Here is a 288,358-nt window from a genome sequence, read left to right as displayed (position 1 = left end):
AAACCACTTATGGTCAAATTTCCTCGTTTCACTCTTTATGGTCTTGTGGTCATCCAAGTCTCAGCTGCTCATCTCCTAAGTCCCAGAAAATCCAAACTCATCACCACTGCATTTGCTCTCTGTTGAACACTACCATGATTTCCTTATTTCTGTATTGTCCTCTGTATTCCTAACTCTTCAAGATAATTAAACTCAAACAACTGTGGCCTCTTGACCATCCTTGCTTAAAACAACCTCCCCATTACTAAAACCATAAGACATTAAGACATAGGAACATAATTAGGCCATTCACACCATCATCTCTTCTCCCCCATTCCATCATGGATGATTTATTGTCGCTGTCAAACCCATTCTCCTCTATAACCTTTGATGTCCTTAGGATATTTGCACTGAAGTTCCTGCAATGGCTTGCTCCTCTTTGAATTGAAGTATGATATATTTTAAAGCATCTGCAGAATCTCTTGTGATCATGATATTTCTGACATCCATTTGTATTGGCAGATGGTGTCAATTCAGCTCCTTAGCTAATGGGATTTGGTGGCTGTTTTGTACATGGACTTTACTAAAGCATTGAACGAAGTCCCATATGGTACACTGGTGTGGATAATTAAGTCACCTGTGATTCACGGATGGATCCTAACGCCTTGGTCATGGAAGACAGAGGGCAATGGTAGAAGAACCTAACAACCTCTGCTTTCATTACACCCAATGACTTGACCCCACAGCTGCTCATGGCAATGAATTTCACAGATCCACCACCCTCATCATCTCTGTTCAATTTGGACCTCCCTCTATCCTGAAGCAGTGCCGTCTGGTCCTAGATTCACCCGCTATAGAAAACCTTCTCTCCATGTCCACTCTGCCAAGGTTTTTAAATAATCAGTAGGTTTCAATGACATCCTGCATTATTTTTCTAAACTCAAGCAAGTACAGACTATCAAACCCTCATACATTAACCCTTTCAGTCTTGGGATAATTCTCATAAACTTCCTCTGGACCCTCTCCAATAGATAAGGGGCCCAAAACTGCTAACAATTCTCCAAATTGTGCCCTTGAAGAGCCATGGCCCACAGGTCAGAAGACCATGTGCTGAAATATATTAAGCTCTTTTTCAAGCAGTACATTCAGAGTGGGCTGAATGGTTTTTTCTCTATTATACAATTTCCAACAGTACATCATTCATTATGATTTTTGTGCACTGAAATTTCTGCAAAGGGACTTGTTCATCTTTGAATTGAAGTATGATGTATTTTAAATCACCTGCAGAATCTCTTGTGTTAATGATATTTCTAACATCTGCTTATATTGGCAGATTGTGTCGATTCAACCTCTTAGTACAGTCTCACCACTCTCTGAGTGAAAAAGTTCCTCCTCATGTTTCCATTAAACATTTCACCTTTCACCTTTAACCCATGACCTCTAGTTGTATTCTTACCCAACCTCAGTGGGAAAAAACCTGCTTGCATTTGCCCTATCTATACCCCTCAAAATTTTATATACCTCTATCAAATATCGCTTCAATCCACTATGTTGTAGGAAATAAACATAAGAACATAAGAAATAGGAGTAGAGGTAGGCCATCCGGCCCATCGAGCCTGCCCCCCCCACTCAATAAGATCATGGCTGATCTGTCCATAAACTCAGCTCCATTTACCTGCCTTTTACTGTTTTTACTATGTAAAAACCTATCTATTTATTTAAAATAGATTAAAATATTAAAAATCTATTTATCTACTTAACTATTTAAATATATTTACTGAAGAAGCCTCAACTGCTTCCCTGGGCAGAGAATTCCACAGATTCACCACTCTGGGAAAAACTGTTTCTCCTCATCTCCGTCATAAATCTTCTCCCCTGAATCTTGAGGCAATGTCCCCTAGTTATAGCCTCACCTACCCATGGAAACAACTTCCCTATTTCTATCTTATCTATCCCTTAGATAAGTACTAGCCTATCCTACTTTTCCCTATAACTCAGGTTCTCAAGTCCCAGCAATATCCCTGTAAATTTTCTCTGCACTCTTTCAATCTTATTTACGTCTTTCCTGCAGGTAGATGACCGAAATGCACACAATACTCCAAATCAGGCTTCACCAACATCTCATGCAATTTCAAAACAACATCCCAACTCCAGTACATAATACATTAATTTTTGAAGGACAATGTGCCAAGAAGCTGTGTTTATGACCCTGTCTTCCTGAGATGCCACTTCCAAGAAATTGTGGATCTATATTCCCAGATCCCTCTGTTCTACCACACTCCTCATTGTGCCACTGTTCACTATGTAAGACCTGCCCTTGTTAGTCCTATGAGGGGCATTGATAAGACAACAAAGCTCAGTTTTGCAGGATGAAAAGCATCCACTCACTCCTTCAGTCTCTGGCAATATTGTCATTTTGACTCCCCCACCCCTTCAAACCAAATGAACCTGATGGTGCCCAAGTCAGCCTGCATTTCCATAGGTCCAGATGGCTTCAACTGACACAGACCACAGTGGTGATGCAGCAGTTAATGTTACACTTCACTGAACGTCAGCACTGAAAACCAGATGTGCTCTCAGAGCCTAACCTGGCAGCTGCGGAATTTAAATTCTGTTAAGTAATTAATCCACCCACGTTCTTAGATTTTTTTTAAGACAAAAGAAGCAGCAACTAATTATGAGGTTGGTAGAACGCCTGTGTTTATGGCCAAATTTCAAACTCTGTAAAGCCCATAAGTACTTGAATGGAAGAACTCCTTTGCCAGTGGTGCCATCTGCTGGCCTCCTACTCCCACTGCTTCTGGCCACAGCTGCTGCTGAATAAAGCAATAACGTTCAAACCTCCAAGGCCTCCAAAGGTTACCTGGACTCCATGATTGGTCTGGAATCCCCAAGAAATAAATATTAACCAACAGCTGTGAACACAGCATAAGAGAAAAAAGAAAGTCTGAAATAAATGGGCAGAATGGTAGCATAGCAGGTTGCACAATGATTTACACAAGAGATCAGGGTTCGATTCCCCTCTCTGTAAGGAGCTTGTACATTCTCCCTGTGATCGTGTGGGTTTGCTCTGGGTTCTCCAGCTTTCTCGCATGTTCCTAAGGTATACATGCCGGGGTTAATGAGTTGCAGGCATTCTGTGTTGATGATGGAAGGATGGCAACACTTGCGGGATGCCCTCCAGCACAATATTCACTGATTTGATTCCACACGATATGATGCACTTACATTGTATGTACTTCTGACAAATAAAGCTACTCTCTAAACACTTTAAATCTTTATCTTTAATTTTTGTTTCATATGGTTTGGCCACATCTACCAATTTGTTGCAATATGACTTGGAAAACAGGTTGACATGGGAAAAAGGTTCTTAACTGGGGGAGGTGTTTGGTGGTTATGGGTCATGGACGAATATACTTCCCTCCAATAACTTTAAAGATGCACTCTCAAATCAGCCATTTCCACCTTGAGAAAAAGGTGTTGGCTGTCCATTCTACATGTGTGTCTTATCATCTTGTACTCTTCTATCAAGTCACCTTACATCCTCCTTCGCCCTAAAGAGAAAAGTCCAAACTCTCTCAACCTTTCCTCATAAGACATGCTCTCTAATACAAGCAACATCCTGGTAAATCTTCCCTACAAATTCCCTGAAGTTCCTGTGTCTTTCCTTCAATGAGGCAACTGGAACTGAACATAATATTCCAAATGTGGTCTAACCATGGTTTTATAGTCAAGTCAAGTCGTTTTTATTGTCATTTCGACTATAACTGCTGGTAAAGTACACAGTAAAAACAAGACAACGTTTTTCAGGACCATGGTGCTACAAGAACAATACAAAAACTACACTGAACTATGTAAACCAACACAAAAACTACACTAGACTACAGACCTACCCTGGACTGCATAAAGTACACAGAACAGTGCAGGCATTACAATAAATAATAAACAAGACAACAGGCACAGCAGAGGTCAGTAGGTTGGTAGTCCAATGTTACATAAATAATCAGCTGAATTGTGGCACCCGGGATTCCATCCATTTCTGTACTCATGCCGAGTATTTCATTGCCACAGATGTAGTCCAATTTAATATCCATTGGAGAGCAGAATGGACGGGAGGGCCGGCTGGCTAGGACTTGCTTTTTTCCCGGCACCTACTCCTGCCCACTCGCCTCGCTTCCGTTTCCTCGCACACCGCTTACGATGTCCCCAACTCTGGCCACTGGATAGAGATACAATATCACCTCACACCTTTTGAACTGAATCCCCCAACAAATGAAGGCCATATGCTTTCTTAACAACCCTATCAACTTGCATGGCAGCTTAGAGCAATTTATGCACAAGGACCCCAAGAACCCTTTGTTCCTCCACACTGCTAAAAATCCTGCCATGAACTTTGTTCTCCTGGGCTTTTTTCTGTTTTTGATTTAAACCTTCAGCATTGGCAGCTTGTTTTTGATCTGCATTCACTTGTTATCCCATGATGAGGAAGTCCAAGTCTGTCCAAGGCAGGAGATGTACAAGATAAGGTAAATCTGCAATGATTTGGTGCAAATCCTCCTCTCATTCCTCCATATATAAACCCTAACCTGTCTAGTGTCAATGTTAGTTACAAGTTCTGGTTATTAGGTTTCTAACAATCATGCTGGTCGTGAGATTTTAGGCAAATTCAGCATGGAAATGGAGCAGGTAAGTATACAGCTTGGGGTGAAGTTCAGTCAAATGTAGAACAACTTTAGCCCAGTTAGCAGAAAGAACAAAAGCTTACTAACACACATGGAAGGTTTGGAGAGGCCAGCTGCATCCATTGTAATGCAAGGAACCAGACAGATGAATTTACACCACATATGATATTGGTACAGTCAGAGACCAGTTGGATTGAAGGGCAGCCCTGGAAACTCAGCATTCAAAGGTCCTGTGTGGTGGGTTTGTAAAAGTAGAGGGACCATTGCATAACTGGCCAAGGAGACCCTCTCTGCATTAATGAGGGAGGACATCTGTGTCATTTCAGATGAGGCCATGTGGGTAGAATTTAGAAAAAAAAGGGTGATCATTTTGCTGCCAGTACAGTCTAATCTGATTCAGCTTTATTGGGGATTTTCAAAATGGTGCAGTCAAGAAGCAGCTACTTACAAGTGAATCTATATTTGCACAGTAGGAGGATTCCAAATATGAAATAAAGGCTAAGGCCAACAAATTCTCATAGGGGTGAAGAGTAAATTGTTAATTGGTTTTTAATCTTTACACAGTGAAAAACTTTGTTTTGTGTGCCATCCATATGGATCATTTCATTTTCTCAAGGTACAAGGGAAAAGCAATAACAGAATATCTAATATAATATTACAGTGGGACAGGATAAGTGTAGGCAAGGCTATTATGAGGTCAACAGTCCATCTTATCTTACAAGAGGTCCTTTTAATAATCTTATAACAGTCAGGCAGAAGCTGTCCTTGACCCTAGTGGCACATGCTTTCAGGCTTTTGTAACCTGCCTGATATGAGGGATGAAGGGAGAATGTCAGAGTGAAAGGGGTCCTTGATTATGTCGGCTACTTTACTGAGGCTGTAAGCAGAATCCATGGAGGGGAGGCTGGCTCCTGTGATGTGCTGAGCATCGAGTGACCTCGGGGACTGCAGTTGCCATGCCAAGCTATGATGTATCTGGGTAACATGCTTTCTACTGTGCATCTGTGAAAATTGGTGAAGGTTAAAGGTGCATGGAAAAGGATGGAAAGTCCAGGGGATATTAAGGGTTTGATAAAAAAATAAGAACAGTATGTTAGGTACAAAGCACAGAACAAGGCAGAGGCCCTATAGAGGGTTTTTGAGAAGTACTTAAATGGAATAGGAGGACAAAGACAGACAATGAAATATAATTGGGTCAACATAAGGAACATCACACACTATTTTGTGAGTATAGTAAGCAAATGGTAACTAGTGACAGAGGGCAGCCCATTGGGAACTAATGGTGTAATCTGTGCTTGGAGTGAAAAGATAAGATAAATTAATACATTTTAGCCGAAATCACCAAGAAGAAAGACTTTATGGTGGTAGTTTTTGTTTTTTTAAAAATTTATTTTGTGATATAACAAGATATTTGCCAACAGTGATATGGCCTTTGAATTGCTAGCAGGGCAAGGCCTCAGGCTCTGCTGTTTGCAGCCCACTGCTGTTCATGGCCATCTCCACCTCACAGAGCAGCTGTAGCAGTAGGCGAAATGGTCTTAGGGAACCATCTGGTTATAAAACCCTGTGAGAGTAGATACTGCAAGGCACTGGCCAGAACTAGCATAATCATCCCCCTGACTTCGATACCACACTCAATAGAGAGCTGCTTTGAGAGTTATATTGTGTTTGAACTCCACTTCAGGGAAATCAAGCGTATAATTGAGACTGACACTCTGCGAATTTACTAAAAGTGCTGTCCTTTGGGTGAGATGTCAAACAAAGGCCATACACTGTTGGATGTTATAGTTTCATAAAACTATTGGAAGAAAAGCAGTCAGTGTTCCCACCTATCCCTCCTGGACCCCTGGAACTGTCTCCATTACTGTTTCTTCTTCGTATGCCTCCTCCCTCCCCACAATCTAGAGATCTGAACTGCCCGTTCAGGTAACACAAATTGGTGTGCACAATGTCTAACCTTGTCTACTGAATTCCAATGCTTTTGACTTGGCCTCTTCTGCATCACCAATACCAACCACAGACTGGGGGATTGTTTTACAGAACACTTATGCTCTGTCCCAGAGTAGCCATCCCGAGCTCCCAGCTGTATCCTTTTCCACTCCACTTCCACCTCCACACTGACCTGACCATCCTTGGCCATCTCTACTGTCAGGGATTTGCTCAATGCAAACTAGAGAAGCATCACCTTCTATTCCACTTGGATAGTCCCCAATCTAATGGTATATAAAAAGGGTTTTCCATTTTTGATAACCCCTCCTCTGATTGTTTCTATCCATTCCCCACTCTCCTCCCAATTCTCCCATTTTCTTCCTCTATCCCACACTCTCTTCAGTCACCTTATCACTCATCATTGTCTAACTACTCACTCCTCCTCCTGATTCTATCAACCCACTATAAACACAATTCACCCCTGTATCACACTGATGACTGCACATCTCCCCTATTTGGTTCTGGTTCCACCTGCCATTCACCTCGCCCATAATGGTTCACATTCTTAACCCCTTAACTTATCAGAACCTGTTTATCTGGCTTTTCTCCCTCTGGCAGCAACCTCCAACCTTCACCCTACCCTCCCCCCACACCACGCCATCTGATTCTCATTTTTGCAACACACTCAAAATTCTGTAGGAACTCTGCAGGCTGGGCAACATTGGTGGAAAAGAGCAAACAGTCACTGTTTCAGGCCAAGGTCCTTCATTAGGATTGGCTTTTCTCCTATTTGATTCTCATTTTTTCTACTTCACCGTCTGTCTCCGTCTCTCACCCAGCTCCCACTGACTCCCAACTCCACCCAGTACAGGTCCCTAGCAATGCAACCTGCCTGCCACCTTTTCAGACTTTGCACTAAAAGAGAGGTGTTAGCCCGCTGGAAAATGATGCTAGAGGGGTAGTAATTGGGGACAAAGAAATGGTGGATGAACTTAATAAATATTTTGTGTCAGTCTTCACCGTGGAAGACAATAGAAGTATGCCAGAAATTTGAGTGTGTTCGCTCTTTAAGACAGTGATTAGGAAGATGATGGAGTCCATTATTAAACATGAGGTTTTGGAGTATTTGGAGGTGCACAGTAAAGTAGGCCAAAGTCAGCACGGTTTCCTTAAGGAGAAACCTTGCCTGACCAATCTATTGGAAATCTTTAAGGAAATAACAGACAGGATAGGCCAAGGGGAGTCAGTGAATGTTGTTTACTTAGATTTTCAGAAGACATTTGACACGGTGCCACGCAGGGTATTACCGGAAAGATACTAGCAAATTTAGAAGATTGTCTAATCAGCAGGAAGCAAAGAATATGAATAAAAGAGGCCTGTTATGGTTGGCTTCCAGTGATGAGTGGTGTTCTGCAAGAGACGATATTGGGACTTTTTATCTTCAGGTTATATATCAATGATTTTGATGATGGAATTGATAGCTTTGTGGCTAAGATTGCAGATGATACAATGATAGATGGAGGGTCAGGTAGTGTTGAGGAAGCAGGGAGTCTGCAGAAATACTTGAACAGATTGGGAGAATGAGCAAAGAGATAGAAGATGGAATGTAGTGTTGGGTAGTGTTTGGTCAGGCATTGTTAGAAGGAATAAAGGTATAGATTATTTTCTAAAAAGGGAGAAATTTCAAAATAAGAGGTGCAAGGGGACTTGGGAGTTCTTGTGCAGGATTCTCTACAACTTATCTTGCAGGTTGCGTCGGTGGTAACACAAGTGCAATGCTATCATTCATTTCGAGAAGACTAGAATATAAAAGCAAAGATGTAATGCTGACACTTTATAAGGCATTGGTCACACTGCAATTGGAGTATTGTAATCAGTTATGGGCTCCTTGTCTAAGAAATGATGGCATTAAAGTAGATCCAGAGGAAGTTCTTGAGAATGAGTCTGAAAATGAAAGGGTTGACATATGAGGAGTGTTTAATGGGCCTGTACTCATGGGAGTTCTGAAAAAATGAGGGGGTATCTCAGTAAAATCTATTGAAATGCATATACAGTGTGGATGTGGAGAGGATGTTTACTATAGTGGATGAGTCTAGGAACAGAGAGCACAGGCTCTGAATAGCAGAAGGTCCATTTTTTAAAACAGAGATGAGAAGGAATTTCTTCAGTTAGAGAATGGTGAATCTGTGGAATTCATTGTCACAGACAGTTGTGGATGCCAATTCATTGAGTATATTTAAAGCAAAGGTTGATAGATTCTTGGTTAATCAGAGCATCAAACATAATGGGGAGAAGGCAGGAAAATGGGATTGAGAGGGAAAGGAGGAGCAGTGGCCTAATTCTACTCCTACGTCCTATGTTTTATGTCTTATCTTAAACCAACTTAAGGAAATATGAAGACAATGCAGTCAAATGCTGATAAATGGAACTTTAGATTTGGTAATTGATGGCACAGTTGAAGGTTTGTTTCGGTGCTGTCCTTCTGGAGCATAGGAATCTCAGGAGTGATCTTCTTGTGGTTTATAAACTCTTGAGGGGCATGGGTAGGTGAATGGTCAGTCTTTTTCCCAGGATAGGGGTGTCTATAACTAGAGGGCAGGGGTTTAGGAGAAATATTTAAGAGGGATCTTTGGGGCAACTTTTTCCACATAAAGGGGTGTGGTTTTGTGCAACAAGGTGCCAAAGGAAATGGTAGAGCTGGGAACAATTACAATGTTTAAAAGACATTTGGACAAGTACAGTACATGCATAAGAAAAGTTTAGAGCAGGGTTCCCAACCTGGGGTCCACAGACACTTTCTTAATGGTATTGATCCATAGCATAAAAAGGGTTGGGAACCCCTGGTTCAGAGGGATAGGGGCCAAATTCAGACAAATGATAGGCAACTCAGTCAGCAAGGATGTGTTAGCCCAAAGAGCATGTTTCTGTACTGTATAGCCCTTTGAATCTGTGACTACAAGGGATCCTCCTTTTAACTTTGATCCTGTCCCATTGGTTCTGATGGAGCACCATTATCCTTGTTCCCATTGACAAGCACCTCTTTAAACTACACCACCTTTATGGTCTTTCACTGAGACTTATGGACTCACATACATCAGAATGTTTGGTCCTCTTCTGGCATCATTATTTATGAAAGGAGGAAGGCAGAAAAAGGGTTTTGTCCTCTTCTGACATCACTCTTCTGAACATCAATATTGTGCCTTTAGTATCACATAAACCGAGACTCTTGTTCAGTCTGCTGTAATCTGAGTCCAAAACATAATAATTTTTATGGAGAAGTCAATTGAGCTCATTAAATACATCCTGACATTAATCAATTCTTTCAAACTCTGTTCCCTATGCAACTGGAACATTTAAAGTTCCAAAACTGGAGAGAATCAAAGCTATGGATAAGGAAACTTCTCATTCACCAACTGTTGAGGACTGGTCTTTAACCTATAGTTATCTATGGCTTCTTTTCATCAAATCCCTTTCCATCAGCTGCATAAAAAAAGGCTCACACAAAGTCAAAATTTAAAGGTTAAAATTCATAATAAATGTATTATCAATGTGCATATGTGTTATTAGGGCACATTCTGGAGTTAGGGTATACAGCAAATATTAATTTCACCCTCAACCAATCTTCAGCCGTGAACATGGATTGTAGATTAAATTTAAAATGCAGCCCTGAACAATACTTTCCCTGGTGCTGTAGACTGGAGTTGATTGCAAACCAGACCATGCTGGTTAACATTAATTTTGGGTGTCTGCAGTGTCAGTGTAAAGCAGGAGGTATGTGAAAACTATATATAATTCAAAGGAAGCATTGTAAATACATTGTAACTATAGAATTGTCCTGCTGGTACCATTGATCTTTAGCATATAAAAATGTCATGTAATACTGGGTCAGGAAGCCTCTTCCTCCAAGAATGTCTCAATATCCATTTCCATTAGCTACAGCGAAAAAGGCTCGCACATAGTCGAAATTCAAAGTACATATACATCACCATATACAACCCTGAGATTCCTTTTCTTGTCGGCATACACAGTAAATCCAAGAAACATAATAGAATAAATGAAAGACCACTCACTCCCAACTGGAGAGATATAGAACCAGTGTGCAAAAGACAACAAACTGCAAATACAAACAAAACAATAATAATAAATAAACAAACAATAAATATCAAGAACAGGAGATAAAGAGTCCTTGAAAGTGAATCCATTGGTTGTGGGAGCATTGGGGCAAGTGAAGTTGAATGAAGTTATCCCCTCTAGTTTAAGAGGCCGATAGTTGAGGGCTAATAACTGTTCGCGATCCTGGTGGTGCAGACCCTAAAGCTGCTGTACCTTCTTCCTGATGGCAACAGTGAGAAGAGAGCATGGCCTGAGTCATGGAGGTCCTTGATATTAGATGCTGCCTTCCTGTGACAGAAAGGTGTGTAGATATTCTCTTTGTTGGGGAGGACTTTACCCATGATGGACTGGGCCACATCCACTACTTTTTGTAGGATTTTCCATCTGAGGGCATTGGTGTTTCCTTACCAGGCCATGAAGCAACCAGTCATTATACTCTCTACCACGCATCTACAGAAGTTTGTCAGTGTTTTAGATGTCATGCTGAACCTTCATAAACTTTTAAGAAAGTAGAGAAACTGCTGTGCTTTCTTCATAATTGCACTTAACCTGCTGGGCCCAGGACAGATCATCTGAAATGATAACACAGAGGAATTTAAAGTTACTGACGCTCTCCACATCTGATCCCCTGATGAGGACTAGCTCATGGACTTTTGGTTTCCCCCTCCTGAAATCAATAATCTCCTCCTTGGTCTTGCTGACATTGAGTGAGAGGTTGTTGTGGCACCACTCAGCCAGATTTTCTATCTCTATGATCAGACTATGTCCCATGCCACCAGAAGCAGTTACTTTCCTACAACATCAGGTTCTTGAACCAACTTGCAAATCCCTAACCCTGCCTCAGCAATGGAACACATCTGACCACATCTTGCACTACCAAAGATTGAGTCTCTTTATTCCACTAAACACTTCATTTTGCAGTTCTACTTTGTTACTGAAAGGCATAATTTAATGCATAATTTATAGATAATTTACAGTATATTTTGTGTACTTTCTGAACCTCTCATGCTGCTTAGCAAGTTTTTCACCGTACTTGCACCTCTCCATATTTGTGTGCAAAGCAATGAACTTAACTGGACTTGACCTACAATGAAATGGGAAGCAGGATTACGAAGTCCAGGGTGACTGGACGCATGCAGCCATACCTAGTTAGAGAACAGAGAGCTGGTCTGGACAAAGAATTGAACTAGGCGCAAAGCCAGTAGGAGATGGCAGATGGAATAGTCTGTGGAAAAAGTATGAAGGCATCCATTTTGGAATAAAGAGGGACTGAAAGGTGCCAGTATTGAGAGGGACCCAGGTGTCCCTCTACACATAAATCACTGAAAATTAAAATGTTCCTCTTATACTTTTCACTTTTCACCCTTAACCCATGATCTCTAGTTGTAGTCCCACCCAACCTCAGAGGAGGAAAAAAAGCCTGCTTGCATTTACCCTATCTATACCTCTCATAATTTTGTATACCTCTACCAAATCTCTACCTTTTACATTTCAAGGAATAAATTCCTAACCTATTTGATCTTTCCTTATAACTCAGTTTCTCCAGTCCTGGCAACATCCTTGTAAATTTTCTCTGTACTCTTTTAACCTTATTTACAAGTTTCCTGCAGTTAGGTGACCAATACTCCAAGTTGGGCCTCACCAATGTCTTAAACAACTTCAACATAAGATTCCGTCTCCTGTACTCAATACTTTGATTAATGAAGGTCAGAGTGGCAAAGGTGCGTTGTCCATGGCAAGAGGATATTGAGTACCATAGTACTCTTTCTCTAGTTATATTGGACCTGCTCAGACTGCGTCTGTTGTATTGTGGAGATCATCCTGATCTCCTTTCAAAGGAAGGATATTCAGTCAGTCAGTCATTTGTGAATATTTGATTAATGGAACTTCTCTTCAATAATTCAGATTCAGATTTATTTATCGCAAGTACATCAGAACATCCAGTGAAATGTGAGATTTGCATTAACAACCAACATAACTTATGGATGTGCCGGGGGCAGCCAATATGATTAACGCTTTACAGTTTGTATCTTCCATTTACAAAGGCATTCACTACTTTGGTGTATAGCCTGTCTTTGTCCATGTGTAGGAATACACCACTTCAGACTGCCTATAATAGCAATGCACCAGCCTTTTGGATTTAACAGGACATTCCTTAGGAATGAGGTCATTTTGTAAATGAAGGTTATTCTGCTCTTCGGGCAATTCATGTATGTTTTTCTACATGATTAAGTACGTTCAGCTTTTATTTTGAAGTGAACAGTTTCAGATCTGTATTGGGTCACTTTGCAGTGAGGTAGTATTAAGTAGGAAAGCACAGTGCTGGCAGAAGGCCAGAGGTCTATGTTAGGAGCTAAAGAAGATTCTATCTAAAGACATCCTGTTGTTTCTCCAGCAGAAGCATTGCTTGTACATTGATGTACAATGTACATTGTACATTGGAATTTAATCTGAATGTATCAATAATACTTTGCTGAAATAGAGTGTTATTTTCAAGTTTATTAGACACTAACCTAATGGTGATAATTACACTGTATTTTTTTTTCTCAGTTTCACTCCTTATTCACTATGCCATGCCATTGAGTCTGCAATAAAACCGAGGAACTAGGATGCCCTACCTTGACTCTCATGTCATTTTTGAGTGGCGTTTGGCTGTCTAGCTAGTTGATATTACAACACCTCAGTGAGGGCAATACAGAGGTGTTACTGTGCTCAGAACAGATTGAATGCAGTGAAGGTTCATCAGGTTGATTCTTGGGATCAGGGAATCCCAACTTTTTTTTATGCCATGGACCAATACCATTAAGCAAGGGGTCCATGGGAACCTCTGCTTGATATGGTGAGTTCATCATAAGAGGAGAAATTAAGCAGACTAAGCCTGCACTTGCTTAAGTTTAAAAGAATGAAAGACTGAGAACTTCTATCTGACAGCATCTATTAGCACCATCAGCACTTAATACAGTTCAGTCAAAGATCCCACTCACACTGGATATTCTCTCTTCTCTTTCCCCACCCACCTCCCCCCAGTGGGCAGAAGATACAAAAGCCTGAAAGCATGTACCACCAGGCTCAAAAACAGCTTCTAACCTACTGGTTAAGACTATTGAACAGCCCACTAGTAAGATAAGATGGACTCTTGACATCACAATCTACCCGATTATGGCCTTGCACTTTACTGTGTGCTCACACTGTACTTTCGCTGTAACATTTTATTCTGCAATCTGTTATTCCCTTGTACTTCTTTAAAACTTTGTTATAATGAAATTATCTGATTCGATGGAAAGCAAAGCAAAGTTTTTCACCTTATTAAAATAATAAACTCTCTACTGTTTACGACTTACATCAACGATTTAGATGAAGGCATTGAGAATAACATCAGCAAGTTTGCTGATGATACTAAGCTGGGTGGCAGTGTGACATGTGATGAGGATGTTAGGAGAATTCAGGGTGACTTGGATAGGCTGGGTGAGTGGGCAGATACTTGGCAGATGGCGTTTAATGTGAATAAGTGTGAGGTTATCCACTTTGGGAGTAAGAACGGGAAGGCAGGTTATTACCTGAACGGTGTAGAGTTAGGTAAGGGAGAAATACAAAGAGATCTAGGAGTCCTTGTTCATCAGTCACTGAAGGTGAATGAACAAGTGCAGCAGGCAGTGATGAAGGCTAATGGAATGTTGGCCTTTATTACAAAGGGAATTGAGTACAAGAGCGAGGAAATCCTTTTGCATTTGTACAGGACCCTGGTGAGACCTCACCTGGAGTATTGTGTACAGTTTTGGTCTCCAGGGTTAAGGAAGGACATCCTGGCTATAGAGGAAGTGCAGCGTAGATTCACAAGGTTAATTCCTGGGATGTCCAGACTGTCTTACGAGGAGAGGTTAGAGAGACTGGGCTTGTACATGCTGGAATTAAGGAGATTGAGAGGGGATCTGTTTGCAAGATATAAGATTATTAAGGGATTGGACAAGATAGAGGCAGGAAATATGTTCCAGATGCTGGGAGAGTCCAGTACCAGAGGGCATGGTTTGAGAATAAGGGGTAGGTCATTCAGGACAGAGTTAAGGAAAAACTTCTTCTCCCAGAGAGTTGTGGGGGTGTGGAATACACTGCCTCAGAAGGCAGTGGAGGTCAATTCTCTTGATGCTTTCAAGAAGGAGCTAGATAGGTATCTTATGGATAGGGGAATCAAGGGATATGGGGACAAGGCAGGAACCGGGTATTGATAGCAGATGATCAGCCATGATCTCAGAATGGCGGTGCAGGCTCGAAGGGCCGAATGGTCTACTTCTGCACCTATTGTCTATTGTCTATTCTCGTTTCTGCAATCAGGAATAGGGTACAGGAGCCTCAGGACCTACACCTCCAGGTTCAGGTACAGGGATTATTCCTCAGCCATCAGGCTCTTGAACCAGAGCGGATAACTTCACTGAACTTCACTCGCCCTGTCACTAAACTGTTCCCACAACCCATGGACTCACTTTCAAGGACCTGTCATCTCATGTTCTTGACATTTATTGCTTATTTATTTATTATTTTTTCTTTTGTATTTGTTCAGTTTGTTGTTTTTTGCAAGTTGATTGTTTGTCCACCCTGTTGGGTGCAGTCTTTCATTGTGATTACCAGATTCACTGAGTATGCCCACAAGAAAACGAATCTCAGGACTGTATATGGTGACCTACTGTATATGTACTTTGATAATAAATTTTACTTTGAACTTTGAACAATTTACCAGTCTCACAGAATGAGCAAAATACCTTCTGACAGGAGTAGATAAGGAACATATGTTTTGCTTATTTAAGATGCCTAGAACCAGACAGATGGTTTTCTTCGCCCAGTGACTAGTGACTCCTTGGAATTCTCTCCCTAAGATGACTACTAAGACTCAGTCACTGAATACCTTTGTGAAAGAGATCAATAGATATTAAGATATGGAAGGAATTAGTGGATATGAAAGCAGTGCAGAAAGTGACAATGAGGGAAATGATCAACCTCAATGCAGACACAAGGAGTCCATTATCTCTGCTTCCCTTCCTTGCTTTCTTCTATTCTCAGCGGTCACTTTATTAGATACCTGCTGGACCTAATAAAGGGGCCTCTGAGTGTGTGTTCATGGTCTTCCACTGTTGTAGCCCATCCACTTCAAGGTTCGACATGTTGTTCAAAGGTGCCCTCTGCACACCACTGTTGTACCACCTGGTTATTTGAGTCACTGTCACCTTCCTGTCAGTTTGAACCAGCCCAGCCATTCTCCTCTGAACTCTCTCATTAACAGAAGTATTTTTGCCCACAGAACTGCTACTCACTGGATTTTTTCTTGCTTTTCATGCCATTCTCTATAAATTTTAGGGACACTATTGTGCATAAAAATCCCAGGAGATAAGCAGTTTTTGAGTTACTCAATCACCCTATCTGGCACCAACAATCATTCCACAGTCAAAGTCACTTAGTTTGAATTTCTTCCCCATTCTGATGTTTGGTCAAAACAACAACTGAACCTCTTGACCATGTCTACATGCCTTTATTCATTGGGTTGCTGCTATATGATTGGCAGATTAAATATCTGCAGCAATGAGCAAGTGTACCAGTGTATGTAATAGGGGGTGGGGGAGCATGGAAAGCATTCTGACAGGTTGCATCATCATCTGATATGGAGGGGCCATTGCACAGCATTAGAAAAATTGCAGACGATTGTAAGCTCAGCCAGCTCCATCCTGGGTACTAGCCTCCCCAGCTCTGAGGACATCTTCAAAAGGGGATGCCTCAAAAATGTGACATCCATCATTAAGGACTCACATCACCCAGGACACATCCTCTTTCTCATCATTACCTTCAGGGAGCAAGTGCAAGAATCTGAAGACACACACTCAGCATTTTTGGAATCCGCCATCAGATTTCTGAGCAGCCTATCAACCCATGAACATAAGCTCACTACTTGCTCTCTTTTTGCACTAGATTCCTTTTGCAAATTACAGTATCTGTTTTGTGTATTGCACTGTACTGCTGCTGCAAAAACAACGAACTTCACAACATGCTGCAGGTCAGTGATAATAAACCTGATTCTGATTCTGATTCTAAACAGTTGGCTGTTCGGTCCTCCCTCAGTATTCCACAGGAGTGCAAGCTACATTATGTGCTCGTATGTCTCTGAAGTGTGACTTCACATACAGGCTCACAACTCAGACAAAAGCAGCCTATTATTAAACCAAGGTTACACCTTGAAGCACGGTAATTACTGGCAAGTAGTGACACCACAGGCTTTGTGCTTGGATGACTATTATGTTCGTGTGAATTTACTCTAATCCCTCTCAGTTCAACTTATGATGCTCACTTGAATGAAGAACAAGAAAGGTTAACTGACAAATCGAATCCAATCATCTAAACTCTATATATAAGTTGTACAATTCAGTTTTGAAATTTCAATCAAATTCTTCTGTGTTTTTGTACAAAGCTTGGAAGTCTAGGTTGATTCTTGCCTCCAGATGAAAATCTAAAAGGTTTAGAAAATATTTCAAAAAATAGTACTTAAAATATGAAAGCTTTATACAATGACATACTACAAGGGTAGGTAACAAATGGCTAGAAGTTATGCACAGAAATAGAGCTCCAGCCTTTTGCAAAAAAAACGTACTTCACTGAATCCATTTCATTTACTAGCACCATACGTGAAGCTCAATGTTCAGGATGGTTTATCAGTTTCACTCTCTAAAATACTTGGGGGCTATGGTTATAGAGATTTTGTATAAGACCATAAGATATAGGAGCAGTATTAGGCCATTTGGCCCATCAAGTCTGCTCATGGCTGATCCATGTCCCTCTCAGCCCCAGTCTCCTGCCTTTTCTGTATCCCTTCATGCCCTGACTAATCAAACATTTATCAACTTCTGCCTTAAATATACTCAATAACTTGACCTCCACAGCTGTATTGGTAACAAATTCCACAGATTCACCACTCTTTGGTTAAAGAAATTTCTCCTCATCTTTGTTCTAAAAGGATTCCCCTCTATTCTGTGGCTGTGCCCTCTGATCTTAAACTGTCCACCATAAGAAACCACTCTGCATCCACTCTATTGAGCCCTTTCAACATGTGATAGGTTTCAATGAGGTCACCCCTTGTTCTTCTGTATTCCTGTGAGCAGAGGCTCAGAGGTAACATCCTTGTGAATCTTTTCTGCACTTTTCCCAATTTGTTTAAAAGCTAAACTAGTTTCTTCTTGAACTTACATAGGGACACACATCATTACCCTACTCCATGCCAATACACAAAGGTTTTCAGAAACTTCTCTACAGAGAACCTTCTCTTTAGACACTTTTGCTATGTATAGATCTGTGAGCCACATGCTACATACTCAATAATGTATAATTCACTAATGTTAAATTCCTTCTTCAATAATTAAGTATTAAAAACAAAGAAAAAGAAACATTCACAATAACTGAATATATATGAAACATTGGGTTTCTGCTCCGAAACAGTAACTGTTTTTCTATCCACGGACCTGCAAGTGTTTACATTTGTTTTTATTCCACAATAATCATCAGTCTCATAGAGTCATACAACATGGAAACAAATCCTTCAGCCCAGTTTGTCCATGCTGAGCAAGATGTCTGTCTACACTAATCCCACTTGCCTGTGTTCAGCCCACATCCTTCTAAGCCTTTTCTATCCATGTACCTGTCCAATGTATTTTAAATATTGTAACTGCACCCAAATTCTACCACCTCCTCTAGCAATGTGCCTCGTCTACCCTCCACCTTCAGTACCTTACATACTTGTGCCCTTAGCTCCCAGTGAGAATAGGCCATCGATGACCTCCTGCCTCCATTGTTCTGTGAAGTTGATGGTATGGTTGGAGTTCATCAATGTCTCTATAATCCACGTATCGACTGTACAGGGAATCATTCTATGCAGCTTCACCAGAGCCCTGCTGGCTGGCCTTACCCGTTTCCACCTCTCACAACGGGGACATAGGGTTGGACTGAGAAGCCCACCTTCTGTAAGGAGGAATCACTTGCTGGGCGAACCACTTGCTCTTCAAGTCCTCTTTGCATCTCTACCCTCTCACCTTTGACCTAAGCCCTCTGGTCTTAGACTTCCCCACCCTAGGACAGAGACAGTGACTATAGGGGATGTGAGGGGTAAGTTCTTTTACTCAAAGAGTCGTGGATCCCCAGAATGTGCTGCCTGGTATGGTGGTAGAGGCAAACACATTAGAGGCTTTTAAGAGACATTTGGATCGGCACATGGATGTAAGGAAGATGGAGAGATATGGACATGGTGTAGGTAGAAGGGATTAGTGTTTGGATGTTTTTTATTTGCTTTTTAGCCAATTTGGCACAACACTGTGGGCTGAAGGGTCTGACCCTGTGCTATACTGTTCTACGTTCTGTTTGTATAAGATCTCCCTAAGCCCCTCATGATTTTTAAATGATCTCTATAAGATCACAATGCCCCCCAACAGCTCAGGGGAAAAAATCCCAACCTATCAGTCTTTCCTGATAACTCAAGCCCTCCAGTCCTGATAACATCCTCATGAATCTATTCTGCAGACTCTTATCACATCCTCCCCCTCCAGACCAGAACTACACATAATACTCCAAATACTGCCCATCCAATGTTTCATACATCTGTAATATATAACGTAGAATATAGAACATTACATCACAGTACAGGCTCTTCGGCCCACAATGTTGTGCTGACCTTTTATCCTACTCTAAGATCAATCTAACCCTTCCCTCCTACATAACTCTTCATCATTCTATCATCCATGTGTCTATATAAGAGTTTCTTAACTTTACTCTGACATCCTTCCTATACTTTCCTCCAGTCACCTTTAAACTATACCCTTTCACATTAGCCACTTCCACCCTGGGAAAAATTCTCTGGCTGTCCACTCGATCTATGCCTTTTATCATCACCTCCATCGAGTTACCTCTCATCCTCCTTCACTGCAGAGAGAAAGACCATGGCTCACTCACCCTATTCTCATAGGACATGCTCTCCAGTCAAAGTTGCATCCTAGTAAATCTCCTCTACATCCTCTCTAAAGCTTCCACATCCCAACTTTTGTACAAGTCCCTTGGCCAATGATGATAAGTGTGCCATTATGCCTTCCTCATCACTCCATCTCTCTGTGTTGCAACTTTGAAGATACAATGTAGTTGTACCCCTAGGTTTCTCTATTCTACAATGTTCTACCATTCACCATGTATGTCTTGACCCGGTTTAACTTTGCAAGACTTTCATACAAAATCTTCTCATGTCAGCCGCCATCTTTCACCATGACTTTGTGTGATCAGGTACGTGGTGTGTGTTGAGTCGCCAAGCTATCTGCCATGGTGTATGCGGTCTTCATTCTCACAGAGTCTCTAACCCTCTGTGGTGACTGATCATGGGCACCTTAGATCCAACTGCGTGTCAGTCTCCACCAGGTCCTGGTGTGGTCTGCCTTTATCAAGCTTACCTGCTGTACTCTATTACTTCCACATTTGGGTGTGTCAACTTTCTGGTGTACCCTGGTGAAGTCCACATCATACCTCTCTTGACCCTTTGGATTCATCTCTTCCAGAGAGGATCTTCCAGAGAGATTCCAATGTTGTCTTGTCAACAGCACATGTCTTGCTGGTTTTGAGGTTGGTAGTTTGCTTTGGGAGAATCTTACACATTGTTCATGAACCAAATTAAAATCTTATCCAACGTCCTTGGCTGGCCTAATAATTGGAAGAATAAACTTGAAGCCAGAGCACAGGGTTAATGGCAAGATTCTTAGCAGCGTGGAAGAACCTAAGGATCTTGGGGTCCACATCCACAGATTCCTTAAAGTTGCCACATAAGTTGATAGGGTGGTTAAGAAGGCATATGGTGTGTTGGCTTTCATTAGTTGGAGGATCGAGTTCAATAAACACATGCAATATAGATGCTGCTTTGATTAGAGAAGATATCTTATCGGGGAAGTTTGAGCAAGCTAAGGCTTATCTCTTTGGAGGGATAGGAGAGGTGACATAATAGAGGGGTATCAAATCATGAGAACATTTGTTGAGCTGACAGCCGACACCATTTTTCGAGGGTGACAATGACAAAACCAGAGCACGTGCATTTAAAGTGAGTGGAAAGCTTAGAAGTGATGTCAGAGGTAGGATTTTATTTAAACAGCATGCTGGGTGTCTGGAATTCTCTGTCAGTGGTGGCAGCTGCAAGGTAATGCTGCAGCTCTATAAAACTCTGGTTAGGCCGCACTTGGAGTTTTGTGTTCACTTCTGGACACCTCATTACAAGAAGGGTGTGGAAGTTTTAGAGAGCATGCAGCGGAGATTCACCAGGTTGCTGCCTGGATTCGAGAATAAGTCTTAAGAGGAAAGGTTGAGCAAGCTAGTTTTTAGCTTTGGAGTGAAAGAGGATGAGAGGTGACTTGATAGAAGTCTATATATAAGATGAGAAGAGGCATTGATAGAGCGGACAGCCCACACCTATTCCCAGGGTGGAAGTGGATAATAAGAAAGCGCATGATTTTAAGTGATTGGAGGAAACTATGGGGGGTGGGGGAAGTGTCAGAGATAGATTTTATTACACAGTAGTGGGGTGTGTGGTAGAGATGGTGGTAGAGGCAGATACCATAAGACCATAAGATACAGGAGCAGAAGAAGGCCATTCAGCCCATTGAGTTTGCTCCACCATTCAATCATGGGCTGATCCAATTCTTCCAGTCATCCCCACTCCCCTGCCTTCACCCTTTGATGCCCTGGCTAATGAAAAACCTAGCTGTCTATGTTGACTATGCAAGCCAGTTGGAGTACAATATGGAGAGCGAGCTGTTGAACGTGCAGCAGGCTCACCCTCTCCTTGCAGTCTATGAATCCAAAGGAACAGCAGAGTCCAATACAGTCTGGCACCAGTGGTGTTACACTCAACGTAGGACTGCCTTAGGGACTCCAGCTCCAGAAATTTCTTCAGAACTCCTGAAGCCTTCTCCATGAGTGGGTACAGACACAAGGCAGTGGAGGTTTGAGATCCATTTTTCTTCTCCACACTCGTATTGAAGGCCACATTATCAGTAACGTATGAGCCACCCTGCTTGTACTTTCTCTGCCGTGCCTTCGGTCTCACCCCATGAAACTACTCCATCCAACCGCCTGGCTTTGGATAGTTCATTGGCTTTGCATGCCTGTAAATACTTACCTGGAGTTAATTCTGTCTCAAGTGGTAACCATTGCTTTTGGATGGACTGTCAGGTTCCACAAACAATCTTATCACCAGGCATAAGTATAAAGATTTTAAGTGTAACTTGAGGTCCATCCAACAGCGTGAATGGCTGTAGTGCCAAAGGAAGTCATTTAACCTTTTGAGTCCATTCAAATTTTGTGCAAGGCTAATTCAACTGGTCTCATTCATGTGCCCTTACATATCTTTAGAAGTTCTAACCTTTCAGAGATTGGACCAGCTTTCTTGGCTATTCTACAATGGGACCTTTCTCTACCACTTCCCCTGACCATTCATTTCAGACCCTAAAATTCACTATACAAGAAAATGTCTCCTCACATCTCTTTATGTTCTATTACTAATCATGTTCGTTCCATGCCACCTGGTGCTTGACCCCTTCACCAATGGAAGCAGTTTCTCTCCTTCCACTCTGACTAAAAGCTTCTTCATTTTAGATACTCCCACCAAATCTCCTCACAAGCTTTGTTGTTCCAGGGTAGAAAAACTGTGTATTCTGTAGTCTTTCCATAGAGCTGATGTCACTTATCTCTTCCCAGTGTTTTCCTGTCTTTCCGAATGTGCAGTGCCCAGAACTGATGTTGTGACCAAAGCAATATTTTATAGAAGTTGCAGGTGAAGGTACTTGACCTGAAAAGTCAATTATCCATTCCCTCCCCTGCCCCCAATAGATGCTTGCTGACCTGCTGAATTCCTCCAGTGCCTTAATATTGAATTGAATCAAATTCTGGTTTATTGTCATTTAGAAACCACAACTATAATGCAGTTAAAAATGAAACAACGTTCCTCCAGAATGATATCACAAAAGCACACGACAAAACAGACTACACCAGAAAATGCACATAACGTTTGGCAATCTCCAAATCCAGTCTGGAGAGGCTGCTGTGTATTAATATCGCACGACCATCTTAGCGCATGCCCTGGAAAAGAGCTCCAAACCCACCAGACAACACAAGACTACCCAGACCCACCAAGCCAGGAGACCAACTCTACCACCCAAAAAACCAAAAACTAAAGCCACAAGACCTACACAAAACCATATAGTTACAATAGTGCAACAATACCATAATTGATGAAAAAAAGACCATGAGCACATTAAAAATAGTCCAAAGATGTTAAAGGACTATAAGTTCAGAAGAAACCACCACACAGCTTCCACAAATCCCCAGGGTCCCGATAGACTCGTCATCCCACGCAGGCGGCAGAAGGGAATACCCCCGCTATGGACTTCCATGGTGCCACCGGACTCAGCCTTGCAGATGCAGCACACAAAGAAAACACCATCAAATCCAGCCTCGCAGACACAGCACACAGTGAAAGCGCCCTGATCGCAGCGGACTCCGAGTCCATCGAACCTCTGAGCCTCCGACCACCCCCTCCAGCACAGCTTCTCTGTGCACTGTCCTCTGCCGAGCACACTATGACACCCCCGCCACCGGCAACCGGCAACGCAATCCTGAAGACTGGGGGCCTGTTCTTCCCAGCAGAGACCCGGACCTCACTACAGCAGCAGCAACGAAGAAGGCCTTCCTGGAGATTTCCAGATGTTCCTCCATGCTCCCACATCCGTTTTTCATCAGATTAGGATTGTGCACGGCACTCTGCTTGAGAAATAACAGATATCAACTCCGAAGAGGCCGCTGCAAACTGCGTTGCGCCACCATCTTGAAGGTTGCTTTATAGAGGTTTATTGTGGCCAGCTTGCTCTTACCTGCTGGTTCTATTTGTAAAGCCCATGGACTGGTATTATTCATCACTTTCTCAACCTGCCTTGTCACTTTCAACAATGCAACAAGTGTGCTTAAAAATTGACCAAATATTTTAACCTTGCATCCCATGAAGAACCAGAAGAAGACTGTACCTTGAGAAAATCCTGAAGATTTTCTTCAAACCTAAACACTCTTGCATATCCTTGCAGTGTGGTGCTCCGCACATCAACACATGGAAATAAAGATGATGCCAGCATATCTCTTGCTGTCCACATCAGATTGTGAAGTAGTAAACCAAGATTTAGGAGCACTTAGGCCATTTGGCCCATCAAGTCTGCTCCGCAATTTCATCATGTCTGATCCATTTTCCCTCTCAGCCCTAGTCTCCTGCCTACTTCCTGTATCCCTTCATGACCTGACTAATCACGAATCTAGCACCCTCTGCATCAGAATCATCACCAGAACAAAATTAATTCAGTACATTTTCAGATTGATGATAAGCTTAGACTTCTCTCCATTAAAGTAGTGCAGATGAGCTATTTACCGTACCAATGCAGAGAAAAGATAATGCAATCAATTGGGAAAATGCACCAATCTAATTGTTATAGCTGTGAGTTATGCACCATAAAATGAGGAACGTCCAAAGAAAACTTTGGCATCTTGCCAATAACTTAGAAACAGGATAAGATTCTGTTGAGCCAGAGACTTATTAATCCAGGAAGTTCACATGAACACACTCAGAAACTCTTTCCCCCTTTGTTACTGCTATCCCAGTCCATAATTAGGTAAATTAAATCACACATTATCACACTGATGTAAGATCTGTCATAGACATGTTTCTAGATCAATATACAGACACTTTAGATTTGGATATTCTCATGCAACTTATGTCTTATGAGATAAGCTAAGGGATAGGAGACGAGTAGTGATTTGATAGAGATGTACAAGATGATAAGAGGCATAGATTGAGTACATAGCGAGAGACCTTTCCCCTATGGCTGAAATAGCTGATACAAGGGGGCATAATTTTAAAGTGTTTGGAGGAAAGTATGTGGGGGATGTCAGAGGTAAGCCCTTTACACAGTGAGCAGAGGGTGAATGAAACACCCTACCATGGGTTGTAGATCAGATATATTAGGGACATAAAAGGGACTCCTATCACATGCATGATAAAAAAAAATTGGGGGGCTATGTGGGAGGGAAGAGTAGATTGATTTTAGATCGATTTAGATTAGGTTAAGGCAGGGGTGGGCAAACTTTTTGACTTGAGGGCCACAAAGGGTTCTAAAATTTGACAGGGGGGCCGGACCAGAAGCAGATGGACGGAGTGTTTTGGTAAGAGAAAATAAAATATCATGGGATATGTAGAAAACATGTGCTTTAATTTCAATTGAAAATGAACAAATGCATTACAACAAAATATCTGTCTTTGAAGTCCCACGGTATTTAGCTATTTATTGAAATTACTTTTAAAACACTGAAAATTAAATGAATAAAATACAGCTTTTTTTAATAGTAACAGTTATTATTTTAAAGCACTGAAAATTCTGTTATCCTTCAAGATATTATCATCATCACTCTCCTCCTGACTGTCTTTATTTCAAAAATGGTAGGAGATGCAGGTCTACTTGTCCTGCTCCTTCTTATTCAATTGTCCCCTGTGCCAAAACTCAACAACGACCCGCACAATGACAGAACAGTGAGAGCTCGCCAATATGCGGAGCTCTGTGCTCGCAAATCCCCGCAGGCTATCTCCCTTAGCCGGAACGCTGGCTAATTGTGAGCCGGTTCGGATGTGCCAGGAAATGGGTCGCCACAAGGTCACAAAGTAAAGCGCAAATGTGGAGTAATACGCTGCACCTCAACAAAGGTCAATGTATATAGAGTGCGTCATCTATTGGGAAAACGCCAGAATTGCGGGGAAAAAACGCTAACAAGGTTTCATCAAGTTTCATAATTTCATCAAGTTCTGCGGGCCGGATTAAAAAGCTTAACGGGCCACATATGGCCCGCGGGCCGTAGTTTGCCCATCCCTGGGTTAAGGGGTCAGCACAACATTATAGGCCAAAGGATCTGCACTGTGCTGTAATGCTCTGTTTTAATTGAGGTTTAGTGGCAATGTGAGTTTATGTGCCATTCCAGCAAGACAGGTCTCACCTGTATATTTGCCTGTACTCCTTGCAACAACTTTAAACTTGTAGGTTCTCATCCTTTCCTGAGTACTTACATATTAAATGGTAGGTCTCAAGGGAGTATTGATGAACAAACGTTGCCTTTCTCCCATTGTCCACTCTCCTTGCCCATCAAATTCCTTCTTCCTCAATGTTTTCCACCTATCACCTCCCAGCTACTTACTTCACCACCCCCATACCCTGTCCACATCCCTTCCCCCTCACCTGGTCTCACCTATCACCTGCCAGCTTGTACTCCTTCCTCTCCCCCCACTTTCTTATTCTGGCTTCTGCTACCTTACTTTTCAGTCCCAATGAAGCCCAAAGAATCAACTATTTGTTCCTTTCTATTGTGTCAGGGCGCTGGAGCAGGGACCGAATGCAAACCAAGTGCTGTGATATTTATTGAGTAACAAATCCAGAGGGGAATCAAAGTCCATGTCAAAGTTCAGGCGGGGATCAAAAAATCCAGAAAAATCTAAAAATCAGAATCAGGGAGCAGACAGAGTCAATACACAGGAGGACACAGTTCAGATATGAATGCTAGAAAGGTTCAGAAAAACTCATTGGCACAATCTGGAAAACCACAGATGAAAACACAGGACTGAAATACACTGAGCAATAAACAGAGAGGCAGATGATAGGTTGGGCACAATGAGACACGGGTGGCAGCAATACAGGTAATAATGGGAAACAGGTGAGGGGCGGAGTACTCAGTGATGCAGGGGCTGGAGTAGAGCAGGAGCGGGGACAGGAGCTCATGGGGCATGAAAGCAAACAAGAGCACATGGCAATACAAAACACAGAATGACAGCTAGGGGAAAACACACAAAAAGACAGAGTTTCGCTGGAGGTACTGACACATGGATGCTGTTTGACCTGCTGATCTTTCAGCATCTTTGTGCTTCTCTAAGTCTAAGCAAAGTAACACACAGGCTCATAAACAAATGCTTCTAATTACCCAAAATTTAGTACTGAGTGCAACAAGGAACTGCAGCTGCTGAAGATCTGAAACAAAAAGTAAAGAAATGCCAACAAGTCAGGCAGCATCTGAGGAGAGAAAACAGTCAATACTTCATGCTAAGGTTCCTTCATTAGAATGACCAAAGCACTGATAGTCCTGATCATTTCTTTTCCATCTCTAGTAATTGGTGTTTAAAGTAGTGCTTACCTTGACAACTCCAGTCTGCTCCCGTCACAGACATTCCTCCTGCTCTCTCCATTCCTCCCTCCCTCTCCAAGTTAGCTTTTTTGCTCTGCTCTGATGAAAAGTTCAAAGTTTTAAATGAATTTATTGTCAAAGTACATATATATGTCACCATATATAACCCTGAGATTAATTTTCCTGTAGGCATACTCAATAAATCCATAGAATAATAACCATGACAGTATCAATAAAAGATCACCCAACTTGGGCATTCAGTCAGAGTTCAGAAGACAACAAACTTTGCAAATACAAAAAGAAGAAACAATAATATAAATAAATAAGCAATAAATATCGAGAACATGAGATGAAGAGTCCTTGAATGTGAGTCCATTGTTCGTGGGAACATTTCAAGTGAGGTTAAGTGAAGTCACCTCCTTTGGTTCAAGAGCCTGATGGTCAAGGGGTAGTAGCTGTTCCTAAACCTGGTTGTGTGAGCCCTGAGGCTCTTGTACCTTCTGCTTCATGGCAGCAGCGAGAAGAGATGGTGGATGCTGCTTTCCTATGACAGCATTTCATGTAGATGTGCGCAATGGCTAGGAGACTTTGACCCATTTTGAACTGGGCCATAACTACTACATTTTGTAGGATTTTCCATTCAGAGGCATTGGTGTTTCCATAGCAGTTATCCCCTCTGGTTCAAGATCCCGATGGTCAAGACATAATAACTGTTCCTGAGCAGTACACACACAACGCAGGAGGACCTCAGCAAGTCAGGCAGTGTCTGTGGTCTGAGAAACAGCGATAAGGTTTCAGGTCTTAAAAGGACTTAGAGGAGTTGGAGAAGATGCAATAAAAGTTCTACAGAGAACAGTGCAGCTGATTATTGATTCTGTCTGAAGCAACTGAACAACTCATTCAGCATTTAGGTCAAACAACATTATTTGAAAAAGAAACAGTCAATGCTTCAAGTCAAACCACCAGGTTGTTGATCTATGGCCTCCTCTTGTGCCAAGAAGAAGCCACGAGCAACACCTTATATTCTGTCTGAGTACCCTCCAGCCTGATGGCATGAATATCGATTTCTCCTTCCACTAAACAAAATCCTCCCCCCATCCTTTCCTCTGTTCTCCACTCTGACCTTTTACTTCTTCTCACCTGCCTATGACTTCCCCCTGGGTCCCTCCTCCTTCTCTTTCTCCTCTGGTTCACTCTCCAATCCTATCAGATTCCAGCCTCTCCAGCCTTTTAACTTCCTCACCCACCTGGATTTCCTATTATCTCCCAGCTAGCCCCTTCCCCTCTGCACCCCTCTTCCTCCACCTTTCTTTTCTGGCATCTTCCCCCTTGCTCCTCAGTCCTGAAGAATGCTCTTGGCATGAAACATTGACTGTTTATTCATTTCCATGGATTAACCTTGTACTTACTTACATGTATTTGTTTAAGCAGTTTGCCTCATTCTTGTGTTGCAGTTAAGTGTCTTCAGCCAATGTTGCAAAGAGATAATGAGATTACTTTAAAAATCTTGAGGCTCTCATTGAGTAAGCAACAAATGTTTAATTATCTTAAGAAATTATTAGTTAAAATCTAATTGATTAACAAATCTGTGATATATTTTATTAAATTTTACCAGCTCTGGGTGTATAAGGATCTGATAGATTAAACTAATTACATTCTAATTATTTACATTAGTTAAAAGATATCAACTGCCATTAAATATTAATATTGCTCATTTTGTTCATATATCTGAGAGAAATATAATACTTCGGAAGGGATTAATATTCAAAGTTATTGTTTTCAGAGTAGAAACAAAGCCTTTACTGATGCCCCACAGTTCTGTCAGCTGAGACATTAAACCCACTAGACAGGTATTGTCAGTAACTCCATGTAATCTCCTGGTGGATGTTGGTCAGTAATGTAATAAATAAAATGCTTTTCACATTTACAGTGGGATCAGTCTTTCATTTTCCACTTATGAAGACTGCTGTACTGCACAGATTGCCCAAACCCAACTAAGCACAGACCATCGGGTAGAAGATCCAAAAGCCTGAAAGCATGTACCACCAGGCTCAAGGGTAAGACTATCGAATGGTCTCCAAATATGATAGGATGGACTCTTGACCTCACAATGGCCTCACACCTCATTGTCTGTGTTGTAACATGAACAAAGTCACCAGAAAGACACTGAAGCTAGTGGATATAGAAGTGTTTTATTTAACAAAACTGAGCAGCGGGCATCATATTAAGATACTCTTGGTGGAAGAGGCCTCCCGACTTGGTATTAGTTGACATTTTTATATGCTAAAGATCAAAGCTAACAGCAGAATAATTCTATGGTTACAATGTATCTACAATGCTTCCTTTGAATTACCATAAGACCATAAGATATAGGAACAGAATTGGCCATTTGCCCCTTTGAGTCTACTCCACCATTTCATCATGGCTAATCCAATTTTCCTCTCAGCCTCAATCTCCTGCCTTCTCCCTGTATCCCTTCATGCCCTGACCAATCAAGACATGATCAACCTCTGCCTTAGATTTGGGATGTGATGTTAAAATTGTACAAGGCATTGTTGAGGCCAAATTTGGAGAATTGAGTACAGTTCTGGTCACTGAATTATAGGAAAGATGTCAACAAAATAGAGAAGAGTACAGAGGAGATTTACTAGAATGTTACCTGGGTTTCAGCACCTAAGTTACAGAGAAAGGTTGAACAAGTTAGGTCTTTATTCTTTGGAGCGTAGAAGATTGAGGGGGGACTTGATAGAGGTATTTAAAATTATGAGGGGGATAGATAGAGTTGACGTGGATAGGCTTTTTCCATTGAGAGTAGGGGAGATTCAAACAAAAGGACATGAGTTGAGAGTTAAGGGGCAAAAGTTTAGGGGTAACACGAGGGGGAACTTCTTTACTCGGAGAGTGGTAGCTGTGTGGAACAAGCTTCCAGTAGAAGTGGTAGAGGCAGGTTTAATTTTGTCATTTTAACAAAAATCGGATAGGTATATTGACAGGAAAGGAATGGAGGGTTATGGGCTGGGTGCAGGTAGGTGGGACTAGGTGAGAATAAGCGTTCGGCATGGACTAGAAGGGCCAAGATGGCCTGTTTCCATGCTGTAATTGTTATATGGTTATATACATGAAGACTTGGCCTTCCAGCTGCCTCTGGCAAAGAATTCTGCAGATTCTCCACTCTCTGGCTAAAGATTCCTCCTCATCTCCATTCTGAAAGGACACCCCTCTATTCTGAGGCTGTCCCCTCTGGTCATAGAATTTCCCACTACAGAAAACATCTTCTCCACATCCACTCTATCAAGGCCTTTCACCATTCGATAGGTTTCAATGAGGTCATCTTTTATTCTTCTTCAAATGCTCTTCATATGACAAGCCATTCAATCCTGGAATCATTTTCGTGAACCTCCTTTGTACCCTCTCCAGTTTCAGTACAGGGACCCAAACCTGTTCATGATACTCCCAGGTGAGGCCTCACCAGTGCTTTATAAAGTCTCCACATTACATCCTTGCTTTTATATACTAGTCCTTTTGAAATGAATGCTAACATTGCATTTGCCTTCCTCACCACAGACTCAACCTGCAAAATAACCTTTAGAGAATCCTAAACAAGGACTCCCAAGTCCCTTTGCACCTCAGTATCTTTTGTATTTTCTCTCCATTTAGAAAATAGTCAACCTTTCATTTCTTCTACCAAAGTGCATGACCACACACTTCCCGACACAGTATTCCATCTGCCATTTCTTAGCCCATTCTCCTAATCTGACTTAGTCCTTTTATAGCCTCTCTACTTCCTCAAAACTATCTTCCCCTGTAGCTATCTTCATATCATTTGCAAACTTTGCAACAAAATTCCATCATCCAACTCAATGATATATAATGTAAAAAGCAATTGGTCCATACACAGACCCCTGTGGAACACCACTAGTCACCAGCAGCCAGTCAAAAAAGGCTCCCTCTGTTCCCACTATTTGCTTCCTACTCAGTCTCTGCTTTATCCATGCTAGAATCTTTCCTCTAATACCATGGGCTCGTAGCTTGGTAAACAGCCTCAAGTGTGGCACCTTGTCAAATGCCTTCTGAAAACCCAAATGCACAACATCAATCAATTCTCCTTTGTCTATCCTGCTTGTTATTTCTTTAAAGAATTCCAACAGATTTGTCAGGCAAGTTTTTTGCTTGAGGAAACTATGCTGACTGGACTACTTTATCATGTGTCTCCAAGTACCCTGAGGCCTTATCCTTAATAATGAACCACTGAGATCAAGCTAACTGGCCTATAGTTGCTTTTCTTCTACCTCTCTCCCTTCTTGAAGAGTGGAATAAAATTTGCCATTTCCAATCTTCTGGAACCATTGGAGAATCTAGTGATTCTTGAAAGATCATTACTAATGCCTCCACAATCTCTTCAGCCACCTCTTTCAGAACTTTGGGGTGTACGCCATCTAGTGCAGGTGACTTATTTACCTTCAGACCTTTCAGGTTCCCAAGAACTCTGGTTATGGTAACTTCACAAACTTTGCAGCCCCTGCAGTCTGGAACTTCCACCATACTGCTAGTGTCTTCCACCGTGAAGACTGATTGCATAAAGTTTTCACAACCCTCCCTCATTGCACCCACACTCCAGACACCCAAAATGAACTTTCCTGGCAAAGGGTCTCAGCCCGAAGTGCCGTCTGTACTTTTGTTCATGGATGCCTCGTGGCCTTCGGAGTTCCTGCAGCATTTTGTTTGTGTTGCATTAATCAGCATTGTCTAGCTTGCAATCAACTCCAGTCTACAGCTCCAGGGATACTATTGTTCAGGGCTGCATTTTAAATTCAATTTGCAAACCACGTTGATGTCTGAAGATTGGTTGCTGGTGAAATTAATATCTGCTATATACCCTAACTCCAGAATACGTCTGCCTGCCCTGCTCATTTCTGTGTAGCTGAAACAATTTATTCTGTATTCTGTTGTTGTTTTCCCTTGTTCTACCTCTACGCACAGCTGTAATGAAATGATCCATACGGATAGCCCGCAAAACAAAGTTTTTCATTTTTCATATGACAAAAATAAAACAATGTACCACATTGTTCTTTCTCCACTTTGAGTGATCCTCAGCCAAGGGTTTGGAAGATATCACATTTCTTCAAGGTTTGAACCACATCCTTGAACCCTTGCCTGATAACAACTTCAATGTCAGAACTTGGAATAGTGTGTTTCTTTCAAGAATTTGATGTTAGGCATGCAAACAAAGTGGCCTGTCCAATAGAGACAAGTGAGTGTAATTAGAATCTCTTTGCTGGGGATGTTGGCCAAGGGCAGGGCACTGACCTCAGTTCACTTATCATTCCAGTGGACTCAGATCCATCTGCCAAGGCTGAATTGTTGGCATCTTTCCAGTGCCTTCAGACGCTTGCTGGACTCAGGAACATATGGGAGGGTAAAGAACACTTGCGCACAGTAATTATTAACCCTGATTGTTTCTTCAGTGGCCTAGTGGAAGAATGGATTACTGAAATTCTGTTAAACCAAAGAAGCAGAAGATCAGCATATTATACAGGAACTAACATGGTGATATTTGCATTCTGTGTCTGGGGAATAAGGATATGTTTCATTTCAGGTTCTGGTGTGTGTGTGTGTGTGTGTGTGTGTGTGTGTGTGTGTGTGTGTGTGTGTGTGTGTGTGTGTGTGTGTGTGTGTGTGTGTGTGTGTGTGTGTGTGTGTGTGTGTGTGTGTGTGTGTGTGTGTGTGTGTGTGCGCGCGCGCAAAGACATGGATGACGAGTGGGTGTGTGTCTAAAAGTGGGAAGACTGTAAATGAAGAAACAATTGTTGCTAACTGTGTTATCACCTGTAAGATTATATTGTAGTAGTAGTGCGATTATTCAAGTCGAGTATGATGTTCTCCTAAAGGGTTGTCTATCGATGGGTCTTACTGAGTCTTTAGAGGCTGATCCAGGATCAGTGTATTCTGAGGTGCCCCCTACACCACTTGCTGATCACCATGGGACTTAATACAGGATGTTCAGGTGATTCCCTTATAGAGAATGCATGAGCATGACTTTGTTTAACATGGGGAGGCTGAGGGGTAGGCAGCCACCACGCAGCCCTTGAATCAGAATCAGCGTCCAAGACGACTGGGGACCCTTCACAGCTGCAGCCTTGTTCAGCCTTCACTGCCGTTGTGATGTGCCATCATCTTCTTCCAGCTCCACCGTTGAGGCCTAGGCTGGATTGTTCTTTGTCTGAAGCCTCCCCCTTGACCTTACCACCGTGGGTGACCCTATCAGGAGCTAATCTCCGGATGGCTAAACTCCAGACGGCATCACTCTCAGGATCTCAGGCCTCTCCACTAGACAAGGTGCTGTTCCATCATGATAACAAAACTGATCTAAGGGTTACTGGCTGGAGAGCTCTGGGCTCAGAACAAGTCAGCTCTGGGTTATATCGAGTCAAACCGTTCAGCATAGGCGGTCAGGTGCCCTGAGGCAGGGGCTCCTAACCTGGAGTCCACAGACCCCTCGGTAAATGGTAAGGAACCATGGCATTGAAAAAGTTGGGAACCCCTTCTCTAAGGGCTGCTTCTCTTATTATCTTCATCCAGCCAATCCTAGACAGATGGAAAAAAAAATGAAATGAAATTAGAGCTGAAGAAAGCTACAAGTACTTTTCCAATTACCTATAAAATCAATTCTGTATAAATAAAAGAAGGTAGAATTCACCCTCCGACAAATCTGCTGGCTGATATGTAATTGGAAACCTAACATTTTATCTGACGTGTCTCCATGATGTTAATGACAGGGTATAAGTTACTGTGATATATACAATGGACAATATACTAATAGGCCATGGTGTCATTACAAACAAGGCAATCCTTTATTATCGAGACAAAAGAGATTCTGCAGATGCAGAAAATCCAGAGCAAAATGCTGGAGGAACTCAGCAGGTCAGGCAGCATCTATGAAGAGGAATAAACAGTCGACGTATGAAGGGTCTCAGCCTCTGCATTGATGCTGCTGGACGTGCTGAGTTCCTCCAGTATTCTGTGTGTCGGTCCATGGCCACCAAGATGAGGCCACCCTCAGGGCAGAGGAGCAACATCTTATATTTCATATGGGTAGTCTCCAACCTGGTAGCATGAATATCAGTTTCTCCCTCCAGCAAAAAAAGTTCTCCCCCCCACCACCTTTTTCTATTTCCCACTCTGACCTTTTACCTCTTCTCACCTGCCTATCTCTTCTCCATAGCTCCCTTCTCCTTCCCTTTCTCCTATGGTCCACTCTCCTCTCCTATCAGATTCCTTCTTCTCCAGCTCTGGCTTCACCTGTCACCTTGCAACTAGCCACCTTCCCCTCCACACCTTTTCATTCTGGTACCTTCCCCCTTCCTTCTCAGTCCAGAAGAAGGTTCGTGGCCCAAAACATTGACTGTTTACTCTTTTCCATAGAAGATGATAATATGGACGATGAGGTGACTTGATAAAAGTGTACAAGCTGATAAGAGACCTAGTTTGAGTGCACACCCAGAGTCTTTTTCCCAGGTAGGAAATAGCTAAAACAAGGGGCATAACTTTAAGGTGCTGGGAGGAAAGTAGAGAAGGGATGTCAGAGGTAGGTTTTTTAACACAAAGTGATAAATGCATGGATCAGTGCTGTGGATGGTGATAAAGGCAGATACATTAGGGATATTTAACAGACTCTTAGATAAACATAGGGATGAATGAAGAAATGGAGGTTTCTTTGGGAGGGAAGGGTTAGATTAATCTTGGAGTGAATTAAAAGGTCAGTACAACATTGTGGGTCGAATGGCCTGTACTGTGCTGTGCTTTTCAATGTTTATGTTCTATGAGGGGATTAGCATTTAATTACTTCAGCGTCACTGAATTGTTGCCAAGTAGTTTGCTAAAATATGCTAAATACTGAAGGCCACTCACATTTTTGTTTTTAAAAATGTCATTTAAAAAACACAGCAAAATTATTTCTTGGTGGTTTCACCAGATTAGATTAATTGGAGAACCTTTCAATGAAAACAATGCAGCCAATTTACACCATTACACATGAAACATCTTCTCCCTTTTTACCCTCTCTTATGCGAGATCAAATAAGATCTTTGCAAGCTGGACCCTTGGTTATCTCCTAAAGCAGGACAAGTTCCCCAGTTACACGACAAAGTTAAGTAGCACGTTTCCTAGTTCCATTATTAAGTGAACAAAGAAATGATTCTGTCTACAGCATACACCGTACAGTTCACTCTGTGACACAGCAGGAATGACCATCTCCTGGTGTCCAGTTCACTTTAAGGCAGCCATTAGTGCCGATCCAGAATAACACTGGGCTGTTTAGGAATAAATTTCACTGTGTGCATAGTGCCAACACGTTTGCTCTGCTATTCTGCCTCGCTGATATCACTGGAGTTCAATCTGGGAAAATGTAAGTGATCCACTTTGAAAGGTCAAACTTGAAGTCAGAGTACAGGGTTAATAACACACACAGGTCCTGACGAAGGGTCTCAGCCCGAAATGTTGAAAGCGCTTCTTCCTATAGATGCTGCCTGGCCTGCTGTGTTCCACCAGCATTTTGTGTGTGTTGCTTGAATTTCTAGCATCTGCAGGTTTCCTCGTGTTTGTACAGGGTTAATGGCAGGATTCTTAGCAGTGTGGAGGAACAGAGGAATTTTGGGTTCTCACGAGCAGTCTTGAAGGGCCAAATGGCTTAATTCTGCTTCTATGTCTTATGGGTCAACGTCCATAATCTCTCAAAGTTGCTTGGCAAGTTGAGGTTAATAAGAAAGCCCATGGTGTGTTGGCATTCATTAGTCAGGGGATCGAGTTCAAGAGCCCTGAGGTAACGTCGTGAGCCCTGTGGGAATTTGTAGCTTACAGTAGAGTGTTGAGCTTTTAGGTTTCTCATGCACTTGTATACACTAATTGTGATCGCAACCAGAGCTGTTAAGCCCTTGTGTTTTTGGCTTCATCTTGTCAATTTAGGGTGACTGGCATGGCTTTTCCTGCATTCTATGATTATTTAAAGAGGACTCGAATTTAATGCCTTAGTGGATGCCCAAATTTTAATTTGTGGGGCGAAGAATTAAGGGATTATGGAAAGACTTGTGGGATAATGGGCATAAGGGGAGACATCTTCACAGAATATGTAAAACTGTTGCATTGATTGGAGAACTAAGTAAGATGAGAAGGGAAGGAATTATATTGACTTGACTTAGAATTGGGCATCCTATGCTTAATTATTCCTTACATCTTGCTGGAAAACATCACTCTGGGGTGTGTTGGTTTTGTCATCATTATGAAACAGTTGAACACATTCTTTTACAATGTGAACCATACAAGGTTGAAAGAAAGCAAATGCAGGCTGCACTACTAGCTTTGGGGTTGACAGTTTTCATTTAAAAACTTTACTAACTTATGGAAGTGACTTTAATTTAATTCACAATATTGCCTTTCATTATTTAAAATCTATAGGGCTCTGTGGGGTAACTTAGTATTCATTTGAAAAAGATCTAGTAGGGATTTTATTTCCCAATTCTCTACACCACACTCCAGTCCAATTGGTGGCAAAATGCATTTAAGTTGGACTGCCAACCGCCATTAAAAGTCAGAAGAAGAAACAGAATTAATGCCTTTGTGGAGTCATTGAGTTGGAAAGAATGGTTTGTCTCATGGTGTCGCTCAGTAGTTCCTCCATGGCTCTATTAGTATTCCCTTATCTAACCTCTTGTTTCCATCTCCTCATGGGGAATCTGCTGCCCTCCACTCCTGGGTTGCGTCGCGAGCCTGCCATTCGCCACTCCTGGGTTGAATCACAGTGACCCTGTGGCAGAAAAAGCCTTGAGTGCACACCATGACAGCAGTTCCAAAAAACCCTAGTTAGACCTGGAGTATTCTGTTTAGCTCTTGTCACCTCATCAAAGGAAAGATGTGGAAGCTTTGGAGAGGGTGCAGAGGAGGAAATGGAAGGCTATGTAGGAGGGAAGGGTTAGATTGATCTTGGACTGGGTTAAAAGGTTGCCACTACTTTGTGAGCCAAAGGGACTGTACTGTGCTGTAATGTTCTATGGCAGAGGTCAGCAACCTCTGTGGGCTGGATCGCGTATTAATGAGTGGACGGCGGGCCAGATAAATGCCATAAAAAACTTGAAATATGGGCATTATCCATTTAAATACATCTAGTTATGTATTGCCTCAAATTAATGAATAACGCATGCTAGAAAATCATTTGTGGTTAAGGTTGCCTACCCCTGTTCTATGGGTTTAATTCAGCTGAGAGACACTCCCCGTGGTGAGAACAGTTTGCAAGTTCTCTCTGGCTTTCTGCTCTATTGGACATCATAGTCCATATATTTAATGTATTTTGTGCTCTGCTAATGCATGTTTAGCTTTAGGGAGAAGATGTCCTGTAAATACGGAGGAGGATCAAATTCATATGTGATCTTTAGATTCGAACTGACTGCATCAAGCACTCTGAAAACTACTGCTGAGGAAACAAAAGCTCGCTTATTTCAATACTTATGGACAGCGAGAGTCAGTAGCAAGATCACGAAGTATTCAATTCCACAGCACAGAAAGGAAAATCATCGTCACTTATGACACTTGGAGTTTTGAAGTGTTGCCCCTTGAGTTTCCCAATTCCAATTCCAGTTTCATACAAAGACACATTACCAACAGTCACATACACAAGATCACAATAATGTAGTATGTCGTTCCCCCCCCCCACAAACTGATGGAAAACAATACTCAGGGATGTAAGGCAAAGGAATAAAGATGGCGCTTCTGAAAAACTATCACTTTTACAGATAAGATAAAGAAAATTCCTCAGGTAGTGATAAATTAGTCAATAAATTACATAAATAAAACAACTACATCATGTGGGTAATGTGCTAAATGAGAAATGAGAAAGGTAGTAAACCGTGAGTTTAGCTGCTATACCACTTTCTGCCAGTGAGTGTGAAAAATGCATGAGCTTGTTAAAAAGTACAAATCATATAAAAAGTATTGTTAAAATCAGTGATTTCCAACATATATCACACCTTTAATCAGGGCAGGTGATAACATAAACAAAACTAGGTGGTACCCAAAGCAAAAGGTTATTCTATTAATCAGTTGATAGGATGGTTAAGATGTTGTCGGGGCACTGAATTCAAGAGTCACAAAGTAATGCTGCAATGTTATAAAACTGACTAGACCACACGGAGTATTCTGTTCAGTTCTGGTCATCTCATTATAAGAAGGATGTGGAAGCTCTAGAAAAAGTACATAAGAGATTTACCAAGATGCTGCCTGGATTAGAGAGTATGTCTTATGAGGAAAGGTTAAGCAAGCTAGTTTTCTCTTTGGAGAGAAGGAGGATAAGAGTGACCTTATAGATGAGTAAACATGATAAGAGGCGTAGATCGAGAGGACGGCCTGAGACATTTTCCCAGGGTGGAAATGACTAATACAAGGGGCATAACTTTAAGTGGGGGGAAAGTATAGTGGAAATGTCATAGGCATGTTCTTTTTTTACACAGAGAGTGGAAGGTATGTGGAATACGTCACTAAGGGTGGTGTTAGAGGCAGATATAGTGGAGACATTTAACTCAGTGGTTCTCAGCCTTTCTCTGCTCGTGGTCACTTGTGACTTTCATTGACCTCTGTGTCCCCCACCCTCCATAGTATCCACTAGTTGCTAAAGATTTTTTGATCAACTGTACTAATTATTCTAATATGACCATAAGATATAGAAGCAAAATTGGGCTATTTGGCCCATTGAGTCTGCATTGCCATTTCATTGTGGCTGTTCCAATTTTCCTCTCAGCCCCAATCTCCTGCCTTCTCCCCGCATCCCTTCATGCCCTGAATAATCAAGAATCTATCAACCTCTGCTTTAAATATACATAAAGACTTGGCCCTCACTGCTGCCTGTGGCAAAGAATTCTGCAGATTCTCCACTCTCTGGCTAGAAATTGCTATTCATCTCCATTCTATAAGGTCGCCCTCTCTATTCTGAAGTTGTGTTCCCTGGTCTCTTCCACTCTCCCACCTTTCTAAGATAAGGGGGTCAAACCAGCTCACAATACTCCAACTGAGGTGGCGTTTAACCTTATTAAGTCTCAACATTACATCCTTACTTTTATATTATAGTCCTTTTGAAATGAATGATAATATTGCATTTGCCTTCCTCACCACAGACTCAACTTGTAAATTAACTTTTAGGGAATACTGCACAAGGGCTCTCAAATGCCTTTGCACCTCAATTTTTTTGTATTTTCTCTCCATTTAGAAAACTTTCAACCCTTTCATTTCTTCTACCAAAGTGCAAAACCATAGACTTCCCTACACTTTATTCCATCTACTATTCTCCTAATCTTTCTTAAGTCATTCTGTAGCCTCTCTATTTCCTCAAGACTACCTGTCCCTCCACCTTTCTTCTATCATCTGCAAACTTTGCAATAAAACCATCAATTCCATCATCCAAATCATTGACATATAATGTTAAAAAAAATTGGACCCAACACGGACCCCAGTGTAAAACTACTAGTTACCAGCAGCCAGCAAGAGAAGGGTCCCTTTATTCCCACAATTTCCCTCCTACCAATCAGCCACTGCTTTATCCATGCTAGAATCTTTCCTATAATACCATGGGCTCATAGCTTGTTAAACACCCTCATGTGTAGCACCTTTGCAAAGGCCCTCTGAAAATCCAAGTACACAACATCAACTGGTTCTCCTTCGTCTATCGTGCTTGTTATTTCTTCAAAGAATTCCAACAGATTTGTGAGGCGAGATTTTCCCTTGAGGAAACTGTGCTAACTGCAGCCTATTGTATCATGTTCCTCCAAGTACCCTGAGACCTCATCCTTACTAATCAACTGCAATATCATCCCAACCACTGAGGTCAGATTAACTGGCCTATAATTTCCTTTCTTCTGCCTCTCTCCCTTCTTGAAGAGTGGTGACATTTGCAAATTTCCAGTCTTTCGGAACCATTCCAGAATCTAGTGGTTCTTGAAAGATCATTACTAATGCCTCCATGTTCTCTTCAGCCACCTCTTTCAGAACTCTGGGGTGTACACCATCTGGTCCAGGTGACTTATCTAACTTCAGACCTTTCAGTTTCACAAGAGCCTTCTCTCTAATTATGGTAACTTCACACACTTCATGACCCCTGACACCTGGAACTTCCACCATACTGCCAATATATGGTCAGTATTTTGAGTATTATTATATGTTTAAAGGGTGGGACTCTGTACAGATATCACTCACTCAGTCCAAACTGATTGTCTTATTTCTCAGTATTCAAAAGTAAGCTCTGTACCAGTTGGAAGGAAAATTTACTCCCAACCTATATGCAACAAGCAAGAGTTTTTGGGGGATAATGTGGAACGAAACAACCTGTTGAACCAATGTGGAATATATCTGTCAGCATGATATTGTTTTGCTTAAGCATCCAGGTAATTAATTATCTTGCAGAGAAATTAGAAATATTTTCTTTTCTTATTGAAATACTGTGGAACAGGCCCTTCTGGCCCTTTGAGTCATGTTGCCCAGCAACCCCTGATTTAATCCTATCCTAATCACTGGACAATTTACAATGACCAATTATCCAATCAACCGCTACTTTTTATGACTATGGGAGGAAGCTGGAGCACCCGCGGTCACGGGTGAACGTACAAACTCCTTACAGGCAGTGGATGGGAAAGCGTTGTGCTAACCACTATGCTACCCATTTTTTCTAAAGCATAAAGTTGCTCTCTGAAATATAGGGGGTTACCACTGGATAAAGAGGGGTTAAAACCTTTAATCACACTCCCACTTACAAACTGCCAAGCTCCTAGTCAAGGCAATAATGATGATTAATCAAGCAATTGGCTGAGGTTTTCACTATAAGCCCGATTAACATTCAAATGTTATAAATCTCCTGAAATCAAAAATATAACTAAACAGTGACAAGGGTTCTCCATCTTGGCATTTCTAGGCAAAAAAGCCTATTCTGATTCATGTTAAATGATGTTTGTTTGCGTAGTTTAACAGCATTTTGTATTAAAACATAACAGAGACCATAATGCCATATGTTATGGGTGTGGCATGCTAGCTTACTGGTTAGCACAATCACTCAGCAGTGCCAGCGTACACCAGTCAGAATTTGATCTCAGCTGCTCTCTGTAAGGAGTTCATCCGTTCTCCCTCCCTGCTACATTCCAAAGACGTAAGACGTTGGGGTTAGTGAGTTGTGCACAAGCTAGATTGGTGCCAATAGTGTAGCATGGCTTGAGAGCTTCCCCAAACACAATCCTTAGAGTGTGTTGGTTATCAATGCAAAACGACGAATTTCACAGCATGTTTCGATGTACAAGTGACAAATAAAGCTAATCTTTAATTTTTTACACCATCCTTGCTACTTTTTCTATTGGCGTGGGCACTTTCAGGGAGCTGTGGACTTGGATTCTAAGATACCTCCATACAACTTCTTTATGGTCAAAGTACTTCTGAAGTGAACCCACTGTAGTAGCGTGGAAAATGTACCAGTCAATTTGCATTTACCAAACTTCTACAAATAATGAAGTAAAAACAATCAGACAATTCATTTTACAGTTACCCTGTGAGGAATAATTATTGGTCAGGATACCAGGGATAGCTCTACAGCTCTTAATCAAAACTGTATCATCGCATTTTTAAGAGTAGGCAGGTCTTTCCTTTAAAGCTTCATCTCCAACATCATAACAGTCATCGTTTTTGGACAAGCTTCCTCCACTCCGCCATCTGATTTCTGGATGGTTCATAAACCCATGAACACCACCTCACTATTTTGCTCTCTTTTTGCACTAACAAGAGAAAATCTGCAGATCTGGAAATCCGAGCAACACACACAGAATGCTGGAAGAACTCAGCAGGCCAGGCAGCATCCATGGGAAAGAGTACCATTGACGTTTTGAGCCAAGACATGGCTAAGAGGTTTAGTTGTGAATCTGCAGATGCTGGAAGTAAATAAAAACACAAAATGCTGGCAGAACTCAGGGTTTCTGCCCGAAACGTCATCACTACCTTCTCCCATAGATGCTGTCTGGCCTGCTGAGTTCTGTCAGCATTTTGTGTTTTTAAGAGGTTCAGTTGTTGTTCAGATCAAATATCAGAATGGGGAAGAAATGTGATCTAAGTGACTTTGACTATGGAATGATTGTTGGCCCCGGACAGGATGGTTTGAGTATCTCAGAAACTGCTGAGCTCCTGAGATTTCCACACAAAACTGTCTCTAGAGTTTACAGCGAATGGTGTGAAGAACAATAAAAACATCCAGTGAGCTGCAATTCTGTGGGCGAAAACGCCTTGTTAATGAGAGGTAGAAGAGAATGGCCAGACTGGTTCCAACTGACAGGAGGGAGGCAGTAACTCAAATAGCCATGTGTTTCAACAGCGGGGTGTGGAAGAACATCTCTGAATGTACAACGTGTCCAACCTTGAAGCGGACGGGCTACAGCAGTGGAAGACCACAAACAAACATTTTATTAGGTACAGGAGATACCACCACATACCAACAGGAGGTACCAAATAAAGTGGTCACTGAGTGTATGTCAGTGATATTAAACCTGATTCTGATTCAGTACTTGGTTCCCTATTTTTGTTTATTTCTATTCTTTTCAACTACTCAGATATAATTCAAATTAACCTTTGCATCATGTGACTGAGCTCTCTAGTTAACTTAACAAAGAAAGTGTCCATTTAAGTAACCAAGGTTGTACAGCAGAATTAATCATTTACTTAGCATTTATTGATGGATTAGCAGACCACACCAATCTCCTCCTCCTCTCAAACAGCATCCAGTGGGGTGGGACTGAGCTGTCAATGTAGTACGTATGAAAGGATCTTGGCTTGGCAAACTGCAGTGGAGAATCAGAATCAATTTGGATGGGGCGGGGGAGTGTGCAGAGAGGTGAAAAACATTGGTAATTATTGTTGGTAGGCCTCGAAAATGCAATTCTATTCTAGGACATGGTATGAAAAAGTAATTTGGAGCTCTATGTACATAATGGACATTACACACTGGGACAAATAGAATCAGAAAGGGTGGTGGTGCACACGTTCTTGTCTACCGCAACAGTGCTAAAGTTGAGAAGGTTGAGAGCTTCAGGTTTGTATGTGTGAACATCAGCAACAGCCTGCCCTGATCCAACCATGATGATGTCACAGCAGAGAAAGCTCACCAACGCCTCTACTTCCTCAAGAGGCTAAAGAAATTCAGCATATCCCCATCAACTGACATCTTCAATTGCTCCCCGCTTTAGTCTAAGATCCCCTCATGTTTTAAGAAGGCAACGATAATCCTGGTGCCGAAGAAGAGTAAGGTGGCATGCCTGAATGACTATTGACCTGTGGCTCTGACATCAATTGCTATGAAGTGCTTTGAGTGGTTGGTTATGGCACATATCAACCATAGCCTACCGGTCAACCTCAACGCTCTGCAATTTGCCTATTGGAGCAACAGGTCAACGGCAGATGCCATCTCTGTGGCACTACATTCCTCCTTGGAACACCTGGAGAATAAAGACGCATATGTAAGGCTCATTTCCCTTGACTACAGCTCTACCTTTAATACCATCAGTCCAAATAAACTGATTCCTAAGCTCCAGAACCTGGGTCTTAGCACTCAGATCTGCAGCTGGATCTTCAACTTCCTCACAGACAGGACCCAGGCTGTAAAAATAGGGGACAAGCCCTCCCCTACAATCACTTTGAGCACCAGTGCCCCACAGAGCTGTGTAGTTAGTCGCTTGCTGTACTCACTGTACACCCATGATTGTGTAGCCAAGTTTCCATCGAACTCAACATATAAGTTTGCTGATGACACCACAATTGTAGGCTGTATCTTGGGTAATGATGAGTATGAGTACAGAGAGGAAATTAAGAACCTGGTGGCATGGTGCGAAGACAATAACCTATCCCTCAACGTCAGCAAGACGAAGGAATTGGTTGTTGACTTCAGAAGGAGTAGCAGACCGCATGACCCCATCTACATTGGTGGTGCGCAGGTGGAACAGGTCAAAAGCTTTAAGTTCCTCGCGGTCAATATCACAAATGACCTGACTTGGTCTAACCAAGCAGAGTCCACTGCCAAGAAGGCCCACCAGTGCCTTTACTTCCTGAGAAAGCTGAAGGAATTTTGCCTGTCCCCTAAAACCCTCACTAATTTTTATAGATGCACTGTAGAAAGCATTCTTCTAGGATGCATCACAACCTGGTTTGGAAGTCGTCCTGTCCAAGACTGGAAGAAGTTGCAGAAGATCGTGAACACAGCCCAGTACATCACACAAACCAATCTTCTGTCCTTGGACTCACTTTACACTGTTGGAGCAGTGCTGCCAGGATAATCAAGGACACGACCCACCCAGCCAACACACTTTTTGTTTTTCTTCCCTCCAGGAGAAGATTCAGGAGCTTGAAGCCTTGTTCAGTCAAATTAGGGAACAGCTTCTTTCCAACTGTGATAAGACTGCTGAACAGATCCTGACCTAGATCTGGGCCGTACCTTCCAAATATCCTGACCTGTCTCTCGGTATTTTTTGCACTACCTTACTTTCCCTTTTCTATCTTTTATTTCTGATTTATAATTTAAATTTTAATTACATTTACTATCGATTTGTACTCCAGGGAGCGTGAAGCGCAGAATCAAATATTGCTGTGATGATTGTACACTCTAGTATCAATTGTTTGGTGACAATAAAGTAATAAAGTAATAACTCTTACCATTTTTTATTGATGCACCATAGAAAGCAGTCTGGTCTGGATAGGTGACTACTTTACACATGACTGCAAGGAACTGCACAGTTGTGGACACAGCTCAGCACCAGAACCAGCCTCCCCTCCATGGTTCAAAGGTTCAAAGATACAATTTAATGTCAGACAAATGTATACAATATACATCCTGAAATGCTTTTTCTTCACAACCATCCATGAAAACATAGGAGTGCCCCAAAGGATGAACGACAGTTAAACGTTAGAACCCCGAAGTCCCCCCCAGGTCCCCTCCCTCCCACGGTAAGCGGCAGCAAGCAACAATCCCCCTCCCCCCCACTGGCAAAAGAACATCAGCTTCGCCACCGAGTGCTCAAGCGTGAGCAAAGCAATAGCAAAGACACAGACTTGCAGTTACCCCAAAGTCTTCGTGCTTCACCCGGTATTCAAAATACCACAGGTTTTCTTTCTCCCTAATAAAAGAGGTGTCTCCATTTTCCCAGCGAGCGGGGAGGTATAACAAAAAACTCACTGGTTTATGATGTTAAAAGTTTGTTATGTCGCTTTTTTTCAAGCTCTGTGCCCGAAAATCGCAAAGATCCCGGATCTCCAGGCACATAGCAGATATTTCAACTCCCCCAACGACACGCAGGTCTCTTGTCGTGACACTGACCCTCGATCTGCCTGTCTCCAGAGCCCCGAGAACTAAGAGCCGAACTCTTAGGCCGAGCCTTTGACATGCTGAACAATGGCCAGTTATGGAACAGACAGACAGACAGACATACTTTATTGATCCCAAGGGAAATTGGGTCGCACCAACCAAGAATAGTGAAGAAATATAGCAATATAAAACCATAAATAATTAAATAATAGTAAGTTAATCATGCCAAGTGGAAATAACTCCAGGACCAGCCTATTGGCTCAGGGTGTCTGACACTCCGAGGGAGGAGTTGTAAAGTTTGATGGCCACAGGCAGGAATGACTTCTTACGATGCTCAGTGTTGCATCTCGGTGGAATGAGTCTCTGGCTGAATGTACTCCTGTGCCTAACCAGTACATTATGGAGTGGATGGGAGACATTGTCCAAGATGGCATGCAACTTGGACAGCATCCTCTTTTCAGACACCACCGTCAGAGAGTCCAGTTCCACTCCCACAACATCACTGGCCTTACGAATGAGTTTGTTGATTCTGTTGGTGTCTGCTACCCTTGGCCTGCTGCCCCAGCACACAACAGCAAACATGATAGCACTGGCCACCTCAGACTCATAGAACATCCTCAGCATTGTCCAGCAGATGTTAAATGACCTCAGTCTCCTCAGGAAGTAGAGACGGCTCTGACCCTTCTTGTAGACTGCCTCAGTGTTCTTTGACCAGTCCAATTTATTGTCAATTCGTATCTCCAGGTATTTGTAATCCTCCACCATGTCCACACTAACCCCTTGGATGGAAACAGGGGCCACCGGTGCCTTAGCCCTCCTCAGGTCCACCACCAACTCCTTAGTCTTTTTCACGTTAAGCTGCAGATGATCCTGCTCGCACCATGTGACAAAGTTTCGCATCGTAGCCCTGTACTCTGCCTCATCTCCCTTGCTGATGCATCCAACTATGGCAGAATCATCAGAAAACTTCTGAAGATGAACTTGGAACCCCGAGAGTGGGTCCTGTTCCCACAAAGAACCATAGTCAACGTGTAACTCCAGGTCAGGTTCTTCAAAAGAACCCTGAAAGGGAAAAATAGAGATATTAAAGATGGAAATAGAGCTGTTTCCGAAGATGTAAGCAAAGGAGTCGCCATTAGGTGCCATTAACTCTCCTAAGCTGTGCTTATTATCATGGGCTCTGTAGAGTTGTAGACACAGCCCAGCACAGGGATCAACCTCCCCTCCATGGACTCTGTCTATATTTCTCGTTGCTTCAGTAAAGCAGCCAGTATAATCAAAGACCCCCATCCACCGCAAACATTCTCTCTTCTCCCCTCTCCCATCAGGCAGAACGTATAAAAGCCTGTAATCATGTACCACCAGGTTCAAGGACACCTTCTATCCCATTGTGATCAGACTCTCGAACAGACCTCTTGTATGATAAGATTGAATCTTGGCCTCACAACCTATCTCATTATGATGTTGCATTTTATCATCTACCTGCACTGCACTTTCTCTGTAGCTGTAACACTTTATTCTGTCCTCTGTTATTTTATCTTGTTCTACCTCAGTGCACTCTGTAATGATCTGATCTGTATGAACAGTATGCAAGACAAGCTTTTCACTGTATCTCAGTACATGTGATAATAATAAACCATTACCAAAAGTATCAACAGCATAGTGGATGATTTCTTGGGATGCATATATGATGGATTTCAAGATCAATGTATTGAGAAACCAACTAGGGAATGGACTGTTTTATATGTAATGTTTGTACGTCATGTTGTATTACTGTCTTGTATGGTAGGGCCAATGCACAGGATTAGAAAAAAATGTGTAGAGGGTTGTAAATTCAGCCAGCTCCGTCATAGGCACTAGCCTCCTCAGCATCAAGGATTTTTTCAAAAGGCAGTGCTGCAAAATAAATGACATCCACCATTAATGACCCTCATCACCCAGGACATGCCCTCTTTTCATTGCTACCATTGGAGAGGAGGTGCAGGATTCTGAGACAAAACTCAGCACTTTAGGAACAGCTTCTTCCTCTCTACCATCAGATTTCTAAATAGTCCACAAATCCAAGAACTCTAGTCTATTTTATGTATTACACTGTACTGGTGGCACAGACCACTAAATTTCATGATATACGGTACGCCAGTGATAATAAACCTCATTCTGATTCAGTTTCTAAAGAGCTTTGTGGGACAGAGTGCAGGAAATATAACGGCATTTTATTTTATGGTTGGAAGTGCTGTATCTGAAACTGAAGTCAGGATTTCTGATTGAAAATAGATCAGGGCTTCACAGAGTTGAACAAAGAAGCCATATTAAAAGGTCTGACAGTGGATTGACAATGGCCAGGCATAATCTGTGGGTCTGGGGTGTGGGGGAAGGAATTGTCTAATAACAAACAATCTGCTAGAGTAACCCACTGGGTTATACAGCAACAAACAAAAGCAGCCTGGTCATGGACTACAGGAGAACATATTAACAAGAAAGTTGCAGATCCAAGGTTCTGCAGATGCTGGAAATCCAAAGGACCACCCTCAAATGTTGGAGGAAATCAGCAGGTCAGGCAGCATCTTTGAAAATGAATTTCGACATTTCAGGCTGAGATCATTCTTCAAGACTGGAAAGGAAGGGGAAGACGCCAGAATAAAAAGGTGGAAAAGGAGGAAGGTGGTTCGCTAGAAGGTGATAGGTGAAGCCAGGTGGGTGGGAAAGGTAAAGGGCTGGAGAGGAAGGAATTGGGTAGGAGAGGAGAGTGGATCATAGAAGAAAGGAAAGGAGGAGGAGCATCAGGGAGAGGTGATAGGCAGGTGAGAAGAGGCAAGAAGCCAGAATGGGGAATAGAAGAAGAGGGGAGAGGGAGGAAAATAAATATAGTGGAAGGAGAAATCGATATTCATGCCATTGGGTCAGAGGCTAAGCAAACAGAATATAAGGTGTTGCTCCTCTATCCTCATCGTGGCGCAAAAGGAAGCCATGGACCAACATGTTGGAACTACAGGAGAAATGAGGATGAAAGATCAACTTTATTCACCATATATATTTACATGTATTGGGAATTTGCTGTTGTGTGTTGGCATGGCATACAACAAAAAAAACATTCAACAATTACACAGAATAGGAATTGCAAAAAAATAAAATTAGAAGTACAGCCACGGAATAGAATGCACAGGTGAAGAGAAGAGTAGAGGTAAGAGAGGAGCCAGAGTGAGGTGTTTATGATCTTAAAGATCTTGTTTTCTCTCGGACCAATATGAAAGCAGGCCCACAGCCACTATTTCCAAGAGCAGTGGATAAATTCTTTGTGCCTTGGCCAATACTGATCCCTCGATCAGCGTCACAAAAAAAATATCAAAGATCAACAATCAAATTTATTTGCCATATACATTTACATGTATCAGGAATTTGCTGTTGTGTGGTGTGACATGCAACAAAAACAATAATATTCAACAATTATAAGGAATAAAGGATTATATAAAGTTAAAAGTACAGATGTGGAACAAAATCTACATAAATTCATAAATACCAGCACATAATTACAATGTAAACAGCATTATAAAATGTGATTTAAAGTGTTTTATAGTGCAGTGAAGTGACTGAGGTAATATATAGAGTGGGGGGTGACTAACTAGAACGGTTGATCAGATTAACTGCCTTGGGGAAGACATTTTTTAAATGGTGTGAAGTGTTCTAATAGTGCTTTCCAGAAGGGAAGTGTTGGAAAAGGCTATTTGCAGATTTGCAGGGTGGGTGGTGTCCCCCTTCTTTACCCGAGGCACGTACAACTCCTGCAGTGATGGTAACCTGCAGCCAATGACACTTTCTCCTCACCTGCAGGTTTTGTACATTGTGAGAGGATGCTGCAGCAAACCAGACAGTAATGGTTGATGTCAGGATGCTCTCTACGTTGGCAGTGTAGAACTGCACCAGTATGTTCAGTATGTTTTGAATCTATCAAAAGAAAAAGCTTATAAAGTTTCCATAAACAAGAGGAAGCATGAGGATAGGAAGCAGGCTTAGAATTCAACAAAAATGGCCAAGGAATTGACAAGGAAAGTTAAAAACAGAATATGAGACTAAACTTGCGAGAAACAGTAAGCTAGAACTGGAAGACCTTCAACTGGAATGTAAAAGGGAAGGCACAAGGAGAAAATGTGAATCCCGAATGGAAACAGCACATTTCCATCACCAATCAGTCCATTCCTAGGTACTGTACATAATTACCCTGTTAGACTGATCTTAGAGTTAAACCTTGGCACAACATCATGGGCCGAAGGGCCTGTGCTGTGTCATTTTGAGTTCTAGTTCAAGGTTAAAGAATGGTTTCATCATTCTTATAAGATCACAAGGTGCATTAGTTACAGTTTATAACATTAACCAATCCATTGTTAGTGACAGAGCTAATTGTTAATATACACTAGGAATATGAATTGATCAGCAATTATGTGGGTGGCATGGTAGTGTGGTGGTTAGCATCATGTTTTTACAGTGCTGCTGTCTGTAAGGAGTTTGTATGTTCTCTCCATGACCTCCAGGTGCTCCAATTTCCTTCCACATTCCAAAGATGCACGGGCTAGTAAGTTAATTGGTCACATGGGTGTAAGTGGCTGGCATGGGCTGTGCTGTATCTTTAAATAAAATAAATAAAAATAAACTAAAATAATCTAATTCATGCAAACAGGAATAATTTTCACATTAGAATGCAATGAAGAAATCTTTGTTAAATGTTTTTCAGAAATGTATATGAATTATTGAATGTACTGTATGCATCTATTTGGCAGATGTTAAACACAAAACTAAATTAAATGTGGTAGCCTGTGAATATGTGCATGCTTCGATGAAGAAGTCATATGGCTTGCTTGCCTTCATCAGCCAAGCCACTAAGAGAGAGCTGGAGTATGGTGTGCAGTTCAGGTTACCGCACTACAGGAAGGATGTGACTAAACTAGAGATGGTGCAGAAAAGATTCATGAGGATGTTACCAAAACTGGAAGGCTTAAGCTATCAGGAGATACTAAGAAAGACATGCTACATTATGAAGGAAGCCGAGCAGTGGCATCATAGATATACTTATGAGAGACATACATAGCCAGGGTTGGTTATCTATAGTTGGAGTGTCTAAAACTTGAGGGCATGGGTTTAGGGGAGTGGATCAAGTTTAAAGAAGATCTGAGGAGTAAGGTTTTCACACTAACAGCTATTGGGTTCTGGAATTAGCTGTCAGAGGAAGTTGTGGAGTCGGGGCCTTAACAACATTTATGGGGCATCCAGAAAGGGACTTGAATGAGCAGGGCACAGAGAGATATGGAATTATTGCAGGCAATTGGAATTAGTATAGACAGACACGATGGTTGGCATAGATGCTGTAGGCCAAAGAGCCCGTTTCTATGCTGTGTAAGTCATCACCAGGTCAGATTTGAACAAAATGCTTTTTTTTAATCCTCAGATGAAAATAAACAGAGCAAAAACGTCTTTGCTGGAGGTTGTCTGGTTAGAGTCTACTACTGTGATTGGAAAGGAACAGTTTGCATGCAATGTTTGCTTTTGGTTGTTCAAATCGTATAGTATTAAAAGCAGGCCTACAGTGCCCCCTGCCATAACAGCACGTACTAATAAAAGGAAATGGTTGCATTAAAATTGGGCTTGCATTTTGCTGTTTTTTTTACTGCAGTTTAGTTTAGGGGAGAGCTTTTTTTTTAACTGGCATATGACACAATCAGTAATCATTAAAACAACATTTACTGAAAACATTTCAGTCACAGTGAAGCACAACTTAATAGAAATCAGTGTTAGGAACTTCAAATACTTTCTTTGAAAATTATAATTTTCTTCCACACATCTTTTACTTTTCTTCATGATTGGGTTGAGTTGTTCTCCAATCTTGGCAATTTACTTGCAAACGTTTTGTTTCCATACAAGGAGACATCATCAGTGTGCTGCTAATTGTGGTGTGCCCTCCAAATTCACATCACAACTAAGCTTCTGAAAGGCAAACAATCAACTGATTGATAAGTATATAAATGCCAAGCACTCTGAGGACATACCATAATCAACAGCACACTGATGATGTCTCTTCATACAGTGACAAATGTTTGCAAATAAGTTGCCAAGAATGGAGAACAACTCAAACCAACCATCAACCGCCTGAGCTACACTTTTTCCGAATTATTTCCAACTTTTCATCATATTTCTGTCATAGAACATTACAGCCTGGATACAGGCCTCAGCCCATTTAGTCCATAGTAAACTATGAACCTGCCTAGTCCCATCGACCTGCACCCGGATCATGGCCTTCCATACCCCTCCCATCCATGCACCTATCAAAATTTCTCTTAAGTGCTGGAATGGAAGCTACATCCGCAGTTTGTGCTGGCAGCTCATTCCACACTCTGAGTGAAGAATTTCCCCTCGTTCCCCTTAAACATTTCACTTTTCACTCTAAACCCATGACCTCTAGTTCTAGCTTCACCCAATCTCAATGAAAAATGCGTACTTGTATACCCCTCGAAATGTTGTATACTTCCATTAAATCTCCCCTCATTCTTCCATAAACCAGAAATAAAGTCATAACCTATTCAACTGTCCCCTATAACTCAGTCCTCAAGTCGAAGCAACATCCTTGTAAATTTTCTCTGCATTCTTTTAATCTTATTGGTATCTTTCTTGTAGGTAGGTGGCCAAAACTGTACACAATACTCCAAATTAGGCCTAATCAATGTCTTGTACGACTTCAACATAACATCCCATCTCCTGTACTCAATACTTTTCTTTATGAAGGCCAATGTGCCAGAAGTTTTCTTTACACCTTATCCACCTGTGATGCCACTTTCAAGGGATTATGGATCTCTATTCTCAGATTCCTCTGTTCTACCACTCACCACGTATGTCCTATGCTGGTTTGTCCTCCCAATGTGCAACACTTCACATTTGTCTGCATTAAATTCCATCTGTCATTTTTCAAGCTGGCCCAGATCTCACTGCAAGCTTTGATAGTCTTTCTCGCAGTCCACTCCACCCCCAAATTTGCTGATCCAGTTAACCACATTGTCATCCAGATTGTTGATATAGATGTCAATGAACCCAGCATTGATCCCCACAGCACTCCACTAGTCACAGGCCTCCAGTCAGACAGGCAACCATCTGCTCCCATTCTCTGACTTCTCCTACAAGGACAAAGTCTAATCCAATCTCATCCTGAAAACTTTTTGACCAATCTGTTATGCAGGACTTTGTCAAAGGCCTTGCTAAAGTCCATATAGGCAACATCTACTGCTTTGCCTTTATCAACTTTCCTGGTACTTTCCTCAAAAACTCTAAGGTTGGTTTGACGTGACCTACCACACACAAAACCATGTTCACTATCGCTAATCAGTCCTGTCTGTCCATATACTTTTATATTCGGCCCCTTAAAATACCATCCATCAACCTGCTCATTACTGATGTTAGGCTCGCCAGCTTATAATTTTTTTTTGGTTATTCTTACAGCCTTTCTTAAAAAACAGAATAATGTTTGCTATTTTCCAATCCTCCAGCAACTCACCCGTGGCTACGGACATTTTAAATATCACTGCTAGGACCTTTACGGTTTCTACACTAGGCTTTTCCAGGGTATGAGGGAACAACTTGTCAGCTCTGGGGATATACCACCCTAATTTTCCTCAAGGCAGCAAACACCTCTGCCTTCAGTTATCTATATATAGTCCATGACCTCACTGCCTCTTTGCCTCACTTCTATAGACTTTTGTCCTTTTCCGCAGTAGACGCAGATGCAAAAAATCCATTTAAAATCTCCCCATCTTTTTTGGCTCCATGCATAGATGACCACACTAATCTTGAAGGGTACCAATTTTGTTATTTGCTAGCCTTTTGTTCTTAATATAGCTATCGATGCCCCTGGATTATATTTCACCTCATCTGCGAGAGCAACCTCATACCTTCTTTTAGCTCTCCTGATTTCCTTATAAAGGTCAAGCTTAGGAGGGGTGGTGGCACCTTTGCTTGCATCTTTGGACACAGCTCTATTTCTACCTTTAATATCTTTACTTTTCCTTTTCAGGATTCTTTTGAAGACCCTGACCTGGAGTTACCAGAAAGACTCCCAGAAAGTTAATTTACAGGTGGAGTCTGTGGTAAAAAAGGCAAATGTTGGCATTTATTTCAAGGAGAATAGAATATAAAAACAAGAAGATAATGCTGAGGCTTTATAAGACATTAATCAGGCCACACTTGGAGGATTGTCAACAGTTCTGGGCCCCATATCTCAGAAAAGAATACATTGTCATTGAAGAGTCCAGAAGAGGTTCATGAGGATGATTTTGGAGATGAAGGGTTTAACATAGGATGAGCATTTGGCTGCTTTGGGCCTGTACTCACTGGAATTTAGAAGAATATGGGAAATCTCATTGAAACCTACTGAAGGGTGAAAGTGGATGTGGAGAGGATGTTTCCTATGGAATACAGAAAATCTCATTGAAACCTACTGAAGGGTGAAAGTGGATGTGGAGAGGATGTTTCCTATGGTGGAAATGTCCAGAACTAAAGGGCACAGCCTCAAAATTCAGGGGTGACCCTTTAGAACAGAGGTAAGGAAGAATACTTTTAGCCTGAGAGTAGTGAATCTGCAGAATGCTCTGCCACAGACAGCAGTGGAGGCCAAGACTGTGGATATATTTAAAGTGAAAATTGATATTTTTCTGATTGGTCAGGGCAACAATGGATATGGCAAGAAGGCAGGAATGCGGGGTTGAGTGGAATCCGGGATCAGACATAATGCAAAAGTGCAGTAGACTCAATGGGCCGAGTGCCCTAATTCTGCTCCTATGTCCTATAAGAACATAAGATACAGTAACAGAATAGGCTATTTGGCCCATCAAGTCTGCTCCACCATTTCATCATGGCTGATCCATTTCTCTCAACCTCAATCTCCCACCTTCTCCACAAAACCCTTCATGCTCTGACGAATGAATAATCTATCAAATTCTGCCTTAAATATAATCAATGACTTGGTCTCCACAGCCACCTGAAGCAATAACTTCCACAGATTCACCACCCTCTGGCTAAACAAATTCTTCTCATCTCAGTTCTAAATGGACATCTCTCTGCTCTGAGTCTCTGCCCTCTGTTCATGGACACCTCCACCATAGGAAGCATTTTCTCCAATAAGGAACATTCAATATGCTTCAATGAGATCCTCCCTCATTCTTCTCAATTCCAGTCAGCATAGGTCAGAGCCATCAATTGGTCTCGATATAGTAATCCTTTAAATCCCAGAATCATTCTCATACACCTTCTCTGAACACTCTATGTCAGCATATCCTTTCTTAGCTAAGGAGCCCAAAACTGCTCACAATACTCCAAGTGAGTCCTCACCAGCACCTTATAAAGCCTCAACATTACATCCTATTCTAGTCCAATAACTAACATTGCATTTGTCTTCCTCACCACTACCTCAACATACAAATTACCTTTCAAGTCCTTTTGCACCTAGGATTTTTGTATTTTCTCTACATTTAGAAAACAGTCTCCGCTTTTATTTCTTCTACCCAAGTGTATGACCATCATTTCCTGACACCATATTCCATTTGCCACTTCTTTGCCCATTCTCCTAATCTGTCCAAGTCCTTCTGCAGCCTTCCTGCTTCCTCAACACCTGTCCCTCCACCAATCTTCATATCACCTGCAAACTTGACCATAAAGCCATCAATTCCATCATCCAAATCATTGACATATAAAGTAAAAAGATCAACATGTACAAACAAGCTGGATGAACTCAGCAGGTCGGGCAGCATCCTTTGAAAGTAAAAAAGATCACCCGCCTTTAAGGGTTCTTTCACCTTAAGCTCTCTAATCATTTTCAGTTTTTTTGCACAATGTCCAATCCAGAATGACATCCCCTAATAGACTCAACCACAAGATACTATTAAAGTCATCTTGTAGGCATTCTGCAAATTCCCCCTCTTGGGATCTAGCACCAACCTGCCTGACTTTCCCAATTTACCTGCATATTGGAATCTCCCATGACTATCATTACTCCTTTGACATGCCTTTTCTTCTACTTAACTGTAATTTGTAGCCAACATCTTTGCTACAGTTTGGATGCTGGAATACAACTCCCACCGGGCATTGTACACTTGAATTTTCTTAGCTCTACCCATGACCCTACGTCACCTCCAAGGATTTGATTTCATTTTTTACTAACAGAACCATGCATCACCGGATGTTAAGTTCCCAGCTATTATCTTCTTTCAGTCACAGCTGACTCACTGATGCCCACGTTATACCTGCCAATTTCTAACTGCACTACAAGAACATCTACTTTATTCCATATACTGCATGCATTCAAATCTCAAGTTTTCAACCCTGTATCCAATATCCTTTTTGATTGTTCTCCCTTCTACACTGCATCTCATTCAATTTTGCACCGTCATCTTCCTACCCTTCCTCAGTCTCACGACACACTGTCTCTACTTGTAAACCACCTGCCCAATCACTCCCGTTCAGACACCCTCCCAAACAGCTCTAGCAAACCTGCTTGCAAGGATATTGCCCCAAGTGTAAACTGTCCCTTTTGTACAGGACATAACTCCCCCAGAAGATCCTAATGAATCAGAAAACTGTAATCCTGCCCCATCACCATTTCCTCAGCCATTCATTTGTCAAGTTACTTCTATTGTTACCCTCACTAGTGCATAGCATGAGCAGAAATCCAGAAGTGGCTACTCTGGCAACCCTGCTTTTCAGCTTTCTACCTAGTTCCCTAAAATCTCTCTGCAGGACCTCCTCACCTTTGGTGCCGTATGTACCAAGAATTCAGGTTCCCCTTTTAGAATGTCATGGACAAAATCCGATATCCCTGATATACCACCCGAGTGCCTATCGTGTCCACTGAATTTTGTCTCCATTTCTCTACAAAGACTTTGACTACTGCAGGAGACCCAGTTGCTGTGGCTCCCCCCTCAACAGTATCCAAAATGGTATGCTTCAGGGGAATGGCCACAGGGGTACTCTGCATTGGCTGCCCATTTCCCTTCCTTCTCTTGACAGTCCCCAAGTTACTTGCCCACTGCATCCTAGGAGTGACTACCTCCCAGTTGCCCATCTACCATTTCCTCAGTTTCCCATACAAGCCAACTGTCATCAAGCTACAGGTCTCACAGAATTCCTACTTACACAAAAAATAGCACCACCCGAGTCACTTTCACTGCTCTGTGCTGCAACAGATGAAGAATGAATAAAGAAATTATCAGCCTGCACACCAACCAAGAAGTGATCTCATATATAATCAGAAGTCATTGAAAAATAGAGAAACATTACAAAGAAAAATGAAGATCTTGATTGTGTATTGGGTAAATTAATCAGTGGTGGAGTAAACATACACTACTTAATGGTTTGCTGATCATGAAACAAGTCACTATCATGACAAACTGAAAATTGAAGGTAATTGCAATATTCCACAGGCTGGTTGCAGAAATTTAAGGCGCAGCATTAAACTTACGAAGATCTATGATGATAAAGCATCTGTTGATCACCAAGCGGCAAAGAAACTCATTGAAGAATTTGTCAAGATCACTGATGAAAATCTAACATGCTGAATAGCTGCATCAGTACATATGGGATGAATAAGTGTAAGACGAAGACTGCTTACCAGTAACACACAAGTTCAGAGTTGGGAATGATGATGTCCACCATCAGAGGTAGCGATTGCTTACCTTTCTGATGGTCAATGCACATTGTTTCATGTACAAAATTATTAAAATATTAAATCTACCTTCAGGATATACACACAAGCTGTATGTGTAAATGTAACTGGACTGTGTTTAAACTTGGAACCCATTCCGAAGTACCTCATTAAATATAGTACTATTTTCCATAGTGGTCAAGTATTTTCATTTTACTCAGTTTCTAAATTTAAAATATATTGAAGGATTTTTTGAGTGGATCTACAAGACACTGCAGTATATTAAGTAAAAAGAAAATTTCCAAAACCTGTCAATTTACTAAAAACTCAAACCCAAAATTGAGGCTTAAAAGTATTTATTCTCTTTGCAGTTGCTAACACTCCTCAGATGCAATATATTACCTTAACAGTTCACCAAATTTGTTTATGTAGAAAATTGGGAGGTTCACCCAATTTTCAAGACCAAACTAAAACAAAGGAGCATTCAAGTCAGGGAAATAATAATTAAAAACAAACTAATCTGGGGAAGGGTACAAGTCCATCTCATTGGCACTGAACATGCCTTGAATCTCAGCGCAGGCTTTCATGAAGAGGAAAATAAGAAACCACACCCATGCTGCCTAGGCCAGACTGCCCCTCTAAATTTAATGGTTGGAGATGAATGACACTTGTGAGAGAGGTTATTGTGATGCCAACTGAGTGAGCTGCAGAAGTCAGCAGTCAGTCATTACTCCACAATCTCTAAGGCCTTGCAGAAAAAGGATATTTGTGGAAGAGTGGAAAGGAAGAAGCCCTGCCTGTAAAAACCTTTGCAAAGCTTCACATAAACGATACTGCAAATATATAGGTTTTGTGGTTGGGGAATACTGAATTTTTGGCCTCAACACTAAGCAGTACTCCTAGTATAAATCTAATACTGCGTATCAACCAGGTAACACCCACCACACTGTGAAGTCTAGTGGAAGTAGCAAGGAATGGAAACCTGATCTGGATTGGTAAGAAGACGAATGCTACTGAATTTAGAGAGGTAAGAACTTGCAAGCCTTTGCCAGAAAACAAACTGGGGAGGAAGCACATCTTTCAGTAAGACAATCACCCAAACAATACTGCTTGAGCAACCATGGAGTGGCTTCTAGTGAAAACAAATTCATATCCTGGAGTGGTACAGAATCCTTATCCAAAATGATTACTGGCCATAATAGCTGTGAGAGGTGGTTCAATTTAATATGGAACTAAGGTGGGTGAATACTTTTGAACTGCTGACATTTGTTTTTGAATTTTTAGTTTTCCACACTTTATAATTTCTCATTTCTTGGGCTCTAATGTAAAAAAGAACACGGTTCACAAATAAAAATTCTCAGTAAAAGTGATCAAAATCTCCGGTTGTAATACTCATTTATTTGAACAAAGGACTGGGGATGAGTTGCTTTATAAGGCACTGTAACTATATTCCAAAATACTTCCGGCCAACCATTTCCAATAAGAGGTGCTCAACCTGTACACGAAGGTAAAGCACCGCAGCAATACTGGTCGAGACAAAAGTATTTGGCAAGATAAAATTTAAGCCTGAGGCCAGTTTTGCCAAGCTTGGTCCATTGTGGAGTAATTGATTAAAAATTAGCTTTTTGTCACATGAACACCGAAACACAGTGAAATGTATCATTCATATTAATGGCCAACACAATCCAAAGATATGCTGCTGGTGGTGTGGGGAATCTGCAAATGTCACCCATGTTTCCGGAGCTAACATAACATGCTCACAACTTTGGATTGTGGAAAGTAACCAGAGTATACGGTCATGCAGAGAACATAAACCCAAAGACAGCTGTAGAAACTAAATCCCGAGCAAGACGGTAGCATGGTGGCTAATGCAACTCTTTATGTGACCTGGGTTTAATTCCCACCACTGCCTGTGAGCTTGCATGTTTTCTCTGACCACGTGGAGTTTCCTCCAGGTGCGCTGGTTTCTTCCACAGGCCAAAGATGTACTGGCTGGCAGGTTATTTGATCATTGTGACTTGTCCTGTGATTAGGCCAAGATTAAATTGGGGGATTGGTGGGTGGTGTGGCTCGAAGGATCTTAAGGACCTATTCTGCCTTGTACCTCAATAAATAAAATATTCCACTGTACACAATCACCCCAAAAGGTTACCACTGCTACAGTATTCTTAAAGGATAGAACAAATGTTGTCTGGTCAAAATAATGCCACAACTGGTTTTGAAATAAGTTAATTGCCTTTTATGTACATCCTCAACAGCTCAAACCCATACAAGTAAAAAAAAATCAGTACTGTATAACAAGAGAAGACAACTTTCCAATTTTTATAAGATTTATTTGAGCACGAGGGAAGAAATCAGAGGCGGTGATCCATGGTCAATTCAGCCTGTTGGTGGGACAAAAAACAATTAAAATCTGCACCTTATACATCTGTAATGAGAACTGCATTCAAAAATCAACAATATTCAACCATTAATTTTCCAACTTTTAATTACATTTTGAAACAAAGTCACCACACATCATTTAGTAATAATTCTTAAACATATACCATATCAAAAGACAATCTGGCATCAGCAAGTTAAATACTCACTTTTCAAGAGACTTTCATGTGTATTGACATATTACTGTAGGGAACAAAATATAGAAAAACAAAATTACCCAAATTTGTATGACTTCATATTTCAAACACATTTGAGAAAGCATATGCACTAATCACAGTCGACCGCTGCATTACAGTAATTCAACTGTACAAAATTTGTGAAGGGCAGCAGAGTAGCATGAAAAAGCTAGATACAAAATGTCTTTTTCTTTCAACTTGCGTTTCTTGAAAATTGCGGCAGACTTTTATTTTAATACAGTAAGCTTATTTTGTTCTCTCACAATCACTAAAATCCTGCCCTCCAAGAGGTTTCCATGTTACGTAGATGTCTAAAACAGGACCAAAACGCTAAATATAAACCGAACCTAGAAGCTGATAAGTGGTTTGTGAATTCTTAATCCAGCAACTTCTAGCCTTGTTTTTTTTGCCCAGTGTGCGGATAGTTAAAAAAAAATGACCCCTCCTGTTTGTCTCTTGTTTATGGAGATTCAGTGCCACTTTGGAATGGTCCACATCATCATGAATTTGGTTCAGCTCTGCTTGGAACCCATCTTTATTAATCACTGATCTTACTATGTGGAGGTAGTACTAGGTATGTTTGTGTATGCAAGTTGGGGTCAACAGGACTGGAGGCTTGTGATGGAGCAGGGGAGGGGGCCTTATTTAGAATTGGATATGTCAGAGTGGAGCAGCAAGTTACAGCACCTGCAGTCAATTGTCTCCAAATGCAGCCGCTCGGCACTGGAAGCAGACAAGGCAACCTTCTGAGCAACTACAGTACTACCACTATATGAATGCACCTCCACTTATGAAGGGATTCCATGGGAAACAGATTTCATTTTACAGAAACTGCAATATGGAGTTTTCTCTAGGGATGCAACCTTTCTGTAATGCAGAGGTCGTCTGTACACAAAATGCAAATGAAAGGATTAGACCAAGTCACAACTTAAACTGCCAAAGTTAAACCTCTAATGTACTGTATCACATGCAATCAGAAATTATGACCAGTGTGACAAATTCTGGCATTGAAAATTTTACAAAAAAGTGCAATTTAAAGCATGCTGCAAAGGAGAAAAAGGCATTTTCAAATGATCAAGACAGCAGAAGTTCCACAAGAGTATTGACCGCACGAATTTCAGTAAAATGGACAGCCTCTAAACATTCAATAAAGTGAAAGATTAAAGCATTGAATATGAAGCACACCATGATTAAGACACCCTTGAAATAAAACATGCACTTAGAGAATATACCTCTATTTTAAAAATTATACCCTCTTAAATGAAATGGAGGATCAGGCTTTATATGACTATATGGCCTACCATTTTAATATAACTAAGAACAGCTTTTATTCCCAACTTGATGTATTTAGATTAGTAACAATTAGCTCAATATATGAATCTCACAATCTGCATGGTTTTTTTCAATCTCATCTTATCCTGCTGGTGACTCATCATCTTGCATCACTCACACATTAATTTCTTGGTATTGAAGAATAAAACACACTTGCTTCAATTTCATTATGTTCTTGAGAATAACTTTAACTATGGCATAACAACTGTGAAAAGTTTATTTATCGAGATAGCTCGGACGAAGTCCTTCCGGCCCTTTGAGCCATGCTGCCCAGCAACCCCATAACCTAAACGTGACAACTTACAATGATCAGTTAACCTACCCGGTCACGGGGAGAATGTTCAAACTCTTTCCAGACAGTGGTGGGAACTGAACTCGGGTCATTGACACTGTAAAGTGTTGTTCTACCCACTAGGCTAGGTGTATCATTTACATTTATAGCAGCTCGTAGATGCTAGAGCCAGGCTGCAGCTCAATCAAAAGCATTCACATCATCTGAAAACCAGCAGGGCAATGGCATGAAATTCAGATAGGTTATCTTTGGACAATATGGACACCTGTATAGATCAATTTTCATAATTCCTACCAGCAGGGGAGCTATATCCTTTTTTTGTAACTTGATTTATTAGTGAATCCAAACATGGATCTTTCTGAATGTGACTGTGCATGTTATTAATACTATTTAAGACCTCACCCAAGAAAAATTAGCATAGAAATTTTCAGTTAGCTTTAATTAAAACTAACACCAATCCCGTGCAAGAAGTAACATGCAAACTATAAAAGTTAGCAACATTGAGCAAGACCAAGGTAAATCAGTCACGTGCAGTGCATGCTAGCACACTCATGCATAGACTTCAGTACCTGCACTGTTGCTTCATTTCTGAAGGACATATTCCATAAGAGCAATAAAGAAAGGCAAAACAAAGTTATATACTGATATCAAGAAACAAATCAAACTTACAAGTCTTAAAAACAGATTTTGGCTAACAGCTAGAAACATCAAAACTCAGAGCAGCCAGTCTATTGTAAGAATGTTAGACCAGTCACACACACTTAGCTTGCTGCAAAATTCTTTTATGGGCAAAAGAAATAGGAAGACATTAACATAACGATATCCACTCTCCAGCAGCCATTTGCAGAAGTAGTCAAAAATCAAAAAGTGAGCTTCTCTGGAAAAAAAACCCTACGACAAAATAAAAAGTCCAGCCTTCCGTACACACGAGAACTGAAGAATGAAAATTTGCAATTCTGGCTCCGAGGCTAATGAATCACAGAGGAGCAATCCCCCAAACTGCAACACCTAATATTTCCCAATAGATTGTTCAAGAAAAATAGGGATAACCCTGGGAATTCTAGACTAATGAGTCTTACATCATTAGCAGGCAAATTATTGAAGAGGATTCATAGAGGAAGTATTTACAAGCATTTGGAGAAGCATAATCTGATAATCTGCATGGTTTTGCGAATGCAGGTGATCCCTCACAAGCATGACCGAATTCTTCAAAGAAGTGACAAAATAAATTGATGAAGGTAGGAGCAGTGGATGTGGTGTACATGGACTTTAGTAAGGTATTCGACAAGGTACCTTATGATAGGCTCATTCAGAAAATGAGGATGCATAGATTCTTGGCTGTGTGGATTGAGAACTGGCTTGCCTGGAGAAGGTAGAGGGTGGTAATAAATGGAGCATATTCTGCTGGAGTCCATGATTATTGGTTTTCCACAGGGATGTGTGCTGGAATGTTTGCTCTGTGACTTTTGTAATTGACTTGGATGAGGAAGTGAAAATGTGGGTTGGTGAGCCTGCAGATGACAAAGGCTTGTGGTGTTGGGGATAGAGGAGGTTGAAATAGGGACGTTGATAGGATGCAGAGCTAGGTCGTCAATATCACAGATTGATATCAATCCAGAAAAATATGGAGTAACATACATCGAAAGGTCTAACTTGAAGACCGAGTACAAGTAGAAATTTTAGCATTATGAGGGAACAGAAGGATCTCGGGGTCCACATCCACAGATCCCTCAAAGTTACCATGCAAGTTAAGATGGTTAAAAAGGCAAATGGTGCATTAGCCTTCATCATTTGGGGGTGATTGAGTTTAAAAGCCATGAGATAATGCCGCAGCTCTATAAAACTCTGGTTAGACCACACTTGGGAGTATTGCGTTCGGTTCTGGATGCTTCATTATAGAAAGGATGTAGAAAATTTAGAGAGTGTGCAGATATGCACCCTGGGATGCTGCCTGGATTTGAGATTGTCTTATAAGAATAGGTTGAGCAAGATTTTCCAAGACAGCAATGGCTAATACAAGAGGGCAAAATTTTACGGTGATTGAAACAAAGTACAGGGGTAATGTCAGAGGTAGTTTTTTTTAAAGAAACACGGAGCACTGAATGCCAGGGATGGAGATAGAGGCAGATCCATTGGGATCACAAGAGACTCAGAAAGGCACATGGATGCAAGGAAATTGCAGGGCTTTGTGGGAGGGAAGGATTAGATTGATTTTAAAGGTTAAAAGGTCAACACAATAACAAGGGTGAAAGGGCTTGTACTGTGTTGTTTTGCTCTACTTTCCATTACTTTGATTGCTATTGTAAAAGCATGCTACTTGCTTTAAGCTTAGTCAGTGGAAGAAAAGTTCACATTGCAACATGCTATAACAATAATTTGTAAAATCACACATTTGTATTAAGATTCTACTTAGCTCGAGAGAAACTAAGCTGTAGAAAAACTAAGCCAATTAGTGAACACAACACTACATGCAAAATAACACTATTACCTTCTGTGGTCCGGAGGAAAAAAAGATAGAAAACATGAACAAAAAAAGACAAAACTGAAAACCAAAATTCTCAAATGGATACAGCAGAGAAAAAAAATTTAATCAATAGATTCTTTAAATTAAAACATCATAATACCTCACAAATGCAAGACAAATCTAAACCTGAAATTGAGCCACAAGACACAAGGACAGGTGACCAATAGCTCCATTAAGGAACCAGGTTTTAAGGAACACGTTGTTTGAGGGAGGGAGGCAGATCAGGGAGTTCAGGGCCTAATTGAGGGGCAGGAGGAAGGGACATGATCAGAGAGATCAAGTAAAATATTCCAAGAGGAATCTAATTTATGATATAGAATGCAACATTATATTTTCTTTGCCAAGAATTCTCATACCTTTTTGCCAGCACCAACGTTAGCTTTAGCTGTACCACGAACTTTCTTCATTCTGTTCTTTCGTTCCTTTCGCTGTTTCCTAGAAACCTTTTTCCTCTCCAATAGACCATGCTGAAACAGAATGGATACAGATTAGTATAAAAAAAGGCAGAGAGCATCCTTAAAATCTCAGAGGTACACAACTTGTCTTCTCACCCTTGCTAGCCTGTGCTTTGGTTCATTCTTCTTGGCGTAATCTAAGGAATCATAGACCATGGCAAATCCTGTTGTTTTGCCACCACCGAACTGCGTCCTGAACCCAAAAACGAACACGACATCTGGCGTTGTTTTATACATCTTTGCCAGCTTTTCCCTGATTTCCGTTTTGGGAACTGTAGGTTTGCCAGGGTGCAGGACATCGACAACCTATATTGAAATTAAAATGTGCATGAGAACAGAATTGAGATTCTTACCAGGAACTTACACCAGGTGCTTAAAATATCCTAGAGGTGCTGCATCAATGAGAACATACTAGAAATTGAAGAGAATAATCTCAAAGCAGCTCTTAAGCATTAAAACGAGTGATTCTGCCGATGTTGGAAATCTTGAGCAACACATACAAAAATGCTGAAGCAGGTCAGGTCAGGCAGCATTTAAGGAGGGGAATAAGCAGGCAATGTTTTCAGGCCCAGACCCTTCAGTGTGATCTACACTCAAAATACTGGAGAAAATAAGCAACACACACAAAATGCTGAAGGAGACTTATTCCCTTCTACAGATGCTGTCTGCCCTGCTGAGTTCTTCCAGCACTTTGTGAGCCTCAAGCTTGCAATATTGAAGGATTAAAAAGCACAAGAGCTCACAGTATTTCTACAAAAGGGGTTTAAAAAATCATAACAATCATAACCTTCTGCAAATAATCACACTGAAGGAAAACAACGAAACATTTCTACTCACCATTTGCTTGCGTTGGAGCAAGCGGTTTGTCATGAACTTCCTAGTTCTGATCGTCACTGTGTCGTTCTGTAAAATAAAAAGTAACAAACATATGGTGCACATTTATTCAGTAAGAACTGAACGTGGAAAACAATCACACCCCAATCCAACTACTTTCTGTTGTCACTGAATAGCATAGGCATTGCTGAGCTCTCTGCACCATTAAGCCCAAGGTAAACACTGATCAGAAATTCAACTCAAAACTAAATAGTCACTCAAGAGCTGATCAGGTACCAACTTTTCTAACACTTGAAATGAAGCAGGAGGCTGTTCAGCCATCTGATTTGTGCTGACTTATCTCCTCATTCCCCAAAGCCTTTCCATCACTTGTCAAGCTGAAAACAGACAAAAAAATAGGGCTGGAAGCAGACCAGTCAATCCTTAAAGCACGCTTCACTTTTCAACAGAATCATGGCTGATTCTCAATCACAATGCCTCACCCCATGCAATCCCCTACATTTGATGGTTTACATCAACACAAGTTCTTCAGCAACTCAATTTTTAGCCTTCTATACTGAAACTATCTATAGGATAACCACCCTCAGAATGAAGAAATTCCTTCTTATCCAGTCATATCCTGAGAGCAATCTGATAAAACTATACAAAATTATGAGAGGCATGTAGGGTAGGAAGTCTTTCCCAGGGTGGAATTACCACAGACTAGAAGGCATATAGTCAAGATGAGACAAGAGATTTGCATTAGATTTAGAGAGTGGTGGGTGCCTGGTACGTGCTGCCTGAGTTGGTAGAAGACAAGTTAAAATTTTGCCTGAAAATTACTCTTAACTCCATTTTAAGAAACTTGCTCAGTCTGCATCAACATGCATATTATCTGCCCAGCACCAAAATCAAATCCAGATCCTAAAAATGAACATACAATTATTGCCAGTTCAGTGATATATATCCGTACCATCTGCATCGCCTCTGAGTAACCTCTCTGCCACCACATCACTCCTTGTAGAATAAAACCACAGCAGAAAGTTCAAGTTGCCTTGGTCACAATATCAAGGTAAAATTTCATTCCTTTACAATAGTTCTCTCATTTAAGATTCTTCTCAGAACATTCAACCTGTCAAGTTCCATGGTTCTGGCAGAGCAGCCCCATTCCACCCACTGTCCCATAACGATTTCACTTCAAATGCCTTTTGAGAAACAAAAATTTCCTTCTGAAACAGAATGATGCTCCTGGTCAGCTTTCAGAATCTATTACTGGCAGGTTTTTTTGGGCGATTTCTCCCAACTCTTACAGTCTACATGGAGACAAGAGACCACAGATGCTGGAATCTGGAGCAATAAACAATGCCGGAGAAATGAGGGTCAAACAGCATTTGTAGACGTGGTGAGTCCAGATGAACAGTCTTGACCCCAAAAGTCCATTTTCTCTGTAGATCAGGGATTCCCAACCTGGCATCCACAGACCCCTTGCTTAATGATATTGGTCCACAGCATCAAAAGGGTTGGGAACCATTACCATAGCTGCTACTTGACATATAACAGTCCAGGTCCTTTGGCCTATGATATTGAGAGAAACTTTTAACTACTTTAGGATCAATCTAATTGCTCCCTCCCACGTAGCCATCCATTTTTCTTTCATTCAAGTGCCAAAGTCACTTAAATGTCCCTAATGCATCTGCCTCTATTGTCACCAGACAGCACATTCCACACACTCGCCACTTGTAAAAGAAACCTATCCCTGTATTGCTCCATACTGTCCTCCAATATTAAAACTATGCCCCCTCGTATTAGCCATTTCCACTGGAAAATGTCCAGCGGTCCACTCTATCAATATAATCTTGTACATCTCTTATCAGTCCACCTCTCATCTTCCTTTGCTCCAAAAGGAAAGCTTTAGCTCACTCTACCTATCCTCATAAAACATGCCCTCTAGTCCAGACAGCAGGACAAACCTCTCCTTCCTATGAGGCGACCAAACTGATCTCGATATTCCAGTGGCTGAACCAGAGCTGCAACATTCCCTCACAACCCAGTTCTCCAATATGTTGTTATACAGCATGCAGCCAGGCTCTTCAGTCTATGCCAACCAAGCTAGTCACATTTACCTGCCACTGGGTTGATATCGCTCCAAACCTTTCCTATCCAGTTACGTGTCCAATGGCCATTCAAATGCTTCTGTACATACCCGCTTCAATTACCTCCATTGCAGGCTCATTCCGTGTACTGACCCCTCTCCAAATGAAAAAAGTTGCCCCTAATTCTTATCAAACTTCTCCACTTTTACCTTAAAAACACCCTTTAGTTCTGAGAGTTATACTTTACATTATTTGTTTTCAAAAGAAATAAAATCCATCAGTAAATTACAAATCCTGACCACTCTGGATGAAAAAGCTGTCACCTCAGACTCTTATTGAACCTCTCCCCATAAACCTGTGGCCTTGAGTCCGTACATAGTTTATTCTTAGTCTGCTTTTATTCATGCAGGTTCTCAGACAATGCAGTAAAACTTATCCGAACTTCGTGCTTCAACCCCATAATTTTACAGTATTATCCTACAATGCCCAGGGACTTAAAATTTAATAAGTTAAATCACACTACTTAAATAAATGAGGTACTCTCACTCTAAATGTAGGAAAGCAGAGGATGCATTACCAGAGCCCGGGCTGGTGTATGTGTACGCCTGAGAGAGCAAAGTTTACCAACTTCATACACTAGATCCTAGACTGGTTTACATTCAGCCTGAGCCAGGCTGAATGTAAACCAAGCAGTCGAGACTCATCCCCATCCCACAGCTACCGGGCGCCGGGGCTGCGCCAACCCGAGTCCCAGGCGCGGGGCTCCAGTAAGAGCAGGCCCGCGCCGCCGGGCACATCAACACGCGCGAACAAGCATAAAATACACCGGCCATTCAGCTCGGGGGAGCCTCTGCCTGCCATTGGAAACGGGAGCAAGCCGGGTCGGCGGCGGATGCCGGAGATTTAGCTCGGATTAGATCGCAGTCGCTCACCATCTTGGATGCCGCTTCACTACAGGGCTTGTGAAAGAGGGAAGGACCCCGCGTCTGTCAATCAAATCAGCTCAGGATTCGGGGAGGGACGTCTATTCCACTGCCTGTTTAGAAACTTTCATTTGTCACAATCCTTGAAATTCAAACTCCTTTGAGTAAATTATGCAATCGGGTGCTTCAAGGTGTACAGGTCTATTTGAAATCAATGACTGTATATATTTTTTAATTATTTGAAAATATACGTGATTATTGAAGGTTAAAAATGCTGGAAATATTACCATTTATTGTGTCCACAACAATAGGGAAATATTATGTTCGTTATGAAACAGCAGTATAACTTTTGAAATAAAACCATAATACTGAAAATACTTACTAGGTGAGATATTGTTTGTCAGGGTCATAAAATACTGAACATAAGCCATTTGGGTGATCACATCCATACCAGTTATCAAGTACCCATCCCATTTACCAGCACTGGGTCACAGGCTTCTTTGTGATGACAATTTCAGTGCTCATTGTGGACTTCAGAAAGGGTAAGACAAGGGAACATACACCAGTTATCATGGAGGGGTCAGAATTTGAGAGTGAGCAAGATTAAATTGTGCACTCTCTTCACGGTCTTATATATTTTATATGTGTTGTCCACCAACTTACCTGTGATGCATGTAAGTTTCTCATTGTACCTGTACTCACTGTACTTACACCTATGACGATGAATTCACCTTGAGTGTTGTGTTAGTGCCTCCATCCACAAACCACTGAGGAAGTGGATTCCATATTCCAAGCATGGAAGTAATGCAGGAGCAAGATCTGTCAGGTAGCTGGGGGATGTCGCAGCAACAATCTTGCACTCAACATCAGTAATACCAAAGAGCTGATTGTTGACTTCGGAAAGGGTGAGACAAGGGAACTGTCACTAGTTCTCAGCAGTGGAATGAAAGAGTAGTTTCAAATTTCTGGGCATCGACATCTCCTGGGCCCAACATATTGATGCAGTTGCAAAGAAGGCATGACAGCTACTATGTTTCATTACGGGTCTGAGGAGATTTGGAATATCACCAAAGTCACTTGCAGAATTTCTACTGTGGAGAGCATTCTAATTGGCTGCATTACCCTCTGGTATGGGGGGAGGGATCTACTGCACAGTATCGAAGGAAGCTGCCCCTGTGAACTCAATCGGCCTCTAGAACATCCCAGACGTTTTCACAGAGCGACATCTCAAAAAGGCAGCATCCATCATTAAGGATTCCCATCACCTCTTCTCATTGCTACCATCAGTAAGGAGGTACAGGAGCCCGAAGGCACACACTCAGCAATTCAGGAACAGCTTCTTCCCCTCTGCCATCTGATTTCAGAATGGACATTCAACCCACGAACACCTGATATTAAACCTGATTCTGATTCAAATTCTTTCACCCCTTGTCCTTTAGTTATTGACATCTCTATGGGTATAGTTTCCTACTGTCTATTGCACCCAATTCCCTGATAATATTGTACAATTTTATCAAGTAGACTTTTTCTATAGAGAGAAAAAAACACATCAGGTCAACGACCTTGCATCAGGACATGCTGGTATGAAGTGAGAGCAGAAGTTAGTCTGAAGATTTTACCAAGTGCAGTGACGGGCAGGATGAATATATTGTTGGGGAAGGTCTAACTTATTGCCCATCGAAAAATCACCTCTGAATTTTGCAGTAAAGGGGACCATGTTACTTTGGGACTGGAGTCACAAACAGGCTAAGCCAGTTGAAGGCGGCAATATCCCTCCCTTTTCATCAGACAAATCATCTGACAGAAACTGTTGGTAAAATGTTAATAATTCAAAAGCATGCATAACATGCTTAAGCAAGCCAGTTTATGCTTACACCAGTCCAGGTGCCAAGGCACCCAATGCTCCCTCAGCACCAACTCCTCCCCTCCTCTCCCCTCCAGTTCATCATGTGGATAAACAACACAGGCTACCTCTGTCTATATCCCCTCCTTGCCCTGCACCTACCATCTATATCTCCACATACCAACAGCTATCATCCCCATCTTCACCTCAGACTCAGACACAAATGGTCCTGAGGGAGTGTGCTGAGCAGCTGTGTGGAGTTCTCCAGTGCATTTTGGAAAGGGGCCCGACAGTATGTAAAACATCATGTGTGGTCCCAGTACCCAAGAAGGGCCAACTGCAAGTCTTGAATGACTACCATCCAGTGGCCCTGACCTCACACATCATGAAAACCCTAGAGAGGCTGGTCCTGGCTCACCTCTGACCCCAGTCAGATCAGCCCTCGATCCCTTGCAGTTTGCCTACCAGGAGCACATTGGAATCAACAATGCTGTCATCTACCTGCTGAACAGAGCCTACTCCCATTGGGATAAGCAGGGCAGCACTGTGAGGATCATGTTCTTTGATTTCTCAAGTACCTTCAATACCATACAGCCCTCACTGCTGGGGGAGAAGCTCCGTTCAATGCAGATTAACACTTGCATTGTTTCCTGGATAATGGACTACCTGACTGGCAGATCATAGCTTCATAGTTGTGCGCCAGACATGGCTGTAAGCATCAGCCAGGCCCACAGTGGACTGTATTATCTCCCTTCCTGTTTACCCTGTATACCTCAGACTTTAGATACAATGCTGAGTCATGTCATCTGCAGAAATTCTCTAATGTCTCGGCAATAGTTGGGTGTAAACAACACAGTAAACACAGAAGGATGAATGCATGGCCTGGTGGAGGATTTTGTCAAATGGTGCAAGCTGAATCATCTGCAGCTCAACATCAGTAAGACAAAGGTGATGGTCTTTAGGAAGACTAAGCCTGTACTGCTCCCTGTTACCATTGATGGTGAGGATGTGGATGTGATGAGGACCTACAAGTACCTGGGGGTGCACCTGGATGACAGACTTGAATGGAGCATCAACACAGAGGCTGTGTACAATAAGGGCCAGAGTCGCCTCCACATCCTGAGGAGACTGAGGTCCTTTGGAGTATGCAGGCCTCTCCTTCACATGTTCTACCAGTCTGTTGTAGCCAGGAGAATCTTAGATACAGTGGTGTGCTGGGGCAATGGCAACAGGCTCAATAAACTGATTAGAAAGGTTTGTTCTGTTATAAGAGTCAAACTGGTCACACTGGAGGCTGTGGTAGAACTAAGGAAAATTGTGGCAATTCTGGACAATATTTCTAACCCTCTGCATGCCACCTTGGCTGAACAGAGGAGCACTTTTAGTAATAGACTAAGACAACTGTGCAGCTCCAAAGTGCGCGATAGGAGGTCGTTCTTACCCTCAGCCATTAGACTGTATAACGAGTCAACCTATAGCTGGGGAAGTGATGACACTGCCCCCCCCCCTCCCGTTGGACTGTTTGAGGTAACTTATTTTTTATTCTTTCTTACTTCTAATATTTATACATTTGTATATCTGTGCACTTGTAATACTTTTGTGAATCCCCTTTGTGATCATAAAGTATCTACCTATCCTCCACAGACACAATCACTGTCTTGTGTTTTCATATACAGTACTGTACCCTGCTGCTACCTAGAATTCTTCTTACCACGCGTTACTTTATAACTTTACCATAGGTTCAGCTACTCCTAGGAGTACCTGGTGTCACTTTACTTACATTCAATCTAAGCATCTAACTAATTTTGTGCATATACTCCACACTCAACATTGTGTCTTATAATGTTGCTTTTATACTTATATTTATTGTTTCTTGTGCTTATGTTTTTTATGCCGCATCTTATCCAGAGTAACAATCATTTTGTTCTCCTTTACGCTCTTCAACCATTTTAATTGCTCCCTTAGCTGATGGATAAATGATGGTTTAATAATTGAGGAAGATGTCGGAAGTGAAAATGTATCGGAAGAATTAATTACGTTAATACATCTAACCGTAGGTCAGTTGAACCGTAGCAACAATTGTTTGACGTATTATGGAACCCATGTCCTTCGCTGTTTAGTGCCTTCACCTGTCAGTCATGACGCACAAGGTAGCAAGGCATGCCGGGATCTGTAGTCCTACTCCTCATCTTTCGCAATTGTGTCTCAGCTCCGCCTCACAATAAAAACTACAGCGCTCGAAGACGGGGAGGAAGTGAAAGGCGCCGCGAGGTGGACGTGTAAGGTAAAATTAGATCGACGGTGGAGTGAGCCACTGACGAGCGTCGAATCTGTTCGGGCTGACAATTGCTGGAGCGGGGGGGAGGTCCTCCTTTTCTCTTTTTCTCTCTCCTCACCAGCGGCTGCCTGAACTGCGAGTGGTCTGTGCAAAGTTCGGCCGCAGGCCTTTTGCGCACAGCCAGCCAACGCGAGACTTGCTAGAGAGCACTCCCCCGCCGCCATCTTGAGAAGGTCAGCGCCTGGCGTGGGCCAAGGTGGCCTGAGCACCCGCCGTAATAGCGGCTCCGGGCAGGAACTCGGACCACCCATCACTCTAAATTGTAACCTTTACTTCCAAAGTAACATGAGCGCAGCGCCGGCGAGGAAAAAGTTCAGGCTGGAGAATTGCCCGCAGCAGCTCTCCTCTCCCAGCGAGGCCCGGCCAGAGGGGAGCAGCTCTGGCATTGCAGGCTGCAGCAAAGGTCTGTAACCAGGCAGTGCCGGCTTGGTGCACAGAGCGGCACCGTTCGCTGTAGGTCATTGCCATGCAACCTGTCAGATGTTGCATCCTTCATGAATCACCTTGAAACTTCATGTATCCCCCTGAAACTTGACTGTTTATCCTTCTCCATCGATGCTGCCTGACTTGCTGAGTTCAACGTGGCAGTGTTCACTGCAGATCATCACCATGAAACGTTGCATGGGAATAATCCGCAGGAGCAATTGCTATGAAATAGCTTTGGCTGCAGTCTTCTGTCCACATGCCAAGATTTTCAGCTTACGCCCAAATAGGGTCTACAATCAATTTTCCCATTATTTTTGCATTTAATCAAATCTGTGGCTGCTGTGGATGATTCTGAGGAACTGGCAACCTCTTGTTGCATGTGACAGGCCAAATTTACCTCCCGGTTAGTTTAACTGATCCCTGTTGCGTTGGCCACTTTCCAACTCTTTCTTCATTGGTGCTTTCAGATTTAAATTCATAGTACTATTTTCCATTCACTCCCTCCATAACAGATCTGTTTATCCCGATTTTTAAGATCTGGTTATCAGCTCCACCCAAAGGGATTAAATATGTGGGAAGTACTCTTAACATTGCTGTCATTTCCCTCATAATCCTTGAATGGATTTTTCGTGTGTGTGCTACTGCTCCAAGTTGGCCCAAGGACAAAACCACTTCCATGCTAAGTTGTCCTTAACAAGATTTGTTTTCCTGTTTTCTATGAATCCCTTGCACTAAATAGCATTTCCTTGAATTTCATTACTACCATCAAGGAGAAAGTACTCCTTGATGACACAAACAATGTTTCAGGAATAGCTTCTTTCTCTTTGCTATGTTTCTGAATGGTCAGCAAACCTACGTACACTACTTATTTTTTTATATCTTATTGCAATTTATGGTTTTTATTATGTATTGCAATGTATTGCTGCCACAAAACAACAAATTTCATGACATATGCCAGTCATGATGTAAATGTGATTCTGAATGACTGGTGTATCGTTGAAGATAATGGTGTTGCTGTTGCGAAGATTAAATGATGTATAATAGTACAAGCTGAATGTGTGCTTATCAGAAGTCATTCTTTCCATGTATTCATATGAAAGTTGTGCACTTTGGTCTACAGTCACGTATTTTGCTTGTACTGACTACTTTTTCTGGAAGTAATTTTTTCACAAATTGCATAGCATAAAGCTAACTTTTGAGGTGGGATCTCATTGAAACTTGTGGAATATTGACAGAGGATGTGGAGAGGATGTTTCTGATACTGTGGGAGTCTAGAACCAGAGGGTACAACCTCAGAATAAAGTGAACCCTTTAGAACAAAGATAAGGAGGAATTTCTTCAGCCAGAGGGTGGTGAATCTGTAGAATTCATTGCCATGGACAGCTGTGGAAGCCAAGTCACTGGTATATTTGAAGTGGAGATCGATGGGTTGTTGATTAGTAAGGGTGTCAAAGAATATAGGGAGAAGGTTGGAGAATGAGGTTGAGAGAGATAATACATCCATGAAGGAATTGTGGAGCAGATTCTTTAAAAGAGACTTTTTCCTCATTCTCTGTTGATGATACTTGTCTATTTTTGAGGTTTGAGGTTCTACAAACCCTCAAATGCAAGCCTATTTCCCAGATGTAAAGCAAATACTGTATTGCATCTTTGAAAGGGTATTTAACCATGAGTTATTTCATCCAAGCTGTTTTCTGTGCTTTCCACCCCACACATTTCTACTGAGACATAGGGAACGGTGATGCGGATAGAAACGTTGGTCAATTTGTAGAACTCTCCAAAGAAATGGTTGCTGAATCTAATTCACAAGCCGGGGATCAGACACATGGCATTCCACTGTACTTAACTGACTTGATATCCTTAATAATTGTATGTATTACACACTACAAGCTGTCTCTGGGTTATAAATGCTCTACATATGAGCACCTCTAAATGTAATTGAGCTATCATAATTAAGTATATTCAGAACTCTAATGTTCTTATGAACATTATTCTTATGAACTGCAGAACTGCTTTCCTTTCTCTTCTAGTAATTGTACGTTTTTATCTATCTTCTGGGCTTTTCATGTCCTTCACCACTGTACTGTGAAGGTGTGGTTACCATACTAGGTAATTTTTATTTTGTGTGTATTTTTACGGGCCAAATCAAATATTTGGACATCTGTGTAAACAGAATATATTACTTATGGACAGTCTATGAATGATTTATGGATCAAGTTCCAAATCTGCAGTTCTCCCAGCTGAAACAAATGCTACGAATTATGACTAAGTGTATCAACACCTCTGCCTTGAGTATTAAACATCTATGTTATGGAACAGAGGTTTGTTTTTAACCTTTTTTCCCTGCTCTTTTAGCATGCAAAAGGTTCGTGAAAGATGTTTGGACATCAAATTTTGTCACTCGCTAAGCACTTTATGGAATGTTAACAGGGCAGTTAATTCATATATTCATGGGAGAATCTATCACTAACTACTCCAGAGGCATTTGGAGTTTTAATGGGCTGAGCTTAATTGAGAGTGCCTAAAGTAAATCTTATTATTTCTTTCTTTCTATCATTCGGTCTCTTTTCCATCTATCCAAGTTCAACTGTGCAAGGTGATTTATTATTTTTGACTTATTTCTTGATTGTTTAATGTCCCTTGTGTTAATTTGACTGGATACAGGTTGCTTCCTGTGCTACTGATAAAGTGATGCAAGCCAGTCAGATATTTTAGATCCATTGCTTTAAAAGGATGTACAAATTTGCCCTCACAGCTCTTTCTCGTTGGAACAAGCCTGTGTAGGTGCCACATTGCTGCATATTCTGTTGGTCAAGAGTCTTACCTGCTCTGATGACTCCACCTGTGAGCCTAATGAGTAAGATCCAAGTTTCTCATGTGTTCTTTGCTTGAAGGATCAAGACAATTTTTAAATGTTCCTGATGCAGTTACCAGAATCAGGTTTATTATCACTGGCAAATGTCACGAAATTTGTTGTTTTGTGCAGCAGTACAGTGAAGTGTTACTGAAGGGAACAGCCAGTTTAGAGTTAATTGAAAATAGAGGTATGATTTGCGGTTTGAAGATTCTAGCCTATTTACTAAGTAATCCTTGTTTCAAGAATATGACCATTCCTTAGGCATGGTATTAAAAGTTTATTCAAAGTTAGGCTTAGGGCATTTTGTGTATTACTTCTGAGATGTATGTTAATATTTTGAAATCTTGCAGATCACGAAGAAGAGTGGGCAGATTTAACCACAGACGAAGGTCAAGGTTTAAGGATGGACCAAACCAGGTATAATCTTATTGTGTCTTGCTTGTGGAGTAGTTATTTAAAAGCATTCCAAATAATGAATGTGCTTTAAGTTCTACAATCTACCAATGATGACTCACTGACCATCTTCTCAGTGACTTGATTTTTAGTTTGTGCAGTAGGAGTAAGGCTCCTTTTTCAACAAGTATGTTGCCTCCTGATTTGGATAAAATGGTTTTACCAGGCAACAAGCCAACTAACCCAGGCATTCTCAGGTGATCTCTCACACAAGTACTGACCAGGTCTGAGTCTGCAGTGAAATCACAGAGCAGGCCGGGGGTGAAAGTTTACTACTCCCATTCCCAGCTATAACTTAATCTTGCTGCTGTATCGATTTTCAAAATATCTGAAAATATTGTCACAGGGTGGAGTCTGTAAAAATGAAAGGAAAGAGCGTAACTGGGTTGATGAAGTTTTATTTTGGACAGTGCCATAAGTACAATGTTTCCTCAACAAGGTCCTCAACACCTTCTATGCTCGCTTTGAACGGGAGAACGCAACTACAGCTGTGAAGATCCCTGCTGCACCTGAGGACCCTGTGATCTCTGTCTCAGAGACCGATGTTAGACTGTCTTTAAAGAGAGTGAATCCTCACAAGGCGGAAGGTCTCGATAGCGTACCTGGTGTGGCTCTGAAAACCTGTGCCAACCAAATAGCGGGTGTATTCAAGGACATTTTCATCCTCTCACTGCTACAGGCAGAATTTCCCACTTGCTTCAAAAAGGCAATTATTCCAGTGCCTAAGAAGAATAATATGGGTTGCCTTAATGACTATCGCCTGATAGCAATCTCATAGACAGTGATGAAATGCTTTGAGAGGTTGGTTATGACTAGACTGAACTCCTGCCTCAGCAAAGACGTGGACCCATTACAATTTGCCTATCGTCACAATAGGTCAATGGCAGATGCAATCTCAGTGGTTCTCCACATGGCTTTAGACCACCTGAACAACACAAACTCCTACGTCAGGATGCTGTTCATCAACTAAAGCTCAGCATTTAATACCATCATTCCCACAATCCTGATTGAGGTACCTCTGTACCTCCCTCTGCAATTGGATCATAGACTTCCTAACCAGAAGACCACAGTCTGTGTGGATTGGTGGTAACATATCCTCCTCACTGACAATCAACACTGGTTCACTCATGATATGTGCTTAGCCCACTGCTCTACTCTCTGTATACACATGACTGTGTGGCTAGGCATACCTCAAATACCATCTGACGATACAACCTGTGGTGATAGAATCTGAGGTGGTGATGAGAGGGTGTACAGGAGTGAGATATGGCAACTAGTGGAATGGTGCTGCAGCAACAACCTGGCACTCAGTGTCAGTAAGACAAAAGAGCTGATTGTGGACTTCAGGAAGGGTTAGATGAAGGAGCACATACCAATCCTTATAGAGAGGTCAGAGGTATGGAGAGTGAGCAGCTTCAAGTTCCTCAGTGTCAAGATCTCTGAGGATCTAACCTGGTCCCAACATATTGATGTTGTTATAAAGAAGGCAAGACAGCGGCTATACTTTATTAGGAGTGTGAAGAGATTTGGCCTGTCAACGAATACACTCAAAAACTTGTATAGTTTTACCGTGGAGAGCATTCTGACAGGCTGCATCACTGTCTGGTATGGAGGGGCTACTGCACAGGACTGAAAGAAGCTGCAGAAGGTTGTAAATCTAGTCAGCTGCATCTTGGGCACTAGCCTACAAACTACCCAGGACATCTTTAGGCGGTGGTGTCTCAGAAATGCAGCGTCCATCACTAAGGACCTCTAACACCCAGGGTATGCCCTTTTCTCACTGTTACCATCAGGTAGGGGATACAGAAGTCTGAAGGCACACACTCAGTAATTCAGGAACAGCTTCATCCCCTCTGCCATCCGATTCCTAAATGGATATTGAAGCTGTGTACACTGTCTCACTTTTTTTAATATACAGTATGTCTGTTTTTGCACATTTTTAAAATCAATTCAATATATGTAATTGATTTGTTTATTGTTTTATTTTTTTTCTCTCTCTTGCGAGATTATGTATTGCATTGAACTGCTGCTGCTAAGTTAACAAATTTCACGTCACATGCCAATGAAAATTAATCTGATTCTGATGTTTCAAAGGCACTGGTGATTAAGTTTCAATCATCCTTGGGCACTTTTTAAAATGCCAAATCTCATTATTTTTCACTAGGTATAGAATAAAATATTAATGAAAGGTGTGAGTAAACCAGCCTATAAGAATTTTCATAGATATGTAACAGGGAAAAAGGACAAGTGAAGGCAAATGCACTCTCTTACAAGCAAGAAATTATAATGCAGAACAGAGAAATGGCTGAAGAATTATCTTTGCAGAGAAAATGGCACAAAAACATTGGAGAACCAAGGGTCCAGAGTAAATTTAAAAAAAAATTGTGAGAATGGGGAAAATCAGTGTTTGCGATGGAAAATTAGGGATGAGACATTAGGGAGCCTGAAAACTTGTGTATTCTGAACAGGCTCACCAGCAGTCAGAGACAAATAATAAATAACAGAGTTGGGTTTGATAGATGAAAGCAGCACAGTAATCTCCGTAGCATGCCTATCTCTGGTGCAGTGGCTAGTGCAGGCAGCATGAGCTTTGAGAATTGGCAGAGCAGCACATCCTGGGTGAACCTGAAGACGCGGATGGAGAAGAGGAAGCAGCAGCAAGAAACCTCACCACAAAATTCCTCAACACTGGCACCACCACAATCGCATGAATAATGGACCAGTTCATCGACAATGACCCTGACTAGGAGTGGAAGCAATATTTCAAAGAGGGGTGTTCTTGACATGATTTTCTGCTACCAAGAACTGCTTCATGAGAGGAAACTTAAGAAAAGGCGTCAAATCTCGACACCCACTTGAGGAAGCCGCCAAAGTTAGAGGAAGACCCACAGCCTGGTCATTCCTCCATGATGTAACCACCGCTTGTTTCCCTCCACTGCTGCTACGACGTGTTGCTGCTCCACTGATGTACAAGTTAGGCCTGCTTGCATGTTTGTTACTCCACAAATTACTGTATCCATGCAATTATATCTCGTTTTTTTAAATCAGGCACACATGTACATTTATTTAATGTTATAATGACCCAGCATAGCACTAGTTTACATAGTGCTCCGCCTTTGAGGATCACATCCTCAGTGTAAAGCGGGTCTAAGTGTACTGTGCAAAAGCCTCAGGTAATATACAAATATGTGTATATGTACGTGTGTGTATACTTTGGTTAAAATAGGAAGGTGGCTGAGAAATAGGAATACTTTGTCTTGTATTAGTTCAGTAATCTTAAGTGTTATTTGGTAACTGGAAAGACATAATATAGAATGCCCAGTTCTTTAACTTCCTTCAATATCCCCAAGCTATGCTGATTTGATAGAATGAGCTACAGAGTAAGTTGCCGGTTAAAAATCAATTAATACCCGTTAATAATCATTAATACCCATGAATACAGCCACAAGAAACTCTTACTCCAGGGCCAAGGTGCAAAGCACATGTAGCATGTACAGGATATCAGTTAAAAAAAACTTTAAAAAAAAAGTCCAGGCCCTGAGTCCATGAATGCCGCAGAAATCTGCAGTCGACCTCAGTACAGTTTGCCTTCTGTCAAGTGAACACTATGAACAACTCCAGACTGGATGTTGAACCATACTGCCCCCTCATGGTGTGCAGTGCTGTAAAGCATTGCACTAACAACTACACTACTGTGCCAATTGAAATCAGTCCAATTGATTTAACTAACTGAAATTTAGACAATAAGACCACAGGACATAGGAGCAGAAATAGGCCATTTGGCCCATCAGGTCTGCTCCACCATTCAATCACAGCTGATCCTTTTTTCCCTTCCTCAGCCCACTCCCTGACCTTCTCCCCATAACCTTATGCTGTGGCCAATCAAGAACCTATCAAACTCCACCTTAAATACACCCAACGACCTGGCCTCCACAGCTGCCTGTGGTAACAAATTCCACAAGTTTACCACCCTTTGGCTAAAGAAATTTCTCTGCATCTCTGTTTTAAATGGATGCCCCTCTATCTTGAGGCTGTGTCCTCTTGTCCTAGACTCCCCCACCATGGGAAGCATCCTTTCCCCATCTACTCTAAGCCTTTCAGCATTCGAAAGGTTTCAATGCGTTTCCTTTTCAGCCTAAATTCCAGCGAGTACCGGCCCCGAGCCATCAAACGTTGCTCGTATGATAAGCCTCTCATTCTTGGAATCATCCTTGTGAACCTCCTCTGAACTCTCTCAAATGCCAGCGCGTCTTTTCTTTTTAAGATAAGAAGCTCAAAACTGTTTACAATACTCAAGGTGATGCCTCCCTCAATTTTGAGGCTGTGCCCTGTAGTTCTGGATACCCACACCATAGAGTGGATGTGGGGAGAATGTTTTCTATCTAGTCCTTCCAACGTTCCGGAGGTCTCAGTGAGATTCCCCCTGCAGTCTTCTAAATTCTAGTGAGTAAGCTGCCAAATGCTCCTCGTATGTTAACCCCTTCATTCCCAAAATCATCCTCTTGAACCTCCTCTGCATTCTCTCCAACAACACATCCTTTTGGAGATATGGGGCCCAAAACTGTTGACAGTACTAGTGTGGCCTGACATGTGTCTTATAAAGGTTCAGCATTATCTCCTAGCTTTTATATTCTATTTCCCTAGAAATAAATGCTAACATTGCATTTGCCTTCTTTACCACAGACTCAACCTGTATATTAACCTTCTGGGAGTCTTGCATGAGGACTCCCAAGTTCCTCTGCACCTCTGATGTTTCAACCTTCCCATTTAGATAATAGTTCACACTATTGTTCCTTTTACCTAAATGCATTCTATCTGCCACTTTTTTGCCCATCTTTCCATCACGTTTGTCCTGCTGCAATCCCATCGCTTACCCAGCACTACCTACCCCTCAACCTGTCTTTATATCATTTGCAAACTTTTTCACAATGCCATCAACTCCATTACTGTATCTAAATCATTGACAAGCAATGTGAAAAGTAGCAGTCCCAAAACTGACCTCTGAGGAACACCACTAGTCTCTGACAGCAAACAAGAAAAGGCCCCTTTTATTCTCACTTGCTGCCTCCATGCCAGTATCTTTCCTATAACGCCATAGGATTTTATCTTATTAAGTGGCCTCATGTGTGACACTTTATTAAAAGCCTTCTGAAAATCCAAGTAAATGACCTCCACTGCCTCTCCTTTGTCCACCCTGCTTGTTATTTCCTCAAAGAATTCTAATGGATTTGTCAGGCAAGATTTCCATTTACAGTGACCATGCTGACTTTGACTTATTTTATCATTAATCTCCAAGTACCTCAAAAACCTCATCCTTAATAATAGACTCCAACACTTCCCCAACCACTGAGGTTAGGCTAACTGGCCTATAATTTCCTTTCTGTTGCCTTGCTCCCTTAAAAAGTGGAGTGACATTTGCAATTTTCCAGTCCCCCAGAACCAGTGATTCTTGAACAATCATAACCAATGCACCTGCTATATCTTTAGCAACCTCTTTCGGATGAGATGTAGTCTATCTGGTCTGGGTGACTTATCCACCTTAAGACCTCTCAGTTTGCCTGACACTTTTTCCTTTGTAATAGCAATGGCACTCACTCCTGCTCCTTGACACTCATGGAGCTCTGGTACATTGCTAGTGTTTTCCACAGTGAAGCCAGTTGCAAAGTAACCATTAAATTCATCTGCCATTTCTTTGTTCTCCATTACTACCTCACCACCATCATTTCCCAGTGATTCAATATCAACTTGTACCTCCCTTTCACTCTTTGTATAACTGAAAAAAACTATTAGTATCCTCCTTCATATTAATGGCTAGTCTGCCCTCATATTTCATCTTTTCCCTTTTATAGCTTTTTTAGTTGCCTTTTGTTGGATTTTAAAAGTTACCCAATCATCCAACTTCCCACTTGCTTTTGCAACCTTATATGCCCTTTCCTTGGCTTTCATGCCAATCTTTCCTTTGTTGGCCATGGTTGCCTACCCCTACCATTTATGAATTTCTTCCTCTGTGGAACATGTCTATCTTGTGCCTTGTGAATTATTCCTAGAAACTTCAGGTATCTCTGCTCTGCCGGACGCTGGCACCCGGAAGGCAATAAGCCATCCAGGTGTCCCGTTCACATCCACAGCATCTCCTGTCTGTTCCTCTGGCTGTTGAGTCCTCTATCATTACTGCTCCCCTCTTCTCCCTATTTCCATTCCGTACAATGGACCCACACTCAGTGCCAGTAAACTGGTCTCCATGCCATTTCCCTGGGAGGTGATTTCCAAGAACTGTATCCAAAACAGTATACTTATTATTGAGGAGAATGGCCACAGGTGTGCTCTACACTAACTGCCTTTTCACATTCCTCGTCTTGACAATCACCTGGCTACCCACCTCCTGCGACCTAGGGGTGACTATTTCCCTGTAACTCCAATCAATGATCTCTTCACATTCATGTACAAGCCGAAGTTCATCCAGCTGCTGCTCCAGATCCCTAACATAGTCTTCATGGAGCTGCAGTTGGACACACCACGCTGACATAGTTCCCTGGGAGACACTGGGTCTCCCAGGACTCAAGCATCTGGCATGAAGAACACAACGGCCATTTAAGCTTGACAAAATAGCCCTGATACAGTAAGGAAAAAGGAAAACTTAACAGAAACTTAGCTGGATGACTTACCCAAAGCCAATGATTTTATTTAAAATTAAAGTGAGCTCGTGATTGAATTAAGTTTATTTGTAACCAAGTTATGAGACTGCTTGTTCACAGAATAGTGAAGAAGCTAAAGACAAAAAATATTGAAAATGTAGTTCAATTTAACATGGTTGTCTTTTTATCAAGTTAGGTTCATTACATTTGTTTAAGCATTTAATCATTTTTTTTTACATTGTGTAGCACTGAAAAGCTGCAAGTCAAAGTTGGAAGATTAGAAGAATCACCTGATGAAAGAGCAAGCAAGAACATGTGGATGGACCAGTTTATGCAAAAAGAAAATGTGCTTCATACTTCAGAAAATGAATCGAGCAAGGGAAAATCAACAGAATGTTGTGAGTCTGAAGAGAAGACTCAAAGATTAAAATGGAAAAATCCAGTCGTCTTAGAGGCTCAGAGATCTGAAAAGATAGTCAAAAGTGTGGACAGGCACACTTGCGAAAGTGAGAGAGGTAACCAAAAACCACCAAAGTCCAACTTGGGAAGTTCTGATTTTACAGACAAAGTTAAAGGCATTGTTCCAGATAAAAGGAAGTGCAAGACACTGGAGGAATGGATAATAAAATCTGGTTTCAAAGGCCAAAGAGATACAGTAGTCACTCAGGCTGGTGAAAAAAGCACTATTGAAGAGGATCATGAGTTGAGAGACCTTGAGACCATGAACTCAACTGAAGATCCACTTGAGGAGATTTGTGTTGTTCCTGAGAGTCCACTCTCTGATTCTGGCTGTGAGCAATGTATCCCTGGCACAACTGGAACTGAGAAACGAGAAAGTGAGAAGCAAAATCCAAGAGACTGGGTCACTGCTAAGAAAGAGAGTGAGTCTATTTCTCCTATGCAGTTAGACTTTGCAGGTAATAACCCTCATGAATCAGACACTGAACTTAAATGCTTCACAGGCAAAATTTCTGAAGATCTTGAGGACCCTTCCCTTCGCAACAAAGCTTATTGTGTTAGGACTTATTCTGGTAATAAAAATGAGGAAGGTATGATGGAGGTGGACAGGGCTGTACAATGTGAATGCGAGGATTCATTCTCAAAAGCAAAGAGGAAAACAGTTCATGGTTTAAAGGAGGGAGTGCTGAAGCCAGAGCAAAGAGTGTACCCGTCAACAAGTTCCCCGTCACAGCTGGGAAGTTCGAAAGGCCCAACAAAGGTACCTACAAAAATCACAGATCATTTCGAGTTCCTGATCAGGAAACCGCAAAGGATAAATGATAAGAGGTATGATTCCTTCATTAACATTTCTGTGTTCCAGTAATCTAAATGTATAAAGAAAGCAGTGAGTACTAGACTACCCAGGGGAGCTGTGGAACTGATGTGTGTAGGATGAGAAGTGTTACAGGTAGTCTCTGAGTTACCAATGTCCGACTTACGAACAACTCGTACTTACGAACCGAGTAGGGAGAATGCTGTCCGCCATTTTAAGTCGCATTGGGACACTGTCCGCCATTTTAAGTTGGATCGTGACGCTGTCCGCCATTTTAAGTCGTTGCCGTTGACACTGTGTTGAGTGTGTAACTTTGTATTTGGCTTACATTTTTCTTAGCAAGATTCACCCCGAATCCGCCTCCCTTTTCCCTTTGGCTGGTGGCACAGTGAGATCAGCCCCGGGCTCGAGAACAGAGGTTCCTGAGTTCGATCCAGTGACAGACTGCTCCCGAGCGCGCTCTCCCATCCGTGCCGGGTTGATGTCGAGCCCGCAACTCGACCTCGTATTAAAAAAAACACTGCTACCTCCAGTTTAAATTCCCATGCAGAATATTGTGGAGGATCAAATACCCCAACCCAAACCCAGCACAATCCCCACTTGTCCCATTTAACCTGTCTCAGTGCAGTAGACTTTAGGACCTGGGAAATTCAGTGCGGTGGTCCTTAAGACCCGGCGGATCTCAGGACCCGCCGCCCGCAGTGTTTCTATTCCATTGATGGGAAGCGATCACGATTGAAATTAAAGTGGAAATAATAAAGCGTTTGGAAAGAGGTGAAACGTCATCGGTCATTGGAAAAGCGTTAGACTACAGTCGGTCAACGATCAGAACAATTTTAAAGGATAAAGTGAGAACAATGGAGCATGTGAAGCCCTGCCTCAATGAAAGCTACAATTATTACTAAGATAAGTTTTTTAAGTGTTTTATATGCATAGAAAGGTAAAATATATACTATATACTAAGACAAACATTTGACTAACTGACACTAAATTGTACCTGTTCCAACTTATGTACAAATCCGATTTAAAGACAGATTCAGGAATGGAACTCGTTTGTAACCTGGGGACTGCCTGTGTATAGATAACATTCTACATATTTAATACTCCCTTCGTTTTCAAATGATATAAAACTCTTGTTTTAAAAATTCTAAGATTACAAATTAGGAACACAAAGGTGCCTGTGTGTTAATATTTATCTAGTGACATCTTGATTGGTTGGTTGGGTCTGATTTGGAAGCAGGAAGTAAAGAGTGGGCGGTGGTTCCTGTGCCTGCCTGTAGTTGATTTGCTGAACAAATTGCAGGAATTCAGCACAGAGCAGAGGCCTGAAACCTGCACTGCAGCAGAATGAGTTAGCTAAACTTGCTGTAAATTGGACACCTGATGAAAGTATTGTTGGATAGAATAATTTCATGCATGCTGCTGCACTGTAGTTGTTTTTGTGTTTTGCAATCATGAAGGTTTGTAGCAAATGTGGTTGTGAAAGGCACTTTAATTTTGTTGAATTTACTAGATTAGCAGATAGTTGAAAAGAGTTGGTGAAACTGTAGTGTGCTGCATTTCAAAGGGTGTATAGCAATTAATAGTAGTTACATATAGTAATTGTAATGTATGGTAATATTCTACTTGTCTGTGGGGCAATCAGTTTAGCTGGAAGGGTTTAGAGTGCTTTCTTGAAAAGAATTTTGTTCTAAATGCCTGCGGTGCCTTTTAGCTTTTACATTTTTGCTCAAGCTATCTCATATTACATAAAGTTCTGATAAAGTTGAACTGGAAGGGAATTATTTCCAGCATTGGTGCACAGCACAAATCCTTCTGCTTTCTAAATGGAGCCACCTGGGTCAGTATCCATGAAAGTAAACTTTTCTCCAGTTAAATGTTACAGAAGCTAAGTTAGAATTCTGAACGCACAGCAGCTGTGAAATGATTTAAGGCTCGTTCTTTCCAGACTGGATCTGTAAATGAAAATTAAACTAAAATGGCAGTATTCATCTTTACTACAGTTAGCTTGCAAGCTTAAGTGAGATCCAAAAATGGTGGCTACTACATCTTCATGGCATTGTTCCTAGTAGGCCAAAGATAAAGGAATGTGTTAATGAATGTTATATATTTCAGCAATGAATAAGCTCTGTACCCAGTAATAGATTCCATAGTTAAAGGCCCAGACAAGATCCATTATTTTATTTAGCGTTAAGACTAAATTTAATGCTATTCTGGGTGAATTGTATTTTTTGGGTTTAAATACATGATACATGCAATCTTACTCTGTGTTCAAGTAGTCAAGTAAGCACATTCGCATTACAATGTACGTACATTGTCTGAACGCTGATTCTCCCTTTGTGATCAGGGGTTGTATGTACAAATCTATGGAACTCAGTATCGTGTATAATAGAATTTATTGTGGCATAGGTAAAGTTATCTCCAAACTAATGGTACGATAAACACAGTTTCGCCTCTGGTAGAATATCTTCATTTATCTCTGAATCTCTACTAGATGTTTTGCTTGAGGTTTGTCTTAATATTTGTATTTGGTATGTAGGGGTTGAGCCACATCCAATAGATGTGATGGTGCAATTCATTATTAGTTTCATTCATTGGCTTCTGGTGAAATCCATTGTTCATCCAGGGGATTAGGATAAAAGTGCAGCCTGTTTCACTTGGAAGCTGATTGACAAAATCCTGTGTATGGATTTTCTGCTGCATGGTAGTCAGGTTCCAAACCTGGGGTCCATGGACCCCTTGGTTAATGGTAGGTGCCCATAGCGTAAAAAGTTTGGGAACCTTTGTTTTCAATTAACTTAATGAGAACTCAAAATTTTAATCTTGCTGTTACTATATTCTTATCAGAGTAAAGTGACCTCTATTTCATAAATTGTGGTAGATGTTTCACTGGGAGGTGTATAGAGGACACAGATACACTTGAAATACCTTTGTCCATTTGGCATAGCTAATATTGATTTACATGTCAGCATTAACATGTAATGTCATTTCACCTATTAAGAATTGGTATTTTCTTAACAGACTCTAGAGTAAACACGGCTGCTTTCTGAGACAAAAAACTGCTAAATTATAGAGATTTTGACTGTTAACTGGATTTAGTTTTATTTATTTTGAACTACTACCGAACAATTGTAAAGTGTAATTAATGTGTGCAGCATTTAAGCAATCACTTTGGAATGAATCTATTTGTAACTTTCTATGCCTTGCTTATTGAAATTCTTGTTATTCATCCTCTTAACAGTGAGTTTCAGATGTCAATTATATTTTTTGAACATTTTTCCACTCCCACTTTTCCAAGTGCAATGTTGGTATTTGTTTCAAGGGGAATAGAAGATGAAAGCAAGGAGATAATGCGAAGGCTTTATAAGACACTAGTCAGCCGGCGTTTGGAGTATTGTCAACAGTTTTGGGATCTTTATCTCCAAAATGTGTTGTTACTGGAGAGAGTCCAGAGGAAGTTCATGAGGATGATTCTGGGAATGAAGGGGTTAACATTGAGGAGTGTTTGGCACTTTTGGGCCTGTACTCATTGGAATTTAGAAGACTGCAGAGGAGGGATCTCAATGAAAGCAACAGAAGTCCTCCGGCACAGAGGACGGCCCTGTAGCTCAGAAGAGTAGGGTTAGAAGAAAGAGGTCCATAGTAATAGGGGACTCAATAGTCAGGGGCTCAGACAGGCGTTTCTGTGGAGGTGACCGGGAGTCCCGGATGGTAATTTGCCTCCCTGGTGCCAGGGTTTGGGACGTTTCTGATCGCGTCCAAGATATCCTGAAGTGCGAGGGTGAAGAGCCAGAGGTCGTGGTACATGTAGGTACCAATGACGTAGGAAGGAAAGGGGAAGAGGTCCTGAAACGAGAGTATAGGGAGTTAGGAAGGTAGTTAAGGAGAAGGACCGCAAAGGTAGTAATCTCGGGATTACTGCCTGTGCCACGCGACAGTGAGAGTAGGAATAGAATTAGGTGGAGGATGAATGCGTGGCTGTGGGATTGGAGCAGGGGGCAGGGATTCAAGTTTCTGGATCATTGGGACCTCTTCTGGGGCAGGAGTGACCTGTTCAAGAAGGACGGGTTACACTTGAATCGTGGGGGGACCAATATCCTAGCGGGGAGGTTTGCTAGGGCTACAGGGCGGACTTTAAACTAGTAAGATGGGGGGGGCGGGAGACTATTTGAGGAGACTATGGGAGAGGAGGTTAGTTCACCAGTGGAGCAAGTAAATAGACAGTGTGTGAGGGAGGAAAGGCAGGTGATGGAGAAGGGATGCGCTCAGCCCGAAGATGTAGGGGAGAAGAAAGAAAAGGATAATAAATTTGAATGCATTGTTAGGGATGGAAAGAGAGGAGGAGATGGAGAGTATCTTAAATGTATCTATTTTAATGCTAGGAGCATTGTAAGAAAGGTGGATGAGCTTAAAGCGTGGATTGATACCTGGAATTATGATGTTGTAGCTATTAGTGAAACATGGTTGCAGGAAGGGTGTGATTGGCAACTAAATATTCCTGGATTTAGTTGCTTCAGGTGTGATAGAGTAGGAGGGGCCAGAGGAGGAGGTGTTGCATTGCTTGTCCGAGAAAATCTTATGGCGGTGCTTTGGAAGGATAGATTAGAGAGCTCCTCTAGGGAGGCCACTTGGGTGGAATTGAAGAATGGGAAAGGTGCAGTAACACTGATAGGAGTGTATTATAGGCCACCTAATGGGGCGCGTGAGTTGGAAGAGCAAGTGTGTAAGGAGATAGCAGATATTTGTAGTAAACACAAGGTGGTGATTGTGGGAGATTTTAATTTTCCACACGTAGACTGGGAAGCTCATTCTGTAAAAGGGCTGGATGGTTTAGAGTTTGTGAAATGTGTGCAGGATAGTTTTTTGCAACAATACATAGAAGTACCGACTAGAGATGGGGCAGTGTTGGATCTCCTGTTAGGGAATGCGATAGGTCAGCTGACAGATGTATGTGTTGGGGAGCACTTCGGGTCCAGTGATCACAATAGCATTAGCTTCAATATAATTATGGAGAAGGACAGGACTGGACCCAGAGTTGAGATTTTTGATTGGAGAAAGGCTAACTTTGAGGGGATGCGAAGGGATTTAGAGAGAGTGGATTGGGTCAAGTTGTTTTATGGGAAGGATGTAATAGAGAAATGGAGGTCATTTAAGGGTGAAATTATGAGGGTACAGAATCTTTATGTTCCTGTTAGGGTGAAAGGAAAGGTTAAAGGTTTGAGAGCACCATGGTTTTCAAGGGATATTAGAAATTTGGTTCAGAAAAAGAGGGATGTCTACAATAGATATAGGCAGCATGGAGTAAAGGAATTGCTCAAGGAATATAAAGAATGTAAAAGGAATCTTAAGAAAGAGATTAGAAAAGCTAAAAGAAGATACGAGGTTGGTTTGGCAAATAAGGTGAAAGTAAATCCGAAAGGTTTCTACAGTTATATTAAAAGCAAGAGGATAGTGAGGGATAAAATTGGCCCCTTAGACAATCAGAGTGGTCAGCTATGTGTGGAACCGAAGGAGATGGGAGAGATTTTGAATGATTTCTTCTCTTCGGTATTCACTAAGGAGAAGGATATTGAATTGTCTAAGGTGTGGGAAACAAGTAAGGAAGTTATGGAACCTATGACAATTAAAGAGGTGGAGGTACTGGCGCTTTTAAGAAATTTAAAAGTGGATAAATCTCCGGGTCCTGACAGGATATTCCCCAGGACCTTGAGGGAAGTTTGTGTAGAAATAGCAGGAGCTCTGACGGAGATCTTTAATATGTCATTAGAAACGGGGATTGTGCCGGAGGATTGGCGTATTGCTCATGTGGTTCCATTGTTTAAAAAGGGTTCTAGAAGGAAGCCTAGCAATTATAGACCTGTCAGTTTGACATCAGTGGTGGGTAAATTAATGGAAAGTATTCTTAGAGATAGTATTTATAATTATCTGCATAGACGGGATCTGATTAGAAGTAGCCAGTATGGATTTGTGCGTGGAAGGTCATGTTTGACAAACCTTATTGAATTTTTTGAAGAAGTTACGAGGAATGTTGACGAGGGTAAGGCAGTGGATGTAGTCTATATGGACTTCAGCAAAGCCTTTGACAAAGTTCCACATGGAAGGTTAGTTAAGAAGGTTCAGTCGTTAGGTATTAATGCTGGAGTAATAAAATGGATTCAACAGTGGCTAGATGGGAGATGCCAGAGAGTAGTGGTGGATAATTGTTTATCGGGATGGAGGCCGGTGACTAGCGGGGTGCCTCAGGGATCTGTTTTGGGCCCAATGTTGTTTGTAATATACATAAATGATCTGGATGATGGGGTGGTAAATTGGATTAGTAAGTATGCCGATGATACTAAGGTAGGAGGTGTTGTGGATAATGAGGTGGATTTTCAAAGCTTGCAGGGAGATTTATGCCGGTTAGAAGAATGGGCTGAACGTTGGCAGATGGAGTTTAATGCTGAGAAGTGTGAGGTTCTACATTTTGGCAGGAATAATCCAAATAGAACATACAGAGTAAATGGTAGGGCATTGAGGAATGCAGAGGAACAGAAAGATCTAGGAATAACTGTGCATAGTTCCCTGAAAGTGGAGTCTCATGTAGATAGGGTGGTGAAGAGGGCTTTTGGAACGCTGGCCTTTATAAATCAAAGCATTGAGTACAGAAGTTGGGATGTAATGCTAAAGTTGTACAAGGCATTGGTAAGGCCAAATTTGGAATATTGTGTGCAGTTCTGGTCACCGAATTATAGGAAAGATATCAATAAATTAGAGAGAGTGCAGAGACGATTTACTAGGATGTTACCTGGGTTTCAACAATTAAGTTACAGAGAAAGGTTGAACAAGTTAGGTCTCTATTCATTGGAGGTTGAGGGGGGATTTGATCGAGGTATTTAAAATTTTGAGAGGGATAGATAGAGTTGACATGAACAGGCTGTTTCCATTGAGAGTAGGGGAGATTCAAACTAGAGGACATGATTTGAGAGTTCGGGGGCAGAAGTTTAAGGGAAACACGAGGGGGTATTTCTTTACTCAAAGAGTGATAGCTGCGTGGAATGAGCTTCCTGTAGAAGTAGTAGAGGCCAGTTCAGTTGTGTCATTTAAGGTAAAATTGGATAGGTATATGGACAGGAAAGGAGTGGAGGGTTATGGGCTGAGTGCGGGTAGGTGGGACTAGGTGAGATTAAGGATTCGGCACGGACTAGGAGGGCCAAGATGGCCTGTTTCTGTGCTGTGATTGTTGTATGGTTATATGGTTAATGTTGAAAGGACTAGTTAGGATGGATGTAGAGAGGATGTTTCCAATGGTGGGAGTATCTGGAACTTGAGGGCACAGCCTCAAATTTGAGGGGCGACCCAGAGAGTAGTAAATCTGTGGAATGTTCTGCCACAGGCTGTGCTAGAGGCCAAGTCTGTGGGTATATTTAAGGTGGAAGTTCATTGTTTCCTGCTCGGTCAGGGCATCAAAGGATATGGCGAGAAGGCTGGTGTATGGGGTTGATTGGGATCTGGGATCAGCCAGATGGAACGGTGGAGCAGACTTGATGGGCTCAATGGCCTAATTCTGCTCCTATGTCTTATGGTCTAAACCCTATGTCTCTTATACCTCCCTATTATATACCCCTTTCAGATTACCCCACAGGCTGCTATGCTCCAGAGAAAAAAATTGTGACCAAGCTCATCTCTCCACATAACTAAAATTCTCCAATCCAGACAACATCCCTGTGAATCTCCTCTGTACTGTCTCTGGTGCAACCACATCCTTCCTATATACGATGAGCAGAACTGCACACAATAGTCCAAGTGAGGTTTCTGTGCTGTAGAACTAACTGTCATATTTGCAGTACTAAATATGTTCCTGGTTACCAAATCTGCAAAACAATCTTAAACTGATAATTTAACACCATTGGGTGGTGAATATTACAAATATGCTGCAGCATCCCTTTATTGCACTCTTTTGGTTTCATTTTCCATTTGGGCAGTTTTGGTCTGTACTAAAAGAACAATGTACCTGTAAAAAAAATGCTCTAAATTAATTCCTCGTTTCAAATGTTATGCTTTGGAAAGAATATTTTCTTGTCGTAATTGGTGTTTAGAATATCTTGAGAGTTAGATATTTTAAGTTTGAGGAAGATTGGAAGGGAGATTTATAAAAGGCTGCTTCCTCAGGCTGGCAGGCTAGGATGGCAATGAGTGTCATCACTTCGAAATCTCAAGTATCCTCTTATTTTAGATGTCTGTGGCTACTCAGACATTGTTGGACTCTGACTTTTTGATATTAGGAAAGGAAGGGGTAGGGAGATCAGGGTTGCAAAATGACTGGGTACAAGGTAGCAGAGGAATGTATGGAACTATAATGGCTTACTCTTCCTAATCTCCATTTTCTTAGCTATTTATTACAGATATTTTTTCCTGCTATGGCAGCAACTTGCCACTGTATCAGTCCAAGACTTCTTGCTTTAGAGAATGAATGGTTTTAATTTTTGGAACTTTGCTCTTCTGAACAAAGGAGGGCGAGAGGTGACTCGATTGAGTTGTACAAGATGATATGAGGCATAGGTCGAGTGGAGAGCTGGAGATTTTTTTCCCCAATGCAGAAATGGCCAATACAAGGGTGGCATAATTTTAGGATGATTGGAGGAAAGCATAGGATGGATTTCAGAGGACACACTGCCAGGGGTAGTGCAAGAGGCAGATGTAAGGGACATTTAAGAAATTCTCTGAATACAAATACTCTCCAACCGATTGGCCATTATCTTTGAGAGAATCTTAGCATCACCATTCAATAATGAAATAGGTCTGTATGAGGCACAAACAGGATCTTTATCCTTTTTGAGAATTAAAGAAATAGAAGCCTCATAAAAAGTAAAGGGTAAATCACTTTTCACAAAAGAATCTTTAAACATCTCCAACATAAGTAGAGAAAGCAATTCTCCAAATTTTTTATAAAATTCTACAGGATAGCCATCAAGTCCCAGGGTTTCAGATTGCACTGAAAAAATAGCTTTATGAATTTTGAATTCAGTAATTTGGGCATCAAGAGCTTTTTGATCCTCAGGCTTTATAAAGGGTTGTTATTCTTTTTCAGATGTTCGGAGACTATTTAACATTATATATTCACCCTCTTCTAAAACTCTACAATGTGTTGTATCTTTGGATGTTGAAAAAGCATTTGATCGCGTTTATTTAATGTTTTAGAAAAATTTGGTTTTGGTATTAATTTTAATAAAGCTCCTATTGCTACTGTTGTCTAATAACTGTAGGTCTCCTTTTTTTCAGCTATCATGGGGGACAAGACAAGGCTGTCCATTAAGTCCTTTGTTATTTAATTTAATATTAGAACCACTTGCTATTGCTCTTCATGAAGCCAAAAATATTCATGGGATTTTTGTGAATGAGACCATGCACAAGATCTCTCTTTACGTTGATGATTTATTGGTATATATATCTAAGCCTGAAGAATCTATTCCTGCTTTGCTAAAATTAATTGACATATTTGGAGATTTTTCAGGATGTAAAATAAATTTTAGTAAAAGTGAATTACTTCCTTTAAATGAATCTCTCTATATATGATAATATTCCTTTTAAAATTACAGATTCTTTTAGATATTTAGGTGTCAATAGTACTAAAAAATATAAGAATCTTTATAAAGCCAATTTTCCTCCTTTAGTGGACTCTATGAAGTACTCATTTAGTAGATGGAGCCCACTTACTTTTTCACTTGTTGGTCATATTCATGTATTTCAAATGATGATTTTACCAAAATTTCTATATTTATTTCAGAATATTCCTGTTTTTTTGACTAAGAAGTTTTTTGTTCAGATTGATTTTATTATTCTATCTTGTATTTGGGGTAATAAAAGACCAAGAATTAGTAAATATCTTTTACAAAAGTTGAAAAAGGATGGAGGTCTCGCTTTGCCTAATCTAAGAATGTATTATTGGGCTGTTAATTTGCGATATATGTCCTTTTGGTTATAGTAGGGTGATCTGAATGATCGGCCAATTTGGGTAGACTGAAAGCTGTGAAACAGTTTTACTTAACTTTGTTATTAGGAGTTGCTCTACCTATACAATTAGCTAAAGTTGCCAATTTAAATCTATATCCTGTGGTTAAGCACTCTTTACAAATTTGACTCCAGTTCTGCAATTTTTTTAGTCTTAAAAAATTTAAACTTTGTAGTATAATTTATCGTAATTACTTTTTTAAACATTCCTGGAGTGATCCAATTTTCTTACTTTGGAAAAATAAAGGTATTAATTCTTTTTTGGACTTATTTAAAGAAGACAGATTAATGTCTTTTGAACAATTAGATGATAAATATTCTCTCTCATATTCACACTTTACAATACTTTCAAGTTAGACATTTTTTACAAAAATATTTAAGTAATTTTCCTTACATATTGGAAGCTGACGTTAGATACTATTATGAATATAAACTTTGATGAAAGGTTCTATTGGAAGAATTTATAATGTATTATTACAATGGGATAAGCGTCCTTTACGTAAGATTAAACGGGATTGGGAGGAGGAACTCAATTTGACTTTTATATGGGAGGATTGGACGCGGATTCTGAAGCTGGTTAACTCTTCTTCAATCTGTGCTAGTCATTCACTGATTCAGTTTAAAATTGTACATTGTTACCATTTGACAAAGGAGAGACTTTCTAAAATATTCCCAATGTTGACAATTGTTGTGATAGATGTAAAACTGAGATAGCTACACTGACACATATGTTCTGGTCATGTTCTGTATTAAAACAGTTTTGGAAGTCAGTCTTTTCGACAATTTCTAAAGCATTCAGAATCAAGTTACAACCTAATAAATTGACTGTGCTGTTTGGAATAATTCCTCAAAATATCCATGGTATTTCTATGTCTGACCAACATTTTATTGCATTTGTTACATTGATAGCTAGGAGGGCCATCTTGTTGAAATGGAAGGATATATCTGCTCCTACTTCATCACAATGGTTCTCTCAAGTGATGATGTGTCTTAGCTTGGAGAAAATTAGAAGTCGAACCTTTGAACCTTTATTTGATTTTGAGAAGAGATGGGGCTCATTTGCTCGTTATTATCATTTCAATTAACTGATAGATTTCCTCCACGATCTAAGTGTAAATTTTTTTTGATATCTTCTTTCTTGTTGGCGGTTTGATGTTTATTTTTAGAAGCTTTCTGTATGACTCATGGCTCCGGGGTTGGACCCCCAATGGGTTTCTTTTTTTTTCTCACTTTTCTTGCTTAGTAGGGTTTTTATTCACAAAATTTTCAATCTTTAAGATAATTTCTTTTTTTTTTGAGGCATTGTAAGTGGTGTTACTTCAATGTACCTGTGTTATTTTTGAATAATAATAATAAAAAGATTTGAAAAGAAATTCTCAAAATCACACATCGATGATAGAAAAATGGAGGTCCATGTAGGAGGGTATGGTTAGATTAACCTTAGAGTAGTTTAAAGGTCACACAACATCATTCGCCGAAGGGCTTGCACTGTGCACTGTTCTATCTTCTATTATGGGTGCAATTTTAAATGAAAATGAAAACTGTAGCTCCTGGTAATTAGCCCAGCTCCAACCTTGTGTTGGGGTTGTGGTGGTCGGGACAGTTTGCTAATATAACTGGACAAGTAGGCAATCAAAATGGCTCAAGATATTCATGGACACAGGATATTGGTTTCCTACAAGCAGCCTTTCAGTTGGCTCCAGTTTTGCAAGGGATCTTTGGTGCCACACATGATTAAACATTCTTTTAATTTGAGGCAGGTATTTTTACTTGTGCTGTTTACAGCTTCTCAGCTGGAGCTGACGTCATGTGGACTTGGTCAAATTGAAAGCTTGTTTCCATGTGACTAGTGCAGACCTTGGAAAAAGATTAGGAAATCATTGTCTTAGTTGATCTGTCTGAAGGTAACCGGGAATATTTCTGATCTTGTCTTTTGCAGTCTTTTGAGCTCTCTCAATACTGCCAATGGGGAGGTTCATAGATCCCTTTAATTTTGTTAGTCATGTAATTGTCTTCCACCACTCTTCTTGAAAAGCTTTGATCTCATTGATCATGAAATTGTTTAACTGGACATCATGGGTAACAATGATTGGTTTTCAATTCCTGACGCTGTATGTAAGGAGTTTGTCCGTTATCCTCGTGATCATTGAGTGCCCTATGGGTGCTCTAGTTTCCTCCCTCATTCCGAAAAGACACATGGTTTACAGTTAGTGAATTGTGGACATGCTGTACTTCCGCGGGAAGCCTGGCAACACTTGCACGCTGCCCAGCACATCCTCTGGCTATGATGATTCATTGATGCAAATTATGCTTTTCTGTGTATGTTTTGATGTACTTGTGACAAATAAATCTAATCTCTCTCTTGAATTCTTTAAAATTTCATCCTTGATGGTAGCTGCATCTTGGTCTTTGATTTACCTTAAACCAATTTATTCATTCCATTTCACATGATCCACCATTTTTTTTGGGCGTGTTGTTTTGCACTTGTAGAAATGGGATTGGTCGTTTGGTTTTAGTAGGTCAGGTCATGGCAGAATATACTGACCTACATGGTTATAGATTTTTGTTACTGATGATGCACGGTAGCATAACAGTGCGATGCTGTTACAGCTCAGAGTTTAATTCCAATGTCTTCTGTAGGGAGCCTATACATTCTTCCCATGGAATGCATGCATTTTCTCCCAGTTTTCTGGTTTCCTCCCACTGTCTTTGGTTCCTAATTTTTTGGTTATCAAAATTTGATTTTACATGGCACCAAGTGCATTATCTATTGTTCCATCATATTCCCACTGTAAATAATACTTCAGCAATGTCTATTGTGGTTTTTGCTTGCCAATCCACACGTCATATGGTAAACTTTGCTGGTGGCTATCTTTGTTATCTTATCCCTTGTGGCTATTTGCTTGTCTTGCCAACTTATTTGAGGATAATGTAGTGTCTAAGGGATAAATTGCTACATATTCTGGACCCAGAGGTGGGAAAAAAAATACTTGAGGAATTTGGCCGGTCAGGCAACATCTGCAGAGGAAGGCTGTTCCCCTGGACTGAAAAATCACCTCTCAGCCTGTTAGCCCAAAGGAAGGATCTGACCCAAATTGTTAACTCTCCATTTCCTTCCACTGATACTACCGGACCTGCTGAGTTTCCCCAACAGTCTTTGCCAGCTAGATGGGAACTGCTGTGCAGCACCTTTGCTGAAAGTGCTGAGGTTAACTCTGCTCTTCTCTCTACATCTGAATAGCCTGTTGCTACTCATTTCTGTTCTTACAAAAATGTCATTTGGAAAGAGACTTTGAGTTGCCTTTGGAGTAGCAGTGCATTCCATTTAATTGCACCATCAGTTAATTGGGGCAAGTACTTGTTTCGGAGAGCTCTTAAAGAACAGAAACCAATTGAGAAAATAGCTGAAATTCTCCATTTATTTGGGACATTGTGCTGCTTAATTGGGACAGGAGACTTGCTGAGGTTTCTAACTGGCGTCATTCACAGGCATATGGTTGGCCATTAGACATTACACCATGATTAGAGCGAACATTTTTCAAATAGTGTCAGCTGCACGTGTTTGTGTTCAAAGAGCAGTGATTTTGTTTTTGCTGAGACGTTGTGAAGGCAGTCCATTATCTGCTCTAGGTGTCTGTGCTGATTTTCTTCATTAGTCAATCAAAAGGACGTGTTGGCATACACTGGATGAATTCCTCCAATAACTATTAGGAGCTAATACAGTTTTATCATACAGTAGTAGTATTATTAGAGTCCTAATTTTGTATTTCATTTAAATATTCTAATTTTTTTACTCAATTAAATGGTGGTTTGTCTTTTTTATACCTTTTCAACAATTTCCATGAAACTTTGACGAATTGGGGAAACTGCTTAATAAGGCCAAGATGAACTGGTGACAATGTGTCCCAATTAACTGAAATCCACTGTATATCTTTGTAGGAGTCCATTCACTTAAGAACAAAAGGATGTAAATTTAAAGTCAAAGGTTGAAGTAGATTTATTATCAAAGTACTTTTATGTCACCATGTGTGATCTTGAGATTTATTTTCTTGTAGCATTTACAAGAAAATTTAAAAAAAATAGAATTTATGAAAACCTATATATAAACAATGACTGAAATCTTGAAAATCATACATTTAAAAAAATAATGCTGAGAACATGAATTGTTGAATCCTTGAAAGTGAGTCTGGGCTTGAGGAGTCAGTTCAGTATTGAGGTGAGTGGTTCAGGAGTCTGATGATTGTATGGTAATAACTGTTCCTGAACGTCGCGGTGTGGGACCTCAGGCTCCTGTACCTCGGCAGAATAAGTCACAGGATTTCTGAAATTAGTTTAATTATTCTTGAATTGAAAGCTTATAAACAAATGAAATATGAATGAACTCATTTTTTAAAGTCAACTTGGAATCAGCAAACGTAAAATGATTTTATTTCATTATTGATTCACATACTTAATGCTTAGCACATCACCTGCAGATCATGATCCAAAAACTATTGGGAATATCATCAGCGCTGAGTTCCCATTAACTTTAGACAGCATGATAATGTAGATGATAGTTGACGCTGTGCAGCACCAACGATTGGAAGGTTGTGGTTCAATTCGCATTGCTCTACGTAAGGAGTTTGTACATCCTCCATGTGTGGGGGGAAAACTCCTAAGTAGTTTTCCCCCCACATTCTAAAGGTTAGGGTTACCTGGGTTAGGGTTAGTAAGCTGCGGGCATGCTCTGTTGGTGCTGGAAGCCTGGTGACCCTTGTGGGCTGCCGCAAGTACGTCATCAGATTGTGTTGGTGGTTGACGCAAATGACACATTTCACTGTATTTTTCAAAGTGCATGTGACAAATAAAATTATTTATCCAGTTGTGTGTGTGATACAGGCCGTGTGTGATACAGGCCTTGCGTCAGTGCTTATAATTGGTTTGATGTGAAAGCAAGACGTGCCTCAGTAGAAGTGCTGGTCTGTGTGGTATTAGAACTTAAACATGCTTACATTCTTGTAGCCAAGAGTTATTGCACATAGCACCCAAATTTAAAATTTTATCTTTCACGAGTGATTAATAGAGTTAAATTTTAAATTATTTTTGTACGGCATATTTTGAAACAATATTGTTTGTGTTTCAATTTAATCTTTTACTTGGCTCTATAATTTTTCTGGAAACTCTTTGTTACTCAGAGCATTTTTAAATGTCATTGAAGCAGCATGCCGTTCGCTATTAATGTCATTAAAATAAGCTTGTACAATAGGTATGGTAAGGTTACAGGTTTCTGCACAGTGTAGCTTGTTATTCCGGGGTATATTCGCATTGAATGGAGCATGTTGTGTAATTGACAGACAGTAAACTACTACATCTGTAGAGGTGCTGCAGTAATGTGTATGGCCAGCAGTGGAAAGACTAGGAATCAGGAGCACTCATCTGCTTCTGGGCTGTTCTACTGGTGGCGTCAAAAATGGAACAACCTGTAAGTGTATGTTTTAAGTTTTTAACGTCCCCAATACATTAACAACATTGTGCATATTCTGTAATCACCTGATCTTAAACTATGGTACTATTGACACATTTCTGAGAAGCCTTCATGTCTGTGTGTCATAGTTGGGAATGTTATGTCATTGACTATATAGCCTGCAACTTGAATGAGCATATGCTGACATAATTCTGAACTGAGATTATGTAGGCGATGGGGAAAAAAGTACTCTATATTTTTTTACATTCAAATATTGATTTGTACATTGTTTTGTGGACAGTATTTTGACATTATCTCACTTGTTTCAACTCCATTTTCTTTACATTACACTAGAGACTATGCTCACCAGTGAGAAAAATTTTCTCTGGGCAAGGCACCTACTGGGTTTTAACCAGTATAGTTCCAAAGGAGACAAGAATGTTTGGGAAGTAATTTAGTTATTATGCTGGTTGTAGCATTTATAAGGATCAGGACACCAGTGTATTGAGTTGACCATGCCATTTTTTTTCATAACCAAGATGTATGCATTACATTAATACAGTTTTGGACTGAATTATAATTGTTTGCCTTTTCATCTACTTTCTTAATAGTCTATAGGGACAATCAACATTCAGGTTTAACTAGAGACCAGTCCTTTGTGTATCACCTCACAAAGGGCAAGAAAGTTTTTTTTAAATAATGCATTGTTAACTTTTCATAACAATGTTAAAATAATACTGTATACCAAAAATATAGATCAGTGTCTTTAAAGTTTTCCATATGAGACTACTTTAAACTTTTAATTTAACCTGAAAAACAAGAGCTTCCCTTCCCAGGACATCTCGTCCTCCTTCAAAGAAAGAAGTCTTCCTTCCTTCATCATTGATGCTACCCTCACCCGCATCTCCTTAATTTCTTCAACATCCACGCTCACCCCATGTTCCTGCTACCTTTACAGGGATAGAGTTCGTCTTGTGATTACCTATCACCACATGAGCCTCTGCATCCAACACATTATTTTCCGCAACTCCGCCATCTTCATAGGGATCCTGACACCAAACGTATCTTTACCTCAACCCTACGATTCCCTCGACAATTCATCCATCCCCACGAATCTCCTTCCTGGCACTTAATCCTGCAAGAGGCTGAAGTGCTACACCTGTCCTGACACCTTCTTCCTCCATTCAGGGTCCCGAACAGTCCTTCTAGGTGAGGCAACAGTTCAGCTGCAAATCTGCTGGGGTCTTCTATTGTGTGTGGTGCTCCCGATGCAGTCTTTTCTGTGTTGGCGAGACCCACTATAATTTGGGTACTGCTTTATTGAGCAACTTCACTCCATTTGGTAGAAGCAGAACTTCCAGGTGACCAACATTTTAATTCCAATTCCTATTCCTGTTCTAGCATTTTGTTCCATGGCCTACTCTTATGCCATGACGAGGTCACGCTCAGGGTGGAGAAACAACACCTTGTATTCTGTCTGGGTAGCCTCCCCTCATCTATTCCCTACTCTGGCCTCTTACTACTTCTCACCTGCCTATCACTCCCTTCTGGATCCCTTCCTCCTCCTCTTTCTCCAATGGTCCACTCTCCTCTTCTATCAGATTCCTTCCTCTCCAGCCCTTTACCATCTGGCTTCACCTATCACCTAGGTATTGTCCTTCCCCTCTGTCCCCCCACCTCTTTATTCTGGCAACTTCCACTTTTCTTTCCAGTCCTGAAGGAGGATCTTGGCTGTTTATTCATTTTCATAGATGCTGCCTGACCTGCTGAGTTAAACATAGAAGATAGAATAGTACAGCACATTACAGGCCCTTCGGCCCACAATGTTATGCTGACCCTCAAACCTCCTCCCATATAACCCCCCCCCCCCCCCCCACCTTAAATTGCTTCATATACCTGTCTAGTAGTTTCTTAAACTTCACTAGTGTATCTGCCTCCACCACTGACTCAGGCCGTGCATTCCACGCACCAACCACTCTCTGAGTGAAAAACCTTCCTCTAATATCCCTCTTGAACTTACCTCCCCTTACCTTAAAGCCATGTCCTCTTGTACTGAGCAGTGGTGCCCTGGGGAAGAGGTGCTGGCTGTACACTCTGTCTATTCCTCTTAATATCTTGTACACCTCTATCATGTCTCCTCTCATCCTCCTTCTCTCCAAAGAGTAAAGCCCTAGCTCCCTTAATCTATGATCATAATCCATACTCTCTAAACCAGGCAGCATCTAGGTAAATCTTCTCTGTACCCTTTCCAATGCTTCCACATCCTTCCTATACTGAGGTGACCAGAACTGGACACAGTACTCCAAGTGTGGCCTAACTAGAGTTTTATAGAGCTGCATCATTACATTGCGTCTCTTAAACTCTATCCCTCGACTTATGAAAGCTAACACCCCATAAGCTTTCTTAACTACTCTATCTACCTGTGAGGCAACTTTCAGGGATCTGTGGACTGTACCCCCAGATCCCTCTGCTCCTCCACACTACCAAGTATCCTGCCATTTACTTTGTACTCTGCCTTGGAGTTTGTCCTTCCAAAGTGTACCACCTCACACTTCTCCGGATTGAACTCCATCTGCCACTTCTCAGCCCACTTCTGCATCCTATCAATGTCTCTCTGCAATCTTCGACAATCCTTTACACTATCCAGAACACCACCAACCTTTGTGTCGTCTGCAAACTTGCCAACCCACCTTTCTACCCCCACATCCAGGTAGTTAATAAAAATCACAAAAAGTGGAGGTCCCAGAACAGATCCTTGTGGGACACCACTAGTCACAACCCTCCAGTCTGAATGTACTCCTTCCACCACGACCCTCTGCCTTCTGCAGGCAAGCCAATTCTGAATTCACCTGGCCAAACTTCCCTGGATCCCATGCCTTCTGACTTTCTGAATAAGCCTACCGTGTGGAACCTTGTTAAATGCCTTTCTAAAATCCATGTAAATCACATCCACTGCACTACCCTCATCTATATGCCTGGTCACCTCCTCAAAGAACTCTATCAGGCTTGTTAGGCACGATCTGCCCTTCACAAAGTCATGCTGACTGTCCTTGATCAGACCATGAGTTGCTCCAGCACTTTGTGTGTGTTGGATTGACTGAGTGTTTTTTTTAGCTCACTTGGAAGGTTATACCAGTTCATTTTGAAATTAAGAATTAATGCAAAAATACTTAGAGAAGCTTTTACCTTCTGAAGTATATGGAATGGTTAGAATATATGAACAATAAATTAACTGAATTTCAGAGTACTGTAGTTAGTAGTTTTGTTATGCTAACAGATGTTTGACTTTTAGAAGAGGGAATTGCATGGAAGATAAGAAGCCTATTCGAGGAAGGCATACTGCAGATGTCAAATGGCTTGGAACTCCAATCACTGAGATGAGAAGAATGCCAGAATGCAGTGGCACTTTGCCAGTTTTAAGAGCATCTGGCAACCATTCCGTAACCATTCGAGTAAGTTAAAATCCTTTGTCTTTTTCCAAGCAGTGTACTGATTTTGTTTTGAAAATGGATGAAGTTATCTTCGTTTCAAGTCAAGTTTATTGTCATTTAACTATATAAATGTATGCTCTCAAATTAAACAACGTTTCTCCAAACCTGGGTGTTAAAGCATAGTAGTACACAGAACACACATGTAATACACAATAACTTAGGGAAGTAAGGATAAAATCCACAGATAATTACACATAAATAAAGTGAAGTTCGTATATTAAATGTTGTTAGGTACAGAGCAGATTAACCAGTGACACTTTGAATACAATGTGGCGGGGAGTTCAGAAGCCTGATGGCCTGTGGGATGAAACTGTTTCCCATCCTGACTGTTCTTGTTTTTATGCATTGGAGTCTCCTGTCAGAAGATGCTGGATGGATGGGTGGGATGTGATATGGCATTTCCTGAAAACATTGTTTTGAAGCCTGTTTTCAAATTGGATGTTGTGCTGTTTCTTCCAAATGTTTAAAATATATGAGACAGAATAAATAATTCTGCATTTCTGTAGATTGAGTGTGCAAAGTTACTTTTTATGATTTTTTTCCTATAATTATAGTTGTTAACTCGATGTTTGTACTGCAGACAGACTTGTTGAAAAGCAGTGATGTTCCTCGACCTTTTCCCACGTACTACAAAGATGCCTGGGATGACAATCATGTGAAAATGCCTTGCTCTGATCAAAATCTTTTTCCTGTTGAAAATGAGGTAAAGAATGCCCAGACTTTAAATACTAATATACCTATTTCTATGTTAAAAATATGTGCTCCAACCAAAATAGTAGTAGTTTCAGTTATCATTCTCCAATCCAGGCCAGAATCCCACATCTTAACAGGCTTTGCAGTATTTATAATACCATCTTCCTGAATTGGGAAATGGTTAATTTATCAAGTTTAAATGTATGAAAGGTATTTATTCTATGTATTAGAATGTAGCTTTCTATCTAGGAATAGATGCAATAACTTGGAACTGAATTGTTTTCAGACTAGTGTCTGAAAGATATTGGCAGACAATTTGTGATGAAGGATATTTGCAAACATTCCTGCACTGGAAAGACCAAAAATGGTTTAAAAATGATCAAATGATCATCTGTTGCCTTATTTTTTCAACCTGCTCCCCTTCTGGCCCCTCTGTCCTCAGCCCTCTAGATTCTTGTAATGGCATTCAATGAAAATTGGAAGAACGGCAGCTCATCTTTCTAATGTTTAAAAGGTTAAGTTTCAAACCCGTGGATTCAAATACAGTAAAAAAAAATACAAATAAGGCTTCTGCAGTTGTCATTTGCCCTTTTTTAACCCTTCCTTTATTTCTTGTTCCATCACTAATCCCTTTTGCCTTGTACTATTGTCACATTTGACATCTAATCTTCTTACTTTCAGCATTAAAGATCTTCCATTTCATTGCACTAGCAAACCAGTTCTGCCCCACCTAAAAAAATTCTCCTTTCTCGGTCCCAGATTTGGGACCTGGTGTCCGACAGCAAATGATGGCTTTCCTATGATCTCATATCAAACTGGTAAATTGCCCTGAAGACCCTGTGCTTGCTTAGACCAGGCTTTCAGTATGCGGTTCCATTCATTACAATGAGGGTTATTGTCCCATCTTATTGAGAGGCAAATGGGAAGTATTTTCCCATTTAATAATTTTTAATGTTACTGGATCATGATCTCTGCTTCTTTATCCACAGATGCTGCCTGATTTTGATATTTCCACCTTTTTCTAATTCTATTCTAGACTTCCATAGATTTGGCTTTAGAGCAGGGGTTCCCAACCTGGGGTTCATGGACCCCTCAGTTAATTGTAAGGGTCCATAGCATATAAAAGGTTGGGAGCCCCTGCTTTAGTTCAAAGTAAAATTTATTATTACAGTGCATACGTCACCACATACAGCCCTGAGATTCTTTTTCTGGGGGCATATTTAGTAAATCTATAGAATAGTAACTAAACAGGATCTGTAAATTGTGAACATCAGGAACCATGAGCAAACTGCAAATGCAGATAATAATTATAGAGGAATAAATAATGAGCATGAAATTACAAGATAAAAGAATCCTTAAATGAATGTAGTTATCACTATATGTTCAAGAGCCTGATGGTTGAGGGGTAGTAACTGTTCTTGAACCTGATGGTGCAAGTCCTGAGGCTCTTGTGTCTTTGACCTGATGACAGCAATGAGAAAAGAGCATGGCCTGGGTGGTGAGGATCTTTGATGATGGATGCTGCTTTTCACGTAGATGTGTTCAATAGTTGAGAGGGTGTTACCTATGGCGTACTAGGTCAACTCCACTTCCTTTTGTAGGATTTTGTGCTCAAAGGTACTGGTGTTCCCATACGACGCCATAATGCAGCCAGTCAGCACACTGTCCACCACACATCTATAGAAGTTTACCAAGGTTCTTCATGACATGTCGAATCTCTGCAGACTCCTGTGGAAGTAGAGGTGTTGTTACGCTTTCTTCACAATTATATTCATATTACAGGTCCTCTGAGATAGTGACACCCAGGAATTTAAAGTTACTGACCTCCATCTCTGATTACAGTCTCATGGACCTCTGGTTTCCCTCTCTACTATCAGTTCCTTGGTCTTATTGACATTGAGTGAGAGGTTGTTGTTATTACACCGTTTGGCCAAATTTTCAGTCTCCTTCCTGTATGCTAGTTTATCATCACCTTTGATGCAGCCTACAACAGTGGTGTCATCAGCAAACTTGTATGTGGTGTTGGAGCTGTACTTAGCCACACAGTCATAGGTGTAAAGCAAGTAATGTAGGGGGCTAAGTACAGATCCCTGTGGTGCTCCTGTACTGGTGGAGAAGACGTTTTTGCCAATATGAACTGACTGGGGTCTACAAGGGGTTATTGAGGCCCAGGTCTTGGAGTTTACTGATTAATTTTGAGGGGATAATGGTGTTAAATGCTGAGCTGTAATTAATAAAGAGCATCCTGATGTATGCATCCTTGCTGTTCAGATGTTCCAGGGTTGTGTGAAGAGCCAATAAGATAGCATCTGATGTAGACCTGTAGCTTTGGTAGGCAAATTGGAGCAGATTCAAGTCATCTCTCAGACAGAAGCTGATAAGCTTCAACACAGCCTCTCAAAACAATTCATTGCTGTGGATGTGAGTGCCTCTTGGTGGTAGTCATTTAGACAGGTTACCACATTCTTTTTGGGCACCAGTATGTTTGAAGCCTGCTTGAAGCAAGTAGGTATCACACACTGCCACAGCAAGAGATTGAAGATATCCGTGAGTACACAAGCCAGTTGGTCAGCACAAGTCTTCAGTACTCAACCAGGTACTCCATCTGGACCAGATGCTTTCCTTGGATTCACTCTCTTGAAGGCAGACTGAACATCACCTTCAGATACTGAGACCAAAGGATCATCAGAAGACATATAAATGTGCAATGGTTCTTCCCTGTTCTGGTGAACAAAGCGAGCACAGAAGGCATTGAGCTCATCTGGAAATGAAACTCTGCTGTTCCCTATGTCTCAAGGTTTAACTTTGTAGGAGGTTATGGCATTCAAATCCTGCCCCAACGGTCGAGCAGCCCTCGTTGATTCCAATCTAGAATGGAATTTCTACTTTGACAGAGAGATCACTTTCCAGATGTCATACCTGAACCTCTTGTAGCATTCGTGATCACTAGACTTGAATGTCTCTGATCTGGCTCTCTCTGGATATCACTGTTCATACAGGGCTTCTGATTACTTACAATCTTGAAAGGTTAATTTAAAGAAGATGGGTACCTTGTTATTAAAAATGATAGGAAATGTAAGAAGAAAATTAAGAATTAAGGCATGTGCTTCTTGTGCTGGAAGTGCCTGTTACCATGCTGCATCTCTAAATATAGGAAAAAAGTGCAGGTTGAGTACTCCTTATCCGAAATTCCAAAAATCCAAAAACCCAAAAACCTTGAAGTTTTTTTGAGCACTGACATGACATCACAAATGGAAAATTCTACAAGGTGTTGGTAAGGTTCCCAGGCAATGCACGGGTCTCTGTGTATCACAGACATTCTGAGAAATGACCTCACATACTGTATGTAATGAACAGGTTAATGAAAAATATTTTTTAAAACAGCATAAAACAATAAATGAAGATCTTGATCGTGTATTGAAAGAAGGGATTCGTCAGCATGGAGTGAGCATATTTCACTTAATAGTATGCTGATCATGAAGCAAGCTAAAATCTATCACGGGTGAACTGAAAATTGAAGATGATTGTGAATATTCAGTGGGTCAGTTGCAGAAATTTAAGAAAAGGCACGACATTAAATTTTTTAATGATTCAAAACATTTTGAAGATAAAGCATCTGATCACAGACAGGCATACTTTATTGATCCCGAGGGAAATTGGATTTCGTTACAGTCGCACCAACCAAGAATAATGTAGAAATATAACAATATAAAACCATAAATAAATAATAATAAGTAAATTATTCCAAGTGAAAATGTCCAGGACCAGCCTATTGGCTCAGGGTGTCTGACACTCCGAGGGAGGAGTTGTAAAGTTTGATGGCCACAGGTAGGAATGACTTCCTATGACGCTGAGTGTTACATCTCGGTGGAATGAGTCTCTGGCTGAACGTACTCCTGTGCCTAACCAGTAAATTATGGAGAGGATGGGAGACATTGTCCAAGATGGCATACAACTTGGACAACATCCTCTTTTCAGACACCATCGTCAAGAGTCCAGTTCCACCCCCACAACATCACTGACCTTACGAATGAGTTTGTAGCAGCAGAGAGATTTAGGGATAAGTTTGCCAAGATCATCACTGATGAAAATCTAACACCAGAACAAGTCTACAATGCTGATTGATTTTATACCTAAAATAAGACAAAATATAAATAGTGTACTGTAATATTTTAATCAAAACATGGCATCGTGGGTGGAGACTGAAAGTCTGCTGTTTAACATCTGATTCAGCTATTCTCCTGGTGCTGCTTTTGTTACATTGTATTTACATTATTGATGGTATATAATAATTTTTACTGTTAAGTATGTATGTGTGGCATAACAAGTATAAGACAAAGACTGCTTACCAGTAGGTCATAAATTCAGAGTTGGAAATGATGGTGATCCCATGCTACTACCTCAATATTCATTCCAAAATCTGAAACACTTCCAGGGTGCCTAGGCGCAACTTGAGTAGCAGCAGTACTCTCGGATACGATTACATATTCCTGTTTCAGCCTGATACAGCTAAAAAGCACAACTGCTTCCAAGGTCAGTACATTCAACAAAGATGTCTTAATGTGTTTAAACAAACTATTCCTGCTTAAAACTGACAGAAACGACACTGATTGTGGTCAGAAGTGCCCACGGAGGACATCTGAGGAAGCGTGGGTGAATATAAGGGTTACAAGTGCATTTAAGGAAACGGGGTTTTAAACTCCCTATACCAACTATCTTGCTGGTGAACGTGCAGTCTCTGAGCAAAATCGATGATCTCTGAGCCAGGGTGCTGAATCAGAAGGACATTAGGACCACGTGTGTTTCATGGAATCCTGGTTAACCCCTTCCGTACTGGATGCAGCGATCCAGATCAACAGGTTTATTATACATCGTCAGGATAGATCTATAGAGTCTCTCAAAAGCAGATGTGGAGGAATATGCTTTGAGATGATCAACTCTTCTTGCTGCACGAATATATCAGTGCTGTCCCAATTCTGCTCACCAGACCTGGAATATCTAGCAGTAAAGTGCTGTCCTTTTTACCTACGACAGGAGTTCTCTGGGATCATTTTGGTAGTAGTTTACATTCCATCTTAGGCCAGTGTCAAGCAGGCTTTAGATGATCTGAGTAATGGGATCAACATGCACGAAACAGCACACGCTAACGTGTTCACTATCGTTTTGGGAAATTTTAATCAGGCCAGTCTGAAAAAATCATTAAGCAACTACTGTCAACAGATCACTTGCAATACCAGAGGAAATAACACACTGGGCCATTGCTACACCACCATCAAGAATGCTTACTGTGCTATTCCATGCCCTCACTTCAGGAAATTTGATCACCTATCTGTACTTCTACTCCCTGAGTATAGGCAGAGACTGAAGACTCCAGCACCAGCAGTGAGGACCAAGAAGGTATGGACAAGGGAAGCACAGGAGCGCCTACAGGACTGCTTTGAATCGGTGGACTCGACTGTATTCAGGGATTCATTTTCGAACCTGGATGAGTACACTGCATTTGCTACTGACTTTATTAAAACTGTGTGGATGGCTATGTGCTCACAAAGACTTAATGTACATTCCCAAACCAAAAGCCGTGGATAATCCAGGAGTTACGTCGTCTGCTGAAGGCTAGAATTATGGCATTCAAATCTGGCAACCCAGGCCAGTACCAGAAAACCAGGTACGATTTGCAGAGGGTGAAGAGACAATTTCGAAAGAGGTTGGAGGCGACATTGGATGTACGGCAACTCTGGCAATTACTTCCTACAAAGAGAACCCCAATAGCATGAATGGCAGCAATGCTTCACTACCAGATGAACATAGCACCTTCTATGCACGTATTGAAAGAACACAACTGCAGCTGTGAAGATCCCTGCTGCACCTGATGACCCTGTGATCTCTGTCTCAGAGACCGATGTTAGGCTGTCTTTAAAGAGAGTGAACCCTTGCAAAGCAGAAGGTCCTGATGGAGTACCTGGTAAGGCTCTGAAAACCTGTGCCAACCAACTAGCGGGAGTATTGAAGGACATTTTCAACCTCTCACTGCTATGGGCAGAAGTTCTCACTTGCTTCAAAAAGGCAACAATTATTCCAGTACCTAAGAAGAATAATGTAGGCTGCCTTGATGACTATCGCCCAGTACCACTCATGTCGACAGTGATGAATGGCTTTGAGAGGTTGGTCATGACTAGACTGAACTCCTGCCTTAGCAAGGATCTGGACCCATTGCAATTTTCCTATCGCCACAATAGGTCAATGGCAGACGCAATTTCAATGGCTCTCCACCCGGCTTTAGACCACCTGGAAAACACAAACTCCTATGTCAGGATGCTGTTCAACTAAAGCTCAGCATTTAATACCATCATTCCCACAATCCTGATTGAGAAGTTGCAGAACCTGGGCCTCTGTACCTCCCTCTGCAATTGGATCCTCGACTTCCTAACTGGAAGATCACAATCTGTTTAGATTGGTGATAGCATATTCTCCTTGCTGACAATCAGCACTGGTGCACCTCACGGGTGTGTGCTTAGACCACTGCTCTACTCTCTATGTACCCATGACTGTGTGGTTAGGCATAGCTCAAAAGCCATCTATAAATTTGCTGACAATACAACCATTGTTGGTAGAATCTCAGGTGATGAAGAGAGGGCGTACAGGAGTGAGATATGCCAACTAGTGGAGTGGGTTTCACAGCAACAACCTGGCACTCAACGTCAGTAAGACGAAAGAGCTGATTATGGACTTCAGAAAGGGTAAGACGAAGGAACACATACTGATCCTCGTAGAGGGATCAGAAATGGAGAGAGTAAGCAGTTTCAAGTTCCTGGGTGTCATGATCTCTGAGGATCTAACCTGGTCCCAAAATATTCATGTAGTTCTAAAGAAGGCAAAACAGTGGCTATATTTTATTAGGAGTGTGAAGAGATTTGGTATGTCAACAAATACACTCAAAAACTTCTGTAGTTGTACCGTGGAGAGCATTCTGACAGGCTACATCACTGTCTGGTATGGAGGGGCTATTGCCCAGGACCAGAATATGCTGCAGAGGGTTGTAAATCTAGCCAGCTCCATCTTGGGCACTAGCCTACATCTTTAGGGAGTGTTATCTTGGAAAGGCAGTTTCTGTTATTAAGGACCTCTAGCACCCAGAGCATGCCCTTTTCTCACTGTTCCCATCAAGAAGGAGGTACAGAAGCCTGAAGGTGCACTCTCAGCGATTCAGTGATTTCCCATTTGCCATCCGATTCCTAAATGGACATTGAATCTTTGGACACTACCCCATTTAAAAAAAGTATTTCTGTTTTTGCACTTGTTAAAATCTATTCAATAATAGTAAAATTGATTTACTTGTTTATTTATGATTATTATTTATTTTATTTACTATTGTTATTTTTTTCTCTCTGCTAGATTATTACTGTATTGAACTGCTGCTGCTAAGTTAACAAATTTCACATCACATGCTGGTGATAATAAACCTGATTCTGATTCCAAGCCTTTCAGATAGGGGTACTCAAGCTGTTACCTGTTTTAGGAATTAGGTAGCAGTTTTTGCAACTGCAATTCTTACCTTTTGTCAGCAGATGTCTCTTTGAGATCAGTATAAAAGTGAGCTTTATCTCAATTGTTTTGACTTTTTGGTTTTTGGACTGTTAGGTGAATGACATGCTGGATATGTATTCAATTTTAAGTTCCTTGAAGTAATATTAATATCTTGATTTATTATCTTTGATGTCTTTTTTCTCCCTTGTATCCCTGCTTCACTCTTATCAGCATTCTGAGGAGAAACAGGATTGCACATTCTACAAGGAGAATGGGATGTTTTAAAGTGGAACAGCTTTTACTAGCCTGCTTGGGTTTTGTTGTTTTGTGGGCAGTGTCTTTACAAGGCCCCAGCCATTATCAATACTTTTCAGAAATTGTCTACCTGATGTCAATGGTTGCATCACCAGGACTTGTGATATTCACCAGCTGCTCGTACGACCATCCATTACCTGTTCCCATGGCTTCACATGACCCTGATCAGGGCAAATAAGCAGATGCTAATCTTGCCCAAGAGTGACCTGCAGGCCTCACCACCCAAGCAGGTTGAGAGGAACTTGATTATTAAGGGTATCAGATGTTACCAGGAGAAGCCATGATGGAATGGAAGAGTAGACTCAATTGGTTGAATGACCTAATTTTGCTCCTGTGACTTATAGTTATTAGAGCAAGAAATGATAGTTTTAACATTTAGGTAGAAATAAAAGTTCATTTGGCTGTAAGCATTATTCACATGAATGCTTATTTACATTGAAGGTACGAAGAGGCCATTCAGCAACATGAGCCTGCTGTGCATATCAGTACCATTGTGACTGATCATCTAGCTCAATACTATATTTTTGAGTCTGTTGAACTCTTGATTTTCTTTCTCATTAGAAATCTATCTATTTACATGTATTCAACAATACCTTCTGTCTTTCATGATATGAACTTAGGAAATATTTGTATTTTAAATAATTACATTCATTTTCACAATTGGGGAATTACTTTTATGATAAATTTATTCAGCTGGTGTTTGATTTCCAAGGAAACATTGAGTATTATAGGATGAACTTTATAATGATCTTGATTATGTTGTGTAATTCTTGTCAACATAAACTACACTACAGTTTGAATGCATTTTTTCCTTCAGGACGGAAGGAAGAGTGTGAGCAGTCGATGGGAATTGATTCAAAGAGCGTTGTCAAGAAAGTTTGACAATTCACTGGATGTTAAGGTAATATACACAAAGTGGTGGAGGAGCTCAATAGGGCAGGCAGCATCAATGGAAAGCAATAAAGAATTGACATTTTGGGCCAAGACCCTTTGTGTGAAATAAGATTCAATATGCAATGCTGTGTTGCAGGCCTTGAGGGATTTCATTCAGTTAATTTGAAATGCAATTTTAGTAAGTTCTTTTGATTATAATTAGCTTGTATGTTGAGCAAGTGCTTTACATCAACTTTAATCTACTTGGTTGTTAGCTTTTGCACTTTTTGAGCACTTGCTGCCAGTTATTATGTAGCTTTACTGGCATGACAGGAAAGAGCAGGAAGCCATTGTAGCCCTAAATTAATTCTGTAAGATCAAAGCTGATCTGTAGCCTAACCCACCTGTCTGCTTCCCCTAATACATACAGTTAAAATTAAAAGTATAATACATTGACATGAGTGAATTGCAAATAACGAAAGAGTTCAAAATTTCTACCACCACCTGCATGTTTCTTATCTTCACTTCTGAAAGGGATGATTCTAATTTTTAGCCATTTTCTGTTACTCTTAAATTTGTCACAGCTAGATAGATTTATCATCTACTCTTGGTTCCCCACATTGTTTGAAGATTCAGGCAAATTGACCCTTTCAAAACTCCTGGGAATACAAAACTAGTATTCTGATGCCTTGTCGTAATTTATCATATCAGTGAAACCACAGTGTTTTCTCTGAATCTTCTTGGACCATTGGCTCCCAGAGGAGCATTGGCCATTGATGACCACTTGTCTCCATTGTTCAACGTTGATTGTTGTGGTTGGAGTTCATCAATGTTTTTGTAATCCATTGTATCCCACTGTCCATACAGCTTCACCAGAGCCCTTTTGGCCAGCCTTATCCATTTCTCCCTCTCACGATGGCAACATAGGGTTGGACTTCGAAAGCTTTTAATCCCATGAGGATTACTTTAAGCCACCAAAGTTCTGTTAGGAAATTTTTGGCAAATAGCCTCTGGAAGTCTGTATAAATACCGTTGATGATATCTGGTTAACCACTTTAATTGCCATAATTTTGTGGGGAGCGGAATTAAATTTGTTTTTTTTTTTGTTCCCTCCTAATCTCTAAAATCCATACTCTCTTCCTGATCAACTCCAGATTTTCGGGATATTTAAGAACTCTTATTTTTTAAGTTTCCTCTGTTGCCTATTTACCCTTATTCTTTTAACTAAAAGGCTGATTTGTCTCAGTTTTTACATTGTTATTTTGCTCATGTTAATATTAGCAAGTCCCTGTCTTAATAGTTTTCTCAGGATATTTGGAGCCATTCTCTCCAATTGGTAATCGTGTCCTTCAAATGAAGCCAGTTAAATAACTATTCCTTTTTTTTTACAGGACGCAATACTGAAGTACAATGCAGGATATGCAAAAAAATGGGACTTCACTGTCCTGAATTACCTTTGCACTAAGGTAAGACCATTAGATAGATGGATAGAAGGATAATTTATTGGTCCCAAAGGAAATTACAGTGTCACAGTCGTGTTACAACTGCACAGATTACAAATATTGAGAAGTAAGAATAAAAAATAAGCTACCTTAAAAATAAAGATGTACAAGATTGACAAGTCAAAGATTACAAAATTTGCAAGATTTACAAGTTCACACTGATATGATAGTGTATGAATTACTGTAATATTATACAGTAATGGTGCACATTCACACAGTTCAGATAAGAAGTGATGGTAGTATTCCACAGGGTGTCTGTGATAGCAGGGTGTGGTAAGCAGAGAAAACAGAACTCTGGTACACAGAGGCTAATAACAGGCTTAACAGGAGGGGGTTATCACTTCTCTGGTTGACTCATAGTAGAGCCTAATAGCTGAGGGTAAGAACGACCTCAGATAGCACTCAGGACAGTTGTCTTAGTCTATTACTAAAAGTGCTCCTCTGTTCAGCCAAGGTAGCATGCAGAGGGTGAGAAACATCGTCCTGAATTGCCAAGATTTTACGAATCCTGATTCACTTATCTGATTTACTGGAATTCCTGATGTGCTTGTAAGGAGATGGAACAGTTTCGAAATAACGAGTTAGCGTAATGCAGCAAGTAATGAAAGCTATACAATGTAAATTGTGTGCATTAAGGGGAATATGGGAAGTCCCCTTACAATTTTTTAAAATGATTGTAATCATTTTTCTTTTGGCAATGACTGGTCCAAATGAAGGCTCTATACTTTAAACAAAGAGGTCAATAGTTTAAACGGATTTTTTTTATATAACATCATCAAGATCACTTGGATTTTAGTGTTTTTTTTAAAATATTCTTTTAAAAATGTAGTTCTGAAGTACTTTTCCAAAAACACTGTAAATTCAATGAATTTTATATTGTACTTCATGATCTTTGTGTAATAGGAAGGTGAAGAAAGAGACAAGATTATGGACCACCCCTACCTCATCGCACCAACACTCAGCTTATGAGGCATCAGATGTAGGCAGTTGAATTGCACACACAAAATGCTGAAGAAACTCGGCAGATCAGGCAGCATCCATGGACAGAAATAAACAGGGTGATGTTTCAGACCAACCCTTCATCAGGATCTTCATTGGGTCTTGTCTGGAAACGTCAACTATTTATTCCCATCTATGGATGCTGCCTGACCTGAGTTCCTCTAGCATTTTGTGTGAGTTGGTCTGTGTTTTCAGCATCTGCAGAATCTCTTGTGCTCATATTATACTGTACCAGCACTCATAAAATGCTGAAGGACTCAGCAAATCAGGCATCATGAATTACAGGTGTTAAATTTGAAAGATGTCATTGAAAACTTGGATTTATAAACTTCTTGGCTGCGGCTTCCCTCCTCTCTTGGCCAAGGAATGTATCCTGTTGCAGTGAAGTAAACTGTAGAACGCTGATTTTACAATTGACCCCACTGAGTGCATAGAAGGCCAACGTGTCAGGGACCTGTTAATGAGATGTTGTGCTGCTTACTCATTTCAGACCAAACCTTGCTTGCTTTGGTTTGTCAGTTCACATTATTGGATAATTCAAATATGTTTACTATTTTAAAAAATGTCATCTTGTGGATTCTTCAATCGAACGGGAATTTATATTTTTGCAATGTTTCCCCTACAAAAGGAGTGTCACAGTAGCTGTAGAGATTTTGTTTTTGCTTCAAGTGTTATTTTTGCTTTGTAAAATCGCAGGAGGTGGTTAGAATTTCAGTTTTAATGTAGTTTTTGGATTAAGTTTTTTTATTGTTAATTAAAATTATAAAATTTGTAGAAGTATTGCAAACATATTATCTCCAATAGACACCTTTCAGAATTCAGGATTACACTATTTTAAGAACTTTATAGTTGAAGATCCTTTTGTAGATCAATTGAGATGTGAAGGAATAGCAAATTCCAGATACTTCATTCCCAGTAGCCAATTCATGCTAGGTTGTTCTTCCAATGGCAAACAATTGAGAAGATATACACTGCCTATAAAAATATTCACCCCCCCCTCCCCCCACCAGAGTTTTCATGTTCATAGTTTGACAACATTGGATCACTGGTGGATTTAGTTTGGCTTTTTTTTACACTAATCAACAGAAAAAGACTCCTTCATGTCAAAGTAAAAACAGATCTCGACAAAGTGATCTGAATTAATTACAAATAGAAAACAAATGGAAAACACACTGATTGCATAAGTATTCACCTTTTATTAATATGACACACAAAATTATCACTGGTGCAGCCAGTTGGTTCTGGAAGTCATGTAATTAGTTAAATGGAGATCACCTGTGTGCAGTCATGGTTTATCAATTGATTGTAGTGAAAATACACCTGTACCTGGAAGGTCCAACTGCTGGTGAGTCAGTATCCTGGTGCAAACTGCACCATGAAGACAAGAGAACCCTCCAAACAACTCCATAAGAAAGGTTATTGAAAAGACAGGAGATGGATACAAGAATATTTCCAAGTCACTGAATTTCCCTGGGAGTTCAGTTAAGTCAATCATTAAGAAGTAGAATATGGCACAGCTATAAAGATGCCTAAAGCAGGCTGTCCTCAAAAACTGAGTGACTGTGCAAGAAGGGGACTAGTGAGGGAGGCCACCAAGAGACAGCTCTGGAGGACTTAGAAGCTTCAGTGGCTGAGATGGGAGAGACTGCGCATACAAAGACTCATGAAATCTCAGCTAGAGATTGCCAGAAGGCATGTGGGAAAAGTCAGCTGGAAGGATGTTCTATGGTCTGATGAAACCAAAATTAAGCTTTTTGGCTATCGGACTAAGCACTACGTTTGGCATAAGCAGAACACCACACATTATCAAAAACGCACCTTCCCTACCATGAAGCGTGGTGGTGGCTGCATCATGCTGTGAGAATGCTTCACTGCAGCAGGCCCTGGAAGGCTTGTGAAGGTAGAGGGTAAAATGAATGCAGCAAAATACAGGGAAATCCTGGAGGAAAACTTGATGCAGTCTGCAAGAGAATTGTGACTGGAGAAGATTTGTTTTCTAGCAAGACAATGACCCTAAGCTTAAAGCCAAAACTACACAGGAATGGCTTAACAGGAATAAAGTAAATGTCTGAGAGTGGCCAAGTCTGAGTCCAGATCGCAATTCAATTGAGAACTTGTGGCTAGATTTGAACAGGGCTGTTCACTCACGATCCCCATGCAATCTGACAGAACTTGAGCAGTTTTTTTAAAGAAGTGAGAAAAATTGCAGTGTTCAGATGTGCAAAGCTGATAGAGGCTTATCCACATAGACTCAAGGGTGTAATTGCTACCAACGGTGCATCTACTAAATGCTGACTTGAAATAGTGAATATTTATGCAGTCAATTGTTTTGTCTTTTCTATTTGTAATTAATTTGGATGATTTTCTAGAAATCTGTTTCCACCTTGATAAGAAGTAATTTTTTTTTCAAAAAAAGCCAAATTCAATCCACAGTGATTCAATGTTGAAAAACAATGAAACATTGAAAACTTCTGAAGGTGGTGAATACTTTTTATAGACACTTTATATCGTGTATTGTCCTTCATTACAGGGGGATTTTTCAAGGTTAAAGAATTCTTTCAGTTATATAGTGCTTTGGTGAGACCATGCATGAAGTATTGTGTATAGGTCTTGCTTCCCTCCCTGAAAAGGGATGTTAATGCCACAGAGGAAATTCAGTGATTTGTTTCTTGAGCTGGTGTGATTTTGCTGTGCGAATCAGTTAACTTGCACTCTCTGTAGTTTGAAAGAAAATGAAGGGAAATGATTGAAACAGAAAATTCTTCTGGGACCAGTTAGGGTAGATGCAGCAATGTTTGCCTCTGGTGGGCTCAGAAATTCAGGAAAGAGATGGCTAGTTTTACTGGAGAGTGGTGAATGTGTGGAATTCTCTATCCAGGGGAGTGGTGGAGGTTGAGTTGCCAGATATATTCAGGGCTGATGGATTTTGAGATAGTATGGATATCAAGACAAAAGGGGGTAGTCCAGGAATGTAGTTCTAAAATAAAAGAGCAGTCATAATCTAAATGAATTATGACATTCATCTTATGGGGTTCTTATTTCATGGAGTTCAGAAAATGCAACATTGCTCTTCTGTTGTTGTAGAACTTGGTACAAAATCCAATTACCATTCTCTTTTTAATGCAAGGGTAATTCATTTTCACTTCACTTAACATTTATCAAGATTGCATTGTAGCTGTATAGCAATTCAATGCAAAGGGAGGTCAGGCAACATAAGGTGCACAAACCCCAGAGAAACTGATCTCCATAGCTTGTTATTAAAATTGTCAAAATCCCCATTAAAGGCAGATGGTACATTATCATTTTATAGTTCTCCCAGCATAAATTTAAGATGATGATTTAATTTCCCCAGTCTGTTATTTTTTTTTAAAGAAACATCTTCAATCTGTTAACTATGTAACTGGATTATAGATGGACAACTCTCAAGTCTTCCTAAGTGTGGAGAACATTAATTCCACGTTTGTGCATGCAAAATTGGACTTAACAGGGAAGTGAACTTGTAATCTTAGTTTGAAGTGATCCTTTTGTATGTTAGATATTTGCTTAACCTTTAGTTGTTAATCCATTAGACAGTTTCCTCTCCCCCCCCCCCCCCCCAAGGATTACATATTGAGTTAAAATAATAGTCCAAGATCAAAATCATGCAAACGCTGAAAATTAGATAGGGAAAACAATACTTGAAATTTTCAGCAGGTTTCAGAAATGAAAGCTGAACCATAAGCAGCCAGTGAATGGTTAAAATGTAAGTTACAGCACTGAACTGGTTACTTGCCCAACCGTTGTGTCCTGCTCTTTATACTCCACCTGAACCACCACTTTTGTTTTCTAATCTTCTCAGTGTATTTCTCTTCCATTCTAATTGAATCTTCTCTTTAATTGACCATTAACTTCTATATTATGATCAAAATATACGGTTGTTTCAGGATATTCTCCCTGCTATACTGCACCTAGGGATTTCATATTTTTATGTACTTTACAGTTAATAAACTGTGAACTACAATATAGAATTGAAGGTATAATCTATGTCGAGGGCGGGGGGGGGGGGTTAGAGGAGCAATATTGACATACAACTAGTCATCCAATAAACAGCTTCATAAACATCGTCACTACAAACTCTATCATATATTTTGCCACAGAAAAATTTGAATAACTTTAGTGTACTGTATTTGTCTATAAAATCAACACCATGTAATGGATGAGCATGATGTACCTTTTAGTAACTTTCCATTCTTTAGAAGGTGTTTTTTTTTCTGATGATGAAATTGGGTTCATTCAATTTAATTGCTGCCACTTGCTTTTCATCTTTACTGCAAGTGTATAAATCTTTTAATGGCCAGCAGAGGAGGGAAGGCAAATGGAAATAATGAATTTTTAAAGTTATAATTACGGAAGCAAAATCTTTAATGCTACTTGCCAATTTTTTTGTTTGTGTTTACTCCAGTGGCTTTTAAAAAAAAATCTGAGCAAGAATTCTTCACATGTAAAGAAAATGTTTGAACTGTGTCCCAATTTTTCTTTACGATGGGCTTGTGCTTAATATGCAATTGTATCATCACCCCAATTTAAATTAAGCACAAGCCTGTGATAATGAAAATTTGGGACACACCTCAAACATTTTCATCACATGTGAATTTGCCTGATGTTGACAGGTGGAGAATGGAGGTAAAATCTTTTCACAATATTTACCACTTCAAATTAGAGTCATAGAGAACCAGAGCATAGAAACAGTTTCTTTGGCCTATTTAGCTGAACTTGGACCACGTCCTTCGAAATCCCTCCATGTAACTATCCAAGCTTTAATGGACCCCTCGGTTGATGGTAGGGGCCTGTGGCATAAAAAAAGGTTGGGAAACCCTGTCTTAACTGTTACAATTTGAACTGACAGCTGGTTTCACACTCATACCACCTTCTGAGTGAAAAGTTTCCCTTCAGATTGCCCTTAAGTATTTTACCTTTCACAATTAACCTATAATCTCTGATTCTAGTCTCGCCCAACCTGGCTGAGCGAAGGACAGGAGAATGAGAGGGAAGTCCTAACCTATTTAACTGTTCCCTATAACTCAGGTCCTCAAACCCCGGCAGCAACTTTGTAAACTTCCCCTGCAGTGTTTCCAGTTGATATCTTTCTAGAATATTTCTCTATTTCAAATGTTATGTGCTATTAAATTTACATTTTTGATGTTTTGGTTTAATTTTGGCTGGCATTTTTCGCACTTTAAAAAATAAGTCCTGAATTAGTGTAGCAGAATTTGTTTAAAGCACCACTTTTGCCTAAAGGGATTTTGAGATATTACTCTATAATCAGTTACTTTAAGATTTGTATCAAATAGTTAAGTAAAATTAATTCAAAAGCTGTCTTAATTTGAAAATTGTAAGAAGAGCAAGGGTTTGCAAAATTACTGTTAAAAATTTAATTAAATGGCTATTTAATTTATTGAATAAGTTTAATGTAATTTTATTACAAGGCTAATTAGCCGTGGAAACTGGATTCAAGACAAACTTCCCTCTAAGTACATTAATAATATGAAAATAGTTGTGTTTTACAGCATTTGGATGCAGTTTCCTGTGAAGGTCATTCATGAGAATAAAAATGTATTTGCTCGCAGTAAGACAAAATGGGAAAAATCAAGTTATATTTGTTTTGATAAAATCCAGTCACATTTTAAATGTTTATACAATCCAAGTTTTTTTATTTCACATTGATTGTATTCAAAACAATAAAGGTGGTTCTTTTAAAATCATATTTGTGTAATACATTTTAAAATTTCCAGTATTATTTTGATTTCCTGTGCTCTAGTTAATTTGCACAAAAACAGCTTTGTTTAATCAATGATTGACGCCTCATTAAAGTAAACAAAATGCAGATCTGTGTTCTCAAATTAGATAGTTACTCGTTAATAATATGGCATTTTGTACGTGGGAAGCTTTAATCAACGCACACAAAATGCTGGAGGAACTCAGTAGGCCAAGCAGAAAAGAGCAAACAGTCAAGTTTTGGGCGGAGACCCTTCGTCAGTCCTGATGTAGTGTCTCAGCCAGAAACATCAACTGTTTACGCTTCCATAGATATTGCCTGGGCTACTGAGTTTCTGTAGCATCTGCAGATTTTCTCTTGTTTGTGATTTGAGTTTTATAAAATCTGAAAGTATCATTAAAGTTCTGTATTTCCTCATCAACGATATATGTTGATACACATTTGATAGTGGTGCACAACCAAAAAATCGCTGACATCCCCTGTTTGCACATTGCAGCTGCCCATCCTTCAGACTTCCCAGAGAAAATCTGCATATGCTGGAAATCCAAGCACCTTCATTCTGATGAGGGTTCTCAGCCAAGACTTTTTACTCTTTTCCAAAGAGGCTTCCTGGCTTGCTGAGTTCCTCCAGCAGTTTGCTTGTGTTTCAGACTTTGTATTTGTGGATTAATGTTACTGGGTCTCTCTCTTTCCCTTCCATGTTTTGATGCAACTCTCGAATCTGGAATCGGCTGAGTATCGTGTACAGGATTTGCTGGTCTATTGTCAGCAGCCGCATGCAGTAAGGTTGAATTTCCTATAGAGCAATGGATAGGGGTAAAGGGAGGAATGGGGAAGAATAGTGTTTGTATGAGCTAAGAGGGAAGGTGGAGATTAGTTTCAGCATGAAGTGGGGAGGGTAAATCAGAATAATAGATATTGTTCATAAGAACAATGAAATTTACAAGAAGATGTTTCCTGCTTGGCATTACTGCCTGCTACACCTCCAACAGTGCCCTTGTGTCACTGCAGGGTCATCAGCTGGGGACCACCATTCTAAATTGTGTCATGTGAAACTGTCCACTCGTATTAGGGCAGCATGGTAGCATAGTGGTTAGTACAGCGTTTTACGTTATCGGCAATCTAGGTTGAATTCCCGCCACTGTCTGTAAGGAGCTTGTACATTCTCCCTGTGAATGCGCAGAATTCCTCTGGGTGCTCCAGTTTCTTCATTCTCAGTCCAAAGACGTACTGGTTAGTATGTTAATTAGTCATTATAAATTGTCCAGTGATTAGGAGGTTGCTGGGCAGTGCACCTGGAAGGGCCTGCTCCACACTGTAACTCAATAAGTAAATGAATATATAAACAACAGTGAATGAATAGAAAAATAAATACTTTTTTAATTTAAAGTAACCAAGAATCAACACTAGAAAATCTGATGTAGTTTACGTCCACTGAGTTTCTGAAAAGCATATTGTTCATTAGGATCATTAAAGTCATTTTTTTCAATTTCCATTTAAATATTTCATTTATCTTTGAAAAGGTGCATCAATTAATAAAGTTTGCTTCAAGTTAGCCGGAGAAGTAGCTCCACTGAAATCACTTCCATAATATCAGTGTGTATGTTACATAATAACATAACCAATTTATAGAATCCTATCATAGAATTGGTGCTTATCCAGATCAAGAAGATGTGTGGGATGTATTTTTTTTATATAAGTGGAGGTGCATGAAACAGAAGTGGTACATAATAATAGACATGGTAAAAAAGCTGTGAATTCGCTTTCTCTGAAGATTTTTACAGTTTCTCCTCCTGTTCTTGTGCACTGAGAAGTGAAAGCATGGAACTGCACCCTAATGAAATCCTTTTTAAAATGGGTAATCAAATCTGACTTTAATGTGCTTCATATCTTTATTGCCTGCAGTCTAATTTTTTCTCTGCTAAAGCTAACTTCTGTTCAGTTTAGTCTCCACAACGAACTGTGGCAAGCCTTAGGATCTCATCTATTGATCTACACTGGCTTGAAGAAAAGATAATCTTTGATTTATTTTAACTTTCTGTCACCCTGAAGGCTTGTGCAATCAGGAATGATTTCCAGTGGTTGGAAATCCTTTTTATTTAACATTAAAAGAGATTTTTAAAAAATTTTTCAGCTGCAGAAGATAACAACTCCATTGGAATGGGTGGGGGGGGAGGAAGAATTGTGACTTTCAGATTATTTTGAAACAGTGCTATTTGTTGTAACAAGGTAAATCCTTCGAAGTCTTGTCTATATTGTCTATACAGGCAAAATCTGTAATTTGCCTATAGCCCTTTAATTTTGAGTGCCATTCCAGGGAACCAGCTTTTTATAGACCATGCTACTTTTGGGCCTAATGACTAGTATAGGTAGTTCTTTCTCAGACTCAACAAAGTATTTCATGTTTTGGTTTGGCATTGCTTTCTTTTCAATTTTAAGCTTCATTTGAGCTACCTATCAGTGAATTGCCCAATATGAATTACAATGATTTATCTCTAATAATGCTAGAATCCTCAGTAGGTCAGGCACAAAGTAGTGATAGAGAGAAAACAGAAGTCATTACAGTTATTTTACTAAAATTACTATAGCACTCTATCTGAAATGCACTGGAGCAGGATAGGGCCCACTGAAAGAATCTTTTGCTTTGAAAGTTCTGTCTAACTCTTGAGCTGCCAGCCTGTTTCGTTGAGAACCTTGCACTTTATGTACCTATTGAACTTTTCTCTGTGGACGCAACTGTTTTTCTTTTTGCTACCTTTATGTATTTGTGTATGGCATGATCTGCCTTGTCGGCATGTGAACAGAAGCTATTTTGTATGTGAATGTAGGATTTACCATGGTTCACTTGACAATAATAAGCCAATACTATTGAAGAAACTTTTTTATTTAAAGCAATGTACAGTTTTTTTCAGTATTACTTAGTTTGGTAGTTTGATTTAGGTTCTCTTGATCTGTTCTCAAAGAAATGGAAGATCTTGGGGGATCTTTGCAGGGTGCTTGTGGAGGATGTTTCCTTTCATGGAAGAACCTGGAACTAGGATATTGCTACTTAAACAACGTAGGACTACCTATTGATGACTGAGGGCCTTCTCCCCCAGCCCCAGAAAGATGTGTGTTTTTGAAATTCTTAAGGAGCAGTGGAGGCGGAGTCTTAAATATTTTTAAGCAAGAGGTTAATAGATTCTTGAAGCAAGGGAGTGATGGGATTGAATAGTGCAACAGGTTTGAGGAGGCAAAAAAGTCACAATTTGTCTAGCTGTATATCCAGAGAGAAATATAAGATTGCATAATTCTGTGTTTTAATCTACTACCTCTGCCATTTAGCCTTGCTGCCTTCAAAACGTAAGAATTGTTTTATTTGCGGAGGTCTTGGTAGTCAAAATAATCCTTCTCTGTATACCATCTTGCTCTTAATAAACATACAGAATGCCTCTGGATTCTCTTTAATCCTATTTACCAAGGACAATTTTAGCCCTCCTAATTTCTTATTTCCTGCTGTGCTGTATCCCTCGATGGCCATGCAATGCCGAATTTCAGCTTTCTAAACATTGTATATGCTTTTTTTGTTAACTAAATATTTGTCAAGTAGTTTTGCTAAAAATATAAACTACAGATGTGACAATATATCAAGGTACCAAACTCTACTAAACTACCTGACATTCCTGCCAATTTGAAAGCTCAGACACCATGCATGGAATAAAATATGTCAATGCTAACAAATTCAACTAAAAGGATTTGAGATGAATACTTATCAGAGCACTTTAACAGCAACAGTCCATTAACATTGCAGCTGGAAAGGTTAATTAACAATCTGAATGTGTCAAAGAAAGCAAATTCACATGATATTCCAGAGATGCAGGTTTGTAAGCACACTGTCACCCATTTTAATTTGAACTTTGACTGCTTTTTGTCATTTGTTTTGCCAGATCTACAAGTTGTTCTGTATGTGGGTGCATAACTCATGCTATTTCTCAGAGGACAAGATGTATCTTTGGTGCATTTCAGTGGGACATAGATAGAAAAGCTGTTCTGTGAAGTTCTTTTTTAAAGTTGTAGATGGTATTGTAGAACAATTAAATTGTACAATTATGTGATATTACAATTCAATGGGAGCACAAACCTTTAAATGTTTAAACAAGAACATACTAGGAAGACTTATTGTCTTTGCATCTGTGAAGAAAAGTAGCGTTAATATTTCATGAGCATTTCGTAAGATGCAATGAAAAGTGGGAAGGGAAGCAGAGAACAAAATGGATGATATGTGATTGGCTTAAAGGAAGAAAACAGAAGGTAGTTCTGGAAGGAAAGTATTCTGCCTGGAAGTCGGTGACTAGTGGAATGCTGCAGGGATCTGTCCTGGGACCCCTGCCATTTGGTTTTTATAAATGACCTGGATGTAGAGGCGGAAGGATGGGTGAGTAAGTTTGCAGATGACACGAAGATTGGAGGAGTTGTGAATGGAGCTGTAGTTTGCCGAAGGTTACAAGAGGATATAGACAGGCTGCAGAATTAGGCAGAAAAATGGCAGATGGAGTTCAATCTGGACAAGTGTGAGGTGATGCATTTTGGAAGGACAAACCAGAAGACTTGAGTACAGGATAAATGGTCAATTACTTAAGAGTGTGGATGAACAAAGGGACCTTGGGGTTCAAATCCATACATCCCTTAAGGTCGCTGCACAGGTTGATAGGGTAGTTAAGAAGGCCTATGAGATACTAGGCTTCATTAACAGGGGGATTGAGTTCAAGAGTAGAGAGGTCATGTTGCAACTCTACAAATCTCTGGTAAGACCACACTTAGAGTATTGTGTTTAGTTCTGGTCACCTCATTATAGGAAGGATGTGGAAGCTATGGAGAGGGTGCAGAGGAGATTTACCAGGATGTTGCCTGGTTTAGAGAACAAGTAATATGAAGCAAGGTTAGCAGAGCTGGGACTTTTCTCTTTGGAGTGTAGAAGAATGAGTGGGGACCTGATAGGGGTCTACAAGATTATGAGAGGCATAGATAGGGTGGATAGTCAGTACCTGTTTCCCAGGGCACCAATAGCAAACACCAGAGGGCATATGTACAAAATTAAGGGAGGGAAGTTTAGGGGAGATATCAGAGTAAGTTTTTTACACAGAGGGTTGGTTGTGATTGCCTGGAATGACTTGCCAGGGATGGTGGTAGAGGCTAAAACAATTAGGGGTATTTAAGAGCCTCTTGGACAGGCACATGGATGAAAGAAAAATGGAGGGTTATGGGGTAGTGTGGGTTTAGTACTTTTTTTTAAGGATTATATGGGTCGGCACAACATGGAGGGCTGAAAGGCCAGTACTGTGCTGTAGTGTTCTATGGTTCTATGGTGATGGGCCAATAGGCTGGTGTGGTTAATTAAAAGAATGATGGTGCAAGGCGAGTGTCTGGACAAGTAAAATATTTGGAGGTTTTGTGAATGAAAATAGCAGAATAATGATATTATAATAGCAGAATAATGATATGCTGTAGGCTGGCAGTCCAAAAAGCCAGAGACAGAGTCGAGCTTTAATGCCATTGTATTTGATTTCTCACTGCATGGAAGAAGCTTGCCAGATGTGAAGTTACATCTGGCTTCTTGGCATTGTGGCAAGTATGGTTGGCACAAAAATTGCTGACATAGATTTATTTTTTAAAAAGGTAAAGTCTGAATTTTTTTAAACTTCAGGTTTACTTTGGTTTTAATTTCTAGTATCTTCTAAAATAAATCTCATTAATTTAATTTCAACTTGCTGAGTAACCTTTTTTATGATGATACATGGAAGACTGTCTGGCCTAGTAGATGTATACTGGCTCCCAACACAGCTGACCCATTAGTCCCCTTCCCAACTCCTAGTATCTCTGTAGCACACTAACTTAACTGCTACCACACCCATCAGTAGTCTTTTTGATTGTTTTGCTGCCTGCCTACATTACAGGGTAATTTGCAGCAGCCAGTCTATCTGCCAGCATGCCTTTTGGGATCCAGGAGGAAACCAGAGCACCGATTGAAAAGGCATTTGATCAATGGAAAGTAATTTCACACTCCACAGCACCCAAAAACCAAAATTGAACATGATTCTTGGAGCAGTGGTATCAATATGTTTTTGGAGTGATTGCGGTTGCCCTTCACCTTGTAGGGCGAGTCTAGTATGGAATGTTGGCATACTGAGCCTGCTGTGTCAACCACCAGTTGGGATGGCCGGACAGCTACCAGATTGAGATGCTCCAACCCAAAGTTTTGAGCTCTTTCAGATTCATGTCCCTAGTGGGGCAAATGGCAGATGCTGATCTTGGTCACTTAATGTTGTTCTCTAAATGACTTTTAACTTTTCATCACATTGCTTGTGAGCATGTCCTAGCAAAAGGTACAACAATACATGAAATAGCAATATGTCGTTGTTAGAATGAAGTCCACATGGAATTACCAATCATTCCCCATCTCTCAATTCCATGCAAGTACAAGTTCAAAGTAAACTTATTATCATAGTACACATATGTTGCTATGTTCTACCCTGAAATTCGCTTTTTTGCAAGCATTCACAGTAAAAGAGTAAAATACAACAGACTCAATGAAAGCTTACACACAAAGATTGACGAACAACCAATGTGTGAAAGAGGAGAAATTGTGTACACATAAAAAAAAACTTAATGATAGTTGAAAGTGAGTGTAGTTATCATGCTGGTTAGGAACCTGATGGTTGTCGGGTAATAACTATTCTTGAACCCGCTGTGTGCTCCTTCCTGACGGCAGCTGTGCAAAGGGAGCCTGATAGTGGGGGTTCAGTATGACCGGATGTGAACACTGAAGTCAAACTTTGGTAGATGCTCACTTTGGTTTTGATGACAATACTTCACCATTGAACTCACTCAGTGAAAGAGTGTAAACTTTTGCAGTTTCCTAGCCTTAGCTCAGGAATCTGTTGCTGAACCCACATTAGATTAGTGGGGTGAAATGATTGTTTCCACAAAGAAAAGTGACAGTATGTCAAGGTAAATATTACACAATTCACTTTTTAGGTTTGTATTTGTGTTTTTAAACATTGCTTTAATTTTTTTATATCATTAATTTTTATCATTTTCACAAGAGATTCTGTGGATACTGGAAATCTTGAGCAGCACATAAAGCTAGGGCAATCTCAGAGAAATAAACAGTTGATATTCTGGGCTGAGACCCTCATTGGGACTGGAAAGGGGGAATAAGACAGAAGGAGAAGTGGAGGGAGGTGACGAGTACATACTGGTGGTTGATAGGTGGGACCAGGTGAGGGAGAAGGATTGTGGGTGGAGAAGGGGGGGGGGGTGGTGTAAAAATCTGGGAGGTGCCAGCTGGAAATGGTAAAAGGCTGAAGAAGGAGGAATCTGATCGAGGACAATGAACTATGGAATAAAGGGAAGGAGGTGGAACCAGAGGGAGGTGATAGGTAGGTCGTTAGGGCAGGGCAGGGAAATGGTGAGAATGCCATCAGTATAGGAGAGAAAACTGTTGGGGGAGCATGAAGTGGTTACTGGAAGTTAGAAGTTAATGTTCATGCCACCCAGATAGAATATGAGGGGTTGCTCCTCCAACCTGAGTTTGGCCTCATTGTGGCAGTAGAGGCGGCCATAGGTAGACACATTGGTGTGGGAATGGGAAGCTGAATTGAAATGGGAGATCCTGGTTCTTGCAACAGATGGAGCGAAGGTGCTTGACAAAGCAGTCCCTTAATTTATGTTGGGTCTCACTGATGTAGAGAAGGCTGTTTTGGATGTACCAGATACGATGAATGACCCTGACAGTCCCAGATGCGGTCTTTCCACACCTGGAAAGGCTGTTTGGGACCCTGAATGGTGTTGAGCAATGAGTAGTAGGGGGCAGGTGTGGCATTTGTCACAGGGATAAGTACCATAGAAAGATTAGTGGGGAGAGACAAATGTACAAGGGAGTCATGTAGAGAGCAATCCTTGCAGAAAGCAGAGAGGTAGGTCAGCGAGCAAAAGATAAGTGTAGTGGTAGGATCCCATTGGAGATGCCAGAAGTTGTCAAGAATAACATGCTGTTTATGGAGGCTTGTGTGGTAGTAGGACAAGGGGAACTTCATCCCTGTTATGTTGGGGAGAGGGGAGATGTGGTGAGAATAGTTGTGTGGGGAATGAAGATGATGTCAGTGAGGGCAGCATCATTGGTGGTGGAATGTAAGTCTCATTTTCTGAAGGGAGGACATCTTGAATGTTCATTGGAAAGTCTCATCCTGAGAATAGATATAGATGAGGCAGATTATCTGAGAGAAGGGAATAGCATTTACAGGTATAGGTATAGTCAAGGCAATAGTAAGAGTCAGAGTGTTTGTTAAGGATGTTTAAATAATCTGTATCCAGAGATTAAGAATCTCTGGGAGAGTGTTGTCAGAGATATGCCAAGTAAATTTGAGTGTAGGATGGAATTTAATTGACTCACCAAGCATGGGTTCAGGAAGCAGCACCAAGGCATTCATCAATGTAGCTGAGAATGGGTTGGGAGGCATTACTACTGTAGGCACGGAGCATGGGCTGTTCCAGGTAGCTGATGAAAAGACAGGCTTAGGTGTGGCCCATGCACCTTTGGTTGTTCAAAATGAGAAGAGCTAAAAGAGAAATTTTTGAAGGTATGTACCTGACTCCTTCTCTACTCTCACAACCTGTCTATCACCCTTTTTCTCTTTATTCCATGGTTCACTGTTGTCTCCTATCAGATTCCTTCTTCAACCCTTTACCTCTTCCATCGATCTCCTCCCAGTTTCTCACCCTCTCTAGCCCATCCTCCTTTCCCCTCACCTGATTTCACCTCTCACCTACAAGAGAAAATCTGCAGATGCTGGAGATCCAGGCAACACACACAAGATGCTGGAGGAACTCAGCCAACCAGGCAGCATCTGTGGAAAACAGTGCAGTCGACGTTTCAGGCTGAGACACTTCATCAGGACTCTAGTCCTGTGGAGGGTTCTCAGCTGTAAGTGTCAACTGATTTATACCACTGAGAAAGAATTGTCGCTTGTTTATTCATGTTCCACATAGTTTTGGGGAAAAATGTGTTTTCAATACACAAACATTTATTCTGAGAGATGCCAATAATAATTTATTGATAGGTCAGACATCTAAGAGCTGTTGGGAGTGGTTTAAGCTAATATGGCAGGATGCTGGGAACCAGGATGATAGTGCTGAGGATGATCCAACAGGTTTACAATTAGATGATGGGTATAACATGATTGTAAGGAAGGACAAGCCAATGATTGGATATAGATGCAGACAGAGTAAAGAGTTAAAGTGTACCACAGAGGCAAAATTCGAAAGAGTGAAGAATGAGGACTGAAGGTACTGTATTTAAATACACATAGCATTTGGAATAAGGTGGACAAATTTGTGGTGCAATTAAAGATTGATCACTGTGACATTGTAGGCATCACCGAGTTGTGGCTAAAAGAAGGCCATAGTTGGGAGCTTAACGTCAAGGGTATACTTTGTATCGAAAGAACAGGCAGTGGTGTGGCTCTGTTGGTAAGAGATGGAATTACATCTTTAGAAAGAGGTGACAGGGTCAGAGAATGTTGAATCTTTGTGGGTGGAGTTAAAAAAATTGTAAGGGTAGAAAAAACCATTATGGGAATCACAATTGGATCTCCAAATAGAAGCCAAAGTGTGGGGTTAAGATTGCAAATGGAGCTGGAAAAGACACATAATAAGGATAATGATGCAGTTGTAATTAGGGACTACAATATGCAAGAGGATTGGGAAAATCAGTATTGCAAAAGGGAATTTGTTGAAAGCCTATGAATGGCTTTTTAGAGCAGCTTGTGCTTGATCCTACTTGGGGAAAGGCTATCTTAGATTGGGTGTTGTATAATAACCCAGATCTTATTAGGCAGTTTAACATAAACCCTCAGGAGGCAGAGATCATAATATGATTGAATTTGTACTGAAATTTGAGAGGGAGAAGCACAAGTCACATGTATCAGTATTGCAATGGAATAAAGGGAATTACAGAGGCTTGAGAGAGGAGCTTGCCCAGCTAGATTGGAAGAGGATGCTGGTGGGAATGACAACAGAGCAGAGATGGCTGCAGTTTCTGGGAATAGTTCACAAGGCACAGGATAGACACATCCAACAGAGGAAGTATTTCTAAAATGATAGGGTAGGCACCTGTGGCTGGTGAAGTTAAGGACTGCAAAAAAACCAAGGAAAGGGCATATAAGGTAGCAAAAGTGAATGAGAAGTTGGATGATTCAGAAGCTTTTAAAATCCAACAAAAGGCGACTTAAAATCTTTCAGAAGGGGAAAGATGAAATATGAGGGCAGACTAGACAATAATATAAAACAGGATAGCAAAAGTTTTTTTTTTTCAGTTATGTAAAGAGTAAAAGAGAGGTGAGAGTTGATATTGGACCACTGGAAAATGATGCTGGTGAGGTAGTAATGGGGGACAAAGAAATGGCAAAATGGGTACTTTGCATCCATCTTCACCACGGAAGACATTAACAGTGTGCCAGAGGTCTGAGGTTTAGGGAGCATGAATGAGTGCCAATGCTATTACAAAGGAAAAAGTGCAAGGCAAACTCAGAAGTCTTAAGGTGTGTAAGTCAACTGGGCCGTATGGACCATATCCAAGTCTTGAGAGAGGTTGCTAAAGAGATAGCAGGTACATTCATTATGATCTTTCAAGAATCACTTGATTCTGGCATGGTCCCAGAGGACTGGAAGATTGAAAATGTCACTCCACTCTTTAAGAAGGAAGGAAAGTTCTTTGAAGGATTAACAAGCAGGGTGGAGAAAGAAGAGGTAGTGGATGTTATTTACTTGGATTTTCAGAAGGCGTTTGATAAGGTGCCACACGAGGCTGCTGAACAAGATAAAATCCTATGGCATCACTGGAAAGGTACCGGCACGGATAGAGGAATGGCTGACAGGCTGCAGGCAGCGAGTGGGAATAAAAGGGACCTTTACTGGTTGGCTGCCAGTGACTAGTGGTGTTCCTCAGGGGTCAGTATTGGTACCACTACTTGCCACATTTTGTCAATGATTTAGATAATGGAATTGATGGTTTTATGACATAGTTTGTGGATGATACGAAGATAGGTGGAGGGGTAGATAGTGCTGAGGAAGGACTTGGACAAATTGGAAGAATGGTCAAAAAGTGGCAAATGGAATGCAGTGTTGGGTAATGTATGATAATATATTTTGCTCAAAGGAACAATAGTGCAAACTATTATCTAAATAGGGAGTTCAGAGGTGCAGAGGGTCTTGGGAGTCCTCATGTAAGACTCTCAGAAGGTTAATTTACAGGTTGAGTCTGTGGGAAAGAAGGCAAATACAATGTTGGCATTTATTTCAAGGAGAATAGAATATAAAAACAAGATAATGCTGAGCCTTCGTACAACACTAGTCAGACCACACTTGGAGTATTGTCAACAGTTTCAGGGCCCATTTCTCGGAATGGATGTGCTGTCATTGGAGAGAGCCCAGAGGAGATTCTGGGAACGAAGGGGTTAAAATATGAGGAGCATTTGGCAGCTTTGGGCGTGTACTCATTGGAACTTAGAAGAATGTGAGGGGAATCTCATTGAAACCTGAATGTTAAAAGGACTAAATACGATAGGTGTGGGAAGGATGTTTCCTATGGTGGGGTGTCTAGAACTAGAGGGCACAGCCTCAAAATTGAGAGGCAACCTTTAGAATAGAAGTAAGATTAATTTTTTTAGCCAGAGAGTAGTGCATCTGTGGAATGCTTTGCCACAGACTGTGATGGAGACCAAGTCTGTGGATATATTTAAGGCGTTAGTTGATGGATTCCTGATCAGTCAGGGTATGGAAGGATATGATGAAATCCAGGATCAGCCATTATAGAATGGTGGAGCAGACTCGATAGGCTGAATGGCCTAATTCTTCTCTTGTGTATTATGGTCTTATGGTAAGATTTAACAGAAGGTAGGTGGTAGGTTAGTTGCAAATAACAGAATGGCATGATGCTTTTCTAATTGCATTGGATCTGGCATGTTAACTATTTTATTAGCTTGTAGGTATGACATGCAACTACTCTGCCAATATGATTAATATTGTTTGTAGGCACAAACCATTGCTCAGTGGCCACTGAGTATATTTCTGAATGTTTCTCTTCTGCTGTAGCCCATCCAGTTAAAGGTTTGATGTGTTGTGTTTTCAGTGATGCTCTTCTGCACACCACTGTGGTTATTTGAGTTACTGTCATCTTCCTGTCAGCTTAAGCAAGTCTGGCCATTCTCTCTGACCTCTCTCAATTACAAGGCCACTCATTGGATTATTTTTTTGTTTATCGCACCATTCTTGGTAAACTCTGGAGACTGTTGTATGTGAAAATCCCAGTAGCTCAGTAGTTTCTTAGATAACTCAAACTACCTCATCTGGCACCAACAATCATTCCACAGTCAAAGTCATTCAGATCACATTTCTTCCCCATTCTGATGTTTGTTCAGAACAGCAACTGAATCTCTTGACCATGTCTGCATGCTTTTATGCATTGAGTTACTGCCACGATTGGCTGATTAGATATTTGCATTAATAAGAGCAGGTGTACCTAATAAAGTGGCAACTGAGCATCTTGTTTGCGTCATCATGTCTAAGATGTGAGGTGAAGGAAATTGTGCAGCCTGCAGTAGAGCTTATCATAATGTTGACGGATCTGAGCACACTATCAACTAAAGTATAATTTTAATGGTTTTAAGATTTAAGTACTCTGACAACTAATTAGGCAAAGTGCAGAAATGGAGCATGAAATCAGCATCTGTTACACTCTCACAGGAATGTTGGAAGCATTTTGATGCAACTTGTGAATGACAATCATGGATTTAATTCAGATTCTCTAACTGTAGCAACACACAAAATGCTGGAGGAACTCAGCAGGCTAGGTAGCATCTATGAAAATGGATAAACAGTTGATGTTGCAGGCCGAGACCCTTCATCAGGACTGAGAAGGCAGAGAAGTTTTGTTACTCTTGGTTGGTTTTAGTACGTGGTTGACAGGCAGACTTAATAAACCTAACAACCTTAGCTAGGTAACTGAAAGTAGGTTTTGTTCCAGTAGAGAAAATATTCCAAAGTGGAATGTTGGATATTGGAATCTGGTCTTGTGCATATGTTATAAGGTAAACTTCTGTTAATTATATAGCCAGTTTTTAGTTTATTTCTTTCCTCGTATGCATAATGTAGTTTGAGCTATCTTTGTGTCTTCTATTTTGAGAATGTTGGATGTAGCTTGCCTGTAGATATGGCAATTATATTAGTAGATATTTTTTGTCAGTAGTATTTCTGGGATGAGATAAGATGTTTAAACACATCAGGAGAATACACACATGTGTGCAAATGGAATTAGGTGTTAAACAACTATCGGCTCTAAATTTTAAAAGAAATATCCATTTAATTCAAAGGAATAAATTTACCATGTTGTTAGTAGCCATTCACACTTAGAATCTTGGAATCATTCCTTTTCAGTGTATGTAAATTCCCTCTCACCCCCCCCCCCCAACAGTTCTGTGACTAAAATGGCCAGACACACCATGAGTGTGTGCAAATTTTAAACTGCTGTTCTGTCTACAATTTGTCCCTCCAAGGAAAAATTTGCTGTAATAAAATTTGTAACAGTCATCTGTTTGAATATGTTGATATTTTGAGGCACTAATCAGAGTTAGTGCTCTAATTACAGTGCCGTGCTCTCTAGTTGGAAAGAGAATAATAATGCTTCATTTGAAGAAAGTTCAAACTAAGTTTGGTATCAAAGTACATGCATGTCACCATACTTAACCTTGAAATTTATTTTCTTGTTGACAATCACAGTAAATCAGGAAACAATAGAATCGGTCAAAATCAGAATCTGGTTTAAATATCATTGGCATGTGTCATGAAATTTGTTAACTTTACGGCAGTAGTACAATGCAATATATGATAATATAGGGAAAGATGTGAATTACTGTCTGTGTGTGTATATATTTGCACTAACTAGTATATAATATATGCATATATTTGTGTGTGTATATATGTGTGTGTATGTATATATGTGTATTAAATAGTGCAAAAACAGAAATAAAAACAGTAGTGGAGGTAGTTAAACTCTTCTCGGACTTGCAGCTTGATACAGGTGTCGATTTTAGCTGAAGTTTCGATGACAAACTTTGCTATCTTCAACAGGGATGAATAATGCGGTAATGTTCATAAGTTCAATGTCCATTCACAAATTGGATGGCAGAGGGGTAGAAGCTGTTCCTGAATCACTTGACTGCATGCCTTCAGGCTTCTGTACCTCCTTCCTAATAGTAACAATGAGAAGAGGGCATGTCCTTGATGGTGGGGATCCTTAATGATAGGTTGCTGCCTTTTTGAAGTACCATTCCTTGAAGATGTCTTGGATACTACAGAAGCTAGTGTTCATGATGGGGCTGACTAATAACAACTCAATGAAAGATTGCCCCCAACAGGAAGGACAAGCAAGTAATGTACAAAAAAAAGAATTGTGCAAATACAAAAAGAAAGGGATAGATAAATAAATAAATATGGAGAACACAAGATGAAGAGTCCTTGAAAGTGAGTTCATAGGTTTAAATTCAAGTTAATTCAGCCTTACAAATGTACACAGCTAAATGAAACAACATTCCTTTGGGGCTAAGGTGCATAACACAGTACACATAGTCACACACAACACTTGACACATAAATTTACAATAGCACATACTGTCGCTAAAATATTAGATTGCTATCACCATAATTTTATTGCCAGTTTGAGAACATGTGCAGAACTAAGTAAATTGGAGGCAAATGAAGATGGAAAGTAGAACTTACTCGTGTTCTATCTGAAATTATTTATGCATCCAGAGTATTGTGCAATCTACTTCTGAAGTTCCACATAAAATCATACCCAGTACTTAGATATAAATGCATTTTGGTAAAGGAATGAGAAAGTTATAGGCAAGGTTATAAGTATAAGGAAGGCCATTTCAGCTTGTAATTCACCCGAGTATCAGATATCGCCTATTTTTAAAAGATTTTTTCCCGTCAAGGCTGTAGCCAAGTGTATTCATACTTTATGTGAAGAAAAGCTTGCTGTCATTTATAGCTGTGCTTTGACCACTTTGAGCCTGTGACCTTGTGATTCTACTGGCATCTAGTTTAAAATACAGTTCTTGGTGTCCCTTTGCCATCCCACGACTGATTGTTTCTAGCTGGTTCAAAAATTTTTTTTTCCCAGCTGCTTCTCATTTTTTAAAAAAACTGAACAGAAAGCAAGAAGAGATACTTTGGTTGCTGTCATGTAATTTCTTTACTCTTCCAATCACTTTCTTGCACTGTGGTCCAAAAACATTATGCAAGACCATAACACATGGGAACAGAATTAGGTCATTTGGTCCATAGAGTGTGCATCGCCATTCCATCACGGCTGATTTATTACCCCTTTCAAACATATACCTCTGCCTTCTTCTCTCATAACCCTTGACAACCTTACTAATCAAGAACCTATCAACCTCCTTGGTGACAGGGTGAAGATATGTCTCTACCAAAGAAGCTCTCAGGCACTTCTTCCCTCTGCTAACTGAAGGACACCCTTGGGCAAGGTGTAGTACCTGTTTAGCCCTCCAATAAGCAAAAGGAGTTTATCCATCCAGAACAAATCTCAGCTGAGAAAATTACCATTACAACATTGCAAATTTATTTCAAATAGTGGAAATGGTGATGCTTCATATGGGTATGGGTAATTGAGATCAAAATATCATTGAGAGTTTCAGTGGAAATTGCCTTTGCTTACAAAATGAGAACTTGGTAACCTTGCTGTATTTGTTAGAACTATTTTGGTTCAAATTTGTTTGTAGTCTGGTTCATTAATAATTGCCCTCTGCTCTGATATTCATAATATTCACTTCACAGGACAAAAACTGACATCAATGAGTAAAAGAAACTTAGGGAAAATTCTCTGTATGGACATCATAGATTTTTCTTTGTTATGGTATGTGTAGCTGCCAGAAGATGGCGCTGTTTAATCATTTTACATTTATCCTCTGGATGTTAGAATCAAGTTTATTGTCACTGATCTGTGTCGTGAAATTTGTTGTCTTTTTGGCAATTATAGTTTATGTATATGTGTGCTTCAATGCCAAAGAATTACTTCTATTGTATATTTATGTATGTAACTGATATTTACATAATTGATTAATTGCATTTAATGGTATTAAAATGATTAGAAGATAGAATAGAACTTTTGTCATTGCCCAAGATGAAATTGCACTGCTACTCCAGTTTGTGCAAATTTGATATTTACAATGGTTGTAGTACAGCTTAATTTTAAAAAAAACCCTATTTACATGCAACAAGTGACTTTGATAGTTCATAACACTTCAAAGGCCTTTGGCAAACTAGGGTGTAGAATTACTCGGCTGCACACAACCCTCGGGAAGAAGCTGTTGTTCAGTCTTGCTGTTTTGGTTTAGACGTTTCTGTATCTCCTACCAGATGGCAGGAAATTAAACAGACAGTGTCTGGGATGGGATGGGTTGATAATCAGGGTTGTTGGGGGGGGGGGGGGGGGAGCGGTGGTTGATGTGCACTTTCCTAACTTCATTGTCTCAGTATAATAAGTGAGAAGGTCAAAGATCCAATTATGGAAAAGATGCTGAAGGGTCTCGGCCGGAATTGTCGATTGTACTCTTTTTCCTTAGATGCAGCCCGACCTGCTGAGTTTCTCCAGCATTCCGTGTGTGTTGCTTGAGTTTTCTCTTGCTTGTTGTGGAGCTTGACAGTCAGCTTGTTCAGTAGTATGGTGTTAAAGGCAGAGCTGTAATCAACGAAAAGCATCCTGATGTAGGTGCCTTTGTGCTCCAAGACAGTATGGGATCTTCAGTTAATCTATTTGCTTTATAGGCAAACTGGTGCTGGTCCAAGGTAGTTGAGATGACATCCTTGATGTGGCACATAACCATTCTTTCAAAGCATTTGGCAACTATGAGAGTGAGTGCCACAGGTCTGCAGATGTTAAGGCATGTTCCCATTGGCATTTTGGGGATTGATACAAGACCATAAAACGTAGGAGCAGAATTAGGCCATCTAGCCCTTTGAATTGGCTCCGCTATTCAATCATGGCTGATCCTTTTTTTTTTCTCCTTCTCAACCCCATTTCCCAACCTTTTCCCTATAACCTTTGATGCCACGTCCAATCAAGAACCTATTAATCTCTTCCTTAAATACACCCAACAACCTGGCCTCCGCAGCTGCATGTGGCAACAAATTCCACAAATTCATCACCCTTTGGCTAAAGAAATTTCTCCACGTTTCTGTTTTGAAAGGGTGCCCATCTATTGTGAGGCTGTGTCCTCTTGTCCTAAACTCTCCCACCATAGGAAACATCCTCTCCACATCTACTCTCTCTAGGCCTTTCAACATTAGAAAGGATATGATGGTTACTACTTTGAAGCATGCTGGAATGGTAGCCTCTGATAGCGAGAGATTGCAAATACCAGTCAGAACTCTGCCAGCTGGTTGGCGGAGTCTCTGAGGACCTGTCTTGGCACACCGCCTGGCCCCACTGCTCTGCGTGCGTCATCATGGCGGAGTACATGCCTCGCCTCGTATGTTCAGTGTTCGCAGTTCCCTCATCTAATGTTAAGGCCCTCGTCACTGGTTCCTTATTATTCTTATCAGAGTGAGCAAAGAAGCTCTTCGACTAATATGTCGTCTCCATGAGCAGAAAAAGAGAGCTTTCCTTTGTACTGTGAGATGGATCTGATGCCTTCCCAAACATGCCAGGGATTGATGGTATTATAGAAATATGTCTTAATCTGTACTTTATGTCTATACTTACCGGTCTTGATTCCTCTCTTAAGATTCGCTCTGGCCTTGCTGCATGCCTTGGCATCACTGGATCTCCAAACAGTGTTAGAGGCTTTGAGCAGGTTCTGTACCTCGTTCATCCATGGCTTCTGGTTTGGGAATACCCATATGTTTTTGGTGGTGATGACACTGTCTATGTAGAATTTGATGTCATGCATAACTGTGGTCGTGTATTCCTCTAAATCAATGCCCAAGTTGATAGTCTGGCGTGCAAACAGACTCCAATCAGTACTCTAAAAACAATCAAAACTGGAGCTGGTTCCCCCAGGCCTACCTGGGAGGTTGGTTTCTCCTTCTTTACCACTTATTTATACACTGAGATCAGATGCAAAGATAGATGATCAGACAGTCCTATATGCACGGGAAAGGCCCTATATGCACCTGTGATGTTGGTGTGCACCCAGTCCGGTGTGTTATTACCCCTCAGACGGCAATTCACATTCCAATGGAATTTAGGGAATACAGTTTTAAGGTTAGCCTGATTAAAATTGCCAGCTCCAATGAAAGCACCATCAGCATGAGCAGCCAGTGTTTAACAATAGCATCACGCAGTTGAGCTAATGCTGACTTGTCTGCAGAGGTAAATAAACTGGTGGAATATAACTAAATTAGTACACTGGGCAGTGTTAATATAAATGCACAAACCACAGTCTGATCTCTTGCCAGATCTGTGCATTCTGTCGGCTCTGAAGGCCGTTTGGCCTGCTAGCTTAATAGCTGCCTTGTGGCTTGTGGCCAGGTACCTTGTGGTCCAGCCATGTTTCTGTGAAGATCATAGCACAGCACCCTAGTAGATTCTTCTGCAAGGTGAGTCTTAATTCAATTTCGCCATTTTGTTAGTGATCGACTGAGCATTTGCTAGAAAGGCTGTTGCCAGCGGGGGCTTGAAAGGTGAGTCTCTTGTTCGGTTCGTATATCAGCTCTCTTGCTCATCTTCTGCCTTCCTTATAGTGGCATTGTCAGCATCTTCTGACTGGTGCCTTACCTCATGGTGAAGTTGCAATGATCTTGGTTGGTAGCGATCTCATGATCTCAAACAGCAGATGTTGTAAATGTTTGAAATAGGTGAGGCGTACATATCCTAAGAAGCTCCTGTTGGCTGTACAGTTTAATTGAGGAAAATGTTTCATTAGATCGGAAAGCTGTAAGCTGCTGCGACTGTCTGTGCCACCATAACTGTACATCAAATGTATCATATCCATGAAAATGAATCTTTCTCATATTTGTAGGTTTCATATGAGTCTAGGACTTGCGTCTTGAATAGAAAACTGAGACTTTTTTCAAGCCTTTTACCTAGATTTACTGAGCAGATTGGTTTGGCTGATATTGTAATGCATTTCTAAGGGATGTTATGCTCAAATGAAATTGAGATCTTCCTGCCATTTAATCGTGTTGAAGTAATATACTCATGTCAGCATCCAGCTTTGTGACTACAAACCTATCAGTATAAATCATAATGACTATTTGCCTTCATAGCTTAAGGAAGGCAAGTGTTGATGTTGGTTGTGGAGTGAAGTTTAGTGTTGGGGAAAAAATTAGTTTCTCTTCAGGTTCTGGTGAATCTGAGACAGGAGACTACAGACGCTAGAACCTGGGAAAAAAGAATGCCGGAGGAATTCATTGGGTCAGTGGAGGGAATTGGAACAGTCGTTGTTTTGGGTCAAGACCCTTCACCTGGACTGAAGGATGACGGGAGATGATGAGTAAAAAGAGGTGAGGGGAAAACGTGGCACCAGGGTTGGCAAGTGATAGGTGGATCCAGGTGAGGAAGGGTGACAGACAGACGGACGGACGGAAGAATGGAAATAGTGACAAAGCCCTGGGAGGTGATGGATAGAAGCAGCAAAGTTCACTTTCTCAATAAAATCTCCATTTTCCTCCCCCTCAGATGGCCCAACATAATTGTTCCTGGTGATTTTTGTATGTGATTTTTTTTTTAGAGAATTCTATTATGTTTCTTTGTTTTGTGAGTGCCTGCAAGAAGATGATTCTCAAGGTTGTATATCATATACATACTTAAAAAATAAATTTGAACTTTGAACTTGATTGCTGAAATTGCTGCCACAGTTAATGTAAATTTTACCACTGGAGTTATAATTTATTGTGAAGCATTTTAAGAAATTTTAATGTGTTTATAGTTTTGTTCATTCTGGTAATGTTACTGTTTCAGATTTATTTTGACTTTCCGCAAAATATGTGAATGTATGCCATTGATTTTGCAGGTCATTTGTCAGTTGAGCTGCTGTCAAAAATACTTAAGTAAATTTCTAGTTATTTAAGAACTGCTTGGTCTAAACCAGATCTTCACAGTAAAGAGACCCTGTGGATAATCAAATTAGAGAAAGCTAATAGCTTAAAACCTTTTCTTATCAATGGAAATTTAATAAAGGAATTCCATGAAAATTTGATTATCCTGAGTCATCACACAATGACTACAGTGATAGAGGAAGTGTCATTGCTTCTAATTCTTACTTTAAAAAGAATTAAAATGGGTTGTCCAAGCATGTCTTTGATACAAACAGTAAGAGCCCTGTGTTCATATTAACAATCTTTCTGGAAACTAAAATGAACATGTAGGAGGAAAGCATGGCAGATTCACTTTTGATTTTAAAAACAAAAGAACTGATTTTCAGAAGTATAAGATTTAAAAAAAACACTCCAGTTCAAACAGTTGTTGAGGTGATTATTGCAAAATAAAACACCTAAATGAGTCTGAAATGCTCTCTGTTGTATTCCATGGGTCCATACTAAATTGACTTTAATTTCTCGACAAAATCTGTGCATTAATTTAAATTGGAACTTGTGTTTAAGTTGGAGCTTAGTGGAATTGCCTACAAGCAAAACCTGGACTACAAGCAAAAGCATAAAAACTAGAGCACAATTTGAGTAAGATTTGAGCAGATCCATGCCCCAAGCTACGTAGATCATTGCACGTGGCATGACATTTATAAATTAAACATCTGGTGTGAAGTTGAATTTAGTATGTTTTTAAATACACAATAAATATCTGGATATCTTAGCAAATTATTGCAATGTCATTTTAAATATTTTGAGTAAATAGATTCCTATAGCCAGTTTTTTAAGTTTGAAAAAGAAAATCCAATTTACAACCTGGAAGCATGTACGTTTTGAATTTCATGGCAGAAGTGTTTATAGTATTTTCCCATCTTGGTCTGAGTTAGAGTTGAGGTGAAGTGTTATTGCCTCAGGGCAGCATTTTGACCAAGCATGGCATCATTCAGTTAAGGTAGAATTGAAGTCAATGGTAACCTAGGAGGATACATCCCACTACCTGAGACTTAAAAAGAAAATGATTCTTTGATCATTTTTTGTACATTCCTGTAAGACGAGGGTTCACATCCTTTTTTTTTAAATGCTGTGGACCCTTGCCATTAATCAAGGGGTCCATGGATCCCAGTTTGGGGACCCTTGCTGTAGGAGTTTCTTGGGCAGCATCTTGGTCTCAGACAAATTCAACAGTAATATCATGCTTGGTTTGAATGGGGTGTCCATAAAACTGAACGCAGCATCAACTAATCCTCTGCACGAAATATTCACTACCTCCCTGCACTATGCGTGCAATGAGAAGTATTCATCAAATGTTCTGCGCCAGATGCCAATGTTTATTTGATAACACCCAGACTCATTGTCCGCCATTGACAAGTGGCAGATGAGAAGCCATTTTCTGCAGTCATGCACCAGCCTGACTTAAATGTTATATTTCTGTGTTCTTGCCAATTTAAAACCTGAATTCCTTAACCAAGAACACTATAGAATTGAAGAGGGAGTTTGCCATTATCAACTAAAAGAGGTGTTAGCATTGGAGAGGATTTAGACGAGGTTCATAAGAATGACTCTGGGATTGTAAGTGTTAATGTGTAAGGAGCATTCAAGTAAAGAGACCAGAACTGCATGAGGTACTCCAAATGCATCCTTGCCAGTACCCCTGTACAGCTGCAGCATAATCTCCCTTTCTCTTAAATTCATGTTGGTGATGAAAGCAACATTCCATTTGCCTTCTAAACCAACTTTTGCAATTCATGCAGAAGTCCCTCTGTACAGCAGCATGCTTCAATCTTTCACCTTTTAAATAATAATGGGGGAAGAACTTATTCTGCATTTACTGTCTCTTTCAGAATTTCCTTCAGTTAAATACACGGCTTAGCAGCCAGGACTGAGAAGGCAAAGAAGTGAGAATTGAAACTTGTTTATAATGTGTGGAATTCAATAGCTAACACCCAATGGGGATGCAGCCTGATTTGACACTTTTAAACATCAACCCAAAACCTCTTTATTTACAGCAACACACACAGAATGCTGGAGGAACACAGCAGGTCAGGCAGCATCTGTAAAAATGACAAACAGTCGACATTTTGAGCCAAGACCCTTCTTCTGGACTGGAAAGGGGAAGACACCAGAATAAAAAGCTGATGGGAGATGAAGGAGTACAAACTAGAAGGTGATAGGTGAACCCAGCTGGGTAGCAAAAGTAAAAGATCGGAGAAAGAAGGAATCTGATAGAAAAGGAGGACGAATAATGGGAGAAGGGGAAAAAGGAGGGGCACCAGTGAGAGGTGATAGGCAGTTGAGGAGAAGAAGCCAGAGTGGGGAATAGAAAAAAGAGGGAAAGGGGAAGAGAAGGAAAAAAAACAAAATAGAGAAATCAATGTTCATGCCATCAAGTTGGAGGTTACCCAGACGGAATACAAGATGTTGCTCCTCCACCTTGAGAGTGGCTTCATCGTGGCACAAGAGGAGGCCATGGACAGACATGGTGGACCAGGAATTTGGATAGGAATTGAAATTGTTGGGCACCAGGAAATTCTGCTTTTTGCGATAGAGTGGAATTGCTCGATAAAGCTGTCTCCCAATTTCGAACAGGTCTCTCCCATGCAGAGGAGGCCACATCAGGAGCAGCCAATACAATGGACAACCCCCCCCCCAGATATACTGGTGAAGTGTTGCCTCACCTGGATTGACGGTTTGGGGCTTTGAATGAGGGTGGGGGAAGACAGACAGACATACTTTATTGATCCTGAGGGAAATTGGGTTTTGTTACAGCCGCACCAAGAATAGTGAAGAAATATAGCAATATATTTGCTATAAGAGGTGAATGGACAGGTGTAGCACTTTGGCCACTGGTAGGGTTACTTGCCAGGAGGGATGTTAGTGTGGAGGGATAACTGGACAAGGGAATCTTGGACGGAGTGATCCTTGTGGAACTCTATCCCTGTAAAGAAGGCAGGAAAATGGGATAAGAGCAGTTGTTTGGGAAGCAGAGGAGATGTGGGTACAGGCAGTATCAATGGTGGAGAAAGGGAAACCCTGTTCTTGAAAAATGATCTCTTTTGTCCTGGAAAGAAAAGCCTTATCCTAGGAACAGATGCGGTAGAGATGAAGGAACTGAGAAAAGGGAATAGCATTTTTACAGGAGATAAGCTGGGAAGATCTATAGTCAAGATATCTTGTGTATCAGTAGGTTTATAAAAGATGTTGGTGGACAGTTTGTCTTCAAAGATGGAGACAGAGATATCGAAAAAGGAGAGAGATGTGTCAGAAATAGACCAAGTGAATTTAAGGGCAGGGTAGAATTTTGAAGCAAAGTTGATAAAATTGATGAGCTCAGCATGGGCACGTGAAACAACAGTGTAGCGTTTAAAGAATTGGGGAGCATTACCAGGGAAAGCATGGAATACAGACTGTTCTACACAATATCTAAAAGGCAGGCATGGCTGGGGCCCATGGCTGTCCTTTAAATTTGGAGAAAATAAGAGGAGTGGAAGGAGAAATTGACTGTGAAGACCAGTTCTCACAAATGGTTCAGGGAAACCAGTTGGATCTTTTGTTGAGAAAGAAGTGGACAGCTTTAAAGCCTCTTTGATGGGGATAGAAGTGTATTGTTCCCCTTACCTACATCTTGTCCATTTCCTGAATATTGGCTCTCACCCCATCTTCCTGCCATCTTGTTTCTCTTGTCCTTACCGACCACCCCATGAGCCTCCTCATGGAATACATCTTTCTCAGAAACTTACACCATCTTCAGTGGAATGCTACCACCAAACACCTCTTTATCTCTCCACCACTCCGCTTTCTGCTGGGATCGCTCCCTCCGTGATTCCCTTGTGTCCATTCATCTCTCTCCTTGCATATATCTCTGCGAGCAACAGAAATGTTGCACCTGCCCATTCACCTCTTCTCTCACCCGAAAGCAGGGCCCTAAACAGTCCTTGCAGGGGAGGCAACACTTCACCTGCGAATCCGAGGGTCAGCTATTGTATCCGGAGCTCCCGATGCAGCCTCCTCTTCATTGGTGAGATCTGACATAAATTGGGGAACCACTTCATCAAGCACCTCTGCTTCATCTCAAAAAGTAGAATTTCTCGTGCCTGAATTTCCTGCTAACGTGGGACGTGTCTTAATTTTCCATATTTTACTTCATTTATCAAATCTGAATTGCTTAAAATGCTGGGTAAATGTTCTTTTGAAATCGTTGAATTCTTTGTAACCTCCACTTTTTTTGTCAACTTCCAGATATATTACAAATACTGAATTGGGCAGTTTAAATCAGTTGCCTTTTGGAAGTGATATATTTCTTTCCAGAGTTACTCCAAATCTCACAAGCATTAATTCTTGTTGCTGAGTCAAAACTTTGGATTTAACTTCCTGTGGATTTGTTTAAATTAAAATCTCTCCACTTCACCTTGGCTGATTCACTTAATAATTTTCTGTCTCTGAAAAGTATTGTTCCCCTTGCAGCCCTGGGCTATATATCATGAACAAAAGCTATTGGTACTATCGTCAAAGGTTACGAGGAGAAGGCAGGAGAATGGGGTTGAGAGTGATAATGAATGTGACATGATGGAATGGTGAGCAGACCCGATGGGCCACATGGCCTAATTCTGTTCTCATGTGAGCTGAAAAGTGTGAAGAATAGAGCACTTGAAAATTACTCCCTGGGATCTCAGTTAATTCCTAACCCCAACCAGAATGACTTAGATTTATACTTTAGCAATGCATGTTACATACATTTTTTGACAGGGTTCAATTGAAATTCAAAATAATAGGATTGTATTTTAAAGTTGGTTATGATATAATGATAACATTACTTTTTTGAAAATGCTCAATTAAGTTTATCTTGTTATTCTATTGTCAGGAAACTTGAATTGCCAGTTGTTTTAAATTTGCATTTGGGAAGAAAATAAAGTTGCAGTTAAAAAGAAAACATTGGAACTTGAATTAATTATAAAGGTTTCCTTTGGATTTGAACAAGATGTTCACAAACAGTAAATACCAAATATAATTGGGATCAATGTGTCAGTATTTTAATAGAATGATTTAATTAATACAGCCTGTCAAGTTTGACAATTTTCTTTTGAGATTAAATCTCCAGTTGAGTTTTCATATGGCAGAAAACCCTTTTTATGGAGTGAGTTTAAATCTGCATAATTTGGTGGTCTAATTAAATGTAGAAATGATAGATACACTTTTGTTCAGAATTATTTTACATTCTTCTTCTAATCAGAAAGCAGAGTAATTGAGGAGCATGGCTGACATTTGTGGGCATCTTGCATCGCATGAATACAATTGAGTTTATTACCATCAAGTAAATAAAGACGAGAAAATCCAGTTAATTATTTTCTGCTGAGCCTTTCAAGGTTGAGCCTGCAGGTGAGGGAGGTTTGAGTGGTATTGAGAATGACAGTTTGTATAAATGGCAACTCTAATATTGTCAGTTTTGTTACAAATCAAATCTATCTTCTAAAGATCTCTAAATTAATGAATATATCTAATGTCGTGTTCCTCTGGAGCCTGATATTCCTCAGGTAAGCAACAAAAACCAGTCTGGAAATGTATAATGTTGGAAGTTAAAATTTTACCTTCCATGCCATCAGTCTGATATTTAAATAATCAAACCAAACCTTTTTACACCATGGACCTTTAACTGAGGAGGTTTGTGGACTTCATAAAGTGACACCATAGCCCTGCAGAAGAGGCTCCAATGTTAGAGGTATATCTCTGCCCCAAGACACTTAACATTGTACATAAGAACCTCTAAATCTCTAGTATTTGATTTTTTAGAAGACCTGCCCTCTTCCAACCCTCTTGCATTAGGATATTAATTGTAGAACCATAAAATGTTGCCTGAGTGATGTTGCACAAGCTGGGATTAAAATAGTGGCTGTCTTAATCTGGATTGACAAATTTAAAGAAATACAGTCTTGTCAACCTCTAGTGTTTGACACGTCATTTTCGTAAGCATGTGATTATTCAGTAACATCTTGCTTATAACGGAACAGTTGTGGATATTTTACAGTGACTGATGAGTCAGGGATGGGAAAGGTGAAAAAACTTGTCAATGCATTAAATAAATACATGATTAAATTTACCATAACAAACAGGAGCAGATGTAGGCCTAATGACCCCTTCAGATAGCTCCACCTTTCAGTAGGATCATGGCCTCAATGCCACGTTCCTATGCTCTCCCAAACACCTCGACTCTGTTTTGAATTCAGAGTACCCGCCTTGGAAATATTCAATTTCTCTGCTTTCAACTCTCTGAGTTTGAAAATTTCAGAGTTATGTTCCTCCAAGAAGAAATTCCCCTTAATATCTGCCTTAAATGGACAACCTCTTGGAAATTTTGTCCCACACCCCCCAGTATTAAACATCCTCTCAGCGTCTACCCTATTTATTTTACCCCTCAATCGCATAATTAAATAGATTCACTTTACTCTTCTAAACTCCAGTAAGTAAGTACAAACCCAATCTGCTTAGCCTCTCTGCATAAGCCCACCCCTTCATCTCAGGAGTTAACCTAATGAACCTTCTTTACTTTGCATGAAAGTGTATTCTTATCCAAGTACAGAGATCTAAATTCTACATATTACTCCAGTGTGTTCTTGTATGGGGTGGCAAGGTACCATAATGGTTAGCATTATGCTATTATGGCACTAGAAACCCAGGTTCATTTCCACCACTGCCTGTAAGGAGTTTGTACATTCTCCCTTTGACCACATGGGTTTCCTCCAGGTGCTCTAGTTTCTTCCCACATTCCAAAGATGTACGAATCAGTAGTTTAATTGGTCACATGGTTGTAAGTGGTGGCATGGACTTATTGGGTTGGAAGGGCTTATTACCATACTGTATCTCAAAGTAAAATATAAAAATACTCTGTGCAATTACATCAAAACATCTTTAATTTTATACTACATGCTTGTTGCAATAAGGTCCAACATTCCATTACCCTACATATTTCCTTGTTGTACCTACCTGCTTTTTCCACATTTTATGTATTAAGGATTACTAGATCTCTTTGTGCTATGGCATTTTATATTGTCAGTCAATAATTTTTTTTTCATTATTTCAAATCTCACACTTTGTTCATTTGCCAGCTTCTTGCCATATCTATATCCTTTTGCAGGATTTTTATATTCTCTGTAATTTTCTAACCCATCCATTCTTGTATATCATCGGCATATTTGGCCGCCTTTACAGTCATCAGTACAGACTCAGCACCAATTCCTGTGGCACTCCACTAGGTATTCATTGCCAGTCCAAACCTGACCCTTTCTATTAGTTAGCCAGTCCTCTGTTCATGTTAATGCATTACCCCCAACCCAGAACATGCCCTCTTTTCATTGTCACCATGTGGAAGGAGGTACTGAATCCAGAAGCACACACTCAGCAATTGAGGAACATTTTCCTCCCCTCTGCCATCCGATTCCTAAATGGACATTGAACCCATGAATACTACCTCACTACTTTTTTTGTTATTTCTGTTTTTGCACAACTTATTTTAATTTAACAATTTAATAAACATGTACATACTGTATTCAGTTCTACGTGATCGTGCATTGCATTATACAGCTGCAGCTAAGTTAACAAATTTCACAGCATAAGCTGGTGATGTTAAAACTGATTCTGATATGCTCTTCTTGTGCACAAACCTTGTTGAAATCCAAATGCACTGCATCCACTGAAGCCACTCAACAGGTCAAGCACCATTTCTTTCCATCGATGCTGTCAGATCTGCTGAATGAATCCCTGCTTTCCATATTTTATTTCACATTTCTAGATACTACTGTCTTTTCTTTGATTTCTCTGGTATGTTCTAATTCCCAGTGATAAATGTGATTGCTGATTTGAATACAATCATTTATTTTTCAAATTACTGTGCTGCAATTCTGTAAGTTGTAAAGCTTTGATGGAAAATATTCAATCACAGCAAATTAAGTTTTGTGGCACAGAACAGGCCCTTCTGGCCCAATGAGTCAATGCTGCCCAATTACATGTGACCAATTAACCTTATTAACCCATATGTCTTTGGAAGGTGGGTGGAAACTGGAGTGCCTGGAGGAAACCCACTCAGTCACAAGGTGGGGAGGTGGTGTTGTACATTTACTCCTGCTTATCTTAAATGCATGCCTTCTGGCATTAGACACTTCAACCCTGGGAAAAGGATACTGCCTGTCTATCTGTGCTTTTCACAATTTTATATACTTCAGATTCTCACCCCCCCAGCCCCCCAAAAGGCTTGGGTGCTCCAGATAAAACAACCCGTTTATCCAAACTCTCATACCCTCTAATCTAGGCAATTTCTTGGAGTTTTATTGTGAAAATAAAAGCCAGAAATATTGTGAATTTACAACAAATTGTTATAAAGAAATAAATGTGTGTATTGGTCAAAGCATGATGGTATCCACTGGTAGTTATTAAATTCCTTAAGTAATTTCTGCTTGTTTTTGAACAGAAATTGCAAACAATAAATTTACTTTTCATTCAAAAAATGCCTCTTCTGAGTGAAAAGTCTAGCGACAGTCTCGGGTTTTGATGACATTGAAATATAGGGTAGTCTAGGGAGTTGTAACAAAGGAACGCTGTCTATTTATTTATTGATGCCTTTGGCTCTTAGCAGAGAAGCATGAATAATAACTTTTTTAAACTACGCTTGTCAACCTTTGCTTTTGAGGTTCAGTTGAAATACAGATGTGGATTTATAGTAGGTGAGATTACAAAATGATAGCCTCATGGATGAGTTTATTTTTAGTGGACTTGGTCCTTTGAAATTACATTTATTTGGCCCATTCTTGATTATGAATTTGATTTGTAATGTTTAGAAAATAGCAATTCAAAGAGTTCATTCTTCCTATTGTCAATGTCTGTCAAAGTAAATCAAGTAAGTCATCTTATTGACATGGCTAAATAAAATACTATAAATCTCCACCTTTATGTACACAAGGGCATTAAACCTGCCTTTTTCCTTGATTACTGCTTCTCCTTCATGATGTATGGAAATGCCTGTGGTCATGTGACAGATTGCAGTTTACTTGATTTGATGCATTGTCAAGTTTTGATTTAAGCCCACTAGGCCTGCTGCCTCAGCGCTTTCTCAGCTCGTCCCGTCAGGGGTACTCATTCATTACCCACAGCAGAACAGTTTTACAGTGACAAGCAGTCATTAGTTATGACAGTATTTAGTCAAGCCTCTTTGTACCAATATAAATGTTCACTTTACTAAATTGCTAGTCAAGGCTGTCTGCCCAGGAAGTTGCCAACCTCCAACTAAATCAAGCCATTGCATTGCCTCCATTTAATCAACATTCTGCAAACCAGCCATGATAAAATTACTGAGTGATTGATTGTGCTGACATGTTCTAGCCAATATCTCTGTAAATCAATACTTGTGCAGGTCAGGTTTCTGAATATTTTTGTTTCAGATTTAATGCAGAGATGGCCACTCCTGTTATCATTCTCTTTATTAATAACCCAGTGCTTTTGGCAAGAATTTTTTAAAGTTCTGATTTTATAGTTTGTTAATCATATATAAAAGAAAAGTCAGTTTCTACATAATACGGATATGCAGAATATGTGAAGTTATCTTTCAGCTCGGATAAGACAAAGTCTTTTACCTTTTGACACTGCAAATGACCATTCTCCCTGATGAAATTTGAACACGAAGGTTGTGTTGATGAGCCTGTTGCTGTTTTGTGTATTCCAGAGTTTTGCTGTGAAGCATTGAAATTTCATATTCAAAGGACCTTTGATTAATCTGGATGGCAAAGCTGTGCAGTGTATAGAATGTGTTGACAGGTGCCAGATATCAGCTGGACAATAAAAAGGCTGCATCCTTTGGTCACATGCTGAAGGCTGATTGCCTTTTCTTGTATGGCATTTCTCAGGAGTTGTCAGTATTTAAATGGTCTAGCAATTACAAAATGTCACTCACTATGGTCTCGTGGTCATGGTTGTAAAGCTCTGGTTGTGTTGAATTTTGTTTTCTTGATTTAAGATTGTTAGGTACGAATAACTAAAAAAAAATGACAAAGGTATTGACTGAAATCACTGGTGAGAATAATAGCATTCAAACAAAAGTTCAAAGTAAATTTATTATCAAAGGAATTATATGTCACAAAATACTTACATGTGATTCATTTGCTTGTAAGTATTCACAGTAGAACAAAGAAATGTAATAGAATCAATGAAAAACTAGTTTCTCATTCATAACAGAAATGTCTCTTTCTTGAATATTACAAGTAAGCTGCAAATCAAACACTTTGAACTATATTTCATTTAGGTATTAATCGCTTCACTAGTTTTAAATATTAGAAATTTAAGCAAGATTACAAGCAATTAATGTTCTATGTGTTAAGGTATGTTAATAACATTGATGAACACGTTCCAAAGTTCAAAGTAAATTTATTATCCAAGTATATATGTCACCATATACTACCCTGAGATTCATTTTGTTGCATTCACAATAGAGAAAAGAAATATAACAGAATAAATGAAGAACTACAAACAATGACTGACAAGGAACCAATGTGAAAAGGATGACAAACTGCAAATACAAAAACTAAACAGATAATAATAAATAGATAAATATGTAAATAAATAATACTGAGAACATGAGTTGTAGAATCTTTGAAAGTGAGTCCATAGGTTGTGTTCAGTATTGTGATGAGTGAATGGATAACCTGCCAGCTGTATAGGGATCAACCTTGTTGATGCTGGAATTTGTCCATGTTTTTCCAAGAAGCAGTCCAGATTTTTGTTGATTTCCAAGTTCCTGGGTGGGAAAATCTCAGTTTGTGCAGAGATAAACTTGGTGAAAACTCAGTTGGTCTTGGATGAGGAACTAGAGGAATGTGTTAGTCAGTTTACAGATGATACAAGATTGTAGGTGTTGTGAGTCATGTAGAAAATTGTTGTAGGTTTCACAGGGATATCAACAGGATGCAGAGTTCGGGAATGATGTGGCAGATGGAGTTCAATGTGGAAAAGTGTGCAGTGATTCACTTTGGAAGATTGAACTTGAAGCCAGAGCCAGGGTTAATGGCAGAATATTTAGCAGTTTGGAGGAACAGAGGGAACTTGGCATCCATGTCTATAGATTGTTCAAGTTGGCTCACAGGTTGATAGAGTGGTTAAGAAGGCGTTTGGTGTGTTGGCTTTCATTAGTTGGAGGATTGAGTTCAAGAGACACAAGGTATTGTTGCAGCTCTACAAAACTCTAGTTAGACCAGACTTGGAGTATTGTGTTCATTTCTGGTCACTTCATTATAGAAAGGCTGTGGAAGCTTTGGAGAGGGTGCAAAGGAGATTTACTAGAATGCTGCCTGGGTTAAAGAGCATGTCTTATGAGATTAAGGGTTTTTCTCTTTAAAGCAAAGGAAGATGTGAGATGACTTGATAGAGATGTGCAAGATGATAAGAGGCATAGCTAGAGTGGACGGACAGAAAATTTTACCCAGGGCAGAAATGGCTAATAGAAGAAGGCATAATTTTAAGGTGATTGGAGGAAAGTATGGGGGGATGTCAGAGGAGAGGGTGAAGAGGAGATTTACCAGAATGCTGCCTGGATTAGAGCGCATGCCTTATGAGAAAGTTTGAGCAAGCTAGGGCTTATCTCTTTGGAGGGATAGGAGAGGTGACGTAATAGAAGGGTAACAAATCATGAGAACATTTATTGAGCAGACAGCCGACACCATTTTTCTAGGGTGGAAATGGCCAAAATCATAGCACATCCATTTAAGGTGAGTGGAAAGTTGAAGGAGGATGTCAGAGGTAGGGTTTTATTTAAACACAGACTAGTGGGAGCCTGGAATGCTGTGGCAGTGGTAGAGGCTGATACAGTATTGTACATTTAAAAGGCATTAGAGACACATCATTTCACCGATTAAAGCAACGAGGAAATTGAAACATCAAGGCGAATGCAAAAGGTGAGTGCTGGCTGCCTGCCTTTTGATCACCAGTGGGATTGCACTGAAGCCCGAGAGGGGAGGCTGCCTTTCGCATACTGGCGGGATTCTCAGAGGGAAGACTGCCTTTTGATTGCTGGTGGGATCGCTCTACTGCCAGAAAGGGAAAGGCCTACTGTTATGCCTGGAGAATGTTTCTCAGGTTTTCTACGTTTTGGGTGTGGGCTTGGACTATAGACTCTTTTTCAGTGTGATAGTTTTTTCAAATATATTCTTCGTTTTTCACCTGATTGTTTTTTTTGTGTGGAGGAGGGGGATTTGGGGGTCAATGATCATACTGCTGTTCTTTGCTTTCTTGGTTTCATGGCTATCAGGAGAAGAAAAATTTCAGAGTTGTATACTTTGATAATAAATGAACCTTTGAACATGGAAAAATAGAGTGTTATGGCCTGTGTAGGAGAGTAGGGTTAGACTGATAGTGGAGTAGGTTTATATATTATTGTGGACTCCACAGTTCCATGTGTATCCTACAGCAAGCAAGGCATTAATTATTTTTACAGATTAGTTCTCTTTTGCGGAAATTAGACTCTGTATGACCAAATGGGTTTCCTCCCACTTTCCAGAAAAAGTGCAGGTTAGTGTTAGTGAGCTGTGGCTGTGCTATGCTGGCAACTGAAGCATAGTGACACTTGCCAGCTATCCATAGCGCATCCTCAGATTATGTTGATTGTTGGAGCAGGCAATGCATTTCACTGTATATTTTGCTGTACATATGACAAAGCTAATCTTTAAAATTATGTTGTTCAGCCATAATGTTACATTGCTCCAGTAAGCAACCCTGTTCTTTTTTGCTGATTTGTTGGAGGTTTAATGATTAAGTACACCTTTCATGGGTGGTGTGTGGAGCTATGTCTCTACCATTGGAGGTATAAGGTGCTCCTTCCCTCCTCTAGTCTGCAGGTTACCCTTGGACAAGGTGTAGCGCCTGCTTAGCCCCCCCCCCCCCCCCCAGCCCAGAAGAGCAAGGTCATGTGAAGCCATGGGAGCAGTTGGTGGATGGTTGTATGAGCAATTGATGCATATCACAAGTCTTGGTTATACAACCACTGACGCCAGGCAGACCATCTCTGAAGAGTATTGATAATGGCTGGCTCACCTGTCTTGTAAAAACGCTGCCAGAAGAAGGCAATGGCAAATCACTTCTGTAGAAAAAATTGCCAAGAACAATTATGGTCAAAGACAGAATGAGGACCAGGATCTGTGCAATGGAGCACATTTTTTTTTTTAATATAATCATTTACGGGATGTAGGCGTTACCAGCTAAGCCAGCATTTATTGTCCATCATCCCTAGTTGCCCTTGAGAAGGTGGTGATGAGCTGCCTTCTTGAACCACTGCAGTCCCTGAGGTGTAGGTGCTGTTAGAGTGGGAATTCCATGATTTTAACCCAGTGACAGTGAAGGAATGGTGATATGTTTCCAAGTCAGAATGGTAAATAACTTGGAGGGGATTTCCAAGTGGTGATGTTCCCAGGTATCTGCTGTTCTTGTCCTTCTAAATGGTAGTGGTTGTGGGTCTGAAAGGTGCTGCCTTAGGGACTTTAGGAACATGATAGTTAGGAGCTATCATGATGAGGATAATATTTTTAAGTGATGTCAGTGGCAAGTCTTTACTGGAAAACATGTCTTTGACATCAACTTTTGGATCTCTGTGTTTAACAGCACATGTGCAGGGACAGATGTACCTTGAAATAATATTCAACACTGACAACCTTACAATTGTTGCAGCAAAATGCTGTCCATTTGATCTGCTCATTTCATTTGCTGTTGTGATTCCTACAACACACTATCTACATTTGCAGAATCTCTTGTATCCATGATTCCTGCAACCTGCTTTTAATTTTGACTTCAGAAATATTTTAATACATGTTTAGAAATAATTGCTAAAATGCATCCTTCTTTGAAAACCTATATGAAACTAAAGTGAGTATTGAACAAAAATCACTAATGGTTTTATAAAATCATGTTTTAATGAGCATGATATTTTAAAGATTCAGTAATTAAAGATTAGTTAATTTTCCACTTATGTTCTTTAAGACATAAATGAGATCGTGGAGTATTAGTGTAATTCTGTGGTTGTAATCTGCCTAACAGTATATTGTATAATGAATTGTGTGATACCATGTGCACAAGCTCTTAATTTTAAAAACTCGTTTAATTGTACTTGTATAGTAATACAAATTGCATTGCAGCACCATGTGTTTAATTATTGCAATGCTGATAATGTTTCATTATTTTTTAGGATTTAAATGACGTGGAAACACAGCATCTTCTACAGTCCATTTTGCCGGAGATGGCTCAACTAGCACTACGGCTACCTACAGTTTGTACGCAGGTAGGTAATAAAAATTAGTAAGACTCTCTTGAAGTCTTAACAAAATTCACTTAAATTCTGAGTTGCAGACCTAGGCTAGTACATTTTTTTTTCTTATAAATAATAATTATTTCACTTTTTGTTACTTCAAAATAAGCACAATGCACATTACATTGAGGCAACCTGTCAATAGAATGAGTCTTCATAGGTAGTCTTCAACAATCTGTTCTCTCAGCATGTTTTATTCTGCCCAATAGTTGGAACCATGTTCAGTAAAAGAAGATTAGCATATGAATGACTGGCTATTATGCACAAAAATTGTTGTATTAATTTATATGATGTAAGGCAGTATTTTTCATAACTTTAATTCACTCAGAGGACATGTGCAGCAATCTTGGACACAGCAATACATCTGGTGTAGGTAGCCCTACAGTGCTCATAAACAAGAAGTTCTGGGATTAAACCAGCAGTAAAAATAGAGCAACATATTCCCCTAAATTAGGATGGTTTACTTATGGAAGGGGTCCAGCAGGTAATGGCATTTTTTGCTGTACTTGATGTGGGAGGCTTTTCCAAAATAGCCTTGGGAGTTAACTATAAGGCAATTTACAAATGGTATCCTTCCCTCCACTACCTGTAGGTCACCCTTGGGCAAGGTGTAGCACCCTCCCTGGTTAGGGTCATGAGAAGCCATAGAACCAGATGGTAGATGGTCATATGAGCAGCTGGTGCATATCACAAATCCTGGTTATGTGACTACTAACACCAGGCAGACAGTCTCTGAAGAATATTGATAATGGCTGGGGTTATCTGTCTTGCAAAGACACTGCCTAAAAGAAGGCATGACAAACCACTTCTGCAGAAAGATTTGCCAAGAGCAATCATGGTCGTAGACCAAGATCACCCACATCTTACAACATGGCAGATAATGATAATGATGATACATTGGAGACAAAGCACACAGTGTCTATCAGAGTGAATACTTAAGAAGGTCAATGGGATGTTAAATCAAGTGGTTGCTCTGTCCTGAATGATATCAAGTGTAGTTGCAGTTGGAGATTAGTCCATCATGTTCCTGACTTGTGACTTGTAGATAATAAAGGTTTGTGATCATTTGGATGGTGGAAAGACTTCAGGAATCGGGAGGTAAGTTACATAGTGTGGGATACTTGGTCTTTACCCTTGTACAGGTACAGCCGTAGTATTTGTATGGCATAGTAGTTACCTCCCCAGCTGAAACAAACTACTGGTGGAACTCAGCGGGTCAGGCAGCATCTGTGGTGGCAAAGAGATGGTTTATATTTCAGGTCAAGACTTCATCAGATTCTAATGTCTGTAATCTCTTTTGTCTTCAATATCACCATATTGTTGATGGTGATGGATTATAAATTCCAGGATTCGCCGATGGTTATTGGCTAGTATGTGTGACATCAGTATTATTTGCCATTTATTAGCTTGTCTGTTCTGTTTGATGGACGCGAATAAAGACTGCTTTGATTTCTGAGAGCTGGCAATGAAATTGAATATTGTGTAGTCTTTAACAAATCTCTCCACTTCTGTCTTTGTGATGGAGTACAAGGACAATTGTCTTTGCTTTGCCTTTTGTCACAGTTAAACAAAAATGATAATAAAATAGAGAAAAAAATTAGTCCTGAAAAATGTTAAAACGACCATCAGGGACTGGCTTATTTGTGAGTAAGTGCCTTAGTAGCACTGTTGATGGCATCTTCCATTACTTTGCAGATGATCAAAAATAGACTTTAGTTGGTAATTAAGGATATTGGTTTTAATTGCAAAGCATGCCAGGATAATTGTCAAATAAATGTATTGTTGTGACTACTGATTAGTTTAGTTAGAGGCAATTAGTTCTAGAATTCAGACCTTCAACACGGAAGCTTTGACTTTTGTTTCCCCCTTTACCTTTGCTACATCTGGTGTCCTCAGCCACTTTTTTTTATCATGTGAAATGCTTCAAAACGGTTGAAAACTGGCTTCTGGGATGGTGGGGTCTCTAGAGAGTAGAGAGATGGAATTAAGCATCAAGCACATCAATCTTGTCTTTGGCGCACATTTAATAATAGCACTTTTAACAATTTGTTGTTCCATCAGAGTGACTTCCAACAGCTGTAACCACTATTGTGTTCCATACAGTTAGATTCACTTGTTTAACACAGAAACCTGTCTGTATATTCGGTTGATAATCAGTTTTAAATATCTATTTGAAAGTTGAGGATTAGCTTGATGTGGTGTGCAGTTATTTGCATGAAGTAGTCTGATTTGAACCAAAGCACTTGCGATGTTATCAATTTTATTGTGATATGGTAGCTTTTGTAGCTTACTTAATGTGAATACTTTCATATGATCTTGAGAATAACTGAATGTGGATTTTGAAGTTGTTGTGCTTTCCTTAGTGGACATTAATTCCCAAAAGCTGAGTTTGATAAGTACTCAAAGTGTCCTTGAAAATTACTGTCCAGTCACAATTTATTTCTTTGGAAATATAACATGAACGGGCCAGTACGCTGCACTGCCCGGCAACCCGTCTATTAAACCTCAGCCTGATTACAAGACAACTTACAAAGACCAAATAACCTACTAACTAGTATGTCTTTGGATTGTGGAAGGAAGCAGGTGCACCCGGAGAAAACACACGCACACACAGGAAGAATGGCAAAACTTTCTCACAGAGTGTGCCAGAATTGAACTCTGAACTCTGACACTGCTGAGCTGTAACAGTGTTGTGCCAACCTTTACGCTACTAATTGGTGACCTTTTCCTCTTTGGCTGACTATCTCCTTTCTCGAGGACCAGAAGCTTTCTGATTCTACTTCATTGAATCAGCAGTAGGTTTATTATCACTGAAAGAAATAAAAATTAGCTTTATTTGTCATGTTTACACATAGTCCAAGAATCAGGCTGGGGGCAACCTGCAAGTGTCACATTTACAGCATTAACCTATCATGGACACAACTCGTAAGCCTAATCCTAACTGCACTTCTTTGGAATGTGGAAGACAATCGGATTTCAGGCAGCGGCAGGAATCGAACCTGATCAGTGTCTGGCACTGCAAAGCAATTGCGGTAGCCACTACGCTACCATGTCACCTGTTGTGTAGTACCTGAAATTCGTTGCTTTGTGGCAGCAGTACAAGGCAAAGACAGAAAATTTCTATAAATTACAAAATAGATAGTACAGAGAGAAAGGAATAGCGAAGCAGTGTTCATGGACTGTTCAGAAATCTGATGGCAAAGGGGAAGAAGTTGCTTTATTGAGTGTAGGTCTTCAGGCTCCTGTAGCTCCTTCCTGATGGAAGAAATGAGAAGAGAGCATTTCCTGGGTGGTGAGGAAACTTAATGATGGACACTGCCACCTGATAGCACCACCTTTTGAAAAAGTCCTTAATGGTGGGAAGGTTGTGTCCATAATGGAGCTAGCTGAGTCTTTCACAATCCTATGCACTGGAAGCTTCATACCAGTTGGTGGTATACCTATCATACTGCTCTCTATAGACATTTGCAAAAGTACCCTCAGACTCTTAATAAAGTAGAGCTGCTGGGTGCCGTTTTCATGATTACATCAGTATGTTGGACCCAGGATAAATCCTCAGAGATGCTGACACACTTAAAATTGCTCACACTTTCCACTCCTGACCTCTCAATGGGAACTGATGCAGTTCTCCCAATATCACCCTCCTGAAGTCCACAATCATTTTCTTGGTCTTACTGACATTGGGTGCAAGATTATTGTTGTGACTTCACTCAACCAAATGATCATTCTCACACATGTACTCTTCTCGACCCCATCTGAGATTTTGCTAACGATAGTGGTGTCATCTGTAAATTTATAAACTACATTTAAGTTCAAAGTAAATTTATTATCAAAGTACGTATACATCACCATATACTTACCTGAGATTCATTTTCTTGCTGGAATTCACAGTAGAACAAAGAAATACAATAGAATTATTGAAAAACTACATACAAAGACTGACAATCAACCAATGTACAAAAGAAGACATTCTGCAAATACAAAATAATAATAATAATATTTAATAAATAATACTGAAAACCTGAGTTGTAGAGTCCTTAAAAGTGAGTTCATAAGTTGTGGAATCAGTTTAGTGTTGAGATGAGTGAGGTTATCATGCTGGTTCAAGAGCCTGATGGTTGTAGGGTAATAACTGTTCCTGATCTTGATGTTGTGGGACCTAAGGTTACTGAATTTCCTGCCTGATGGCAGCAGTGAGAAGAGACATGCCCACACAGTCATGTGTGTAGAGGGAGGTGAGCAGTGGTCTAAGCATGCATCCTTGAGGAGCACCTGTATTGATACTTAGGGCATGATGGTATTGAACAGCGGGCTGTAATTGACAACAGCTACCTGATGTATGTTTACAAGGCATATCAGTAATGTTGAGTTTGCAGCTAACCAAATGCATCTTTATCTTTGGCCTTTGAGAGGCAGAAATGTGGAGCTATGAAATTACTCTGGATTAATAACTACCAACATGTTAGGTTGACTGAGTTACCAGCTTTGAATTATTTGAGTGGTCAGCTTTCTGTGTTGATGCAACAGTGTTATGAATACAAGTCATATTTATCTTTTACACCATTGCCAGCATTGGGAGTAAAAGTGAATATACTCTGTTATTCATGAATAAAACTACTGTACTTCATAATAGTTTATTAGTTGCAGGAAATAGCAAATCATATTTTCAGATAATGACTTGTATTTATGTTGCAACCTATCACATTTCAGATTCTTCAGAAATAATGAAATGCCTCAGTTAAGTAAGCTGCAGTACTTCCAGTGCAAAGACTGAGATGTTGAAATATTATTCTGTTATTGAAATAGGTGAGTTCAATATGAACTCATTGACCAGATGATCCAGTCTGGTCATTCTCATATGACCTCTCTCATTAACAAGGCATTTTTGCCCACAGAACAGCCGCTCACTGGTGTTTTTTTTGTTGTTTCTCAAGCTATTCCCTGTAAACTCCAAAGACTCTTGTATGAGAAAAATCACAGGGGATCAGCAGTTTTTGTGTTGCTCAATCATTCTACAGTCAAAGCTACTTAGATTACAGTTCTTCCCCATTCTAATGTTTGATCTGAACAACTGAACCTTTTACCATTTCTGAATGCATTTCAGATCAGATTCAGATTCAGATTCAATTTATTGTCATTTAAAAACCACAAATGCAATGCAGTTAAAAAATGAAACAACGTTCCTCCAGAATGATATCAACAAAGCACATAACAGAATTGAGTTGCTGCCACATGATTGGCTGATTACATATTTGCATTAATAATGTGTACAGCTGTACCTAATAAAGAGACCAACAAGTATATGTGGCCAAATAAAGTAAATAGGTTTAGATAATAAACAGTTTTATCTCTTGCTCAGGTGGCTGTGTAAGTGTTAGAGCTCATACTTTTGAGTGACACTGATGCAATGTTGAGTGGAGTTTTTATGCTCGTTCACAGGATGCAGCTATGACTGACAAGATGATTATACCTTGCTCATTATTCACTGCCTGTGGTAAAATGATAGTGAGTTTGTTCCTTGATGTACTGTTGCCCATGTGATAACTACTGCCCCCATTCCGAGAGCAGCTTCTTCCCCTCCACTATGGGATTTAAGAATGGTCTATCAACCCATGCGGGTTGATCCCGCCCACGATCCTACTACCTCGATCCTGCCCACGCCAATGATCCTTTCTCCCGCATTCAAACCTCTTCATCTGTTTGGACACCCCGCTCTGGTCTTCTGCCTTCGCCCATATACTAATTCATCATTCATCTTTTGCACTTGGATTTATAACTTAGAGAAATTTTTGTCTTTCATTGTACGTCTGTCACAAAACAACAAATTTCACGATGTATATCAATAATAATAAAACTGATTCTGATATGAAGATACTCCCACAGTGCTACTAGAAATGCGGTAACATTAACTCCACACATTAATCACTCCAAAAATATTATTACCCAAATACTTTCATGTGATCCACACTTCCTCATTTTCCATTGGCAACATATGTTTCATTTGTATATGGTGCATAAATTTGGAAAGATTAATGAGCCACCTTGTGCTTGATATACTTTTAATGCAATATAGTTATTAGCAAGAAAATAAATTGCTTTGGCTTTGTATTCTTGTAGGATTTAGATAGTTCCAATTAATTATAATTTGTATGTATGTTATTTGAAATCTTGGATTCAGTAAACTGTCATTTGTTGATAATTAACAAGTGAAAATATATGGTTAGTATTTTATATATACTGCTAATGGATTTTGTATGTTGTATGATCCAATATATGCGGTAATTCATGTTTCTGTGACATGCAGTTATCTAAGGTTCATAGTAAAACTAACGTTGCTGGGTAAACATCACAAAAGATCCTCCATCTCTGTTTGTCTTTGGCTATCCTCTATACTGTGCTCCAGATGTGATTCAAGTTCCTCATTTCTGCCAAGTTGTCTTTGGTCTCCTGCATTTCCTCCAACTTTCAGGGATCCAGTGAAGTGTTATCTTGATGATGCTTTTGGCCTCTCTTCTCATCACATGCCCAATCCATCTCCAGTGTTTCCTCATGATGATTGTGGCCATATCTATTTGATCACACTAAATGACTAGGATGTGGTTGGAGATCTTTCTTGGTCAGAAAATACGGAGGATCTTTCGGAAGCTCGTGGTATTAACAGATTATCTGGGCTATTAATATTCTGATACACATTTTGTTTACTTTTCTAAAGAGATGTTGCCTGGGAGCTTACCAGTAAGTTTCAGAAGGGCATGGCCAGCAGAACCAGAAGGGGCTGCAAGAATAGTGGTCCCAGCAAGAGGAGGGGAGCATGAAACTAGCATCTTAATAAGTGCAGGAACTGAGACTCATTAGTGCAAAGGGGTGCAGGAATCTTGGAGACACTAGATTGCAGATATTGGAATCTGGGACATCAAGCAATCAGCTGAAGGAATTTAGCAGCAAATGTTGGTGGGGGTGTGTGGGGAGGAAGTGTTGAAGTTTTTGCTCGGAACCAAAGCCCCTCAAGTGGAAAGAAACAGAAACCTGAGCCCAGTGAAATCTATTTTTTTTACAAGAATTAAAACCTATGTGTATATTTTGGATAGACAAATGTTGCTTACATTTGGAGCCAGAAAAATGCAACTTTCTTATCAAGGATATATAAATTCAAATAATGGTAAAAATCATTTGTGTGCAAGTCACTGGTGCTGTACTGTCATGAATGAATCCCTCCTGTCTCACCATGCTGAAAATGTCAGTGTCTGACAAACCTAATCAGGAAATCGGTTTAGTAGAAGTTGGGTGTAAATCGTGCTGCAATTGTTCCAATCCATTTGGTAACTGGAAACAAAAATGTGACAAAAGTTTGGTTCCTCCTGTGTAATGCTCACAAGGAACTCAGCATTTTGTGCAGCATCTATGGAAATGAATAAACAGTCGACATTTTGGGCCAAGACCTTTTTCAGGACTGGAAAAACCTCTTGCCTCTTCTCCTCACCTATCTATCATCTCTCCCTCGAGCCCCCTCACCCTTCTCTTTCTCCTATGGTCCATTTCTTCTCTCCTACCAGATTCCTGCTTCTCCAGCCCTTGACCTTTTCCACCCACCTGAGTTCAGCTATCACGTTCCAGCTAGAGCGCCATCCCTTGGCCCACTTTTTCATTCTGGTGTTTTTCCCTTTCCTTCTCAGTCCTGAAAAAGGGTCTCAGTCTTTCGTACATACTTCGAGCATTAATCACAAATATGTAGCTGCCATTTTATTCTTTACATTTCAACTTTACTTTTATCTTAACTTTAAGTTAATGTTATGAACTCACATTTCGAATTGAAATGTTGAAATTCTGCCCAAACTGTTTTGATTTGCTTTCATTGCTTCTGCAGCAATCACTTATTTGTATTTTGCCTTTAGTGCAGTAGAGTGTCTAAATATGTTTCATAGACATGTTATCAGAACACAGGGAAATATTAGGATTTATTTGGTCAGAGAGAGGTATTAAGAAAATTTAAAGGAGGAAAAGTAGAAGGCGAGAGAGCTTTCATGGAGATACCAGATGTGAGGTTTTTGAGGGATAGAGAGAATTTGAACTTGGACCATTGCAGGATTGAGGAAAATCTGAGATATGGAAGAGGCAGTGGATGGATATGGTAATGAGATTTATGGCTTTCCTCAACTATAAGTCAGGAAACACAATGTTTTGCAATTAATTGAATACTGCAAATTAAAATAGTGCAGGAAGTTTTGCATCAGTTCATGGGTAGAGGGAAAAGCAAACAGCTAAGAGTTCCCTGAAATAGACTTGGAGATGATCAGTTCATAGTACGTTTATCATCAAATTACATATATGTCACCTTGAGATTCATTTTATTGCACGCATTCACAGTAGAACAAAGGCATACAATATGATCAATGAAAAACTACACACAAAGACTGACAAGCAACTATTGTGCAAAAGAGGACAAACACTGCAAATAAAAAAATAAATAAATATTACCGGGACCATGAGTTGTAGAGTCGTTGAAAGTGAGTTTGTAGGTTGTGAAATTAGTTCAGAGTTGAGATTATTCATGCTGGTTCAGGAGTCTGATGGTTGAAAGGTAATACCTTGGACCTAGCAGTGAGGGACCTGGTGGTGATTAAGGCATGAGTAAGGTTTTAGCTGTGGACAAACGATGATAGTGGTGGATCTGGACAGAACAACAGAGATCGGAAAAGGCAGTCTTACCAATGGCATGGACGTGGTCCAAAGCTCATCTCAGAATGTGTGATATGGGGCCAAGTTTGTGAATAGTATGGTTGAGTTTCAGACAGAATTTGTGAGGTGGTAATTCCGTGGAGTTACTTTACTTGGTTGAATGAAATTTCCACTCTTGTGGTGCTGCATGTCAGGAATTTGACAATTTGGAAGCAATAGGGAGGTCCAGAGGTAACAATGAGGTGGATATGGTTGTTGGCACTTTTCAGTTTCTATATCGTACAAGTCCATATAACACAGTAGTGCAGCTATCCCCTGGGCCAACATTGTAGCACACACTAAAATCTTATACTGTCTTCGGTTTGAACATAGAACAGTACAGCAGCCTATCCTCATAAGCTTAATTAAGTTCTAAATGTATAATTTTAATTAATCAATTATATAAACATTTAAAAAGAGACTAAAAGCATCCAGACTATATTGTGTTCCTTTTCAATTTATAACAAGACTATATGAGGATTTCTAAACCACTAGAAATCAGTAGTACCTCAAATAAGAAAATTTTCCAATCGAATGAGATGAATGAAATTGCTACCACAGTACTGTTTGTAGATTGCAGCAGTGTTACTGAATTGCCATATACACTTAATTTGGTAAATGTAATTTTGCTTCTGTTTGCTAAATTAATAAACTAATTACCTCTACCTTGCCTCCTTCCGTGCCAGCCGATACCATTGCTTAAGCAGAAGATGAATCACTCCATCACAATGTCACAAGAACAAATAGCCTGCCTTCTGGCCAATGCCTTTTTTTGTACATTTCCACGACGAAGTAATAAAGCAAAACCCGAATACTCCAATTTCCCAGACATAAACTTCAAGAAGTAAGTATAAACAGTTTCTTTGCTGCATACTGCTTGATATACAATTATTATAAAGCATTTTATAGAAGGTGTTAACATTATTATCTCACTACTAGGATTTTCTGTTGCAGAAAATAGAGAACTGTGCTTCGGTCTTTCTTTACATATACATAGGGGCACCGTGGTAATGTAGCGGTTAGTGCAACACTATTACAGTTGGAGGAATCAGCGTTTGGAGTTCAATTCCGGCATAGTCTGTAAGGAGTTTGCATGTCCTTACCATGAATGTGTGGGTTTCCTCCAGATGCTCTGGTTTATTTCCACAGTCTGAAGATGTACTGGTTAGTAGTTTAATTGGGGGGGGGGGGGTTGATGGGCGTGCAATTCATTGAGCTAGAAGGACCCATTCCAAGTTGTATCTCTAAATAAAAAAAAGAATATATATCTGTCTGCCCAGTGCTCTCCTTTAAGGCTGTGCAGTGAAGAAACTTTGTGTTTTTTTGTAGGAAGTGGAGGTGTCTTGATGGCTGGTAGCATGAGTAGATAAATAATAGTAATAATCCAGTCCCAGAAAATGATTTTGGGCTCATTGCTTAGCTTATGTTATATTATAGGGAGACGGTGTGAAGAATCAGAAAAGAATACAACCTGTAAGGTAATGGTATGTTGAGAATGAGTGATTGTACTCATTGTACTCAATGGCCACTTTATTAGGTATACTTATACACCTGCTGGTTAAGGTAAATATCTAATCAGCCAATCATGTGCCAGCAACTCAGTGCATAAAAGCATGCAGACATGGTCAAGAGGTTCAGTTGTTGTTCAGCCCAAACATCAGAGAGGGGAAGAAATGTGATTTAAATGACTTTGACTGTGGAATGATTGTATTCCAGAATCTGCTGATCTCCTGGGATTTTCATGCACAAGCCTCTCGAGTTTACAGAGAATGGTGCACAAAACAGAAAGCATCCACCAGTGAGTGGCAGTTCTGTGGGCAAGAATGCCTTGTTAATGAGAGAACTGTTTCGGCCCAAGACGTTGGCTGTACTTCTATCCATAGAATAAAGCTGCCTGGTCTGCTGAGTTCCTGCAGCATTTTGTGTGTGTTGTTAATGAGCGAGGTCAGAGGAGAATGCCCAGATTTTTCAAGCTGGCAGGAAGGCAACAATAACTGAGGTAACCATGAAATAAAACAGTGGTGTGCAGAAGAGCATCTCTGAACACACAGCACCTTAAACCTTGAAGTGGCAGCAGAAGACTACAAGCATACACTCAATAGGCATTTAAATTACGTATGGGAGGTACCTAATAAAGTGGCCACTGAGTGTAAATGAGAAAGGATTAAGCAGGGAGGGCCCTGGGGATTTTGCTTTTGACAGTCCATTAGACCGTAATGGGATGCGGTGTAATTTACCTTGCTTGTCTGGATATTTAATCATTATTGAGTTTGATAAAGATGGAGGTATTAGTCTGATACAGAGTGTTGTGATCTGTTAGCTGAGCAGTTCAGATGGGCAATTGACATTGATGTATTACCAAGAGACAGAAGTATATTAAGCATATTTTTATAAGGCATGTGTATGTGAGAAGATCATTGGAGGGATCTTTCATGCTTGGGGAAGAATAAAGTTCTAAAGAGAACTCATTTCAGTTTTCCAGGCACCATTTGTGTAAGATTTGTATGTCTGAGTTCTTTGAACGATCTTAGTTGAATATTCTATTTGCATATAGTCAAGAGTTTAGAAATGTGATTACACAGCGTAACCTTCCTCTTTAATACAGTTCTGCATTACTGTTTGCATGTTTGCATTACTGCACAAGTTGTATCTAACAATAGACTGCTTCTTTGTTGTCCATGTTCTTGCACATAATGCATGGCCATGTATTGTAGTATATAGTATGTATATATATATATATTCCATTCCTCTAACTCCCAGATTCTACTGCACACTTGAGGTAATTTCGAAGTACATTTATTATCAAAGTATGTATGTATTATACAACCTTGAGATTCATGTCCTTACGGGAAGCCACAGAAAGTAAGAAATCCAAAAGTAGCCATTTTTTTAAAAAGTAAAACCGTCAAACACCCAATATGTAGAGAGAGAATAAAAGAACAAATCATGCAAACAATAAAAGTAAGCAAATAGCATTCAGGACAAAAATAAGTTCATAGACAATGAACCCAGAGCAGCTAGAGCAGGCCACAATCTCAGCCTCAATTCAGCACAGAGCCAAGTAAATGTTACTGAGCCCTCAGTGACCAATTAAGAATATAACATTAGAAATAGGAGCAAGTATAGGCTCTCTGGCCCATCAAGGCTGCTCCGCCATGTCATAAGATCATGGCTGACCTGGCAGTGGATGCAGCTGTACCTACTCACCATATTCTGCTGTCATGCAAAAGTCTATCTTATTACATCTTAAGTATATTTAATGAGGTCTCTACTGCTTCCCTGGGCAGAGAATTCCACACATTCACTGCTCTCTGGAAAAAAGTTTTTCTTCATCTTAAATCTTATTCCTCCAAATCTTGAGGCCATGTCCCCTTGTTCCAGTCTCACTCATCAGTGGAAATAACTTTCCTGTCTCTATCTTATCTGTCCCTTTTCATAATTCTACGTTTCTATAAGATCCTTCATTTTCTGAATTCCAGCAAGTATAGAGTCATAAAAAAGTACAGCATAGAAACAGGCCCTTTGGCCCACCTAGTCCATCTGAAATACTTAAACTGCCTACTCCCATTGACCTGCAATGAACCATAGCTCTCCATAACCTTACCATCCATGTACCTATCCAGTCTTCTCTTAAGTATTGAAATTGAGCTTGCATGCACCACTTGTGCTAACAGCTATTCTACAATCTTCTGAGAGAAGTAGTTTCCATTAAACTTTTCACCTTTCACCCTTAACCCATTACCTCTGGTTGTAGACTCACCCAACTTCTGTGGAAAAATGCTGCTTGCTTTACCCTATCTATACATCTCATAATTTAGTCCCAGACAACTCAATCTATTATCATAGATTAACTCCCTCACCTCCGGAATCAACCTAGTGAAACCCCTTTATATTGCCTTCAAAGCTTCAAGTAAGAAGACCAGAACTACATGAAGTACTCTAGGTGTGGCCTCACCAGTACCCTGCTCTTTCATGTCAAGAAGGCCAGCATTCTGTTTGCCTTCTTGATATCCCATTGTACCTGCAAACCAACTTTTTGCAATTCATGCACAAGCACTCCCAAATCCCTGTGCACAACCAGTCTTTGGAATGTGGAAGGAAAATGGAGCAAGTAGAGGATACGGAGCGTACAAGTCCACACAGACAGCATCTGACATCAGGACTGAATTCAGGTCACTAAAACTGAGAGGTATTAGCAGTACCAGCTGAGCTGTTATACTAACCCTTATTCAATAGAAGGTTTTCCTGCATTACATGAGGGGTCTGCTTATGTATAACTTCTGCCATCTCCAACAGGATCCCACCATCAAGCACAACTTTCTCTTCCTCCCCCCCAACTCCACAATTCTGCCAACTCCAAAAGGATCCCACCACCAAGCATAGCTTACTCCTTGGCTTCCCTTCACTTCCCCTAGCTTTGTATCTCCTTCAAGCATCCCGCCAACACAGAGGGCTTGGAGGATGCTTCCTTCAATCTCAATCCCACACCCACAACCGGTTTTGGAGATAGCAGATCTTTTTCCACCGAGGTTGGATGAGACTAGAACTAGAGGTCGTGGGTTAAGGGTGAATGATGAAATGTTTAAGGGGGCCACTTCCACTCTGATGGTGGTGGGAGTGTGAAACAAGCGCCAATGGAAGTGGTGTATACAAGTTCAATTGCAACATTTAAGAGAAGGTTGGATAAGGCAGATGGAGTTCAACCCAGATAGGTGTGAGGTGGGCAGGATATAGTATTAATGGTAAGACTGTTGGCAGTGTGGAGGATCAGAGGGATCTTGGGGTCTGAGTCCATAGGACACTCAAAGCTGCTGCGTAGGTTGACTCTGCTTAAGAAGGCATGTGGTGCATTGGCCTTTATCAATTGTGGGTTCGAGTTTAGGAGCCAAGAGGTAATGTTGCAGCTATATAGGATCCTAGTCAGACCCCACTTGGGAGTACTGTGCTCAGTTCTGATCGCCTCACTACAGGAAAGACGTGGAAACCATAGAAAGGGTGCAGAGGAGATTTACAAGGATGCTGCCTGGATTGGGGGGGGGGTCGCATTCCTTAAGAGAATAACTTGAGTGAACTTGGCCTTTTCCCCTTGGAGTGACAGAGGATGAGAGGTGACCTGATAGAGGTGTATAAGATAATGAGAGACATTGATATGATAGGGTCTTTTAAGAGACTCCTAGATAGGTACATGGAGCTTAGAAAAATAGAGGGCTATATGTAACCCTAGGTAATTTCTAAGGTAAGGACATGTTCAGCTCAGCTTTGTGGGCGGAAGGGCCTGTATTGTGCTGTAGGTTTTCTATGTTTCTAAGTACATGGATGGGAGGGATATGGTGGACTATAGTACAGGTACATGGAACTAGACTTTGGCAGAATAATAGTTCGACGTGGCCTCATTGAGTTGAAGGGCCTATTGCTCTAAATCCTTTCTGTATGTTTTACTATGTCTTCATGTCTTGTGTACCTTTTATAAGGCCCCTTTCCTGGTGGTTAAAAAGTAACCATGTATGTCCATGTTTTGAAACTAATTAACACAGCTATGATGCTCATTTAAAAACGAAAGCATCTGGTTGCAGCTGGGTATATATGGAAGCCCTACAGGTAAATGTAGCATGTCTTAAAATTTTAATAAATCAGGAATCACATTAAATAGTAACTAGTTGGCTTCAATCTACTTCCAAGCTTGGCCTACAGAGAGCCGTGATTGGGTAAACACAAGATTTCTCTTCTCATCCACTTACCTTCAACATCTGAGCTGCACTATGGGCAGTCCACCTCAGTGCCATACTGCCATGGGTCTCATGCAAAAACTACTAAAAATCTAAACAATCTGATGCAGATTTGCTCTCCTTTACATCTTGATTACAATAGGATTAATTTCTCCTTACAGTAAAACTCAGTTCATCCAGCACAGTTGGCCTTATTGAAAATACAATGGATTCTGGTTAATTGGTAGACAACGGGACTAGTACATTTCGGCCTAATTAAGCAGCTGCTCCAATTAGCTAAAGTTTCATGGAAATAGTTAGAGGTATACAGAAAACAAACTGAGTAACAAACTATGTATTTAAATAAAACAGAACAAATTGGAACATTACCAATACTACTGCAGTTCTATACAACTGTGTATTAGTTCCTAATATTTATCGATGGAGGAATTAATCCATGTCATGTCCTTTTGACTATAAATGAACAAAATCAGCACAGACACCGACTGTGTCCCCCAAATCTTCATTTTCATTATAACATTCAAGATGAACGTCAAAACCTTCAAACTTTTCATAGTTTATAACCTGTTGAAGTAGTGAAATTGTTTCATTTTCACTCCAGGTCGTCTCTGGCATCTCCAAGCCTGAATGCATAAAACTGCAGTGAGCAAAACAATTCTGAATTGTCTTACTGCTTATTTCTTATCAACATTAAGTGACAAATTTTCTATTTTTTGAACACAAATACAGGCAACTGACGCTATTTAAAAACTGATCCCTCTAAGCATGGTGTTGTGTCTAATGGCCACGCAAGTGTGCATGACTGACACTAGTTAAAACTGCTTGGCACCAGTCCTCTGCCCCAATTATGCAGCATAGTATCCCAAATAAACGAAGGGAATCCTTGTTCTTGATTAGTTTTTATTCTTTTAGGATTATCCCAAATAAGCCACTGCCCCGATTAACTGATAGCCCAATTAACCGGCATCTATTGGAATACATTTTTAACCATGTTCATTTGCAGCTCTTTATTCTCTTCTTGCAATAGTGCAAAAAGAGAATAAAATAGTGAGGTGGTATTCTTTGACCAAATCTAAGAAGAAGAAGCTATTCTGAGCCAAGACTCTTCATCCCAAGAATAACAAGGTGGGGGGGGGGGGGGAGGGGACTGAACACGAGCTGACAGGTGATAGGTGAGACCAGGTAAAGAGGAAGCTGGGTGGGTGGAGAGGATGAAGTAATACATTGGAAGGTGATAGATGGAAGAAGTAAAGGGCTGAGGAGGAAGAAATCTGATGGGAGAAAGTGTTATGTATGAACATAGAACAATACAGCACAGTACAGGCCCTTTGGCCCACAATGTTGTGCTGACCCTTAAACCCTGGCTCCCATATAACCTTCCACCTTAAATTCCTCCATGTGTGCGTCTTCAGGCTCCTGTATGGTTGTAATGAGAACAGGGATATTTAAGTTATTTTTGAGCGCAAGATCCATTGTTTTTTCACATAAAGCATGTTTTCAGTGTACTCTTAAAATAAAGGACAACTCAGTAGAGTTTCATCTATTAGTTAAACCCTTTCATCCAAGGTTTAAATAACTTGAATCCCTATGAGCAAAGGCTCCCAAATTTTTTTTATGCTGTGGTCCCTTACCATTAACTGAGGGGTATGTGGACCCCAGGTTGGAACCCCCGATTGAAGCTTGGAACTATCCCCCCAGCTTCACTGCTAATGGAAAATAAATGATCAAAATGGTGAATATTGCATAATAGCAGGAGCAGTAACTAAATTAATGCCACATTACTATTCCAAATATGCAGTGAAATACACTACTGCAAATAATATGTAATATACCTATCTGCTTTCTGGTGCCCTACATGTTAACTTCAAAAATCCTGAGTATACTTTGATATTTTGAGTGAGTTGATAGGCACTTGTAATATGTGGACAAATCCAGCTAGTGGTCTCTGTTCAATTTTTGATTGTTGGGGTTCTTCCAGGCGAGCGGCCTTAATTCCAAAATTTCAGTTTTAGAGTACAAACAAACATATAAACGCTAACACAAGGAAATCTGCAGATGCTGGAAATTCAAACAACACACACAAAATGCTGGTGGAACACAGCAGGCCAGGCAGCATCTATAAGGGGAAGCACTGTCGACCAGCATTTTGTGTGTGTTATATAAATGGTAAGCTAACTAGAGAGCTGAGAAATGATGTTAAGAGGGGAATTAATGCTAAAGGGCATATAGACAAAGGAATGAAGAAATAAAAGATGACACTTCTGAAAAATCTGTCACTTCTGTAGATAAGGTGAAGAAAATTCCTTAGATTGTGATGAATTCATTAATAACTACTGTACATAATTAAAATAATTACATCAAGTGGGCAATATGCAAATACTTGGCCAATGAAAAATGAGAAAGGTGATAAACTGTTAGTTTAGCTGCTATACCGCTTTCTGCCAAATAGTGTGAAGCATATAAAAAGTATATGCTTCATGCCAAATGCATATAAAAAGTATTATTTAAATAAAAACAGTGGTTTTCAACACAACTAACAGTTAATATACCTCAATGAGTTATGCTATGAGATTATCGTAGTAGCTGCATTATGATATACAAATACAACTTAATTCTTAACATACTAAAAGAGTGAAGATAGTATTCTGGAAACAAAATGAGAAATTAGGTTTACTAGCACCATTTTTCTTTTGGGGGGGGTTGTTTTTCCAAGGACAAAGGGACTACAGGTATATTTTTGGGCCTTGTGCATGCTACCCTGATACCATATACCATATAGCAGATTGCATCTCAGTAAAGTTCTTGCTACACACACAGTTTGTTGTTGTTATATGCGGATAGGTGAATTAGAACATGATGTCCTTTCAAAGTTCTGTGCTCCTGCTTATGTCCTCCTTTGAGCTCATGTAGATGACAGTCCATTGTTTAGCAGCTAGCACCACCATTATTTAAATGCTTGTGAATGTCAGAAATAAAATTTGTATTGATTATAATATTGATCACAAAGTATAATAGATTTTATAGAACAATATGTTGCAGAATCAACAAGGGAACAGGCTATTTTGGATCTGGTGTTGCGCAATGAGAAAGAATTAATTGGTGTTCTGGTAATTAAGAAACCTTTAGGGAACTGAACATGATTTGATAGAATTTTATGTAGAAATTGAAGTTAATTAGTTCAATAGCAAATCTGGGTCATAAATCTGAATAAAGCAAATAAAGAAGCCGTGAGGTGTGAGTTGGCTGTCGTGGAGTGGGCAGCTTCATTAACAGGTATGACAGTAATGAGCTATTGATAATGTTTAAAGTATTGAAACTTAGATGTATGTATCTCTTTTTAATGCAAAATGACCAGGCTGTAGTCATTAAGAGAAGTTAAAAATAAAATTAGAAAAGGCTTCTAGTGTTACCAAAACGCACAATCGTTGATTGTTTCATTCAGAGTTTGAGCAGATTTGGGCTGTCACCAAAGACTCCAGCAAATTTCTGCAGAGTATTTTGAGAGTATTCCTACTAGTTGCATCACCGTCTTGTATGGAGAGGCCATTACACAGGATTGGAAAAGGCTGCAGAGGGTTGCAAACCTAGCCAGCTTCCCTGCGATCAAGGACATCTTCATGAGGTGATGCCTCCAAATTGCAGTATCTATCATTAAGGATCTCCATCACCCAGGACATGCCCTCTCCTCATTGCTACCATAAGGGAGAAAATACAGGAGCCTAGAGACACACACTCAACATTTTAGGAACAGCTCTTCCCCTCCACTATCATCAGATTTCTGAATGAACAATAAACCATCCCATGACCACTGCCTCACTATTTTTACACACTTCTGCACTATTTATTTAATATAACATATATATATTCCTTATTGTAATTTATAGTACCTCTTACTGCTGCAACAAAACAATGAATTTCAATACATATTGTATGCTAGTGATACTGACAATGGGGAACACTTCAGAGGTCAGCAGATGATCAAGAAGTCATCGGTAAAGGAAAAGAAAAACGTGGAAATATTCTGGCAATAATTTTTTTTAAATCTCTGCAGATATGTGAAAAAAAAACATTAGTAAACCTTAATGGGGATAACCTAAATGGGAAAAGTTATATTGGGAAGTTATGAAATAGCCAAGAAATTAAATACTTTGTTTCATAGAAATCACAGGAATCTACCTTCGCCAAAGTTCCACCTGAGGTATGAAATAGTAATCTTGAAAGGACCTGACAGAGTGAATTGCAGAATATTTTCTTTTGCTGAGATATCTGGGACTAGGAATCACTATCATAAAGTAAGGATTGGTGTTTCAGAACTGACATAAGCAATTTCTATGGAAATTCTGTTCCTAAAAGAGCTGTGGTAACTTAGATGAGCATATTTAATCAGAAAATCATAAATTTTTAGTTAATAGGACAATTGAGGGATATGGGTTAAGTACACAGGGGAAGCACTGTGGTAAGAACATCATTCATGATCTTACTGAATGGCAGAACAGAAACAGTAGGCTGATTAGCTCGAGAGATTTAGTTTCCTGTATTCTTATTCTTCTGGTTGTGTTTCATGGTGTTAAACTTTAATTTAGTTGCTATCACTTTACTGTTGGTGTTGTCATTTGACAAGTCCTCAAGAGTGCTGCTTAGGGAATTGAAGTACTTTTCACAGTCTAAAATGTTTGCACATAAACCAGCTGCTTCCAAATAGGGGCATTCCCATGAAATGGTGTATGACTAGTAGAATAAATAAAAGCCACACACTGAAAGAACTAGTTCATCTTAAAAAAAAGTGGAGATGGAGAAGAATTTTCAGCAGGAGGCCATATCCATCAGTTCTACTTGAGCCTCGGTGTGGAACAATTCATGAGACATCAGCATATCACTAATGAGATCTCACTGGGTCTATCATCTGCTACAGTTAAAACTGTAGCTGTAAAGATGACTAAAGCAACAAACTTTTGGCTGTCTGGCTACTTTTAATAAGATAACATTCACGAAGTTGGCAGCATCTTGCAGTTGCATGAAAGAGGTCCTCCTAGAGTAACATTTTATTTTCATTTACCGTATACAGCAGGTGAAGTGAGCAAAAGGACTGGCAGTGGAATAGTTTGTTGCTTTGTTTGGTGCAGTCTAACTGTACGTAATGTTTTTATTAGAGCCAGCATGGATAACAGAAGAGCCAGCAGAAGATTGAGGCTAAGAGGGAAAATGGATCATCTATGATGAAATGGTGGATAGAACTCGATGAGTCAAATGGCCAAATTCTGCTCCTATATTTTATGACCTTTTGACTTTATACCTCATGATCTCGGTATTATTTATTTATTTTTATTGTTTCTTTTATATTTGCACGTTTCTTTTTCACATTGGTTGTTTGTCAGTCTTTGTCGTTCTTCATATATTCTATTCTTTTTTGCTCTACTGTGAAAGCAACAAAACGATTCTCAGTATAGTATATGGTGACATATGTACTTTGATAATAAATTTACTTTTAACTTTGGAACATGTTCATCGACATAACCAGCACACGTTACCACATAGAACATTTGTTGCTTAAATTTCTAATGTATTAAACTCGTGATGTGATTAATGCCTAAATGAACAATAGTTCAAGGTGAGTTTGATTTGCAGTTTACTTGTAGTATTGAAGAAAAGGCAAGAGACATTTCTGTTATGAATGAGACACTGATGGGTATGAGTATTCCATTCATAAGACATTTCCGTTTATGTTTGCCTGAAGGAAAGGTAATTAAACATGTTGTATTTAGAATGATTTTCAATGTAACTATTACAAAATGATTATAAAAGGTGCATTACAGTCAACAACATAAATTATGTCCGTAATGAGAATCATCTGGTGATTCTTAAGAGTAAATTAACCAATTCAATTAATCTAATGCAGTTATAAGATAACTGAGTAATGTTTTGAAATAATTCTAACTGAAGGCCCCCAAAGTGTTTAAAAATAGTTGTCTTGGCTTCCTGGCTTTCATTAGGCAGCTGCTCCCTGCGCATTTACGGATAAATGTGCTCCAGCCAGAGAACAAACCTTTCTTGTAAGGGTGCAATTATTCTGTAGCTGTCATCAGAGCTTATAAAGACACTTTTTTTTTGCTAGGTGGTTTTATTTAATGGCCCAAGAAAGTGCTCATGTGTAATTATACATAAATTCAGGCCTCCCCTTTAGAGGTGTGAATTTTAAGTGGACGCATGCTGAAAAAAATTAACATCAATATGTTGTACCATGAAGACATGCCAGCACTTGTGCTGAACAAGTTAATTTAATTGTAACATCTGAGGAGTCTTGAAAACTGAAGAAAGTTAACAATACTCTCTGACTTTATGCAAATTCTCCCGGTTATTTTAAAATATTTTTTTCAAGATAATAAAGTGTGCTTGATTTTTATCTTATAAAATATTTCCTTGGGGCAGCACAGTAGCATAATGGTTAGCATAGCGCTCTACCCGTGCCAGTGACTCTGGTTCAATTCCCACCGCTGCCTGTAAGGAGTTTGTACTCTCTCCCTCTGACAGCGTAGGTTTTCTCCAGGTGCTCCAGTTGCTTCCTACGTATAGGTTAGTTGGTCACATGGATGTAATTAGGCGGAGCTGGCTCATTGGGCTAAAAGGGCCTGTTACCATGCTGTACATCTAACTGAAAAAAAGTTTCATGCTATCCATTTTTGACTGGATACAGTATGTATCCTATTAGTTTAAATACAGGTAGTCTTAGGCTGACTATTCTGAGTTGGAGTCAGAGTTATACAGCAAAGAATTAGGACTTTCAGCCCAACTCATCCATGCTGAGCAAGGTGATGAACTGAGCTGGTTTCATTGCCCTATAATTGGGACATGTTCCTCTAAACCGCTGCTATCCATCTACCTGTCCAAATTGTAATTGTATTCACCTCTACCACTTCCTCTGGCAATCGCCACCACCCTCTGTGTGTAAAAAGTGGCCTCAGGTCCCCTTAGCTTTTTCTAGCAGTCCAAAGCTGTGTCGGTTAGCAGATTAATTGGTCATTGTAAATTGTTCTGGGATTAGGCGAGAGTTACCTGTGCAGGTTGTTGGGTGGCATGGCTTTTTGGGCCAGAAGGTCCTGTTTCACGCTGTATCTCTAAGTAAATAATCTGATATAGTTAATGATTTTGAACTAAAACCCCAGTCTGTTTCTTACATTTACTAAAACATGGAGATCTAAACTAAAAGTAATAACTAAAAGATTCAAATATCATCTCTTAAATATTGTTGCATGATGACATTGTAATGATTTTATTGTTTCTTTCTCGTCGCTTTCTGCTTTTCATAGTCATGATTGACAGTGCTGTATATTTTATGCCATTGTCCTGTCTGCATCAGGATAGTTCAGACTCTGATTATCCAAGTAAAGGAATATATTTGATTAGCATTGATGCAGCTGTTCCACACTGACAGTGAAAAGGTCATAGACAAGCTGTGGTGGCCTTCATGGTGTGTTTCTTGAGGTAATGGAATTAGATGTATAGTACTCTGATGTAAAGCAGTGCCAGAAAGACATTAGTGTCTCCAAAAATAACTCCATTTCTTAAAAGAAACCCGCAGATTTGAATGTGTTGGGCATAACATGTTTGATTTATGATCCTAGTAATTGTTTTAAGTGCTTTCACATTTTTAAACAGTTACCCTAATTACTTACGAAGCAAATTTTTGTCTTTGTGGTAAATATTCTAGCCAGGTTTTAGCAATTTGAAATAAAACTAGCAAGTGCTGGAAATGCTAGGCACTGCAGTAGCAGAGCAGTTATCACGAAGCTATTACAGCAGAGGGAATTTTGAAGTTCAGTTCTGTCACCGTGCTGTAAGGAGTCTTTGTACATCCTCCCCATGGAATATGTGGGTTAGTCCAGGTCCTCTGATTTCCTGTATAGTCCAAAGACACAACAGGTAGATTAATTAGTTATTAATCTACCTTCAAGTCAGTATTTAGTAGATGCACAACTGGCAACCATTATGGCCTCGAGTTTGTGTAGATAGGTCTCTATCAACTTTGCACACTTGAACACTGTGATTTTTCCCCATTCTTCTTTACAAAGCTGCTCAAGCTCTGTCAGATTGCATAGGGATTGCGAGTGAACAGCCCTTTTCAAGTCCAGCCACAACTTCTCAATTGGATTGAGGTCTGGACTCTGACTTGGCCTCTTCATGACATTAACTTTGTTGTTTTTAAGTTATTCCTGGAAGCTTTGGCCTTATGCTTGGTTCATTATCTTGCAGGAAAACAATTAATTAATTTAGATCACTTTGTAGAGATCTGATTTTACTTTGACATGAGTCTTTTTCTGTTGATCAGTGACAAAAAACAAGTTAAATCCACTGTGATTCAATGTTGTAAAACATGAAAACTTCCAAGTGGGTAAATGCTTTTTATTGGCATTGTATGCTGTATTGCCTTAGTCACCACCCCCCCCCCCCCCTTACTGTCTACTGTAATGATCCCCTTCATGTTACTGTCAGGTCATTGGCTCCAGTGTTCCTTCATAACTGAAATACCCCAAACTGAGCAACATCCTGGTGAGATTTCCTTGAATACGCCCTGATGCAATCACATCTCTTGACCAGAACTACACACGGTACTTCAGATGCAATCTTACAAATGTTTAATGAAGTTAGAACATGACAATTGCACAGTTTGTTACCACATATGGATGTGGAGGTCAAGTCATTGAGTATATTTAGAGGTTGGTAGGCTCTTGATTAGTAAGGGTGTCAAAGGTTACTGAGAGAAGAGAATGGAGCTGAGGCATAATAAATCAGCCATGATCGAATGGCAGAGCAGATGTGATGGGCCAAATGGCCTAATTCTTAAAACAAATCTTTTTGAGTATTTATTTAATTTTAATGATATGTGTGCAAAATATTCAAACAGAGGCAGGTACATTAGCAGCATTTAAAAGGCACTCGGACAGGTGCACAAACAGAAAAGGAGATTATGGGCCAAACACTGAAGATGGGAATCTTGGCCATCGTGGACTAGTTGGGCCAAAGGGCATGTTCCTATGTTTTATAATTCTATGGCTGGTAGATTCCTCATTGTAAGTAGTGTGAAATTGTAATACTTTATGTCCTACTAGTCTCCTATTTCCTGCAGTGGGAATGAAGACAGGAGCGTGACCACAAACAGACAATGGTTACGTCAGAATGTTCAAATGAAGATTTTTTTTGTTAAGTGGGGATGTTTTTATGTACTAAATATACACCACTGTCATTGTAATATGATTCTTGCAAACTTAGTTAGCATCTGGGTAAAAGTACCGAAACTCAGCTTACTGCATCTATAGGCATGTGGCAGAATGTTGAAGAGGCGTGGGCAGAACTTGGTGAATTTGACTGCCCACACAGGCTGCGCAGCACAAGTACATTAGTACAATCCACCAAAGCAATATTCACAAAGGTGTTTGGACTCTGCTTGGTTAGGGTGGAGGGTGTTGTAATTTGTTTTCAAAAACATTTAATATGAACAAGAACTAGAGTTCAGTGTTGTCCCATCTCTCATGCTGAGATCCTAAACTATGTATAAGAACCAAGCCTTACAAAAAAATGTCATAGAACAGCAACCTGGTGGACCACTAATACTAGTCTTTTCTTTTAATAATCAATGAAAACCTGCTGTATTATTTTGATAACATCTCATTAAGAGCTTGTTTTAATGTCCCTTACTACTTTTATTTGTATCAGTACATAATTACTTTTAATGTTATCACCTAGACTTCACCTAGAAGAAAGAAAATTCATCAGAGATTTTGTTTTAACTAGGAAAATATCACATTTAAGAATCATGTTTCAAATCATTGAATTTGTCTTTTTGTGATGTGATCTTGGTTCTGCAGGGGTAGTACTTCTTATCAGGATCAATCACTGTGTTCTGGGGTATATGATAATTGTTTGCCCATGGTGAGCACCCAATAAGTACATGTACAAGATTAACAAAGGAAGAGGTGTGGAGATGCATTGCTTTGCAAATAATATGTCATTCAGATTCCGCAACCAGAAGCAGAGGAGAGGAAGACAAAAAGCAAAGCACAGTTTTCCATCAGAGGTTTTTATAAAATGGATTTTATTTTTATATAGAAATATGGCACTGTAATAAGCCCTTCTGTGTTGCATAGAATTTCAGTCTACTTTTGAGTTGTGGAATGTTTGTAGAGACTACAGACAGCAAGTACGTTCTCAACATGGAAGGACCTGTGTGTAAGTGAATACAAAAATCTCCCAGCTGCAGTTTCACAGTGTCAGATTTCAAAGATTGAAATATGCAGGCCCTCTCTCAGGAATTTTATGAAATGCATTTTGGAGTTGAATTAACTTTTGTGTCCTGCTTTTCTCAAGTGTAAACTGTTCTGAGTTGACAGAGAAATGGCAGTATAATTGCATTCCCAAATGTTTGCTACTGTGAAGAAAAGTAGATGTGGGCAACAGGCTGCATCCCCAAAGTGGAATTTTAATAGTTATGTATTGAGAAATTTAAAAGTATAAAATATTGATCCATTGAAAAAGATCTACAAAGTGCAATCTATGAAACCTACTCATGAATCCAGATGAATTGTAAAATTGAAAGTTAGATCTGACAAATTAGCATCATTAAAATATTTCAAGTAGATTTTTTAATATAAATATATAACTCCATTAATAACTAAAATGTGAAATTTACTTGAACTACTCTTAGAAAATGGCTTCTGTAGGACAACAGTACATTTAATGGAAAGAACAATGGAGTATATGAGTTTTTAGAGAAGCAAAGATATGATAAATATTTGTGGGTAAGCAAATTGGAAATAATTTTATTCTTTTACTAAATAATCAGAAGGAAAATGTAAAATTCAGTTAGCAGTTTTTAATAGTTTTGTCTCCATTACCTACCAGTGATAGGAATAGGATTAACCATGAAGCCCAGATGTCCTGAAGACTATGTTCTATCAAAGAAAATGGTTTGTCCATAAGGCATGCAGCAGTTCACTCTCCTGATGAAAAACATCATGTCACTTTAGTTTGGCAGTGAAATCTGTTGTATATTGGAATCAGCTTTCGGAAATTATATCTCTAGCCTGAAGGGCTTTTACTGCATCAGCCTAGATTTAGCAATTTAATTCCCAGCCTTGTAATTTGAAAGGTTCTGAGAGTGATATTTATATCCAGGAACAATGACATGATGCAGAAAGCAACTAAATAAGCTGTGCAGTCGGATGATGGAAGAATTGCTTGTCATACGCTAGATTAGCATTTCCTTCAGTTCTGCCTTAGAAAGATATTCAAGGGGTTTTGAATGATGTATTTGGTTATTTTGAATACTATGTGAGGTGCTAGTACAAAATTTAAACAAGCATGAAAGTGCACAATTCATTCAGAATTTTCTTGTTTCAAACACTTTTCAGAATAAGATGATAATTGATGTGCAATTTTTTGATACAGTTCCAGTTCTCTTGTTTCATTTCATTATAATATTCAAGGTTGCTGCAGCAAATGTCATTTATCTAACCAGCTTGATGGTGGCAATATGAACTGAGCTATTCCAAGACAGTCACAGTGGCTTTCAGTTAATTGGGACAACCATTTCTTTCAGATAACTCTTAAAGAACAAAAATTAATCAAGAAAATTGTTAGGATTTTGTTAAGTTTATTAAGTTTATTTGGGAATCAATGCCATTTAACTGGGACAGGAGACTTTTGTCGGACAGTTTCTAGCTAGTGTCAATTGCATATTCTTGTTTGGCTGTTAGACACTACACCATACTTAGAGAAATCAGTTTTTTAAATAGTGTCAATTGTGTGCGTTTATGTTCTAAAAGCAGTGATTTTTGTCACTGATAGTTAACAAGAAATTAGCATCAAGACAATTTGTAACTGTTTTGCTGGCTGCAGTTTCAAGCATTCAGATTTGGAGATGCCAGAAATGGCTGGGAGTGAAAATGAAATGATTTCACTACTTCAACTTGTTCAGAACTACAAAGAATCTGAAGGTATCAACAATCATATTGAAAGTTGCAATGAAAATGATGATTTTGAAGATGTAATCATTAAAAGCATTGCATGAAGGCAGTCAACTTTATGACCAGGTGTCTGCACTGATCTTGTTCATTTACAGGCAATCAAAAGAACATGGCAGCATACAATGGATGAATTCCTCTGTCGATAACTATTAGGAACTAATACGTAGGCTTATAATACCGTAGTTGTATTGGTAGTGTTTTAATTTGTTGTGTATTTCACTTAAATATGTAGTTTGTTACAGTTAAACAGCAGTTTGTCTTTTTATACCTTTTAAACTATTTTCATGAAATCTTGGCTAATTGGGGCAGCTGTTTAGTTGGGCCAAAAGGTACTGGTCCCAGTATGTTCCAATTAACTGGAATCTAGTGTATTAATGTTGTTGAGTCTTTTTACTTTATTTATTTTCATTCTGTAAGCTACTTATCTTTTAATTAAAGATCACCTTAATTATTTTCTCAGATTGTTTGAAGGATCTTCACTCAAGAAAGCCGAAAAGCTTAAAACACTATTCTGCTATTTCAGAAAAGTCACAGAGAAAAGTAAGTTCACATTACTAAGAATAATCAATAACATTTGTAATTATTTTATGCAAATAAAATGAGATCAAAGAATATAATCATTGATATACAAACCAACTGAAATCATATAGTAATGGTATGGCAAATTCTAGGGCCATACAGTAATGAAATGGTTTCATACCTTTGAGTCTACGTACTTGAAATTCTAGGCGTAACCTTTACATAAAGGTTGCAAACAGGAATCAACATCATCACCATAGTGAGCGCTAATCCAAAAACACACCTGATTCCTCTTGTATCATGCTTCTGGACAACCAGGTTGGAGAAGAACAATGCTGGAAGCATATAAGAGCAAACAAAGAGAATGTACTGAATCAGAATTTGTTTTAATAACACTGGCATGTGTTGTGAAATCTGTCAATTTAGCAGCAGCAGTACAATGCAATACATGTTAATCTAGAGAAAATAAAGTCAGTTACAGTAAATATATTTATTAGATAGTTAAAAACAGCGCAAAAACAGAAATGATATAAAAGCAAAGAGAACTAGTGTTCATGAGTTCAATGTCCATTTAGGAATCAGATGGCAGAGAGGAAGAAGCTGTTTCTGAATTGTTGATTGTGTGCCTTCAGGATTCAGTACCTCCTTCCTGATGGTAACAATGAGAAGAGGCTATGTGCTGGGTGATGGGTGTCCTTAATAATGGACGCTGCCGTTCAGAGACGCCGCTCCTTGAATTTGACTTGGATGTTATGGGCTCTAATACCCAAGATGGAGCTGACTAATTTTACAACTTCTATCAATTTCTTTCAATCCTGTGTCTGTCAGATGCTCTCCATGGTACATCTGTAGAAGTTTTTGAGTGTTTTAGGTGACAAACTAGATCTCCTCAAATTCCTAATGAAATAAATATAGTTGCTGTCTTGCCGTCTTTATAACTACATCAATATATTGGGACCAGGTTAGATCCTCAGAGATTTTGACACCCAGGAACTTGAAATTGCTCACTCTCTCCACTTCTGATCCCTCTGTGAGGATTGGTATTGCAAAAGGAGTCCAAAATTATGCAAGAAACTATCCTTTCAAAATGTGTCAGATTTTTTAAAATTTGTAATTTCACTATTCATCTTCCAATTATAAAATGAATTTTGATTAAAATTGATCAAAATGTTGGGATGAGTATTCAAATCTCTTGATCAGTTAGAAGGGGTTCTGAATTCTTTTCCTTAAGATACGTTACATACCTGAATGTAGTTAGGTGAACTTGTGAGGTAGGTGTGAATTCTATCAATTAAGGTTTAAGAAATTTCTGGGGAGAAATTAGCAATCAAAAGATAATTTAGAACTTAGACCATTACAGCACAGTACAAACTTGTTGATCCACAGGGTTGTGCTGACCCATTAACTGACTCTAAGTCAATATAACCATTTCCTCACAAATAGCCCCTCAGTTTTCTTTTATCCATGTACTTATCTAAGAGTCTTGGAAATGTTCCTAATGTTCCTGCTTCTACCACCGACCCTGGCAGCACATTCCAGGCACCTACCATCCTTGGTATTTTAAAAAAAAACTTCCCTTTAGCATAGCCTCCACCTCTAACTTTCATCCATCAAATTTGGTGGGAGAGGGGGTAGTAGAAGGTTTGCAGCTTTCAAAGCAAGAGGTTCATAGTACCAGCATGCTGCCTGGATTAGAGGATATGAACTATAAGGAGAGATGGACAAATTTGGGTCTTTACTTATGGAGCAGTTGAAGGGAAACCTGAAAGTTTATTGAAGTCTGAGAATGTGGGAAGCAGATATGATAGTGGCATCTAAGTAGCCTTTAGATTGATCAATGAATATGCAGGGAGTGGAGGTACATGTGCAGGCCAAAGAGATTCAGTTCAATCTAAAGAGCTGGTTCCTCTGCTGTATTATTCTGTGTTCTAATGCAGGGCTGGTGGGGTGCGGGGGGCATGTTGGGGAAGAATGAGGTGGAAGACAAGTGCCTGTAAAAAGATCTGTTAAGTCAAATGAGGTAGAGAGGAGCAGGTGTTGAGTATTTGCAAGACATTTTAAACTAATGAGCTGAGAACAGGACATAAGTGTGATAGTGGAAACCAGTCAGAGGGCAGGTAAATGCTGAAATGCATACTGCAGTGATTACAAACACAAGAGATTTTGCAGCTGCTGGAAATCCAGAGTAACATACACAAAATGGTGGAGAAACTCAGCTGGTCATGAGAAATCTGTAGAAAGGAATAGACTTGAGGAGTCTCCGTCTGAAATGTCAAATTTTTATTCCTCCCCATAGATGCTGCCTGACCTGCTGAGCTTCTTCAGCATTTTGTGTGTGCGATTACAGGATCTCACTGGGAGTAGATCTTCTGATCTATCGCTATCACATTATGAAGTAGGCTGTAATTTCCTAAGGTAATTTTGAATTATCTAAGGAAATTACCACATTATAAAATTTAGATTTGTTGATTTCATACCACGGATGCAATAAAATTCTTTGCTTGCATGAAGCTTTCAGAATAAACAGTGTACAATAAATTCAACAATAAGTATAATGATAAATATTAAAGTAACAGAATAGTGCAAAGCTGAAGTGGTGTAAAAACAAATGCTAACTTCAACAATGTAAGGATCTTGCCGTCAAGTCTATTGAATGGACCTCTTGTGCAATAAGGTGGATTCTTGATCTTTCAGTCCACGTCATCATGGCCTTCCACTTTATTGTCTGCCAACACTGCACTTTCTCTTTAAAACTTTATTCTGTTATTGCTTTTCCCTTGTGTACTGCTTTTCAAAGTTAACAGTAAATTTATTATCAAAGTACATTTAGGTCACCATATACAGCCTTGAGATTAATTTTCCTGCAGACATACTCAGCATATCTATGGAATAGTAACTAACCGGATCAATGAAAGATCAAGTAGAGCATGGAAGGCAACAAACTATGCTACTTATTTATATTTGCATTTGCAATAAATAATGAGAACATGAGTTAATGAGATAAAGAGTCCTTAACGTGAGATCATTGGTTGTGAGGACATCTCAGTGGATGGGCAAGTGAGTGTAGTTATCCCCTTTTGTTCAAGAGCCTGATGGTTGAAGGGTAGTAACTGTTCTTGAGCCTGGTGGTGTGAGTCCTGAGGCTCTTGTATCTCCTACATGATGGCAGTAGCGAGAAAAGAGCTTGAGTGGGTTGTGGAGATGTCTGATGATGGATGTTGCTTTTCTATGACAGCATTTCATGTAGATGTGCTCAATGGTTAGGAGGGCTTTACTCACGATGTACTTGGCTGAATCCACTACGTATTGTAGGATCTTCCATTCAAAGGCATTGATGTTTCCAAACCAGGCTATGATGCAGCCAGTCAATATACTCTCCACTGCGCATCTATAGAAGTTTGTCAAAGTTTTAGATGTTATGCTGAATCTCCACAGACCCCTAAGGAAGTGGAGGTGCTGTTGTGGTTTCGCTCGTAAGGGTCTAGGACAGATAGTAATAGTAACACCCAGGAATTAAATTATCTGTATGGATGGCCTACAAAACAAAGTTTTCCACTGTACCTCGTTACATAATAAAACCAATTCACTAGTTGAAGGGTTCAAGTGCGTGGCAGCATACTGGGAAGGATTTGAAAGAGGTGATTGGTTCTTATGTCTGACAGCAGTGAGGGTGCTATCAAGCTCCTATATCTCCTCCTTGAGATAGAAGAAAGAAGAATAGCCAGTTTGTTAAGCAATCAAGATTACAGAATTGTTTCAAATCTCAATCACACGTTGGGCCAGTACCTTTATAAAAGGGAACTTGACCAATGATTATAAAATTTTTCTGTGGAGTAAACATTAGAAGTATAAAATGTGCATACTTAAGTAATGTAAGTATTAGAATACTTGTTTCCATGTATTATTTTTGAGTTGTTATTTTAATTACTTTTCTTTCTATTCTCTTAGAACCTACAGGTCTGGTAACTTTTCAGAGACAGTGTCTACAGAACTTTCCAGAATGGGAACGGTAACAAAACTTCTTACCAATATTAGCATTTTTATCCAGACAACCTTGACTCAGCGATCATTATTTAATATTACATTTAGCATGGTTGTGACTGGCTTTATCTCTGCTGAAGAAAGTTCTTGTACTTGTGTCACTTAGACCAAACCTATGGACAGAGTTAGTGTCAGTTTGGAGAATTTGTATTACTGATAATTCTACAGGTCTTTATCTTGGAAAACAGTAATATAGCATTGCTTTCACATGAATTTGACACAGCTTGCACTCAGTAAAGCCACGCTTCAAATCAATTCAAGTTTAATTGTTATCCAACCATACATGAATAGAGCCAAATAAGACAGCGTTACTCCTGGGTCAAGGTGTAAAATATGATACCAATAGTCACACACAGGACAAAGTACACATAGCACATATAAGTTAGAAAGATACAGCCACTCAGTAAAATAGTCATCTCAAGCCATCCAACGTCACCAAAATTGGCAGATGACCACAACAGCTCATCTCTGCTGACCAAAGATGGGGGTAGGGGACAGAACTGACTCCAAGCTGGATGCCAAGCCACACCACCCTGATCATTTTCTAAATCTCAGGATGTTTATTGTTGAATAGATTTTAATGGTGGCATAGATTAAACATGAATAAAATACTACAGTAGTTTCTTATACTTGTATGTTGGTTGTGTGTTGTACTGCCAAACTATGTTGGTGCTGGAATGTACAGGGAGACTTGCGGGCAGCTCTCAGCGTGTCTTCAGATTGTGTTGGCTGTTATTGCAAACGACACATTTCTCTGTGTCTTTCAATATAGCTGGCTGGTGGCATAGTGGCATCAGTGCCGGACTTCGGAGCAAAGGCTCTCGAGTTCGAATCTAGCCAGTGCTCCTTTGCACGCTTTCCACCCGTGCTGGGTTGAGCATCGAGCTAGTAACTCGGCCTCGCAAGAAAAAGCAAGAAAGCCTGCTAAAACAAAAGCCATCACGACAGTGTCTGGATGACTCCACTCAGAGTTAAGAGCTTTCTTCTTTTTCTTCAATCTACATGTGATTAATAAATAAATCTAAAATAAAATAAGAACCCAAGACATGGGAAAAATGTGATTATTGGACTGGCACCTACTGTGCCTTGGCATTGAAGTAGACATCTTACAAACCAATCTCATAAATCAGAATGTTGCAAGAATTTGTTTAGTCTTGATGATTTGTATTACAATGTTATTGTTAGTGCTTGACAAATGAATGGCCTAAAGGAGTTAGTTTTGCAGTTTACTTGAGAGCAATGTGACTTAAGATGCGTGGAGCCTCAATATCCCAGTTCCCCAGCATTATTAGACAGTGCATTTAATTCACTAAAGTGCAAGAGAGACAGATTCCTTCAGGGTTCTGTTGCAAGCATGAGTTATGAAACACAACCATTTACATCAGCTAAAAGGTCTCACAGGAATATGCGAAGAATGAAATTGCTAAGTAGCAGGCAAGGTAAAATTGCTATCGTACATTTAGCATGGAAGTTCTATTGTGGATGTGTGTTTAAATTCTATTCCTTAAAGTATAGCTAATGTAAAGTCCATTTTGGCTTTTAACTACAGGGCAGTTTGCTAATAGTATAGTCTATTTTAAGATCAGCACGCTGAGATCAATAGATGTACATGCACTTGCCTCTATGTTTGTGTTCTTCTACTGCTGTAGCCCACCCACTTCAAGGCTCAATGCGTTGTGCACTCAGAGTAGCTTTTCTGCACACCATTGTTGTAACACGTGGTTACTAAGTTACTGTCACCTTTCTGTCAGCTTGAACTTGTCTGGCCATTCTCCTCTGACCTCTTTCTTGAACAAGGCATTTTCACCCACAGAATTGCTGATCACTGATTGTTATTTTACACACCATTCTCTATAAACTCTACGCAATGTTATGCGTGAAAATCCCAAGAAATCAGCAGGGTCTGAGGTACTCAAACCACCCCATCTGGTACCAACAATCATTCCACAGTTAAAGTCACTTAGATCACATTTCTTCCCCATTCTGGTGCTTGGTCTGAACAACAACAGAACCTCTTGACCATGTCTGCATGCTTTTATGTATCAAGTTGCTGCCACATGATTGGATGATTAGGTATTTACATAAACCAGCAGCTGTACCTAATAAAGTAGCCACTGACTGTGTTTTAATTCATTTGTCTTCAGTCACTGGTATGGCATAGTTCCATTGAAAAGTTATCTTCACACCCCACCCCCAAATTAAATCTACCTAAGTTTTAATTTTGTAAAAGGTATGTATTGTGGAACCGCATTTCCAATGTTAAGTTAGAGGTTTTTGTTTTGCAAGTCTTTGGTCTGACCACGTTCTTGCTTTTGAAAAAAAAAGTGAATAGATCTAATGCTTATTAGCTTAGTATGAGAGAGGATCTAAGCAGATCTAAGGTAGTCATGGGTCAACTTCTGGTAATCCCTTAAAGCTTTCTGCCTCTGTAAAGCGGAAACATTGTAGACCAGGGGTGGTCAACCTTTTACATCCCATGTGTCAATTTTTTCATGCACAAGTTTAGATGTGCCATACAACTCTTGTAAAAATATGTTAATATAGACATATTTAGCATTTTTACATGATGTATTGATTTAATATAAAAACAAGATAAACATTACTTAATGAGACTTTTAACAAATATATTCTGTCTTTTGATTTCTTCCTTTTTCTTAATTATATATTCTTTCCGTAATTCAGACCCAAGCACTAGCTTCAGTTTTCCTTCTATTTCAGTCTGATGTTGTGTTTTATAGTGTCTATTAAGATAATCTCTTCTATTATGTGAGAAACTGTTTTCACAAACAATGCACAACAGACCCGCTACAAATAAGAACTCATTTTCCCACTGTTTATTGAATTCACACTTACTATCACTTGCTGCTTTTCATTTGCACTGTGATGGTTAACTGAATGTAAAAACAAGGCTTAATTTTTGAAAAAGTACAACACTGCAAATGTTCATAAAGGACAAACAAAGCACAACTCTGTAGCACACAAGTGTCAATTGTGTCACTTTTGGCGCACGCGACATTGGTTGGCCATCCCTGTTGTAGACACTCAAGCATGTTCTACAAATTAAAGATTATAGCTAATATTCTATCCTATTTATTTTTTGCCTAATTGCCATATTGAATAATTCCCTTAAGAGTTCACAAATCTCATCAACCTCAGCATTAAATATCTTAAGAAGCTGGGTGGTCTAGCTCGATGGGCTGGGAGGGCCTGTTCTGCACTGTATCTCTGAATGAATAAACTGACTATCACCAGCTTTCTAGCATTAAACTTGATAAAGACCTGCACTCTTGTGGAGTAATCTCATTGGAGTCATCTCAATTTCCCAGGTTGAGACCCTTCCTAGTTCAATATATTAAGAGTTTGACAAATGCCTATTCTTTGTTTCAACACAAAGCTGCCAGCTTAAACGAGGGAACATCTCAGTTACAACATGGGCAAAGGAACTGCAAAAAGTGGATTATGAAGCTTTTTTTAACTTTGGGATGTAAATTGTAATTAACCTTTTGAAAAAATTAGCACTTCCAAATAAGTTATTGTCTTTAAGATAAAAATATTTACTGAGACCAGCTAATATTGGCTGTTTTGTTTACACTTCTCCATTGCAGATAATATAGTTCTCATGATTGGTTGTACTTCCCTTTCATTATTCAGCCATTGCCTTTAATTTGAACTCTGCAAATTTATTTTTGGTGGTGGTGGTCAATAACTCGGTCTTGAAAGTTCATTCTTTAATGAATTGCACTGAATGCATTATTATGTGTGATTTCAATACATGACACCCTGCTGAGTAATGGGGCTGGATTCAGGATCTCAGCACTCTCAATTCACTTAGTATATAACTAGCTTCAATTTTTCTTTAAAGAAATATGCTGCTCCATATTTAATTTCATACATATCATTCCATTGCTTTATTTCAATTCACAAATCCATACAACCTGACCATCTAAATACTTGGACATGGAGATTTGGAAGGATATAATTGGATATTTTTCCATGTTTTGTTCCCAGGAAAGATGACGAGATTAACAGCAATGCAATTATGCTTTCATTTGTGCAAATTATTTTAATGCCTTGCTGAGTTTCAGAACCAAGCTGCTGTTTACTCTGATTATAATTAGCTGTTGGCTCTCCAATTTTTTAAATTAGTCATTTGAAAATTTCTTTTAATATCATTTGTTTAATGTCTTGTTTGAAACAGGTTATTTCTGTCTAACCTGTTGTAGGGCGGTCTGGCTCAAGTATTAAAGATAATACTTGAGATTTAAAAAAAAATTTAGTTTATACATTAGCAAAGAAACTGATTTGGAATTCAACAATAAGCTCATTTATTTTTAACACAGTAGCATTGCAGTTAGCACAACACTACTGCAACTTGGGACATTTTGTGTTCAATTCTAGTGCCATTCTGTAAGGACTGTCTGTATGCCCTCTCCGTGGAATGCATGGCCATTTCCACCAGATTTCTCCCATGGTCTGAAAACGTTCTGGGTAGGTTAATTGGTCATTGTAAATTCTCCCGTGATTAGGTTAAAGTTAATTGGGGTTGTGGTGTTGCTGGGATGGCATTGCTCGCAGGGCCTACACCACGCTGTAGCGCTAAATAAATAAACAAATGTGCAGTCACTATCAATAAGAAAACAGATAGGGATGAATGGCAGATTAAGGCAGAGTGCAGACAATACAATTAGTAGAATATTACTGTCAAAATGTTTAAATATCAAGAATAGCCAAGTATCTATTTCCTTAAACTTAAGCAATCATGCAAGCTGATTAAATGAATCATGTCTTTTATTTTTGTCAGGTCTACAAAGAAGTTGACCAGGCTCCACATCTCGTGTGAAGGGACAATCGAAGACAATGGACGTGGGATGTTACAGGTAAAAGTACAATAATTAAAGAAAGCTATGAAAATTACTGATCATCAAGATTGCACTGATGTTTGACCATCTTACAAGCAATAGTGGTCTATATATAAAAGGATTTAGTTCCCCCCTTTTTTTTCCTTTCTCTGCCCATCACTCTTTCTTATTCTCCATCTCCCTCTGGAGCTCCCCTCCCACATTCTTTCTCCCTAGGCCTCCCATCCCATGATCCTTTCCCTTCTCCAGCTCTGTATCCCTTTTGCCAATCACCTTTCCAGCTCTTAGCTTCACCCCACCCCCTCCGGTCTTCTCCTATCATTTCGCATTTCCCCCTCCCCCTCCTATTTTCAAATCCCTTACTATCTTTCCTTTCAGTTAGTCCTGATGAAGGGTCTCGGCCCGAAACGTCGACAGTGCTTCTTCCTATAGATGCTGCCTGGACTGCTGCGTTCCACCAGCATTTTGTGTGTGTTGCTTGAATTTCCAGCATCTGCAGATTTCCTCTTGTTTGCTTTTTAAAAAGGCCTGAAACTGTCAGTTTCTTTCTGGACACTAGACTCAATCAGTTTCCCTCCACCACCACTCTCCTCCATCTGACGGAACATGTTCTTACTCTCAATAATTTCTCCTTCGTCTCCTCCCACTTCCTTCAATTAAAAGGTTTAGCCATGGGCACTCATGTGGGTCCCAGCTATGCTTGCCTTTTTGACAGCTATGTGGAACAGTCTATGTTTCAAGCCTACACCAATATTACTCCTCAACTCTTCCTACACGACTGCATTGGTGCTGCTTCCTACACACAGGCAGAGCTCGTGATTTCATCCACTTTGCCTCCTACTTCCACCCTGCCCTCAAATTTACTTGGTCCATTACTGACACCTCCATCCCCTTTCTCAACCTCTCTGTCTCTATCTCTGGAGATAGCTTATCTACTGATATCTTTTATAAACCCACTGACTCTCACAGCTACCTGTACTATATCTCTTCCCGCCTATTACTTATAAAAATGCCATCCCCTTCTCTCAATTCCTCCATTTCCACTGCATCTGCTCTCAGGATGAAGTTTTTCCTTCCAGAACTAAGTTGATATCTTCTTTCAAAGAAAGGGGATTCCCTTTCTCCACCATCAATGCTGCCCTCAGCCACATCTCTTCCATTTCATGTTTATCAACCCTCACCCCATCCTCCTGTCATCCCACCAGAGAGAGGGTTCCTCTTGTCCTCATCTACAACTCCACCAGCCTCTGCATCCAGCACATAATTCTCCATAACTTCTGCCATCTCCAATGGAATCCCACCACCAAGCACATTTCCCCCCCCCCCCCCCCCCATTTTCTGTTTTCCACTAGGATCATTCTCTATGCAAATCCCTTTTCCATTTGTCCCTCTGGCGAGGCGACACTTCACCCGTGAGTCAGTTGGGGTCATTTTCTATATCCAGTGCTCCCCGTGTGGCCTCCTGTATTTTGGTGAGACCCAAGGTAGATTGGGAGACCACTTTGCCACTGGCCACCCATTTTAATTCTACTCCCCTTTCCCATTCCGACATGTCAGTCCACTGCTGTCTCTACTGCTGCGACGAGGCCGCATCCGGGCTGGAGGAGCAACACCTTGTATTCCGTCTAGGTAGCCTCAAATCTGAAGGCATGAACACCAATTTCTCAAACATCTGGTAATGGTTCCCCTCACCTCTCCTTCACCATTCCTCTTTCCCATTTCCCTCTCTCACCTATCTCCTTACCTGTCCTTCACCTTCCTCTGGTGCTCCTGTCCCTTCCCTTTCTTCCATGGTCATCTGTCCTCTCCTATCAGATTTCCCCTTGTCCAGCCCTTTATCTCTTTCACCAAACAAATCCCCAGCTCTTTGCTCCACCCTCCCCCTCTCCCAGTTTTGCCTATCACCTACATTTCTTTCTCCCAGCCCCTCATCTTCTTATTTTGACTTCTCATCCCTTTTCTCCAGTCCTGGTGAAGGGTGTCAGCCCCTGATCTAGCTTAATATTCCACCTGGTAAAAATATTTATTTATTTATTTATTTGTGTGCTTATTTAGAAATATAGTGTGGGATATGCCCTTTCAGCCTAACAAGCCTTGTCACCCAGCAACCCACCTATTTAATATTGGCCTACAGGCTAATGAGTAATTCACAATGATCAATTAACTTACTAACTGGTATGTCTTTGAACTGTGGGAGGAAACCAGAGTACCCAGAGGAAACTCGCACAGTTCACAGGGAGACTGTAAAACTCCTTACAGATGGTGCCAGAATTGAACTCTGAACTCCAGAATGCGCTGAGCTGTAAAAGTACTGGCAACACTATCATGGAGGTATTTGGTATTCTTGTGCATTCTGCATTGATGCAGAATATTTCAATATTTCTTGTTGAGTTCCAGTGATCCATATGCAGTTCTTTCTCAGACATTCAGCAACTCTGCAGATATAGATAGAACTCTATAGACCTTGAATACCAAAGTTGGTGAGAACCAGATGTGACTCCAGTCCAGGGACTGGAGGTTGGCGGCTCAATGTCTGAGAGTCTAGGACCAAGAACTGGAGGCCTGGAGCAGTAGGGAAGGAGCTTTATTGTGTAGCTGATGTTGTTGCTACTTGTGCTGTTTTGCCAAATATTGTGGGCATACTATGTTGACGCCAAAATGTGTGGTGACGCTTGTGGGCTGTCCCAAACACATCTTTGGGTATGTAGGTTGTAAATACATATTTTGTTGCACATATGTTAAATAAATCTAACTCTAAATTGTGCCATTGATAGACCTTGATCTAAAGTATCATGTAGAGGGCAATTAAAACTTAAATTGAGCTCAGATTCCCAAGTCTTTTTTGTAACCCATTCTGCTTATGAAAAGGCAGTAGAGAATGTAAATGGAGAGGCTGCTTTCAAGTCCTTTTTGCCAATCATGCTGTTGACTTATTAGTGCAGCTTGAGTGGTGTCTTTTTGCTTGTGGTTTATAGATCTACCAACAACTGTGACGAGTGTTCTGTTTGTGCTATTCTTCAGCGATCACTATCCACTGAGGCAAATCTTAAAGACATGTCGACATGTGTCAGCCATTCCATCACCAGGTGGCCGAAATCTCCAGCCTTATTTTCACTCCTGATGGGGGAAAAGATGGATTGAATATAGGAAACAGCTGGATATATTGTATTGGGATCTCACTGAACAATCCGATGTGCCTAATTGGATAATACACAGACATGTAACACAAGGGAATTGAACCAAATACAGTTAAGAGAATAGTGGCTGCTTAACCATAAACTACTACTGTGGGGAATGTTTAATCACAATATTCCATGGGAATTAACTTTGAAAAAAAGCAGTCAAAGTAGTTCAATGTCCAGTAGCCTTATGTAGAATTAAAAAGGAAGAGCTTTAATTCAGTTCTTAAAAGTTTTAAAAGTTGTCCATAAGACGTGGGAGGAGAGTTAAGCCATTCAGCCCATTGAGCCTATTCCATCATGACATCATCCCTTTCAATCCCATTCTTCTGTCTTTCTCGCCCTAACTTTTGATGCCCGGAGTATTCGGACAGAACCTATCATCCTCTGCTTTAAATATGCCAATGACTTGACCTCCACTGCTGTCCATAGCAATGAATTCCACAGATTCACCACCCTCTGGCTGAAGAAATTCCTTCTCATATCTGTTCTAAATGGTATTCCTCTATTCCAGGAGTTCCCAACCTTTTCTGTGCCATGGGCCCTTACCATTAATTGAGGGATCTGTGGACCCCAGGTTGGGAACCCTTGTTCTATTCTGGGGCTGTGCCCTCCAGTCGTAGGCGCACCCAGTATATGAAACATCCTCTCTACGTTCACTCTATCTAGGCCTTTCAATATTTGGTAGGTTTCACTGAGATTCCCTTTCATTCTTTTAAACTCCAGCAAATACAGACCAAAGATGTCAAATGTTCCTTATGTGTTAACCCTTTCGTTCCTGGAATACTTTTCATGAACCTCCTCTGGACACTGTCCAATTCCATTACATCTTTTCTTAGATAAGCGGCCCAAATCTGCTTACTAAAAATTAATGCACTGTTGTTATCATTCCAGATTGTCAATTTGCATAAAATGTTATTTCAACAAGCAGATAGAAAGTAGGTTAATAAGAATCAAATGTTTTGTACAACTTTTTAGCTTGTCTGATTTAATGTCATGGTTACAGCTGAGGAATAAATAGTGCTTCTGAAGTTGCCAAGGGAAACTATTAGAATCAGAATAATGCAATACCTTTTTATGTGCATTCTGTTTGCTGCAAATTGGGACGAGTTACAAAACAAAAATGAAGATGCTGCTGGTCATTGGAAAAAGTCTACTTAAAATTTTGTCCCTAAGGCAGTTTCTATCATTTCTTCACTTCACTTTAGCATGCCTGAAGGGAACTGCTATGGCAGCTGTCATCTGGCAAGTCAGAGACCAGAGCAAAGTGCTGATGAGATCACAGCCTCATATCAGTTTTCTCCCTCTTTTTGCTTTGAATTTGCAAAGAGCTTTTAAAGGATCCTTTGGCTTTCAACATCACAGCATTAGAACTGATGTACTGAAGTGCAGATTTAATCTGAAACTCAGAGGTGTGATTTTACCAATTAACCCTTGCAGCCTTAAACTGGAAGCTTTATTGATTTAGTGTTAAGTACCAGAAGACTGATCTGTCTTTGATCTTCAACTACTTCAAACTATATTCATGTCAGAAACAGTGGCCATAAAGTGCATGAAGCCTTTCCTTCACTGCAAGTTGCTAAATTCAGTTATGTTAAACAGATTACAGACATTTTCGCTCCTTCTTAATTTCTGTATCAATACACTCAGGTACAATATTGAGAATAGTGCCCACTCTAATTAGTATACAATAAATATCAATGAAACCTTTGATTAGTCATTTAAATTACTGGACAACTTAGTTTGTATTGCTACTCATGTCAGACAGTTTGTGTGAACTCCTTCAATATAAAATATAAATGTGCTGTATTTGTTTGAAACCTGTTTCCATTATGATTATAATTTCTTTCTATCTGCATTTGAACAGAAAGGTCAATACAAGGTCTCTTTATACACTGAACAACAATTTTTTTCCAGAAACGTTGCTTCTTCAGAATTTTTTTTGTTTATGATAGAGCACTTGAAGCTAAACACAAATAAAATTTCAGACTACTTGTATTGCTTAGGAATTTGGAGAAACAGGAAATTAACTTTTATCAAATATAATGCATAAAGGTGCTATCACTTTGCAATAAGCTAAAAATCTTTTGTTGATAATTTTTGTTTGTACTTTGTATTTGAGGCTTCTTGCTTAAGTCAGCATTGATGGATTCCAGTTGCCCTGATGCCATTTCTCCGTGACCATAATGTATTGGTGAGACTTTTCACTGTGCACGTCACTATCAGCATCAAGATTTGCAAGGAAGAAGTCTAAAGGGGAATGCAGAAAATGAATCTGTAGGAACATGTTGCACTTCATGGTTTTGAATGTTTGAAGCACGTTGTCATCCAGCTGCATGTAGTTTGGTGCCCTGTATTTGCCAAGAAGTTTGTCAACAACATCCTTGAATGCCTTCCATGCAATTTTCTCTGGTCCCACTAGAAGTTCTTTGAATTGCCTATCATTGATGACCTGTTTGGTTTGTGGACCAACAAAAATGCCTTCCTTAATCTTGGCATCAAGTATTCTGACTTGAATTCTGAATTGAAATAACAAATATAGGCAATTTTTAAAAAAAAAATGGTGCTTGATAGGGAAATTTCATGGTGATTTTCATAATCAGCAGCCTAAGATCTATAAGGCACACCCAAAAGTATTTAGGAAGCAAAATCTTTATTGTCCAGTGTTATAAATGACCTAATTTACATAAATCTGACTCTGGAAATTCACCCATTTTAAGGCAATTTTCAAGATAGTAATAATAAATTGTCTCATGGAACTCTGACTGGAGACAATAAATTCCATTGGTTTTATTTGTGGCTTGAGTTTCTAACTTGCAGGGAAATCAGTTAAGGATGGTTCCCAAGAATGGAACTCTTATGTAACCCAAAGACTATTTGTAGAGCTGTGCACACAAAATTTTGGAGGAACTCACCAGGTCAGCTATCATGTATGTAGGGGAATAAGTAGTCGGCATTTCAGGCTGAGATCCCTCATCAGGACTGGAAATAAAGGGGACGAAACTATATAACTAAGCCCTTGAATTTAGTGAATGTTGTTGTTGTGTTAGCTAGAAGAATGTATTCAGGAAAGTGTGGCCTAATGATGGCACTTTTTATCATAATAGATGAGAAATGCCACTGGACTTAATATTACATCTAGAAATGGCTTGTTGGTAGGTCTTTAATAAATCATTTTTAAGTATCCATTAGAGTTAGCTGCATTACAGAGCAAAGGTCTCCAGTAAACCAAAGATTCAGCTGATAGGGCAAGTTGCAAATTAATATAAATTAGCCACACTGCAGAGTATGTTGGGAAACTGATTAACTCTTGGTTTTGGCTGACTTGTGTTGACTCATGACAATTAGCCAGTCGGATGATGCGTTGCTTCTGTTCACATTGGTTAGTTGCAAGGTTCATCAAACGGATTGTACTGAAGTAGTGAAGTTTGGGCAAAGTTAAGGTGATTCATTAATGAGAGAACTTCCTTACAAAGTTCCCATTCCATTTACAAGGTTTATATTCATTGGAGTTTGAAAGATTGAAAGATAATCTTACTGAGAGGTAAAAGACCCTGAGCAGATATGATGAGGTAATTGTTCGGCTGTTTTCACTTTAAGATAAGAGGACTTAAAACTGAGATGCTGTCACCATCTGCTGTGTAGAATCTCAGTAATTCTCTACCTTGAAGGATGGTAAATGCTAGGTTGTTGGAGATTTCAGGTGGAAATGACGAACTACAGGAAACTGGCACAGAAGGGAAGTTGCAACCTGAGAAAAATTGGCCAAGGCCACATTAAATGGCAGGATATATTGAGGATTTGAGTGGTGTGCTCCTGACCCTATTTTCACATGTCCTTGTATTACTAAGAAAGTGACCAGAGAACAAAATGCTTCATCTTCCTTGATAACTGGACATTAGTTGGATAATAAAGCAAGAGAAGTTGAAAATCTAAATTGAAATAAAGGATTATAAATACTTGTCCAATTGGGGGCAGATCATAACATCAAACTTAATAGCAAGGAAGCAGAATTGAATTATTTCTTCTTAGTACCCTGCAGTGCAGTGATCCTTGACTCTCATGTCCATGCCCAATCCGAGCACATATTCTCATTTGTACCAGCTTACCTGCCAATATTATCTCATCCTAACCCTAACTGACTTTCCTCAGCCATACTACACACCTGTGTGCCATGGTGCAATATAATTTGTAGATAGTGGGCACCTGCTTTAAGAAGTGGTTGCAATGACTATACATAGGTATCCGGTGATGCCCCAAAAATACCCATTCAAGTTGTAGTAATTGTTTCCAAACCCTAAAATCAAAAGATTAAACGTGATATTTATCTTTATTTTCAGGTGGATTTTGCAAATAAATTTGTTGGAGGTGGTGTCACACGTGGTGGCCTCGTGCAGGAAGAAATAAGGTTTTTGATAAACCCCGAGCTCATTGTTTCACGACTGTTTACAGAAGCCTTGGACTACAATGAATGTCTCATCATTACTGGTACGTTTTCTGTGTGGAGCATTGTTGATATAACGTATGATCAGTGTTAATTCATTATTTAGTTACATCATGTGAAGAAGTAGTATTTAAAGCTAATGAAATTTCTAGGTATAATTAATACTGTTGGAACCTGGTAAATTTCTGAGCATTAATTCCACTACAAGTCTAGTTTAGTTGATGGTTTCGGAAATGATCTAGTGTAGCTTAAAGCTTCCAATATCTTTTGACTCTTTCCTCATATAGTTAATGAAGTAATTCTGTAAATTGCTTCACCAGAAATAATTTACTCATTGTTTAATAATTTTAAGGTCATAAGACGTGGGAGCAGAATTAGGCCATTTGGCCCATCAAGTCTGCCTACCATTCCATCATGGCTGATTGATGGAATCAATCAGGAAACCACTACTTTAAATATACCCAATAACTTGGCCTCCACAGCTGTCTTTGGCAATGAATTCAATGAATTCCACAGATACACCACCCTCTGGCTAAAGAAATTCCTCCTTGTCTCTGTTGTAAAGGGATGTCCTTCTATTCTGAGACTTTGCCCTCTGGTTCTAGACCCTCTTTCCCCCCCCCCCCCACCCCCCAAACTATAGGAAATATCCTCTCCAGTTTTCCCTTTGGATGTTTGCATTTCTACATTGTGGAAGAATGTTTCTAATAGAGCTTGTTAATGTTACACAGGCTTATCACTAACTTGTGTAAATTCAGCTATGCAGTATATGTATCTTATTATTTGCCTTTTGTCATCTGCCAACTTGTACTTAGACAAGTGAAATAATAGGCAGAAAATGGCCACGTGACAATACGTCATAAAATTGGGAAGTAGTTATTTCATACATTTTATAAAATAATCCCAAATTGGTGTTGTGTTGTTATTGAGAAGGTTATTGAGAAAGAAACCTTGAAAATTATTTTGTGTGTGTGTGTCTGTACATGTGCATATTTGGTTATTAAAACAGATTTGTGAGGTTCAGTCCATGGAGGCAGCAGACATTTTATCTGTGCAAACCTGTATACACAGATCCTCATGAATAATTGTAGCTACACGGCACCATGGTAGCGTAGAGGTTAGCGCAATACTATGCTTGAGATGTCAGAGTTTCAAGTTCAATTCTGGCGCTGTCTGTAAGGAGTTTGTATGTCCTCCACATGAACCATGTGGGTTTCCTCCGGGTGCTCCACTTTCCTCCCACAGTCCGAAGACCTAACAGTTGGTAGATTAGTTGGTCCTTGTAAATTGCCCGTTAAAATGTTGGGTTGTTGGGATGGAAGAGCCTGTCCACACTGTATCGTTAAATAAATAAATAAATAAATAAATAGAATGACAAATAAATAAGTACAGCCACTCATCTTCCAGTTGCAGGATGAGTACAGAGCAGAGCTTAAGGTTTATTTTCAGGATGATTTGACCCTGCCTGACTGTTTCATTATTCAACAAAACCCTCTTTGTGAGGAGGATGTACAAAAGCAACAGTTATCCACCAGTAAGTGAGTTTTGTATTTCTCCAACTTTGTTTTGTTAAATTTTCCAGCAATCGTTGGTATCCCATTGATTAAACCAGGTTTCTAGCATCCACAGTCTCTTCTGTCTCCACTGATTAAGCTTCTTGATTAGAGTCAGTTAAATTATCACCGACTTGTGTGATGTGAAGTTTGTTGTTTTGCAGTGGCAGCACAGTGCAAACACATAAAATTACTATAAATTATAAAAGTAAGTAGTGCAAAAAGGTAGTTATAATGAGGCAATGTTCATGGACTGTTCAAAAATTTGTTGGCTGAAGGGAAGAAGAAGAGTCATTGAGTGTGGTTTGCCAGACTCTGGTACCACCTCCCAATGATACTAACAAAAAGAAGGCATATCCAGGATGTCGTTCAGAATTAAATAAAGTCTAAGTAATTGTTGGAAGTTGAAATCTACTAGAAATGCAGTCAAAACTGTTAGTATTTGCAGGATTTAGAATGTCAGCATGTTATTAAATGCGTTCATCTTTATTGCATCATCCCCTATGAATCTTTCAATGTCCACACAAAATCTATATACTACTAAAACTCTCATGCTCTGTCTGTCTGTCCGTTTGTGACCTCCAGTTAGCACAAACGGTGTAATACAGCGGCACTTTTTTTGGCTAAATCGTCTTAAAATGCGCTAACTTACAGAATACAGGCAAAGTTCAGGGTTATATATTCGTATAAAATTGCTCATTTGCCAAAATCAATGTCCCATTTTCACCCGAGAGCCAATCCACCATCATGGAAATCGGGACGCGGCACCAAGACGCATGCACACGGCCAGCCTCAGCAGCGACACCAACTGGAGCAAAAGGGCAGGGCAGCTCTATTTTGAATGGTCACATACTGCTGATTACCATCAGCACATGCAGGATTGGGACAGATCTAACTGCCACCCATCAGTAAGAGATCATTAAATCGTATTGTAATGACATACTTTCAGTATTTTTATTAGTTTCTGCATAAAGGAATACAGAGTACAAGAAGATATATTATAGGTCAAAAAATACCAAATACATTGTATGAAAAATACAGTTACAATCACAAAACCCTGTATTCATAAAAATTAAATAGTAATACCGAAATATAATAATTTTGTTATACAGAAAAAAATATAAACCCACTATCAAAGTCAGAGCTGTTAGGGAAAGCAAGAAAAAATGAAAAAACCCTTATCATATAATAAAATATATTATTATCTGTACTTTAACAACAAATCAAAGATTTTGAAAATAACTCAAAAATGGTCCCGACAAGGTATAAAAGTCTTGACTAGATTCAAAAACTGAACATCGGATCTTCTGTCAATTTAAGCATGACATAACATCCCCTCACCTGTAATGATGTACTTTGAGTCACCCATAAAACCCTTTGCTGTGACTCTATCACGTCCATTTAGGAGAGCGCCAACCACATCATCAAGAATAATCAGTTTCCTTTGGTAGTACTGCTTCATATCTTCTATCCAGCATTAGGGTAAAAAAACATGGTCAGCCTAATTATGCCACGTGGAAAGAGAAGGGGTACATTATGGTCAAGAGATGACGCCAAATGTTGTCGGGAAGTGGCAAGGAGAGGGAGAGAACAAGAATCGGATGAGGCCAGGGCCACACGACTCCAGGATCAAAGTGTCAAGACAAAAAAGATGAGAGAAGAAGAGACAGAGTAGGAGAGGCATGCATGTCTCCAGAATGACAACAACAGGCACAGGAGGAGGAGAGAGGAAGAGACAAAGGAGCTGAGAAATGCACGTCTCCAAGATCAGAGACAAAGAACAAACAGCAGAAGAGATGAAGAGACGGCACATGGAAGGACTACTCATCTCCAGAATGACAACGAGAGGCACAAGGGTGGCAGATCAACCAGAAATGTTGCCATCAGAAGTGTCCTTCATTAAACGATTTGCCTTGTTATGCGTCTTTCTTCTTTAATAAACTGGTTTTTCTTCTTCAATTTCCAAAGCAAAGCAATACCAATACCACACAGGAAAATTTAATGTTCATTCTGGTCACATCAGACTGCACTACCTTTCTCTCAAATGGTGCCCCAATGGGTCACCCCATTGCCTATTTAAAAACTAAAATTCTACAGCCAGATCCAAAGTAAATTATTATATTCACTTAGTTTGTACCATTGTTTAATTCAGTACTTTATACTGCCTTGTGTGATCTGCCATCAGGCTTTAATTCTCGGAAGTTGAAAATTATCTTCCAGGCATATCAGTGATTCTTTTCCATTAAAAAATGTAGTCTTAATTCAAAAATGTTGATACACAAATCATTTTTAGATATTTCTATTTTGTACTTGCATGACTCCTATTCTGAGCCTACTTAAAATTATCACATCAACAGCAAGTATGTTGCTTTCTGCAGGTGAAATCCAACTGGGGAAATGGAACCTTCCACTGTCAATTCTCACTAGAGATATACATGGAGGCATAAAGCAGATATCAGCAAAAAATTGAGGAAACACTAGAGTAAATGCATTTTTTCTCATTTTACTCTCATTCATCGATCTATTCCTTCAAAAGGCATTTAGTCATCAGTTTGCCTCTTTTATGAGACAAAAACAATTCCTGCAAGTACTTCAGCTGAAATCAGCTGTAATTGTAAGAACATAATTTTGGCACAACATTTTTCTGTTTCTTTCTAGTTTTTTGTGTTTTTAACTTACTCTTGCCAAAACTTGCATGACTTCCCAGTGGCCAAAATTTTAATTCCCAATTTTCTACTGAGGTGTCACTCCATGGCTTCCTCATACCAGGCTGAGGCCACCTTCAGGATGGAGAAGCAACATTTTATATTCCATTTGGGTACCCTCCAACCTGGTGGCATGAATATCAGTTTCTCCTTCCAGAGAACAAATCTCCCTCCCCTTTCCACTATTCCCTACTCTTCTCGCCTGCCTATTACTTGTCCCTGGGTCCCCTCCTCCTTCCCTTTCTCCAAGGTCCATTCTCTTCTCATCAGATTCTTCTTTCTCCAGCCCTTGACTTTTGTCACCCAACTGGCTTCTCCCATCACCTTCCAACAACTAACCTCCTTCCCCTCCTCCCACCTTTTTATTCTGGCATCTTGCCCTTTCCTTCTCAGTCCCCAAGAATGGTCTCAGCCTGAAATGTCAAATGTTTACTCTTTTCTGTAAATGCTGCCTGGCCTGCCGAGTTCCTCCAGCATTTTGCTTATGATTTTTTTGGCATTAACACAGGTAGTTATTAAATTTTTAAAAGACTCCACAGCTGGATGACAAATGCAACACACAAAAATGCTGGAGTACCTCAGCAGGCCAGGCAGCATCTATGGAGAGAAATAAAGAACCAATGTTTTGGGCTGAGACCCTTCAGAACCCTTGTGTATAGATGTGCTCTTCCTAACTGGAATGAATGATTGTTGAATGGATTGAAGTTTTAATTTTCCTTTTATAAAGAGATGAAATAGATTGAATTTATCCCTTCTGTTTGTTTTTACAGTTTTATGCGTTCATGAGTTTGGCATAAAATTTAGATCTAAATGCTCTGGCAAAATAGCTGTACAAAAGAGCACGATTTGGATGTGGCTTTCTGACTGAGAGTAAAACTCTGCTTGAAAGTCTAGTTGGAAGTGATATTGAAATTACCTTGAGCGTCCTTCAAGCAGTTTGTGTTTTAAGCCAAATGGCCATGGTTTGTGATGACTCACTTTTTGTGATGTGACTTAACATTTTCAGGGATTTACAGTTAAGGGCCACTTAGAGTTATACACTTATCAACAATGACACTTGTGGGCACATAATGGAGAGGAATATTTCATCGCACTTGTTATTCAAAGTCCAGCACTTTTATTTTTCTATCTGACTTTAACCAAGTCCCCTTAATGTCACATCTGCTTGATATTTCCATTAACTGGTAAATCTTGGCGAAGGCTTAATAGGTGTAATCAAGTGCTACCTGTTAGGAAGGAGTTTAACATTTCAAAAGTACATAGTTATGCTAAAACCGTGCTTGAAAGAGATGGGAAGAATTTATTTGGTATGTATTGCCAAAAGAATTATATTTCCTCCTACCTCTCCAGATTATTCTTGGATTTTAATGAATAGCAACATTTTATTTGAATGCAGATAGGAACAGGCTTTAATGCAACTGCTCTTGGTTAATAGGGGGTTTCTTGGAAAGAATTTCATAAATCTGACTTTAGGTCTAAATTAATGCAAATTCTATTGTGTGAAATTGTTAAATATATTTAGCTTGTGTATATAATGTTTTACCAGAAGTGAAATACAAACTGTTTTGCTGATTTATTGCAAAGTTCTTTTTAAATTTCATTGCTTTTTAATTTTAAGATTGTCCTGGAGAGTAGACAAAAAGGTCACATTTTTTTTCTTGCTTTTGTTACTATTTACTTAACAGAGACATTTCTTTCTAGCTTGTCAGTTTGTCAGAATCCTGAGCAGTAAAGAGCTGCTGGTGTTTGAAGTTCACTGCCCAGAGCAGTCAATAAACATGAGGTTGATATCAGTTTCTTTCTGTCATGATTAAAATGCATTTTATTTTTGTTCTGTCAGCTAACAGGCATTGCCCTGATTGTCTGTCATTTTGAATATTATGTATGGAAAACAAGTAATATATCTGCATTTAATGGTTTAATAAAAAGATAGTGGGTCACTAAACAGAAAATCATTGCTCAGTGCATTAAACTTAATCCTATTCACAGAACAATTTTATTACCTTACTTCCTGATCTTAATATACTGTCTTTAACAAAGATATAAATTTCTAAGAATGGCTTGTCACATAATGTATGCAATTGATAAAGTTTATTTTGTTTTGGTTAGCCAAAATTGAAGTTAATGAAAATCAATTACCTCACTAAGTTTCCACATCATGCTAGAAGCAGAATTTCCATTTATCTAATTTAGAAAACTCTTTGTCTGAAGACCCATCCATAGATATATTACACATGATTAAGTGTAGGGAGTCAGATGCAGCTTGGTAGAACTAAAGCCTGAAGAGCATTTAGGATATTGCTGTAATGTTACTGTCCTAAGCAGTGTGCAGCTTTTAAAATGCAGTGAACTTTATTTACCACGTACACTGGAGTGGGTCATTTGCTTCAACACCCAGCACCTTCCGGAGATCAGCCCACAGGCTTCCAATGCCAGTGTAGCATGCCTACAGCTCATTAATCCTAACACCTATGTCATGTGGTCACCGGGGAGCATGCAAACTCCTTATAGACAGCAGGGGGTAAGGCTTCCCTTTGCTTCTCCAGCTAGGCTTGTCTGTTTGACTTTAAGAGTTCTGTGGAGTAAAGTGTGGATAAAGATGCTAATCTCAGAATGGCAACATTCAAAGTTCAAATTAAATTTATTTTCAAACTGTGTCACCATCTCCTGTTCTGAGATTCATTGTCTTGTGCATTTTTAAAATAATTACAAAGAAACAGTAGAATCGATGAAAAACCATAGACAAGACAGATTAACCAATAGTATGCAAATTCAAAACAAAAGATAAAGTAATGATAGGTAAATAAATAAGTAATAAATATCGAGAAGATTAAATGAAGAGTCCTTGAAAGTGAGTACATAGGTTGTGGGAACAGTTCAGTGTTGGGGTGAATGAAATTATTACCTCTGGTTCAAAAGCTTGATGGTGGAGGGGTAATTCCTGAAACCAGTGGTTTGGTTCCTAAGGCTCCACTACCTCCTTCCTGATAGCAGCAGCAAGAAGAGAGCATGGTCTGGATCCTGGGGGTCCTTGAAGATGGATGCTGCTCTTCTGAAAAAGTGCTCCTTGGAGATTTGCTTAATGGTGGGGAGGGCTTTACCTGAGGTGGACTGAGCTGTATCCACTATTGTTTGTAAGCTTTTCCATTCAAGAACATTGGTGTTTTCATACCAGGCTGTGAGGTATCCCATCAATATAATCTCCACTGTGCATCTATAAAAGTTTCTCAGTTTTAGATGATACGTCGAATCTTTACAAACTTCACAGAAAGTAGGGGTACTGCCATGCTTTCTTTGTAAAGGCAGTTACATGCTGGACCCCGGACTCTGAAATGATAACGCTAAGGAATTTAAGGTTGCTGACCCTCTCCACCTCTGATCCCCCGATGAGGACTGGCTCACAGATCTCTAGTTTCCTATTCTTGTAGTCAACAATCAGTTTTTTGGTTGCTGATGTTAAGTGAGAGGTTGTTGTTGTAGCACCACTCAGCCAGATTTTCAATCTCCCTGCTGTATGCTGATTCATCACTGCCTTTGATTCGGCCAACACAGTAGTGTTGACAGGAACAGGAATATGGTATTGGAGCTTGTCCTCACAGTTACAAGTATAAAGTCAGCTGAACAGGGATCTAAGCACACATTCTTGTCATCTACCTGTGCAGATGGTGATTGTAGAGGAGATGTTGTTGCTAGTCTGAATTGACTGGAGTCTTCCAGTGAGGAAATCTAGGCTTCAGTTGCACAAGCAGGTATTGAAGCCAGGGTCTTGAAGTTTACTGACTCCCTGGACCACTGTTACACCACCATCAAGAATGCCTATTGTGCTATTCCACCCCTCACTTTGAGAAGTCTGATCACCTGGCTGTACCTCTATTCCCTGAGTATAGGCAGAGACTGAAGACTGCAGCACCAGTAGTGAGGACCATGAAGGTATGGACAAGGGAAGCACAGGAGCGCTTACAGGACTGCTTTGATTAGGTGGTCTGGACTGTATTCAGGGATTCATCTTTGAACCTGAATGAGTATGCTGCAGTTGTTACCGACTTTATTAAAACCTGTGTGGATGAGTGTGTGCCTACAAAGACTTACTGTACATTCTCAAACCAAAAGCCGTGGATGAACCAGGAGGTACATCGTCTGCTGAAGGCTAGATCTGTGGCATTCAAGTCTGGCGACCCAGGCCTGTACCAGAAAATCAGGTATGATTTGTGGAGGGCTATTTCAAGGGTGAAGAGACAATTTTGAATGGGGTTGGAGGCAACATCAGATGTTTGACAACTCTGGCAGGGTTTGCAAGACATTACTTCCTACAAAGAAACCGAATAGCATGAATGTTAGCGATGCTTCACTACCAGATGAACTGAACACCGTCTATGCCCACTTTGAAAGAGAGAATATAACTACAGCTGTGAAGGTCTCAGCTGTACCCGATGACCCTGTGATCTTTGTCTCAGAGGCCGATGTTAGGCTGTCTTTAAAGAGAGTGAACCTTCACAAGGTGGAAGGTCCTAATGGAGTACCTGGTAAGGCTCTGAAAACCTATGCGAACCAACTGTATGGAATATTCAAGGACATTTTCAACCTCTCACTGCTACAGGCGTAAGTTTCCACTTGCTTCAAAAAGGCAACAATTATACCAGTGCCCAAGAAGAAGAATGTGATCTGCCTTAATTACTATTGCCTGGAAGCAGTGATGAAATGTTTTGAGAGGTTGGTCATGACTAGACTGAACTCCTGCCTCAGCAAGGACCTGGACCTATTGCAAATTGCCTATCGCCACAATAGGTCAATGGCAGACGCAATCTCAATGGTTCTTCACACGGCTTTAGATCACTTTGAAAACACAAACACCTATGTCAGGATGCTGTTCATCAAAGTTGCAGAACCTGGGCCTCTGTACCTCCCTCTGCAATTGGATCCTTGACTTCCTAACCGGAAGTCTGTGCAGATTGGTGATAACATCTCCTTGCTGGCAGTCAACAGTGGTACAGCTCGGGTGTGTGTTTAGCCCACTGCTCTTCTCTCTTTATACTGATGACTGTGTGGATAGGCATAGCACAAATACCATCTGTAAATTTGCTGATGATACAACCATTGTTGGTGTAATCTCAGGTGGTGACGAGAGGACATACAGGAGTGAGATATGCCAACTAGTGGAGTGGTTTCGCAGCAACAACCTGGCACTCAACATCAGTAAGACGAAAGAGTTGATTGTGGACTTCAGGAAGGGTAAGATGAAGGAACACATACCAATCCTCATAGGGGGATCAGAAATGGAGAGAGTGAACAATTTCAAGTTCCTTGGTGTCAAGATCTCGGAGGATCTAACCTGGTCCCAACATATCAGTGCAGTTATAAAGAAAGCAAGACAGCGGCTATAGTTTGAAGAGATTTGGTCTGTCAACAAATACACTCAAAAGCTTCAATAGATGTACTGTGGAGAGTATTCTGACAAGCTGCATCACTGTCTGGTATCCTGCACAGGACCGAAAGATGCTGCAGTGGGTTGTAAATTTATTTGGCTCCACTTGGGTACTAGCCTACAAAGTACCCAGGACATCTTTAGAGAGCGGTGTCTCAGAAAGGCGGCATCCATTATTAAGGACCTCCAGCACCCAGGGCATGTCCTTTTCTCTCTGTTACCATCAAGTAGGAGGTACAGAAGCTGAAGGCACACACTCAGCAATTCAGGAACAGCTTCTTTCCCTCTGCCAGCTGATTCCCAAATGGACATCGAACCCTTGGACACAACCACACTTTTAAAATATATATTATTTCTATTTTTTGCACAATTTTAATTTATTCAATATATGTATACTGTAATTGATTTACTTATTTTTTTTCTATATTATGTATTGCATTGAACTGATTCTGAGATGATAGTATTGAATGCCAAGCTGTGGTCAATGAAGAGCATCCTGATGAATGCATCTGCACTGTCCTGATATACCAGGGTTGAGTGAAAAGCCAATAAAATGGCATCTGTTGTCAATCTATTGTAATTGTAAGCAAATTGGAGCAGGTCCAAGTCACTCCTCAGGCAGGATTTGGTTTGACACTAACCTCTCAAAATACTCCATCACTGTGCTACTAGGTGATAGTCATTAAGGCAAGTTATGATATTCTTCATATCATTTAATTGAAGCCTGCTTGAAGCAGCTGGGTACCTCAGACTGCTGAAACAAGAGATTAAAGGTATCAGTGAACACTCCAGCCATTTGACCAGTGCAGGTCTTCAGTACTCAGCCAGGTACCCACCTGGGCCTCATGCTTTCTGTGGGTTCATTCTCCTGAACACTGCCTCACATCGGTCTCAGAGAGTGAAATCACACAGTCGTCGGGGGTTGTTTTGTCAGACATAAGCAGCATTGGGTTCATCTAAGAGCAAATCCTTGATGCCTCTTACCGTATACTGCTTGTTTTTACTTTGAAGGAGGTGATAGGAATCAGACCCTGCCACAGCTGTCGATCATCCTTCAGTGATTCCAGTTCGGTTGGGAATTGCCTCTTCACAAATGAGATGGCTTTCTCAGTGGTGAGGTACTTTATCTAAACGGCAAGTCTGTTGGCAGTGGTGTTCTGTGTTGCTAAGGACTTTCTTAACCACAGCATCTGACTAATTTGACTTTGGCAAAGGTGACAAAAACAATTCAGTGTTCCCTTTGCCAATCTTGGACGCAAGATATTCGGGAGATGCTGGAAATCTTGAGCAACACACACAAGACCTTATTGAAACCTGTTGGGTATTTAAAAACCTGGGGAGGGGGTCTCGTTGAAACCTATAGAATATTGAAAGGCCGAGATAGAGAGGATGTAAATCAGACATGATGGAATGGCAGAGCAGACTCAATGGTCAAATTCTGGTCTAAAATGCTGGAGGAACTCATCAAGTCGGGCAGCATCTATGATGAAGTTTCGACTGTTTATCCCCCTCCCCCCCATAGATGCTGCCTGACCCGCTGAGTTCCTCCAGCATTTTATGCACGTTGTTCAGAAAGTTGCATGCAGTTGGCTGTAGTACTGTGACTCAACAGTAGAGGGAGCCGTAAGCATCTTCTAACAGCAGCCTATTTTCAATAGTCTTAAATCATAAAAGCTTGGTTAAATAATTATGGCTTTAAACACACAGACTTTTGAATGTACTGTGTTTTTTTTACTGTCATAAGCCTCTTGCTATTTCATCTTGATGGGATGGTCAGGAATCAGATTCAGTGTTGAAGATTGTAGTTGTCAGTAATTTGCCTACTTTGTGATTGCAGCATGGAGCTTCATTTTTAATTTGATTTGCTTATTATCATTCACTTAAAAGCAGACTATTACAAAATGATTGAGGTTGCCAATTATGTTTTAAAATTTTTCCTTCATGCCTAAACTGAAGAAAATTTTATAGCTGGATCACTAGAGAATATCCTGAGGGAAAATTACAATTTGGTATCAACTGCTCTAAGAGAAAGCTACAGCTCTTTCACTTTACAGACAGATGGTGTTTACATTTGGATTTGTATTATTTTACATTGTTTTGAGCAACTCAAAACTAACAGGGTTACAAAACTGTAATTTAATCTGAAGCTTCAAACTAGATGATGACTAGCAGTAACACCTCCACATTTCGTGGTTAATATCAGAATCTCAGGATAAAATTACATCAATTTTACTTGTTAATAATAGTCATCGATGATTTTATTTTTTTCATGATTTTGAATGTTTTTCCAGCAAAGACCTGTTTTTGATGGCATTCATTTATTGGATAAGAGGTCAGTTCAAAGATAAAGTGGAGAATAGCTGGCATCTCTTGTGATTTAATAAGGGATACTCATTCAGGGTGATTCATCCTGGTGACTGGACTTCTGAGAATTCAGGGCAGAATTGGATTAGACAGCAGTGTATCTTTAAACCATTTTAAAATGCTGTTTACATTGTAATTGCCTGCAGGTATTTATTCCTTATACATACTTTAACCTGTAAAGAATTTTATGTAATTCTTTGTAATTGTTGTATGTTGCACCAACACATCACAGCAAATTCCTAACAATGTAAATGCAATTGACCCTTGATTGTGAATGTTTGCCCACAATTAGTGGTTTCCAGAGGTGATGACTTCAGAGGGTTTTTGGTCACAATATAGCTGCCTCCCATCATAAAGTCCACAGGAGATCTTGTAAATTGTGTGGTTTGAAATACAAGGCAATTTTTTTTTAAATCTGAATGATATTTCAAATTAGTTAAATTCAATGTTTCTAACTTTTATTTGTCTTTTTAATTAAAAAATGTGTATTTTAAAGATTAATATCAGCTTTTTAATTCCAATTTTGTTACCATTGAAATTTTCTCAACATTTTAGTTCCTAGACAGTTTAATGAGATTACTTTGATGTCACAGATTCCTTGTCCTAGTGTTTAATTGGAAAACCTGTACCATGGAGCTAGGGTGTTTCATGGAGTCCTTGTCCTGTACTATTTCCTGGAAAATCCAGGCCATTATTTAACATAATTTATTGAGCTGCATGGGAAGGGTCAGATGAGATGCAGCATACGGTCCACTATAACAACATAATTCTTCTGTTGAAAATTACAGTGAATGGAAAGCAGTTGTTATAAATTTTGCACATAAATCCATCTTTCTCACCACAATAAGGATAGCAAGCTTGATTGACAAGGGCATTATTCATTCTGCATTGTCACAGCATTGTCACTGTAGATGGCCGTTAACACAAATTTCTTCACTTGATGCCATTTTATTATTTAACTGAATGGAAGTGGCATCAAAGAAAAATAAGACGATAGTTGGTGCAGTTTAGGATTTTGTGCTGATCAAAAGCTTAAAATGATTTTGTGTTTGTCTCTAACATTTTGCTTCAGTTGATATGATCAATATCAATACTGTTACTATTCTTATATCAATATTGCTGTATTAATCAGAATTAGGTTTACTACCTCTGACATATAACATGAAAATTGCTCTTGGCAGCCATACAAAATTATTATAAATTAACCATAAAAAAAAGTGGAAAAGAGGAACAGCAAGCTAGTGTTCAATGTTTCCAAAGCTTGTACCCATTTGTGACATCTGATTTAGTTAATTAGTTAAAGTGGACTCATCTGCAGATTTGCAAAACGAGTGGTTATAATAAGGGAGACACTTCTTTGTTGATGTTTGAGGGAATCAGTTGCTGAAAGTGAATGATGTCCAGCCACACTACCTGGATTTGACTATGAGGCGTGGAAGCAGGATTAGATCATTTAGCCCATTGAGTCTGTTCCGCCCAGTGATCATGGCTGATTTGCTTTGTCTTCACTTGTGCTCTAGCAACCATGGTCTCCAGACGATCTTGCATCATAATCAACATTCACCAGTTAAAAGCAAAAGCTATGAATCAATTGAACCTCCATTAAAGTGGTTCATTAATTTTATAGTGCAGGCAACATTCCCTCTAATTTTTTTAATAGCTATGCGGACTAACCATTGCTCTGAACAGGAAATTTTTAAGTAGCCTGAAAACTATGCAGCACTTTTAAATGTTTTTTTTCTGTAATATGCATACTATGAATATTTAGAATGAAACTTGAAAAACCTCATTCATTTTTTATTAATTGAAGGGTATAATGAAAATACTGTACAACAAAGAAAATCTTTGTTTTGTAAACTTTTTCTAGCAACATCCAGTTCTAGCTGTGTGGCAATAAAGGCAACGTGCATAGGAACATTTTAGTTACTGTGTGGCTGCACGCCTGCGCAACTTACAGTGAACAGTGAATTCAGTGAGCATAACTGAAGTGCATCTGTATGTAAATGTCATTTATCCAAAATTTTGCTCTCATTCCTTTATCCTTGTACTTATACATTTATTTTGATTTTCTATTGAAAGGAATTTCCAGTATCTAAGTTGACTTATTTCAACAAATGATGGAATAATTCTACTCTGACATTAAATATCTGACATTTCAAAATTAAATAGCTGCTCTTCCTAGATTTTAAAAGAATTATAATTTGTTACAGCCAATCTTTCCATTTTTTTTAGGTACAGAGCAGTACAGCATCTATGAAGGTTATGCAGATACATACAGATGGGTCGGGAGCTGCAATGATCAGATTCCCAGGTATTATTTGAAGAATATTTAGCTTGCAATGAAGAAATTATGTCTGCTCTTCAAAAATAGAATCTTGTTTTCTGTAAAGTGCAAGATAATAGAGGTATGGTGTGTATTAAATGGCTACATTTCCAGGTAACATAGCAGCTACTGGATTAGAAGCTGAAATTTCAGACCATTGACCCTGAGATGAATTTCAAAGTTCAAATGTTCAAAGTAAATTTATTATCAAACTGCGTAAATGTCACCACATACAACCCTAAGCTTTTTTTGGCGGGCATTCACAGTAAATTCAAGAAATATAACAGAATTAATGAAGACCACACCCGACAGGGTGGACGAACAACCAATTGGCAAAAGACAACAAATTGTTCCCCACTGTGCTACTGCTGGGGAAGTGCTGCGGGAGCTGTATGGCACAATCTGCAACTTTGAAATCACTCACCCTGATGGTGGTTTCATTGTTGTTGGTGACTTCAATTACGCCAACTTAAAAACAGTCCTGCCAAAGCTCTACCAGCATGTCAGCTTTGCGACCAGAGCAGTGAATGTATTGGACCTGGTTTATATATTGACAAGTAATAATGGAGCAGGGAGGAATGTTAGTCTGAGACCTGTAACTTTGTCAGGTCTTGGAGATCAATCTCCAGATGTATGACCTACATTTTCAGGCTTTCTGCACTTTCCTCCAACACTCAGAAGCTCTAGTCATTTAAATGCAGAACAGGTGAGAGTGTAATTTTATCAGCAAGTAGCTACACTTGGACAATAGCCTTCCCTCCTTGAAGAAAGCAAAATGCCAGACTACATTCTATTGTGCTCAGGTCTCAGTACTGAACATCCAGCCAAATTGCCTTTGGCTCCCTTCTCTTGACAAATGCAAGGGAGACATGGCCCAAGTGGAGAAGACAAAACATGCTGCATTCCCTTGACACCCAGGCTGGAAGATTCATTTAAGTCACACTAAGTAGTTTATGAGACTGCCTTTTTCACTCCAAATGATGAAGAGACAATATGGAGAAATGTTTCTTGATGCTTTACACAAGATAAATTAAAGAAAAAAAAAAAGCAATTTTACAGATGCTGGAAATTCAGAGTATCACACACAAAATGCTGGGGAAGCTCAGCAGGTCAGGCAGCATCTATGGGGAGGAATAAAGATCTGATGTTCTGGGCCAAGACCCTTCACTGGGACCCTTAATAAATTAAAGAAAATTGAATCATTAGCGCGTGATTAAACAAGAGGCGTGACCTAATCTACATCAGTGTTAAAAATGCAGGTTCATTTGTAAATTTTTTTCACCGTGTTGAAATAACATCATAGTTTGTTATATATGCTTTGATTATTCAAATAAAAATCTTTCAGAACCTTTGTAATAAGTTGTCATTTCCTGAGTAAAAGAAAAAATGCGTCTTCTAAAAGACTGAAATTGTCCAGATTTATATACTATATTTGGTTTCATTTCTATATTACGTAAGGAGAGTATAATTTATAAATAGCCATGTACTCTTTCAATCTGCTTTTATAGAAAAGAAGATTTTCTTATTCCCTAGCTTGCTCTTAGTGGCTGACTTTGATAGCTTTATAGTTTCAATATATATTCAAGATATAGATGCATATGAGTGGCCAGTTCAGGATTTTTAGACAAACTCAGATTGTTCTTTTAAAAATTATTTTTTGCTTGATTTGGTGCAGGGATGCTTGGCAGAGGCACCACACAGAGATTGTAGCCATAGATGCATTGCCTTTCAGACATTATCAAGATCAATTTTCCCCTCACAATATAAAGAGAGAAATTAATAAGGTGAGTGTTTAAATCTCATTATTTTGTGTGTCTATTTTCCTTTGATAATTAAATCCTCTTTTATCTCGTATCTCCTTTGTACTTTTGAATAATCCATTCTAATGTGGGAAATTAAAACATTTTTTAAGAATAAATCAAAATTCAGTTTTGTAAATGAGTTCTTATAATATCAGCAATTGTGTTTAACTGTTGCTTCAACGTGAGGGTTTGTATTGTTCAGAATTAATTCAAAGCTTTTATAAGAAGAAATGTCAAAGCAGTAAAATCAATTACAGAACTCAGGACTTCCTTTATTTAGAAACTGTAGCAATGTCGGTTAGAAAAGTAAATGCTTAAATTGACACGGAATTCAGCTATATGTGAGAATGCAGAAAAACTGAGATGGAAGGTAAATGTGTGTGAAAATTCCTGGCTAAGTGAACTTTTGGTACCGAATACGACTAGCATTAAAAAGGTATGTCACCTCATGAGTGTTTTTAACATGTAAGTATACAGTCAGCAGCTACATTATTAGGTACACGTATACACCTCATTAATGCAGGCATCTAATTAGCCAATCATGTAGCAACTTAATGCATAAAAACATGCAGACATGGTCAAGAGGTTCAGATGTTTTTCAGACCAATTATCAGAATGGGGAAGTAATGTGATCTAAGTGACTTTGACCATGGAGTGATTGCTGGTCCAAGACGGGGTGATTTGAGTATCTCAGAAACTGCTGATCTCCTGGGATATTCGTGTGTGACAGCCTCTATAGCAGAAAATCCCAACCTTTTTTATACATAGACCAATACCATTAAGCAGGGGATCCATGGACTCCAGGTTGGAAACCCCTCTCTGGAGTTTACAGAGAATGGTGCAAAAAACAAAATCAAAAAAATCCAGAAGACACCAATTCTGTGGTTAATGAGAAGTCAGAGGAGAATGGCCAGACCTGTTCAAGCTGGCAGGAAGGTGATGGTAACTCAAATAACCATACGTTACAATGGTGTGCAGAAGAGCATCTCTAAACACACGTTGAACCTTGAAGTGGATGGGCTACAGCAGCTGAAGACCACAAACATACACTCAGTACAGGAGGTAGCTAATAAAGTGACCTTTGAGCTTACATTCCCATCACAGCTGTGGGAAACCCCTTTGTATATAAAATAGTTCTTTTTACAAAAAACCTTGAGCTTGATTCTTGTTAGAAACAACTTAATAGCACTAAACATAATATAGAGGAGTTCAATTTGATTTAAACTTATGAATTTTTTTTATACTTTCATCGATATAGATGTTTCTTTTTTAGAATCAGACTCAGATTTATTATCACTGATGTGTCATGAAATGTACTTTTACTTATTTATTTATCGATGCAGCGCCAATTTGGCCCTTCCAGCCACGTCGCTCCAGCAATCCCAAAACGTTGATTAACCATAACCTAATCCCAGGACAATTTACAATGATTAATTGATCTACCCGGTGTGTCTTTGGGCTGTGGGAGGAAACGGGAGCAGCCTTGAAAACCCAGGAGCTCCACAGGGAGGACGTACGGAGATCCCTTTCAGTTTAGCACCAGAATTGAACTCCAAATTTGGAATGTCCCCAGCTGTAATATCGTCACGCTAACTGCCACACTGTTGTAGCACCCACACCACAATAGCATTGCGGCTTTGTGGCAGTAATACAGTGTGGACAAAAATGACTTGTGTTACAAAAAAACTGAATAGTGCAAAAGAGGAAAAAGCAAAGTTATGTTCACAAACCATTCAGAGATCTGATGGCAGAGGGGAGTGTGGGGTCTTCAGACTCCTGTATCTCCTTCCTGTTGGTAATCATGAGGAAAGGGTATGACCTCTAAGGTAAGGGTCCTTAATGAAAGAAGCTGCCTACTTGAGTGCATTGGATCCATACTACAGTGATGCAACCAGCCAGAATCTTCTCTGTCTTACATCTGTTAGTCTTTGGTGACATACCAAATCTCTTCAAAGTCCTCATAAAATACAGCTGCTGGGTGTCCCTCCTTGTTGATTGCTTCAGCTTGTTGGGTTCAGGATCAATACTGTAAGATAGAAACACATTTCAGCTTTAAACATCAGGGTCAACAATATGTTAGAAGTTTTCCAACGGCTAGCACCTATTTGTTGATCTTGCAAAGCAGGTTTATTAGGTTATAATCTATCAAACTGGGATAAGTCATTTGAGAGATACTAGAGCCCCTCGTATATCACAGAGATTTGATACCAATCTATCGAGCATTTCTGAATTCAGTAGTACTTTGCTTTTAAATCTCTCGCTCCCTGAAAAATGAAGCCACAGTGGAAATAGTGATAGAGTACAAATTGGGTAAGGAAAGTAAATTGTCGCTTGAAACGTTTGTGGCATTTTGATTGTCCAGTAGCAGCAGCAACTCCATGTATAATGGCATGAGCTCGGTTTCGCTGAATACTGGGGAGCTGGTAAGAACCAGAATCAGATTTATGTAACTGACTTAGATGATGTGAAATTCATTGTTTTGGGGCAACAGTACAGTGCAAAGACATAAAATTAAGTTCAAAGTAAATTTATTATCAAAGTACTTATCATACTTTGTCACCATATACAACCCTCAGATTCATGTTCTTGCGTACATACACAGTAAATGCAGGAAACAGAATACAATCAATGGCAGACTGCACCCAACAGGACGGAAAAACATCCAATGTGCAAAGGACAACAAACTGCAACTATGAAAGAGAGAATATAGTAATAAGTGTGTAATAAATATCAGGAACATGAAATGAGTCCTTGAAAGTGAGTATATAGGCTGTGGGAATATAGTTCAGTGATGGTAAAATTATTAATGATCTAAATCAGGAGTTTCGGGTTGGGAACCCCTGATCTAGATGGTCAGCGCATCATGGTGGACCTGTGTGCTTGTGTCTACACTGTACTCTTCTACAGTCTATTTTCTGTGTCATTGTTCACACAACAAAATTCTGAAAATCAGGATATTTTCAGGAGAGAAGAATGAACTCATGTTGGCTGCTCATAAGGATGGATGGAGTTTTGTTTGTATAGATTAATGATTTTCTGGGTCTGTGTAGCCATACTGTTCTAGAGCCACTTAAACTGATCACAGTTCGCTCACAACACTTTGGAAGAGCAGGGATGGACCTGTGCCACAGCTCCTATTGTAGAAAACTGTTATTTTGGACCAGTCTTTTGGAAGTGTGGGAGATTGAGTAGTGTGAAAATGCATGCTTTGCTGATCCTGCATTCTCTATTAAAGTAACAAGGAAATGTTTAACTTTTAAATTACTTGGAGAATACTCTATACTACTTGTCTTCTGACCCCATCCCATCCTCTGGCTGAGTATTAGCTCCTTCAAAACACTCTTCAATCTCCAGATAAGATAAAAAAAAATAGGAATGGGAGATTCTCTTTTAGTGTAATATTGTCTGGGAATGGGAGATTCTCTTTTAGTGTAATATTGTCTGGGAATGGGAGACTCTCTTTTAGTGTAATATTGTCTGGGAATGGGAGATTCTCTTTTATTGTAATATTGTCTGGGAATGGGAGACCCTCTTTTAGTGTAATATTGTCTGGGAATGGGAGATTCTCTTTTATTGTAATATTGTCTGGGAATGGGAGACCCTCTTTTAGTGTAATATTGTCTGGGAATGGGAGATTCTCTTTTAGTGTAATATTGTCTGGGAATGGGAGACTCTCTTTTAGTGTAATATTGTCTGGGAATGGGAGATTCTCTTTTATTGTAATATTGTCTGGGAATGGGAGACCCTCTTTTAGTGTAATATTGTCTGGGAATGGGAGATTCTCTTTTATTGTAATATTGTCTGGGAATGGGAGACCCTCTTTTAGTGTAATATTGTCTGGGAATGGGAGATTCTCTTTTAGTGTAATATTGTCTGGGAATGGGAGACCCTCTTTTAGTGTAATATTGTCTGGGAATGGGAGATTCTCTTTTAGTGTAATATTGTCTGGGAATGGGAGATTCTCTTTTAGTGTAATATTGTCTGGGAATGGGAGACCCTCTTTTAGTGTAATATTGTCTGGGAATGGGAGATTCTCTTTTATTGTAATATTGTCTGGGAATGGGAGATTCTCTTTTAGTGTAATATTGTCTGGGAATGGGAGACTCTCTTTTAGTGTAATATTGTCTGGGAATGGGAGACCCTCTTTTAGTGTAATATTGTCTGGGAATGGGAGATTCTCTTTTAGTGTAATATTGTCTGGGAATGGGAGACCCTCTTTTAGTGTAATATTGTCTGGGAATGGGAGACCCTCTTTTAGTGTAATATTGTCTGGGAATGGGAGATTCTCTTTTATTGTAATATTGTCTGGGAATGGGAGACTCTCTTTTAGTGTAATATTGTCTGGGAATGGGAGACCCTCTTTTAGTGTAATATTGTCTGGGAATGGGAGACCCTCTTTTAGTGTAATATTGTCAGGGAATGGGAGATTCTCTTTTAGTGTAATATTGTCTGGGAATGGGAGACCCTCTTTTAGTGTAATATTGTCTGGGAATGGGAGATTCTCTTTTAGTGTAATATTGTCTGGGAATGGGAGACTCTCTTTTAGTGTAATATTGTCTGGGAATGGGAGACCCTCTTTTAGTGTAATATTGTCTGGGAATGGGAGATTCTCTTTTAGTGTAATATTGTCTGGGAATGGGAGACCCTCTTTTAGTGTAATATTGTCTATAACCTCTAAGAATTTGCTTTTTTGGGGCAGAACTTCTCCTGTAATGTAAAGCCAAAACAAACTCAACATCCCAATACCAAACGACTAGCCAGTCTGATAATTTTAGCTGAATAAATTTTAGTAAACCACCTTCCCCCAAATGGTTCTTTAAATAGTTCAACCAAGAAAGGTGGCATGGACACTCTTGACAATACAGTAATTTTAAGTGTTCCTGGAGGTATCAGTGTCAAATCTCCAAAGTGGACTTAACTTTGAATAATATTGAAACAGGGTGAATTTGAACATATCCTCCACACTGCCAACCTTTCTAATCACTGACTGTGAGGTCACATTTTTTCCTTGAGTCTTGGCAAAGGCAGAGCCATTCATCTACACTTGCACAGTGTCTTGTTCAGAGCTTTCCAATTCACCTTTCATTGGAACTACCAAAGTCACAACAATCAAGCTCATACTTTGTACCCCAGTATGACTGTGGCTTTTATCATTACAGTTGTGTTTAGGGTGCAGTTTTTGACAACTTATGGGGAAAATAATTTAGAGAAATAGAGAAAATTGTTGAGTTTCTTATTTTACTTTAAATTCAGACACTCTGCCTTGGCTGTATACAAGATTAAAGGTTGTTTATTGTCATTCTACAGTACACAAGTGAAAAGAGGAACAAAGTGAGCCAATGCAGTATAAAAAAAAAAGTGTGCATAAAAAAAACAATGAATATAAAAGCAGTCCAATAAAACACAACATATAATCAGCTGTTGATTTTTGCTATATATACATAAACACTAGAGATTCTGTAGATGTTGGAAATCCAGAGTTACTTGTACAAAATGTTAGAGGAATTCAGCAGGTCAAGCAGCATCTACAGAAAAGGATAAACAGACGATGTTTCAGGCCAGAACATTGACAGTTTATTCCTTTCCATAGATGCTGCCTGATCTGCTGAGTTCCTCCAGCTTGTATACAGAGACTCATTTTCTGTACATGAAGTGGCAAGGAAGGAATAGAATGGCAAGTTCTGGCTTCAGACACTTAAGAGAATAAATTGACTTTTCCATCGATTCTGCACTCGCTCAGGAGTTTCCCAGTTTCCTTAAGCTCCTGGTGTAGTTGGAGTTTAAAGGTGGATTTTTATTTTTCACCATTGTGTTACAATACGTATGGAGCTGATTAAAAGGACAGTACTTGGTGTTCTCACAAAAGATAAATTCAAATACTGATTAAAATTCCTTTGACTACTGAATGAATAAATATATAAATGATTATTTAATGGCTGACCTGATGTTGAAGGTTAATTGCTTAACAGTGCAATAATAAGTAATCAACAACAGCTGTAAACTTACAATTAAGCAATGAGATCTAGTAGCAAGAAATAAAGAAGCAAACCAAATAAGGGGGGACTTGATGCCACCAGTAAAGTTTTTTTTTGTCTGGGAATAGTTTTCCAATTAGAATATCATCATCCCTCCATGCCTGCGTATGTTGGAAATCTTAAGATGGGAGAATTACATCATTCCAATAATCTGCCCAATCGGACAGCCAAATGCTTCATGTCCTCCTTATTCCAAATTCTCCATGTAATTTGCTTACATGCCAAGAGAAATGAAGATGTAACTTGTATTTAATGGCATGTTCTGCTCATCACTGGGAAAAGAGGTTATATTTTAGCAATTATGAAGATAGTGTTGCTTCATTTTCAATTTTCTATGATGCACAATCTGAACTAGCCTGCCTGCTTCACTTGATTCAGAAATGATTGGAAAAAAATACATCGGGTACACTCTTCAATTCAATTTCCTCTTCCATCAAAATGGAAATTTGAAGCTACATTCTCATAAATATATTGCAGTTGTCACAACAATGTCAGGGAGATGTCAAATGAGCTTTACTGTAATGTTAACTTGTACAACTCTAGTTAAATTTACCTGGAATATGTAATGGGTGATATCCACATGAGGTTTCACCTCATTCTGCTGTTGAGTATTTTGTTTCTTTGTCATGAATTGTTAGAAGACACCCAGAAAAGCATCCTATTATATTTCTCCAAATGCAGCACTATGAAGTTTATGATCAAAAGGCCATAAGACTTAGAAGCAAGTTAGGCCATCGAGTCTGCTCCGTCATTTATTGTCCCTCTCAACCCCATTCTCCTGCCATCTCCCCATAACCTTTTAGGTCCTTACTAATCAAGAACCTATCAACCTCCACTTTAAATGTACCCAGTGACTTGACTTCTACAGACATCTCATCTGTGGCAAAAATTCCACAGATTCACCACCCTCTCGCTAAAGAAATTCCTCCTCAGGGACGTTCTTCTATTTTGAGACTGTGTCCTCTGGTCCGAGACTCTCCCACTAGGGAAAACATCCTCTCCACATCCATTCAATCTAAGCCTTTCCTGGAAAACAATTCTAATGATTTAAAGATGGGTAATGTTTCTAGTGTGTATATCTAAAATTGTTGTTCTGTAGGTACCAGAAGTGAAGGGGGGGGGGGGGGGGCACTTGCAAGAGTTGCACTGCTTCTGGTGCCAATATAGCACGCCCAGAACTTACTAACCCTAATTCAGTTCAGTTCAGTTTCAGTTTATTGTCATTTAGAAACCACAAATGCAGTGCAGTTTAAAAAATGAGACAACATTCTCCAGAATGATATCATAAAAGCACACGTCAAAACAGACTACACCAGAAAATCCACATAATGTTTGGTAATCCCCAAATCCAGAGTCCAGAGAGGCTGCTGCATATTAATATCGCGCTACCATCTTAGCGCATTCCCCGGAAAGGAGCTCCAAACCCACCAGACAAAACAAGACTACCCAGACACACCAAGTCAGGAGACCAACTCTACCACCCAGCAAACCAAAAACTAAAGCTTCAAGACCTACACAAAAACACATAGTTACATATAGTTATAGTTAACATATAGTTACAACAGTGCAGACAATACCATAATTGATAAAAAGAACAGATCATGGGCACAGTAAAAATAGCTCATTTGTCCTTGGAATTTGGGATAAAAGCCACGTGGTCACGGGGAGAAGATAGAAACTGCTTACAAACAGCAACAGGAATCGAACCCCAAACTTACACCTGATGCTATAATGTTACATTAACCACTATGCTACTCTACTGCAATGAATTAGAAAGCATCACAATGAATGCATTACCTTGAAGTGCAGTTGCTGTTAAAATGCAAGAAATGCAAAATAAACGAGTTCTAGATCTCATAATTAGTTCCAATTCGTATCTCCTGTTCTCAGTTTTATGACAGCCTGCATGTAGTAACATTACCTTCTGAAGTAGGATTAAAGTATGGCATTTTTCTTAATTATCTTAAATTTCTTCCTTTAAAATGTTCTTCTTACTCATAGCTATACCATGCAATATGATGCATTTAATTGGAAATATCTTCTAATTGCTGCCAAATGTTTAATTAAAATAACCCAGTCTTTCCATACATAGCAATTGCTAATGAAATACAAGCTCCATTCAGCCAGATTTCCTGTTGTCCTCTCAAACAACTTAGTGAATTGCAAAGATTCTCAAATTCCTTGGGAGTTCTGCTCCTCTGAAGTGTGGATTGACAGTCATAATAAGTAAGAGAAGAACATGCAAGGATAAAAATATAATTGCACGTCTAACTAGCTGCAACTCTACAGGCAGAAAATATACTGTGTGAGCACTGTTCCAAAAGGAGCTACTCTTTCCCAGAGAGGGGGGTGTTGACATGTTTTTTTGCTGCAGTGTTTCTGGTTGGCAGGTCTTTACCTGAACTATGAGAAGTAACAATTCTACAAAACTGTAGCTGTCTTTTCACCTCTGTGGTACACTTTTCCCAATTGTGTGTTTAGAACAGTATTCCTGTGAACACCAATCTTCCAAAATTTTTATTATTTACTTAGTTTTTTAACTTAGAGGTACAGCACAGAACAGGCCCTTCTGGCCTAACAGACCTCACCACCCAGCAACACACCTGTTTAGCACTAGGCTAAATCACAGGACAATTTACACTAAACCTATTAACCAGTACTTAGGACTGTGGGAGCAAAGCAGAACACTTGGAGGAAATCCATTCAGTTCACAGGGAGAATGTACAACTCCTTACAGGCAGCAGCTGGAATTGAACTCCAAGCGCCAAGGCTCAAGCTGTAATAGTGTCGGGCTTTGGTACCGTGGTTGTTGTTATGTCTTTACTTAACAGGAGGTTTTTAAAAAATTACATTTTTTTTTGCATTTGAAATGGGTGGAAAGTAAATAGATTTTTTTAATGAAGCCTTAATGATATTGAAGGTATTCAATCACTGTCATTTAATTGAAGATTGATAGCGATGGCTGATCATACAGATTTCATAATGACTTTGCTGACTGGTTTCTTGACAGCTAAGATTAAGTTTACGAATACTATTGTACAAGTTGCTACTTGAATACAAGATTTCCATCAGTGTAGCAAGTGATGCATACATTTCATGGTAGAATTATTTCTATATTTAGATTTCCAGAACTTTTTCAAGATCATTAGTTACTAGTTACATGAACTTAACGGAGGATTACATGAATTTAAGTGTTTGTACCACAGCAAACACTTGGATTTTGTTTTCCATTCCGTGTCCTTCTTTCCATTTTGTTTGTATTGATCTACTGTCTTTTGTAAGACCATAAGACATAGGAGTAGATTTAGGTATGTGGCCCAGCAAGTCTGCTCTGCCATTCCATCATAGTTGATTTATTATCCTGCTCGACCCCATTCTCCTGCCTTCTTCCCATAACCTCGATGTCCTCACTAAACAAGAATCTATCAGCCTCCATTTTAAATATATCTACTGTAATCACTTGGCCTCCACCTCGAATATGGCAATGAGTTCCACAGATATTCAACCCACTGTTATATTTAAAAGGTAGCAGTGTAGCGATGCGCTACACACAGAGCTAGAAATAACGACACACGGTCTGTAAGTTGCACTCCAGACTGGTTTATTCAAACTTCGCGGCACTGACTTTTACGCAGTTCCGTTCCCACCCTCTCCGGGCGGAAATGACGTCAAAGGTGCATTACAAAAGTCTCTTCCCGCGTGTGGGCTTTCTCCCCTTGCTGGTGAAGAAGAAGGCCCAGCGCCATTTTGGGGCTGGCCTCTCTGCCGATGCACATGCCATTTTGTGAGCCGGTTCGCCTGCGTAGAAAGTGGGTCGCCACAGCAGGTTTAAAACATAAAAGAATCATCCTTGAAGCAATCATCATTGTTAATTTTGAACAAAAAAAATCACCCTTGGAGCAATCATCATGGTACTATTAATTGTTATTAGGATACATTACCTGGCTTATTTCTGGTTCTGCAGATCTCTTGACTTTGTGCTGCAATATTTCTCATGAAAACAATAGATACACATTAAAAAGTCCCAGAAGTGAAAATTAGGTTTTGAGCTCCCTGGAATAGTAAATTATTTCCCTTGCCAACATACTGTTCTTTAAACAAAATTCTCCAATGTTCCTTTGGAATTTTAATTGTTCCCTACCCTTCCCACTGTTACTGTAACAAGCTGTTATTGTTAATTGGAACCATATCTTCCACGTACTTTCAATCAATCAATACAGTGCTCTAAAGAATCAAATTATGAAGAGTTTTTTTGCAGGGTAATAACTACAGAACCTGTAGCAAAAAATCCAAAGCTATTTCCTTAGTGCATAAAGAATAAGAAAATGACTGGAAAGAGTAGGGCTTATTAAGTAGTGCAGCAACCTTGGAAAGGATGGTAAGTGTGAGCAGTTTTAAGTTCTTGGTTGTCCACATCTCTGAAGATCCATCCTGGGCCCAAGATGCTGATGCAATTGCAAAGAAGGCATGCAGCATCTATATTTCATTAAGAGTTTGAGGAGATTTGATATGTCACCAAAGACTAGCAAGTTTCTACGGATGTACTGTGGAGAGCATTCTAACTGGTTGCGCCACTGCCTAGTATGGAGGAGCCACTACACAGAAATGGAAGATACTGCAGAGGATTGTGAATGCAGGCAGCTCTATCATGGGCACTAGACCTCCCCACCATTGAGGACATCTTTACAAGGCGGTGCTTCAAAAAGGCGGCATCCATCCTTAAAGACCCCCACCATTCAGGCCATGCCCTCTTCTCATTACTGACATCAGAGAGGAGGTACAGGAGCCTGAAGACACAAACTTAACGTTTTAGGAACAGCTTCTTCCCCTCTGTCATCAGATTTCTGAACAGACAATGAACTGATGAGTACTGCTTCACTTCCTTTTGTTCTATTTTTGCATTACTTTTTTTGGTATATTAAAATATGTATTTTACTGTACCGCTGCTGCAAATCAACAAAGTTCATAACATATATCAGTGATAATAAATCTGATTCTCATTAAGGACTTAAAGATCACCCTTGAGAAGATGGAGGATGTGGATAAGGTTCTTGGTGAATATTTTGAGATTATCTTTTGACAAGAATGAGAGACTGCTGATGTAATTCAGGTGGATGAGTGTGAAATATGGCACGGGAGAAACATATTTTAAGAAGACTTTAGTATGGAGAATTTCAGTTTTTGAATACAGATGAGTTACCAAGTACGATGTGTTCCAAAAGGTTGAAAGAAACAAAGGCAGAAATTGCAGAGACTTTGACTTCAATTTTCATTCCTGTCTGGTTACAGGAATGCTGCCAGAATATTAGATGACAATTAGCACTGAACAATTTTTTTTTATGTCTTCCTGTTTATTAAAATAATGCAGGCTATTTAATTTAATTTCAGTGGGGCAGATTGACTCCAAGTAGATTCCAGAATTAAGCTTCATTTGGAAAGGGACTGATTTGATCAGGAACAGTCAGCATGGAATTGATATAGGAAAATCATGTCTGACTAAGTTGATTGAATTCTTGGAGATAGTGAAGAGGGTGCATTTTTGAAGTGGGTTCTACAGACTTTAGTAAGGCTTTTGTCAAGGTTGTGTGTGAAAGGCTAGTCAGAAAAGGAGAAAGCATGGAATCGGTGACAAATTTCATCCAAAATTGGCTCAGTGGCAGGAAACCACGCTGGAGGGAGTTTTGTGACACAAAAGTGATCACTAGTGAGGTTCCACAAAGCTCGCTCTTTTTTTGTGATCCCTGTTAATGGTTAAATGTAGGGCTACATTAAGAAGATTGCTCATCACTCTACTGCCCCTTACACCGCTGGCGCTTAGGGCAGTAGTGAAGGTCCTCCACTCTGGAGGTGTTCAGGGCTTCCTTCATTGTGTTGGTAACTTCCTCTCAGTTTTCACAACTGCCAATCATGCAAGTTCCGGGTGGAGACTCAGAAATAACATTACACTTAGATGTGAAAGGATTCTTCATTGCTGTTTCCATAACAATTCTGTTTCACCAGTAAGGGTTGTTAGCCCCTGAGCTGAACCCCTAAACTGGAGGACTGGTGGACCACTCTTAGACAGGCCTCTGCTCTTTGACCTGTTTGGCATATGTGATCCTGAGCTATCCTGACTCCAGCCAACCTAGCTCTCCAGATCATTGAGGCACTCAAGCCTTCAAACCACAACAAGGAAGAAGATTACATATAATGTAAAAATTGGCCATATTGTTGATAATGAAGAAGAAAACTTCATGGATCCCTATAGAAAGTGGAGAGTGAGCAGGGATAGGGGTGTTAAAAGAAGGGTTTGATAGTAGGGTCCCATTCAAGATGGGGGAAGCTACAGAAATTGAAGTGTTGGATGTGAAGGCTCATGGGGTGTTAGGTGAGGACAAGAGGAACTCAGTTCCTGTTAAGATATCGAGAAGATGGGGTGTGTGTAGATGTCTAGGAAATGGAAGTGGCATTTGCATGTCTTTAATACACACAAAATACTGGCTTGTTTGCCTGCCTTTGTGTGTGGTTTTTCATGGATTCTATTTTATTTCTTTGTTTTTCAGTGGGTGTCTACAAGAAAATGAATCTCAAGGTTGTCTATTGTATATGTACCTTGATAGGAACTATTTGGAACAATAAAATCAGCAATGCTAACCACTTGTAATAGCTTAGATGTTGCTAGTATGCTGAATTTGTTTGATATATCAGGAAGATAATACCACAGTGTGCTCCTGTTGAATTTATTGAGATCATATTGTAGATGTTTATCTGAATGAGAAGTCCCCGACGGTACAAAATGCTGAATCTCATTCATCTGTGTAGACAGTGACATATTGAAGATCCAGGTATGTGGGATCTATAAAATAAAAAAAGTTTAATTTCATTTTGAGCTTCTAGAGATTTGGCAGTGATCCAAGTAACAAAGAGAAATATCATACCCCTTTTCGGTGAAAATGAGGTCCAAATGCATAATAAATGATTGGAGTAAAATTTAGTGGCACTTTAATTGGAAAACTGAATTAGCACCCCATCGCAGTTTTTGTTGACAAATTGTTCAGTTATATAAGGAGTATTTTCATTTGTATCAAGATAGGTTTATGAATTACTGTCTCACTTGTGAATAAATGAATGGTACATGTAACTAAGATTTGTTCACAATTTTTATAAATTATTTGTCAGTATTTCATCAGGTTAGTGAGGCGCTGAGCCTGTAGATTTTGCATTCCATTAATGTAAACCTGGGTTTAGTAAATCATGACAATTTTTCAGAACATTGGAGCTCAGCAGTCTCTGTCGGGTTGATATGCAGCCATTAATTCATTTCAACACCAACTCTACTGGTCAGAAAGACCTGGGCTGAGTCTGGTAGTTTCAAAGGAATGCTTTTAACTTCTCACTCTGTGTTTGTCAATAAGTTACTATTCCCCTTGCATGCAAATCATTTAGACCTCTAAATCGACAGTGCTAAATTTCTTCTGATTTTGGCTCATCATCGGGTGATGCTTTATCTTACATTATTATGAAATGCGTATTGTCTGAAATACTTTACCCAATTTAACGCATCAGTTAATACCTTAATTTGAATTAGCAAGGGAATGTGGTGAAAATACCCACAACTGTCTCACCAGCAAACTGTTCCTGTGTTGAAATGATCAAAGAACTGTCAGTCATCTCTCTTTTTGTAAATTTATTCTCATAACTGCTGCATAAATTAGTTGAATTGCTGCGAGATGGGTTCTTTATATACAGTGTCTCCCTTTGTTCTTAATTTTAGTACTTCAAAGTGACCTCACATGGAAATGTTTTGGGAAGACAATCACCTAATAATTTCTTTCCTGTGGATGACACATTAAAACCGCACCCTGTTTCCTCATTAAGGCATATCAGGTGCATATTAAAGCCCCCATATCATTCTTTGACCATGACGGCCTTCAGAATAAGAATTAGGTTTAATATTATGTGGTAACAGTACATTGCAATACATAATAAAAACTGAATTATAGTAATAAGTGTGAATGTATATTAATGTGTGTATATGAATGTATATGGGGTGCGAGTGTATGTGTGTCTTTGCACGTGTATATATGTGGCCACTTTATTAGATACATCAGTACACCTCTCATTAATGCAAATACCTAATCAGCCAACATGTGGCAGTAACTCATTACGTTAAAGCCCATGCAGACATGGTCAAGAGGTTCAGTTATTGTTCAGACCAAGCATCAGAATGCGGAAGAAATGTGATCTAAGTGACTTTGAACGTGGAATAACTATTGGTGCCAGATGGGGCAGTTTGAGTATCTCAGAAGCTGCTGATTTCCTGTTATTTTCACACACAACAGTCTAGAGTTTATAGATAATAGTGCGAGAAACAAAAAACATCCAGTGAGTTTAAAAAGCAAACACAAGGAAATCTGCAGATACTGGAAATTCAATTCAAGCAACACACACAAAATGCTAGTGGAACACAGCAGGCCAGGCAGCATCTATAGGATGAAGCACTGTCAACGTTTTGGGCCGACACCTTTGTCAGGACTAACTGAAAAGAAAGGTAGTAAGAGATTTGAAAGTAGGAGGAGAAGGGGGAAATGCGAAATAATAGGAGAAGACCGGAGGGGGTGGGGTGAAGCTGAGAGCTGGAAAGGTGATTGGTAAAAGGGATACGGAGCTGGAGAAGGGAAAGGGTCATGGGACGGGAGGCCTAGGGAGAAAGGAAGAAAGAGGGAGGGGAGAGTGGCTCCTCTAACTTCCTCCAAACCAAAGGTGTAACCATGGGCACCTGCATGTGTCCCAGCTATGCCTGCCTTTTTGTTGGCTTTGTGTTCCAAGCCTATATGGGTATCCATCCCCCTCATTTCCTTTGCTATATCAATGACTGCATTGGCGCTGCCTCCTGCACACATGCTGAGCTTATTGACTTCATCAACTTTGCCTCCAACTTTCACCCTGCCCTCAAATTTACCTGGTCCATTTCCAACACCTCCCTCCACTTTCTTGATCTTTCTGTCTCCATCTCTGGAGATGGCTTATCTACTGATATCTACTATCTACTGACTCTCACAGCTACCTGGATTATTCCTCTTCCCACCCTGTCTCTTGCAAAAATACTAACCCCTTCTCGCAATTCCTCCATCTCCGCTGCATCTGCTCAGGATGAGGCTTTTCATTCCAGAACGAAGGAGATGTCTTCCTTTTTTTTAAACAAAGGGACTTCCCTTCTTCCACCATCAACTCAGCTCTCAAACGTATCTCTCCCATTTCCCACACGTCTGCCCTAACCCCATCCGCCCGCCGCCCCACTGGGGATAGGGTTCCCCTTGTCCTCACCTATCACCCCACCAGTCTCCAGGTCCAACATATAATTCTCCGTAACTTCCGCCACCTCCAACAGGATCCCACTACCAAGCACATCTTTCCCTTCCTCCCCCCCCCCCCCCTTTGCTGTATTTCATTAAAGAGATTGAAGAGATTTGGTTTGTTACCTAAAACACTCAAACTTCCATAGATATACCGTGGAGAACATTCTGACAGGCTGCGTCACTGTCTGGTATAGGGAAGCTACTGTACAGGACAGAAAGAAGCCTCTGTTATCCAAGACATCTTCAAGGAGTGATACCTCAGAATGGTGACATCCATTATGAGGATCCCCATCACCCAAGATGTGCCCTCTTCTCATTGTTTCTGTCAGGAAGGAGGTACAGAAGCCTGAAGACACACACTCACTGATTCAGGAACAGCTTCTTCCCCTCTGTCATACGATTCCTAAATGGACATTGAACCCATGTACACAACCTCATTTGTTACTACTGTTTTTGCACTATTTTTAATCTATGTAGTATGCATATATATACTTCTACTTTTTTTCTTTCTGTATATTACCATGTATTGAATTGTACTGCTGCTGCTAATTTAACCAATTTCACGATATGCCATCACAATATGAAATATGCATTTCACGATAGTAAACCTGATTCTGATTCAGAGTTTCTTTAGCATCCTGATGTAGTGAGCTTTCTCATCATGATGTGAATGCGGTTGGATCAGGACAGGCTATTGTTGATGTTCACACCTAGGATCCTGAAGCTCTCAACCCTCTCAACTTCAGTTCTGTTACTGTAGACAGGAGCACATGTACCCTCTTCTTCCCCCCTCCCCACCCCCCGATGTAAGTGACCAGTTCTTTTGTTGACATTGAGGAAAAGTTTGTTGTTGTGACACCATGTCATAAAGATCTCTATCTCTTTGCTGTGCTCTTGACTCATTGTTATTTATGATATGACCCATTACAGTGGTATCATCTGCCAACTTGCAGATGGAGTTGGAGCAGAGTCTGGCCATGCAGTGGTGTGTGTACAGGGAGTAGACAGGAGGCTATGAATGCAACCTTGTTGGAGCACCAGTGTTCGGAACAGTCATGGAGATGTTGCTGCCTATCTCTACTGATTGTTGTCTCTTAGCAGAAAATCGAGGATCCAGTTGCAGAGGAAAGTGTTTACTCCCGAAGTCCAGAGTTTGGTGATGATAGCACTGGTCAATAAATGATAGTCTGATGTAGTTACGTTTGCTGCCCAGATGCTCCAGAGATGAGTGTAGGTCACAGGAGATCTGATTCGGTGGTAGGCAAATTGCTTTGGATCAAGGTTCTCTGGAAAGCTGGAAAGCCTCTCAAACCACTTATGATGATAGATGTCAGAGCCATTGGGGAGGGGGGTAGGCATTAAGGCACATTAACTTGTTTTTCATGCATACTGGGATGTTTGTGGTCTTCTTAAAGCAGCTGGGAAAGGTTAAAAATGTCTGCAACATTAGAAAGATTTCCTGGATATTGATTAGATTAATAATTTATATTCATTGTTACCAAAACAAAAACTGAAAATGCTTGGAGTACTCATCAGGACGGGCATCATCATTATTTTAATCAATGATCATCAATTTAACATGTTAACTATATTTCTTTCTCCTGAGATGCTTCCAGTATTTTCTGATTTTCCATATTAGCAGTTCTTGGTTTTTTTTTATAAACAGAGCTTTGGGGTTCTCTTCAGCCTTTCCTGAAATCTGGTTTCAGCACCTTTCATTTCAGCACTCTTTCTGAGGAGGACAAGTGGCTGAGAAGTAACTGATAACTTGAACTTAACAACCTTGGGTACCATGGTAACTTAGGGGTTTAGCACGTTGCTATTACAGCTTGGAGTGATGGAGATCAGTATTCAATTCCGACATTGGCTTTAAGAAATCTGTATGTCCTTCCCGTGAGCGTGTGGGTTTCCTCCCGCACATACCAGTTAGTACGTTAATTGGTCATTGTAAATTGTTCTGTGATTAAGTGGGTTGCTGGCGGTGGGGTTTGTTGGGCTGGAGAGGTCTGTATCTCCGAATAAACAAATATACTAAAACCTGTCTCTAATAATTTCTTACACTAAAATGCCTCAATGGTCATTTTGTTTGCTGGAAAATATCTGTTTGCCCCTCACTTGTATTCTCCTCCTTCCTCTCTCCACCTCCCCTTGTTCTGTTTTAACAATATTTCTTAGAAGTTTTTTTTCTCTTTGGAGCAGGGCGGAAATGGCTAATACGAGGGGGATTAATTTTGAGGTGATTGGAGGAAATTATAGGGAGTGATGTCAATGTTTTATACAAAGAATGGTTGGTGCATGGAATGCGTTGCCAAGGGTGGTGGTAGAGGCAGATACATTCGGAACATTTAAGAGACCACTAGATATGCTCATGGATTAAAACAAAATGGAGGGCTCTAAGCGAGGGAAATGTTACATTGATCTGAGAGTAGGTTTAAAAGATCAGCATAACATCATGGGCCAAAGGGCCTGTGCTGTGTCATAATGTTTTATATTTTCATTTCTATAATCTTTTGCCAGTGTTAAAATTAGTGTTAATGTTGGCTTTATGTATTTAATAGTGTGCTTTTAATTTTGTACAAAACCCTAATTTTCTGTAGGCTTAGAAAACAACAAGCTGCCAAGGAGCTTACCTGGATCGAATTACTCTAAAATATTGCAGCAGCACACAAAGCCCTGTCTGTGTTCATGATGGCTATTAACTTACACAGATCTCTTCAGTAATTGAGTCAGACTGGAGCACATACTGATGCTAACCTATTATAACATTGTACAATTGCAGGGAAATAAATATGGAACTAATTCCTGTGAGAGATAAGTTTGGTCATAAAGTAGATTGCATTATACTTACATATCTCAATGAAAAGATGCTCCCATTGGAAGATATCTATTATTGCCGATGTTTTTCTCATTGGCTTGGATTATGTGCTGTTTTAACAACCTTTGGTTAACGCATGATATTTAAACTATATAAGACGAGCAAAATGTATGTCACTGGTTCAGTAGACTAAATCCCACCATTTGAGTGTGCGTTGCTAAATGAAAGAATTAGTTCTTCATTTAAAGAATGTTTCAGCACTAAAAATTAAGAACATGTGAATTACTGACATCATGTTCAGTTGTAATTTCTTGGGGTATATAGCAATAACTTACTACTTATGGAGTCTATCTTGCTGTAGATCTCATAATCAAGACTTTCTCTTTGTAAATAATGAGATTATCCAGTTTTGGATGATAAAACTATAAAATTATAATTTTATATATTATAAAATTATAGTACCCAAGATAGAGCAGACTAAATTTACAATCCTCTGAAGCTTCTCTTTGTATTTCTCAGTGTGTTGTTTCCTCTGGTATTGCAAGTGATCTGTTGATGGTAATTGCTTAGTGAATTTTTTCAGACTGGCCTGTTCAAAATCTCCCAAAAACAATGGAGAAGGCATTAGGATGCACTGTTTGGTACGTGTGGATCCCATTGCTCAGATCACCTGAAGCCTGATTGACATTTGCCTGAGGTATACTGCTACCAAAATGACTCCAGAGAACTCGTGGTAGGAAAAAATTCCCGTTCCAGTGTGTCAGTCCATGGCCTCCTCTTATGCCAAGATGAGCCCCCCCCCCCCACCCCCCAGGGGGAGGTGCAGCACCTTATATTCCATCTGGGCACCCTCCTACTGGATGGCATGATTATCAATTTTTCCTTCCAGTAAACAAATTCTGTCCCCCACCCCCCCAATTCCAACTCTGTCCTTTTGCCTCTTGTCACCGGCCTATCCCTTCCCTCTCAGTTCCCTCCTCCTTCCCTTTCTCCTATGGTCCACTCTCCTCTCCTATTCAATTCTTTCTTCTCCAACCATTTACCTTTTCCAATCACCTGGCTTCACCTATCACCTCCCAACTAGCCTAGCCTCGTACCCGCCCCCCAACCATTTTATTCTGGCATCTTTCCCCTTCCTTCTCAGCCCCGTAGAAGTGTCTCAGGTTGAAATGTTGACTGTCTATTAATTTCCATTGATGCTATCTTACCTGCTGAGTTCCTCCAGCATCTTATGTGTGTGTTGCTTTGAATGTCCAGCATCTGCAGATTTTTTCGTGTTTTTAATTAAATTTATATTTCTAAAGAAGGAGGTTCTAACAAGGTGGGAATATTCTGATAGCAATTTAAGATTATGGGAGGCATAGGTAGAGCAGATAGCCCTCATCCTTCTCCCAGGGTCAAAGTGTCTAATATTTCAGGGTACGCATTTAACTTTAAGAAGGGGCTAAGTTCAAAGGAGATGCATGGGACAAGTTTTTACACACAGAGTGGTGGGTGCAGGCAAATATGAAAAGGGCATTTAAGAAAGGCAGATGACTATTCAGAGGATTGTTTAGGCAGTAGGGACTAGTTAGGCATTTAATTAGTTCAGCACAACATTGTGATTTAGAGGAGCTGTTGCTGAGCTGTACTGTTCTATGTTATATAAGGCCTTAGATGTTTAATGATGACACTGAGGACAAAATATATAGAAGACCACATAGCAATACAAAAAAAAATCAATAAGCTTTTTAGTACGAATGTATTGATTCTCCAGTGCTTGGTTAGTTTGATTTTTTTTTGAATAAATGTGCCATTTGACATTGATCTGTGAATTCAGTACTCCTTTCATCACCGTCATATAGTGTGCTGTGCAACACTAAGGAGAAGGCATGTTTTTCAATCCATATATGGTGATATATATAATCTGGGTAATTTGTAAAGAAGGCAGCCGCCCTGAGAGTCATATCTTAGCACCCTTCCATAAAAGAGCTAGTTGTAATTTCTCCCATGGTGATGAATTTGCCAATATTTTAGTCACCTTGCTGTGGAATAACTTTGTTGCAGCTTATGAAACAGCAAGAAGAGGATCGAAAACTCTTAAGTAAATAAAGCATATTTCCAAAGTGTGACTTCTGCAGAGCTGAAACCCTTTGAGACTCTTAAAATCTGCATATAAAGCCAGTGTGCATTCAAGTCTTGTAAATGCAGCTGTGCTGCTGTGTAAATACTTGCTGTTGTGATTTCTATCATCCCAAATGCTCCCCGCAGGGGTTCAGTAAGTAGAACAAGAAAGTTACTGTCATTTTCTGAGTACAACAAGGGAAGAATGGGTTTATAATAAATAGCCATTCAGGAGCCAAGTCTACCAATTACTAAACTTTGCAATCAGCTGACGAAACTCAGAGCAATGTAATCATCTTTTGGTTGCACTGCAGAAATACTGGTGGTTGTTAACATTTGTAATGAAAAATTTACATTACAAACCAAACAGCATAAGAGCTTACGACATAGAAGCAGAATATGTGATTCGACCGGTCGAGATTCTGCACCATTCAATCATGGCTGATATATTATCTCTTTCAACCTCATTCTCCTGCCTTCTCCCTGTAACCTTTGAGATCGTACTAATAAAGAAATGATCAACCTGTTAAAACCCAGATATAACTCTTTTGCCAATTTTGTAGATTAAATGGAACACAGCATTCGTCTCTTGGTCTCGGCCTGAAACATCGACAGTGCTTCTCCCTATAGATGCTGCCTGGCCTGCTGTGTTCCACCAGCATTTTGTGTGTGTTGTTTGAATTTCCAGCATCTGCAGATTTCCTCGTGTTTGCTTTGTAGATTAAATATTGCCTTTGCTATTCACTATTTTCCAGGCTTTTTGTGGGTTTGTCCGGCCAGAAGTTGATCCCCGAAACCTTTCAGCTGTAGCCACAGGGAACTGGGGTTGTGGAGCTTTTGGAGGAGATGCCAGGTTAAAATGTAAGTGAACAAGTGTAATTTTTATTGAAACGTATTCAAAAGATGTGCCATGAAACTGATATTTTGGAGATACATCCTATTCCTTTATGTGGAAGTTTACATTGTACTTCAAAATATCTCCAGAGACTTTCACGCAAAACAGTCTGTAGACTTAACAAAGAATGGTGTGTCAAACAAAAGGCGTCCAGTGAGCAGCAGTGTGTGGCTAATGAGAGAGGTCAGAGGACAATGGCCAAGAGTGTTCAAGCTGACAGGAAGGTGACAGTAACTCAAATAACAATGCGTTACAACAATGAGGAACAGAAAAGTATCTCTAAACGCAAACTTGTCGAACCTTTGCATGGATGGGCTACAGCGGCAGAAGACCACAAACATACATTCAGTGGCCACTTAATTAGGTACAGGAGGTAGCTGATTGTAGCTACTAAGTATATATGGACACTGTGCATTTTACAAATACATTTCCAATCCTTCTTCATGAAAACAAGTATTACAGCAATGATTTGTGCAAGGAACTGATAGTTACATTGCAATTACAGATGAATATTGTTCATTTTGGTTTTAAAGAAAATTCAAGCAGAGGAATATTGTCTTTAGTTCATTGACTTATGTTAATAATAACAGTGAGTTACTCTGTGAGAGATTTAGCTTTGGCAACTTCAGTAGAGAAGGTCAAGCAAAAGTCACCTCCACATCGAGCAAACATCTAAATATCTCAAGTTGCTAGCATGGAGAAATAGTGTTCATTACATGTGCAGTCTGACAGTAGTGATGATATTTTAGAGTTCATCTCTGGTCCCACGAGTCTCATTACAATACTAAGCTATGCTTGATAATGAGTGTATCCAAGAGGGTTAGTTCTCCTGTGTTAGCTGCTCATCTACTGAGCTTGAATGCTGCCAGATAAGTGGTCAATGTGGGCTGACTTTTAACATTTAAGAAAAACTTGGACAGGTACATGGATGAGAGGTGTATGGAGAAATATGAGCCAGGTGCAAGTCAGTGGGACTAAGCAGAAAAATGGTTCGGCACAGCCAAGAAGGGCCAAAAGGCCTGTTTCTGTGGTGTAATGTTCTATGGTTCTGTGATTATTCCTCTCAGTAGAAGCCGTCTGACTGTTCTGTATGTGTAGATTTCGATTTCCAGCATCTGCAGAATATTTTATGTTTATGCTTTAAAATACTATCTGGTACATAAAAAGTTAGCATTTGAAAGCGAGAATGAAATTATGGCTTGGGGGCAGATCCTTCATCGGGAATGGGTCCCTTGTTTTACAACTGCAATCCAAAAGAAAGATGTCTAAAGTTGAATGAATTTGTTGCAGCATTGTTGCAGATGATAGCAGCAGCAGAAGCAGGGCGAGATGTGGTGTACTTCACCTTCGGGGACCGAGAACTAATGATCGAGATACACGACATGCACAAGTTCCTAATTGAAAAAGAGCAGACTGTTGGTAAGCCAAACTCATTTGTAACATAGCTTAATTGTCAGCCTTTACAGCCCAGACATGTAACTGCAGATTGTGAGTGACAGCAAAATTTGGCATCCAAAAAGTTTCAATTCTGAAAAGTGATGTTAAATGTACAATATTAGTGTTATATCACAGAAACTCTCCCTTGGTTTCCTTTTCATTGTACAAGGAATTTGCAGAATAAATTCTGATAAAATTGCTTTAGCTTTGAAATTCTGATCTAACTATTAACTTTCTTCTATTTTTTCCAGGTCAAATATACAAACTTCTGGAACGATACTGGAGTGAAGTGTGCAGGCCCTGTTCTTTTTCAAGACCAAACATTAAACTCTATAACTTCATTTATGATTCGGTAGGTTTGTATTTGGATTCAACAGACGAGGATGATGAATGACAACAATTTAAATGCCGTCTTTAAACTTATCATTGCAATTATCCTTCCACATGATTCTGATATTAGAAGCCCATTCTTATATTAAAAAAACTTGCAAGACACAAGGCCGTCTTATGTAACAGTTCTTGCAAACCACGGTCCGTATTGTGACGTGAATATTTTCTGAAGTATTTTTGGTATGAGCGCTTTTTGGTGATAGCAGTCAATGCCACAGTGGAACTTCAGGGAGAGAACAGTTTGAATCTGTTAGCTCATGGGCTAACCAGCGCAATATATACTTATTCTATATACTACATATTATGCAATTATTATAAAAATAGCTACTGAATAAATTAATATTAATGTAATTACTCTGAAGGAATAAACAAATTATCTTTGGGGAAAAATCTCTGCTTTAAGTCAGAGTTGAAATCCCAGCATGCTTTTAGCATGCTTTTGTTAACCTTGGCGTCAAAGAATGTCAGATGCAAATTGAAGGAACAAGCACATTGGCTTGCACCATGAGACGAAACAATAAAATGGGCATCTTCATTTTATTTTAAAAATACCTAAGATTTCAAATACCAATTGTGTATTCTTTTAGACTGTGGAGCACAATGCTGAAATTATTCTGGAATGTTGGTGTTGTCTAACTCATTGGCTGCAGCCATAAAGGCCAATGTGTAAAAAGGTATTTTTTTTTAGTTGTCTGAATAAAGATCTTCTGTTGAGTACAAGGTTCTTTATGTCATTGTATGCTGGGATTGGTCATACACACTCAGTGACCACTTTATGTAGGTATACCTATAAACCTGCTCGTTATTATTAATCAGCCTTATGAAATATGGCACTACTGATGCTGCTAGATTGCATTTCAGACCAGGAACTCAACCAGAAAAGTATCCCAATTAGAGCTTCAGGGTAAGAACTATCTTTAGACATTGGACCCCCAGAAAAAGAAAGGTGATGTTTCTGAACCAGTGTCAGTGACTAGGGTTCAATTCCCGCCACCATCTGTAAGGAGTTTGTACCTTCTCCCTGCAATCCAGTCAGTCTCTTTCTCATACATTCAGATGTATGGGTTAATAAGTTGTGGGCATGCAACAGTATGTTGGCACTGGATTTATGGCAATACTTGCAGGCTACCCCCAGCACGGCCTTTGACTGTGTGTTGGATGTTGATGGAAATGACACATTTTGCTATGTTTTGATGTGCAGGTGACAAGTAAAGCTCATCCAGGGGTTCCCCATCTGTGGTCCACAGACCCCTCATTTAATGGTAGGGGTCCATGGCATAAAAATGGATGGGAACCCTTGGTCTAATCTTTCTCAATATAGATGATAAGATAACTTCGGAATGTGTTTGTGTGCATTTGTTAAAGTGACTGCAGATACAGCTGGTGTTAAGTTTTCAGGAAACATGCTTGATACATACTAATGGATCAAATGAAATTAAGTCAAGTTGAGAAAAGATTTTGTGATATTTTTAAAGAATGGTCAGTGTAATCCTTTTTTAGTCTTGCCCTGCTCAGCCTGCCACAAAACAAAAAAATTAGCAACATGTCAGTGATAATAAACTTGACACAAGAGGTACTGCAGTTGCTGAAATCTAGAGCAAACACACAATGTGCTGGAGGAGTTCAACAGGTCAGGAAGCATCTATGGATGGGAATAAACAGTCGACATTTTGGGCCAAGACTCTTCATCAGGAAAGTAAGGGGAAGAAGTCTTGGTTTTGATTCTGATAGCATGCTGGGTTTGTAAATAGACCACATCAAAATGTAACTGCGCAAAATTAATCAGTAAATATTCTAATTTTCTATTTTTATGAGCTTCTCTGATTGAGACAGCCCCAATTACATTTCTCATATAAAATTCCTTAGTTGTAGCTCTATGATCAAATAATCTTTTATTCTACAATATGATAGACATTTTGCTTGCCAAGATAATCTAAAAACATCTGCAGATCAGAAAATAGTTTCTCCTCTAATTGCTTTGATTTTTGTTCTCCCCTGTTCTTAAGTACACTTTAAAGCTGAATTTGTATGGGTGCATTTAAATCTGCCCACAGAGCTAAGTAAGTATAACTCTTTAAAGTTAGCTGACATCAAAGGAGTATCCCATAAATTATGTTCAGAGTGTGGCAGTATGAGGTCAATAACGAAAGCACAGTAGGGCAGCTCTTTCCTTGCAGTGACCTTTTGAGAAGCCCACCTACGATAGTAAATCTGGTAAATTGCCTGGCAAATATCACCCCTTTTCATAATTCATATTTTATCTATATAATTATTTGTTACTTAAGTCACAAGCTTTGAAAATTACTTTCCCTAAAACAAAATATAGTAGGAATCAATATTTCCAAATCAGTAATCACTTAGACAGTTTTCTGTAAGGTTCTCCAATGCATTGTAATGATCCCTTTTCTCTGTGTCATCTTTCATTTCTATCTGTGAATGCCTTGTCATGTAAAGATCTAATCCGTGACCTGCATTAATTGGACACACATCACATTTATGGACCACATCTTGTGTCTTAATCAGTCTTCTATTTCCAGTTCATGATGCCAACATTCTCTAGGACTGATCTGCACAAATGAATTTAAATACCACTTCTTTTATTAAAAATATACAACTAAATTATAGGGATAATTTAGCTTGTTAATTCATTAGAATCAGAATCAGATTTAATATCTGGCATAAGTCATAAAATTTGTTGTTTTGCAGCAGCAATACATTAAAAAATCTAAATTACAATAAGAGTTATTTAAAAAAAAAGTAGTGCAAAAAATGGATCTTTTTGTGGGTTCATTGTCCATTCAGAAATCTGATAGCCAGGAGAAGATGCTGTTTTTGAAACATTGAGTGTGTGTCTTCAGGCTCCTCTACCTCCTCCCTGATGGTAGCAATGAGAAGAGGCATGTTCTGTGTGATGGGGTCCTTAATGATGCATGCTGCCTTTTTGGGCATCGCCTTTTGAAATGTCCTCTAAGCTGTATGTGATGCATCAGATAATAAACCTGGAAAATCAGAAGCAAGTTTCTCTGAAGAAGTGGTACGTTTTCTTAGAGCAGATATAAAGTCCCAAGCTGTTACACGTATGCTGGAAAAAATCCTCCGTAGAAATATGCATTGTTCTGAAGCCTTCCTTGCTCTACTTGCTGAGGTAAATGCTGCTAAAGCCCTTGTATTAAATTTGAAATTGAATTGTATGTTGCTGCTAAATATTTAAATGCAGTGTTTTTAATATGTATTTAGGCACAAAGAGGAATTTTGCATTACCACATCAGCATTAAGCTAAAGAGGCAAGTCTTCTTATACATCTATTCCTGTGCTGTGTGCATGTTCTAATAATTCTCAGACAAAGTATACACAGTCAGGGGTCAGCAACCTTTACCACTGAAAGAGCCACTTGGACCCGTTTCCCACAGAAAAGAAAACACTGGGAGCCGCAAAACCCGTTTGACATTTAAAATGAAATAACACTGCATACAACGTTTTTTTTTGCCTTTATGCTATGTATAAACAAACTATAATGTGTTGCATTTATGAAATTGATGAACTCCTGCAGAGAAAACGAAATTACATTTCTGCATGCAACAAAAACATTTTGAACTCCGAAAAAAAGACGTTGGGTTGAAAGTTACTTTTAAGTAAAATATTCAATGTCTATTTGAGTCCTTCTTGTATTTATGAAAAACGCCGAACTTAAATTTTCCGCCAGCAGCAAACCAAAAATAACGTCAGCCAGCTGTCATCCTGAAAAATGAAAGGACTATTTCACTGAACTATGAAAAAATATGAATATAAGTAAAATAATAGGCAATTAAAATATTTATCATACTTGGTTAATGGGATTTCTGCTCCTGGACCTCAGCGCACAGCGTCTGCACATCAGGGCTGTATGATGTCACCTTCATCTTTACACAGGATCGCAAGCTGTCATCTGTGAGGTTTTCAATATCACTCCATTTGTGTTTCTGAGCAAGAACGGCCTTCTGACGGGCAACATCTTCAAGGTCTGCTGTCAAGCGTCTAAACTTGGACACCCATATGTCTTTGTCGGCTATGTCGGCCAGTTCCATCTCAAGATCAGGTTGACTCACACCTGCCAATGCAGTCGTATTCAGTAGGGAAGGATCGATGCTTAAGGGAGTGACCGGGAAGGATAATGTGTTTTTTTCCTCTCTGAACTCACAGAAGCGTTTCCCAAACGATGTTTGCATTGCGATGATTGCAGAATGTAAATACTCCGAAATTATCATGTCGTGACCTTGTTTGAACTCTCTCAAATTGGGGAAGTGAGACAAAGTGCCTTTCTGTAAATCTCTGGCAAGCACTGTCAACTTGCGCTCGAATGCCAAAACATCCTCCAACATGTGCAGGGCTGTACGTCCTTTCCCCTGAAGAGCTGTGTTCAGCGTGTTCAGGTGCGCTGTCATGTCTACCATGAAGTGTAGCTTTTCCAGCCACTCTGGCTGTTCCAGCTCAGGAAAGGTGAGCCCTTTGCTGCCCAGGAAAGTTTTCACTTCTTCCAGACACGCAACAAAGCGTTTCAGCACCTTCCGTCTGGACAGCCAGCGATAAAAACACGTTGTAGCGGTTTGCTACACGCAGTCAGTAAACTGCAGTCAAAGATAGCTTTATTCGAACTAAACAGCCTTGCTTTTAAGCCTCCCTCAACCCAGCCCCCATGGACGCAGATGCTGCAAAAGATGCGTACTCACAAACCCCCGTAGGCTATCTCCCTTAGCCGGAATGCCGGCTAATTGTGAGCCGTTTCGGATGTGGCAGGAAATGTACAAGATCACCATAATTACATTTCAAAAGCTAACAAACTAACATAAAATACATTTTAATTAAATACTGACCAATTATTTCCCAAAGCCACAGGGAGCCGCAGCACAGAGGTGAAAGAGCCACAAATGGCTCGGGAGCCGCAGGTTGCCGACCCCCGGTCTAGATAGACAAGGAACTAGTAACAAGCACTACACACACAGTTTAACACAATAAAGCAGAATTTTGTAGTTGACTTAAATAAATAGTGACAGGTATTCACACAAATGAACTAAAAATAGCAGCTGATGTTACAGATGAGTGTTTTTTGAATGACTTATCTTTCAAAATTGTCTTAGCCCTTCGCAGACGATGTGAAGTGCCCTAACTTTGATATTGTAGTCATTGGCCAATGTCTATTGGTAGCCTATTAAATAAATAGTGGCAAGTATTCACAAGAATACACCGAAAAATAACAGCTGATGTTATGGACAAGTGTTTATTGAATGGCTTGTATTTCAAAATTGTCTCAAAATTCTTCACAGACAATATGAAAAGTACTAACTTTGGTAGCGTGGACATTGGCCAATGAGTTGAGGTTATGATCTCCAGCAGGCTCTTGTGTAAGGGCTTTCATGAATGACAGGAGCCACTGAAGTTTGGTGATAGATACCTGATGACCATCAGATCCTGGACAGTTTTCTAAATATTTTTAATATATAATGAAGTACTTTTATTTGAAATATATATATTTTGTTATGTTTTACATCTTAGCACCAGTACTGGTGTAAGTAAGTGCCTGTTTATTTGCTGTGGACAAATTCTGTCCTGGAAATTATCAGTTTATGCACAGTGAAGGAATAAAGGAAATCTTGAACAATGAGACAGCCTGACAGCTTCTTGAAGACATGGAAACCATATGGTAATGCAGATACTGATTTCTGACCTGTGCATACGAGAGGTACATTTCAAAAGAGGCATCAAAATCTAATTGACTAACTGGTGCATGCTAGAATACCAGAGATTGTATTTCTTGGCCGCAGCCCAAAGCCTGGCTCTACACTAGTGTATTGAAGGAAAACCAAATTATTTGACATTGATGGAGCTCTTTGATCAGGTTATTAAGAAAATGGGCTTGAGACCTGATCTCAGGAAAGTGAATAGATTATCTGTTAGTTTTGTACACTGTTGAGGGGTGCTGCACTGACAGAGGCTCTGGTTGTGATTGTGATATTTAACAGTGAACTCCGCAAAGCAGTTGGACCCATAAAACAGTAGCATGACCATAGGAGTAGTGCGCAGGTTAAATGTTGTATTACACTGGACAACAAATTTTTTCAAAAAGTGTTGCTTCCTCAGAAATTTTTTTTGTTTATGATAGACTGCTTGAAGCTGAACACAAAGATAATTTCTGACTGGTTGTTTCTCAGTGGAGAAAGAAGAAATTAACTTTTATTGAATATAATGCCTTTAATTGCATAATGGTACTTAGTTCAATTAAGCTAAAAATGTTTTGTGGATGATTTTCTATACTGTGTCTGAGGCTTCTGTCTCAAATGTCCAACAAGAATCACCAGCACTGGATTCCAGTTCCCTGATCCCGTTCCTCCATGACCGCAACGTCCTGATGAAACCTTTTACCACGCTCATCACTGACAGCACTAAGATCTGCAGGGAAGAAATCTAAATGGGAAGGCACAAAACAAATCTTTAGTGACATGTTTTTATACTTGAAGCATGTTGTCAACCTGCTGAACTTATTTTGGTGCTCTGCAGTTGACAAGAAAATGTTCAGCAACATCCTTGAATGCCTTCCATGTGATTTTCTCCGGTCCCACTAGTTCTTCAAATTGTCATTGATGATCTGTTTGATTTGTTGTCCAACAAAATGCCTTTCTTAATCTTGGCATCTGTTATTCGAGGAAACTTCTGTCTCAAATATCGAAGTCTTTCACCTTCCTGGTTCATTGCTTTCACAAATTTTTTTCATAAGCCCTGGTTTTAAATGAAGAGGAGACAAAAAATTCTTTTTTTGGGGGTATACAATTGGCTTATGGGCCACATGTTTCTGACCTGGAACCAAATGCTTACAGAGTGGGGATTTTTAAAAATGTAATGAGGTTCTTTAGCATGGCTATCATATATACATGTAAACGCAATGCATGGAATGGTGCATGTGTGATGCTTTAGAGCCTTTCTGAAACCCATCCTGCCATGCAGCATTTGCCCTGCCTGAGCGTAACCAGACATACTGGCACAAGACAGAAAACTTATTGTGGGCAACATTTTAATTATGAATTGAAATAACAAATCTAAGCAATTTCACAACAATGGTGTGTGATAGGTAAATTTTATGGTGATTTTCATGATCAGCAGCCCAAATTCCATAAGATACACCTTAAAGTATAGAGGAAGTAAAATCTTCATTGTCCAGTGCCATTGATAAAGAGAGATTCCTAGTGGTATTAATCACAACATTGAAACTCAGTGGCCAGTTTATTAGGTATGCCTGTACACCAGTTCATTAATGCAAAGATCTAATCAGACAATCATGTGGCAGCAATTCAATGCATTAAAACATGCAGATGGTCAAGAGGTTCAGTTGTTGTTCAGACCAAACATCAGAATGGGGAAGGAATGTGATGTAAGTGACTTTGACCCTGGAATGATTGTTGGTATCGGACATGATGGTTTGTGTATCTCAGAAAGTGTTGATCTCCTGGGATTTTCAGACACAACAATCGCTAGAGTTTACAGAGAATGGTATGAAAAACAAAAAAAAAAATCCAGTTAGTGGCAGTTCTGTGGGTAAAAATGCCTTGTTAATGAGGGAGGTCAGAGGAGAATGGTCAGACTGGTTCAAGCTGACAGGAAGGCGACAGTAATTCAACCACGTGATACAACAGTGGTGTGCAGAAGAGCATTTCTAAATGCACAACACTTTGAACCTTGAAGTGGATGGACCACAGAAGCAGAAGGTGTTGAACATACAGTGATGACTTTATTAGGTACAGGAGGTATCTAATAAAGTAACCACTGAGCATGTAAGGCCTCTTATTTAGGAATTTGGTACACTTCAAAACTAATTGCAAATAGTCTGAGGCATTCCAATGAAAAGATGCTTAAGAAACAGAACATCAAGGAGGAACTCATCAGGTTGAGCAGCATCTGAGGGGAAGAAATAAATTATCTATGTTTCAGGTTGAAAACCAATATCAGAGCTTAAGGAACATTGTTTTCTTTCCAGAAATATGCTTTTTTTTGGTAACTTTTTTATTGAAGTTCATCATCAAACAAATATTTCCATAAGATGTATTTCAGACATTGTACATATATATCACAAATCTCCACAAAGTACTTATCTGAGGTACACACTTATAGAAAAGAGTGGAAAGAAAGAACAAGCAAAAGGAAAGAACTATGTACAAGTAGGGAGTAATTTTTTTTACAACAGATTCATTGATTTGTGAGAATAAAATCAGGCCTATGAGGCATTATGTAGTTAAACCATTTTTTCCCAGTGTGAATCAAATTGTTCCAGCTTATGATTAACAGATACTGTTATCTTCTCCATTTTGTAAATATCCATTGTAATTTCCATCCATGTATTTAAAGTTGGGCTCTCCTGTGATAACCATTTCCTAGTAAAAGTCTTTTTACCAGCCACCAACAGTATATTCATTAACTATTTATCTATTTTCAACCATTCTTGAGGTATATATTCCAAAATAAATGTGAAATACCCTTAGACAGAAATATGCTTCTAACAATATTAGAAACTGTTACAGAAACATAGAAAACATACAGCACAATACACGCCCTTCAGCCCACAAAGCTGTGCGGAACATGTCCCTACCTTAGAACTACCTAGGCTTTACCCATAGCCCTCTATTTTTCTAAGCTACATGTACCCATCCAGCAGTCTCTTAAAAGACACTTATCGTTTCTGCTGCCAGCAGCCCATTCCACACGCTCACCACTCTGTGTAAAAAAAACTTACCCCTGACATCTCCTCTGTACCTGCTTCCAAGCACCTTAAAACTATGCCCTCTTGTGCTAGCCATTTCAGCCCTGGGGAAAAGCCTCTGACTATCCACACTATCAATGCCTCTCATTATTAGGAAAGCGGCCATTGAGTGAGTGGGCCAGTGAAGGAGTGGAGATTTGAGGCTTTGACTCGAGAGATTCTGGCAGTTTTGGCAGGTGGACTGTGCAATCAAGTCAATCAAGATTTGAATAGCTCAGCAGAAAGCGGTTGATTAGACAATCAAGATTTAAGTAGCTCAGATTCAGCAGAAAGCACCTGGTTGGGCAATCGAGGTCAGGTGACCAAGCAGTTTGAAAAGCTCGAACAAATAAATAGAGGGTTACCTCAAGCGGAGCGGCCTGTGGAAAGTGGCCAGTGAGTGAGTGGGCCAGTGAAAGAGTGGAGATTTGAGGCTTTGACTCGAGAGGCAGAGGACGAGCTTGTTCCCAGTTAGACTTTACAATGCCTCCTGAGACAGTGATGTTCCTCTCCAGTGAGATGTGGCAGTCTTAGGGGAACTCCCCTCTCCCGCAGAGTCACATCTGCCAGAAGTGCTTGCAGCTGGGTGATCTGGAAGACCGTGTGAGGAATCTGGAGCAGCAGCTGGATGACCTTCGACTCATAAGGGAGAATGAGGCAGTCATAGATGAGAGCTACAGGGAGCAGGTCGTTGGGTGACAGTTCGAGGGGGGGGGAAAGCAAAGGAGAGTAGACAGGTAGCGCAGAGCACCCCTGTAGCCATTCCCCTGAATAATAAGTTTACCGTCCTGGATGCTTTTGGTGAGGACGACCGACCAGGTGTGAGCCACAGTGGCAGGGCCTCTGGCACTGAGTCTGACCCTGTGGTGCAGAAGGATGGGACGGAGAAGAGGAGAGCTGTTGTCACTGGAGACTCTAGTCCGGGGAGCAGACAGTAGATTTTGTGGATGTGAGAAGGACACTCGCATGGTTTGTTGCCTCCCGGGTGCCAGGGTCCGGGATGTCTCTGACCGGGTGCATGACATCCTGGTATGAGAGGGAAAGTATCCAGAGGTCGTGATACATGTTGGGACCAACGACATAGGCAGGAAGAGGGATGAGGTCCTGAAGTGTGAGTATCGGGAACTAAGCAGAAGGCTGAAGAACAGGACCTCAAGGATGGCGTTCTCAGGATTGCTGCCAGTGCTACGTGCTAGTGATGGTAGGAACTGGAGGAGTTGGCAGTTGAATGCGTGGCTGAGGAGTTGGTGCAGGGGGCAGGGTTTTAGATTTTTGGACCATTGGGATCTCTTTCGGGGAAGATGGGATCTGTACAGATTGGATGGGTTGCACCTGAACTCGAGGGGGAGCGATATCCTTGCTGGTAGGTTTGCTAGCATGGTTTGGGAGGGTTTAAACTAATTTGCAAGGGGGATGGGACCCGGAGCGATAGAGCAGTGAAAGAAGTGCATGGAGTAAAGCCAGATCTAACTTATAGAGAGGCTTTGAGGCAAGAGCAGCAGAATAAAGGGTATAAAGGTAGTAAGGTTGAAGGGCTAAAGTGTGTGTACTTCAATGGAAGAAGCATCAGGAACAAAGGTGATGAACTGAGAGCTTGGATACATACATGGAATTATGATGTAGTGGCCATTACAGAGACTTGGCTGGCACCAGGGCAGGAATGGATTCTCAATATTCCTGTATTTCAGTGCTTTAAAAGGGATGGGGGGGGGGAGGGGAGGAGGGGTGGCATTGCTGGTCAGGGATACTATTACAGCTGCAGAAAGGGTGAGTAATGTAGCAGGATCCTCTTTTGAGTCAGTATGGGTGGAAGTCAGGAACAGGAAGGGAGCAGTTACTCTACTGGAGGTATTCTATAGGCCCCTTGGTAGCAGCAGAGATACCGAGGAGCAGATTGGGAGGCAGATTTTGGAAAGGTGCAAAAATAACAGGGTTGTTATCATGACTTTAACTTCCCTATTATTGATTGGCACTTGATTATTTCTAATGGTTTAGGTGGGGCAGAATTTGCTAACTGTGTCCAGGATGGATTCCTGTCACAGTATGTTGACAGGCTGACTAGGGAAAATGCCATACTAGATCTAGTATTAGGTATGAACCGGGTCAGGTCACAGATCTGTCAGTGGGTGAGCATCTGGGGGACAGTGATCACCGCTTCCTGACCTTCAGCATTATCATGGAAAAGGATAGAATCAGGGAGGACAGGAAAATTTTTAATTGGGGAAGGGCAAATTATGAGGCTATAAGGATAGAACTTGCGGGTGTGAATTAGGATGATGTTTTTGCAGGGAAATATACTATGGACATGTTGTCGATGTTTGGGGATATCTTGCAGGATGTTAGGGATAAATTTGTCCCAGTGAGAGAGATAAAGAATGGTAGGGTGAAGGAACCATGGGTGCCAAGTGAAGTGAAAAAATCTAGTCAGGTGGAAGAAGGCAGCATACATGAGGTTTAGGAAGCAAGGATCAGATGAGTCTATTGAGGAATATAAGGTAGCAAGAAAGGAGCTTAAGAAGGGTCTGAGAAGAGCAAGAAGGGGTAACAAGAAGGCCTTGGCGAGTAGGGTAAAGGAAAACCCCAAGGCATTTTTCAATTATGTGAAGAACAAAAGGATGACAGGAGTAAAGGTAGGACCGATTAGAGATAGAAGTGGGAAGATGTGTCTGGAGGCTGTGGAAGTGAGCAAGGTCCTCAATGAATACTTCTCTTCAGTATTCACCAATAAGAGGGAACTTGATGACGGTGAGGACAATATGAGTGAGGTTGATGTTCTGGAGCATGTTGATATTAAGGGAGAGGAGGTGTTGGAGTTGTTAAAATACATTAGGAGGGATAAGTCCCCGGGGACTGACGGAATATTCCCCAGGCTGCTCCACAAGGAGAGGGAAGAGATTGCTGAGCCTCTGGCTAGGATCTTTATGTCTTCGTTGTCCACGGGAATGGTACCGGAAGATTGGAGGGAGGCGAATGTTGTCCCCTTGTTCAAAAAAGGTAGTAGGGATAGTCCAGGTAATTATAGACCAGTGAGCCTTATGTCTGTGGTGGGAAAGCTGTTGGAAAAGATTCTTAGAGATAGGATCTGTGGGCATTTAGAGAATCATGGTCTGATCAGGGACAGTCAGCATGGCTTTGTGAAGGGCAGATCGTGCCTAACAAATCTGATAGAGTTCTTTGAGGAGGTGACCAGGCATATAGATGAGGGTAGTGCAGAGGATGTAATCTACATGAATTTTAGTAAGGTATTTGACAAGGTTCCACACGGTAGGCTTATTCAGAAAGTCAGAAGGAATGGGATCCAGGGAAGTTTGGCCAGGTGGATTCAGAATTGGCTTGCCTGCAGAAGGCAGAGGGTTGTGGTGGAGGGAGTACATTCAGATTGAAGGGTTGTGACTAGTGGTGTCCCACAAGGATCTGTTCTGGGACCTCTACTTTTCGTAATTTTTATTAATGACCTGGATGTGGGGGTAGAAAGGTGGGTTGGCAAGTTTGCAGACAACACAAAGGTTGGTGGTGTTGTAGATAGTGTAGTGTTGAAGATTGCAGAGAGACATTGATAGGATGCAGAAGTGGGCTGAGCAGTGGTAGATGGAGTTCAACCCGGAGAAGAGTGAGGTGGTACACTTTGGAAGGACAAACTCCAAGGCAGAGTACAAAGTAAATGGCAGGATACTTGGTAGTGTGGAGGAGCAGAGGGATGCAGGGGTACATGTCCACAGATCCCTAAAAGTTGCCTCACAGATAGATAGGGTAGTTAAGAAAGCTTATGGGTTATGAAAGTTAGCTTTCATAAGTCGAGGGATAGAGTTTAAGAGACGCAATGTAATGATGCAGCTCTATAAAACTCTAGTTAGGCCACACTTGGAGTACTGTGTCCAGTTCTGGTGGCCTCACTATAGGAAGGATGTGGAAGCATTGGAAAGGATACAGAGGAGATTTATCAGGATGCTTCCTGTTTTAGAGAGTATGGATTATGATCAGACATTAAGGGAGCTCAGGCTTTACTCTTTAGAGAGAAGGAGGATGAGAGGAGATATGATAGAGGTGTACAAGATATTAAGAGGAATAGACAGCCAGTGCCTATTCCCCAGGGCACCACTGCTCAGTACAAGAGGACATGGCCTTAAGTTAAGGGGAGGCAAGTTCACTCAGAGTGGTTGGTACGTGAATGCACTGCCTGAGTCAGTAGTGGAGGCAAACAGTAGTGAAGTTTAAGAGACTACTAGACAAGTATATGGAGGAATTTAAGGTGGGGGGTTATATGTGAGGCAGGGTTTGAGGGTCAGTACAACATTGTGGGTGAAAGGGCCTGTAATGTGCTGTACTAATCTATGTTCTATGATCTTGTACATCTCTGTCAAGTCACTTCTCATCCTCCATCTCTCCAAGGAGAAAAGGCCAAGTTCACTCAACCTATTCTCATCAGGCATGCTCCCCAATCCAGGCAACACCTTTGTAAATCTCCTCTGCACCCTTTCTATGACTTCCTCATCCTTCCTGTAGTGAGGCGACCAGAACTGAGCACAGTACTCCAAGTGGGGTCTGACCAGGGTCCAATATGGCTACAACATTACCTCTCAGCTCTTAAACTCAATCCCACGATTGATGACCAATGCACTGTATATATTACTGGGATATATTAAAATATTATGAAAATGTATTAATCATATATTGTATAATACAAAATATACATTCAAACTATCTTAAATATATTTTAAAATATAGTTATTAAATGACTTTTCTAATATTTTCTTTCCAGAAATATGTTTCTAATAATTTTCCTGCATTTCATCATCAACATTACATCTTTTAATATAAGTACAATGTACCCATGTTGTTGAAGCTATATGAAAGCAATTTAAATAGTTTCTGGGACATGGGTTTGTTCATGAAATGAGGGGACACGAACAGTTGTAATGATGCCCTCGACATAAATAGGTTCATTGAGCACCACAACGCAGATACAGGCCACAGTACCCTACCAACTAGTTCCAATTTCCTGCGTTTGGCCCACATCCCTTTAAGCCACACCCCTCCATGTACCTATCCAGGTGCTTCTTAAGCAAAACTGTTGTATCTGCCTCATCACGTCAATTGGCAGATTGTTCCATATGCTCGTCAACTAATGGGTGAAAAAAGTTGCCCCTCAGGCTCCTTTAAAATCAATCTTTAATCTATGCGCCTACCCTTTTACCATCCAACTAATCTCAGCCTCTCATAATTAACATTTCTATAAGTTTGCCCATCGTTCGGCATTCCAAGGATTAAAGACCTAGCCTGGCCAACTCGCGTACTCTGGTCCCAGCACGATCCTTATAAACATTCACTGCACTACTTCTAGATTAACCGTATCTTTCCTATAACTGGGTGACCAAATCAGTACGCGTATTTCAAATGAGGCCTCACCAATGACTTATATACATAATGTCCCAAGTCCTATGCTCTGGGTCCTGGAAGAAGGATCACAGCCCTAAACATTTATTAACTATTCATTTCCATTGATGCTGCTTGTGCTGCCGAGTTCCCCTTATCATTTTGTGTGTGCTCCTTTGGATTTCCTGCATCTGCAGACTTTTCTGGTGTTTATCCCATGCTTATTGTCCCGAATGCTGAACCCAGCATGCTTAAACGCCTTTTTCACCGTTCTGTCCAGCTGTGAGGCTGCTTCCAACAAACTATACACTCATTGTCCTGGCTCCCTCTGTTCAGGGCAGTACGGTAGCGTAGTGGTTTACAGGGCTATGTGTGAGTATATTCTCTCCGTCACTGCCGGGGTTCCTTCCCACATTCCAATGACCTGTGCCTTCGTGAGTTGTGGGCATGCTGTTTGCGCTGGACACTTGAACGGGCTGCCCCCCAGCTGTGTTGGTCATTGACACACATGTATTTAACTGTACGTGTGACAAATAAAGCCAATCTTTTAAAAACACAAGAAAATCTGCAGATGCTGGAAAACCAAAGCAACACGCACTAGATGCTGGAGGAACTCAGCAGGCCAGGCAGCATCTATGGAAAAGAGTCAACCGTCGACATTCCAAGGCCAGAACCTTCATCAGGACTGGAAAGGAAGGGGAGAAGTGAGTCAGAATAAGAAGGTGGGGGCGGGAAGAAGTACAAGGTGGTAGATGATAGGTGAAACGGGGAGGGGGGAGTAAAGTGAAGTGCTTGGAAGTTGATTGGTGAAAGAGAAAAAGGGTTGGAAAAGGGGGAATCGGAAAGGAGAGGACAGAAGACCATGGAAGAAAGGGAAGGGGGAGGAGCACCAGAGGGAGGTGATGGGCAGGTGTGAGAGGGAAACAAGAATGGGGAATGGTGAGGTGGGGGGGGGAGTTAATTACCAGATTTTTGAGAAATCGATGTTAATGTTATCAGGTTGATCTTTTATCATTTTTTTCCCATTTCAATCCCCAGCGCTTTGCCATTTATAGTATACAGAAAGTGTAAGCTGATTTCACTTTCTACAATGCATCACCTAACACTGACCTGTTTTGAAATTTATTTTCCCACTTCACCAACTGATCAAGATCCTCTGTATTCCACGATAATTTTGCGATGATTACCTAAAAACCATTTTAAAAATCCGGGAATGGATGTAAATGATAATACTTGGCAGGAAAGTTTTATGTCCCACCAAAATCTAGACATCGAAATTCCCCCTCTCACACTTCACTCGATTCTCCCTCAAACAAATAGTTCACCGTGCGCAATTAATTAAAGATTTAGCTCAATATGTCCTGGCAGACATGGACAGAAAGCTGGTCAGGGATATTGATTTCTGGGGCTGGGGGAATTGCCTTCACGCATTGAACTAGAATCATCGCTGCGTCAGGCAGAATGACATGTAGCAAATCTGATGCTCAGGATGTACAGGGTAGTAAATCAGTGAAATGTGTAGCGCTGGAATGAGAGAAGGCAGGAACCATTAGGGAATAAGAGAGAACGCCGGATGACGGGGGGATATTTCAGATTGCTTCATCACTTCAGCTCACTGGCGATTTCTAGTTAATTGAGCAGCTGAGTTTCTGTTGGGGTATTACTTGAACTCCTGACATGTCCATGATGAGCGACATTTGGCTGCAGGTGAAATGTAATGGGATCCGCTAATGACATGTGACAAATTGCTCGCAGAGGGCGAGCAAAACCACATCTTCAGGAATAAGGCAACTAGCAATTTTATCAGCGAGCTTTCTATTCACTTATTGTACCTTTGATAAGTGCTGTTTTTTGTGCAGCATTTAAACTACCTTAAAGTATTTTACACCTACATTCCTTGCACTGCGTGCAGTTCCCTCGGCACACGAGACTGGGATGTCTGTCTGGAAGTCAAGGCAGGATTGGGAGGAAGCAGCTTTCGACGCCGAATCTCCCGTTAGACAGGGTCAGTAATGAGAACAATTGACAGAGGGCTTGTCCTCAGACAAGGGACAGGGGCAGGAAGCAGAATGGCGATCAGTTCATTGATAAAGCTTCAGAAAAGTCGAGGGGACACACACCGGTCCTTATCGAACAGTCGGCAGTGGAAAGGGTGAGCAGTTTCAAGTTAGGGGGTGTCAACGTATCTATCCCGGGCCCAATATATTGATGAATTTATGAAGAAGGCATGCCAGTGGCTGTATTTCAATAAGACTGAGGAGATTAAGTATATCACCAAAGACTTTAGCAAATTTCTTCAGATCAGGTGTACCGTGGAGAGCAGGCTCACTAATTGCATCGCTTTCTGATATGGAGGGGCCACTGAACAGGATCAAAACACTCTGCAGAAAGATGTAAATTCAGCATCTCCATCATGGGCACTAGACTCCTCATCTTCGACAACATCTTCAAAAAGGTGATGCCTCAAAAAATGTGTCATCCATCATTACGGACCCCACCACCCAGGACATGCCCTCTTCTCATTACCACCGTCAGCAAGGAGCTACAGGAGCCTGAAGACACACACTCTGTGAACAGTCGATGAACACTACCTCAATGCTCTCTTTTTACACTGTAATGTTTATACGGAGAGTACTGTGCAAAAGTCTCAGGCACCATAACAATACACGTATATGTGCCCAAGACTTTTGCACAGTACTGTACGTCCCTCACGATTTTCTACACTCTTAAACAGATCAGCTTTAACTGTCACATGTACATGCAAGCGTACAGTGAAATGCGTCCTAATCATCAACGAGCAACAGTCCAATGACGTGCTGACAACTTAGCATGTCCACAACTTACTAACTTACTAACCCATATGTGTTGGTAATATGGGAGGAAACCGGAGAACCCGGAGGAAACCCAAGTAGTCGTGAGGAGAGCGTATCAACTCTTTACAGACAGCGGCGACAACTCAACCCGTTTGCTGGCGCTGCAAAGCGTTACGCTGTTTGCCACACTATCACACGTCGCCGGTAACCCTCAGTCGCCTACGCTCCAGTGAATGAAGTCCTAGCCTGCTGAACCTCGACAACGCAGTCTCTCGAGTCCCAGCAATACCCTCGCAAATCCCGGTAGTTCCCAGTTGAACGAAATATTTCGCCGATTTCTCGCACCGAGCACCCCAGGGAAAGGATCACTCTTTTAGGAAAGCCAAGATAATTCCAACCCTCCTTGTTATTACAGCAGATCCTAATAAATCCTATTGTGATAGTTCTTCCACCTAAATTCTGGATCAATACATCAGTTATAAAGTACTTTTCACACTGACATGCAACGATTTCTGTATATTAATATGTTCCTCCAGCCAGTGCAATTTTACACTGCTTATATCTCCAAGCTGAACTTCCCCGGGATGCCATCAATATATTAAAATGAAGGGAAGATTTCCCCCTTTCCATTTCTAAATAGATTCTTATCAAACTATAATTACATCAATATTTGCTAATGTGGAGACTTAAATTACTTAAATTTTTAATAGGCTCAGTTCACGTGTGTGAGTGATGCTGGTTAGCCCGAGGGCGAGCAAGAAATAGCAAATTCTTTACAAATTATTGCAAAGGCTTGCAGTTATCGATGCTTAGCCAATCTTGTAAATTATACAGACGTCCAATGAGCACCGTATCCGCGGCACACACAGACAGATGTCATTGAAATAAAAGGACTGCGTCACCCAGTGGTTTTATTTCCTCATCTGACTTGTCATTTATTATACACTTTTCCTGTTATCTCTGTGAAAATTCCCTGTGAATTTTTGTATCAATTTCAAGTTCCTGGGTGTCAAACATGGCCCCAACATATTGACGCACCTTTAAAGAAGGCAAACACAAAGTACACTGCAGACGCTGGGGTCAGAGCAACACGCACAACACGCCCGAGGAACTCAGCAGGTTGGAAACGAGCAGTGAACATCTCGGCCCGAAACCTTGCCCGCTCGTTTCCACGGATGCTGCCCGACCTGCTGAGTCCCCCCGGCTTGTCTGTACGAGTTCAAAGGCAAGACCGCGGTTAATTTTCATTCCGAGTTTGAGGAAATTCGGGTTGTCACCTAAAGTACTGGCAAATTTCTACACCATGGAGCGCATTCTGACGGGCAGCATCACGGTCTGGTTATGGGCGGCGGCTACTGCACAGGAACTACAGAAAGTTGTAAAATTAGTTTGCTCCACCATGGGCACGAGCCTCCGTTGTATCCAGGACCCTTTCAAGGAGCGGTACCTCAGAAAGGCGGCAGAACTCCCCCCCATCGCCCAAGACATGCCCTCTTCTCATAGTTACCATCGGGAAGGAGGTACAGAAGCCTGAAGGCACACACTCAGCGATTACGTAAACTTAGAAATCTGCAGCACATTACAGGTCCTTCGGCCCACGATGTTGTGCCGACCCTATAACCTACTCTAGAAACTGCCTAGAATTACCCTACCGCATTGCCCTCTATTTTTCTAAGCTACATGTACCTATCCAAGAGTCTCCTAAAAGACCCTATTGTACCCGCCTCCACCATTGTCGTCAGCAGTGCATTCCACGCACTGTCTGTTTGAACAATGTACCCCTGACATCCCCTCTGTACCTACTTCCAAGCACCTTAAATCTATACCACCCCCACCCCCGTGCTAGCCAGTTCAGCTCTGGGAAAAAGCCTCTGACTATCCACACAATCAATGCCTCTCATCATCTTGTACACCTCTATCAGGTCACCTCTCATCCTCCGTCGCTCCAAGGAGAAAAGGCCAAGTTCACTCAACCTGTTCTCCTGGACAGGGGTCAGCAACCTTTACCACTGAAAGAGCCACTTGGACCCGTTTCCCACAGAAAAGAAAACACTGGGAGCCGCAAAACCGTTTGACATTTAAAATGAAATAACACTGCATACAACGTTTTGTTTTGCCTTTATGCTATGTATAAACAAACTATAATGTGTTGCATTTATGAAATTGATGAACTCCTGCAGAGAAAACGAAATTACATTTCTGCATGCAACAAAAACATTTTGACCTCCGAAAAAAAGACGTTGGGTTGAAGGTTACTTTTAAGTAAAATACTCGACGTCTATTTGAGTCCTTCTTGTATTTATGAAAAACGCCAAACTTAAATTTGCCGCCAGCAGCAAACCAAAAATAACGTCAGCCAGCTGTCAACCTGAAAAATAAAAGGACTATTTCACTGAACAATGAAAACATATGAATATACGTTAAATAATAGGCAATTAAAATATTTATCATCCTTGTTCAGGTTGACTCACACCTGACAATGCAGTCGTATTCAGTAGGGATGGATCGATGCTTAGGGGAGTGACCGGGAAGGATAATGAACTCTCTGAACTCACAGAAGCGTTTCCCAAACGATGTTTGCATTGCGATGATTGCAGAATGTAAATACTCCGAATTTATCATGTTGTGACCTTGTTTGAACTCTCTCAAATTGGGGAAGTGAGACAATGTGCCTTTCTGTAAATCTCTGGCAAGCAACGTCAACTTGCGCTCGAATGCCAAAACATCCTCCAACATGTGCAGGGCTGTACGTCCTTTCCCCTGAAGAGCTGTGTTCAGCGTGTTCAGGTGCGCTGTCATGTCTACCATGAAGTGTAGCTTTTCCAGCCACTCTGGCTGTTCCAGCTCAGGAAAGGTGAGCCCTTTGCTGCCCAGGAAAGTTTTCACTTCTTCCAGACATGCGACAAAGCGTTTCAGCACCTCCCCTCTGGACAGCCAGCGATAAAAACACGTTGTAGCGGTTTGCTACACGCAGTCAGTAAACTGCAGTCAAAGATAGCTTTATTCGAACTAAACAGCCTTGCTTTTAAGCCTCTCTCAACCCGCCCCCCATGGGCGCGGATGCTGCAAAAGACACGTACTCACAAACCCCCGTAGGCTATCTCCCTTAGCCTGAACGCTGGCTAATTGTGAGCCGGTTCGGATGTGTCAGGAAATGGGTCGCCACAACGTCTTATTTAGATTGTACAAGATCACCATAATCTTCAAATTTAGATTTACATTTCAAAAACTAACAAACTAACATAAAATACATTTTAATTAAATACTGACCATGTAGCGGTGTGCTACACGCAGCGCTAAAATTACGACACGGAGTCGGTAACTGCAGTCGAAGGAAAAAACTTTATTCGAAATCTTCAGCCTCACTTTTAAGCCTCCCTCAACCTGCCCCCCATGGCGCAGAGGCTCCAAAGCTCTGTGCTCGCAAACCCCCGTAGGCTATCTAATTGTGAGTCGGTTCGGATGTGCCAGGAAAAGGGTCGCCACAACCAATTATTTCCCAAAGCAACAGGGAGCCGCAGCACAGACGTAAAAGAGCCACATGTGGCTCCGGAGCCGCGGGTTGCCGACCCCATGCTCCCCAATCCAGGCAACATCCTTGTAAATCTCCTCTGCACCCTTTCTATGGTTTCCACGACCTTACTGTAGCGAGGTGACCAGAAATGAACACAGTACTCCAACTGGAGTCTGACCAGGGTCTTATACAGCTTCTTCCACTTTGCCTTGCGATTTCTAAATGGACAAGTTCCTCACTACTTCTTTAAAATTTCTGTTTTTGTACTACTTATTTTAATTTAACTATTAAACATACATATTTATTTACTTTAGTAATTCAGTTTTTTTCTATATCATGTATTGAATTGTACCGCTGCTATGAGGTTAACACATTTCATGACATATGCAAGTGAAATGAATTCTGATTCTGTATCAAACAGGATGCAAACCCTGATCAGCTCTGTACATCACTACAAGAAGAATATTGGATCCTTACCACCTAGCTGGGGTTAGTTAACATAGGTATGCACATGAAATTGTTACAATGGACAGGCTCCTAAAACATGTATGAGATAGCTGCTAGGTTTATCCTGATCATTTCACAGCACTAAGACCATAAGAAAAATCCCTTCCCCCCACTACCATCACAACCTCCTCTCTTCTATTCTCCACTCTGGCCATTTACCTCTTCTCACCTGCTTCACCACTTCCCCTGGATACCCTCCTCCTTCCTTTTCTCCGACAGTCCACTCTCCTCTCCTATCAGATTCCTTCTTTTCCAGCGTTTTACTTTTCCACTTGGCTTCACCTATCATCTTCCAGCTAGCCTCTTTCCTCTCCCCCACTTTTTTATTCTGGTGTCTGCCCACTTCCTTTCCAATCCCAAGGAAGGGTACTCACAGTAAATACAAAGAAACACAAATAAAATCAAAGAAAAAACAACCAATGTGCAAAAGGCAACAAACTGTGAAAATAGAAAATAATAATAATAATTAAATAGACAATAAATAGCGAGAACACGAGATAACAAGTCCTTAAAAGTGATCCTTAGATTGTGGGAACATTCTGCTGCCTTCTCCCCTTAACATTTGATGTCTTCACTAATCAAGAACTATCAACCACTGCTTTAAATATACTCAATAACTTGGCCTCCACAGCCACCTCTGGCAATGAATTCCACAGATCCACTACTATCACTACAACCTTTCATTCCGTGAATGTCCTCTGCTCCCTCTCCAATACCAGCACACACTTTGTTAGATAAGGGGCCCAAAACTTCTCACAATTCTTCAAGAGCAGTCTGACCCAATGCTTCATTGTGTGCAGTTTTGGTCCCCTAATCTGAGGAAAGACATTCTTGCCATAGAGGGAGTACAAGGAAGGTTCACCAGATTGATTCCTGGGATGGCAGGACTTTCATATGAAGAAAGACTGGATCGACTGAGCTTATACTTGCTGGAATTTAGAAGATTGAAGGGGGATCTTATAGAAATGAAGAAAAATTCTAAAGGGCAAACACAAGGAAATCTGCAGATGCTGGAAATTCAAACAACAACACACACAAAATGCTGGTGGAACACAGCAGCCAGGCAGCATCTACAGGGAGAAGCACTGTCCACGTTTCCGGCCGAGACCCTCTGCCAGGACATCCTGTAGGACTTCCCTATAGATGCTGCCTGGCCTGCTGTGTTCCACAAGCATTTTGTGTGTGTTGGTGTTAAAATTCTAAAGGGATTGGACAGGCTAGATGCAGGAAGATTATTCCCGATGTTGGGGAAGTCAGTAAGTGGGAGAATGGGGACAAATCTGCCATGTAGAGAGATGGAAGGTTGGTTTAAGATTGTCACATGTACTTAGATGCAGTGAAAAGCTTTTGCTTGCGTGTCATCCCTACACAGATAATTTCATAGACAAGTACAGCCAAAAAGGGAAACACAAAATGCAGAATATTCTGTACGATCTCCACGTGACCGCGTGGGATTAAATCAGGGGATTGCTGAGCTGTGTGGCATGGCTGGAAGGGCAGGAAGGACCTATTCCACGCTGTATCTCAATAATATAGGTGGCACAGTAGCATAACTCTTAGCGCATCGTTCTACAGCGTGAGCAATCACCGACTGTGGTTCAATTCCCGCTGCCGTCTGTAAAGATTTTGACTGTCCTTCTCATGCCTGTGTGGGTTTACTCTGAGTGCCCTGGTTTGATCTCACCTTCCAAAGGTTAGGGTCAGTGAGTTGTGGGCATGTTATTTGGCACTGGAAGCATGCTGACACTTGCAAGCTGCCCAGCACATCCTTGGACTGTTTTGGTCATTGACACAAACGGCACGTTTCACTGTGTGTTTTGATGTACATGTGACAAATAGAACAAAATTTTATCTTTACAGAGAAAATCCAGTGCAGGTAGACGAATAAACTGAAAGGACCAAGGCACGGCAGCTTGAGAAATCAGGAGTTATCTTTTGAGTATGGGAGACGCGTTAAGAGTCTGATAACAGGAGGTGTGGTGGTACATCTTCCCAGGCTTTTGTATCTTCTGTCTGACAGGAGAAGGGAGAATGACCGGGGTGGAAGGAGTCTTTGATTATGCTGCCTGTTTTCCTAAGCAGTCGGAGTCAGCAACGGCTGCTACAGGATGGATGGACAGAACAGAAGGGACATCTGTAATTGGAGCAAGCAGATCTCAGCCCATCACCCTTCACCCCTCCGTACACCTATCGCCTACCGGCCCCCTCTCTTCATACCATCTATCTCCCCCCTCCCACCAACCCCTATGCAGAGCTTCAACCCAAAACACTGAGAAATCCTCTCCCCCCACAGATGCTGCTTGATGTGCTGAGCTCCTCTCGGAGTCTGTTTCTCTGCTTCTGTCCCTCACGTCTCCATTGAGCTGTAGTAATACTTTAGCTTTTCTTCACGTGCACAACAGCACCCGGCTACACACCGTGCATCACATGCAGAATGTTGTTGGATGGCAAGTTCAGGACCTTTCGGTTTCTCACCCAGGTCCCAACTCCGGACTGATAACAGGGTTAGAAGTTTTCTGTAGTACTAATTACAGTTCAATGGGCAATTAAAAAGCTGATTGAAATCTCAAGCAAATGTAATATTCTTTGAAGTTCAAAGGTTAAATGTAAATTTATTACCGAAGTACAGCTATGTCACCATATACAACCCTGGAATCATTTTCTTTTGAGCATTCACAGTAAATAGAAAGAAACACAATAGAATCAATGAAAGACCTCACACAACAGAGAAGGACAAACAGCCACCATGCAAAAGACAACAAACTGTGCAAATACAGAAATAAAATAATAAATAAATAAACAAACAAACAATAAATATGCAGAACACCGAGTTGTAGGATCTTTAAAAGTGAGTCCACAGGTTGTGAGATCAGTTCAGGGTTGGGGTGAGGGAAGTTCAAGAGCCTGATGGTTCAGGGGTGATAACTTTTCTGGACCTGGTGTGTGAGGTTTGAGGCTCCTGGGCCTTCTTCCTCATGCCAGCAGGAAGAAGAGGGCATGGCCCCAGTGGTGGGAATCCTTGATGATCGATGCTGCTTTCCTGCGTCAGTGCTCCATGTAAATATGCTCAATGCTTAGAATGCTCGACAGTAATTAATGTGTAAATACTTTGACCTAGAAATTCTTTGATACCTGGAAGAATAAGCTAAGTGGTTGCATATGGCAGGCCATACTGCTGTGAAATCCTATTTGTACATCAGGTGCAAGCCCCATGCAAGTAATATGGTATTCCACAGTCTTTGTCCCCAAAGGGCTTCCTTAAATTAATCTTCCTGTTTAAACACAATTCCAGGCCCATATATCGATCAATGCAAGCAAGGGTATTGACACCGTTGTCTATTAACAGGTCAGATGCATCATGGTTCAGGATGGTAAACTGCACGTTTTATTGCGCACACAGTAAGCTCCAATCCTATTTCACCACTGAGTTTTTGAAAATAGTAATTTGTATATCAAACATAAATGTCTATAAATATAGAATGCACCCTGAAGCTTTGAAAAACCCAAAATCTACACCTCCCACTCCCTCAGTAAAGCAGCTAACATAACTAAAGCCCCTCCCAGCCTGGACATTGTCCCTTCTTTCCCCTTTTCTCCCTCCCGTTGGTCAGAAGAGTCGGGCGAGGTTGGATCGCTCTGGGCGCCGAGCCAGCTTGGAGAGGTTGAGAACTGCTCCTTTGGCAGTGAAATCTACATCCGGAGTGATTCACAGGGCTGGGTCCTAGTGGAAGGTTCAGACAATTTAAACACCAACCCAAATGGTTTTGTAGCTTCTCTATCCATGATGCTAAGGCTGTGCTTTGTGTCTTCAAACTTTGCAGTGATTTGCTCCTCTAAATTGATGAACTGAATACTGAAGCTTTGGAACTACTCTGGGAATTTGGAGCCAAGGACTCAGTTTGGTTCGGAATGCTGTTGTTATTGCTTGCTTCTATTAGTTATATGATTTGTCTTGTGTGTTTTTTTTTTCTCTTTCTCTGTCGGCACTGGGGGTTGGTTCTTATATTTTTTAATTGGGTTCTTTTGGGTTCCTTGCTTTGCAACTGCCTGTAAGCAAACAAATATCAAGGTTGTATAAGTTTTACATTCTTTGATAATAAATGTACTTTGAAACTTGAAACACAAACCACTAGGCTCAAAGACAACTATAGCGGCATATACATACTTCGGTAATAAATTTACTTAGAACTTTTTTGAAATTTGAGCTTTTATCCCACCACTATAAGACTATTAAATAGTTCCCCAGTACGATAAAATGGACTCTTAATCTCATAATCTGCTTTATAATGGCCTTGTACCTCACTGTCTGCCTGTACTGAACCTTCTCTGTAACTAAAAACCACGAGATGCTGGCAGAACTCAGCAGGCCAGGCAGCATCTATGGGAGGAGGTAATAACAATGTTTCGGCCTGAAACGTCATCACTCCCTCCTCCCATAGATGCTGCCTGGCCTGCTGAGTTCTGCCAGCATCTCGTGGTTTTTATTTATTTCCAGCATCTGCAGATTCACTCGTGTTGCCTTCTCTGTAACTAACACATTATTCTGCATTCTGTTATTGTTTCATCTTGCACTATGTCAACATATTAATGTTTTGAAATAATCTATATTGAAGGCATTAAAACAAAGTTTTCACTGTACCTCAGTAAATCAGAATCAGGTTTATTATCACTGACCTATGTCGTGAAATCTGTTATTTTCTACATGTGACAGTAGGAAACCCATTTACCAGTTTTAATTTTTTTTGAATGTAGTGGAGAAGGCTGCAAAAGCAGAATTGTCCACAGCTGTCAACAACTTAAAGGTTTTGGTTTAAAACTACACATATTCAGAACTGCCAAAGTGGATGTCAGTTCCACAGTGTGACAAGGGAGGAGGCGGCCAGTTTCTCCGACATTACAACTGTTAGTTCAGCAGGGCACTGAATGTTAACTGCTTTAATTGGGCCCTTTTGTCTGCAGTCACTGCTGGCAAGTAATACAGTACATTATTTCTTAGACCGTTATGTTCCATTATAAAACTCCCTAAAGCAACAACTTACTGTTTGAAGAAAACGCAGTGTTCTGGGAGAACTCAGCAGGTCAAACAGCATCTATGGAGGCAGGAGGCATAAGCTGGAATTTCAGGCTGAGACCCTGCATGGCGTGGAGGATCTCCTGCCATGGCTTCCTGAGCAGATTGTCATAAATAGTTGTCAGACCATAATACATAGGAGCAGAATTAGGCCAGACAGCCTATCGAGTCTGCACCTCCATTTCCTCATAGCTGATCCATTTCCCTCTCAACCCCATTCTCCTGCTTTCTCCTTTCACACCCTGACTAATCAAGAACGTATCAACCTCCATCTTAAAAGCACCCAGTGACTTAACCTCCTCAGCCGCCTGTGGCAACAAATTCCACAGATTCGCCACTCTCTGGATAAAGAAATTTCTCCTCATCTCTGTTCTGAAAGGACGCCCTTCTATTCTGAGGTTGTGTTTGGTCTTAGACTCTCCTATGAAAGAAAACATCCTCTTTTCACATCCACTCTGTCGAGGCCTTTCAATATTCGGTAGGTTTCATTCAGATTCCACCACCCACCCCCACCAACCATTCTTCTAAACTCCAGTGAATAGAGGCCCAGAGTCATCAATCACTGCTCATACATTAACCCTTTCATTTCTAGAATCATCTCCAAGAACCTCCTCTCCAACATCAGCACATCCTTTCTTAAATAAGTGGCCCATAACTGCTCGTAATACTCCAAGTGAGGCCTTTATATTCTAGGCCTCTTGTCAAAATGCCTCATCACCACAACAAGGACCAAACCTTGCTTGGTTGGCAATGACAGATGCCCTCTTACTGCACTGTCTGAGTTTCATTCCCAATGTGAACTGGCACCAAGAATCAGAGCAAACATGAGGAAATCTGCAGATGCTGGAAATTCAAACAACAACACACACAAAATGCTGGTGGAACACAGCAGGCCAGGCAGCATCTATAGGGAGAAGCACTGTCGACGTTTCGGGCCAAGACCCTTCGTCGGGATTTCTCGGCCTGAAACGACGCTGCCTGGCCTGCTGTGTTCCACCAGCATTTTGTGTGTGTTGTACCAAGAATCAGAATTGAGTTTATTAGCCCTGTCATAAATTTTGTTGTCATGTGGCAGCAGTACGTTGCAAGACATAAAAAAAATCACTAACCTGCAAAAAGAAATATTTTAAAATATAAATAAGTAGTTCAAAAAGAGCACAAAAGTGAGGTAATGTTCAGGGGTGCAAGAACCTTTCCAAAATCTGATGGCAGAAGAATCAGAAAATTAACATAAAATTTGTATTTTTCTGGCTGCAGGACATGACAAGATAAAACATCACTATAAGATACAATATAAAAAGAGACACTGCCTATATAAAGTATTTGCCACCTATAGAAATTTTCATGTTTTTTTGTCTTACAACACTGAATCACAATGAAGATAATGTTGGCTTTTTTTGACACTGATTAACAGAAAAAGGAGATTCTTTTGTGACAAAATGAAAACAGATCTCTACAAAATGATCTAAATTAATTACAAATATAAAACACAAAACAATTGATTGCTTAAATATTCACCCCCTTTAATATGGCACATCAAGTCATCACTGGTGCAGCCAATTGGTTTTGGAAGTCACATAATTAGTTAAATAGAGATCACCTGTGTGAGTCAGGTGTTTCAATTGTGGTAAAAATACACCTGTGTCTGGAAGGTCCAACTGCTGCGGAGTCAGTATCCTGGTAAAAACTACACAGTGAAGACAAAAGAACACTCCAAGCAACTCCACATAAAGGTTATTGAAAAGCACAGATCAGGAGATGGATACAAGAAAATTTCCAAGTCTTAGAGTACAGTTAAGTCAATCATCAGTAAATGGAATGATCTTGGCACAGCTGTAAATCTGTCTAGAGCAGGCCATCCTCAAAAACTGAATGATCCTGCAAGAAGGGGAGTAGTGAGGGAGGCCACCATGAGACCTATGACAACTCTGGAGGAGTTACAAGCTTCAATGGCTGAGATAGGGGACACTGTGCATACAGCAACTGTTGCCCAGGTGCTTCACCAGTTGCAGCTTTATGGGAGAAAGTCGCTGTTGGAAAAAAATCTCGGCTAGAGTTTGTCAGAAGGCATTTGGGAGACTCTGAAGTCAGCTGAAAGAAGGTTGTAAGGTCTGATGAAACCAAAATTGAGTTTTTCAGCCATCGGACTAAATAATATGTTTGACATAAGTCAAATACCACACATCATCAGAGACAGACCATCCCTACCGTGATACATGGTGGTGGCTGCATCATGCTGTGGGGATGCTTCACTGCAGCCGGCCCTGGAAGGCTTGTGAAGGTAGAGGGTAAAATGAATGCAGCAAAGTACAGGGAAATACTAATGCAGATGGTAAAAAAAATTATGCCTTGGGTGACTTGTTTTCCAGCAAGATAATGACTCCAAGTATAAAGCCAAAGCTACATAGGAATGACTTAAAAACAAAATTAATGTCCTGTGATGGCCAAGTCAGAGTCCAGACCTCAGTCCAATTGAGAATCTGTGGCTGGGCTTGAAAAGAGGTGTTCGCTCATTATCCCCATGAAAGAGCTTGAGCAGATTTGTAAAGGAGAATGGGGAAAAATGCAGTGGATAACTAAGGAAATAAAGGAAGGCATCAAACTAAAAGCTCGTGCATACAAAGTCACCAAGAATAGTGCGAAACTGGAAGACTGGGAAAACTTTAAAAAGCAACAAGAACCACTAAGCAAGCAATAAAGAAAGGGAAGCTAGATTATGAAAATAAACTGGCAGAAAATATAAAAACAGATAGTAAAAGTTTTAGTAATTATATAAAGTGGAAAAGTGTGGCTAAAGTGAACATGGCAAAAAGGAAGAGAAGGGGGAATTGATATTGGGTAATGAGGAAATGGCCGTGGACTTGAATGACTGTTTTATGTCAGTCTTCACAGTGGAGGACTCATCTAACATGCCAAAGAAAGGTGCTATGGATGCAATGGAAGGTGAAGACCTTGATACAATAGCTACCACTAAAGAGGAAGTGCTAAGCAAACTTGTGGGCCTGAAGATGGACAAGTCCACTGGTCCTGATTAAATGTATCCCAGGGTACTGAAAGAAATGGCAGAAGTTATAATAGAGGTTTTGGTGATAATTTACCAAAATTCTCTGGACTCTGGGCAGGTTCTGGTGGATTAGAAAACAGCAAATATCACGCCACTGTTCAAAAAATGCTGTAGGCAAAAGGCAGGTAACTCCAGGCCAGTTAGTTTAACATCTGTAGTTGGGAAAAGCATGGATTCAGCAAAAGCAGGTCTTGTTTGACAAACTTACTGAGTTCTTTGAGGATATAACAAGTGCAATGGATAGAGGAAAACAGACAGATGTTATTTACTTGGATTTCCTGAAGGTGTTTGATAAGGTGCCACATTAAAGACTTATCCATAAGATACGGATATATGGAGTTGGGGGTGATGTATTAGCATGGATCAAAAATTGGTTAACCAATAGAAAGCAGGGAGATGGGATACATGGATGTTTCTCTGGTTGGCAATCAGTGGTGAGCGGTGTGTCGAGGGGTTGGTGCTGGGCCCTCAACTGTTCACGATATACATTAACGATCTGGAAGAGGGAACAGTGTAGTTTGCTGATGATACTAGATTGGGTGGAAAAGTAAATTGTGCAGAGGATACAGAGAGTTTGCAGAGAGATGTAGATAGGTTAAGAGGGTCTGGCAGATGGAGTACACTGTTGGTAAATGTGAGGTCATCCACTTTGGAAGGAAAAATGAAAGAGCAGATTATGATTTAAATGGTTAAAACAACTACAGCATGCTGCTGTGCAGAGGGATTTGGGAGTGCTTGTGCATGAATCACAAAAGGTTGGTTTGCAAGTGCAGCGGGCTATCAAGAAGGCAAATGGAATGTTGGCCTTCATTGCTAGAGGGATTGAATTTAAGAGCTGGGAGGTTATGCTGCAACTGTACGGGGTACTGGTGAGGCCACACCTGGAGTACTGCATGCAGTTCTGGTTTCCTTACTTGAGGAAGGATATACTGGCTTTGGAGGTGGTTCACCAGGTTGATTCCAGAGATAAGGGGTTAGACTATGAAGAGAGACTGGGACTGTGCTTGCTGGAATTCAGAAGAATGAGAAGAGATCTTATTGACACATATAAAATTATGAAAGGAATAGATAAGATAGAGGTAGGAAAGTTGTTTCCACTGGTAGTTGAGACTAGAACTTGGGGACATAGCCTCAAGATTCAGGGGAGTAGATTTAAGACAGAGATGAGGAACTACTTTTCCCAGAGAGTGGTGTATCTGTGGAATTCTCTGCCCAATGAAGCAGTGGAGGCTACCTCAGTAAATATATTTAAGACAAGGTTGGAAAGATTTTTGTTTAGTAAGGGAATTTGGGGTTATGGGAAAAAGGCAGGTAGGTGGAAGTGAGTCCATGGCCAGATCAGCCATGATCTTATTGAATAGTGGAGCAGGCTCAATGGGCCAGATGGCCGACTCCTGCTTGTATTTCTTATGTTCTTGTGTTCAGATGTGCAAAGCTGATAGAGACCTATCCACACAGACTCAAGGCTGTAATTGCTGCCATAGGTGCATCTACTAAATACTGACTTAACGGGGGTGAGTAATTATGCATCAATTACTTTGTGTTTAACTTATTGTAATAAATTTAGAATAATTTGTAAAAATTTGCTTTCACTTTGACGCGAAAGAATCTTTTTCTGTTGATCGGTGTCAAAAAAGCCAAATTTAAGTCCACTGTGATTCAATGATTGTAAAACAATTAAACATGAAAACTTCCAAGAGAGGTGAATACTTTTTATAGGCACTGTGGCTAGATAATTAAAATGAGGAATAGTAAGATATTGTTCATGGGTTCATGGATTGTTCAGAAATCTAATGGCAGAGGAGAAAAAGCTGTTGCTAAAACATGGAGTGTGGGTCTTCAGGCTCCTATGAGGGCATTATTCTGTAGATTGTGCTTTCACAAAGAAGATCTGGAAAAAGATGCAGTGGTCCATGTTGTGGTTTATCCCAAGCAGCAGCGTAACTGAGGACTTTCTGCTGTACGGGGCACATATCCACAGACATCAGGTGCTGCTGGGAGATCGTCAGCTTGATGAAGGATGCATTATGATCTAAACTTGGTGGCCTACCAGTACAATGCTATGGTACGCAAGTCAATGCCGTTGATTCATACATTCCAGGCCGCAGGAGGACATGCTAAAGAATGCACGGTAAAGTGCAGACAATGGAAGAAATTGTGGGCAAAGACTGCAGTCTAGATCACTGCCACCATTGGGCACTGAGCGATTGCGCCTTGTGCCAAAGTCTCTCAAACATTTCAAGGTTGTACTGTACATAGAGGCCATACAAGTGGCATTGGTCCTTTGTACATAGAATGTACTGTTAGATCCTGATGTCTTGGTGATCCAAAGGTTCTTCGAAAGTCAAGAATGAGGCATAAAACTCGTCACTTATGTTGTTTTTTCAAATGTAGAAGAACAAAGAACAGGCAAAGGAAGAAATGAAAGAACAAAGGAAATCACAGTTATATCTTTTTGCACTCAGATGAGACATAAACAAAATCCCAGTGATAACTATTAATCTATAAAATAACCAGTGGCATGACACCTGTTACAGAAAGCTAAGAAACTTCTAGAAAAATACAGAAGCCATAATTGCTGAAAAATTCACTAAACAATCATACACATAGGTGATTATATGAAAATAAAAGCATGGATAGGAAATTTACACTACAAAAGAAACAATTCTACACCCTAATCACGATGGATTGTGCAAAGGCTGGAAATTCAGAGTCACACACACAAAATGGTGGCGGAACTCAACAGGTCCGGCGGCATCTATGGAGAGGAATAAATAACTGAGATCCTTCATCTGCCAGAGTTTTGTGTGTGTAATTTTACACTCTAATCCAACAATACTAGCTTGATTACTCTTAAAAAAGTCAGGCACTATTTTTTACTTCATGTAGATATTTTTTATAAGTACATTTTATTTTTTGAATAAAAGAAGAACTTATTCCCTTTGCTGTGTATGCTTAGCTGGTTGTAATGGATTGCCAAGTCCCTACTATTAAAAGATGCAAAACAACAAAATGATCCATCAGGGAATTAATTGCACTGTCGGATTCTGATTACACTATCGGCATCCCTTAGCGAAATTAATTTGTACCGTTTATGTCCAGGCGATTTCCCCACTCAAAACGAGTGTTTGAGATGAAATTGGGGGCAAGGTAATATGTAGTATTCTACCAGGGGCTTCATACAAACAATAAGCAGAAAAACATTAAGAAACACTGGGCAAACTTTCACGTCTAACATGGTGAAGTAATTATTTTGTAAAATGTCCAATTCCATAAATCACTGCATTCATGTTTGCTTCAGGGCATTTAAAATGAATAGTATTAATAAGATGCCAAATATGAGAAGCTCTTACTTCATCTTTGTCAAAAATAAGAATTCAACAAAGAAAGAGTCATTTTCAATTAAAATTGTCTGAACCCCCCACACAATTCTGGGTCATTGTGTGAACACAAGGGGCAATACACAGTAACGCTGGGGTAAAACTACTGTAGTGCCCTCCAGAAGCCTTGTTTCTCTTTTACTTTCATTATTTTTGCTATAATGTTAGCAAAGCTCTTGGCATTTGCCCTTAAGAATGGATGTCGTGAAGATGTTTCCCATAGTGGGGGAGTTTAGGACCAGAGGGCACTGCCTCATTGTCACAGATGGCTGTGGAGGCCAAGTCATTGGGTATACTTAAAGCAGAGGTTCTTGATTTGTCAGAGTGTCAAAGGTCACAGAGCGAAGGAAAGAGAATGGGGCTGAGAGAGATAATAAATCAACCATGATGGAATGATGGGGATGACTTGATGGGCCAAATGGACTAATTCTGTTCCTATGTCTCACGGTCTTAACGTCAAATCCCACTACTGTCTGAAAGGAGCTTGTACGTTCAACCCATGAACGTGTGGGTTTCCTTTGGGCACTCCAGTTTCTTCCCACACTCCAAAGACGTATAGTTCAGGTGAGTGAGTTGTGGGCATGCCATGTTGGCACTGGAAGGGTGGCAACACTTGTGGGCTCGCCCCCAGCACAATTCTCGCTGATCTGATGTGACGCATTTCACTATGTGTTCCATTGTACACGCAACAAATAAAGCCAACCTTTATCTTTGATATAGCTGGATGTTGTAGTTCCAGGTGTCCTCATCACCTGGCTCTGGTTTCCATCTTCTTTCTTGGCCACCATGACTTGTCTGATATTTCCCACACTGCTAGATATCAGGAACATGCTAAAATGAAAATCAAATGAGCTCTTGTAGTGTATTTAATATTTCAGTAATATTGCAAATGTATTGTTTGATTAAGCATTCTTTGTTGTTCACATAATTCATTGGGTGTTATATCTAAAAGTGCGTGAATTCCATACATCATAATACCACCATGTTATATGCTCTCCCTAAAGAAAAGAAACTAAGTACAGATGTAGAATCCCAAGACATTCTACAAGTATGTGAAGGGCAAGAGGATAAGACATGAGAGAATAGGACCTATCAAGTGTGACAGTGGAAAAGTGTGTATGGAACCAGAGGAGATAGCAGAGGTACTTAATGAGTACTTTGATTCAGTATTCACCACAGAAAAGGATCTTGGCGATTGTAGGGATGACTTACAGTGGACTAAAAAGCTTGAACATATAGATATTAAGAAAGACGATGCGCTGGTGCTTTTGGAAAGCATTAGGTTGGATGTCACCAGGACTGGACAAGATGTACCCCAGTCTACTGTGAGAGGTGAGGAGGAGATTCCTGAGACTCTGATAATGATCTTTGCATCATCAATGGGGACTGTAGAGGTTCTGGAGGATTGGAGGGTTGCGGATGTTGTTCCCTTATTCAAGAAAAGGAGTAGAGATAACCCAGGAAATTATAGACCAGTGAATCTTACTTCAGTGGTTGGTAAATTGATGGAAAAGATCCTGAGAGGCAGGATTTATGAACATTTGGAGAGGCATAATATGATCAGGAATAGTCGGTATGGCTTTGTCAAAGGCAGGTCATGCCTTACGAGCCTGATTGAATTTTTTGAGGATATGACTAAACACATCGATGACGGAAGAGCAGTAGATGTAGTGTATATGGATTTCAGCAAGGCATTTGATAAGGTACCCCATATAAGGTTTATTGAGAAAGTAAGGAGGCATGGGATCCAAGTGGACATTGCTTTGTGGATCCAGAACTGGCTTGCCCACAGAAAGCAAAGAGTGGTTGTAGACGGATCATATTCTGCATGGAGGTTGGTGGCCAATGGAGTGCCTCAGGGATCTGTTCTGGGACCCTTACTCTTCATGATTTTTATAAATGACCTGGATGAAGAAGTGGAGGGATGGGTTAGTAAACTTGCTGATGACACAAGGGTTGGAGGAATTGTGGGTAGTATGGAGGGCTGGCAGAAGTTACAGTGGGGCATTGATAGGATGCAAAAATGGGATGAGAAGTGATAGATGGAGTTCAACCCAGATAAGTGTGAAGTGGTTCATTTTGGTAGGTCAAATATGATGACAGAATATAGTATTAATGGTAAGACTCTTGGCAGTGTGGAAGATCAGAGGGATCTTGGGGTCTGAGTCCATAGGACACTCAAGGCTGCTGCGCAGGTTGACTCTGTGGTTAAGAAGGCATACGGTGCATTGGCCTTCATCAATTGTGGAACTGAGTTTAGGAGCAGAGAGGTAATGTTGCAGCTATATACCCCACTTGGAGTACTGTGTTCAGTTCTGGTTGCCTCACTACAGGAAGGATATGGAAACCATAGAAAGGGTGCAGAGGAGATTTACAAGGATGTTGCCTGGATCGGGAGCATGCCTAATGAGCATAGGTTGAGTGCACTCAGCCTTTTCTCCTTGGAGTGACGGAGGATAAGAGGTGACCTGATAGAGGTGTATAAGATGATGAGAGGCATTGATCTTCTGGATAGTCAGTGGCTTTTTCCCAGGGCTGAAATGTTTGGCATGAGAGGGCACAGTTTTAAGGTGCTTGGAAGTAGGTACAGAGGAAATATCAGGAGCAGTTTTTTAAATGCAGAAAGTGGTGAGTGCGTGGAATGGGCTGCTGGCGATAATGGTGGAGGCGGATACGATAGGGTCTATTAAGAGACTCCTGGATAGATACATGAAGCTTAGAAAAATACAGGGCTATGGGTAACCCTAGGTCATTTCTAAGGTGAGGACATGTTTGGCACAGCTTTGTGGACCAAAGGGCCTGTATTGTGCTGTAGGTTTTCCATGTTTGTATGTATCCCAGCTCCCATGTTTTTCTTTCAATTAGTTTTCAGAATTGCAAAATATAACAGAGGTGGCAAAGAAGTTTTAAAGCAAACCTGTTGAACCCACCTGTTGAAGTGCAGCAAGTTTCTTTGGAAGGGGAGAGATGGTTGAGTTAAAAAAACTGCAGAAAATGGATGAAATTCACAGGTTCATATGCAGTACGTACCAGGTGATAATAATAATAATTTTTTAAAAAACTGAAATGGATGGCTACATCATAAAGATAGATGTGCTCAACTGCGCCACAGATAACGAAGATATATACTGAATAAATTCAGCACATTTTCAAGCAAATGAAATAGCCAGTGAAGAGTGAGTCCCAGTGTTACTGATTGCAATTGGTGGAAAAGAATACAGTTTGCTTCATCACTTAACTGCTCCAACCAAACCAGCTGATATGAGCTTTGCTGATATCGTGAACATACTACAGGAACACTTAGATCCAAAACTATTGTTGATTGCATTACACTCTTAGTATCATAAGTGGAATCAAAAGGAAGGGGACTCCATTTCAGCATACATGGCTGAATTGAAGAAATTGTCCTAGCAGCATTAGTGCAGTGATGGGCTTAATGACACACTGAGAAATTCAAAGTAAATGTTATCTGAGATTTGTTTTCCTTTGGACATACACACAAAATCTATAGAATAGTAATAATAACGGGATTAAGATCAACCAGTGTGCAGAAGACAACAAACTGTGTAAATGCAAATTCAAATAAATAGCAATAAATAGCAAGAACTTGAGATAATGGAATAAAGAGTCCTTAAAGTAAGATTATTGGTTGTAGGAATATTTCAGTGATGAAGCACGTGACTGTAGTTATCCCTGAAGGATAGTAACTGTTCTTGAACCTGGTGATGCAAGTCCTGAAGCTCTTGGACATCCTACCTGATGGCAGCAGTGAGAAGAGGACATAACCTGGGTGGTGGGGATTTCTAAAGATGGATGCTGCTTTCCTACAGTAGTGTTTCATGTAGAAATTGTTTGATTTGTGGAATCTTACAAGAAATCAATCAAAACGGGCTCCTAACTGAAGCAGAACTCACATTTAAAAGAGCAGTTGAACTCACTGTATCAATGGAGAGGCGCAATTGAGTTGCAGTCAGGAATGAAGGTAAGCGTGAACAAGATTGCAATGTCTAAACAGAGACCTGCCTGGCCAAACAAACTGTGTTATCATTGTGGCAGGGGCTCACATATACCAGACCAATGGAGGTTTAAAGGTGAAACTTGTATAAAATGCAACAAAGTTAGACACAAACAAAAAGCAAGTCAGAGAGACATAAATAAATGTATTGCATAGGGAAGAGATAAAGATAAAAAGTCGTTGCAGTTTCAAAAAGAGCACTAATCTGCATGCTGTTGATGAAAAACCTGATAAAGTTTATAGTGACACACAACTTAGTAGCCTTGTGATTTACACTACAAAAACTAACAAGAGTCAAGCAATATGGCTTACACTCAAAGTGAACAGCAAATTATTTTAAATGGAATTGGACACTGGCTCAGCGGTTTCAGTCATTACACAAAATAAGATTGAACGGCATTTCAAGGATACAGAACTGAAGCCTGCAGATATCTAACTAAGAACATATACTGAAGAAAAGGTAACTCCTCTGGGAATGACATTCATAACAGTGATATACAACAACCAATGAGCCACATTGGGCTTCTATTTATGAATGCAGGAGGGCCAGCATTGTGGGGTCTTGATTGGCTGAGAAAATTACAACTTCATTGGAGCTCCATCTACCATTTCACCTCTCACTGCTATGGGTGGAAGTTCCCACTTGCTTCAAAAAGGCAACAATTATACCAGTGCCTAAAAAGAATAATGTGGGCTGCCTTAATGAGTATCGCCTGGTAACACTCACATCATTGACAGTAATGAAATGGTTTGAGAGATTGGTCATGACTAGACTGAACTCCTGCCTCAGCAGGGACCTGGATCCATTGCAATTTGCCTATCACCACAATAGGCCAACGGCAGATGCAATCTCAATGACTCTCCACGTGGCTTTAGACCACCTGGACAACACAAACACCTATGTCAGGATGCTGTTCGAGTATAGATCAGCATTTAATACCATCATTCCCACAATCCTGATTGAGAAGTTGCAGAACCTAGGCCCCTGTACCTCCCTCTGCAATTGGATCCTCAAGTTCCTAATGTGAAGACCACAATCTGTGCGGATTGGTGATAACATATCCTCCTCGCTGACGATCAACACTGGCGCACCTCAGGGGTGTGTGCTTAGCCCACTGCTCTACTCTCTCTATACACATGACTGTGTGACTAGGCATAGCTCAAATACCATCTATAAATTTGCTGACAATGCACACATTGTTGGTAGAATCTCAGGTGGTGACGAGAGGGCGTACAGGAGTGAGATATGCCAACTAATGCAGTGGTGCCACAGCAACAACCTGACGAACAAGCTGGTTGTGGACTTCAGGAAGGGTAAGATGAAGGAACACATACCAATCCTCATAGAGGGATCAGAAGTGGAGAGAGTGAGCTGCTTCAAGTTCCTGGGTGTCAAGATCTCTGAGGATCTAACCTGGTTCCAACATATCAATGTAGCTATATAGAAGGTAAAACAGCAGCTATATTAGGAATTTGAAGAGATTTGGCATGTCAACAAATGTACTCAAAAATTTCTATAGTTGTACAGTGGAGTGAATTCTGACAGGCTGCATCACTGTCTGGTATGGAGGGGCAACTGCACAGGACTGAAAGGAATCTGCAGAAGGTTGTAAATCTAGTCAACTCCATCGTTGGTAAAGTATCCAGGACATCTTTAGGGATGGAGGGGCTACTGCACAGGATCAAAGGAATCTGTAGAAGGTTGTAAATCTAGTCAACTCCATCTTTGGTAAAGTATCCAGGACATCTTTAGGGAGCAGTGTCTCAGAAAGGCAGCGTCCATTATTAAGAACCTCCAGCACCCAGGGCATGCCCTTTTCTCACTGTTACCATCAGGTAGGAGGTACAGAAGCCTGAAGGCACACGCTCAGCGATTCAGGATATTGAATCTTTGGACACTACTACACTTTTATTTTAATACTCAGTATTTCTGTTTTTGCACATATTTTTAATCTATTCAATATACATAATTGCTTTACTTGGTTATTTATTGTTATTATTATTATTTTCTCTGCTAGATTATGTATTGCATTGAACTGCTGCTGCTAAGTTAACAAATTTCATGTCACATGCCGGTGATAATAAACCTGATTCTGATTCTGAATCATTTGCACGCCTCATCCCCTGCCACAGAGTCAATTGAAAGTGAATTAAGAAAGGCACTGGATGATGCCACAGCAGTTCAAGGATGGCATTGGAAAACTCAAACAAATGAAGGGTAAAATAGCGTTAAATGAAAATGCCACATCCAAGCTTTACAGAGCCTGTCCGGTACCTTCTACCATCTGTGATAAGGTAACCAGTGAGCTCGGTCGCATGGAGGCTGAAGGAATTCTTTCCAAGTCCATGGGCAATGCCAGTGGTCCCAGAAGCCAAGAGAAGTGGGACTGTCAGGATCTGTGGTGATTTTAAGGTTACCATGAACTTAGTACTAAAAGTAGATTAAGACACTCTGCCGAGGGTAGAAGTTATCTTTGCAAAACCTTTCCATTGATAAACACTTTAGCAAATTGGACTTGGCTGAGGCCTACCTGTAGATGGAGGTAGAAGAAGAGTCACCATAAACCCTCACAAAGCAATTTATCACTACAATACGCTTATTTTCAGATAACATCTGCACCTACACTCTGGCAAAAAGCTATGGGCCAGACATGGTAAAGCTGCCAGGTACTCAGTGTAACCTGGTTGACATAATTTTACCAGTAAGGATGACAAGGAACATCTCTAAAATCTCAAGACAGTGTTAGAAAGATAATCGGATTATGGGTTTACAGCATGATGTGTATTCTTTAAACCAAGCATCACTTACAGTGGTCACACCATTGACGCACAAGCATTACAAAAGTGTGCTGAGAAAATTCAAGCAGTGATGGGTGCCCGATGTCAAATAACACGTCACAGTTACAGTCCTTTTTAGGATTTGTCAATTACTGGTATAACAGGTTCCTGCCAAGCCTGGCTACCGTGCTCCACCTCTTAAACTCATTACTACTGCTTGGGGAAAAATAGTGATGGACAAAGCAGTGTGAGGTGGCTTTTAAAAAAGTAAAGGAAATAGTGATGTCAGATACTGTAATCACACATTATGATCCACATTGTCCAGTGAAGCTTGCCTGTGACGCTACACCTTATGGTACAGGTGCAGCGTGTCACATGTTATGAGGATGGAAGTGAATGCCCCACAGCCTTTGCATCATTTTCCCTTACCATTGCAGAGGAAAATTATGCACAGATTCGCAGAGAGGTTGCGTCTGGATTGGGATGTAAAACATTTCAACCAAGTACTTGTAAAGGAGAGAGTTTACCCTCATTGTTGATCACCAAACACCTTCCAATCCACAGAAGGGTGTTCCACTAACATCAACACACAACTGCAGAGATGGGCTCTGTTTCTGAGAGGAAATAGTTACAAGGTCAAATTCAAGAGGACAACTAATCATAGACATGCTGATGGATTGTTCTGTTTAACCTTGGAGAAGGAAATTCCTGAGAGGACACTCCTTTTGATGAATTCTCCTGAATGCTAATTACTGGAGAGATTATCCAAAGGGAAACCAGAAAAGTCCCCACACTCTCTCAGGTCTACATGGGCACACAAAATGGCTGGAATGTGCAGCAGAAACTCTAGTTCCCTTATGTTTACCAGTGCCCAGAAGGTGCCAAGACCGGTGCCTCTCCATTCTTGGAATGGCCTGCAATGCCCCGGCAGAGTGACTCCCCCCCACCGTCAGGAAACACATTATCCCACAAGAGTAAGAAATCCTCCACGGTGATTAAATCTTTAGGCTGGAATGGAAAAAATTAAAATTTACTATGTTATTGATGTCTGTATAGTAGTTGCATTATACAGTATACTGTGTTTTTAATATATATAGTGCAGTTTATTTACTGTTTTGATAATATTTGAATAATATTGTAAATATATTGTATGACAAAGGATTATTTGTTTGTTTACATAATTCATTACAGGTTATTTGTAAAAGCATATGTCATTATGCCACTGTGTTACCTGTGTGTGCCTCACTAAAGGAACTTTCCCAGCTCCGGTGTTTTTTTTTTCAATTAGTTTTTGGAGTTCCAAAAATATAACAGCTCTGTTTAATTTGTCATAAGTTTCCATTTAATTATAAAGGGTAGCCTACTAGGTCCATGGGCGGTGGGGTGGAGGTATATCTCTACCAAAGGAGGTGTGAGGCGCTCCTTCCCTCCACTAGCCTGCAGGTCACCGCTGGCCAAGGTGTAGCACCTGTTCAGCCCCCCCCCCCCCCCCCCCACCCCGGTTAAGTGAAGCCGTGGGAGCAGGTGGTGGATAGTCTTATGAGCAGCCGGTGCATATCACAAATCTTGGTTATGTGACCACTGAGACCAGGCGGACAATCTCTGAAAAGTATTGACCATGGCTGGAGTCACCCATATTGTAAAGACACTCTCCAGATGAAGGCATTGGCAAGTCACTCCAGTAGGAAAATTTGCCAAGAACAGTCATGGTCATGGAAAGTCCATGATCGCTCTTGTCATACGACAAAATACATAATGAACAAATAAATTAGCTTCAGCTCATTATAGACTCTTTCACTACTGATCCTTTCAAATTGTTGGCTTGTTCTCAGGATCACTTATGAGGAGGTTTTATGTTTGAGGAGTGTTTGATGACTGGGTTTGTATTCATCGAATTTCAAAGGATGAGGGGGAGCCTCAGTGAAACCGACTGAATATCAAAGAACATTGTCATGGCCCCTTCTGGCACCTGGCTGTTTTACTCCGGAATTGAGCCATTAACACCTCGTTAATGCCCAATCTATTCCCAGGTTCCAAGAATTACGAACATCTGCATGTCATCGAACAGAGTAGTATAAGAGTCCTGAGACCACCACTAGAAGGTGCCAGTTCGTTGGTCAACTCATATACGAGTACCTCGCTCCATGGTGTTTAGAACGATTAAGCACAGCCTTGTTTCTGAATTATCTACTGAGACCAAGACTCTGACGAAACCCCCCTTGGAACCCTTCCCACGTTCGCTACAACGACAGCGTCTCCCTCCGCAGTCTCCACACGTGTTCACCATTTGGGTTCGACCCATAGCCATGTCCGTGCAACAAACATAAGAAGTAGGAGCAGTATCTGGCCTGTCGAGCCTGCTCTGCCTTTCAATAAGATTATGGCCATGGACTCATCTTCACCTGCCTGCCTTTTCCCCGTAACCCTTAATTCCCCTACTCTGCAAAAATCTATCCAAACTTGTCTTAAATATATTTACTGAGGTAGCCTCCATTGCTTCATTGGGCAGAGAATTCCGCAGATTCATCACTCTCTGGGAAAAGCAGTTCCTTCTCCTCTCTGTCCTAAATCTACTCCCCTGAATCTTGAGTCTATGTCCCCTAATTGTAGTCTCACCTACCAGTAGAAACAACTTTCCTGCCTCTATCCTATCTATCCCTTTCATAATTTTATATGTTTCTGTAAGATCTCTTCTCATCCTTCTAAATTCCAGTGAGTACAGTCCCAGGAAACTCAATCTCTCCTCATAGTCTAACCTCCTCATCTCTGGAATCAACCTGATAAACCTCCTCTGCACCGCCTCCAAAGCCAGTCTATCCTTCCTGAAACAGGGAGACCAGAACTGCCTGTATTACTCCAGGTGTGGCCTCACCAGTATCCTGTACAGTTGCAGCATAACCTCCCTGCTCTTAAATTCAATCCCTCTAGCAATGAAGGCCAATATTTTCCTTCTTGATAGCCTATTGCACATGCAAGACCTTTTGTGATTCATGTGCAAGCACTCCCAAATTTGGAAAGTGTGAATGCTGAGAGGATGTTTCAAATAATGGGAGAGTCGAGGACCAGAGGGCACCACCTCAGCACAGAAGGCACCCTCTAGAAATTAGATAAGGAGGAATTTCTTTCACCAGAAAATTCTGTGGAATTCAATGTTCAAAGGTTCAAAGTTTTATGCAAATTCATGATCAAAGTACATACCATATATGTCACTATATACTGTACAATTCTGAGATATGTTTTCTTCTGAGCAAACTCCGTAAATCCAAGAATCAGCAAAGAAATAATCAGTGAAAGACAACACCCAACAGGATGGACAAATAACCATTGTGTGAAACCACAACATCCTGTGCAAATGCAAAAGGAAAAATAAATAAATAAATAGATAGATAAATAAATAGATAAGCAGCGAATATTGAGAATATGAAATGAAGAGTCATTGAAACTAGGTCCATGGTTTGTGGGAACAGCTGTGATGGGGCAAGTTAGGTTGAGTAAGGTTATCCCCACTGGTTCAAGAGCCTGATGGTTGAGGGGTAATAACTGTTTCTGGACCTGATAGTGTGAGTCCTGAGGCTCTTGTACCTTCTCCCTGATAGCAGCAGTGAGAAAAGAGCCTGACCTGGGTGGTGGAGGTCCCTGTTGATGGATGCTGCTTTCTTACAACAGCGCTCCACGTAGATGTGCTCAGTGGTGGTGGGGGGGGGGGCTTTACCCGTGATGGACTGGATTGTATCCATTATTTTTTGTAAGATTTTCTGTTCAAAGGATTGGTGTTTCCAATAACAGGCTGCGATGCAACCGGTCAATATATTCTCCACCACACAACTATAGAAGTTTGTCAAAGTTTTAGATGTTCTAAGGAAGTAGAGGCTCTGTCATGCTTTCTTTGTAATTGCACTTACGTGCTAGGCCCAGGACAAGTCCTCTGAAATGATGACACTGAGGTATGTACGTTGCTGACCCTCTCCACCTCTGATCCCCTGATGAGGACTGGCTCAGGGACTGGTTTTGATTGCCACAGACGACTATGGAGGCCTAGTCATTGAGTATATCTAAAGCAGAGTTTGATAGGTTCTTGATTATTTAGGCCATCAAAGATTATAGGAGAATGCAGTTGAGAGGAAAAATAAATCAGCCATGATTGAATGGTAGAGCAGACTTAATGGGCCAAATAGCCTACATTGACTCCTGTGTCTTATGGTCTTATAACAGAAAGCACCGTTCCATGTTAAGGGATCAGTGAATCCTTGCTGCTTAATCATCCAGATGTAAAGACCCCATTTTGCAAAGAAGTCAGCTTCCCCTTTTGTGTTTAACTATTACAAGAGAGAAAGACTGACCTTGCTACCATACAAAGTTCTTCTCTCTATTTCAGAGGCAGATTACACTGTGCTGAAGTGATTTTTATTTTAGCACATTTAGCACTGCTGAGTGCAAATGAATTTTAGGCAATCCTCCTTTATCTGAGCTGTTTGTTCTGCACCAAAATATGTCTCTTCTTCCAGCCCAATGATCTCAATAACTACTCTGCATTTGACTTTGCAACATCAGAATCGGGCACACGTCTCCTCCTTACAATCATCTACAGTATATTCCTGCAAACTGTCGCCAAAAATAATACATGATTGCAACTTCATCTGTTAAAAAGCTCTGAGCATTGAGAGCCCTGCGCTGGTTCCCTGCCAGTGTTCTATTTCAGTGAAATGAGCTCCATCTTGAGAAGCCTGATTGAATTTTATTTTGGTTGGCTAGTTTAATTATTTATAAAAGAAATTAATTATCCCCCAGTTTAACAGCGTAAATACTTCTCCACAGAGAAATGACATTTCTTGTGAAGACTTAACAATGCACAAAGGGTTGAAAATAAGGATAATTTTCCAAAAGCTCACTGTTACCCATGTCAGAAAGAAATGGGCACACTGCCTGGAATTTTCATCCATTGATTTTTAGCAGAGAGGGAGCACGGTCAGAGCTTCCCTGGCTATGGGTAAAACTGTTCAACGGCAGGAGGTTACATCAATAGATCACAGGCAATCTCTCCCCACCAACAAAAATATGTATTTAAGACCATCAGATATGGTGGCAAAGTTGGGCCACTCGGCCCATCGAGTCTGCTCCATCATGGCTGATTTATTATCCCTCTCAATGCCACTTTTCTCATATAACCTTTGACATTCTCACTATTCTCACTATTCAACCTTCACTTTAAATATACCCAATGATCTGGTTTTTACAGCTGTCTGAATTCCATAGACTCACTGCCCTTTGGCAAAAGAAATTCCTCTTTATCTCTGTTCTAAAGGCATTATTCTATCCTCTACAGGAAACATCCTCTCCCTGTCCACTCTATCTTGGGCTTCCAATGTTTGATAGGTTTCAATGAGATCCTCTGCTATTCTTCTAAAATCCAGCGAGTACAGGCCCAGAGCCATCAAACTTTTCTCATTCATTAACACTTTACATCTACATGAGGTGCTGCCTCAAGAAGGCAAAATATATCATCAAAGATCTCCACCATGCCATCTTCCCGCAGCTACCATTGGGCAGGAGGTACTGAAGCCTGAAGTCCTACAGCACCAGGTTCAAGAACAGCTACTTCCCTTCAGCAGTTCAGCTCTACCAAATGACTACTTCACTACAGCAACATTATGACCACTTTGCTCCACAATGGATTTTGTGATTTTTTTTGTTCTAATTGTATTCTTTCTTGTACGCTTTATGTGTAATTTATAATTTTCTTGCTAACGTTATGTATCTAATGCTAGGTGTTGGTGATGCTGTTGCAAATAAGTTTTTCATTGCACCTGTGCATACATAGACTTGTGCAGACCATCAGGCGGGTCCCACCTGAACCTTGCTGGGACCAGGGTCCTGGTGAATTGTGTAACTCGGGCTCCAGAGAGGACTTCAAACTAAATAGTAGGGAGGAGGATTTGACATCTTGTAAATGTATGGATAACATAAAAACGACGGAGAGTGCAGGGAAGGTTACTGAAGTCTCCAGAATAAACAATAAGACAAAAGGTTTAGAAAAGGATTTAGAAACAGTGAAATTGTTTTGAAATGTAAAGACTTTTGTACATGACTGTTCCAGCATTTTACAGTAAACTGTTCTGTTGTTAGACTCCATCCTAATAACTTCAGAGATGTTTTAACCGAATTGAAAGAAGCCATGAACACACCAGGTCAGAAACTATTGTTGGATCCTGATGCTTTTGTGATCTAAAGGTTCCTTGGAAGTCAAGAATGAGGCAGAAAACTTGCTGCTTACTTTATTAAGTGCTACAAGAGCAAAGAAGAGGAAGAAGCATGCCATGAGACAAAGAAAAGAGCAAAACTAAAAGTAGCGTGGCCTTCTCATACCAGACTTATGATATCAGTAGCAACACATACAAATGCTGGATGAACTCAGCAGGCCAGGCAGCATCTATGGAAAAGAGTCGACGTTTCAGGCCGAGACTCTTCATCAGAACTGTATGGATTTCCAGCACCTGCAGAATTTCTCATGTTGCTGATAACAGTAATTCTTTTGATAACAATTAACCAATAAGGTAGCCATGTCAAATAATATGACACCACCTCTGAAAACAAGAGGTTTGCAGAAAAATACAGAGGCAACTGTACCCAGTGGAGAACTTACTGAACAATTAGATGTACAGAATGTAGGTGATATTGTATTTTATAAAAATGCAAACAAGTTAAGCTACAAGAAAATAACCATTCTACACTCCAATCTAACAGGCCATTATTTATAAAAACGAGAGATTCTGGAGATGCTGGAAACCCAGAGCAACACCCACAAAATGCTGGAGGAACTCAGCAGGTCAGGCAGCATCCATAGAAATGAATAAACAGTTGACGTTTCAGGCTGAGATCCTTCATCAGAATGGAGAAGAAAGGGGAAAAGAAAAATGACAGAATAAAATGGTAGGGGGTGGGGAAGAAGGATAGCTAGAAGGTGACTGGTGAAACCGGGTGGGCAAGAAAGATAAAGGGCTGAAGAGGGAGGTATCTGATAGGACAGCAGAGTGGACCTTAGGAGAAAGAGACAAGAGGTGATTCAGGGGTGGTGATAGATAAATGAGAATAGGTAAGGGGTGAGAATGGGGAATTAGAAGAAAAGGGGAGGAGGAGGGAACAGTATCTGAATCACGAGTACGTGAATGTTGGATTAACTGAGCCTGAGGGATTTTTAACTTTGAGATTCAATCCAATATTGATTGACCATGTCCAATCCTAATTGTAACACTTTTGATTTGTGGCAATCAAGTGTTGACAGCAGAAATTACTCGTCTTCATCAGAAACAAGCCAGCACTCAATTGCAGGAGTACAATTCATTCCAAAACCCCAATTACAATGATGAAATGATGATCCTTCATTACTAACTTGAAAATGGTTTTTACTTTACCAATTATTAGAAAAATTGGAAAAATTACAATGTCAAGCCAAAGCAGCAAGGTTAAAGCTTTTGCATTACCAGTTTCAAAGGCATGATTTGCAGGGGAAAGTTATCCTCTAGGCTGCATTGCCTTCTTTTAAAATATAATTACTGGAGTTAATTATTTGAAGTTTCAATCTTTGCCTCACTTGAATGATTCTATGCGTTTTCTTTTCTCTGCTGTAGAACTCTTCTTCCTTCTTGGGATATTTTTGGTCATTTTTGGCATGAAATAGATGTTGATTCAGTTTCTGTTTGAGGGGTGGTCCAGTTCAATATTCATTGGAACATCCAGGACTGGTACATAGAATCACAGCCAGAAAGGAGGTGATAAGTTCAGTTTCCTCCCTCCAAAACAACATAGCCTAAAATCAAGTTCAAGTTCAAGTTTATTGACATTTCCACCCATATAGATGTACACCACCAAGTGAAACATAGTTTCTCCTGACCAAGTGCACAACTCAGTATGTATAACTCACATACAACACATGAATAAACATGCAAATTAACAAATAATAAGGTGTATTTACATCACAAGTTAAAGGTAACTGCTGGTACTACATAGATGGTGAAACCCTGGTGGTCACCGGGAGTTCAGTAGTCTCCCAGCCTGGGAGAAGAAGCTGTTTACCATTCTAAAATCCTTATCCTAATGTTACTGATGGTAGGGGGTCAAAGAGTTTGTTGGACAGATGGGAAGGATCATCTACAACGCTAAGGGCTCTGCATACACAGTACTGGTAATTATCTTCGATGGATTGAATAGGTATCCCAGTGATCCCCTCAGCACTCCTCACAATCCTTTGCAAGGTCTTCTAATTAGCTGCATTGCAATTCCCATGCCAGACAGTGATGCAGCTGGTCAGACAATTCTTGATGGTGCTCCTGCAAAAATAAGTTGGAATGTGGAGGGGGGGCACCGTTTGCATCAATCTCCTTAGGAGATGTTACTGTACTTTCTTGTCTAAAGAGGTGGTGTTGAGGAACCACATGAGGTCGTCCATTATGTACACTGATAGAATGATTTTTGGGTTTAGGACATATGCATTTAGCAATTGCCTTTTGCTACCAGTCTTCACATCTGAAAATGTATTCTGCATTTAATTTGGGGTGCAGCTCTGAGCAATGGGTTCCTAAAAGCTGTGAATTCCAGTCCAGACAATGCTGATTAAAATTCATTTGGGTGTCTGTGGTGTGGATGTGAATCAGGAGGTATGAAGGTTAAATGTGGTTTCAAAGAAAGCATTGTCCACACATTGTAAATATAGAGTTGTCCTTCCATGTTTATCACATAAAATATGGAGCCCCACATTGGACCAGCTGTACCTTGACTGAAAATGTCTTCATATGATGCCTGCTGTGCCTTGTTTTATCGAATAAAGAAGCTGCTTTGTATCTACCGGTAATTCATGCAACAGCATGCACTCCCAGAAACTTGGTGCTCCTAACTCTCTCACAGGGCATTGAGGACTGGCCAGCCTGCACGTTCCTAAATTGCAGAATGCCCTTTTCTCACTGTTACCACCAGGTAGGAGATGCAGAAGCCCAAAGGCACACACTCAGCGATTCAGGAACAGCTTCTTCCCCATTGCCATCCGATTCCTGAATGGACTTTGAATCTTTAGATACCTGCTCACTTTTTAAAAATACAGTATTTCTGTTTTTGCACTTTTTAGAAATCTACTCAATATACATAATTATTATTATTTTTAAAGTTTTATTTTTTTCTCTGCTAGATTTTGTATTGCATTCAACTGCTGCTGCTAAGTTAACAAATTTCATGTCACATGCCGGTGATAATAAACCTGATTCTGATATTATGGAGGTGAGAACTCAAGATGGAGCTGACTTATTTTACAACTTTCTGTAGCTTCTTACAGTTCTGTGCAGTAGCACCCCCCCCCCCCCCCATACCAGACAGTGATGCAGCCTGGCAGATTGCTTTCCATGGTATATCTATATAAGTTTTCGAGCATTTTAGGAGACAAACTAAATCTCTTTAAACTCTGAATGAGATATAGTCACACTCTTGCCTTCTTTATAGCTGCATCAATACATTGGGACCAGGTTAAATCCTCAGAGATCTTGACACTCAGGAAATTGCTCACTCTCTCCACTTCTGATTCTCCTGTGAGAATTGGTTTGTGTTCCCTCATCTTACCCTTTCTGAATCCCACATTCGGTTCTTTCATTTTACTGTCATTGAATGCAAGGTTATTGCTGCGACACCACCCCACAAGCCTGTATAACTCGCTCCTGCATGCCTTCTCATCTTTGTATGGTTGTATATCAGCAAACTTATAGATGGCATTTGAGCTATACCTAACCACACAGTCATGGGTATAGAGGGAGTAGAGCAGTGGGCTAAGCACACACCCCTGAGGTGCGCCAGTGCTGATCGTCAGTGAGGAGGAGATATTATCACTGATCTGCGCAGATAGTAGTCTTCCAGTTAAGAGTGTGTGCCTTCAGTCTTCTGTATTTCCTTCCTGATGGTAACAATGAAAAGAGGGTATGTCCTTGATAATGGGGGTCCTTAATGATGGACAGTGCCTTTTTGAGGCATCGCTCCCCGAAGATGTCCTGGATACTATGGAGGCTGGTGCCCATGGTGGAGCTGCTATTCAATTGGAACATGCTATTCAACCAATTCAGTAGGAAAATTTGCTAAGAACAATCACATGGTCATGGATAGAGAAAAAAATAAGAACCAGATTAAAGACAGAGAAAAAACTATGATGATGGTGCACTATCTAACTATCACAATGGCACACTAACTTGGGGATCTTTAGCATTCATTCCCTGCCCACACTGTGCTCTCCATGTTAACTCTGATAATGCTGTTCATTTGCCTTTTAAAGAAACCTACCTGACTTTAACCAAATTGACTTCGGGTGCAAGGTTGTGTTGCAGGCATTAAATAGACCGCTTCTCCCATTCTGTAGCAATCAAATATTGCCTGAACATAACAGGCACATTGATTGTACTGATCTCCATTATAGCCATCAGCAACTCTGCCCTTTTTATATGTTAACAGGATTGGTTTGTTCAAAACCACAAAGTAATATTTATTGAAAATACTGCTTTAATCATTTGTAAGAGACATTTACCTGAGGCCCCAATTAACTATTTTGGTGGATATGGATTTTAGAAATACTCTTTAAGGAAGTAACTTGTTAATATTTTATATCTAATAGAATAATTATGCTTTTATTTATAACTGCAGTCCAATTGTTCAATTGGCAATGTGTAAAATAGATAATTTAATATTTTAGCTAACAGCCAGATATTTCACCTCGTAAGATGGCACTGCGTTCGGTTGCTCTGGCCTCAACAGGGTCAACCGAAAGTGCTATTGTCCTTTTCAAACGCTCTTTTTTTTTTACGATTGCAAGACCCTGCTTGGACCTTAAGAACTTAAACTCCTGCCGGTCTAGCCCTTCAGCGAGCTGCTTGTTGGTGGAGAAGGTGAACTTGGTGGATTGGCTGTGCCTGCACCAGAGTCGTCAGAGGAGATGGCGTGTGAAGGTGTTGTGTAGTCCAAGAGCGAGTGATCATCCTAGTCGCGCTCCTTGTAACTGCAAGATCCTGTTGGACGTTGTCATTAAGGAATGCTGCAAGTCCGATTCACTGATTTACTGGCAGACGGCAGGGGTTGCTGGTGGGGAGGGGTGGCTGCATAGCCTTGGTTGTTCTGAGAACCAGGCCTTAAGTCACAATGTCACCTGTCAACAGCCCCCTCCCTCCCCTGGGAGAGGCATCGGAGTCAGCACACTCCACCAGAGGCGGTGTGTGCGTTATCCAAGTTGGAGTTGGTGCTGCCCCCAGTGTTGGCTCCGCAGAAGATTAGCCAGATTGCTGCAACATTCATAGTCTCAGGGTCTTGGACTATCTCTTTTAGTGCGATTATTTTACTGATATATTATATGTGCTTGCTATCTTATATGTGGCTTGTGCTGTGTGTGATTGTTGGTGCTATGTAATGCACCATGGCTGTGCAGGAATGCTGTTCCTTTTGGTCTATTCATGGATTTTCATGCATGGTTGAATGACAATTAAACTTGAA

At 40.2% G+C, this 288,358-nt stretch overlaps 2 protein-coding genes across 7 annotated transcripts; one reads left to right on the top strand and one right to left on the bottom strand.

Annotated features, from left to right (window-relative positions):
- Positions 1-44,994: 44,994 nt before the first annotated feature.
- rps24 (ribosomal protein S24) lies at positions 44,995-68,122 on the bottom strand. 4 transcript variants are annotated; one of them, XM_059946710.1, is made up of 7 exons: positions 68,034-68,122; positions 65,033-65,098; positions 64,292-64,501; positions 64,097-64,207; positions 61,786-61,804; positions 59,566-59,599; positions 59,202-59,361 (listed from the first exon to the last, which is right to left on the bottom strand). In XM_059946710.1, the coding sequence occupies exons 1-5, from the start codon at positions 68,034-68,036 to the stop codon at positions 61,799-61,801; spliced, it is 396 nt and encodes a 131-aa protein (XP_059802693.1). In that variant the 5' UTR covers positions 68,037-68,122; the 3' UTR covers positions 59,202-59,361; positions 59,566-59,599; positions 61,786-61,798. The 4 variants fall into 4 exon arrangements, with proteins under 4 accessions (XP_059802691.1, XP_059802692.1, XP_059802693.1 ...); XM_059946711.1 differs by lacking the exon at positions 61,786-61,804; XM_059946708.1 differs by lacking the exons at positions 64,097-64,207; positions 64,292-64,501; positions 65,033-65,098; positions 68,034-68,122 and adding an exon at positions 44,995-49,928 and having other exon boundaries at positions 56,470-59,361; positions 61,786-61,806.
- Positions 68,123-71,775: 3,653 nt separating this feature from the next.
- On the top strand, positions 71,776-238,291 carry parga (poly (ADP-ribose) glycohydrolase a). 3 transcript variants are annotated; one of them, XM_059946705.1, is made up of 18 exons: positions 71,776-72,151; positions 75,839-75,905; positions 82,823-83,863; positions 102,572-102,731; positions 103,351-103,473; positions 112,120-112,203; positions 113,567-113,641; positions 154,776-154,868; positions 164,297-164,454; positions 181,814-181,893; positions 185,821-185,881; positions 190,715-190,790; positions 198,292-198,439; positions 212,672-212,750; positions 214,438-214,546; positions 235,611-235,716; positions 237,041-237,169; positions 237,439-238,291. In XM_059946705.1, exons 2-18 carry the CDS (start codon positions 75,892-75,894, stop codon positions 237,579-237,581), a joined length of 2,679 nt encoding a protein of 892 aa, XP_059802688.1. In that variant the 5' UTR covers positions 71,776-72,151; positions 75,839-75,891; the 3' UTR covers positions 237,582-238,291. The 3 variants fall into 3 exon arrangements, with proteins under 3 accessions (XP_059802688.1, XP_059802690.1, XP_059802687.1); XM_059946707.1 differs by having other exon boundaries at positions 71,776-72,378; XM_059946704.1 differs by lacking the exon at positions 71,776-72,151 and adding an exon at positions 72,385-72,608.
- The last annotated feature ends 50,067 nt before the right edge of the window (positions 238,292-288,358 follow it).

The sequence above is a fragment of the Hypanus sabinus genome, chromosome 21, assembly GCF_030144855.1.
Source record: "Hypanus sabinus isolate sHypSab1 chromosome 21, sHypSab1.hap1, whole genome shotgun sequence".
In the NCBI taxonomy this organism is placed as follows: Eukaryota; Metazoa; Chordata; class Chondrichthyes; order Myliobatiformes; family Dasyatidae; genus Hypanus; species Hypanus sabinus.
Note: the sequence above shows the minus strand (reverse complement) of the source record. Positions and strands in the feature narration are given on the sequence as shown.

Bases quoted from the DNA above. Each gene is read 5' to 3' on its own strand.
- rps24 (XM_059946708.1), bottom strand. From the start codon at position 46,599: ATGGGGGTCTTTGATTATACTGGCTGCTTTACTGAAGCAACGAGAAAT.
- parga (XM_059946704.1), top strand. From the start codon at position 72,491: ATGAGCGCAGCGCCGGCGAGGAAAAAGTTCAGGCTGGAGAATTGCCCG. The intron at 154,869-164,296 runs GTAGGTAATAAA...CTTCCGTGCCAG, and splicing joins TACCTACAGTTTGTACGCAG to CCGATACCATTGCTTAAGCA. The intron at 190,791-198,291 runs GTAAAAGTACAA...CTTTATTTTCAG, and splicing joins ATGGACGTGGGATGTTACAG to GTGGATTTTGCAAATAAATT.